At 40.7% G+C, this 275,593-nt stretch overlaps 16 protein-coding genes across 24 annotated transcripts; 7 read left to right on the top strand and 9 right to left on the bottom strand.

Moving 5' to 3' along the window:
- Window positions 1-7,333: 7,333 nt before the first annotated feature.
- LOC102788360 (cytohesin-3-like) lies at window positions 7,334-40,684 on the top strand. 2 transcript variants are annotated; one of them, XM_006800952.3, is made up of 13 exons: window positions 7,334-7,682; window positions 25,397-25,479; window positions 25,866-25,930; window positions 27,415-27,481; window positions 27,702-27,820; window positions 30,137-30,217; window positions 30,317-30,429; window positions 31,650-31,798; window positions 31,930-32,041; window positions 35,191-35,267; window positions 37,166-37,237; window positions 37,391-37,545; window positions 39,334-40,684. In XM_006800952.3, the coding sequence occupies exons 1-13, from the start codon at window positions 7,664-7,666 to the stop codon at window positions 39,404-39,406; spliced, it is 1,185 nt and encodes a 394-aa protein (XP_006801015.1). In that variant the 5' UTR covers window positions 7,334-7,663; the 3' UTR covers window positions 39,407-40,684. The 2 variants fall into 2 exon arrangements, with proteins under 2 accessions (XP_006801015.1, XP_087701498.1); XM_087845372.1 differs by lacking the exon at window positions 7,334-7,682 and having other exon boundaries at window positions 25,363-25,479.
- Window positions 40,685-42,098: 1,414 nt separating this feature from the next.
- On the bottom strand, window positions 42,099-50,867 carry usp42 (ubiquitin specific peptidase 42). Of its 2 annotated transcripts, none has more exons than XM_006800950.3 (18): window positions 50,710-50,867; window positions 49,211-49,460; window positions 48,412-48,618; window positions 48,199-48,309; window positions 47,865-47,964; window positions 46,811-46,878; window positions 46,641-46,711; window positions 46,397-46,479; window positions 46,200-46,311; window positions 45,943-46,083; window positions 45,609-45,709; window positions 45,260-45,425; window positions 44,466-45,161; window positions 44,291-44,370; window positions 43,044-44,126; window positions 42,482-42,789; window positions 42,337-42,390; window positions 42,099-42,251 (listed from the first exon to the last, which is right to left on the bottom strand). In XM_006800950.3, exons 2-17 carry the CDS (start codon window positions 49,449-49,451, stop codon window positions 42,341-42,343), a joined length of 3,618 nt encoding a protein of 1,205 aa, XP_006801013.1. In that variant the 5' UTR covers window positions 49,452-49,460; window positions 50,710-50,867; the 3' UTR covers window positions 42,099-42,251; window positions 42,337-42,340. The 2 variants fall into 2 exon arrangements, with proteins under 2 accessions (XP_006801013.1, XP_006801012.1); XM_006800949.3 differs by lacking the exon at window positions 50,710-50,867 and adding an exon at window positions 50,252-50,621.
- A 505-nt stretch (window positions 50,868-51,372) lies between these two features.
- On the bottom strand, window positions 51,373-62,651 carry eif2ak1 (eukaryotic translation initiation factor 2-alpha kinase 1). 2 transcript variants are annotated; one of them, XM_006800947.3, is made up of 15 exons: window positions 62,229-62,651; window positions 60,103-60,270; window positions 59,842-59,978; window positions 59,649-59,683; window positions 59,460-59,559; window positions 59,231-59,311; window positions 59,045-59,138; window positions 58,899-58,947; window positions 56,359-56,740; window positions 55,808-55,916; window positions 55,544-55,650; window positions 52,376-52,490; window positions 52,206-52,285; window positions 51,798-52,031; window positions 51,373-51,637 (listed from the first exon to the last, which is right to left on the bottom strand). In XM_006800947.3, exons 1-15 carry the CDS (start codon window positions 62,395-62,397, stop codon window positions 51,512-51,514), a joined length of 1,986 nt encoding a protein of 661 aa, XP_006801010.1. In that variant the 5' UTR covers window positions 62,398-62,651; the 3' UTR covers window positions 51,373-51,511. The 2 variants fall into 2 exon arrangements, with proteins under 2 accessions (XP_006801010.1, XP_006801011.1); XM_006800948.3 differs by lacking the exon at window positions 62,229-62,651 and adding an exon at window positions 60,392-60,502.
- LOC102786892 (ankyrin repeat domain-containing protein 61-like) lies at window positions 52,764-55,799 on the top strand. Its single transcript, XM_006800946.3, has 5 exons — window positions 52,764-53,467; window positions 53,660-53,754; window positions 53,929-54,100; window positions 54,275-54,475; window positions 54,815-55,799. The coding sequence occupies exons 1-5, from the start codon at window positions 53,285-53,287 to the stop codon at window positions 55,415-55,417; spliced, it is 1,254 nt and encodes a 417-aa protein (XP_006801009.2). The 5' UTR covers window positions 52,764-53,284; the 3' UTR covers window positions 55,418-55,799.
- pms2 (PMS1 homolog 2, mismatch repair system component) lies at window positions 62,237-68,580 on the top strand. The gene is made up of 15 exons (XM_006800945.3): window positions 62,237-63,255; window positions 63,356-63,495; window positions 63,607-63,693; window positions 63,780-63,882; window positions 63,968-64,151; window positions 64,745-64,912; window positions 65,061-65,158; window positions 65,247-65,346; window positions 65,428-65,512; window positions 65,596-65,748; window positions 66,243-67,116; window positions 67,201-67,368; window positions 67,463-67,563; window positions 67,661-67,830; window positions 68,205-68,580. Exons 1-15 carry the CDS (start codon window positions 63,242-63,244, stop codon window positions 68,346-68,348), a joined length of 2,589 nt encoding a protein of 862 aa, XP_006801008.2. The 5' UTR covers window positions 62,237-63,241; the 3' UTR covers window positions 68,349-68,580.
- Window positions 68,581-69,152: 572 nt separating this feature from the next.
- On the top strand, window positions 69,153-74,885 carry rsph10b (radial spoke head 10 homolog B). Its single transcript, XM_006800944.2, has 17 exons — window positions 69,153-69,416; window positions 69,543-69,618; window positions 69,783-69,851; window positions 70,075-70,248; window positions 70,323-70,408; window positions 70,485-70,605; window positions 70,707-70,883; window positions 71,009-71,105; window positions 71,200-71,315; window positions 71,387-71,576; window positions 71,665-71,773; window positions 71,964-72,043; window positions 72,369-72,508; window positions 73,054-73,158; window positions 73,254-73,391; window positions 73,799-73,874; window positions 74,346-74,885. Exons 1-17 carry the CDS (start codon window positions 69,310-69,312, stop codon window positions 74,594-74,596), a joined length of 2,112 nt encoding a protein of 703 aa, XP_006801007.3. The 5' UTR covers window positions 69,153-69,309; the 3' UTR covers window positions 74,597-74,885.
- Window positions 74,886-74,895: 10 nt separating this feature from the next.
- Window positions 74,896-81,152, bottom strand: dlgap5 (discs, large (Drosophila) homolog-associated protein 5). The gene is made up of 19 exons (XM_087845371.1): window positions 81,018-81,152; window positions 79,904-80,151; window positions 79,640-79,821; window positions 79,382-79,459; window positions 79,243-79,282; window positions 79,071-79,148; window positions 78,847-78,936; window positions 78,651-78,731; window positions 78,493-78,530; window positions 78,147-78,397; window positions 77,608-77,769; window positions 77,439-77,527; window positions 77,131-77,291; window positions 76,938-77,039; window positions 76,508-76,760; window positions 75,839-76,416; window positions 75,558-75,723; window positions 75,352-75,395; window positions 74,896-75,219 (listed from the first exon to the last, which is right to left on the bottom strand). The coding sequence occupies exons 2-19, from the start codon at window positions 80,139-80,141 to the stop codon at window positions 75,109-75,111; spliced, it is 2,742 nt and encodes a 913-aa protein (XP_087701497.1). The 5' UTR covers window positions 80,142-80,151; window positions 81,018-81,152; the 3' UTR covers window positions 74,896-75,108.
- A 1,803-nt stretch (window positions 81,153-82,955) lies between these two features.
- ccz1 (CCZ1 vacuolar protein trafficking and biogenesis associated) lies at window positions 82,956-96,402 on the bottom strand. 2 transcript variants are annotated; one of them, XM_006800942.3, is made up of 17 exons: window positions 96,238-96,402; window positions 94,673-94,748; window positions 93,814-93,910; window positions 93,613-93,710; window positions 93,239-93,332; window positions 93,012-93,092; window positions 92,876-92,923; window positions 90,954-91,037; window positions 90,156-90,331; window positions 89,489-89,570; window positions 88,894-88,955; window positions 87,314-87,425; window positions 86,933-86,966; window positions 86,648-86,765; window positions 84,256-84,414; window positions 83,606-83,733; window positions 82,956-83,466 (listed from the first exon to the last, which is right to left on the bottom strand). In XM_006800942.3, the coding sequence occupies exons 2-17, from the start codon at window positions 94,684-94,686 to the stop codon at window positions 83,411-83,413; spliced, it is 1,443 nt and encodes a 480-aa protein (XP_006801005.1). In that variant the 5' UTR covers window positions 94,687-94,748; window positions 96,238-96,402; the 3' UTR covers window positions 82,956-83,410. The 2 variants fall into 2 exon arrangements, with proteins under 2 accessions (XP_006801005.1, XP_006801006.1); XM_006800943.3 differs by lacking the exon at window positions 96,238-96,402 and adding an exon at window positions 95,235-95,563.
- Window positions 96,403-97,984: 1,582 nt separating this feature from the next.
- On the bottom strand, window positions 97,985-101,125 carry pvalb9 (parvalbumin 9). The gene is made up of 5 exons (XM_006800941.3): window positions 100,955-101,125; window positions 100,040-100,107; window positions 99,420-99,552; window positions 98,847-98,956; window positions 97,985-98,262 (listed from the first exon to the last, which is right to left on the bottom strand). The coding sequence occupies exons 2-5, from the start codon at window positions 100,098-100,100 to the stop codon at window positions 98,237-98,239; spliced, it is 330 nt and encodes a 109-aa protein (XP_006801004.1). The 5' UTR covers window positions 100,101-100,107; window positions 100,955-101,125; the 3' UTR covers window positions 97,985-98,236.
- Window positions 101,126-103,309: 2,184 nt separating this feature from the next.
- pvalb3 (parvalbumin 3) lies at window positions 103,310-105,547 on the bottom strand. The gene is made up of 5 exons (XM_006800940.3): window positions 105,406-105,547; window positions 104,867-104,934; window positions 104,385-104,517; window positions 103,831-103,940; window positions 103,310-103,741 (listed from the first exon to the last, which is right to left on the bottom strand). The coding sequence occupies exons 2-5, from the start codon at window positions 104,925-104,927 to the stop codon at window positions 103,716-103,718; spliced, it is 330 nt and encodes a 109-aa protein (XP_006801003.1). The 5' UTR covers window positions 104,928-104,934; window positions 105,406-105,547; the 3' UTR covers window positions 103,310-103,715.
- Window positions 105,548-123,984: 18,437 nt separating this feature from the next.
- Window positions 123,985-131,945, top strand: bhlha15 (basic helix-loop-helix family, member a15). Of its 3 annotated transcripts, XM_006800937.3 has the most exons (4): window positions 123,985-124,648; window positions 124,799-124,892; window positions 125,460-125,651; window positions 130,650-130,712. In XM_006800937.3, the coding sequence occupies exons 1-3, from the start codon at window positions 124,319-124,321 to the stop codon at window positions 125,642-125,644; spliced, it is 609 nt and encodes a 202-aa protein (XP_006801000.1). In that variant the 5' UTR covers window positions 123,985-124,318; the 3' UTR covers window positions 125,645-125,651; window positions 130,650-130,712. The 3 variants fall into 3 exon arrangements, with proteins under 3 accessions (XP_006801000.1, XP_087701496.1, XP_035768068.1); XM_087845370.1 differs by lacking the exons at window positions 123,985-124,648; window positions 124,799-124,892 and having other exon boundaries at window positions 125,552-125,651; window positions 130,650-131,945; XM_035912175.2 differs by lacking the exons at window positions 123,985-124,648; window positions 124,799-124,892; window positions 125,460-125,651 and adding an exon at window positions 129,907-130,050 and having other exon boundaries at window positions 130,650-131,945.
- Window positions 131,940-147,426, bottom strand: tecpr1a (tectonin beta-propeller repeat containing 1a). Its single transcript, XM_006800939.2, has 24 exons — window positions 147,232-147,426; window positions 144,179-144,418; window positions 143,482-143,664; window positions 143,273-143,395; window positions 143,065-143,184; window positions 142,609-142,783; window positions 142,428-142,528; window positions 141,827-141,928; window positions 141,552-141,700; window positions 140,868-141,463; window positions 140,575-140,720; window positions 140,334-140,489; window positions 140,015-140,164; window positions 139,721-139,878; window positions 139,392-139,622; window positions 137,187-137,283; window positions 136,905-136,984; window positions 136,729-136,785; window positions 136,282-136,456; window positions 135,519-135,654; window positions 135,286-135,378; window positions 135,034-135,140; window positions 134,705-134,824; window positions 131,940-133,505 (listed from the first exon to the last, which is right to left on the bottom strand). The coding sequence occupies exons 2-24, from the start codon at window positions 144,401-144,403 to the stop codon at window positions 133,362-133,364; spliced, it is 3,624 nt and encodes a 1,207-aa protein (XP_006801002.1). The 5' UTR covers window positions 144,404-144,418; window positions 147,232-147,426; the 3' UTR covers window positions 131,940-133,361.
- Window positions 147,427-148,251: 825 nt separating this feature from the next.
- baiap2l1a (BAR/IMD domain containing adaptor protein 2 like 1a) lies at window positions 148,252-171,909 on the bottom strand. 2 transcript variants are annotated; one of them, XM_035912130.2, is made up of 14 exons: window positions 171,583-171,909; window positions 170,325-170,400; window positions 170,046-170,132; window positions 161,149-161,210; window positions 160,280-160,351; window positions 159,411-159,545; window positions 156,190-156,342; window positions 155,954-156,097; window positions 155,318-155,438; window positions 154,799-155,012; window positions 153,300-153,359; window positions 153,040-153,196; window positions 149,376-149,416; window positions 148,252-149,276 (listed from the first exon to the last, which is right to left on the bottom strand). In XM_035912130.2, exons 1-14 carry the CDS (start codon window positions 171,631-171,633, stop codon window positions 149,204-149,206), a joined length of 1,446 nt encoding a protein of 481 aa, XP_035768023.2. In that variant the 5' UTR covers window positions 171,634-171,909; the 3' UTR covers window positions 148,252-149,203. The 2 variants fall into 2 exon arrangements, with proteins under 2 accessions (XP_035768023.2, XP_006800999.2); XM_006800936.3 differs by having other exon boundaries at window positions 153,040-153,193.
- A 2,428-nt stretch (window positions 171,910-174,337) lies between these two features.
- On the top strand, window positions 174,338-178,164 carry tmem130 (transmembrane protein 130). The gene is made up of 7 exons (XM_035912191.2): window positions 174,338-174,415; window positions 174,501-174,672; window positions 174,766-174,911; window positions 175,327-175,411; window positions 175,581-175,783; window positions 177,191-177,297; window positions 177,621-178,164. The coding sequence occupies exons 1-7, from the start codon at window positions 174,349-174,351 to the stop codon at window positions 177,759-177,761; spliced, it is 921 nt and encodes a 306-aa protein (XP_035768084.2). The 5' UTR covers window positions 174,338-174,348; the 3' UTR covers window positions 177,762-178,164.
- Window positions 178,165-184,821: 6,657 nt separating this feature from the next.
- On the bottom strand, window positions 184,822-190,071 carry nptx2b (neuronal pentraxin IIb). Its single transcript, XM_006800935.3, has 5 exons — window positions 189,250-190,071; window positions 188,548-188,767; window positions 187,992-188,236; window positions 187,717-187,896; window positions 184,822-185,495 (listed from the first exon to the last, which is right to left on the bottom strand). The coding sequence occupies exons 1-5, from the start codon at window positions 189,688-189,690 to the stop codon at window positions 185,265-185,267; spliced, it is 1,317 nt and encodes a 438-aa protein (XP_006800998.2). The 5' UTR covers window positions 189,691-190,071; the 3' UTR covers window positions 184,822-185,264.
- A 3,974-nt stretch (window positions 190,072-194,045) lies between these two features.
- On the top strand, window positions 194,046-273,345 carry trrap (transformation/transcription domain-associated protein). 2 transcript variants are annotated; one of them, XM_035912154.2, is made up of 72 exons: window positions 194,046-194,113; window positions 194,672-194,839; window positions 195,892-195,941; window positions 196,545-196,655; window positions 197,442-197,546; window positions 197,796-197,879; window positions 198,644-198,700; window positions 198,884-199,009; window positions 199,602-199,679; window positions 199,973-200,061; window positions 200,590-200,686; window positions 201,234-201,372; window positions 202,113-202,191; window positions 202,790-203,024; window positions 203,127-203,463; window positions 203,691-203,788; window positions 203,886-204,080; window positions 204,186-204,377; window positions 204,487-204,652; window positions 204,736-204,992; window positions 205,176-205,376; window positions 206,701-206,852; window positions 208,353-208,552; window positions 208,812-209,029; window positions 209,334-209,531; window positions 209,801-210,061; window positions 210,297-210,458; window positions 210,705-210,801; window positions 211,011-211,132; window positions 212,551-212,721; window positions 212,968-213,036; window positions 214,885-215,004; window positions 215,418-215,537; window positions 215,869-216,033; window positions 216,199-216,380; window positions 216,987-217,185; window positions 221,552-221,680; window positions 222,672-222,938; window positions 224,119-224,325; window positions 227,578-227,736; window positions 228,084-228,221; window positions 229,319-229,429; window positions 230,109-230,255; window positions 232,003-232,216; window positions 232,900-233,028; window positions 233,857-234,006; window positions 235,253-235,452; window positions 235,882-236,003; window positions 237,148-237,361; window positions 237,495-237,674; window positions 237,949-238,095; window positions 238,390-238,509; window positions 239,907-240,194; window positions 240,804-240,941; window positions 241,038-241,150; window positions 241,620-241,755; window positions 243,962-244,153; window positions 246,723-246,918; window positions 247,622-247,740; window positions 247,871-248,017; window positions 248,699-248,799; window positions 251,255-251,456; window positions 252,669-252,830; window positions 257,761-257,851; window positions 258,097-258,302; window positions 258,940-259,201; window positions 264,461-264,686; window positions 264,976-265,193; window positions 266,033-266,217; window positions 267,573-267,776; window positions 269,900-270,094; window positions 272,221-273,345. In XM_035912154.2, exons 2-72 carry the CDS (start codon window positions 194,740-194,742, stop codon window positions 272,503-272,505), a joined length of 11,532 nt encoding a protein of 3,843 aa, XP_035768047.1. In that variant the 5' UTR covers window positions 194,046-194,113; window positions 194,672-194,739; the 3' UTR covers window positions 272,506-273,345. The 2 variants fall into 2 exon arrangements, with proteins under 2 accessions (XP_035768047.1, XP_087701495.1); XM_087845369.1 differs by having other exon boundaries at window positions 194,067-194,185.
- The last annotated feature ends 2,248 nt before the right edge of the window (window positions 273,346-275,593 follow it).

The raw sequence follows: 275,593 nt of genomic DNA, 5'->3' as shown, positions 1-275,593 counted from the left end.
AACAAAGATCGAAGAGGGAGGCACGAAGGGCAAACTGCATGTTCAGCCCTAAGCAGCAGCCACTGAGCGAAGGACCTCCAGCCTTTTGTAGCCACAGGTGGGCACGATCAGCCACTGATTGCCTCTTGGAGCATCACGGGATCCCCGGGCAGCCAATCGTCCGTGTGGTCTGGCACACTTCATTCTGCGAGGGTTGGCACGGGTCTCCCAGTAACCAATCACCCACAAGTCATGGCACACATGGATTTGCATGAACACAAAAAGGCAGTCTCACTCCCTCCAAGGCCCAGGGCCGTAACACATGTATATAGGTGAACCTTTATGTATAATGTTGATCGTGTAGCTATGTCTATTATTCATATACAGTCTATGGTTTAGTGGTACGTAGCATACTTCAGCATGGTGATCTGGTTAAATGAGCACATCTGAGAATGCCATCATACCCACCTTAGACTTGATCTCCTAGCATGCGTGCATGACCATCACACAAAGTTATAATATTAGCAACCAAACCACAAACCCCTGACAATGTCTACATTACCAACAGTAAGAACATCCCCAAATGATTTCTCTATATTTCTTTTTTTTGTGAAACAGTAACACATTTACAAAGTTATAATAAACTGATGTTTGAAGAGTTTAAATTGACGTGTCCACAAACATCACAAAAAGGACAACTCTTGCGTGCGTGCACCCAATGATGACCCTGCACATAATGTTTTAATACAGATGACACAAGTTGCCTTACAGGATGTGCGTCCATGCAAAGCTTTTTTTTTTCTTCTGGCTTCTAAAGAAATAAAAAACAAAATGCATAACTACCTTTTAATGAAGTCAAGTGTGATGACCGACTGGGGCCAACTTTATGAGTCAACAAAAATGAGAATGCTAGGCCAAGGAAAGACTGACTCTTTCTTTTTCCGTCTCTTTCTATTTTAAATTCGCTAGAAATTTGAGATGACTCACAAAATATTTTTAGGCACATCTCTGGAAGACAAATGTTCCATTTCCAAGTATTCCAAATTAGTCAAAACAAAGTGTACACCATAAACAGCAGATGTATGAAGTCTAGCTTCAGTGATTTGAAGGAAGCTCTTGCTTGAGTCCACCCATTTGGTTTCAATGAAACTGGAAATGGAGCCTCTTCCTGTTCCAGTCCGGACATCTGCATGCAAGACAGGATGATTCCCAAACCTATGGCTGCTTATTGTCACAGCCAGGAATGCTAGTTAAAGAGAAATATGACGAAACTGTCACATATCCAATTATTCAGTCCTCAAGTTTTATTAAGAAGGTTTGTATGAAAACTCTAACATCTGACTACAAGCATGCCTCTGAGGGGGAGTGAGGAGGAATTCATGGGAAACATGCTACAAATTAATTACAGCTACCCACGCTGTGGACTCCATATTTGTTTATTCCATGAGCTTTGCAGGGGGAAAACAAGGAAGGCCATTAAATTACTATTTTTAGGAAGATAAGTGTAGTTTGCTCAACAAATAGGGTCTGTCTTTAATTTGAAGTGAGGAATGAGGAAATGAAGTAACTGTTCATTTTTTATTTTCTGGAAAGAGCATGATTAGTAACATACGATCAGATCATAAGACGGAAACCCATTCTTCGATTGAAATAATGAGTATTTCAAGATACTTAACTCTGGGAATAAATGAATGTGTGCATATATGTTAAATGTTTGTATTTCTAGTAGATTAAACTTTGTGTCAAGAGTGTTGATATTATTCAGGTCAGATATCAAATATGTAGAGAGTGATTTAGCTTCAAGTTTGTATTAGAATGAAATGTTACCCCAGTCAGATTCATAGGTCCATTATATCATAAATAAATCTGCTGTGATTGGACGTATGTGTACGTGTTTGTTCTGCTTGGTAACAATGACGTCATTGCTGAGGCATGAAACAATGAATGCAGGCATGATTTATGTCAGCCGTTTAGCCAGCAGAGGGATTTTCAAATCAGGAGAAGTTTACTGTGATTATGCCACAGAAGGGAAACTAAGCTTTTACTCGGCTTTCCAGTAACAGTTCTATTATAGCTCAAGGTTTGACTGAACAAAAGACTTGCATTTATCAGACTCCTGGTATACTAAAGGTGTGGCATTCTACAAGTTCATTTTTCTTCTTGCAGTACAAAAAAGCATCTGAACAAAAGACTGAAAATAAATCATGTTCCTTACATCGCGTTTGTGATGTTCCAAACTGCAAATTTTTCAAGTGAATGAAACCTTTGCCTGGATGTTTCCTCCACACGTCTTCATGAAACAAACCCACAAAGCAAGCAGGAATTACTGAAGTAAAGTAGAACTACTGAAAATATAAGCTGAAAGTAGCTTATCAGGTTTTAATGTTTACTATAATTTAACTTTCATTACTTGCCTAACTCTTGAGCTGCCCCTCATTTCATTATATTTTGCTAGGAAAGTGGAGAAAAGGTCCAGCGATTTATTAAAATGTGCAAAACATAAGTGGAAATGCTGCATACAAGGCAAAACAGCCCCAATGAGCCTGAAAGTCAATATTTGGTGTGGCCACCTTTATTCTTAAGCATAGCCTGAACTCTCTTTGGCAATTGCCTTATAGTTTCTTTAAGTTGCCTTTGGGGATACAATTTTTTAAAAAAAAGCGTATTTGTGCATGTGCTTGCATACTAACGCAGAAACCGTTAGTGGTAAAAAAGCCACTGCCTCCAAATAAGCTCCCATGTTATAGTCATAAACTGTATATATTGTGCCACCACTATGTTTATTTCCAAATTAAACACGTGTGTCTTCACTCTCCCACTCTGCATGCTTTGTAGTTAATGAGAGTTTAAATCTTGCATGCTGCAAGCTTGTGCTCACATTCATGGATTATTATCCCAAATATTTCAGCCACCATGGATATGGTTGCTGTTTGTGATTGAACCTTCACTTTGAAAGAGGTCAGATTTCATAATGCTGCGAGGGTGGAGGAGGACAGGCCCATCACATCACTTCCTGCTCTGTAGCTTTTTTCCATTGTGCCCCTGTAGTTCTGCACAATGTGTCCTCAGCAACAACTCCCTTCCTGAGCTCTGGGTTGTGCACTTTCATATGCATTTCATGTTCTTTGGAGTTGGACTGTTGGCGTGGCTTTGCTGGAAAATCCTCAGTGAGTCAGACTCTTTTGGCGGTGAGCCCTCAAAGGTGTCGTCATGCGTGCATCACCAACATTGAGGCAGGTACAGTGGGGCAAAAAAGTATTTAGCCAGCCACCGATTGTGCAAGTTCCCCCACTTAAAATGATGACAGAGGTCAGTAATTTGCACCAGAGGTACACTTCAACTGTGAGAGACAGAATGTGAAAAAAAAATCCATGAATTCACATGGTAGGATTTGTAAAGAATTTATTCGTAAATCAGGGTGGAAAATAAGTATTTGGTCAATAACAAAAATACAACTCAATACTTTGTAACATAACCTTTGTTGGCAATAACAGAGGTCAAACGTTTACTATAGGTCTTTACCAGGTTTGCACACACAGTAGCTGGTATTTTGGCCCATTCCTCCATGCAGATCTTCTCAAGAGCAGTGATGTTTTGGGGCTGTCGCCGAGCAACACGAACTTTCAACTCCTGCCACAGATTTTCTATGGGGTTGAGGTCTGGAGTCTGGCTAGGCCACTCCAGGACTTTCAAATGCTTCTTATGGAGCCACTCCTTTGTTGCCCGGGCGGTGTGTTTTGGATCATTGTCATGTTGGGAGACCCAGCCTCGTTTCATCTTCAAAGTTCTCACTGATGGAAGGAGGTTTTGGCTCAAAATCTCACGATACTTGGCCCCATTCATTCTGTCCTTAACACGGATCAGTCGTCCTGTCCCCTTGGCAGAAAAACAGCCCCATAGCATGATGTTTCCACCCCCATGCTTCACAGTAGGTATGGTGTTCTTGGGATGCAACTCAGTATTCTTCTTCCTCCAAACACGACGAGTTGAGTTTATACCAAAAAGTTCTACTTTGGTTTCATCCGATGACATCACATGACATTCTCCCAATCCTCTGCTGTATCATCCATGTGCTCTCTGGCAAACTTCAGACGGGCCTGGACATGCACTGGCTTCATCAGCGGAACACGTCTGGCACTGCGGGATTTGATTCCCTGCCGTTGTAGTGTGTTACTGATGGTGACCTTTGTTACTTTGGTCCCAGCTCTCTGCAGGTCATTCACCAGGTCCCCCCGTGTGGTTCTGGGATCTTTGCTCACCGTTCTCATGATCATTTTGACCCCACGGGATGAGATCTTGCGTGGAGCCCCAGATCGAGGGAGATTATCAGTGGTCTTGTATGTCTTCCATTTTCTGATGATTGCTTCCACAGTTGATTTTTTCACACCAAGCTGCTTGCCTATTGTAGATTCACTCTTCCCAGTCTGGTGCAGGTCTACAATTCTTTTCCTGGTGTCCTTCGAAAGCTCTTTGGTCTTGGCCATGGCGGAGTTTGGAGTCTGACTGGTTGAGGCTGTGGACAGGTGTCTTTTATACAGATGATGAGGTCAAACAGGTGCCATTCATACAGGTAACGAGTGGGGGACAGAAAAGCTTCTTACAGAAGACGTTACAGGTCTGTGAGAGCCAGGGATTTTCCTTGTTTGAGGTGACCAAATACTTATTTTCCACCCTGATTTACGAATAAATTCTTTACAAATCCTACCATGTGAATTCATGGATTTTTTTTTCACATTCTGTCTCTCACAGTTGAAGTGTACCTCTGGTGCAAATTACTGACCTCTGTCATCATTTTAAGTGGGGGAACTTGCACAATCGGTGGCTGGCTAAATACTTTTTTGCCCCACTGTAGGTCGAGTGCAAAAAGCACCTTTAAAACAGATATTTAGACTTTGCTCACAAGTTAACCACTGATCTTGTAATTGATGCAAATAAATACATCGGGAAAACATCTGGTCAAATCAATAATGTTAAATAAAATGATATGATATGATGTAATCACCTTATTATGAACTATAATGTGAACTAACTAGTTTTAAGGGATAAAACAACAATCTGATCCATAATCCAACACCTCTGACATGTTTCTTATTGGTTTATCTTCACATCATTCATTAATGAGGTTAATCTCCAACTGAGCTTTTTTTGTGGTCATAAATAGTCTCAATAGTCTCCACATACTGTATAATTCATATGCTGCATCCTCGCTTGGAAAATGTCTTCATTTTGAATGATACAAACAGTTTTTCTGGGTAGTCATGTGAATCTAACACTGCTCAAGCCATCACTGCATCAACAACACTGGAGTTACATGACTGTTCAGAGAAACTGTTAATAAATGATACATTTAACAGTACATCAAACTGATAACAAAGATGTACATGTTTAATAAAATCCGGAATTTACATTAGGAAGGGCAACAATTAGTATTTCCATTAAGTTCTTTAGCTGATATGGTAAAATGGTGGACTTATTTATAATCAGCAGCCAGTTATGTGCGTTAAATCCATGTGAAATTAAATGAACTGTAAGTCATTATTTTTTAATTTGTAAAGCAACTCATAGTGAAACTCATAATAAAAAATACAAGATTAAATAAATCCAAATATCCACTATATATATATATATATATATATATATATATATATATGTGTGTGTGTGTGTGTGTGTGTATATATATATATATATATATATTAGGGGTGCAACGATACACAAAATTCACGGTTCGGTTCGATACTTTGGTGTCACGGTTTGATAATTTTTCGATACAAAAAAAATGTTCATGCCTTTTTAATTAGTCACTTATTAAAATTATAAATATATATTTTAACTCAAAAGTACAGTTTTTCAATTTTATGTTGCTGAAACAAAAAAGTAATAAAAATAAATAAATCTATCTGATCAAGGAATCACTCATCTTTGGAAAAGAGAGTTTATTAAAGAGAAATGGCTCTTTCCAAAATAAAAGCTATACTATACGCTTCTTCTGGGGTATATTCTCAGCAGCATATTAAACATATCAGGTCCCCATAAGGAGAATCATGTGCTAACGGCTGTCTAAATGACTCTGGTAAAGTTTGTAGCATGCATGCTTGTTGTTTTTGTCTGCTTGTCTTTGCACTAGGATGATGTCGGTGTAAATGTGCAGTCATATTCGTTGTGTTCCCATTAGTGCTGTCAGCGTTAATCTCGTTAAAATTACATTAACGCCATAACGCGGCAAATCTCCGTTAACGAGTTACCGCGGATCGCCTGTGCCTGGGGCTGGACGGCGCCAACATGTTAACAAGCTAACTGCGCTAACGCACTAGTTTCCACCAATTAAGCATTGTGGCACATCCGACATACTGTTTTACTTTTGTCCATGACAGCTTACCATCAGGGTCATGCTTCACATGAAAACCAAGATAGTTGCCAGATCTGAATGAGGGTGGGGGAAGTTCAATTTCGGGTAGCGTTGAGGCAGTTGCCATGTTGCAACGAGCTTAGCTTCTGTCTTGCTAGCTTGCGCTGCGCTCAGTGGATCTGCGCTCGACAGTGCAGCCTAGGCGGAGTAGTCAAACGCAGATCCACTGAGTGCTCAACACAGACAGAAGAAAAGTTGATAAAATAAATAAAAAAAATTGTATTGTTCGATACATATGCGCACCGAACCGAAAGCACTGTATCTTTCATATATATATATATATATATATATATATATATATATATATATATATATATATATATATATATTAGTGGTTTCAGCATCTGAAATGTCAAGATTTCCTGTTTCATCTTCAAATATTTTTTTCATTTGCTTTAGTGAGTGTGAGATTTGCAGTGTAAATTTGTCAAGGCTTTACTTTAACAGGTCTCTGCAAAGGAAGTTTTTCCTTCCCACTGTCGCCAAAGGGCTTGTTCATAAGGGGTCATATGATTATGGGTTCTTTGTTTTCTTTGCATTATTGTAGGATCTTTACCTTAAAATGTAAAGCACCTTGAGGCAGCTGTTGTTGTGATTTGGCGTGGTTTTTATTTAGAAAAAACCTTGAAAGAAATTGCAAGAATAATAGTAGGCTAATCTACATTTTGTGTAGATTAGCCTACAAAATGTGCAGGGATTTTGTTTTTTCTTTCTTATTTGAGTGAGTGAGTGAGTGAGTAATTTCACTTTAAATATCACAAATATCACAATCAAGCAATTATTTTTGCTTGATTTAAATACCCCACATCACTCATTTTACTTTGTTTGGTTAATCAGTAAGCGCCGGTTACATTGTGTGTGTAGTCTAGTGTATCGTTGGTGTGGGGGCTGTTATTTTTGGGGGGCGGGCCTTGATGACGTCGCTCTTGCAGTGTCGCTGGTGTGAACGCAGACGGAGCAGCTGAGGATGGAGCAGAGGGACAAGAAAGCGCCTGCCTCACATCTCATCGTCTCACCTCGCTCGTGCAATTAAGGAGCTTCTTTTAATATACACCGAGGCTTCTTCCTCACCTCCCTACCTTCTTCTCCCTTTTTTTCTTTTTTGTTTTCTGTTAATTTCGCCGCTGACATCTGCTCACCGGTCCACTCCTCCATCTGTCAACACACCGCCGGCGTCGCCTATGTGTCAGTGGACGGAAAGAAAATCCCGGTAAAGACAGATAAACAGAATTTCCCGCGAGGTTTCACACCTTCTGCTGGAAGTGCCAGGTCGCTGGTATGGACGAAGACAATCACGGTGAGGCTGTTTTCCTTTCTCCCACACTGGTTTTCTCTCCCTCTCAGTCTGCGCGCAGGGGAGGGGGACACGGAGAGGACGGTATGGATGGATGTGTGCGAGGACGCAAGGATGCGCGAAGACATGAGGTTGTCTTGTTTAGACATTCCCAGTCTTCCACGGTCGGCCGCCGTGTACCCTGATAATACATACCTGCTGATAAAAGAGCGTTTTTCAGATATAGGGCAGCCCTGTAATGATTTGCATGCCCTCATTCATCGCAGGTGAGATCCCGATCTTGGCAGAAATCAGGAAAGAAGGGTGGAAAAAAGCTAAACAAAGCAAAATTTTCCCTGCATGCTCCTTTTCCATCTGTTTGATGTCTCTCTGCTTTGCTTTGAAGTATCTCTCACTATCTCTTGGCGCCATGTGAAGCCTGTAAACTGGTGGAAATTGATAAGATATCTGACAGGCACCCTTCCATATGGAGGATAGTGCATTTTCTTGTTAAATGTTCTTCTTTCATGAGCAGTTCTGTGTTTAAAAATTAGGGGTTGTTTTTAGGATAGTGACATCCATTGCACATTTGATTAAAGTCTGTCTGAAGTTGTACTGCTAGATCTTGTAGTAAAATGAAATACTGTAATACTCTTTATTGAATTAGATGCAAGATTTACATTTTTGATCTTGATGTAGGTGGAAATTAAGCATGAGGAGCTCACTAGTGATGTCCAGTGTGTGCTGACTGTCCAGAGACTGTCCTGACTTGGGTATTAAAGCTAGTATAATGCAGTCCTGATGGTGGGTTTTGGTTTTAAAGCTGAATGAAGATTACCACACATGGTGGCTGCAGCTCTGAGTTGGTTATTAAATGATGGTGGCGAGCGACACACATACGGGATGCTTCCGAGCAGATAATCCTAACCGTCTTCTGGCCTGAAGTCCTTGAACACAATGTAGTGTAAACAAATGGATATAGTCTGATAACAGTTTGGCGGTTAAACTGTGAGATCAGTAGAGGCAGGAGAGTTCCTCTGAACTTCCACTTTTTCTTTTTTACCCTCATCGGTGTCATGCTTGAATTACCTGAATATGAGGAAAGCTTCATGCTCTGCCCTGAATTTGAATGAAAGTGATATAGATGACACAAATATTTCCAAATGTTCCAGTCAGTATGCCCTTTAGCTGATGTCCCTGTTCAATTTTATTTGAATTCCACTCGGGTAGCTTTGCATGATTCACGCTTAAAAATCATCTCCATTCTCTGTCTGAAACAGGCATTCTTTAGCGCATCTCCATTTAGGCTAGCTTCCTTCTTATTGGCTGCCCCTCTCAAACAATCAGAGCTGTTTGCCTGAGATCAACGTGTTAAGAGTTGAAAAGAAACACATGAACTGAACATTTACAGCAGTCTGAAAGCTGAGCTCTTGCTTTACAAGGACTACTTATACATACTGTGACTCCATTATTTGAAACTGTTTAATATGAGCATCCATCAGTGTAGGAATATTTATATAATAGACAAATAAGGGACTATATTTTGGAGGATTTGTGTGAATATTAATGTTTGTATATTTGCTGCCAAAATCAGGCGTATTGATTTCTAGTTATCAACAAGAAATACGAAGATCTAATGTGCCACAAAGGTAACTGTGCTGATTCATGATCCAAAGGGCAAGAAATATTCATATTTTAGCTTTACCAGAGGGGAAAAACAGCCAGCTGTGAACAAAGATCTCTCTTTTCACGTGTGTTTTAGGAGAAGAGTTATAAATGTGTTATTTCAGAGGCTTGCAGACATGAATATTATTTTACAGTCATTCTATTTGGACTCTAACCCATGAGGAGTTAGTGTGGTTGTTCCATTTTCCCTTAAAATCATGCGCACTACAAGCCAGCTCCTCATATGAGGTCAATCATAGCGATACCGATCCCCCCCCCCCCCCAAAAAAAAATCATGTGACAAGAAGAGAGAGCTCAAGAGCACAGAGGCACGCCGTGTGTGATTAAATCTGAAATATAGGACACGAGCTTGTTGAGATTACATGCAGCAGTGTGCGTAGCGGATTTTTCAAATAACTTTCCATACATGTTAAACTAATTGAGAGCTCTGGAGCACTTACTCACACTCTCGCTGCCTCCCATCACTTAAAATTGTTCACATGCGCACCTTGATACGCTGATGCTAAGCGAAAGGCATTTGGCGCCTGAATCTGTCTGCCAGTCACTTAACGGGCAGCTGCACAAAGTCAGTAATGTCAAAGACTCAGAGGTGTGTTCTGCTACATTTTTATGTCAGATCACTGAAAAAACCTTGTGATGTCAGTGCCGTGGTGATTTTGCAGACCTTTAGCTCAATGCATTATGATCTGCCTTGTTGCAAACTGTGCTTTGTAGCTCTCTTATCTTGCATTCTAACATATGTGCACATTATGGGGACCGTGTTCCCATGCCTGCGCATCCAGCCTGCATGCAAACTGCACAACATATGTTCAAAGTTAAGGGCATCATTTGTTCTGCACCGTTGAGCCAATCTGAGAACAACAGAGGCCCAACAGATGACATCATATTTTATAGGATTAAGCAACAGTACACAAAGAGCTAATGCTCCCTCAATCCTCCTCTTCTGTAACTCTAAACAGTGTATGGGAACATGCAGCTGGGCCCAAAATGACAAGGCGATACTAAGGTTTCTGATATGAGAGGCCTTTTTTTTGGTAGATTACAGGTGTGCACCAAAATCGGTATAATCAATGCTTTATGCTGACACTGATTATCAGGTGATCAGGCGATGATGTATACTGTTAGCTGGCTTTGCTTGTAATCATGAACCAATCAGGGAAAAAATTACCACCCGCCTCTGCAGCTCTCTTTAGCTAAATGACCCATTAAGAATATGCTTTGGGCGTGACTAACTGATCGCACCGTGTTGACAGTCTGCAAATAAAATCAGCGTATGATGTGAAAAGACTTTAATTTTGTGTGTTTAAATCCAGTTGCCGCCCACGACTCGTTGAAAGGTTTTCACTATGCTTGGTGTTGTTCACTCTCTATTCAATTCAATTCAATTCAATTCAATTCAATTCAATTCAATTCAATTCAATTCAATTCAATTTTATTTATATAGCGCCAAATCACAACAAATGTCGCCTCAAGGCGCTTCATAGATACAGAGAAAAGCCCAACAATCATATGACCCCCTATGAGCAAGCACTTTGGCGACAGTGGGAAGGAAAAACTCCCTTTTAACAGGAAGAAACCTCCGGCAGAACCAGGCTCAGGGAGGGGCGGCCATCTGCTGCGACCGGTTGGGGTGAGAGAAGGAAGACAGGATAAAAGACATGCTGTGGAAGAGAGACAGAGATTAATAACAGATATGATTCAATACAGAGAGGTCTATTAACACATAGTGAGTGAGAAAGGTGACTGGAAAGGAAAAACTCAATGCATCATGGGAATCCCCCGGCAGCCTACATCTATTGCAGCATGACTAAGGGAGGATTCAGGGTCACCTGGTCCAGCCCTAACTATATGCTTTAGCAAAAAGGAAGGTTTTAAGCCTAATCTTAAAAGTAGAGATAGTGTCTGTCTCCCGAATCCAAACTGGAAGCTGGTTCCACAGAAGAGGGGCCTGAAAACTGAAGGCTCTCCCTCCCATTCTACTTTTAAATACTCTAGGAACAACAAGTAGGCCTGCAGAGTGGGAGCGAAGTGCTCTAATAGGGTGATATGGTACTACAAGGTCATTAAGATAAGATGGGGCCTGATTATTTAAGACCTTGTATGTGAGGAGCAGGATTTTGAATTCAATTCTGGATTTAACAGGAAGCCAATGAAGGGAAGCCAAAACAGGAGAAATATGCTCTCTCTTTCTAGTCCCTGTCAGTACTCTTGCTGCAGCATTTTGGATTAACTGAAGGCTTTTCAGTGAGTTTTTTGGACATCCTGATAATAATGAATTGCAGTAGTCCAGCCTGGAAGTAATAAATGCATGAACTAGTTTTTCAGCATCACTCTGAGACAGGATATTTCTAATTTTAGAGATGTTGCGCAAATGGAAGAACGCAGTCTTACATATTTGTTTAATATGTGCGTTGAAGGACATATCCTGGTCAAAAATGACTCCAAGGTTCCTCACAGTGTTACTGGAGGCCAAGGTAATGCCATCCAGAGTAAGAATCTGGTTAGATACCATATTTCTAAGCTTTTCAGCGCCGAGTACAATGACCTCAGTTTTATCTGAGTTAAGAAGCAGAAAGTTAGTGGCCATCCAAGTCTTTATGTCTTTAAGACATTCCTGCAGTTTAACTAATTGGCGTGTGTTATCTGGCTTTATGGACAGATAGAGCTGGGTGTCATCTGCATAGCAGTGAAAATGTATGCTATGTCTTCTAATGATGCTGCCTAGGGGAAGCATGTATAATGTAAACAGAATTGGTCCTAGCACTGAACCCTGTGGAACTCCATAATTAACCTCAGTGTGTGAAGAGGACTCTCCATTTACATGCACAAATTGGAGTCTATTAGATAGATATGATACAAACCACTGCAGTGCAATACCTGTAATACCTACAGCATGTTCTAATCGCTCTAACAGGATATTATGGTCAACAGTATCAAATGCTGCACTAAGGTCAAGAAGGACAAGCACAGAGATGAGTCCACTGTCAGAGGCCATAAGAAGATCATTTGTAACCTTCACTAAAGCTGTTTCTGTGCTGTGATGAACTCTGAAACCTGACTGAAACTCTTCAAATAAACCATTCCTCTGCAGATGATCTGTTAGCTGTTTGACAACTACTCTTTCAAGGATTTTTGATATGAAAGGAAGGTTGGAGATTGGCCTATAATTAGCTAAGACTGCTGGGTCTAGAGATGGCTTTTTGAGTAAAGGTTTAACTGCAGCCACCTTGAAGGCCTGTGGTACATAGCCGATTATTAGAGATAGGTTGATCATATATAAGATCGAAGAATTAATCAATGGCAGGACTTCTTTGAGCAGTTTTGTAGGAATGGGGTCTAAAAGACACGTTGATGGTTTGGAGGAAGTAATTATTGAAGTTAACTCAGAAAGATCGATTGGAGAAAAAGAGTCTAACTTAACATCAATGGAACTAAGAGTAGCTGTAGATAATATTACATCTGTGGGATGATTATTGGTAATTTTTTCTCTAATGATAAAAATTTTATTTGTGAAGAAGTTCATGAAGTCATCACTAGTTAACGTTAAAGGGATGGTTGGCTCAAAAGAGCTCTGACTTTTTGTCAGCCTGGCTACAGTGCTGAAGAGAAACCTGGGGTTGTTCTTATTTTCTTCAATCAGTGATGAGTAGTAAGCTGTTCTGGCTTTGCGGAGGGCTTTCTTATAAAGCAACAAACTATTTCTCCAGGCTAAATGATATTCGCAACCTGCGGCCGTCTAGCTAAACAAAAGCCGCTAAAACGACTGCGTGCTGGCGTCCCTGCGGTAAGCGACCACATAAACACTAAACCACTAAACACAGTGGAGCATTTAGTTATTTATTTCAGGAGCAGGTGGAGACCAAAACAGAGGGAAAAGGAGAGCAAACTTTGGATTTACCATTCATCTCTTAAACACATGCCGATTGTCACATTTAAGGAATCTTATACATTCAGTACAAAAATAAAAACAAACAGATGTAGGCTGTCCAATGGCCTCACAGTTATTTCACATTGTTAAGCTTTCCTTCCATGCTGCGGCCTCCGTGGTGCTATCATTATAACAGCTGGAGGACACATCGTACATAAAAGAGTCCATAATAGGCACATTTGTTTATGGAATCCCAAACATTTCCTTTGGCAGGTGTGAATGGGTTTTGTTTTGTGTTACTTCACAGTGGTGCCAGTGTGATCTGCTCCTCATTTCATGCCGCATTTCTGTTGGATGGTTAAGAGACTTAGATCGTAGCTCCAGTCCTGCAACCCTCCATTTTTTCCACTGTCAAGCATGTTACAGCGGCTAGATTTCAATCCATGTCAACAACCATACAGTAAGCAACTCATTGCAAGGGGAAAAGTTATGCTTGTGTTTGCAACTTGTTGCTCTGCCTCAAAGTGTGTGATCTGGGGCGGGGTTATTGAAATTCGCAGACAGAATCAAGAACTTGTAGAGCACCTACTGCCGTGCAGTGTGTGGAGTTGTCCCATCCTGCAAGTAGAACTTATATTTCTTAACTACAGTTATCCCCACGCTGAACGAAACTATAAACGGTGCCACTGTGCATTGTTTGTGGTACTCAGCTGCAGCATGGGATTCATTAGTGCATGTTTACTGCACTCACTAATCGGAGTTGGCGCTTCTCTGCTCAGCTTGCATGCCACAGAGCAGACAGGGCCTGGCTTCAGATTGGATGAAATCAGCAACAGGCTTCAAAATGTTTTTATTACTCATGTGTCTATTTTTAGAATCATTGTATAGCTGAATGGAGAAGTGGAAAGAACACAGACGCAGGACTTGGCTAGGAAGCAGTTCCCTGAATGGCTGGATTGTAGCCATGGATTTTTGCTCTTGGATTTAAAAAAAATAATAAAAATTTTTAGTATTTCCTTTCCTTCGTAGGAGCTCTGTGATGCTTCAGTCAAGGATTATTGCGAGCTGAGCTTTTTGTGCAGACTTGGGAGTATTAAAATGCTGAAGTGAATAGAAATTTCCAACACCTTTAAAGCCTGAATGAAGCTCTTTGTGGCAAAGTCGGTGCAGACGCCCAAAATGTGCAAAACTGTTTGTTTTTGTTGAGCCCCGTCAGGCTTTTCTGTCCATGTTTCCTGTTTAACTGTCACGATAACCCGAGTGAGTCAATCAGCACTCTTCTCTCTATCTGACCGTGGGAAAAGTTAAATGGGAAAGGCCTTTCCTTCCATTCTCCTGCTGTCTTTGGACTGTGAGCGTGTTCTGAAATAACATCTCATATCTGAATGTAAAGACCTGTTAATGGTACACACCACAATGGCACTTACTGTGTCTCCTAAAAGCACATCTAGGCTTTCTGATCAGTCTTCTCTTGCAGTGAAAGAGCTTCAGTAAAAAAAAAATAAAAATGCCTTTCTTCTTTGCGTTTCTGTGCAATCAACTCTCAATGGACATCAGACTGGATGCAATTATTTCATATCATATTCACCCCGGCAGGCGTGAAACTCAAGATAAGATGGCTTTTGAGTCTACGCAGAACTTAAGCTCTGAGGGAGATTAGTTGGTAAGAAGGGGAAGTTAGTGTGATTGGGGTATGGTCTTTGTTGTGGCTGTAGGGCGAGTGAGTGGGAGGACATCAAACGGATACTTGAGGCGAGCTGTGGCTGCTCTGTAGGTATCCATCACCCTGGGAGGCTGAAAGTAAATGGTGCTGGTGCTGAATGGGTGGATACATGTTTACTAGTGGCGACAGCATGAATAGTGTTGTTTTTGCTTTGTGAGTCTGTCTGTCTCTCTCTCTGTGGCATTATGGTTGAAAATGTGGTCTGGGAGACACCTACTCTAGACGGACCTACCCCAAAGATGGTTTAGAGTCCTTTAACCTGGGTTTATGTGTCGGTCTGTGCAAAGATTTTGCCACAAGCTCTGCAAGATGCAGTCAATACTTAGCATGTCACATTAGACATAACATTGCTGTCTGATGATAGCTGTGGTCTGAACTGCTGTAAAAGCACAATATTACAGAGTGAATGATTTTATACTACTGCACTCAATCTATGTAGAGCCTCTAAAGCAGCATGCAGAATAGGCCAACAGGGCTAGCAGCTTTAATACTTGTGCTGGTGTACCTGCATTGCTTTGCATGTTTGCTGCCAAAATACTCATTGGTGGTGAAGTTTCTCTCTTCAAGTTGGTCTGTTCTCTTCCAGTCGACTCAAAAAAAGAGGAAAAGCTGAAGTAGCTGAAAATGCAATCAGTCATTGCAGTCGATGCAACGTGTAGATAAATCCCCAAAAGTTGATTCTGTTCATCTGGACGTAGCGTTTTCAGTGGGAGAAACGTTTCGTCACTCATCCAAGTGACTTCAGTCTCAGCTCACTGCAGGTTTCCCCAATCTTATAAACAGTACATTTGCATAATGACTTAAACTAGCACCACTGAAGAAACAATGGGCTGTGAGGTCAGTTCCTTGATCATTAACATGCAAATTCTCATGACCATTGATCAACAACCACTGATCAGAGCTCATTGATCAAAGACCACTGATCAGAGCTCATTGATCAAAGACCACTGATCAATGGCCATGAGTACCATTCACTGGGGAACGGCTGCAATCACAGCATTGTAAGATGGTGAAAGATGTACCCTTAGGCCCCCTCCTCGATTCAGAGATGCTTTCCCTTTCCATGTAAATAGCCTCCTTGACTCCACGCTCAAACCCTGCTCCAGGACGTGTACATCCTCATCCTTGAAAGAAAGAGTGTCCACTGGACTGTAGGTGTAAATAGACTGAGGAGTCCTGGCCTGATGAGGTGGGTCTTCTGAGACTGAAGAAGTCACTTGGATTAGTGATGGAACGTTTCTCCCACTGAAAACGCTACGTCCAGATGAACAGAATCAACTTTTGGGGATTTACTTATCTGGATGATTGAGCATGCGTGTAGGTACATTTCCATAAGTTAAGGCAGAGGGTTTGACAAGTGTTCATGATTACAGAGTCCTTGCACTTAAACATAAATCATACTTAAGAGCAGACAGTGGGGGGTTTTTTAACATGAAGAAATCTCCTCGACGACCCCAGTGAAAGCCTTAGTGTAGCTTCCATTGTGGCCCTAACCAGTGGTTGAAAACACCAAACATGATGTCACATCCACTGGTGCAAGCCACGCTTTGATTGTTTCAGCTGGTCATATGCCTGTTGTTTTGTTTTTTTTTTCTGGGGGGGCTTTCTGTCTTTTGTAACATCACATGGGCGATACAGCCAGATCATGTTGGTTTCATCAGAGCAGAAGCTCAGAGGGAGATGTCACGACTGCTTGAAAAGATGAGACTTCCTGGAAAGATGGGCTCTTGAGGGGAAAGAGAAGACAAAAAAAAGAGGAGCACAGAAAGACCACAAAGAACAAACGAGACAAAATAGAAACAACAAGAACAAGAAGTTCCCAAAGTTGATGACTTGCAGTTGTGTTGTCACGTGCTAAGTATAGTCCAACTAAGCCGAAACCATTTGTTTCAGCTTTGCATATTTTTCTGTGATAAAAAACAAAATAACTTGTGATAATTAGATTTCCCGTATCCAACATGTTGTTGAGCAATACTTTATATAAAAAGTGTAAAATCTGCAGATTATTGTGTTACATAAAAAAAAACAAATGCCAGTCATCTGAACAGATGGGGATTTTGAAAAGCACTCATTCGCTTTCTTACCAAGTGTTATGTGTGAAGACTAATATCAATGCTGCTTAAAGCTAAAAGCCAGAAGAGGGTGAGTTTAAATTAGCTTAACATTTATCCAAATGTAATTAAAAAATAAGGAAAAATCCACAGAGCATAGAGCTCCATATAATTCATCCTTCCAAATGCCATACAGCACCCGAGTAGTCTGAAATGACTGTCTGCAGTGGTTTAGGCAAATGCGTCTATTTTGTGTCTTCAAAAGCAATTGCCAAAAAAAAGTGCTAAAATGAACTCTTAAAATCTCGCTGGTTGACCCAGTAGGCAGGCTGTTATTTAAAGGCTTAGGGGGAGATTTGGAAAGAACAGAAATTCATTTTGACTGCCAAGATTATGGGTTTTGTGGTGCAACATTAGAAGATTAAACATACAGTTGCATTACACCACATGTAAGTAGACAAACGCACAAAGACAGCGCTGGCGGGTGATGCACAAGGATTGAGTCGGGGCTCGTAACGAACTGCATTATTTAAGTGTCGGGAGAGACGACTACATATGGACCTGATTAGAAGAGAGACTGTGGAGGCTTTGCAACATGTTCCCATCTCCATGGTAGTAGGTGTGTGTTTTCGTGTGTGTGTGTCTGTGTGTGTGTGAGAGAGAGAGAGAGAGAGAAACAAGACATTGCAACTGTTTGTCAGTGAGGCAATGTTTCTGCTGTTGTAAATAGCGGGACGCTTTGCCTGGAATTATTGCTCCGAGCTTTGAAAGGAGGAATCTCTTTAAGCGCGAGACGGATAGCAGATGGGAGACAAAAGGCTCGGCGAATTAAATGAGCTGTGTTTCACTGTGGGGACCAACACAGAGAGACAGCAGCAGAGATCTGGGCCTACAGTGTCTGAGTAATTTCAGCTGAAGGGGAACGCTGCGTCCAGTTTAGGAGAATGAAGGAAACTGGGTCCAGCTGATCATACAGGCCTGAAAGGAGGGAGGGAGTAGTGGGGGTGGCTGTGAGACTTGCATGTTTTTCTTGGCTTCTGGTTGGATAGAAATTGAGGACGCCAAACCCTTTCTCACCTCAGCACAAATACGTGGGTTACTTTTCAACCACTACTACATATCTTAGGTCAGTCTCACTGTCGGCACTTATGTGAGGACATATATTAAAGGAACATTTCATCCCAAGAATGAACTGCATGTGTTTTTCCTCTGTTATGTACTACAACTGAACAGTAGGCTTATTATTAACTACTTGGCTGACATGTATTGTTATAGTGCTTACTAAAAATACAGCACAGCTGAGGGGAAAGGTCATAAATGTTTGCTTTTTGCATAAGAATCCTCTAAAACCAGCAAACAATCCATTCTTGGTTTTTCTTTCAGAGGGGATGAATTACAAAAAAACTGAAGAAAATCTTTTTTTACCACAGGGCTGACCACTCGATTGTGAGTGGATTAAAAACTTTTTATTATCATGATACATTAGCAGTTAGTACGTTATCTGAATGATCTGTGAGTGTTAGTTTTCTTGCAGACTCCAAAGCTGTGTTCTCTAATCACCCATTAACAGCATGGCTGTCACGTAATGGGAAGATGCAATTGCGATATGATATCGCGGTTTTGCATCAGTTACAAAAATGTTATGCCCCTAATCTTTGAACATCTTGATACAAACCCTAGCCCTTGCATGAGTCCGTCTGCACAGCGATATCACTGCTGCTTCAGTTCAATTTTATTTATATGCTGCCAAATCGCAACAGCAGTTGCCTTAAGATGCTTTGTACAAAAGTGGTTGCACTTTTATACAAAGAAAAACATTGTGCATTAAAATACCCACTGTAAGGTTTGTTTACTGAGCTTTTTATGCGTGTGTTTAAGAAAAGGCAAACATTTCTACAGTTCTATTCATTTATTCTACAATCAAGTTGCATAAATGATTGCACAGGCCAGAGGGAAATATAGAAATGTCGTTTTTCTTGGGGTGAAATGTCCCTTTAAATACATACTGCTGGTTAGGTTTTCAGGGTAGTTCATAGAGGTGTACCTCTATGATTTGCACTTCTGCCATTGAACCTGTTATTGGCTGATATTAGCTATTTCCTGATATATCAGTATCTGCATTTATGACATCCAACAGATGAAAAGTTCAAAAAGTAAAAACGAGACCGGAGAAACACCCTTCAACCATGTTGAGCTCGATGTTGCACAGCTTGTCCAAAAGAGGGCGCTCTGCAAAGTCGACAAATACAACCACCAGCTGATCCGAGCAGCGTCGGTGGAGAGCATAAATGAGGAAGGGTGTCTGTTAACGTTTTGTATGTCTGAAAATCAGCCAATATGTAGGAATATCAGATTTTTAAATAACCTGCATAATGTCAGTATTGGTATTGATATCTGTATCGACTTTTAAAATCCTATATTAGTGAGGCTCAACGTCAGACTCTCCTAAATCCATGGAAATGAATCATTCCCTCTTTGGAGAAAACTTTTGAAGTTTAATAAAATATCCAGGCACTTTCTCCTTTCATTTCCTGCACCGTTTTCTCGATCAAGTATATATTTTCACGTCTGTGTTCAACTAGACTTGGATAAGAACTGAAATTTTGTTTTAAATGGAAAGTATTTGATCTGCCAGGTGGCCATCTGGATATTTGGATATTTTCAGGTGATCCGTGTATAATAACTATAGTGAACTTGGGAGTCAATACCAAGAGAGAGCAATTACCTTGACATTGTGGGTGGCTTCTAAAGTGTTGTTCTGGTCTCATTGTGAACATGATCAGGGTGGTCCACCAGACTCTGTGTTTTTGCAGGCAGCGACACAACCATCACAGGAACATCCCAGATCTCAGAGCGGGCTGAAGGCCAGCGCAGAGCTCCTGTTTAACAGAAGTCTGTGCCCATCATCCAGTTCCGGTTCTCTGCCGCTGCCTGCATGTAGTCTGCATCACTCGAGATATCAGAAGTTTGCTCTTGTTCAGTGATGCGTGCAAAATAACAGGCACCAAATTCGGATTTCAAAATTGCTCCCTGGCTAGATATCTATCACAATATTGGAGGCGAGCATGCACATATCAGATAAAGCGTTGTATTCTGCTGCTTCTCTGTCAGCTGACACCCACAGGAAGCAAAGGAAATGATCAGCCACATACATGTCGTTTTTCAAAATGTGTTGTCATATCAGTGTTGTCCATCTTTGCCTGCTGAAACTGGAACGGCATCCAAATGAGGTTTGACCGTGTGAGGCTCGAATTTTACACGCATAAAAGCGACGATGCTGGTGGAGATGAAGGATTTTGTTGGTACTGTTCTGTGTAGCACTTATTCTGTTTTGTGTAACATTTGATAACAGTTGTGCTGGTTGTTTAGTTTTGTAAGAATTTACAGGCTGTTCAGCCATTTATCAAACATAATCCTCAAAGTGTCGACACCAATTTCTACAGTCATCGGTGCACACCAACTTCTTCTACTCCAAGGCTAGCGCTGATACGCCTGTCGCTCAGAGAATACTGCAGCAAGTACCTGTACCCTCGGCGCAGATGCAAATGATGATTGGACTTAGTGATGTCACTGTTTCACGCTGCAGCCATAATGTGGGCTTTTAATGCATCAATAGAAATATTATTTTTCATTTGCTGTGAGCACAGCATATATGCTAAGATCCTTTTTATTATGCAGCAAAGACAGTGACTGTGCAGGGTCAGACGGGTACAACTTTCCACATCAAACTTTGTCACTATCACGAGTACAGTGTCTGGGTACTTGTAGTGTACTGGGTGTAGCCATACTTCTCAGTGAGAACTTGACTTTATGAGCTCGGAAAAACATTAATCTGTCTATAACCTGGAGCATCCAGGACTGGAGAGTTCCAGTGTGTGAAACTGATGCTATTTGAACTGCACTCATCCTCTCAGCTTCAACAAAAATGCCTTCTCTGGCCAATCAAATCATCCGATCATAGTTACTTTAGCCACCGGCATAAGGCTGTGGAAGCATCACATCGAATATTGACATAGTGCTGATGCCGAACAGATGTGCGATATAACAAGGACATCATGTGCAGACCACCTCCTATGCAACCACACACTCAAACAAATGCACTCACAGCAGGAGGTCCCCAGCCCCCAAACTGCAGATTAACAGAGCAATCAGCGTAAAGGCTCTTCAGCCGTTCGAGCCCCAGATTTTGATGGTGACCCCCAGAGGTGGTTAAGACTAGAGGCCATGTTAGCCACCCAGGAACGTCTCTTCTGACACGATAGGCCAGGACCGTTATGTTCCACATCTTTTCTTTTTTATTGTTATACCTAAAAACCCAAACACATCATCAGAAAAAAGCAATTAACACTGACTGCTTTAGTTTAACGCTTAGAGGAGCGACAATCTGCTATTACAGAAGTCAATTTTCATTGGCTGTTTCCTTCATTGTGTACCACTTTGCTTCAATACCGCATACGTTCATGACCTTTGACCTTCTGTATCAAACCCTTGTTCACCTCACAGCATCACTTGTCCCGACGTGGCTCTGCAGATAGCTACACCTGGTGATCTGCTGCAGCGCAAACTATCACGTTACTTTATCCAGCATCACTGAGCCAGGCAGCGGCTAGCAGCTGGGAACATCTGTGTATATGCTGCCATATATCACACTGTATGAGTGTACAGGGCTTGTAAAGAGTGTGTGTAGGATTAGTGCCAGCTGGCTTTGGTGTGCATGTAATCATATGTATTTTCATCTACATGTCCACTGGTATGTATGATCTGGGCTATAATATAATATAAAGCATGCCTTTGTCCACCGTTTGAGGGATTGAGGGCAGCAGAGCACGGATTAGGGTCTGGATCCAAAGGAAGTTTCCTTCCTGGTCTTTCCTCCTTCCTCTCATGTGACACATAGAGCTTCAGAGCCAACTGGGATAAAAAGGATGCCTTTTTTTCTCAAAGCTCATCCACTTTAAAATACATTATAGCGTTTAAAGTCAGTTTAAAGGCAGTGAATCTAGACAAATCCCCTCTCAGTCACACGAGTCAGGGACAACTGGGACCACAGCCAGTTTCAAGTGAGCTCCATGTGCTGCAAGTACCTCGCTGCTTTTCCTGCATGAATGGTCTGAACACAGGATTCAGAAACTCATTTCTCAAAGCCTGGGAATTTTTTTCCCCTTTCTTCTGTCGACTCCAAAATAAATAACTTGAATATATATATATATATATATATATATATATATATATATATATATATACACACACACATCGATGGTTTGCAGACGATTTCCTGCATGGTTTTAGTGGGTGTTTGGGGGACTGTTGTTGCTTTTGGGTGTGAAGAGCAGCAGGGGATTTACGCTTAAAAGTAGATTTTGGGGAGATTTTGTTTTTTAAGGCAGGAAATTGCTGGAACCCTTTTGTTTTGCTGCACACATGTTGGAGTGTTAACCTTTGGAATCTCTCACTCGACGCCGTGTATTTCTAATGTCGCCTGTTGGGGATTTCTTCTAGAGGTCACGAAGTTAAAGTGTGTCTAGCTTTTTTTTTGTTTTCTTAGACACAAATTGAAGCCAGCGTGCCATTAACTTTTGTATGATTTGACCCTCTCAAGATCTGCTGTTTACTTAGAGGCAGTGACTCACACCGTAATTGATTTTAGTAGATTATCATTCAAGCATGGCTGCGTTTGGCTTGGTAGCGACCAGTTTGCTAAAGACACTAAAGTCATTTCCTGAGTAAGTCATAGAAGGTCACGGGGCGGGTGTGTTAATAATCTAATTGGTGGACCACCTCTGAAGAAAGGTCATACACTGCTAAGCAAGAGCATCCAGTAGACCAGAAGCACTAATAGCAGGGACTTTATGGCTTTCTCTGTTATCATGTGGTTTGAAAAGCTTGTAGATCCAGCAAGACTAGCCTCGATCGAAGGATCGTGATAACACTATGCCACTAATAGTGCTTAGCTTTCATTAAAGGGAGCTTCCTCTTCTCATTCAATTTGTAACGAATCAAGATTGTAATCATGCACGTTGTTGTTGCAGCCGTGGGATATCTCTATTAGCTAATGCACAGCCATAGGCTAATGGAAAACATGGAGCTGTGTGCCTCCTGCAAAAATCGTCCTCTGGGACAATTATTCAAAAGGCATAAAAGAAGCCCAATGATTGGGAAAACCTTTTTAATTTTTTGCTTTATAGATTATTTCCTGTTTTAATAATTAGTCATCTGGTACAAACGGTGTCAGATGCCGGAATACGATTTGATTGTTTAGCCTGAGAAAGCTGGTGCCAGGAAATATTTTATCCGCCTGTTTAGCTGTTAGCATTCACCATGATTACCATTTTGTTTTCTAAGAAAAACACATTCAACTGATGCTTTAGCCTATGTCTTAACATATTTGATACATATTGGCATTAACACTTACAATGGTCGCTTACTAATAATACTTCATTTTTAACAAAACTTAATGATAGAAAGTGTTTAGGTTTCCATCACATCCCACAGTCCTCTTTTGGATTGAGATCTGGTGACTGTGGAGACTATTTGAGTGAACTCATCGTCATGTTCAAGAAACCAGTTTAAGATGATTTGAGCTTTGTGACAGGGCGCATGGTGGCCCACTGTGGCCATAAAGGAATGGACACCATCAACAGCGTTGACAATGTGGCATTTAAACAATACTCATTTTGGTACGAGGAGGCAGTAAATGATCCCCCCTCACCATCACACCACCGCCAGCAAGCCTAAACTGTTGATCTGAGGAAGGATGGAGCCATGCTCCATTAAGGCCAAACTTTCATCCTACATTTGAATCAGCAGAAATGGAGACTCTTCAGATCAGATTCCAGTTTTCTGTTGTTCAATTTTGTGAATTGAAGCTTCATTTTCCCCATTTTTAGCAACAGGAGGGCCACCCAGGTTGTATTCTGTTGATGTCTGATATTTTTTTTCTGGTTTTGGCGCTGGTATCACCCCCAATAAACGTGGAAAAATTTTATACCATATTCATATCTGTCCATTAAATACGAAGCTATAGTTTAGCATAAGATAACGCTTAGAAACAACTTGACTGTGCTGATATAGGCATAGATTGAGATTTCATAAAGCGGAGGACACAGGGAGCACATCCTTCCAAATAATTAGATGCCTCCAACCCTTCTTGAACTTTTAACCAGTAAAATTCACAAACAGGCTTTGATGTATGCAGGCGAAATCTTTCAAAAACACTTAAATAAAACATTAAAAAGTCATGTGAAAGAGCCTTGAAACTGGGAAACTTGGGAGTTTCCCAAGTAATTGTCTTCAAAGCCACATTCATTCATGGTCACAATAGAATTGCAAGTAGCGTAAGTGATGTGAGGTAGCCGAAGGTGAGCAACACTAATTAATTAACATCTTTATTTTCGTTGTGCTTTCATGTTCCCATCTGCTGTCTATTAAAATCATGGCCCCAGGGAGAAAATCCCCCACCCCATCTTTACCTGACCCTCATCACGCTGCTTCAGAATTACATAACCGGGTTAGAAAGTACCTTTTGTGTCACTGCTAAATTGCGAATACCATCGACAACAATACTTGGCCGCCCTGAATGCAATTCTTCTACAAGCTGTCAAATTAAAAGGGGCTTGAGTACTTCCTCTTGAGCCCAGTGACCCTGTTTTATTTTTAATTGGCGCAGAATCCCGACTGTGAGGGGGAAATAACAAGTGGTGGGTTTTTCTTGGTTTTTGGGGGGGTGGGTTGTTTTTTTTCCCCTTTAGCAACATGTGAAGCTGCGCATGATTTTTAAATGTGCCACTTACTTGTTAAGAGATTTACGCTTTCTGCTTTTTGGTTGGCTTAATGAAGCAGGATTTCACAGACTCACTGTGCTCGGGAAGATGTAGAAAATTGAGAAGTAAAGCGTGCGCTGGATGGAAGAGGGATGAAGTTAGAGGGAATAACAAGAGTGAAACACTGGAAAAGAAAGCAAATCATCTTTTTCTCTTGCATGTTTTGGGTTTTTTTTTCTTGCTCAGTGGTAAAACACACACAGCTGGAGGGGGTTGGGGTCATGGGCTGTGTTAAATTACCAAATTCACATGAAAGAAACATAATCTGGATTGGTTTTATTAATAGAATTTTCCCCCCGAGCCAAATGGAGAAGGAAGGAGGGAAGGGGCTAAACACTTTCATGTGGAATAATTAAGACCCTTTGCCTTCTCTTTTTGTCTTTATAAATTAACATGCAGGCTCTTGATATCTGCTGTTCCAGCTGTTCAAGGTCCCACTTTACTGTGTTAGGAGAATAAGCCTTAAAACTGCTTTTACATCTTTGCAGTGAACTGCTAGATTTGATTTAGCAGTCCTGTTTTGCTCCTTTTAGTTGACTTGTTTTCTCTTAAGGTAATGTCTTCTGTGTTTTCTCCATCGTGCTTTTCAGTCCCCGAGGATCTGTCCGTGGAGGAGAGGGATGAGCTGTCGAACATCAGGCGGAGGAAGAGAGAGCTGCTCGATGACATAGAGGTGTGTGCTTGAATATATACAGTATATTAACTGGATAGACTTAGCTTCATCTCAGCAGCTAAGTTCATTAACTACAACCGTTGTATATTGATTGAAAATAATTTTATTGCCAAATTAAGGACTTTGCTGAATGTATTTGTTGTAATTGCTCAACTGTAATCCCAGTCTTTTTTCGTTGTCTGTTTGCTGCTGCGGCACTGTGGGCATTTGCATGCTGTATGTAATGCAAATGGGCCTATCTTTGCACACGCAGTTTCCTCATAAGAAAAAAGTTAGTTTTCCACTGCGTACACTTCTTTCTTAGTCCCGTCTCATACCTTTGCTTTGTCCTGCTTAAGCATAAAGAAAACCAACTGGTGCTCGTATTTTCTCTGTGTTTCTCACAGAGGTTGAAGTTTGAGATAGCAGAGGTGATGACGGAGATCGAGCAACTGACATGCGTCGGAGAAAGGTAAGTCAAAAAAGTGGAGATGCTTTGTTAAACAGAGATATTACTATAGTCTTTTTTTTTTTTTTTTACCTTGTCTTGTTTCATGTGGACAGGCATGTCTAAGTGTGGAAACAGGTTAATTGTTTTTAGTGTGGATTTAATGGCAGCAGTGTGTCTCAAAGTTACTCCCTATTTGTTATGAGGCTTTCATCGAGCCCTTCTCACTATGGCAGCGATCTATGGGGATAAATACCAAACCTTTTTCTGGGTTACATTTTAAAAAAAGAACAAATCTTGTATAGTGTTGACAGAAACACCCTTAAAATAACACAAACATATACAATTTTGATTTTAGAGTGTTCCATGACAGATGATGGTCTACAGTAATAAATAGCAGCAACATTTGATTAGATTTTGCCTCATGAAAGCTATCTCTGTGACTGTGGCTCATTGCCTCTGTCTGAGTTGTGTTTAGGATTTGCATGCAAGTTTTGATGACAGACCAGCATTATGGGACATAACTACATACATAACTACACCTGGCTGTATGAATTATCATACCTATTGTATATTAGAATGGGAATTAAAAAGCTTTTATTGTCATGAAATGTATGATGAAACAAGCGTACAGTCATTTCCACAGTAGACATAAAAAAAGTACTTCACATTAAAACTAATAAATAAATAAGACGTGTTTAAAATATGGTGAGGAAGTCAATGTGCTAACAACAAGCGGTCATCCTATGGAGTAACATGAACATGCAAATATTTAAGAACTGCACAATGATTTAAGCAATAATAGACAATATTCTAATATTGCTCATTGCACTTAGCTGTGATATTGTAAAGGAAGGAAATTATCGCAGAATGAGGAAGAGGAGGTGGTGGTGGCCAGGTGATTATGGCACTTATGAAGATGCTCTTTCCGAGTCTGTGTGCCCTGTAGCACCTGCAGAGGGGCAACGGTGTTGAACAGGTGAGAGCCAGGATGTGAGGGGGTCCTTTAAAAGCTGGAGGTGAGTAAGCCCTGCAGGGAGGGCGGAGAGCAGCCTTCTGAGCTGTGTCGAAGCCGTCTCCTCTGCGCGTCGGTGCAGCTCCTGGACCTTACCGTGATACAGAGTGTCAGCACGCTCTCCGTGGAGGAGTGTTAAAAGGTCACCAGCAGCTTTTGGTTGTTGTTCCTGAGCACTCTCAAGATGTAAAGATGCCCCTTTACTATGTTTTTAAAAAAGGAATGTTAGCAGCACATGAAGTGAGTGAAAAGTCCACGTTAGGAGGCAGCTCATTTATTGTCTGGGACCAGCTTTGCCATCACTCGGTGTTTGGTTTAGGAAACAAAGCCACTGACTCAGGGTGGATCAAGGAGACCATGTGTAGCCCTACACGTGTAAGAAAACTTTGTTGATACAGTGAGTTTATTGTCATGCTAGATGGTGAAAATCATTCATGTTTGGAGTTCTTTTTAGTAAATAAATAAAGTCTCTATATTTATTTTTGTGTTGCAGTAAAACTTCCCAGAGAAACAAACAGATCGCTATGGGCAGGAAGAAATTCAACATGGATCCTAAAAAGGTACTCCGCTGTGTTATTTCTCCGGTTTACAGTTTTGTCAAAGCTCTGAAGCTCTTAGCAAAACCCACCACAGCCTTTAAAGTGTCAGTAGCCTTGAAGCGAGTGTGCCGGACTGAAACGCAGTCTCTTCACAGCTGTGAAATCTTGTCGTGATCTATCATCCCGCCATGATTTGAGATGAACAGTCATCCTGCTTTCTCCTCCTCCTCTTCCTCTCCAGGGAATACAGTTCCTGCTGGAGAACGACCTTCTCCAGCACACTCCAGAAGACATCGCTCAGTTCCTCTACAAAGGCGAGGGCCTCAACAAGACCGTCATCGGGGACTACTTAGGCGAGCGGTAAGACAAAGCGTCTATCAGGCCTAGAGAGAAAGTCCTCCTTACAGGAGATTTACACCCCCTCTGTGATTAAAGAAGGAAATTATGGACTGGATTTACTGATTAAAGAGGGGGAACATGATTGACCCCTTTCTAACATAAATCTTTGAGGCAGCGTAGGCGTGTTGTCTGTAAGTCCGCCCAGTAGGACTTATAGCTGGTAATAAAACCATCATCCAGCTTTTTATATCTCAGGTCAGACTGCAGGATAATAAAGAAAGAGACAAGTTGTGACAATGCTGTAACGCAGTAGCTGTCTCAGATAGCTGAAAGACTAGTGAGATGGATGGTGCTATTTTAACCGTATAGAAACACAGGAAGTCCACACCAAGACATGGAAGCTGCTAGAAAACGAACAACAAAGATTCAAAACTGTCCATTAATGAACCCTGTTATTTATTACTGAGCCAGGGATGGGGGGGGGTTTATATACAGTCTGTAGAAAAAAGGCATTAAAGAGTTTTATTTATATGAGTTGCAGTAGAGCTGTGTTGTTGCATGCATCATAATAAAAACAAAAAGCAGGAAATGTCAAATGTAAGTGAACTAACTTAAAAAAATATTAGCATTATACATTAGATGTATTATACGTGCCCCTTTTCTTTGACAAAATTAGATTCCAGGTGAGCCACTGCGAGGCCGTCTATGTTCACAGGTCAAAGGAGGCTTGCTTGTTATGCGTGCAATGCTCAGCTGCCTGCAACCAAGACCTAACAACAAGCATATGATCCCCAAGGAGCCAATATAAAATACATATAAAATACAGGAAATCACATAGCACCGAGCGCACTCTGTCAGGTGATGGTGTATCTGCAGGTGGTGAATAAATCCTCAGCTATTTTGACTGGCTGTATTCCTCTGATGCTGTCCCAGCTGGATTTGGTGCTTTGTTTAAACTGCCATTTGAACAGGCTTAATTAAAAGTAGGCTCTTTTATTGCCAGTGTTCAAGCTTATAAATGGATTCTTTTTATTTTCTGTGAGCGCAGAATGTTTAATTGGCGACAGAGCATTTTAAAATAGCTTCAAATAGACTATCTGCTCCACCGCCTGACCCTTTGCCCTTTAGTCCATGCAGGAAATTGCATCAACAACGCGCTGCATTGGCTTACACGAGTAAAGGTGCTGCTTGTGTATCAGCAGACAGATGTAGTCTGACAATAGTGAATCAATGAAACATGCTGAAAGACAGGGGGGTTGGGTGGGGGAGGGGGGGGGGGGGGGGCTCTGAAGACTCCTTCTATTACTAACAGGCTTTATTCATGGAGGATCATCAAAGAGGCCATCTACCCACTGGAAATCACACTAAGCACAGGATGGGGGTTTGCACTCAGTAATTATCACTAATTAAGCTTATGCAAGGACCAGGAACCTATCATTACATGCTGAGCAGAGGGGGGGGAGGAAGAGAAGGAAAATAGAGACAGAGATGGTGGAAAAGGAAAACAACTAGGAGACGAATTAGTACTATTATTATTATTGCACACTGAGGCACGAATAAATGTAACCTTGCATGTAACTCTCACGGGACAGGAGTCCATTTATTTGGCTGTAGATGACAGCCGAGCGTGCACTGTAATCACAAACGAGACCGAGAACTACAAATAAGCAAGAAGAAGTCATTCTGAGAGTAATTCAAAGAGTGTTTGTTGTAGGTTTCTTATAAGCCAGCACTTTCAACCCTACTACAATTTCTTTCCACAAAAAACAAAAAGCTAAGTCTTTAAAATTCCTGGTTCGGTTTCAACAATATACACAATACAGAGACTACACAGGGGTCAGGATCGTGGAGCCCGGTGTACAACAAATATGATCAGAGAAGCCGTGACCGCAGTCTGAGAGCAGCTGCCGACTTTTTCCTCTGAAAACCCTCCAATGGCCAAACAAAACTCTGACAAAGAGGAGCCTGTATGGGTTTGGTCCTTTTTAGCTGTTTTTCATCAGTCAAACGCACCGTTTACCCCCGTCCTCCCCTCTGCGGTGGAGAGAAACGCACTGTTATCCAGCTGTTTCAATTGCTTCCAGACCCTCACAGCGTCTGATATGAGCTGGGGCACAAATATGAAGGGAATGCAACGAAAAAAGGAGTTCGGATTGTGAAACGCCTTCATGGATTAAATATGATTTCCCCAACCTGTCTAGGTTTACATAGTTTTCAGGGTTTTTATTGCCATTAAACGTTTTGTATTTTCAAAGAAAATGATTAGCTGTTGAATGATACTGTAAACCTGACTTTTACCTTCTTTGTTTTTTTTGGGGGTTTTATTGCTTTCTCCAGGGACGACTTCAACATCAAGGTGCTTCAGGCTTTTGTGGAGCTGCACGAATTTGCAGACCTAAACCTCGTCCAAGCGCTACGGTCAGGGGAGCGATTAACTCAAATATCGAGCAGGAGGGGGGGGGATAATAATTTCAACAGTTAACTGCATTGTGCGAACCCTACGCCTCGTTATTGCAGGCAGTTCCTGTGGAGTTTCCGCCTGCCCGGCGAGGCGCAGAAGATCGACCGTATGATGGAGGCCTTTGCTTCGCGGTACTGTCAGTGCAACCCTGGAGTTTTCCAGTCGACAGGTCAGAGGCACAACATGTTGCTGTGGTGTAAACTAGTGATTCCCATGTATTCAAGACATTTCAAATCAAATCTTTCAGATTAATAAACTGTTCTTTTGGCATCATTTTTTTTTTTACCCCAGCGGTAAATGAAAGGAAAATGTGAAATCCAACACACAGAAATCATCTAATCTAATGTGCCTGCAGATATACTGCCTGATGATGGCCTGTTTTTATTAATGCATTTCAACCATTAAGCCATAAGAGTTGCTGTAACTAAAGCTCAACAAGGATTAACCAGATTAAAGCAAGTTACATTGGAGCTTATGAGTAAAAAACCAATGCATTATTCAGGGAGGCTCAACCTGTCTTGAGTGATACATAGTGTTGTGGTAAACAAAGCCAGCAGCTACATCTGTCAATAAATAATGTAAAAGGTTTCACAGGAACCTTTTGTGTGCTATACCATGGCAGCTGTATGTGGTCCCATTTTAGCATTTCAGCCAATCCAAATGCTGAAAAGTAAAAGTGCTTGGTGACTAAGCTACAAAAACCTCTTTTTTGATACATTGAGTTTTTGTATCATTTACATACTGGACATTCTTGTGGTACACGTTTCCCCAGCCTGTAACAGAATCTGATGATAGGCAGGCGGGCATTTTTATTATGTGTGTGTGTGTGTGACAGTCGGTACGTGTGTGGGTGCACCGGCTCCTGTTCATTGCCGTAAACTGCGTATCAAGACTGGGAAAAACACAATACGACCTCAGGTTTTTAAAAATTCCCACGAGCAAGCGAAACCTGGGTTTCGTCCAGCTCGACAAGATGGCATTCGCCTCGCTTCAGCACCTTTTTCCCTGTGGTGAGTTTGGTACAGAGGTCCTCATTTGCAAAGTAGCAGGCAGACAATAGACGGCGCGGGACAGCCAGAGCCAAAGTGTGTCAGTGAGAGGAGACAGACAGACGGGAATGAATGATTCATTTACAGGCAGCCACTGGCCCGTGTGAGTCTGCGAGACTGTAAACGCTTCGTTCCTCTGCAGACACACACGCGCCTCTCTCCCTCTTGTGCACACACTTTTTAATAAATTGTAATATTCTTTTTTTATGTAACCAAAATTGATTAAAATCATTAACTGTGATAATTGTATATTAACAGCAGAGATAAATGTGCTCACTGTGCCTGGACATGGGCTTTTTCTAATCCATCGCATCGTGCCCTTTCCATTTCTCTATCTCAGACACCTGCTATGTGCTGTCGTTCGCCATCATCATGCTGAACACCAGCCTGCATAACCCTAACGTCAGAGACAAGCCCCCTGTGGAGCGCTTTATCTCCATGAACAGGGGGATCAATGAAGGGGGAGATCTGCCAGAGGAGCTTCTCAGGGTGAGGATTTGTCTGTACCAAGTGTGTGGCGCGATGATTTAAATGTGCGATTGCCCTGCTGCACGCGCTCCATACAAATGAGACATCTAATTTACTGGCTTCCCCTGAACCACCACTCTCTCTCTATGCAGAATCTTTACGACAGCATCAAAAACGAGCCCTTCAAAATCCCAGAGGACGACGGGAACGATCTGACGCACACCTTCTTCAACCCCGACAGGGAAGGCTGGCTCTTGAAGCTCGGTATGTATGGGGCACCTCAGAGGTGCAAAATTAACCTTCACCATGGTGGTTCATGTTGGTCATGTTGGTTGCAACCGTGTGCTGTATTTTTGTTAATAGATTAACATAAATTTGTGACAGACATCACATAGTGAGGTGCCACAAAAAACTACAAAAATGGTGCCTATGACCAACGAATGACGTTTGCCTGTTACCGCTGTCGCATGCGAGCATGCAAGAATAAATGTTAAGCACCTAGGGTAGACTGACTCGATTAAATATTTCACCAGAATCACTCCCGAATAATTAAAACCTTGGAGAAGCAAAATAATAGCAAATGTAGAGGGCTGGGGTTGATCGTGCTGAAGGTGGAAGCATGGCTGAGAGGATTGATGAGAGGTGGGTAGGCAAGGAGTGGAGAGTCGAGCAGGGAGAGCTGCTGTGGCTGGTGGTGCGAGACAGATTTGCGGGCAGCATGAGCTTCAAACACAGGGGAGACTTGGTTGTCAGGCAAGTGAGATCACAAGGAAACAAAGAGCTAGGCAAAACTAAGTTGGCCTTGGCAAAAGGTTTCAAAGGAAATTTGTGGTGCACCTGCAGCATGTCTGTTTTTGTCTTTATCCATCAGCTTGTGACCTCTCCTCTTTGTTTTGTCTACTATTCTCTTCTCCTTTTATAGTAATCTCTGCATTTTCTCTCTTCATCTTCCTGCCATGGTGTTTTTTATCTCTCTCTTTTTTTCCCTCCCGTGTTTTGGTTCCTCCCTCCCTCCCTCTCTCTGACCTCTGTTTCACTCTTCGTTCTGCTATTCCATTTTGCTCTGTGATGGCTGCTCCCTCTTTAAATCTCTGTATTAGGAGGAAGGTAACACTTTGTCTTCATTCCTCCGCTCAATTCATCACAGAGCGCCCTCGTTCTGACACTGGCTGCCATTATCTCCTTAGCAGAACAGGCCCTTGAACATGCTAACCTGCGCATATAATTGTGTTGTTGTATCATAGCTGTAAATGGGAAAATAAGTGTGTAAGCAATGTGATGTGATGGATTATCTTATTCGAAGTTAAGTCAGAGGTCAATGATCTGGCTCATCCTGCATGGGGATTGGCTGTATTATTCCTCTTGTGGCTACTGAGAAGGCACAAGGGACACAGCTAAGCTCGTGCTTACGAGAGCTCTAATTTTACTCAGTTTTTCTACGATTTTTTGCCTTTCTCCATACCAAAAAAAGCTGTATAAGCTGGCCCAATATCAGCTGTAGCATTAGCTTCAAAACCTGCACACAACCGTTAGAATCCTTTCTGCAACTTCACTGAAAGGAAGCATAACATTATATAACAGCCATGAAAATATCAGCAAGTGACCCAAAAGGTTAGGCCAAATTACTCGTCAATAGAACGTCAATTCTTTGTAGATGCCAGGAATCATCGTGATTCATACCGATTAGCTGAACGGGTCATCTCATGCTCTCTACCACTTCCCTGCACGTCACACATCTCCTGCTCCTCCTGCCAGAACACGCAGTCGTGCTCGGGCTTTAGTGAATGTGGCTGCTTGTGTCTGCACTGTGGGAATGCATACCTACGGTTGCGTGGCTGGTCATGCAGCGAAACATCAGAGAGCCTTTCCCTTTCTTCATTGTCCTCCATTTGTTCCTGCCCTGCGGGCTTTATTACCTCCCGCTCATTCAGGGATTTCTCTGTCCTCTAGCAAATGAGCTGCAATCACTAGACTGTTTTAAATCTTTTGAATTCTTACAGCAGTATATTGGACTCTAATCACAGCTACATCGACCTCAAATGTTTAAGGAGTTTTAAGGAGCAATGAAGCTCCTTAAAACTCTTGATTTATGTTGTGCTGGTAGTCCCAGGCACAAATAAGGTGAATTAAACAGGGAGGTGTAAATTTAACTGATTGACTTGCCTGAGGGCAGCACAGAGGGTGGCGGTTAGAACTGTTACCTCACAGCTAGAAGGTCTAGGCCATCTGGCCGAGGCCTTTCTGTGTGGAGTTTGTATGTTCTCCCTGTGTGTGTGTGTGTGTCTTTGGACATGAAAGTGGGTTAGGTTAATACTAAATTTCTTATTGTTGTCAATGTGTGCAAACAGTTGTCTCTCTGTGTTAGCTCTGCGCGACAGGCTGGCGATCTGTCCAGGTTGTACCTGCCTCGTGCCCTATGGCAGCTGGGATTGGCTCCAGCCCATCCATTGATCCACCAACTCAAACTCTTATAGTTTAATCATAGCAACATTAAATATTTTCATAAAAACTACATTTATTTGAGCTTTCTGTAAACAAAACAAACAGATGATGGCTCTATATATTAAGTGTACATGTGGTTCCCTTGACTGCAGCAGAGTAAAACTTCTATTTCGTTAACTAGTCCAATGAATCATACTGGGTGTTAGGATGATAATCTGAGTCACATAAGCATTACGTTATTGATTACATCAGTGACAGCTGCTTTGTGCACGTTTCATCCAGTCAGCAAACAAGTTATTATGAAGATTATATGTTGACATAAGTCCCATTAAGTTTTTATTTTTTGATTACATAGATAAATTGTTTATCATGTTGTTGATTGTTAATTATCAGGAAATCCAATAATCCCAATAATCCATTTTTTTATTCAATGACAGAGCTAGATGGACAGATTGTGGGGAATTCCTTATATTTTGCATTAATGCATTAAAATGTCGCCCTATGACAGCTGGGATAGGCTCCAGCGCCCCCCCCGCGACCCTGAAAAGGACAAGCGGGAGCGGATGGATGGATGAATGGATGCATTAAAATGTTTCCAAGACTGTCACTGCAACAATCACAGGCCATTATTTCTTTTTTTCTGTTGCTTTCTATTTAAAAAGTGTCAGGCTTGTCTCAAATCGGGTCAGGGCGCTGCTTCTCTTAGCTGTCGCATGTAAGCGTTCGTATGTGTCTGTGATTCCTCCTGGAGGAGAAACACCTTCATTCCCCTCCAGACCATTGCCCTTGCAGGCATCGGTCTCGAGAGATTGGGGGATAAGGGTCTGATTCGGTCTTATAATGCTGGGAAATGTTGATTAGAACCAGATGTGGAACATGGAACAAAGGTCCCCTGCAGGTTAGCTTCCACATACACAAACAGATTCACCTCTTCAGTTTACCCTCATACGCTGTTTGTTTCTCCCTCGCAGGCGGCCGAGTGAAGACGTGGAAGAGGAGGTGGTTTATTCTGACTGACAACTGCCTCTATTACTTTGAATACACAACAGTAAGTAGGCAATTTGGTGTGTGCACGTGTGTGTGTGTCAGGACAGAATTTGACCATTTCATAGTGCACAATGGTGAAGGTGTGCTTTGCCAATTCTTAAAACTTAAAACCTCTAGTAACCGTGAAAACGTGTGCACAAGTGGCAAATTTATGCAATTTATATGTAAAAACGACGTATGTTCACACACCGACCTCGATCACACAGTTTCTATATTTAAATCCACAGAAAATGAAACAGTACTTTTTATTTAATATATTATTATTAGTCATCATGTAGATATTACGAGCCTTGGTACCTTCGGTAGTTTATCGGTTAAGTTTAATCAACATTAAACCAGTTGTCCAGGTGGAGTTTGGGAACAAACATGCAGACATGCATATAATCAATCATCATGATGCTGGTGTTAAAATAATCTATGCTAAGATAATCAGCTAATTGCACTGCAGTCATGACTTGGTTTTCAATATCGGTGGCCAACTCTCAGCAGAATTGCGAGTAAATATAATCTCTAAAATGTCAGACTGTTCCTTTAAGAATGCATCTGTAATAAATTTTCACATTATTTTAAAATATTTAACCCAGGACTGTTTAGTACAGTTCTGTGAATAGATACAGTAGAGACGGATTAAACAAAGGGGCATCAGATTAGTCTGTCACACACACATGCGCGCACACATATTGGCACTGGTCTGTGCCTTCCAGCTTTGCTATTTAACAGATGCAGCCCCCTTGACCTAAATGAACCTCACTCCAGCAATTAACATGAGACATCATAGGAAACATCTGCAAAGTCTGCAACACACATCTGGCCCTGCTAAGCTATAAGCCAAGTGTCTCCCTCAAGCCCACGACCATGAATCCCTCAGCACATACAAACGCCTTCTGTGGTGGGGGGCATACGCAGAGCCAGCTGCGAGCAGCTCTCCCAGGGCATTTCCTCCCCCCACGCTTTGCCACCTTATTAGAAGGAAGATGACAAGCAGGACATGGGGCTGTTCCTCAAGAGCTCTCCCAACACACACACACACATCTGGCCCCGCAGACACAATGGGGGGATGGAGAGAGTCGGGTTACATCTCCTTTGGGTGACCAGGATGAATAAAAACCTTCAAAGTGCTTTAATCGAACCTTGATTTTTACTTAGATGCATTCAGACTTAACATAAAGGTAAAAATGGCACCTAAATAGCAAATGTGTTGCATCAAAAACTGCTCTGGGAAATTTTTGTGACTCACATATTTTTGATGTCTTGTTATTTGAAACTGCCTTTAGTAAAACTCCACGCTAGAAAACAAAAAGTACTAATTGTCTTCAATATTACCAGTGATGATAAAAGTGTGAAGGTTGTTTGCAATTAACAAGACGGCCAGCATAGCCTGTATATGAAAGATGGATAATTAAAAAAAATAAAAATCACATTTTGGTTTTTGTCATTTTTGGGACGATCTGGCTCAGAAACACTCGTCCAGAAGCATCATGCCCCGCTTTATCATCTATTTTACCATAATGGTTCCATAATTTATAGAATAACATCATATTATATCAATCATACCTGAAACATGCAACTGAGACCATAAACTCACCGGAATGGTGTTTATTGAATTCATAAATCAGGTTAGCAAATCGTTAGTTTCTGTCCAGACTACTTTTTAAAAATTGGAGGCTACATCCATCTTTTATATACAGTCTGTGACTGGGTCATGGCAGCCATGCTAGCTGCTACAGCATAAGGCTAAAGGTGTCACAGGTGATGTGACAATGATCCAGGTGGATCTTTTGTCACTGTGACTTCATTTGCACATAGATATGATTATTGTCTTCATTTTATGTGGTGGTAAAATGATGTGCATGCAAATGAATAAGTGATACTGAGGACTGTTTTTCTGTGTCTCTTCAGGATAAAGAGCCTCGTGGGATTATACCTCTGGAAAATCTTAGTATCAGAGAAGTGGATGAGCCGAGAAAACCTGTAAGAAACACCTCCTGTCCCTGCGAATAAACCCTCCTCTCATTTAAATTTAAATTTAAATACCTTTGCACTGCCAAAACAAAACAACACACAAACAATGTGTTCTCGGATTCTTTCATCATGTAAATCAATAGTTTCATGATTTTTCTTTAGAACTGCTTTGAGCTCTACAACCCCAACCATAAAGGTCAGGTAATCAAGGCCTGCAAAACGGAGGCGGATGGACGCGTCGTCGAGGGAAACCACGTAGTGTACAGGATATCTGCCCCCACCCCGGAGGAGAAAGAAGAGTGGATCAAATCCATCAAGTAAGAGACGCTGCGTTAGTGTGGATCCATTTACACTGAGAGGGCACTTAGCCAACGCCTGCCTGCTCCCATGTGGGACTTTCTCATGTCTGACCTTGACTGTGAGAAGCCCACACACACACGGAGCTGCGAGCTTAATCATAACTATGCTTGAGGCTTGAGTACACACACACACACATGCAGGCTGGTGACTAACTGTGACTCATTTTCTCACACTTCCATGCAGATAACACTCGGAGGTGATGTCTGCTCTGCTGGATAAGCACACTTCCCTTTGATTAGCGCGCAACAAGAAAAGGGGGGGAAACACACACACACCTGCTCAGACTCGGTACACTTAAAAACATAATGACAATTTTAATGCATTCCCATCCAAACACTTCCTTGTTAACCACAGAGAGGAGTGGAGGTGCTGCTGCAAATTGGACCCACTGGGTAGCTTTCGAGCATGCTGGTTATGATCGGCTCTGCTTCAGTGTGATCAATATCAGGCGAAAAATTGTACTGCTGAATCTTCCCCGTGCCCTGATGAGATTTAAAAACCCTTGGTGTGGAGAGATGTTTGATGAAAGTGGGGAAGGTTTAAGGGTGAGTTACTGGAATCTTATTTTGGTGAGCATGGCCTGGGGTATGGTTAAAGAGACTGAAAACTGCTAATTTTCTTGGTTTGGAAAATTTCTCATCGGGGGAGGGGGGGGACTGCTGGCTTGTCGTGGCTGCACATCATGAAGTCTCCTCTTGTCACTTTGGCAGTGGAATGATTACACATTAGACTCAGCGGGGCAGAGCTGTGCTGCCGCAACCACACTCCGGGGCGGCAGACTGTCCTGTGGTCAGCAGATTTCACACAAGCACGCGACTACACGCACACACTGTCCGCCCTGATTCAACCTGCAAGGCTGGAAACTACTGTTGTAGGAACTGTTCTGCACTTGCACACATGTCAGCCGTCATGGTGGTGGGAAAGCGGCTAATTACTCAGCGTTATTCCCATCAGCAATCTGTGACTCCGCTATAGAAGTCCAAGTTAAATACGCCGTGGTTGACGAGCAGCTGCGTTAAGGAAAAACTTGAAGTTGTAATTTTTACAATTTTATGGCAGCTCCGTATCACATGTGCGAGGTGAAAGATGCTCATTGTGACAAACCCACACATGATTCGCACTTAACCCACAGTTCCTCTTTGCTTCGTGAAGTGTTGGAGCTTTTTTTTAGCTCGTGTTGACTTTACAGCCCGCAGCTCATTTTGGTTCAGTCTCTCACCTTCACAGCACAGCAGTGCTTAATGCACGCAAAGTTAGCAACTACCTCACTCAAATATTGGACAAGAAAAAATGCACATCAACTTAAAATCTCATGAGCTTGCAGCATGTCTGCATCTTTTTTGCTCCATAATAAAATTCTGTTACTCAATATATGACTTCCACTAAACTAAGATACACAATTATCAGTCGCACAGATTTCTAGCTCAGCGAGTGTGTGTGTGTGTGTGTGAAGAACAGCATTCAGAGGTGTAAGTGCCAGATTTTGGTGCTGATGAACTTGTAGATGGGTGATTTATTTCAACTATACAGACAAAACAGGATGGATAGGATAGAGATATCCAGTTCAAGGTGACGGGAGGGGCTGTAGCCTGCCCCAGCTGTCATGGGGTGAGAGGCAGGGTACATCCCGGAAAAACCATCAGCCTGTCGCAGGGCTGACACAGACAGACTAGATAGAAGCAGTTTTGCTGATATTAAAAATAGGTGTTGTCGTTGTTAAATCTGTTCCTTCCTGTCCTCCACAGAGCAAGCATCAGCAGGGATCCTTTCTACGACATGCTGGCCACCAGGAAGAGGAGGATAGCCAACAAGAAATGATGATGACTCACCCTCACTTACGTCAAGTGTCAGCAGCATTTCTGTCATCAGAGGAATCCTTGTGTGTATGTGTGTGTGTGTTTAAGTCTCAAAGGTGTCGATTCATACGTTCTCCATCAGCCCTGCGGGACATGCAGCAAAACATATGGGACTAACGTGGATCATCCCTACTTCTGCCTGAAGATTTGTCTGCACCTCAGTTCTTGGCTGTTGGGAATTAAAGATTCAAATTCAGTCTGCTACAGACAAAAAATATAATAAAAAAAAAGAAAAGAAGGTAAATTCTCACCGCACTAGACGACAATGGAGAACAGCATGAGGACTTCATGTAACTGGAGATAGCCATAGCTGTAATCATTAGTCTTTTCATCATGCCCTAATGTGAGACTACCCCCTGCTGGACACATAAGGTGCTGCAACACATTGGGAGGATTTGAAAGCTGAATGTTCAGCTCCCAGCCACTCAGACCAACTTGTCTGGTCTCAGCGTTTTATTACCTTCACCTCCTTCGACAACTGCCAACAATATTTTGTAGATAATTCGCAACTACAGAAAGCCTCAAGCTCATCAGTCAGCTGGTCTGATCGATGTAGCCTTTAAGTGACTGTACCTGTATATGCAAACATACTCAACATGGACTCGTACACGTCCATTTACGATATTTCCTTTTTAAAGGCAAACCAAGTCGTGTGTAACGAAGCCCGCCAGCAGTAACGCATTATATTAACTCACATAGTGAAGATCCACCTCTGCGCTCGTTTCTTTTGTATTTATTTTCTCATCTTTTCACAAAAAAAGCAGCCCTCCCCCCCCGACTCACATTATGCATGTATAGTATATAATTTACATACTGTTTTGTTTTTTCTGTATTGTGTTCACGTAGTGTGGAAATCATAATGGCTGTAGCCTTTACCCGTTCATTGTTTTTTTCATTTTTAGTTTGACAGCTAACAAGTTTACAATAGTGGAAGAGGGTCATTGTGCAGCTTCCCCTCACACTGTTATTACTGAGGTTCAGATAGTATATGTAATATGAAAGAGAATTAGGACAAACCCTTTCAAAATAAGATACTGGAATTTGCTGGAATACGTGTGAATGCTCTAACTGGAATCTTGAGGACCGTTTTCCCCAGACAGATCAAACCGCCCCACAAAGCCAAAACTTTCCTCACGGGTGCAGCTTTCAGCTCTAAGCACGGTTTGGCGTTTGTGCGGGAAAACGGCTCTCGAATACTTTGATGTACACTTTGAATAAAAAATACATGCTGATAAGAAAACAGCTTTTTGCGTGCATGTGAATTCAGCGAGCAGTGCTCGACTCACCAAACTTACCAGGTCTTTGGTTATTTCAAACATGGATACAGTGCTGTGAGAAAATTAGGAGTGAGCTGAGCCCAAACAGCTAGAAAAGTGTTTGTATGTAACAAAAACCTGAATACATAGGAGTGTCGTTAGTGGATCTACATTATAATTTAACCGTAGTGGAAGGTTTGTTCAACAAGAGTCTCATACAGTCTAGTCTATATCATACAAAAGCACACAGGGGCTTTAAAAAGAAAAATCCCTGCAACTCATCTCAATCAGCATTTTTTTCCATTCATTTCAATGCAGCTTGTAAACAAAGTCCAAGACCAAGAACAAATTACAATTTCTGACATTAACAAATGTATTTTAAGGCGTTTACCTTATACAATGTATAAATTCGTACATGCTAAACTTAAAGGTATAACAGCAGTTTTTCTTCCAACTTCTGTCTAGAGTTGAAAAGGAAAAAAAACAAGAACAAAAAACAACCCAAAGCATATTCATCACTGAATTTTTGTCCAGAGAATATGCTCAAAATTAGTTCTTCTAAAAACACAAAACAGAAATCTGAGAATCCTGATACAGGATTTGGTTTGTTTTTTTTTTACATATAAAAGTAACTGATATTACAGTTCAAAATTAAATTCACAGTATTTTTTGACGCTAGACGACAAACCGTATCTTTAAAAAAAAAAAAAAAGGAAAAAAGTGGTCCACCACCATGACAGCAATAGCGTGGTGCTTCTTTGTTTTTCGAATGTTTTTTAAAAAAATAAAAATAAAAAAAGGGAGAGCGGCATGGCAAAACTAATTTCAAAAAACAAAACAAAAAAACCCTCTGCATCTGGTGAAGAAAGTTAAAATTACAGAGTGAATCTTAGGCTTCACAAATGGGAACGAAGATGAAAATGAATGCTGGGAAATGTTCTCAAGTCTTTCCAGGGTTAACATGGAGGTATCAGTCAGCAAAGCTCTGTTCCCACCACTACACTCATCACCCCCCCCCCCACCCCACCCTCCCTCCCCTTGCACAAATAACTCCATTAGTTTCATGGCTCCCAGTGGGATCAAAGAAAGAAATAAAGTAAAACATTTCAGCTGTGTAGATATGGTGACATCTTAAACTTCCGATGCCTTTCAGTCCTCCCGGGCATCACGTCACTCCCTTTGTTTCGTTCCTCTTCGAAGCAGGTGGATATCTGTGATCGATGTTAACACGTTTTTTTCAAGTCCTGAGTTCCACTGAGCAGCAGTTGAGATGTTTAAGCTCCAGGCTTTGTGTTCATACAAGTATATATTAATATTCTTCATCATAAATGTTCAACAGGTTTCTTTTTAACCGATAGCTAGGAGAAATTACGGCAAATAAATAAACCCATTTGTGAAAAAAAAAAAAAAAGAAAAAAAAGAAAGGGGGATAGTTTCAATTTTAAAACACTTTACTTGTGGTAAAAATACAATATTATTCCTAATGAAGAAGCACCACGTCAAAAAAGTTGATGTCATTCCTCTGCTGTTGTTAAAATTCGGTTGATGGATCTGAAATGACAAAGATGAGGTCTTAGTGAAGAGAAAGTATTAATAGCTACATCAACGCTGACCATTTAAAAAGACATCCACTCACAGAGTCAGTGTTTCAGGTCACTGGGAAATCCACTGCCGCTGATTTGGCTGTAACCTACAAAACAGGGTTGATGCTTTAAAATTGGACTAGCTCGTCAGCACCATTTAATTCAGCATTCCTGTGATTTTGGAGACTAAATGAATACCTGGTTGTCCATTGAGATGGCCGTAACTTGAACCGTTTGCCGGTGTGGTATGATTGGAAGGGAGTAGATGGCCACCGCTGCCGTCAGCATAGTCTGTGCAGCGACGTTTTTCCGGTGGAAAGCCATTGTCATGTTTAAAGTCTCTGTCAGAGTGGTGTCGCTTGCGGCTCTCCCTTTCCTCGCTGCTTCTGTTTCTGTGGCTCCGAGCTGCGTCTGGGCTGTGCAGTTCGGGATCGCTGTCCCGATGTCTCTTCTTTTTCTTTTTCTTCTTCATTTCCGCAGCTCTGTCTGAATCTCCGTCAGAACTTCTACAGGATGATAGAGAACCAATGATATTGTTTAACAAAACAGAGATCTCAAGCTTTACAGCAAGCCTAAGACAGAAAAAGTGACCCATTATCAATAAAATGATGAAAATTCTTTCCGTTTTTAAGAAAATAATAAGACTGATAGTGAGCTTTAACCCCATATTATTTTCAAAAAAAAAAAATCTAGCTTAAACAAACAAACACATTTCCTTCGGTTTTCATTAAAGGATCGAGAGAAAGATGGCAATACTCACCCACTCTCACGGTGTCTGTCTTTATCCTTTGATTTCTTCTTTTTCTTACTCTTTTTGTGTTTTTTAGTGTGGCGGGCCTCAGAGCTGTCGTCCCTGTCTTTGCTGAGAGTCCTCCTCTTGCGATTTTGATCCTCTTTGTCTGGAGAGGAAAGGCGAGCCCGTGGCGGGGAGCCCTTGAACTTGTTTGTTTCTGGTGCTGTAGAAGGTGAGAAATTTCCTTCCTTTGAGGAGTAATTTTCTCTCTCTTTGCCATTACTCTTATCCTTCATTGCCCAGGAGTCTCTACTATCCTGCAGCCACCTCCGACTGCCACGAGACTCCTCTCGGTGGGAGTAACCATATCCCCTTCGCTCATGGTCAATGTCCTCTCTTGACCGGTAGCGGTAGTAATGGTAATGGTTAGAGCACCTGTCGCGATCACGCTCCCGAGGGTGCTGGAAGGGTCGCTCCCGGTGACGCTCGGCCTCCCATTCCCTGTAGTAACGTCCAGAAAGGGGGAAACGATCCCTGTACTGGCGGTGGTGACCGTCTTTGTAGTCCCGTCTGTACCGGTGACGATCGCCGTCGCCTTCTCGTTCGTGACTCCTATCCCTGTAGTGTCTTTCTCTATCTCTGCCAGAGCTAGAGTACAGTCTTTCCCTGTCTCGGGAAGATCGTCTTTCATTGCAACTAGAACTAGGCTTGGACTGATACTGCTCCTTAGTATCCTTACGTCCTTCAGTCCCTGTTGTTGCACATTTGTCTTGTGGTAGATTCTTGGCTTCATCCTTGCTTACGCTAACTTTCTGTGGAGCTGCAGAAGCCCCACTGGTGCTTTGAGAGCAGCCCGGCTGAGGGGGTAAGGCTGCAGGGTTGCCATCTTGCCCAGAAGAAGAAAGAGCGGAAGCAGATTCTTTAGCTGCAACAGAAGGGGTATTTGTAGCAGTAGCTGAGGGTGAAGCGCTAGCGGCGGAGGATTCTGTACAGTGAGGCAGGGGTTCAGATGGAGTTTTAGCCCTTGTGACAGGAGTGGAGAAATCCTGGCTTTCATTAGCAGCAGGATGAATGCTCTGAGAAGAACTGGCCTGGGATGAGGCATCTTTGCTGGAAAAATAAAACACAGAAGCAATATGAGCAATGCTTTATGTCACTCTGGCAGAGAGGAAAGTCTGCACAGTTTTAAGATTACTCCTCTAAACTTAAAATTTTAAATGCATAAAATGGACAGCAGAGCAATAAGGTTTTTTTTAGTTCAGTGTTAGGCTTACTTTGGTTGGCTATGGTCACTGCCTATTCCATTAGCAATAGGAGCCGTAGACGTCAAACTGCCATGATTACTGCCAGAGATCTGATGTGCCCAAAATAAATAAAAGAATTATTAATAATATGTCCCTTTAAGAAAAACAAACAGACAAGCATTATAAAAATAAAGACAATATTTACCTTGTCAGGGCCGCCGTGTCCATTCACTTTGTGATGACCATTGTGGTGCCCATTTTGACTGGATTTGAAGTCTCCATACGTTTGTCCATTTAATCCATTGCCATGATGGTGCACTCCTGACTCCCCATTGGTGGTTTTGGGAGAATTATTATCAAAGACATTTCCTGTGTCTTTATTTTCATTAGGATGAGATTTGGATGAACTGCCGTTATCCAGAGTGCCACAGTTCTCTTGGTCTGATTCCTCTGAAGACTCTTGGCTGTACGGCACCAGGAAGGACGCCCCGTTTCCTACAGGGTTGTGATCCCCATTACTGAAAGGCATGCTGCTGACTTGGTTTAGTGGACGCGGAATAAAACGAACGTCTGGTTGGACGTCTGAGGTAGACTGTGAGGAGGACAAAGAGCTGGAGGAGGAGGAGGAGGAGGAGCTGCTGGCGGAGGACGGCTGGCAGTAAGAGGAGGAAGAAGCAGATGGGCGGTTCGGTTTGCTTAGCCCAATTGAAAATGAAAGCTTCTGTCGTTTGTCGCTGTCTGGAATCATTGTGGGCCGGCTGACTGAGTGGGAGATGGAAGAAGAGGAAGCAGAAGAAGCTAGTCCATGGTTTGGTTTCCCCACCGCACTGCCGCTGGTGCTGGGCTTGGAGCTTGTGGGATAGTCCCTCAGAGATCCATTCCCATTAACATGAAGAGAACTCTGAAGGAACAAGAAGTCACAACAACAGGTTTTTAGAAGAGAAACACTGGGTTTAACAAAAAAAACATTATTATCAGTACCCTCAGGTGAGGAAGTACCTTGTTCATGTGTGGTGGCAGCTGGGGACCTATGAAGCCAACACTGTTGTGATGAACGGTGGCGTTGGTGCGTGGGATCACCACCGGCCGGGGAGATGACTGACCAGATATGCCAGCGTTATGGTTCAAGTGGCTGTAGTCCCCAGTTTTTTTCACATCTGTGCACCTGATGACATGGAAAAAAGAATATTAACCATGACAAAGCATCAACATTATAACATTAGGTTATAATAATACATTTTCTACAAGAAAACTGGGAATAACCATGTCTACATTATTAAATAATGATGGGAAAACTTCTACTGAAGGAATAAGCCTAGAATGTTTAAAAATACCGATGTTTACTCACTTGATGTAGAAGAGGACATAGGCCTGCTGGTTGAGGACGGTCCTAATGTCACTGACTGACACGGACGAGTCATTCATTTGAAACCACTGCCCATTGCTGGCCTGTGAGACAGAATGAGAGAGATGTGACACAGCAGATTCAGTTTCTGAATTGAATTTGAGCTAAAAAGAAGAATCTTATGGTTATATAGGGGTCTTTTTTTTTTCTTTTCAATGCATACAAAGTATTTTTCTCTGTTTGCATTCAGTTTTCTGCTGAAATGTGTTGTTTATGGTGTGTGTTTGTTTATACTAAGCAACAGCAGCATTCAAATAGATTCGGGCACAGCCAGTACCTTAATATAGCAGAAATAGTGTCCAGCATGACAACTGAATCCAGAGTGAACCAGCACAGCATACAGCCCGTAGAGCTGGGGGTCCCCGTGGGACTGAGACATGAAGGGCCGCAGATCCAGATGCTCCAAATACTTCACATCCTGATGACCACCAAACAAAAAATTTCAAACATTACATGCAAATATCCTGTTTTATAATAAAACAAAGCATCTGTCATGTATCTTTATGACTTAAGCAGACACTATTGGCCATTTACCTTTGTGATTTTGCCTCCACTGAAGTTTGCAAAGCGTTTGAGTGAGAGGGTGAGCACATTGGCGCTGCGATGGATTGTGAATCTTTTTGAGGCCGTTACCATTTTTTTGCACCTGAAGGAAACAAACATTCAGCTTGTTGACAAAAATCACACCTAAACACTAAAACTCATCATAGTTTGGCATCTCTTTTACTTACTTGGTGCATTTGTAAGCATTTTCACCATCCAGCTGTTCTGGCTTGACAAACTGCTCCAGAGCTTTGGAGACATTTGGAGCAGTCTATATGAAGAGAGAGAGAGCGAGAGAGAGAGAGCGAGAGAGCGAGAGCGAGAGCGAGAGCGAGAGAGAGAGCGAGAGAGAGAGAGAGAGAGGAAAAACCTCACACTCCATAATGCAGAGAATACATAGTAGCAACGTCACTTTGAATGTTGTCTAATTACCTTAATTTCCAGAGTGATATCCAGAAAAGGGTCAAATGTATCTGAGACAGCTTTGCAGTTTAAACATTTAACTGAAACAGAAATCAGTGCTATGAGTATCACACAAGCTGTAAGACATAAAAAGACAGATAAAAGAAAAATAAATCAAACCTTAAAAAACAGTGACTTACCTCTGGATCTTAGGTACCCGCCAAACACTTGATGGATGAAAGTGGTTGCCTGCGTTTGCCTGTCCAATCTATAATAAAAAGATAAAGCACAAAAGTTAACTAATAAGGGCAGTGCAACAATTAACTGGCTGACCATTTATTTTTTTAGCATTTTGGAACCAGACGATCACTTTACAGTATTCAAGTAGCAGAAATGACAATAGGAGGAATTGGAGCATGATTAATTACTTAAGAGGCCATCTGCTGCTACACGGGAAGAATTGATTTGATGAGAATTGACACTTTAGGTTCTTAAAAAAATAAATGAATTAATAAATTATTTTTTAGGAGTCTAATGAGAAGCACAACACTGTTAAAGCACAACACAGTGCATCTGTTAAACGTGTAGTTTTGGTTAAATGTGCACATAGAATTTGAAGCTCTATACTAACACATAGAAAACCCTGGATTTTATGAATTTTGCTGCTGCAATAATAGCACTAATGCCATTAAAGTGAATAAGAGATGACCTGAGGGGTTGAGTGCTCCTGCTCACACTGCTTACCCTGTTGCCTCAGAAGAAATCTATACTGGACACTAAGTCTGGCAGCTCTCCCCTATAATCCCAGACACCTGTTTTACTACACGTTTAAGCCGCTTCTGATCTTTTCAAGCCCTGTTACCAAAACAAGCTACCACACCCAGTGTAAGAATACTTTGTGTTGGAGCAGTCAAGTTCATTAAAGAACTTGATATAATAATGAGGTATTATATCAAGTGGCTTGCCTAGTATGTAAACTGAGGTGTCAGTCAGGCAAGAGACTGATGAATCTGCATTTCTGGAAAATACTCTCAGCAATTGAAGCATTAATAGTTAAAAGGAACTAGTATAAACTGCACTTCCTGAAAAACAGGATAAAGGATTTATTTCATATTCTCCTATTGTCACGGTGCTACCTCTACGTAGCTAATTATGGATCTTACTACATAAAATGCAAACACTGTCAAGCCCAAGTAAAAATATTTTTGTGTGTTTAATTTGTTTCGAATGCATGCAATGTAAAATGACACTCACTTGGTTCCAGGTAAGCAGGACTTTTGCATAGCATCCACTGTGTACCGCAGGAATTCATGAGCATCTTCCTGGCTTCCATAGCGGAAGTGCTTTGCAATCCCTGTGTGAGGGGAACGAGGAAAAACAGAACCAAAAAACAAAGCAGGAGGTGAATTATTGTAAAGGATACCACAGTTAAATGCAAGTTTACACTTATTTAAAAACAGAATTCAAAATCCCTCCAGATTATTTCCCTCCAAAATTACAAAAGGGAAATAGTCACACAGCGCCTCCTATCATTAAAATATAGGTAAACACTTTGCACAGAGCACAGCATCAACAGTCATCCACTTACTCTTAAGCTCATTGAGTACACCAATGGGCTTAATGACATTCCCAGAGTTGGCAAAAACCTGAATGACGTGGTTTTGCATGGTACACATCATACAGAACCCTGGCTCGTGACCTGCAGCAGCGACAGAGACAAAATACTGAGTGAGTAAGGTGTGATATAATGTGAGAATCAGCGCAGGACTGCGTAACACCACCGTTGGTGAAATAAACTTACATGTTTTGGAGTGCTCCCGCGTCAGCATGTAGTTTGCTAAAGGAGGGGTGTAGGTGAGACACTGCAGGGCTGAGTTGAGGAAGCAGGTGTTCCCCATGTTCTGGAGGCCTGCACCAATGCGGTGAACCTGGACCCACTTTAGGCTGAGCCGATCTGGTGGGAACAGCACCTTCTGGGGCAAGTCAATTCCATCGCCACTGCTCATCACTGGACACACAGAACCACAATTATTACTAAAAATCTGTTTCAATACATTTTAAAAAGGACATAATTTAATGCTACCTTACTTATACAACCACACACTGGCACATGGCAAAGTCATGTCAGGACATTACAGTAATAGCTACAACTATTAACAGTTATATAATGTGATTCTGGCCACTGTGAACAACTCCTAAACAGGCTCAGGAAGAAAGACAGGACAGTTTGCCTTCTCCTTTGTTTCTGCTAAACAAGTTGGGCTGCCGGTCTTTATATAAAAACAGCAATTGCATCACGAGTTGAAGTGACTGATCATGCAAAGCTGGATGCATTACATAACTGGATGAATGAAGGGAGAAGGGAAGCAGCAACACAACACCCACAAAAGCAGTTGTCAAACTTGTGTGAAAGCAGAAGCAAAAAGATTAGCTTTATGTTACTAAAATCAATTCTGACAAATATAATTCTGATAAATAATGGCTAAGAAGTGTGGTTCCATATTTGCTAAAACAGGTTGGAAAACTATTCTGTCGGACAATAAAAATCTTCAAACAGCTTTAAAAAGACATTTTGAAAAAAAGCCAGGCTTTGCTCTGACCTTGGTCCTTGGGCCGGTCCACAGAGGAGGGTGTACTGTTGTACACAGCAGCTCCAGGAGTGGGGGCCAGGCAGCCTACTGGAGCCTTGAGCCTTGGAGAGTCACTGGGTACAGTGGGGCCCACTGCCCAGCTGCTGGAACAACTGCCGTCCATCCCCACGTCTCCACTGGTGAAGGAGGATCGGTTACATCCGGCTGACTCGTGGTCAGACTTTTCTGAAGATCTGTCAACTATGGTCATTGTTCATAGCTGCATTAGGAACAAAGACACATATGTTTATGAACTGAAAACAAAACAAAAAAAACAAAAAACAAAGTCGTTGCTAGGTTTGAATTTTCTCATTGTTATTTTGGAAAAGGGAAAGAAAACTTAAATACTACATAAATCCTACACTGGTTAGGTAGCATTACAGTGAGTTTGGACAACAACAACTAAATACAAAAGCTACATTAACAGATTATACCCAATTTTGCTGTGCAAGAAACTGCACAATGACAATAAAAAGCTCTAAGTCTCCAAGTCTCTTATAGCTTATAGTTAAATAACGCTATATTAAACACTGCCCTCATACCATCGCCTAAACTTTCAGCAAACAAGTATCAGTAATTGTGTTAGATTGGATGATTTGTTTACATTCAAAAACAGACTAGCATAAGTGAGGGCCAAATATTTGATTTTGATCCTTTGTTTTTATTTGAATGCATCTTGTCAGATTCCTTTTAAATAAACACCAGGAGACAAGGGTAACTTTCGACATCTAATTTAACTCTGTCCAACTAACAAACTTAAAATATCGACAAAAATTAGCGTTTAGAAAACTCAAGAGGGGAAATGCCAGATAACCGACTCGACCGAGGAAATTTCCAAGTCGGAAGCACGTTTACAACAGAAGCAGCTGTTCCCTCCCACCTGCTCTTACAGAGTGGCTCACACTGGCTAAATGACGGCTGCTAGGCCTTTAACACGCAGCGTCGCAAAACCTCAAGAAAACACACAAAAAACCCTGATCATATCAGACGGAGAGCAAATTGAAAGCTTACCAGTCTTGTCGAATTCCGAGGTGGAATGACGCGCACTTACAGAAGATGCAAAAACCATCGAAACGCCGAACGCAACGTAGCTATCGAACTGTGCTAGCATTTTGTGCGGCTAGCTAGCTTGCCTACTTGCTAGCTAGCACAAGACTATGGACGCCGGCTGACATGGCGCAGAGAAGCGTAGTTACGGACCAGCAAGCTGACGAGTAGTTTCCTGGCTGTGCGGTGACATTTATTTTATTTAAAAATGTGTGTGGCCTGGGCAACGGGGCGTCTAGCTAGAGGAGAAAGGAGGGGCTCGACGCCGGCGCTTGTGTATGATCACTGCGCTGCTCTCTCCGACACGACATAGAGAACCGGTGTAAGCTTACTACAACAAATCTCAGCGGCTCACGCCTACCAAAATATTACGGGCGCACAGTTAAAGTGGCACTTGATCGTAAAGGCAATACAACACTCACCTGTAACCTGTTATGATCGCGTTAGTAGAGGTTGTAAATCCATTCCTTATTTCTAGCGGGTGTCCGGCGGTGAACAATGACGTAGCTAATTGCCCCACGGGTACATCCGGGTACCTGGGATGAAACAAGGCCTCTGATAGGTTCCTAAAATCGTCAAACGTTCCTAGTGAATATCCGGCGCATGTACATACCTCTAACCTTTGTGTACATGGTGTACCACCCCACAGTATGAGCTCTATAGCTATATCGTAATTATAGAAGTGGTCCAGATTTAATTATTTTACTAAAACTATGTAGAAATGCTATTTTCCCCATATTATTGGGTGCTCCCAGCATTTTAATGTTTGAAAGCTATTGAAACATAACAGAGCGCACCCCCTGTATCTCATTTTAAACAAATCTCAAACATATATGCAGGAAATATAGAAACCCCTCATCATGTAAATAAAATAAGTGCCTATGTTTTCAGAAAAAAGAAAGAATGACAGGACTTATTGTGTCAAACAGTAAAGACTGCACCTTGAACTCTCAGGATGAACTATTCTGCTGCTCAGTTCTGCTTAAACATCCACTTGTCAAACTCATAATATAAATCATAGATTTTAAAGAAATACCTCAAATGATTTTAAGTGACACGGTGCTTTGCAGAAACTCTGCTGAATATATTAGAAATAATTTTTATTAAACTGCTGAATGAAGAAAAGTATTTGCAATCCAGATGCATGAGACACACTTAAATATTCAAACATACAAACACACTAACTTGCACTAAGCTAGCAACTTTTTTTTCTTCTTCAAAGGCTCAGGTGTTTTCCAGCTCGGGGAAATTAACTGTGAGTTGTGAAGTCTGGAGCTGAGTGATCCGTCTCCTCAGCTGCATGATCTCTTCTTCCTGCTCTTCAACCCTCCTCTGCAAACCGTGGATCACCTGAGGGGGAGGAATATTCTTAAAACTGGATTGGAATTATTATGAAAACAAAAACCTCAACAACTTCAAACAGTAAAACAATCCACTCTTTACATGAGTAACTTTTATTTACTTTGTTTCCTTCAGTAAAGAAAGAAATAGTCTTTTAATTACACCATACCTTGTCTTTACTGCAGAAGAGTTCACTCTGTAGAAGCTGGCTAGCTGTGGGACGAACACTGGGTTCTTTATCTGTGAGCTTCATGATGTATTTTGTCAGAACTGGCCATCTGTGGCAGAACGAGTCAGGGATTTTCCCTTCCCTCAGGTCCCCAAGCGTCCGGACCCGCTCCATTTCGGTACCAAAAGGCTGGAATAGCTCAAGAGCCAGCACTCCGATGCTGTACATGTCAGACTGAGTGAGCAGCAAATGAAGATTCATGTTCAGCACAGTTGTTAAAAGACAACAGAAAACAATAATTAATTCTAATAAAATGTTACCATTTCTAATCATAAACTGCTAACACTTCAGAATGATTTTTACATGAAAAGAAAACATGAATTATTAATAAGTAAGGTGGTCCATTACCTTTGAATTATAATTGGAGCCCTTCAGTTGTTCAGGTGCAGCATACACAAATGTGCCAACACCTGAAGTATGACTGCAATCTTGAAAACACCAGCAATGTCATTAAATAGCAAACGCTGCCATCTACTGGTGGTTCTGAAACATGCCGTGTTATGTGGGTAAACTCTTACCGCTGTAAGGAGAAGTGTTGCTTTTGAGGCCATCCGCTATGATGTCCCTGCAGGCCAAACCAAAGTCCCCAATCCGAACATGACAATCATGGCCGTGAAGAAAAATGTTCCTTGGCTGTGGGGAGAAAAAAAAAGGTTATAATTAAGTTCCATATGTCACTAAGGACACAGATTCTTTTATGTAAAATCGGCAATACAATAAAGACAAAAACTAAACATTCTTATGATTTGAGAGAATCTAACTTTACATAAAATGTGCAATATTTTTTCTTAAATTTTTTTCCACATAAAGGCTCTGATGGGAAAATACATTGAATAATAAATCCAGTCTGTCCCAGTGAACAAAAAGAATATATAAATAAGCAATTAAATGCAATAGAAAGCATATTTTTAATAATGGGACTATTTATACTGTATTTTGTTTTTTCCATTACTTTTCAATTGTATTCATTTTTTATTTACATTATTTGTAGTGACTTCACCTACATTTTCTCCCCATTTATTTCCCTGAACTTACTGATTTATGAGATTGCTAGACAACTGGGCCACTTGCTCAGTCTAGCTAAAGATAACTTAAAATGGAAAAATAAAATGAGAAAGTAAAAATACACGGTCAATTGTTTTTCAATTTCATCCCCCCACCGTCATCAAGATTTAACTTTAAGTACAGGTAAATAAAAGGTAACTATGTGATGCAAACACAGTTAGTTGCAGGAACGGATGCAGAAAGCCCCCAAAATTGGCCCCGAGTGCAGCAACAAGTTATCAGTTCAGACAGGAAGGCTGCACATCAAAGTTAGAAAAACACCAGCCACAGAAAACAGAAGTAGCTTTCGACTTCCCTTCCGCAAAGTATTGCTTCCTGATGTCTTTCTATGAAAAACATCAGTGAATTTCCAGCACCTGACCATGCTGGAGGAGCACAAGGAGTGTTTGGATAAGAGAGGTAGCATTAGCAAAATTCACAGCAATGAATATTACACAGCGGTCATGGAAGAGGACTCGCAACGCATTGAAGACTTGATTGAGAAACATGGGAGCAATTTCCTCATTGAGCCACAAGGCAAAGTATATAAAGAAGCCTTCTGCAAGGTAAATGCAACATTGCTACCATCTTATAAAATACTCTGCAAGGATCTTTATATGCTTGCAAGCAAGTCTCACTTCACAGAAATAAAGAAAGAAAACAACTTTGATAGCAAATAAATGTCAACTGTTTATAGGCAAACAAGAAACTTAAATTTATGATTATTCCATTTCTTCTTCACTCGTTTTTCCCGGTAGGGCTTTGCTATTCTTCCCCTTCACCTGGCTGCCTCTTACAGAAAAATCCAAAGCATGCAGAGTCTTCTGTCTGCAGGAGCAGACACTGAATTGAGGTATGGATGTAAGCACTAAAACCTGACATCTAACTCAGGTAGAATCACCTAATACTTCCTGAAGCATTTGATCATCATACAATTATTTTATAGGGGGTTGAGAACAAGAAAAATAATGTACTTTCTGTTAAAAGTCTTCTGTTCTCAATGTCTTCACCTTTACCTCTGTCACAGAGATATGCTTGGTCGAACCCCGCTGCACTTGGTGATAATTGGTTGGCCAAGCATCCTGAATACATCCCAAAAACCAGATTCCAAGTTCCAGACTAAAGTGATCGGTGTGTGTACAAAGGCAGAGGCCTGTTTAAGGCTCCTCTGTGACCATGGTGGAAACATCAATGCTAAGGTGAATTTTCCATGTAGGCAAATAGATGTCTAGCTGCTTCTTACAATCTCCTAACTTTGATGTTCAACATGCAAAAGGGCTACCAACAACGTCAAAGTCAGCATACTGTAATAAGTCTGTGGAAGTAAATTCTGCTTTAAGCTAAATACTGGTTAAATTGTGGTTCATCTGTAGGTGGAGAGAAAAGGCCACCAGACAGCTCTTCACATATCAGTACGCTACAGAGCACTATCTGCTGTCCAAATACTGGCGTGCTATGGTGCTGATGTTAATGCTGTGGATGTCAGTGGGATGGCACCTCTGCATATGGCTGCTGGGATACTGCATAAGAATATTATTGCCAGTCTGCTCAGGCATGGCGCAAATGTTAACATGGTTTGTATTGTTTGAGAATTTGATATTCAGTATTATGTTTGTTTATTTTTTTTATCAACTGTGCTTTATGGATAATAAGACATAGGAAAAGTGAGTTATAACTGTCAACACCAACTTATCATTAATTAAATATTTACTTACAATCTTAATTACATACTCACTCAATTATATATGCTGTGGTTATAAAAAGCCCCCCCCCCCCCAATCCAAAAGCATGGATCAAGTTTGTAAAGATTCACAATGGCAGCATGTGATTCAGTTTTCCTTTAACCTTTCTGCTCTCAACACTGTTGAAATATCTTGTGTCCTTCAACAAGTCTGTATTATTCTTTTTAATAGGGAGTGCAGCACACTGGGAACACCCCTCTACACCTCGCTGCTGTGGCAATGGCTACAAAGACCACTAAAACCCCAGAAGACGCCATTAGCAGCATCACTGAGCTGCTCAAACAAGGCGCGGAGCCCAATGCAGTGAACAAGGCTGGCATGACACCTTTACACGAGGCATGTAGCATGGGAAACGAGGAGCTCGTAGACCTGCTGCTGAGCTACGGAGCTAGCATCTATAAACTAAGCGAAGCAGGGGAGAACTGTCTGTACCTTTTCCTGAAAAACATGCCTAATGTGAGAAATATTTCTCTGCTAGTGAAGCTCCTCAGCCTGACCTCACCGCTTACTGTCTACAACCAAAAAGGCCACCTGCCCTTAACCTTGACAAAACCATGTTTCTTTAAACAGAGAGACTACCTCATGAACCTAACTCGACAGCCAAGGAGACTTCAGGATATTTGTAAGAGTGACATTTATCTAACACACGTCAGAGGCAAGAGAGAAGAAATAAGGAAAATCCTTCCTGACAAGCTGTACGAATTTATCTTCAACCATTGGGAGAATGTACACATCTCCTTTGTGACAGACAGTGAACAGGAATATGGTAAATAATAATTTCATATTACTCCAACCTGACACCACTTCAAACTCCACCTGACTTTAAACATTTGCATCAAACCGCTGACTAACCTTAAAATAACAGAGGTGTGGATGAAAGAAAGAAAAGAAAAATCACACCTTCAGGTCCCTGTGCATGATTCCATTGGAGTGAATGTACTCCACACCTTCAAGTATGTGTCTTAGCAGTCTGAGCGTGTGTTCAGTATCAACACAGGCATAAGGACCTGAAAACAGAAAATACATCTATTTATTCCCCTCCCCCAAAAAGATTTTCTATCTCAGAATACCCCTAAAAATATTATCTGCATATATTAGAAGCAACATGAAGCTCTGGGCTGTAAGTAATCTGAAATAAACATGAATGTATAACTGAGCAATTACATCTTGTGATTTGTTCCTCTTTGGGCTTGGCGTTCCTCTCAGAGATCCAGTCTTTTAGGGAGCGCTCACATAGTTGCATCTGGATATAAAGCATCAGGTGGAAGTGCACCTGCAGATATGCCATAACAGAAAAGTTAAATCCTCTGCTTTTCTTTTTTTGCAACACAGAAAAAAAAATCCCATTGCTCATTTCCACCTTCATGCTTATTATGTATTATAATTTATGGGCTTTACTAGCATTGCTTTGCAAGCCTATATAAAATTATCTTAAACTAGGTGTACCCTTTCAGTTTATTCTCTGATTGAAATGCACTGAGTTCGAGAGCAGTGTGCTGGAGATGATCATATTACTGATATTCAATCTCACTGACATCCGTGTGAAAACTGTAAAAAATTATAAAAATAAAATGATTATAAATATTATAATTTAGATCAGTCTGAAGCCTGAACTTATGACTTCTACATACATTTACCTCAGTATCTGAAATTAGTTTAATTAGCTTTTTTAAATGCAAGAAAGTTTGGGTTTTTTGTTTTTTTTAATCACCTACCTCTTTAGAAGGCCTCATTGGATGCTTCTCAGTCCACTGATGACACTCCTTGTCAATGCAGGAGTTGTTGTTTAGTTCCATGCTACTCCTACTGGACTCCTCATCCAAAACTGCTGAAGCATCCCAACCCATGGCAGGACATTTGGGGGCCTTAATGGGACCTTGCTGTCCCAGAAAAACGCAAGGGACATAGTTCTCTGGGATGCGACGCATCGTCTTGGGACACACCACCTGTCCCTCCTGGGTGGAAACTACGGCTTTTATAGGCTGCGCGTCTCTCTGAGGTACTTTGGCACTTGAAGCAGTCTCTGCGGGTGTTTGACTGTGGCTCTGAAAAACTATAGAGGAACTGCTGCTATTCTTCTCCCCACTTTCATCAAGGCTGTAAATGAAAGAGTCGAGATAGACTTAGTGCAAGTTCACAAACTAATTACTAGTGCTGCCTGTACATGCCTCGAGATATCTAGTCATTCACTAGTCACACAGACTTCATGCCAAGACCTGCAATAAATAGCCCACCTTTAATGGTATTTCTACACATAATCAAGAATAATGTTACTTGTGCTCTGAATTGAAGTCGGCAATTCATCTAAAGTGTTCCACTTCAAGGTAATTTTACAAAATCAGGAGAAAATTATTAGTTTTGTCAAAATTTTCCCAAATGCTTTTAAACACAACAAGTAATGGCAGAAACCTAGTACATAAAGAAATCAACATTTTCTAGGATAAACAAACATAATGTATGTGTTACCAAGAAAACTATTTCTACGTTTGCAAAAATCCAGATTTCTTTCAGAAAAAAAAAGAAGAAAACAACATTATCAGGCTCCTGAAAAACTGACTTTTTTATTGAGCCATAGTACAAACCATTGCTGTGCAATGATGTAACTCTGTAATACTCAAAGCTTGTAAAATCAAGTTAAATCTAAGGGTTTTAGCTGTCACATGAGAAAGCATTATGCCAAAGACAAATAAAATCAGTTTAGACTTGAGAAAAGAATTGTTGATGCTTACCAAGAAGGAGATGGGATATACAAAATTATCACAGCATTTTCAAGCATCAAGAACTGGAGTGAAAAGCATCACCAAGAAATATAAAGAGAGTCACACAGTAAAGAACGAGCCTGGTAGAGGTAGAAAGTGAAAGATCTCAAAGACTGTGGAAAGAAAACTAGAAGGAGACATGTCTAAAGACCCCAAAACAACTGCCAAGACACCAATGAATGACTTAGCCACGTCGGGAATTGTAGACTTCAAGAAGTAATCCAATAGAGCCATACACAGGAATGGACTGTGAGGTTGCAGCCCAAGAAAAACTCAACTTCTGCATTAGAGACACCTTCAAGTCAGACTGAAGTATGCTAAGGACAACCTCAGAGATGCTGATTAGGTTTCAAGAAAGAAGGGAGAGGCACACATTATAAAGAACACAATCCCCACAGAGAGAGACACCGTGGTGGGACAATTTCTCTGTTTAACAACACTTGTGAAATAATGAAAAAAATGACATTTTCCCAGGGAGTTTAATAATGCTGTTCATAATTCGTATAGCTTATACTTGTAAAACATTTACATAGGCCACAAATGGAGTTATTTACTGGCACACAAAACAATGCTACTGAACTGCCTCAAATATCTGGTTTGTAATCCAGTCTTTTCTTCTGTTACCTAAGCTACTTTGCAACACATTGGCAAGATGCCTACTTGGTAGCTACTTTAAGCACCTGAGTCAACTAAATCCAGATGGCAACATTCCAACAACAGGAGGAAAGTGTGACAGTAATATGGTTAACATTATGTTTGCTTCTCTCCCATATGCCTTTGTTCACACTAACTAAATTTTAGTCAAGCAATATTCCCAATAAATCTGTTCTCATTTATACAGGAAGATTTTTCTGTTTCTGTTCAGACAACATAACAAAAATGAAACAGTCAAACAAACTCGGCTCGCTGAGACAAATTTAAACCAGAAGCCATGTTTCAAATCATGTGCCAATTTGCTGCTCATAACTAAAACCCTTAATATAACAGCAATGTGGTCTGAAAAAATAACTTAATATAATCAGCTAAAGATTACATAAGTGCTGTTTTTTTGTTTTGTTAGGTTTTTTAAAAATTGTATAAAAACTGCACAGAGAGGACATTAGAAGCAAGAGGAAACCTTTCTGCTTATTTTAAATTGTTGTCTTTAGTGGCATCTAATTTAGCACACCCACCTGTGGCATTTGTGTCTCCTCCCAGGATAAAACCAGGAATCCTTTGTTGTTAGGAAAACGTTAAACCGTTATACTGTGGAAATATCGTGCCAACTGACCAGTCGGAACACATTAGGGATTCAGGAAGGGAGCAAACAAACAGCATTGCACACATAAGGTGAGAAGTAATGCTGTATCTGTGTACCATCTGAAGATTAACGCCTGCAAATCTATTCTAGCACACCCTCAAAACGAAAATTTGAGCCCATAAATGAGAATAATAGTAACACTGTAATTATCAACAACCTAATAAATCACAAAACGGATAATAATCACACTGCCTACCTGTCCTGTTGTCCAGCAGATTCTAGTGCAGGCAAGTTTGACTCAGGATCTGCAACAAAGACAGTTTACACACAAAGTCTCCATCAGCGGTCCCATCATGCATTTCTTCCAAGCAAACATGTGCAGGACAGAGTTGAAATACTCACATGCTGCAGGCTGGACATGTTCCATCCACGCGGTGTGATAGCCCACAACATTTACATGCTGCAAGCTGGACAACATTTTGACCTCCCTAAGGACCTACAGCAAGCAAAACAAGTTAAAGCGGGTACTTCATATCTCTGTATTTAAGTTACATAAGTGTTCTAATGAGAACAACTCAGAAGGCTTACCTTCATACAGTCTTCCTTTGAAACTTTTTTGATGAGAATTTTCTTCATCGCATAATACTGTCCATCCAATTTGTTCATAACCTATCAACGATAACACAATGATTTAACTCAAATCCAGTTTTAGAATAGAATAGACCTTTCTTGTCATTGTACATGTACAATAAAATTGTGAGGAAAAATGAAAAGTTTAGAAGAGTTTCTTAAAGAATGTCGCAAAAATTACATATACCTTAAATACGTTTCCGTATGATCCTTTCCCAAGTCTACAGATTTCTTCGAACTCACTGAGATACCGTGATGTCTGCGCTTGAAACAGTCCCTCCTTAGGTCTGCTTAAGGCACAAACAGGCTTCCTTAAAAATGTACTGAAATATGCTTTTGAACACATGCATCAGAAAAAAATCCAAATACAATTTACCTTAGAGAAGGATTGTGTGCGTTTGTTCCGAGGCCCTGCAAACCAAGACGAGGATGATCACAATGATCACTCTTTGACACGGCAGGCGGCAAAGAAGGTTTATCAAAGTACAGAATTTGCTCAAATATGTTGATTAAAACTAACATACTGACTCCAAGCACGCAGTGTAGGTGCTGGCAACAGATCCACTTACCTGAGGGTAGAGTGAGGAGCTGGCAGCATTAAGCAGCTCAGTGAAGGCCCGGTTATGCTGGAGTCTGACGGTGCTGAATTCATCACTTATTGCCAGAGGTGAAAGAAGATTCATGGCAGCTAAACGCTGACCTATGACTGTGAGAGGAGCAATAAAATACTTAAACCTATGCGACACATGAACCAAATACTAAACATGAACTGTATTTGGATTTCTCTTCTAACTAAATGTCAATTCTTAGTATAGGATCTCGATGGCTACCTTTAAACAGCATGCGTGAGCGAGCTGGATTGCTCTCGTAAACAAAGCACAGGTGCTCGAGCAAAGACCCGAGGAGAAGGTGGTTGGGGATGGCTGAGGCAAACTCTTGGATTGACGGGTAATGCCTACCAGCCATCAACACCTCACGGTTATCGTCTGTGTCTGAAGCTAAACATAGGACAAAAAAAAAGAAAGAAAAACACTGAAAATGAGATCAAAAAAGCACTTGAGAAAGCAGCTGACTGTTCTGTCAAGTTCACAGAGTAGATTTCTGACACAGCTGTCTTACCTTCTTCAATAACTTTTGCTATCATTTCTACAATGTTTCTTTCTCCTATATCCATTCTTCTGTGTGAAAACCCTTTCGGTGCAATATTAAGGCCTCAGAGCTACACTAATGATTCAACTTCAAGAAAAAATTTGCTCATCTTGTTTATGCATAAGGGGGTGTGCACAACAGTAACGCTTATCTGCCATATCCAGTGGACACAGGCCCCGCTCCACCTATCGCACAAAATGACTGAGCTTAGGAGAAGATGTGCATGTAGGGGTCTTTGCATGGTCTCCGTCGTCACTCTCATTTTATAATATTGCAGAATTCGTAAACAGGGAGGGCCTGACTTGTGAAGCAAACATTAACCAGGTGTATTTTACATCCTGTTTATGTAAAGGAGGAAGGTCAGGGTAGACCTGCCTCTTTGTGACTCACTTTATTTGAAGGCTCTAAGGAGTAAATTCACATGTAAAGACTATTATTTCTCTCTGTGACACTAAGAACTAAAGGGATAGGCCATGCATAAATAGGTATGGTTGATTTAATTCAGTCATGCATTTCAGCTGCACAAACCTCAAAACCCAAAACATAAATGAGACCTCAAATATACAAATATATATACGAGTGTATTTCAAAGGGTTTGGAGCCTTTCTGGTGGGGGGATAAGCACCCCTAATTTTCATCACCAAATTCTCTAAATAGCATCACAAACCTTAGCTGATGTAGGCTAGAGCGCTAAAGATTATTAGCTTTCCATAAGTCTACTGCCATATCGCTTTATGCCAGCCAAGGAGCCGGTGTAGTTTATTTTATTCCCATTCTGCTCAAATTGGGCTTCATTATTTGTTTACAGCACTCCAGAGCAAGCCAGAAGGATGTTAGCTATCAACGGGCAGTGGAAGCCTATATTCAATTAGAATACTATCATAAAATGATGTAAATCCCGCTTTTATTGTTGTTGTACATTCTGTTTCACTGTCACATTTACATTTTGGTGACAGCACAAAGCCTGAGAAAGGAGGATAGAGAGGGTGAGAAGGAGAGAGTGCAGGATGAAGACAGCAAAAGTAGAGAAAGCTTACATGCAGTCAAAATCAACAAAAGATATAAAGCTAAGGTAGCTTCTTCTTTTGGCCACATTCACTAAAGTTTATTTCAAATCCTAAATCTAATACAATCACTGAGGTAAATTGTAGCATTTAACAGAATTAATTTCACTCTAAACATGCCTTAAACAGGACAGCTGCCACTATACTTAAGTATAAGTGGAACTGGGTACCAGCTATCCACAATAAAGGGAGCGTTTGTATTGTTTTTTTTTAATGTCTGTACTAATTCATGCTACTTTGATTGCTTCAAGTAAAAGGAAACTCAAACAATGGATACTACAATACGTCATCCAACTAATGAGCTTGCTTTTTAAGTTAACATTTTAATGCATACCCAGCTCAAATGGGTTTTGCAAAGGTGAAAAGATTGAATATGCTTGCAAGCACCATATTCAATTAATTGGAGGGTACTGTGCACGATATCACGACTGGAGGCTGAGGCTCCCAAAAGGTTTGATTCTAGAAAAGCCCCTGAATGGGAAGACTAAAGCTGATCCTTAAAATTGTTCATGCAGTTAAAATAAACGCTCTCAGAGGATGGCTTGTCACACGGACTCTAACTTCTTAGCTACGCCCCTGCTATATTACATAAGTAAAAATGCAGGCGTGGACTTTCGACAACTCCAAAACTCACATTTCACTCAATCAATGTGGACAACCGTCACGGACGTTTGGTTGACACCGGTGTAAACAAAACCTTTGAGTTTAGCAGTTGTAAAACACAGCAACGAAAATCTGCTTACTGTCAAACTGGACTTCGTCGTCCTCTTCAGTCGCCAAGTTTAGCAGGCTAACGATACTGTCTGCCTCCTGCCTCCGGCTGAATTTAGGGTTATACCGAAGCAAAAGGCCGCTGCTGCCAGAACATTCCTCCGACTGCGCGAGTCCGTTGTCGGACGGTGAGCTGTACATTTTAGTATGGGAAATAACGATGACATGACAAAATAAAACGCTTAATTCACCACGCTGCCCGATAAAAAATAAAAATAAAAAAGCTGTCCCATGTCTGCAATGAGATGAGTCAAACTCTACGTTAAATCCCAGTTTGTGAAAATGTACAACGGCAGAAAAGTCCGAAAAGCTGTATGAAAAATGCCATAAGGTTCACCATGTTAATGGATAGCCATGTTTTGCGTTCCCCAGCCTTACAGGGACCATCTGACAATATGCGTATTAAGCCAAAAGGTTAACTTATTTATTCTATTTAATCTATGTTTTTGTAAAATAAAATAAAAAATTAAAGTAAAATTAACATAAGCGCATTTGAAAAATATGAAACTAAAAAGTCAAGACACTGAGGTTGTCCCTGTAGTTAAAAAGTCGTCTTTTCGTTTTTAAAAACTGGATAATTGCACATTCACCCTGACACGTCACGGAGTCGATTTGGTGATGAAATAATATTAAGCTTTAGGCAACAGCTTTGAAAATACTTGCTCTAACAGTGCCATTTATTTTACTTTTTCGCTACTATTGTATTTATTTTTGAGGCTGTGTTCTTACACACTCATTATATTACTGTTTTGCTGCTTTTAATAGGAAGCTGCGCTGTTCCGCGCACACGTGACGCTCGCGAGCAATCTGCGCAGTTCGCGCGGGACTTGCTTTAGGTTTGTGTTTACAGCATGGTGTCGGGTAGTGGATGTACTGGCAAGCAGTGGCAATGATACTATTTGACAGAAGGGACGGCAGGGACTAACTATTCAGTGTTTTACAGAAAAAACTAATTTAAACTCTCAAGTCACTCCACTCTTAGAGGATGTCTGATGCATGGTAAGCTAGCGAGAGCATTTGTTCATATGGATATGTTTGTGTTTTTTAAACTTTTGTTACCTTGTACACTGGAATTCAACATTGCTTTTCTTTGCTGCAGCTCTGAACCTACCGGGGCCATCAGAGCTATTGATAAGCACTCGGTGCATCAGATTTGCTCAGGACAGGTGGTGCTGACTTTGGCCACTGCTGTCAAAGAGTTGGTGGAGAATAGCATTGATGCAGGAGCCACCAACATTGGTAATTAAATATTTACTCAAAGTATTTTTCGACAGAGTCCCCTGTTTGCTTAATAATACTGTTTTGCATTGTTAGATATAGTTTAATGTATCACATGTTTGCATGCTGCAGATGTCAAGCTGAAGGAGAGTGGAGCTGAACAAGTGGAGGTGGCAGACAATGGCAAAGGTGTTGAGGAGGCCAACTTTGAAGGACTGAGTAAGTGTCACCTTTTGTATCTGTGTAATTAGACAATATCTGCCTGTGCTTGTTTGTTAAGAATAAATCATCTGTGTGTTCCACAGCACTGAAGCACCACACATCAAAGCTGAGGGATTTCTCTGACCTCATCCACGTGGAAACATTTGGGTTCAGAGGTGAAGCCCTGAGCTCTTTATGTGCTCTGAGGTAAAGTATTTCAAGTTCTGCGGTAATTTTAGATATAAAACTAAATTATTTGCCAGCTACAATTTGCTCTTGCTCCTTATCGTAGTGACTTAAGTGTCATTACCTGCCACGAGTCCAGCCAGGTGGGCACAAAGTTGGTTTTTGACCACAAAGGCCACCTAGTGCAGAAGACCCCTCATCCTCGGCAACAGGGCACCACGGTCAGCCTGCAGCAGCTCTTTTCCACCCTGCCTGTTCGACACAAGGAGTTTCAACGCAATATTAAGAAGGTCGGGCATTCAGTCATCTCTTTCATTGTCTTTCTTCACATACTGAGTTTTCCAAAAGTGGGGTTCAGGTGCCCCCTCTGTGAATCGCCACCTTATCGCGGTGGAGGGGTTTGTGCGTTCCGGTGATCCCAGGAGTTATGTTGTCAGGGGCAGTTTGTCCCTGGTAGGGTCTCCCAAGGCAAATTGGTCCTGGGTGAGGAGCCAGACAAAGAGCGATTCTAACAACCCCTATGAAGTCCAAAAAAAATCAAGGGTTAAAAACTCAGGGTTACCAGGGTTCCACCCGTGAGCCAGTCCCAGTGTGGTGAGCGGTGATCAGGGACAAGGTCCTGGTGTGTTGATCCGTGGCTTTCAAAACTAGCTTGTGGTACGTGGTATGTTACATCTCTCAGAGATGGGCTGGTTCGCCTCAACATACAACTCGGACTCCAGAGCCAGTTTCCTGGGCTTTGTTCTACTCTGGAGTTGTCCTAGATGAGAGGCGGCGGCAGGAATGGGTATTTTCTATGCCAAGTTTAACTTTAAAGTAACAAATTAGATCAACAATGTCAACAGACCTTAATAACGGCTATTATCTTGTTCTGTGTTTTTAGGAGTATGCCAAAATGATACATGTGCTGCAGTCCTACTGTATCATTTCTACAGGAGTGCGCATTACCTGCTCCAACCAAAATGGGCAGGGAAAGCGCAGCACAGTCCTCAGCACTAGTGGCAGCCAAAGTATGAGAGACAACATTGGAGCCATATTTGGACCAAAGCAGGTTAATATGCTGTTGCTAATAACAACAAAGCCACTGGCCTGATACTTCATAAAAGAGGCTCGTCAAAAAGCAGTTCATGTGCTTGCTAAATGTTTTATTTCATATTTATTTTTTTTCTGTGATTATGTGCTGGCTGTACATCTTGCAGCTGCAGAGTCTTCTACCTTTCCAGCAAGTTTCTCCCACTGAAAATGTTGTTGAAGAATATGGACTCAAGGATGCAGATCTACCCAAACAGCTTTTCTCGTGAGTGTTTTATAGGAAGACCTTTTTGCACAATTCTTGTTATTATTTTCTTTTTTATAATTATTATTATTTTGTTTGTTTTTGACAGGATCACAGGTTTTGTGTCTCAAGGTGACCACGGTGTTGGGAGAAGCACCACAGACAGGCAGTTCTTTTTCATTAACAATCGGCCTTGTGACCCCCTGAAGGTAATTCCTGCTGAGTGGCTTTATGAGGAGGTGTCAGAATTCATCATTCCTGCCTGACCTCTGGTTATTCCCACCCTGCAGGTGACCAAACTCGTAAACGAAGTGTATCACATGTACAACAGACATCAGTATCCATTTGTTGCCTTGAACGTAGCTGTCGCTTCAGGTGAGAAAATGGGGATTAATCAAGCTGATGTAATTTATGGAAACCGCTTGATTTCCCTGAGTGCATGTGCGTTGTGTTTTCAGAGTGTGTGGATGTGAATGTAACCCCGGACAAGCGACAGATTTTCCTTCAGGAGGAGAAACTCCTGTTGGCTATTCTGAAGACCTCTCTCATCGCCATGTATGAGGGTGGAGTCAATAAGATAAGCCTGAACTATACACCTGCACCCAGCACCAGTAAGAATACACCTTCACATGTAGACCCTCATATCTTTACATTAATAATACGGTAAAATAGCAACACTGAGAGGTTTTTAGGAATATTTGTCCTTGCGCTCACTGGTTAGTAATGTAAGGGAAGGAGGAAATAACGCCATGGTTATGAGTTAATTAAGTGTGGGAGCATGAAAGCTACATAGTATTTATCTTCTAATAATGCATGGCCACGTGTAGAATCTTTTCACAAAATCTGTTTACTTTATGGGAGAAGTCCATAAAGTATTACAAAGTATTATCAAATGAAGCATGGATTCATATATTATTTTCAGTTTTTTATTTTATAAGTATTATTTACAGTTACTTCATGTGATATCATAGGCATATGGTCCATATGCCAGGTTTAATCAAATCAGCACATTTTGTGTTCAGTATTTAATTATCCCTTTTCCAATGAATGGTATTTTTATTAGCTGTTCTTAAAAGTTTCATTTTGTTTCTGTGCTTCTTCATAGATGCAACATCAACATCTGAACCTTGCCGAACTGTCTTGTCTAACGAGAACAAGGCAGAACGTGAGGAGGACACAGAATCTATTATTCTGAGCCCAAAGTCATCCCTGAATCTGGCCGGCCTAAAAGCTGCTTTTTCAAGTCATTACAGTTCCAGTTCTGGGAAGTCGAGTAAGGAAAAAGCTTCCGGCAGTGGCACAACACAGAAAACACTGCAGTCTTTTTTTAAGGATCCTGTAAAAACTTCTTCCTGCAACTCAAGTTTAAAATCTCCATTAAAATACACAAGACAGCTGGATAAATGCTCGTCGGCAGGGAAGTCGGTGCTAGATGGGTTTAGGTACCGAATGATGTCCTGCGAGGACACTGATTCTCAAAAAGACAGTGCTGGGTCCAGTTGTAACACAGCTGAAGCAAAACCCGATATTCAGTTTTCTGACCTGGAGTCCAGTCCTCCAAAAGTGGACAGAACGAGTGTTAATAATGAAACTTTTAAAGAGACATCAGGCAACAGTCACACTGTTCCCAAAGATCCAGAGTTAGAGACTGAAGCATGCACTCCTTATGAGGACTCTGCTGTCAGCCCAGAGGCCAAGAGGGCCAGGAAAGACGATCCACATTTTCCTTCAGAAGAAGAATCCAGCACTTTTTCAAACGCTGGTGAGAAACCTCCCTTGACAGTGGATGCTCCAGTCTGCCTGCAGAGGAGGACTGTGCATCTTCAGTTCTCTTTAGCAGAGCTTGCAAAGAAGACGAGGAAGTTACAGGACCAGCAGAAACAAAGGGCTGGGGAAGAGTTGCTGTACAGACGCTTCAGAGCCAAGATCAATCCAGGAGAAAACCAGAGTGCAGAAGAAGAGCTCAAGAAGGAGATCAGGTAGATTTTAGAGGTATGGACTTAACTGTCGATGTGTAATTTTCAAACAAATAATTAAAAGAAAAATGTTTTTAATCCCTTCAGTAAAGAAATGTTTAAAGAAATGGAGATCATCGGTCAGTTTAACCTGGGCTTCATTATCACAAAACTCAAGTCAGACCTTTTCATGATTGACCAGCATGCCACAGATGAGAAGTACAACTTTGAGATGCTACAGCAGCACACCGTACTCCAAGGGCAGAAGCTCATTGTGTAAGAGTGTAAATCACTGAGTAAAACCGTGTTTGGAATGTTTCCAATGGCAATCCGAGTATGTTTTTATTTATTTCTTTTTTTCCGTTTGCAGCCCACAAAAACTTCACCTCACTGCAGTCAGTGAGAACGTACTCATAGAGAACATCAAGATTTTCAGGAACAATGGCTTTGAATTTCTGATTGATGAGGACGGTAATACAATTTACACCAGGGATTAAAAGTGATCTGATTATTTTGACAGTTACAAATATGAAGCTTATATTTGTTGTTTATTTTTTGGGGACTGCAGCTCAGGTGATGGAGAGAGTGAAGTTGGTCTCACTGCCCACCAGTAAAAACTGGACATTCGGTCCATCAGACATCGAAGAACTGATCTTCATGCTGAGCGACAGTCCAGGGGTTATGTGTCGACCATCCAGAGTCAGGCAGATGTTCGCCTCCAGAGCTTGTCGGAAATCTGTGAGTTTATATCACTGTGATGTTGTTTTTAAGTGCTCGCTCAAGTTTTGACTGGTTAGTCATAGACTGCAGCATTGACTGTATATAAAGGATGGATGTGGCCACTTATTGGTTTCTAAAGTCCACTTTTGAAGCCTCGATTTCTAGATTGTTTTGCCCATCGTGATATTACGTTTTTTTGGACTCAGAAATGATATTCATCTTTGAGGAAGCTTGATTTGGAAAGCTACATACATAAACTATATGGTATGATACACCCTGTTAGTAATGCTGGTAATTTGTAGTTATCTAAGATCTTTTAAAAATGTAATTATAGGGAAATTGCATAGCATATTATTTTGAAAATGCCTTTTGATACATTTTCTGCTCATCAGGTGATGATCGGCACTGCTCTGAGTGTTAATGAGATGAAGAAGCTCGTGGTTCACATGGGGGAGATCGAGCATCCATGGAACTGTCCTCACGGCAGGCCAACTATGAGGCACCTCGCTAACCTGGACGTCATCTCACAATACTGAGTCTGCAAAGGAAGAAACTGTTGGAGTAACTGATTTAAGATAACTCAAATGTGTCCTCACTCCAGATTACTTCTGTCAAACCACTCTTACGGTTTATTGTAGAGTTAAATGGTTTGTTATTGATTTAATGTCATGTTTAGTTGTGTTTAGATTTTAAAAATGTATATTACATATTATATTTTTTTATTTTAGCATACACTACACAGAACAATAAAAAAAGATGCTGGAAAAATATATGTATTCTGTCTCTGTTACTTTAAATCATTTATTTACAGGTTTGCATTGTGTTGTGTTGACTGAATGGGTCTGCTACCTGAGTGAGGTCAACCTAGATTCACAGCTGAGTGGTAAAATTACTGAGACCTTATTCTGGGTTTCAAGGTAAATGCAGAAAAGCAAACGATCTGTAATTATCGTCACTTTAGGACCACAAGATTTGGGATCCTTTTATCAGCCACTGGATTTGTAAACGTTATACACATCAGACTATCTGAATTTCCAGTAGCAAATGCCAATTTAAGATTAGCAGAAGTAATTTGATAATGGAAATAATGTATTTTCCTTTACTTTGAAATCCATAACGAGTGTTTAATGACACTTGAAAGTGTCCGACTGCTGTATCTGGAAAATATGTTTTATTATTTACTTATTTGCGCTCACAAAATGCCTTTTATTAATGTTATCGTAAATACTAGATCAGTTGCGCATTCAAAGCCCACCAGGTCATGGTGTGACCAAGGATTAGCCATGCAAACGCAAATGAAGGCTTTCTTTCAGGCTTCCGTAGTTGTAAGCGTCCGTTGCCATGGTTAAGTTCCTATTCCCAGCTTGTGCAGTACTTGAATGCACTAAAAGAGGCTAAGCAAAATGTTTAATTGGGAAAAATAATAATAAAAAGGGAAAACGATAACAGTTGGGTATGACATCAAAAACGGAGGAGGGTAGACAATCTTAAAAGTCGATGACGATGAGCCAAATCAAGCTCCAGAATCATCCTGACAGGGACGAGCAGCCCGAGGACGATGGCAACTATGAGCTTCCCCCACTTGTTATCTTAACTGAACAGAGGTAAATTGTTACTCACGACATTAGTTATGTGAATAATTGTTTTTAGAGAACGTATAAGTTACTCAGGGTCGTGAGTAACCTGTGTACAATCAGAGCTGGATGTGAGGTTTGGTGTCTCTCTGACAGATATGAAGGGGAAACCTGTGAAGGGCAGCTTCATGGACAAGGTGTAGCTTATTTTGAAGGAGGCCATGTGTACAAGGTACAGCTTTACAAATGAATTTCAAATACAAATAATGACCTAATTTCATAAATCAATTAAGAATTTATTATATTATAATATATTTTGAAATGTGTTTATATCCTTCCAAAAAAAATGCATCAAACAAATAAAAAAATGTATGTTTGAATTGTATTTTTGTGAAGGGCATGTTTTCCAAAGGACTTATGGATGGATTCGGCATATTCACACAGGCAGCTGGACTAAAATATGAGGTAGCATACAGAAATTATGCATTAAATTAACTAACTGTACAGTATCCTTTCTTAAGCAGGGTTTTTGAAAAGTCAATGTATATGTAACATTTCTAAAAACAGCCATCCTTTATATACACACACATAAAAATACAGGTCAGTAAGGTGTAATGAAATATAATGTGGAGGCAAAGTCTTTGATAAAAGAATGCAGGCAAAATACTGAATTGAATTTATCTAATAGGGAGAGTTTGTACGCAATATTCCCATGGGCCAGGGCACTTATACATGGCCAGATGGCAGCACCTATAAGGGGGAGGTTTACAACGGTATACCACATGGGACAGGAACCTACAAATGTACCCAAAACAGCTTGTTTTACAGCGGGCAGTGGCATCAGGGCAAGAGACATGGAAAGGTATGATTTACCATTGATTTTGTCATTTTTTAGGAATTTGTTTGTCTCTTTTTAATTGGTCTCGTTTGTGCTAGGGTACGGCATATTATAACGAGGAAAAAAACTCTTGGTACAAAGGAGATTGGGTGAGGAACAACAGAGAAGGATGTGGACTGAGATGGTATGCATCAAGTGAATATATCTCCTCATCTGGTGTTGTATTTGAATTACCCTGCAATAACATCTGTTCCTGATAGCTACCCTTCTGGGAACACTTACTCTGGTGAGTGGAAGACCAACCAGAGGCATGGAAAAGGCACGATGCGGTGGCTGAATCTGGGACAGAAGTATGTTGGGGCATGGCAGGATGGAGTACAGGTATGAAAGAAAACCCTAATTTAATTATATATGAAGTTATAAAGCTTAAAAAAATGTAACTGTCTTGAATCAGATTTATGTTTTGGTTGCTCCTGCGGCAGCATGGCCAAGGTACACATGTCTGGAATTTAAGGCGAAAAGATGGATCCCAGTATTCCCAGAGCAATCGATACACAGGGGAGTTTGCTCAGGGTCAGAGGCATGGATGGGGAACCTTTTACTACGCTGGTGGTGCGATCTATGAAGGAGAATGGAAGAACAATAAAAAGCACGGGCAGGTGTGTTTCACTGTCAGCTGGAAAAAGTTTAGAGAAATCCACAGTATGCTTTCTTACTGATTTATTAAAAGTGCAGAATGAATCAACTCTGATTGTAAAATTCAGAAAAATGTCACCTTTGTCAGGGAAAATTCACACTGAGTGACGGGCATGCATTCGAGGGACACTTTGTGGATGACCAAATTATCACACCCAACCCGAGAGCACATAGTGCTCCTCTCGGTAAGGAGCAACAGTATTCAAGAGTATGTTCAAAATAGAAAAGGAGGAAATAAGCAATCCTGCAGTCTTGAAATCCTTCCTAAATTTGTCATAGGTGCGTTCCCGCTGTCACATAGCAACTCATCTTTACTGGGACCAGACATGGCTCTGAACATTGACTGTCTCCTGGACATGATCCCGGAAAGAAAACATGACACAGAGCGCAAGCAGGTCAGTCCTCAGCCCAGCGTCCTCATTTACAGCCGTGTTCCCACCCTGAAACTGTGCATCATGTGTAACAGGTGGAGTTTGTGGTGCTGAGGCAAGAAAGAGAGCTGAGGTCAATTTGTAGTTTCTACAGCAGGCTTGGTTATGCCCGCTCCCCGGAGAACACCCTCCTGCTCTCCCGTCTTCAGTTCTGGCGCCTGCTCAAAGACTGTAACATTCATCACCACGGCATAACTCTGACACAGATAGACCGTCTTATCAGAGGTGAAAGGGACTGCTCCACAGCAGCACTGAATGATCCTCTGAGAGTATTTATAGGTTATTTTAACCGCTTTCACTCTGTGTGTTTCAGAGGATGTTGATCCAGCAGAGATACACTCGCCTTTCACGCCTGTGCTGCTTCGCAAGCTCATCAGCTATCTTGTCATTGTGGCCCACCACATCCACAGTAAAGACATGGTGTAAGGGAACCTGTTCCTACCTTTATCAGAAGATATCACAATGAAACTGCCTGGGGGTGTCCCCTGACGACAGCTGCAGGGATTGGGAAACTTAATAAAATCAGTTTGTTTATACTCAAGAAAACTTTGTTTAATCGGGATTAATCGTGATCAATTATCTGTAATAATTCCTTTTTTTCTCTATTTACAGGTCACCAAAGTACCTTCTGGCTGCCTGTTTTTCCAAACTGATGACAGATGACATTCTTCCAAATGCTAAGAATGTAAAAGGTGCTTACACATGCTACAGACCCAATTGTATGTGATTCATTTAAATTGTATTTCACTAGCTGGTGAACTTCAGAGACAATCCATTCATCAGCGGTACTGCTAGGTAACAGCAAACTACACTGTAATCAGAACTAAAAGAGCAAATCGGTGAAAGAAAAGTTCAGTTGCTACTAATGTTTTGGTTTAGTAGTTTCTTGGTTCCTCACTTGGGTTTCTTCACAGGTGTTGATACTCCTGTAGAAACCTGATGTTGTAGTGTTTAACACTCTTGCTTAATACAGTATGTAGTACTAACTGTTCATTAACAATAGCTGCGTCTGTCCAGGCTTTCTGTTTAGGCAGCCAGACGTTGGAGTGGCGGCTATGAACTATATGAAGAGGTGCTGGGAAGTCTTTCAGCTTTTCTGCACAGCCACCAGGGATGAACAGACCATGACCTGCCGTCACCTGCTGTGGATGTTCAAGGTGCAACAAACTGTAACACTTTTCTTTGCTGGTATAAATAGTACATTACATTTTTGCTGCCTGTTTCATCAGTGCAACCTAAAAGCTTCTCAGTATTAAATGATTACTGCTGCTCTAGTCCCTCTTTCCCTTCACTCCCAGCTGGTCACGGCAGGTGGCTCTTCCTCCTGGTTCTGCTGGAGGTTTCTTCCTTCCTGTTAAATGGGAATTTTTCCTTCCCACTTTAACCAAGTGCTTGTTGTTAGGCGTTATCTGATTGTTTGGGTTAACCCTGTATTATTGCAACGCCTTTCCCTTATATTATAAAGCACACAGAAGCAACTGTTGTTGTAATTTGGCACTATATAAAAAAAACTGAATGAAAGTTTTATGTCCCAGATTTGACATTAATACAATACTTTAAAAAAATTTAAGTGGATTTATGGTCAAACAAATCTGATTTAAATGTCTTTATCAACAACAACAGCAGATAGGATGAATGGCATGCCTATTTATCACAAAAACAATTAATCACAGTTAAAACCTCCGGTTATAACCACTTGCAGGATCTCCATTTGTTGGACCATAAGCTGACCACAAGGAGGTTATTGGAGATCATCAATACAGAAAGCCACAACCCCGACAACCTTTCGGCCAGTGTTGATCTGGAGGTCTGTTTACATCAGTAAACTCATTCAGCTGTTTTTTGGTGCAATATTCCTCTTTTTGAATCATGAGAGCTGCTGTTCTGTTCTTTCCATTGCAGATTACGTTCCTCGAGTTTTTTGAGGTGCTTCTGGGCTGCGCAGAAGTTTCATGTGAGCAGGTTTCTGAAACACTGAAGGAGGACCATCGGGTTTCTGGGTCCAACACTGAAACCAGGAAGGATTCGCCTGAGGTGGAGGTCAGTGAAGAGATGATACAGACAAAAAACAGCCCCTTCCAGTTGGTCAGATCCTGTCTCAACGCTTTCATAATCTCTGTATCTGCTAACCTTGTAATGTCATGTCACATGTAAAATATTTAGTTGTTCAAACATATTAAGGACCAAACATATTTTTACAAGCTGTGACATAATTAGATATTTTAAAATTAAGGAGCTCCTGTATTTTTTCACTATTCATTTACTTTCAGTGCTACTCATTTTTTCTTCTGGCAGTTTTACTAGCCGATACAGGCCAGTATTGGTTGACAAAACAACCAACACTATATGCACAAAAAGATGACTGGGGCTGCATCTGGAATATGCCACAAAACTGGCAGTAACTTTGCTAAAATCTTTAATAAGATGAAATCCCATCTTTATTGCAGACTGGGATTTCCAGTGCTCAGGATGGAAGTCAGTGGGATGTCAAGACGGAAGCCAACGAGATACCCGAGCCTGCAGGTTTGGTTTATCATTTCAGTGTATGCATGCCTGTGTGTGTATATATGTGCATAGATAGGACTTCAGTCCTTCTAGAAGCAGGTCTTATCTTGCCTGGGCAGTTTTTTTTTTTGGAAGAACTTAAACCAATAACCTTTCATTTCAGTGGTGACTGGGATGTAAACCAAGTCCATGACTTTGCCTTGAAAATGCTTAAATGGTTTGCAGACTGACCACCTAAAAAGGCTTAAATTTGTTTCCCTTGATGTCATCCTTCTGTCATCATTACAGATTCAAAATTTCCTAGACCCAAAGTTTTACATGAGAATGGTTCAGAAAATGAAGGGACATTTATTGTATTCAATGTAAGCTAGACATGCCCAGTAAATACACACTTCACAAATCACATGATATTTAGAACTGGTTTGTACTTTCAAATTCTCAGAATGATTGTGTCAGAACAAAAATGCCTAACATGTTTATTTCCTTTAGAGCACACAGACGACCCTGGAGGTGAAATCATGTGCAGACCAGCAGAAAACACTAAAGACCGCAAATTGGAACTTAAGATGAAGACTGTCGATGAATTCTTCAACCACTTTTTCTTCCCAGCATCTGACTATTACCAGCTAGTGACAAGAAACAGAATGGAAGAAAAGCACCACCCAGAATCTCAGAGACAGATTGCTCTAGATAAGATGAAACAAAAGCCAAATAATGCTGTCAAAACAACATGCAGCTAACATGTCCTTAGTTTTGTTGGTTCAGTTTAGAGCATTATGAAGTGAAAATATTAATACAATGACCTCACACACGTTGTACTCCATTATTAAGGAGACATGCAAGTAAAGGGCTGGTTTCATGAAAAAGCTTCAAATTTTCCAAGTTGCCACTTTGCAACAAAGATTTTGTGACTGCATCTCTTCTCAGATGAAATGCCCCCCCCCCCCAGAAAATTGATGAATACAAGATGAAACAAACTGTTCTGTTTGTGTATCCTGTTTTAACAAATAAAAGCAGTCAGTAATAACAGCATTGAGCATTTTGTTCATTTGTGATTGGATATAGATACAGAGTTCTTTATTGGTTGTAACCAAAACTTTAATTAGAACTTTGTGTGAGAAAACTTTTCTACTCATCTAAGAACGTCAAAAATATTTTTTTAATATAAAAAACTGTGTAAAAAGTTGCTAAAACAAGTTTTAAAAAAACAAAACAAAAAAAACACTTCTCTTTACTTTCTTCAGTCTCTTTACTAAATGTTAGGAGGGGTGAAGACCATGAGGTCACTTGGACAGACTGACTGGCGTATCTTGTCCTTCGGGTCTGGGGTGAAGAGAAGCAAGGCAGACTTTGCTGTCTGTACCTAAAGAATAAAGGGGAAAAAAATTAAAAGAAAAATCACAAAGACAATTTTGGACAAAACGTTAGGCAATATATATACTTAAACACTCCATAAAACCCTAGGTGTTTAGAAGAAAAGTGGAAAAACTTTGACCTGTCGTGAGTGAGGAGTTAACACCGAAGACACCGCTGGCAGTGCTGTCGTGACAGAAGTGAGCAAAAGAATGAATAAAACGGTGAAAGTGTGTAGTTTTTAAAATGTGGTGACAAAAAAACAAAAACCCCAACACTTCAACATAAAAATCTCTCTCATCATCTCTCATTAGTTAGTGTTGCCAAGTTATAAAACATTAGTCTTACCAGACTCTTTCTCAGTAAGAAAGTTCATAGGTTGTCTTCTAGGACTCTCCATCGCTACATCCACTGCCATGGGTGACAGCGTCTCTGTCGCAACTGTGTCCCTTGGTGACAGGCTGCATCTGTCTGAGGACTGGAGGTATCTCTCAAAATCCAGTCCAGAAATTTCCTAAAATTACAAGAGAATAATATATTCATTACATGGCTAGAAAACACGCCCCCCCCCCCCCCAAAAAAAAAAGTTCTAAGGCACAACACAGAATTGGGGGGGAAATTTATTTTACCTCAACAACTGTGCTGTCTGGTGTGTGACACCGAGTCTCCACGAGGCCCTGCACAGCAGATGAAGAGACGGAAGGTTGGCTAGGAGTTGCACAGGGCGACAGTGTAAAGCTCGGGGCTGATGAGGGCTCAGGAGCTGGGGGCACGGTAGGTTGTTTGCACGGAGAGCCTGGAACTGCTGGACTGACAGGGTTATCAACAGTTACATCCTCGGCTGGCTCGAGGATTGCTGGAAGGAGTTGTGGAACAGAGGGAATGTCTGTGGAGACTTTTTCTGACACTTGTGCAGGGCATCCGTCAGGTTGGGTGTCATCTGAAATCACTTCCTTGACAGGTGAGAAATCCATAGAGATGTTCACAATGTCCCTTCTGCTCTGGGTTGCCTGAGGAGTGCCGCACTGAGACTTTGGTTCTGGGGTTTGTCTGACAGTGAGGCGGAGGTGTGCAGGTGTGTGAACATGTTGAACAGGTGTCTGAGCCAACGCAAGGGAGCGCCGGGTGACCCTTCTAGGTGAGAGATATGTGGAGCAGGGAGAGACCCCAGGCAGCACAGCAGCATTTAAATGGCTGGATCTCCTAACTGAACAAAGAAAAAAAAACCCCAACATGTGCAATATGATTAGACCAAATCCAGAGTCATCCAAAGTCCAAACTTTTGGCATGCAAGTCACCTGATTGTTTAGCTGGGCTCTCCACCTGGAAGAAGCCTCCATCAAAGACCACTGTGTCCTGCTTTTGAGCCCCTGCCTGTGGGTGTGGATTCTGAGAGCCCAAGACGAGACAGTCTTCAGTGTTAGCAGCACTGGCTGCCTTCTCTGCCTCAGCTGCCTGCTTTTTGGCTTTCATGGCTGCTTTTGCGGCAGCCAGACGAGCCTTAGCTGCTGCATTAGTTCCTGCAGGCTTGGCAGGTGCTGCTGGCTGTTTCTGTTAAAAAGACGGGACAAGCTGTTTTCTTAAAACACAGAGGCCTTCATATGCAAATGACTACAGAAACAACAACCATAAAACTCAATGATTAGTTGGGTGATGTGTTAATATAGTCAGTTTTATGATGGCACAGCTGTGTGTTTTTGAACCAAAGCTTAAATTAGGAATCTTTACCTTCACTACTTTCTTCTGTCGTGGTGGAGGCTTGTGCTCCTCCACCCAGCCTCGCTCCTCTGCTTCTTTCAGAGCGTCAAACTTCTTGTTGACATCCTCGACCTAGAATGGGGAAAGAGTGCAAAACAGATGTTAGGCCTCTTCTCCTTGTTTGCGTGTTAATGTGCGTGTTGCACCTCTCTTGAGGCATCACCTGGTAATAAACCATGTCCCAGAACCCCTGCAGGTCAGTGCAGGTGGTGAGCTTCTCCCCTCGGCCTAGCTCACAGTCGTCCACCAGACCGCTGAATTGGTTGAAGCGTTCTTTCATCAACAGCCGTGCTTGGCCAACAGCTGTGCGCATGCGATCTCTCACTGAACACGATGAGAAAAAAAGATAACAAAATTACTATTAGTCAGAGAAATCCACCATTTTCCTCATATGAAAACAACAACTATCTACAGAACCAAAATTAAATATTCAAGATTTTAATAATCAATTGGTGTAGAAGATAAACTCACTTTCTTCTGGGATGGACTCATCCTCCACTTTAGACTCCCAGTGGAGAGACAAGCCCGTCAGTCTCTCTGTCTCATTGGCCATTTCTGATCTGAAGAATTTAAAAGAAAATGTTTAAAAAAAAAAAAAAAAAAGGTTCTTTTTTGAAAGACTAAACGATATGAAAAGTACCTGAAATATGGTACGTCGTGCTTTGTTTCCACTGATCCACCTGGACTTGGAGGGGCAACTGTGGGAGAGGTATGAGGAGGAGAGCGCAGAGGAGATTTAGGTGGACACGATTTGCTCTGCTCATCACTGAATACGGGGGCTGGTGGAAGGTTGAAGCTGGAGCTGGATGGAAAGAACAGCACTGCTTTTAGATTGACTGAAATTTTAAAGCCTACATATTTTCTTTAAAAAAGGGCCCAAAAAAGAAAAATCTGCAACATCATAACAAACAGAAATATCAGTGCTAAAATATAACATTGCTTCCTCCTGTGATATAGATCAATACTCTGGTATAGTATTTCTATTATTAAACTTGCAGACACCCTAAACAGAATTCTATAATATACTACTGCCTGACTCGTCACAGTAATGCTGAGTAACAACAGCAGTAAAGACATCTATTAATTGGTGTTTTGCAATACTGTGGCCAACATCAGTGTTTCAGTACATATTTAGCAAAAGGAAAATTTGAGCAGATGAAATGGAAAAAAGAAGCAGACCTTGGTGTAAGGAAGGAGTCCGCTGAACGAGGTGTGAGAGGCTCAAACTTGAAGGATGACAAGCCAGTCGGAGCCTGGAAGAGAAAACCTTCTGGAGCAAATGAGGATGTAGATGGGACGAGATCAGCAGAAACAGGCTTGGCTGGAGATTGATCCACCACCATGTCTTCTTCCTCAGCACATGGTGTCGGGCTGGGAGGACTAGGTCTTTTCTCAATGTCCTGCATCTCAGGCTCTGTCAGCTCAGGTTCCTGCACACGACAGGAGCAGCAAAGCAATTAAACTCCAAGTTACTTAAAAATTGATCACAAGTTTAGTTTGTCGTGTGTTTCACTGAACTGCTCACCTCTGAGATAGCATGATGGACAATGTCATTGACTGCTTCTGTGTTTCATAAAGAAGGACAACAAAAATGGTGAGAGAAATTCCAACAACTGTTCACAATGTAAAGTGAGGCAGACACATTTGGAACAAATTTTGTTTTGGTTTTTTGGTTCATGATACCTTTACAGTTCCTTTGTGCACCAGACAGGGGAGCCACAGGATTAAGATTTGCTCGGCTCCTTGTGGTTCTTGTATCGGACACTGGTGAGAGACATTAAACACAAACAAATATCCATTTATGTTTTAAACCTCAACGCCATTTCTTAACTTCCCTCCCCAGTTTCGATATTAAATGAGCTTCCAAACCAGACAATACCTGCAGTCTTGTCCTTAGGTTTGCCCTTTACCACAGGAACTGGAGGTCTGTTGGCAGATCTGGTTGACAAAGCTCGTACGGCAGGTGCTTCTATGGTAGAATGGGATAATACAGACACAAATTAAGAGCTAAACACAGGAATGCAGTACTGCAAAACAAAAAAAGCACAATGGCTGGTTTCAAGGGCAGTTTTTTTTTTTTTTTTTTTTTTAAATTATTTGTACCTTTGGTCTTGGTTGTAGTTGATGCAGGCTTGGCAGAAGCTACCCGGGTCCTTGTTGATCTTTCCACAGCAGGTTGTCCTACAGAAAGAAGAAGGTCATTACTAAAACTGCTTCTAATCTAAAGCTGCATTTAAAAATAAAAAGTCAGTTAAGGGGCATTCAGTTAATTTACCCTTCTTCACTCCAGTATTTGGATCTTGTATCTTCAGAGGCTGCAGAAAAACAAATGAACAAAGTATTAGTTTTTTGTTTTAAATAGTTAAATACAAAACCTTTGAAAACAATGGTGCATGTGTGGAAGAAAACAGTACCTTCTCCACTTGCTGCTGCTGCTGTTTCATTGAACGAGTGACTCTAATACTTTGGGATGGAGCCGTGTTCGCCTTTTTCTGAAAACATAACCAAAAATAAATAAATTCCACTGAGACAAAAAAAGAAAAAAAATCCTCTGATATCACATGGTCATCACAGTTATGAAAGAACCAACAAAAAGATAGGGAAGTAGTGTGATTCACAGACATGTTTTAGAATAAATCATCTAAAGTGTTTTTTGATAAGTCCCCTCTTACCTCTTGGATTTTTGTTGAGGCATCTGGGACAGCAGGTAGTGAGGTAATGGTTCCCGTTGGATGATACAGACCAATCTTAAACACCCCTTTACGTTCCCTTTCCCTCTTCTCTTTCTCCTTCTCAAGAGCCTTCCGCTCCTTCCAGCGCTCGAGCTGTTTCAGCCTATCTTCCACTGCTTTTGCTGTGGAGGAACAAGCATGGGGAAGGGCACAAATCAGCTAGAGCTAGAGCAGTGCATTTTCTTTAAAACTGTGAAGCCATACCTTTAGCAGGTTTTTCATTGTTTTTCGTCTTCTCTTGTATGGTTGACATATTGGCCACTGCAATAGAGGCATCCAGGGAGGACATTTCCAGCTCTGGGAGTTTATCCAACTGCCTCCGGGTGTTCACAGTACGTTCTCGATTCTCCTTCTGGGAATGAGACCTTCTCCGAGACATTTTTACCCTAAGCATCGACACACTGGTGTCCCGCTGCCGCAGGTGAGCAAATCGAGACTCCATAATCAGGTATCTGGATTTTTCAAGAAGGGAAACATAATGTTTTGAAAGGTACTGCAGATTGCATGCAATGGATATTACAGACATTAGGAGACATTTGTCATATTAGTTAAAAATGAGAGGGATCCAAAACTGAATGGCAAATTTTTTTGTGTTGTAATCAGCTATAAGAATAGAAATTAGAAAGTTTTTAAACGTATTAGTGTCATTATTCATGTGGTGGCAATTTTAAAACCACACACAAAATAATTCCCAAAACATGGACAATGTACTGAGCAAGAGCTGTCAGAAAAAAAAGAGAAAAGTATGTGGTATAGGCTAGGCACTATAAATGGTAACACGGCAAAAACGGCTTCATTTTGGCCTGTTTAGCTACAAGCTTGTAGACGTAACCACCAACAGATCAAAAATATTGACGCTGTGTTTTTTTCCCCTCCCGCTTTTCTTATTCTCCGGAAATTCAAACAATTGCGTTAAAGCAACGACAGGAATGGCGTCTCGATGGCTTAATTTTTTCCTTGGTGGTTTCTCTGCAAACAAACGTTAACGTCAGTGTTACTGGATTAAAGTATGACTTGAAGGAGTCGTGAACCTTACACCAACTACACACCTGAGTAAAAGCAAAGTATAATACGGCAAAAGGCGGAGAAAATAAACGTGAGCCAGCACAGTGTTTTGTTCTACTGCTACTAAAAAGTGTAGTGAGTAGAAATAGATACTTTCAAAGGCGAACCAGGAACACGAGCTAATTATTCAACCAGTGCTAGTTTTGTAACCCACTCCACCACTTCTGTTGACAGAAGGACTCGCGCAGGGTTCAACATTCCGTTAACAAATATATCTAAGTGAACAACTTTTATGATTAAAAACCCAACTTACCTTTTTTCTTTTTCCAAAGAGGTACAATTGTTTTCTTTTCTTTTTTCTCTACTTACTAAAACCTGACAGCGCAACGTACAAGCTCAGTGCAGAAACATAACAATCATGGCGGGTGAGTTTTTAAAATTTGTCCAAGTTTACGCTGATTGGCTGCAAGTCATACGTGAGCCCTGATTGGTTAGTTTCTTTTCTTCTTCTTCTGATTTTTTTGTTGCTGTTGTAACAACTTTCCATTGTGTGCCGAAATTACTCCAGAAAAGTGGAGAAAAAATTGTATAAAAACGTTTGCTTGGAATAAATTTTGTTTAAAAAAAAAAGGTCAAACCCTGTATAATTACACAATATGCATGTGTTTGATAAAATCAGGTATTTACAGTAGGAAGGGTAACAATTAGTATTAATATTAAGTTAGCTGATATAGTTAAACACGGGAATTATTTATAATCAGCAATCAGCTATGTGGGTTAAATCCATGTGGAATAAAATGAACTGTAAATCATTATTTGTTACTTTGCAAAGCAACTCAAAAATACACATGCATCCACAGAAAACTAATGAAATGATTGTACAATGTGATGCAAATAAAAGTGTTCATCATAAATAAGTTTAATACATTTCTCAATTAGACAGAAGATTTAAAAAGTGATATTTTGAAGCCAAATAAATTATAATATCTGTTTTTTTTTCTCCTCTTCCCCCTGCAGGTGGTTTTTATCCTTCAAGCTTGGGCCCTGGGAGCCTCAGGGTCCTGCGCAGTAGCTGTTTCTAGGACTGCACTTTTCTGGACAGAGATCTTGATGTTGTTCCTAGGATCTGCTGGAGCCAGTCGCCTAGCTTGGGGGCAGGGGGCCACTGCACCAAGTGCTATACACACTCCATTTACTCCTTTGTGTACCTTATGCAGACTTCAGTGTCCACATCACTCTTGTGTAACTTGCCTGCTAGACCAGAATTGACTCTGAGACCAGCGACAAAGTCTTAACTCAAACAAGGAGAGCATAAACAGGTGAGAAAATTTCCAACAGCATATATAAATGTACGCACTTTTTTTTCTCTCCACATGAAACTCTGTGTAGTGTAGTTCAACAACCAAATGAAGTAACATCAACACAAATACATTTTTGAGTCATGATCATTTTTGTTTTATGGTGGATTTAAGTCCTAAAATAGTAACAACACTTGTGTTTTAAAGGTCATTAAAAAAACCTGACTAAATATTACATTTCTAACCTCTCTGTCAACAAAACTCACAACTGTGTTTTTAAGAGATAATATATCATCGCATTTTCTGTCCTTTTCCCCGCAGGACAAAGGATGGAGTACAAGTTAGGATGTAGTTCAGACAAAACCAAAAGAAAAAGCTGTTCAAGCCTAATTCATGAGATTTTTTGTAAGATTTTGCTAACTACATTTCCTGTAAAAGCACCAAAAAAAGAGAAAAAGATATCAGCTTAATATGTCATAGGTGCAGAGAATTCAGTGCTCTCTCAGTTATTTACCAAGAACCATGGAACAGTAGATTTCTATGATCTCTGGCATGTTTCAAGTGCTCCAGGAGTTCATCACAAGTTAATATTTGTGTTATTCTAGCCCAACCGCATCCTTTTTATTTTTAAAGAAACTGGAATTAATTATTTTGAACAGATGTCTTTGTTATAAAATGTAAAAAAACAAAACAAAACACCCCAACAAAGCAAAACAAAGAAAACAGGCCACAAAAACCTAAGTAATTCTACCATCTACTCACTTACCTTCAATTAATTTGCACTGAACAGTTATCAAAGAGGTGACCCACACCTTATTATTCTTTACATTTTAATGAGTTTTCCTGACTTCAGTGACTCATGATCAGAATGATGTTGTGGAGTTTCCAAAACCTTTACTCGCTTTTGTGTCTAAAGCCAAAGAGACTAAAAATATTCAGTACACTGCAGAAAATTGGTTCTTAATTTATTTGAAGTTAGGGCAGTTGTTTACAAACCACAAATCTTTTGACATGGCATCGGAAAACAATCACGGGATCATCAAATAAAGCCGGAGTATGAGCATGTCAGTTTTTAAATATATTTGAAAAAGTGTCATATGTTCATTATAAAAGTGTATGAACACATTTTAATATGAAAGAAAATTGTTTAAAATTGCTCAAGTATGTACAAAGAAAATGAAAGAAAGCAAATTACACATACAGTCAAAACCTGGATTTTTTGCCTTTTTTTTTTTTTTTACACTTAATTACAGAAGAAAAATTACAATTTTTCAAGGTTAAATAAAAAAAAAAAAAAAAAAAACGATGTGAGGAATCTTTTCATTGTTATTGTTAATTTCATGATGCAATTATTGCATTACGCTGATGCTGTCAAGATACCCTGCAACAGTTTTTAGTGTCTTCACCATTAATCCAAGAAAAATATGTTGTTGAACTGCGTCGCACAAAGCCGCTTAACTTCCTCTGTAGTAAAAAAAAAAAAGAAAAAGGAGAAAAAAAAGACAAGGGTCAACTTAAGGAGAAGAGGAGATTACTGAGACAGATGGTGTACTTTTGGTAAGAATGACATGCATTTACTTTTTGCCAAATAGGGGAGACGTACCGTTTACTTCGATCAGATTGGCGTTCTTCTGATTCAGGATCACGTACAGTTCTCTCTGGTCTGACTTTTTGCCGACTACCCAGTAGTCTGTCATAGCTTTTACGATGATTTCCTCATCTTCGTCAACCCTGAAAGACAGAAAGAACTATATGTTTCAAACGAAGGTGTTCACCACATTCACAGTAGGCTCTTTGTTGCTTGAGAGATCATGTAATGTACCAGAGAACATTTTAACCTACTCAAAACCCCCCAACTTATTACACTGCAGGATTGCAGTGTAATAAGTTGCTTCAAAGACGGAAAGAATGTGGATATGCAAAGATCCCAGGAGTGTCGTAATAAAACTGAAAATTACACAGCTGTGCTGAAACGCTGGGAAAATGAGTTTGTACTTCTACACATCTTCTTTGTTTGATTCTAAAATACACAACTAAAGATGGTCTAATGCTGCTGTGATCTCTCTTCTTATTATTATTTATTTTTATATAAACCAAAACTAATCAATTCTTTATCCTCTCCGGTCACCATTAGGAACACCAGCAGTACCACCTATCTTATCTGTGAACTGTCATTAGAGAACTCTCGAAGAAATGCCTGACGGCATTTAGTAAATATAGCTTAGGTTTCACTAAAGTGTCCTCTGACTTTACCTGGCAAAGTCACAATTGATATCTCCCAGGATCTTCATGAGGTCAGGATGGACAGAGGTGAGGCAAACACTGGCGGTCTTCCTCATGTGGATAGTGCTCTTCTCTGCCAGGTTCATGTGGTTGAAGTAAATGAACTTAAACTGGGGTTCCTTTTCTGGCCTGAAAGTAACAAAAGTAAGCAAAAGTTAAGCAACTTATAAAAAGTGCCGATAAAATGTTAGTATTACAAATTATCCTTTATACCTGATAGTTTAGAGAACCTGGGATTTATGACTTTAAGGTGCCAGCACAGCTTTTCAAAATCTGCATGAAATGTGTGTTACCTTGATATCCAGTAAGATCGGTTAGAGTAAGAGACAAACAAAGAGGCTGGGCCAGTCTCTAAAATCATACTGTTACCAAATGAAGCATTAAACCAAGGTATCATTTTACTTAGCCCTGCTTCATTTGTTACCCACGCGGTGCCAAGTTAATGAGCTGGAGTTTACTTAACAAAAGTGCCTAAACTGGATCTATGGACATGTGTGTGAATGTATTCAAATAGGTGATTTTTATACATGATGTGTGTAATTATTTACCATTGGACGAGGCCAAACCAGGACACAGACCTGAAAGCTAGCTGATAAATTTGCAGTGGCATTATTTATTGAGTGGATTCTTCACTAGGGTGATTAAAAAGGAGCCCATCAAACTGCCTCGGTCAGGTTTGGATTACCTGCCGGGCCGTGTCTGAAGCTAACTGCTGGGATTAAAGGAGCGTTGACCAGGATGCCAGTCCTTAAAGCTGTACTGCTTGAGTTACCCCTAAGTAGGGACATGATGCTACCCAGTGATATTAAGAGTCTCATCTATCACTGCCAGCCAGGCAGAGCTCATGCTACAGGCCAGACAAGCAAAGTGGGAAGTGTAATCACCAAGCACACAAATCAATCAACTTTCTAGTTATAGCAGACTGACTGACAGAAACATGAATGTCATTGATACTTACAAATATGACGCACAAATGACATTAAGGTACGTTATTGGTTGGAAAGAGACCCGATACCGCTCTTTTCTAGCCTCATTTTCTAATTTTGGAGTTTAGATTGCCTTTAAATATCCTCCCCGTCTTCCTGATATTGTACAAAGGCACGAGTAAAAAAACCTATTTAATTTGATTTATTTTGAATACAGTAATGTGCAAAAGTCTTGGGCCACCCTTCAAGTGCTTCAGTTTGCTTGGAAATAGGAAACAGGTGGAGCGACTTGTTGACACAAGTGCAAATATACTGGAAATACAGTAATATGAGCTCTAATGAGCTTAATGATCCATACTTGGTATGACCACCTCTATTCTTTAACACAGCCTGAACCCTCAGAGGTAAATTTCTAATAATTTCTTTACGTAATCTTCAGGAATAGTTCTCCAGGCTGCTGATAGTGACAGTATTCTCGTGTTTTTCTACCCAGGTATGCTTTGGCCTTGGGTCTGGGATCACTATCATGCTGAAAAATGACACTGGAGCCAATCAAATACTTTCTAGATGGTATTTTATGGTGGACCAAACCTGCTGATACTTTTCTGTATTCCATCAATTTTGGCAAGATCCCCACTGGCTGCAGTGAAGCCCAAACCATGATAAAGCCTCCACCAAGCAGACACTCAGTGTTATACTGTTCACCTGACCTCCTCAGTACATACTGATGAAAAGTTGAACCAAACATTTCAAATGTGGATTCATCACTCTAGTTAGTCGCCACTGATTTTCACTCCAGTTCTTTAAAAATGACTTCTTGACATCCACTTGTAAAGTGTCTCCACATTTCTTCATGACACACTGCACAAAATCAAACTACTTGGTGCAAAAATACAATTTCAAGCATGTCAAACTGTGTTCTCTTTGCCATTTTTGAAGATTTAACTAAGGAATTGGGAAAACGTTGATGCGTTTTTGTGGCAGGCTGCTAGTAACAAAGTATCTAAAGATGCAGTTTTATATGTTATAATATAACAAGAAAGTCTGGCTGCTTGGAAGCAAAATATAATAAATAAATAAGGGGTGGCTCAAGATTTTTGCACAATACTGTAAGCACACAAATAGTCCTTCAATGTTGTAAACATATAATATTAAACTCTTGAGCTTCAAACAATAAGGTGTATGTCTAGTTTCTAAACCCTGGTTTTGTGTTGCAATCTTTATGTATAATTTTAAAATAAAATGAATAAATATCTGCTGCATCTTGTCCATATCACTTTTTATATCAACAATATTTGTAATTTGGCCAGAGGTGCATCATTGTGCCCTGTATTCTCTGTAAAATGAAGCTGAGGTAAGCGTAGCAGCACCACGTAGAGACTATATCAGGAACATGCCAAGCTAAAAGCTAGGAAAGAGGAGAAATTTCAACAAACCCTGATATCCTGCGGTTGATTGTGAACTGTTCACAAATATCAGAAGCCAGCAAAGTAAGCTGAGGGCCCACCAAGCTGTCCAACTGCTCACAGAACTCCCTCGTCAGCTCCACAGAGGCTATTAGGAAACAGAGGAGTGAACTGTCAGCTGTTACTGGACATAAGGTGAGGAAAATGTAATAATTACATTTTATAAGAGCAGCAAAAACATCAAAAATGCCGAATTGAAAAAGGCAAAATGAAAGTGAACTTTAATCATTAAACCGGGAGGGCACACGCACTTACCACTGATCATAAAACAAGCTGCTGCGCTCATTGCCTGGAAAAAAGCAGATCACTGTAGGTTAAAATCAAGGTCACACAGGCCAGGAATCACACTAATGTGCGGGATATACTTCATCATTTTAAAATTCAGCGCACTAATCCCTGAAGTCCACATCGTTTGATAGAGCAGTGGAATATATTTTATCCCAAATCTACTGTTCATAAACAGAAAAAAAAGGTTAAATCCCCCCCAGTCACAGATTACAAGAATCCTCCTAAAAAATGAATAACAACTGCCCACTCGTTTTTAATGCATTAGAAAAAAAAAGGATCAAAACTGAATAAATCAAGAGAAATGAAACAAGCCTGTCATACCAGAGTGTTGCATTTAACCTACTGTACCTTGTAAACAATCAGATGCAGCTCCTCGTAGCCGTCCTCTGCAGAGACGAATATTTTTGGAAATCGGAATTTGGCCTCCGGATCTTTCAGATTTGTAGGTCCTGTCAAAAACCTGAAAAAGACAGACGCAGTGTGCCTGGGTTCATATTCACAGACCAGGTATCAAAATAAAACCAGATGATCTAATTACTCAAAACCAAATGACTGAAAATCAGAAAGCTCAATTGGTGCTCCAAAACACACCAAAAAACAAAAGCACACGATGCTATTGACTCTTTACCCCTTGAAACCAGGAGTAACCCCGAGCTGAACGGTTTCTATCATATTTCAGGCCTGTTTATAGAACAACATGACTGGATGTGAGAGGGTGGTCTCTGCCAATGCAGCTTCCTTTAGAAAAACCTGGAAACTATTTTAATGGTTATCAAACCACATCTTTATTAAAATATACTGATATAAACTCGTCATTAAGGGTACAGGCGAGGTCATCAAATGTCATCTTCATGGGGGAAAGAGTTAAGAAATGAACCTGAAGAATGATGGGAATGAAAATATTAAGACTGCATGATGCTGGGAGCACATGAGGTTTCCAAAACAGGAAAAGCTCATCCTCTGAGAAGCAGTTAAGGTATTATTTCTAATCACATTAGATTTCTATGAATCTATCTACTATCTCAACATCTGTTGGGTGGATGGCCCTGAAATTGCGTAGATGTATTTGTAATCTCCGGAAGACAAAGTATTTATTTGTTTTGACTGATGTGTTATGAATCATCACAGTGCACGTTTCTCCGTAATAATCACCAGTTGTAGTAAAGTAGCATATTAGCCTGAAGCCAATAATGGATGGCACCAAATCTAATCAGGAATTTACCACACAAATATGAGCTTAATGTCCTCTGGAGCAAAAACCGTTTAAGCCTCTTTTGTTCACAACAGAACAACGAATTCACTGTTATATAGTTACACAGGAATTTAGAGAAACCACTTAAAATTATGTATAACAATTTAATGTTTCCAATTAAATGCACGTCTATCATGTAGTGTTGTCCAACAGACTCTGCAATCCTATGCAACTTCCATTATTGCAACACCTTATCTTGATTTTAAAAAAAATTCTCAGCATTTTTCAAGAAATGCTGTGTCGTCTGTCCCGTGTAATTTCAGCAAGATTCACTCGGACCACTGTAGCAACTTTACATCATCGTGAGACACAAGTTATTTAAGCAGCATGCAGACATAAGCTTTGGCAGGGAGGCAACACCTGAGCAAACTTTCTCCTGTTACACATGGACACGGAAACAAAATAGAAAGTTGAAACCTCTCGAGGCTGGAGTGATACTCCAGCCTCCCTTGTTAGCCAAGGGAGTTACCTCGTTATCTAATTTGCTTGTCAGTGGGTCGAAATCACACATGGTGTCACACACACATGCATCTGTATCTTATCATTCATATGTGCATCCAGAACACGCCTTTTGACGTTTCTCGGATGCCTTGGCCCACGAATGACATTACTCTAGTAACCGCACCACTGCAGGGGCTTGGATTAAAAGAGATGGGTGCAGGGATCATAGACTTACCTCCCATAGTGCAACAAATTTCCAGCAACTTCTGGTCTCATCGGGGAGTCCCTGCCAGCCAACTGAAACAAGCAAATACAAGAGAGTAAAATTATGGATTGTTTAGCCAATTATTTAAGTAGATCTATTATGCTTTCCTTATTTTAGGTCATATTTTCTGTCAGAAAATAATCATATTATTATTAAAGTGTCAGATATTTATATTAAACACAGCCAAAGTTAGATAATGGGGTCAACATTTGTGCAAATGATCCCAGTGAGCCAAACTGCTCTAAATGCTACAGTAGTTTTGTATGTTTTAATGACGGTGGATCCTTCTATGGAAACTAACAAAACCATGGACACAGACCTGTTTTACAAATTATATAAAAAGCTTAGCATTAGCTGTACAGATTTATCAAGACAAGTTAGCCATGTTGTCATATGATATACACTATGCAATATCGTGAAGCAGTGGCCCTCTTCTCTACAGTCATGACACTTCCTTTGACCATTCCTCGATTTGCCCTTAAAATAATCTAGTGGGCTGGAGTTCTGCAGAAGTTCTCAAAATTTAAACTTTACTTTCTTCAGCCACTTTTTTCACTCCACCTACCTCTGGTTCTGAGTGTCTGGGGAAAAGCGAGGTGGTCAGATATTTGTACAGGATCCTCATGTCATCTTGTTCCAGCCCGCTCCTGTAAACACGACCACGATGCCAAAAATGACACCTTGTAAACTTCACATTGCACTAATGAAAAAAAACAACAACTAAATGCATGGATTATTTTTTATCAGGTGTGCTGTCAAATGTGTTATGGCTCACTGGATAGATAATAAGACAAAATGCCTTACTGTTTTCTGTTCAGCAGTGGCTATAAATGGGATACAATGAGTGCTGTGCAGCAGATGCAGCTGCTTAATTTGCACAGTAATTAAATATTCCTTCCTGTTTGTCCATCTTCAGTTCACAGTGAACAATTATGCTGCTCTCAAGTAATTTCATTAGCGATCATGTAATTCTCCCTGTGCTTACACACCGAGCCGGTGGCCGACAGCACAATTAAAAACAAGTGACATGTCAGGGAGCGCATAAACCGCAAAGAGGATTAACTGCTGTGTTTAGAACCACCACTGTTTACCCAGCATGCCATTATTCGTTGGCCGATGCCAGCACTGGGATTTTACCTTAATACACTGGATGGCTCAGTCAAATTTGACAGACGGTGGGTTTGATGGACAAACATACAGTTTAAAGCATGGCATCAACAAGTGTTGTATACCAGATAAGTTGGTCATTATACAGGAAGGCTGTGTATTTGATCAGACTGAGGCTCTCCTCCACTCTGTTGACAAAAGACTGGATCTTCAGGTAGGTCATCTTGTCCAATGGGAAGAAGCTGATGCCTCCGAATACATCGAGCAGGTCGCAGGACTGCAAGTGGAGAGTCTGCAGATACTGGAAACCCCAGCGTGATAACACACGGACACACACAGACACAGGAGACGCAAAAAAGAAAGGGTTTAGTTTACCTGCCCACAAGTGCTTGCTTACAGTTCAATACAGAAAAGAGGATATAAGAAACTCTTTGACTTGTACCGCATTGACATTCAACCTCTGACAAGCACACCACAGCCTCTCTCTTTCTCCCCGTCTTTAGATTTCATGGTGGACAGGGAAGCCCGTGTTAATGGATGAAGGGTATTCCCTAATTAGAAATTAATTTTTAAAGCAGCTCCTTAAATGCAATGTTCCGGCTAGTTGACAGAAGTGTGACGTGAAGACAAATAATGGGGGCAAGACAACGATCAAGACGTCAACCATGACTGCAAACATCTTATAGCTTTCCAAGAGTAACGGGAGTATTCACAAATGTCCCTATGACAACTGTCATCAGTGAGGGAAACCCTTGTGATAACAAGGACAGTCAGGCTCGAATGAGTTCTGTTAAAAACACACATGCCGGCATTCTAAGGGAATCATCCTGTCAAAGCAAGGTCAATATAAATGCATGCATGATCTGAACTCAAAACATATCCGCCTAGCAACAAAAATGTTATGGCTTGTGAGTATTTATTACCCTGTAGAAGAATTTCTCAAGTTTCTGCATGAGCAACTCCACTCCGCCAGCTTGCATTGCTCTTGAAAAGGTGCCATTGAAGAGCTACAGCATGAGGAAAATGAGCATTGTTAAAACATGACTTATTTTTGGCATCATACAGGCATAAATTGGTAATGTGTGACACTCAGGAGCAATGATTCAACATTCCCCCAGTAATGTAATCCTTTCATTACGTATTTCAGGCAAGATTCCCTCAACATAATCCGCCTGACTTTATGAGAAGTGTTACAACCGGAAAAGACCAGCACTAAATTTGAATGAAACAACAGTATTTTACTGACTCCATGTTGCCTTCTTTCTAATTTCTTCCTGTGTTTTCAGCTGATTATAGCTTTTACATTTTGTCTGTCATTTTTTTCCTTATAGATTAACCTTAAAATAGTAATAATAGGAACTTAAAATACTATTTATTTCAGGAATAATTTCGGGAATTAAGAACACATCTAATAAATGAACAACAAAAAAAAAATCCCCTGCAATACTTCAAATACCTCTGGGGGTGCAGAGTTGAGAAACACTACTCTAGGGTGTCATTACATGGCTTTGAGCGAATAAGGTCTTTTTATTAGAATAAGCCTCCAATGCAGTAAAATACTATTTTAACACAAAGCAATAACATTTATTTTAATTACTTTACTAAACTTTAAGCCAAAGATTTCTTCATCCAGCAGATAAATGTATCACTACACACAGCAGCAGGAACCCTTTGACATTTTCTATATTTCTAAACAAGTCAAACAAATATATATTGTACTATTTCATGTCATTTCAAGAGCCGTGAAATGTGTATTTGTGAGGGGGAAATGTTTGTGAACCTCTAGCATTAGTAATTTAATATTAATTACTTATTTATTTAAATTATTTTAAGATTTAATAGAGTAGTCATTTGACTACAGATAGATACTGAACCCCAAGTCGTGCTCCACAATGCGTTGCTCAGAGTATGAATGTGTGTGAATGAGGCACGTTGTATAAAGCGCTTTGAGAAAGATAAGAATAGATAAGTGATATATAACAACTATTTTACTATTTACGAATCACCATTCTGAAGATGGTAAGCTAGCACACACTCTAGGATGCTTTCAAATTTGCTAAGTAGATCATCGGCAGAAGAACAATGAACAGCAAAGATGTTTGTGTCAAAATATCACCACAGCTCATCTGCACTCTGTTCAAAGTCATGCTGACAAGCGAGAATGTTTAATGACTAAATAAATTGATGTGAATGATAAACATTTTATTCTGAAGAAGAGAAAAAGAAGAGACTTAAAATGGAATGCATTAAAAAAAAGTGCATTCCAGTATAAAAACCTTTTCCTCATCTGTAAAACATGATGGTGGCTGTGTCATGGTTTGGGTCTGTGTTGCTAAATAACAACTTATCACACTGGTGGTTTAAGCAAAGAATAGTGGAAGAGAAAAAAAGGGTTTTTGTGAAATTAAACTGATTCTAAAGAAATTAACTGAAATGTGTTCTGGGCATCGCAATGAGGCAAAGCGCCTTATTATTAATGAAAATATTTTATTTAATTTGTCAAATTGGGCTCCTATTTTCTTCTTTTTCGATTTGTTTTGAAATCTGATGGTCTCCATCTATGCAATAATGTTTTTCACAGATTTCTTCAGCTGCATCTGCTTTTAGTTATAATCACATTCCTTGTGAAATCTTGAGTATAAACAAACGTCTTATGTAATATACTTATAATGCATAAAACAAGATGGCAAGATTTTTGTACCAAACACAGAATGAAAGCCTACAGTAACTCTATGATGTGATGGAAAACTAGAATACTTGATTGATTCTTAGCTCAGTATTAAGTGATTTTTGTGTTGTAAATGTTAAAAAGTATGGCAAATTCTAAAACTGCACTCAAACTCACCTTATACATGCTGTAGCACTGCCTTACCACTGCACCATAAACTGTATCCTACAAAAGGCAAGAGGGAAGCTAAGTATAACTGGCAATACTCAGAGATAAAAAATGAAGACATACACGAATACTTTTCAGTACTCACAAGCATTTCCTCTTCCTGATATTCTACTGTAGGAGGTTTGCCATCTTTGTTTGGTTTCTCAATCATTGGATTTCGAACCACCTGAGGATGGATTTTTTTTTTAAAATAAAACAGCACAAAGGAGCATTAAAGAGTTAAGAGCAGAATGATATTTAAAATGAAGGAGACAAACTCTGGACAAAGACTAAATACTGGGAAGGTGATGTACACATAAGCTTGCAAGATACCATGACCATCCAGAAATTTTCCTCAGGCTCAAAGAAAAACTGCCGGTTCTTCTGTGTGTGCAGGGATTTAGCTGGTTTTGTTGGACAGAACGTCCTGGAACAAAGGGGATGTGACAGTGAAGAAGGGCGACACACCCAAACAACACGCACGGCTCTTAAATTTCTGTCTGTATTTGCACTAGATATTTATCAGTGTGCATCTGACCACTTATTGCAACATTTCCCTTTTCTATTGTGCTTCAGGCTTCCTTTTGCTTCATCACAGCTACAAACGCTTAAATTTATAAGTACAAATACAAATAAAGTACAAATAAATAGACTGCAAATACAGCCATGATGCTGCTGCAGTAATATATACACCATAATACTGATACCTGGTGAATTGCACAATGGCCTCACAAAGGCCGACATTTCGGATCTTCTCGTTCTTCTCAACATCACTGGGGTGGTAAAACAGAATCTTTTTCTCTTCCTAAAACAAAAATATTGGCATTAGGCATGCTTTTTTCATCTAAAAGCTAAAAAAGGAATTCAGTGGTTTGCATAAGAACTCTTTATCAGGGAGTCTCACTCACCTCTCCTTCTCGAGGTCCAAACGTGGGGTTGTAAATGAAAAAACTGAGTAAAGATGGTGTGTACTGTTTCTCTTGCATTCCTGAGGCCATTTTGGGGCTGTGGCAGACAAAAAGAAAGGTGACATATCTCTAGACTCCATCCAAGTTGCTCTTATGTAATACTTAGACTTAGACCTTTTATTGTCATTGTGCAGTTTTTTGCACAGCGAAATTGGGTAGCAAGACCACAAAGGTGCGCACCAGATAAGAAGTTGCAACGCCAGTTTGCGTACATAAGATTTTCTGGAGGAGGACAGACATTTGATTAGAACTCTTAAAGATGTCGAAGAAGCAAGCTCCTTTAGGCAATTACTTTGGTGTTCCTCCACCTCCAAAGAAATGCCAGAGGGAGTCCAAACTGCAAAAGAAGCGCGTATACTCGGAAAAGTGGTTGCAGGAGGTGAGCTGGCTTCGAACAGATGATGAACGCACACAGATGTGGTGCAGAATATGCTGTGAAAATCCCACTCTAGCAGACAAAAACAATGCCTTTTATATGTACGCAAACGCGCGTTGCAACTTCTTATCTGGTGCACGTCTTTTATTTTGACAACGAATGCGCACCTGCGGACCACTTATGTGCACCCCTGACTATACATGGTGTATGTAGAAACATTGAAACAGAAGCAGTGTAGGGGTGTATACAAGGGCAGTAATATAATATAATAAATAAATAAGGGTGGAGGGGCTATGATCATTTAGGATGGGAATGGTAATTTCACAGAGACCAAAATATTGCACAGAGACCAAAACATTGTACTGGGGCCAAAATACTGCATGGAAAAAGGGAAGACCAAAATATTACGTCACCTAAACTTACCTGATCATCAGCATTAGTGTAACTTGTGTCTGCCTTTCCTTTGCTCCAGTGGCCGTTTGGTTAGCATGCCGTGTTCCTACAAAACAAAGACAACAACATCCAGTTATATAGTGACACAAATCCATTGGTAATAATAAACTACTGGTAAGGTACACATTTTAAAAGGCGCTGGAAACATTCCTAAGAAATTCTGGCCAATACTGACATGATAGCATCACACAGTTGCTGCAGATTTGTTGGCTACAAATACACATGGTGGGAATCTCTCACTCCATTAGTTCTCTATTTCACTGAGATCTAAAGATTGCGTTTACTGTACTTAAATGGCCTCCACAGAGTATTTTCTGTTACCCTGCTGGAAGAAGCCATCAAAAGATGGCTACACTGTTGTCATAAAGTAATGAACATGGTCAGCAAGAATGCTACAGTAGACTGTAGTGTTTAAGCAATGGTCAAGGAACAAAGAGAGTGCCAAGACAATATTCTCCACACCATTACACCATCAATAGCAACCTAAAGTGTTGATACAAAGCATGTTGTTTACACCAAAATCTAAGCCTACCGTCTGAATGATGCAGGAGAAATCAAAATTTAGGCGAGCATGTGTGACCTGCAGCTTCAATTTCCTGTTCTTAGTTGACAGTAGTGGTACCCGGTGTGGTCTTCTGCTGCTGTAGCCCCCAATTCAAGCTTTGGTGTGTCATGCCTTCAAAAATGCTCTTCTGCATACCTTGGTTGTAAACTAGTGGTTATTTGTATAAGTTTGCCTTTCTATCACCTAGAAACATTTCCCTCTGCCATCAACAAGTCATTTTAATTCCAAAATTGGATGCTCACTGGATATTTTCGCTTTCCCTGGAAAACCTAGAGATGGTGGATCAGCAGTTTCTGAAATGCTCAGACCAGCTTGTCTGGCATCAACAACGATGCTGCGTTCAAAGCCACTTAAAAACATCTTTCTTTTCCATTCTAATATTCAGTTTGAACTTCAACAGGTCGTCTTGATCATGTCTACATGTCTAAATACACTGAACTGCTGCTATATGATTGCTTATTAGATATTTGCATTTAAAAGTTAGCAGCCATGTTGCTGTGTATAATAATAAAACGGTGTACCAGTTTTTGACCATTTTGGTTAAAGTTAGAGCCACTAGGTCACGCAAGGTAACATTTTAGCAGTTCACTTCATTTACTGGAGATAAAGGTGATATAGTTCAGACGCTTACACCTCTACATTTAACGGGTGTGTTTGTTTTCTACTCGTTTTACATTTTGTCATTATTGTCTTGTACACATACGGTACTGCAAATGAAATGCTACTACTGTACTTTAGCCGGCAGAGAGAAATACTTGGATATTTTTATACAATATGTGTTATAATAAACTACAAAACAAAACAAACACATAAGGAAATTTATGTGATTGTGTACTACTATTGACAAACATCCAGTCAGCGACCAGCCGGAGTCACTCAGAGCAGCTAGCTTGTTAGCTTGGCTCTGCTAGCTGTAGGCTTGTGTTGGCTGTCGGAGGAACCGTCAGTGAACCGTGACAGTAACACTCACCTTACAGAAGATAAACACAACACGTCCATGTACTCGCTGATACAGACAGTGAAAATTAAAAGAACAAATGCGTAAATGGTGTTAATGGGAAGCGAAGCCGCTTGCATTCTACTTCACATCCTTAACTTCCTGCTTTTAGTTACGAGGTGCCACAAGCTCAGTCGCTCGGGTCAAATCGCTTTCAAACAAAGTTTCCTACTCTCCAAATGGGGGGTTCTACGGAAGCGTAGAGCTGCCACCCAGGCAAAAGAAAAATACAAGTGTATCACGTTATAACGTGAAAAGTTTATTGTTCTAACAAGATACTTTTCACGTTTGTACAATATACTATCACGTTTGTACAATATACCTTTCACGTTTGTACAATATACCTTTCACGTTTGAACAACATAATATCACGTTATTACAATATACATAATTATCACGTTCGTACAATATAATTATCACGTTCGTACAATATAAATATCACGTTCGTACAATATAATTATCACGTTCGTACAATATAATATTTATATTGTACGAACGTGATATTTATATTGTACGAACGTGATAATTATATTGTACGAACGTGATAATTATATTGTACGAACGTGATATTTATATTGTAGGAACGTGATAATTATATTGTACGAACGTGATAATTATGTATATTGTAATAACGTGATATTATGTTGTTCAAACGTGAAAGGTATATTGTACAAACGTGAAAAGTATCTTGTTAGAACAATAAACGTTTCACGTTATAACGTGATACACTTGTATTTTTCTTTTGCCTGGGTGGCAGCTCTACGCTTCCGTAGGGGTTCAAATGATCTGTGGGGTGCTCCAGTTTAACTGACCACAACACGTTTTGCTGAGTAAGCATACTGCTGTGCAATAATATTACAGAATTAGAATTTTTAAATACACAATAGCAAGATACAAAGTTTGTCTTTTTCGCTTTAAAATGTTTTTTTTTTTCTTAATTTGCACCCTTTATATCTTATTTTTATATAAAATTAAATCTTTAAAACATACATTTTTTAATTACGGAAATTTCAGGTTATAAATGATGAATAGTACAGTTGATACTTAGGAATTAGTGCCACCAAAACATGCCTGCACCCAGACTGTTTTTCTTTTGATTCTCCAGTAAAGCTGTCTGTGAAGGTTCTCAGTCATCCAGGCCATCGTAGTCAAAGGAGCTTGCAAAGAAAAGCGTCTGGACTTATTTTGATTGCTTGAAGACGTTTCACCTCTCATGAACTGAAGAAGCTTCTCAGATGAGAGGTGAAACGTCTTCAAGCAACTTAAAGAAGTCCAGATGCTTTTCTTTGCAAGCTCCTTTGACCTCCAGTAAAGCTGTAATCTTGTGTGTATTTGTTTTTGATTTAGACTGGCATTTATATGTTGTGTTTCGGGTCTTACTGACAACAATGTGCTTTACACTACAAGTTGTGTCCAAATATTTACATATATCCATTTTATTCTATAAATTGAAGCTTCTTTATCTTCCTTTTTTCTACACCTACAGCCAAATAATCTAACAGGCATGTCTTCTGGACTTTGAGCAACACATGGAGAGGCCTTTTCTGTAACAAAGCCTGACATTTGACAGGGAAATTTAGACCCACAAACGTCTTGATATGACGCACCAGTGCTAAGCACTGCTTTATGTATAACTTTATCATCAAAACATACTAAACACCATAATATGAGTTTGTTTAATATATACACAGTCAGCTCACAAGTGTGTGTGTGTTTCCACATGTTTATTTACCACATTCATCGTCAGGGGAGGAATGCTACAGACAAGAAATCACAGACCAATATAGTGAAAAGACACATTAAATTGTGATGCCTTTAAAATAAAAAAAAGGCCTTTTTAAAGCAATTTGTGCACACAGACATTAATAGAAAACATATTTAATCCCTGGAAGTGGAATTTGGGATCAGAAGCCTCCAGATGTGGGAAAGTGACCAAAGGACCTGAATGCTTGAACTTTTTTCATCTGAAAACTCAGGATAGGACCATGGATTGGAATTCTGGGGAAAAGAATAAACAAATAAAGGAATACTTAGAATTAATCATAGCTCTGCATGAAGAAAACAAGCAAATTTAAACCTTGTGTCAATTCCCTCCAGGATTAGGGAAGAGCTGGTAAATAAACAATAAACACAGACTAAAGCGGTCCATTTTGGATTGCCTAAATCCTTCATCCTATTATCTACGACAACTTTTTTGTTTGCAAATGGATAATGGGTAAAACTGGGGCAAATGATCCAGCATGATGATGACCTTAATATCAACATGATTGGTTCACACATGGCATAATAGTTAAATAAGGATCAGAAAATACACCAATGAAACATTCCCAGGATTTCAACATTATAGAAAAACAATACCTTCTCTCACCTCATAGATGTATAGTGCATTTAAGGTTTTCTGATGGTAACTTCTTTGTGAAAGACCCCCCCCCCCCCCAGCCCCACTAAATCTCATATAACACCCAGTTCGTCTCTTTTGGCACAGCCTGTGTTGGTTCATTTCCACCAGCTGAGTCTTAATCCAACTAATAAGATCATTTCTGCCCACATGCTGATTTTTCTGTGAGAAACCAGATACCAACCCTCTACTCCAATTTTGCCATCGCTGTCATCATCAGCTGCTGAGATGAAGCTCTTGGTTTCTGCGTCAGTCAGTGTCCGTGCACTGGGGATAAACCGCTGCAGAAAAAACCTAGACGCACACACAATGATGATATTTATCCATGACTGATATTTATGGATGACAATGTACGGCATGTTTTAAAAAACATAAACTAATAAGAACATGGAGAAAGACACCACTTCCTAAACTGGACTGCAGAATTCAAACCTCTTGTCAAAAAAAAAGGATGAAATGTGTAACAGAAATGAAATGAAAACACCACTCACAGTGGATTACTGCGAGACAGCTTAACATTCATCACAGTAATAGAGTACTACTGTGTGATTTAATGTACCAAGCCTCCTTCTTTCTTTTTTTCTTTCTATCAGAGAAATAATACGAGATAGATTCACATTAAATATGAAGCCACACCGCACTGGGTCAGTTAGTTGACGGAGTAAATCCAGGTAAAGGAACAAAAGTGCATATTGAAAAGAAAAGACTAAGATTCAGCGCCTCTGGGAGAGCAGACACCCCGTATCCTTTTACGCACTTGAGCTCAGAGTGCTCGATGTAGCCGCTGTTGTCCTCGTCGAGGATCTGGAACACATCTTTGACCTCCTTGGGTGTCTTTGAGGACAGGCCGCACAGCTTAAAGAACTTCTTGTAGCAGAAAGTGTCCGGAGCTGAAAGCATACAAATGTTTAAAAAAAAGAGAAACAAATACAGAAACAGAGCTGACCCGCGAGGTTCACCGGGCCGGGAGGTGATGTGGAGATTAAAACGGCATGTGTCTGCAGCGACGGAGGGATTTTCCTCTTTCCCCCCTTTTTTTCTTTCTTTTTTTAAACTTTTAAAGCCAGCAGCCATGCCCCACAAATATAAAAAAAAAACCCAGAAAAGATTATTAAAACCCCCCTTTTTTAAAAAAAATAAAAAATTCCGATTTAAAGCGGGTGCGACTTTAGTAGCGAGGACACTGTACAATATTGAAAAGCTGTGGAGAAGATTATGCACCTTTCTGCAAAAACAAAAACAAAACAAAAGAACTCGACTACAGCAACCGTTTATTCGGCATTTAATGTATTTTATTTTGCATATAAGTCATACAACCGTCATAACTGATCATGTTTAGTTACTGTGTGGTCCAATGTGCATAAGTTGACATCCTACCTTCACAGTCCTTAATGGCATTTTGGATGTCGTCAGCTGAAAGAATGGATGTGAGTGACATGTTGGTCCTGCAAAATAGAAGAAAAGTCTTTAAGAAACACACATAGGTCTGTATTTTTCTTTTTTCTAATTATCTTCACCTACATTTGGCTGTGTGATATCCTCTCAGCCCACTTTTGTATCACACTGGATTACCTTTTTTAATATCTGTAGTGGTTTCTAGGTTAATATCATCATCCCATAAGACCTCAGGTTATAAGTTTTTGATGAGTGGGTTTTATGTGTTTTATGTACAATCTCTATTTTACCAAAAAAAAAAACTCCAAACATATTTTCTGTCTTATCATTTATGCCAGATTAATTGTGCTTTTTGATTGGATCTCCCCCGCGAGCTTGTTAATCGGCTTTTTGTTTTGCCTTGTTTGAAGTGCTTAATTGGCTCTGTGCAAAAATAATTGTCACTTAGGGACTTTGCAAGAAAAAAAATCAACAGGGGGGAGGGGGGGGGAAGGAGTAAAATGTGTGATACTTAAACTTGCAGAACGAATAAAAAGGAGAACTAGGAAAAGTTAAAACTCCCTCTCCTGAGCGCTCGACAGCTTGCTGTCTTTAAACAAAAAATAAACGTAGATGAAAAATGATCTGCAAGTTTTTATCAGGTTGTTTTAGCGGAATCTGTTAAAAGCATGAGCAGATACAGCCCGAACCTGTATTTTGGTCAAAAATCTCACCTTTCTCTCAGGTTTGGAGGAATTAAGCAGTGCTAGACGAATCCAAAACTTTCGTCACGTCCCTGAAAAAGTAACCCAAATAGTCTAAAGGCTGTGCCACTGCACCAACAGACCACACCAGACAGATACCACACCTGCCCACACCTGTACTGAGAGTTTACCTGTGCAGCTGTGGGCTACTCACCGCAGTTGCCTCGGTCCGGGTCCAAAAGCAGCAGCAGCAGCAGCAGATAAGACTTTTTGGTGGCTGCCGACAGCTGGCTCTGCCTTATATACGACGAGTGCGATGCTTGAGTTTCCAATCTGTCCGAGGATCAAATTCTCCCGCAGCCAGCCGCCTGCGTCTCGTGTTCCTCACCCGCTCACCTGTCCAATTAACCTTTACGGTTTATATCCGCTGCACATTCTCTTACTCTCTCTCTCCCTTTCCCCCGTTACTCATATGGCAGCGTGTGGTTCGTCCAATCAACTTTCTCCCCCTGTGTTACACTGCTCTCCCTCTCTCCCCCCTCCCTTACATTTTCCCCATCCCATCTCTTCTCTTCTCTCTCTCTCTCTCTCTCTCTCTCTCTCCCTGCAGGTGCATTTGAAACCTTATAAGTATCCAATAATCAGTCTGGCATCATTTCTTTGTTTTGTTTTGTTTTTTAATGAAGAGTCTCTTTGATTTGGATGACTCAAGCAGGTCGTAATTTATCAGAAATACTCCATTACGCATGCTCTGATAGTAAAAATCCAGAAGTCAAAACCTCAGTGTTTGTTGCAAGTGAGCCATCAACCTGCCTAACAAGTTAACATGAAGATTACAAGTTTCTTTAGTGAGAATTTCGATATATGCATATCATTTGTTACTGTCAGAGGTTTTGAAGCTCTCACTCATGCACCTGTGCTAAAAGGTGAGAGGCTGGGTGGGGCCTGTGCTGAAGAGCCTGCTGGCAGCCTGCCACTCTAAACTGATGAATTTGTTTCCTGCAAAGGGGAAGCCTTTCAAACAATCTGACGCAGCAGCGTCTCTGGTGAATCCAGTCAGCACTAATGGCTTTAGGAGAGAGGGGGGACGGGTGCTTTCTGTAACTAGAACCAGGGGGAATAAATCTAATTATTTTTCTCAAACTTTCAATTGCTGCAAATCTCTGACTTAACACTTTGCAAGTAACAGCATTTTCATCAGTCTCACCTACTTGTTACACAAAAAGATGAACTATTTACCCCAAGAGTAACTCCAAAACACCACCTCTTTATCTCCAAGCCTCGAAGTTTGCAACTTTAACCATCAAGCATCTAAAAGCCGTCTTTGTATTTATTTATTTTAAATGGCGACACCTTGTGGTTGCTTACTATTATTGCGATTATCAATCAAGTTTTGCTGCTGTTGTTGTTGTTGTTGTTGTTTTCCCCCACTTTGGAAGGGAGGTGGAATTTAAGTATTACCAGATACTGTAAGAGATAAGAGCTGGATTATGTAGAGCAGGAGTCAGGTGTGTGTCAGCGTGTTTGTGGATCTAGATTAACAGGTTATGTAAGTCTCACATCAGCACAGCTGGACGTACTTGTAATGCATTAATAGTGCAAAAGTCAATTAAAAAAAAATGCATTTAAGCAACCAAAACAGGACCTTACACCTCACACAAATAAAAAAACTGAGCGCATTATAGTGGAAAATTTTGCATATACAGTATGTGCACTCAACTGGTCTGCTGCAACAGGCTTATTTGGTCTGATATAACTACTGGCACTTAATAAATAATAGATAATTTTGAGTAAAATAAAAAGGTTTGTTTATTTAAATAATGACTCATTAAGGAAAATATAGTATAAACTGAATGCATACAAGTCCATTAAATTCATAGGTTTACATTGTACTTGTAATAAAACTACATGTAAAATCTACACATAATCAAATGATTTAAAGTCAGTTTGCACATAGATATTTTTGAAGTGTTTTAGGTGGGTTGATTTCTGAATATTGCATGTCATATCACTTCCATGAATTGTTGAACAGAAGATACATGCTGTTGCAGATGTGCTTTAAAACTGCATTCTTCTGGATGTACAAGAGAAAATGCCCCTTCTTTTATGGTCTTAGCAACCGATTCAATAAAAGAACTAGATGTTACAATCCCTCTTAACCCATCCATCACCTATTCAACGTTTGGCTCCAAAATCTGAGACGGTGATGCAAAATTCTGAACTCGTGACTTCAATACAGGACTTTACAAACCCATGGGGGTGACATCATGGTGGCTATGATCATCAATTATACAGAGTCAATTACCTGTCTGTGTGACATTTGCCTACTAGTTTAGCATTTTAGTTAAAAGTTTAGCATAATTTATTTTTCTTAAAATAGGCATATCTGAGCCAGATTACCTAAAGAGCCAATTCACAGGCAATGGGGGAATTGATAGGTGGGTGGGTGGATGTTACATTTAGAAGTTTTCTCATGCATTTAAAAGAATGTTTTTGAATTTCTTTTTAAAAAAAGAAGCTATCATTGATTTACTACTTCACAACTGAATAGCAAAGAACAGGGTCAGACTTGTCTTACTGAAAAAAGAACCTTTATTGTTTTCTCATCGTCCGTCCGTTTGCCCTAAAAGTGCATCATCACTGATCTCACAGAAAGCAGAAGTCACAGTAAAACGACGACAGAAGTGAGAGAGAGAGAGAGAGAAAGACACGAGTTAACCACGCTATACACTTAGTTGGTTACATTCATCGTGGACAACATTGGGGTCTGCACTGCCAGAGAAAGAAAGAAAGGGAGCAGTTTGTCCATGGTCAGGGGTGAAAGGTTGAGTGTATAAAAGTGGTGTGGAGAACTGAAGAGAGACAGAGAGAGAGAGAGAGTGAATGGGAAGAGGAGAAGAAGAGAGGAAAAGGATGTCTTGATTCAAGTTGTTCCTTTAGAGTTGTGAAGTCAGTCAGTTGGTCAGTTCATTCATTTAAGACTTGACCATGGCAGCGAACTCTGCAGAGGGAGAAAGAAAGAAAGAAGGTTATTGTTTTGTTTTGTTGGATGGCCTTTACATTGTTCTTCTGAGGTAAAGATTTCCTCACCATCAACTCCGATCTTGCCATCACCATCAGAGTCACCGGCCTGAAGAAATGCCTTTGTCTCAGCATCAGTCAGAGCTCTGGCACTGGCAGAGAAGTTCTGCAGGAACAGCCTGGAGAGGGTAATCAGAGACAAACGATCAGCTTTTTTTTCTTTTTAAAAGAGAAGCCTCTCTTTGAACAGCTGTTTTCTGGGATCACAGTGAATATTTTGTGCTAAACCGATCATCTATTCAAAAAGCATATTAAATATCTCTAACTGAATCCTTCTTGTTCTATTGGATGCTGAGGTTTTTGGGCTTTGTCATGAAAAAAATGTAAGCAGGCTACAATTCCTTTGCTTTGTCCTCTGTTCTACGTCACCCTACAGCGAGAGGCACTGAAGGAGAGAACTGGTATTGAGTTGCAGTCTAGGAGAACACCCAGTAGCCCGAGCTTCTCAGATGCTTTTGGGCCTCTGACATCATTCTGAATTCACTGTGAGCCAGAGAAAGATGATCCCAGTGCTAGAAGAGCTTTGAGGAGCTTGTGGGTGAAATTTAAGAGAGGGTGCCTACTTCAGCTCATCCTCCTCAATGAAGCCACTCTTGTCCTGGTCAATGATGGCAAAGGCCTTCTTGATCTCATCGGCGGACTTGGCTGCCAGGCCGACCTTAGCAAAGAAGTCCTTGTGCTTGAAGGAGTCGGCAGCTGTGGAAAGATGGACAGAGGGAGGTTATAGTATAAACGCAGGCTGTGGTGTGTTTTGCAGAGGCTGTAGTTTCTGCATGTAAGGCCTGGCATTTGGTTGTATCCACTTTCCCTTCCTGACCATCACTCAGCTTTTTTTTCTAACGTGCAGGTCAGCTTTTCTTACAGTAAATGCACTGGTGCATGCTTTATGCTGAGACATTTAAAACTCTCTTTACTACTGGCATACACCTGAGATTTTTTTTTTTTTTTTTTTAGAATATTTTGCAACTGGATGTGAAGTTTTTGCAGTTTGGCTGTTGTCTAGGCTTTCCCTAGGTTAAAATGCTATGAGTTTCATCATGTTTACCTTGGCAAGCTGCAAGGGCTGCAGTGATGTCAGCTTCGGTCAGGACTCCGGCGAATGCCATTTTTTAACTGAGGGAGGAGAGAAGAGGACAAGTCATCGGTTAGTCAGTCAGGCTGTGGGGAAATCTGACACGATGAAGCAGCTTTACTCTCAATCTAAGGCCACCTTTTAACTTCCCTCAGTGCACTTTGTGGTGCACTGCTCAGAGTTACAGGGCTTCATGCAATACTCATTATGCCATGCAGTATAATTCACAGTCCCTCTCTGTGAGTCTTCCAAGCCACAAAAGGTAGTCCAATTTCTCCAAAATAAAGCCTTCCAAAAGGCGAAAGATTAAATCTCCTTTGCATCTGTAGTTGAATATTTTTTCTCTTTCTCCATTTCGTTCCTCTGTTAGTCCAAAGCTGAAATCTGGCCTTGTGATGTTCAAAATCTGGACATGATTTATATCCCATTGCATGAAGAAGTAGAAGCCCTGTAACTCTCTGAGTCAGGAAGTGGACTTGCCTACAGGTCTGCAACTCTTCAGTGAAACTCACCTTAGGGTCTGGCTAAGACTAGAGTGGATTCGCTCAGATGAATCTGGTGACTGCAGTAAAGCCCCCAGCGACTCTCACCAGCTTATATACCTTGTCTCACCCGAAATATGATGCATAGGCTATGTAACAGACACTGTGTGCAAAGCAGTCAGTCAAAAAAATGTGTCCAGTAGACAGAGCTGTTCTATTTATATGAACATAAATGAAGATGCTTAAATGGTAGGCTAAGCGTAGGCCTATGTGAAAGTGCTTAATATTGCATAAGGCTAATAATATATGTTGCTGATTTGGTTGAAACATACTCTACAGCCTGTTAAAGTGTGCAGAACACCTCAGAGTGAAAGCTGGGGTAAACTTTTATATTATCTTTGACAACCAGAAAGACTTATTCCAAGTCAACTGTACTTAATACTGTTATTATTTTTTTGTTTTTGCTTTGTGTTTATGTAATTTCACTTGTTGACTGTGCTTTAATGAATGTCGTTTCAAACGCTGTCTTTAATCATGTTTAAATGATAAATGTATTAATGTGAAAAAGCGTTGTGTTGATTATGAACTCTTTAAATGACCTTAAATAGCTATCTTCGCCAGCTTTGGTTCTAAATAACCTCCAGAAGAGTTCCTTTAATAAAGCAATGGGGGTTTTTTTTGTTGTTGTTTTTTTGTAAAACCCCCCAAACACTCAGTACATTTTGCTAATATTATCTCTGTGCTTTTACACCATCATCGCCGATCACGGTTTGGTTGAAACGGCGCTTGTGCGTAACTGGCGTGCGTAAAACGTCTGCGATGACTTTGCTGACGTTCCAATGTCAGGACAGGCTGATTGGTCTGATTGATTACTGCAGGTAGAGACGTTGTAGTCGAAAACCTACGTAAGTTAAAACACCACGTTCAAAATATAAACGTCCATTTCTTTATTTGTTCTTTGGATTTTTAGGCCACAACAGGGGAATGCATTTAACACTTTTCCCTATTCCAGCTGTTCTTAGCTTCACATAATGGCAGCATTGAGAACACTAGGCTGATCAGCTATTATACTACTATATTATGGAGAAAAACATTGTCCTGCTTATCTATTCCCTTGATAAAAACAATTATGTGTGTATGATTATTATATGAATTATTAAAAGATATATAAATCTACATCAAACTTATGGACTACGGTTTCTATGAGTCTTTATGATTTCTATCTTCCTAATTCGTATGTATGTTTATGCACATTGTGCCCCATTTTTGAAGTTTCATTCATTTTTATTGCGTGAATGCGTAGAGGGGACTTGTATATAATAGCAATACTGAACTAAAACAATGTTATGATAATTTTCCACGCCAAACTGGGAGTTATAGTCTTAGGAATAGGAGGAAGACGTTTATATGAAGTGGGGAGCTCCAGGGATTAATTGAAACGCTTTAATTTAATAGTACATCACCACTATCATCTCATGCGCTCTCATGCCAGAACTTATTTCTGGACCTCTTACATCCATTCAAACCATTTCTCCATATGGCGATGAAACTATTTGTGGTGCTATTTGGGGACACGCTGAAAGCTGATACCCTCGGTATCATCGCACCCATTATCATCATCATCCTTTTAACTTATCCAGTTTGGCACCGGATGGTTGCATAATGACACCGAGTTCTCACACACTATCAAAACAAATGACAATTAAACGGGGATAGTCCTGGGGACTTTCCTTATCATGTTTGCTTTTTTTTTTTGGGTAGCCAGGTGTTATGCAGTAATTCTACATCAGGTGGCAGTATTGAGATGATGAAGAGTTTTATTGAAATACCAGCAGAATTTAATTGTGTGTACAAATCATAACAGAATCTATATTAAACATATTTAACTTCAAGCTCTGGACACGTAATACGTTGTTAGCTTAGCTGCTGCTACAGTTCTCCATAAGTCTTTCACAGAAATGGTTTCAGGCATAGGTTGTCCAAGAAGCCACAAATTGTACTTAAAATGTGCTTCACTGGGCTTTTTCTTTACTTCTTAAAAGCTCTGTAAAACTAATCTGTGGCATTTAACATCTGCTATGTTCAAATGAGGTCTCTCACCTCAAACGACTCAGCCATAGATACTGTAACTATTTCTGCCCTTCTTCAATATCAGGCTTAAATTACAAATATCTCACAGCAAAAATGAAACCCGTCAAGCAAGGCCATGAACGCCTGTAAGCTGAAGCAGCAACGAAGGATTCTAGGACGTCTTCTGAAATGTACATTTCAGAAAATCCTGTGAAACGGGTTTAGGCCACAGCAGATATTTTGCCTTCTGTGTGCAGAAGAGTGCACGTATTGAATCAATATCGCCACCTGAGAGCAGAAGGTCGCTCTTTGGTGCTGCAGCGGAAATAGAAGTGACCCTTGTTTCCTGTCGCTCTGTCCTCTGCCAGGCAGGTGAGTGACTCGCCATCTGGGAGAAAGTTGCAAATAAATGTGCATCATTGACAGAACTTCTGTAAATGCGTCGGATCAGAAATTTAATCCCGTCGCAGAGTTTCTCTGCTGGGTCATGCAGGTACTCCGAAGCTCTGCCAGACACCCAGTCACCCAAACCTCACAGCCACTTTCCTGTTTGCCAGATATCAGTTGCATGAGCCAACTGTGCCCTGCTTGTGCACCCCTGGTGCAATTTGCACCAATAAGCATTTTTTAGTCTGTAGTGTTTGAAGTAATATAAAAAAAAAGAAGAAGAAGAAGAAGAAAGAAAGTTGGACTAGTATTGATCCAACCTATCTGGCCCTGCGTCTTACTACTGCAGTGAAACAGTTTGGTGGAAATGTAATACAAAAAAATCTTCACTATGAACAAAAGTTTAGTGAAATTTTCTATCTCTAACTTTTTTTAATTCATTTTTTCATTATTTTATTTTCTGTAGTCATGTGTCTGTGATTACACTCATCCACAGAACACTGGTATATCTTACTTCCATTATCCACGATTAATGAGTAATTTACTAACAGCTGATGAACATTTTTCTGTTACTTACAAATAAACGCAGGACTTTTAGTGGTAAAGCATCATTTTACACGACCATTTATACTCTTAACAATCTGAATTCCTTTTGGTGATAATGTGGTTATGTCACGGCCAGGAGGATCAGCGTCCAGCTGATCTGAGGTTTTTTCTGTCTTTCTCTCCAACTTCCACTCTCTCCTCTTCTCTATCGCCGGGGCAGAGCTCATTGTGGGTTCACGCCCTCGGCCCACGCCGTTGGTGAGAGAAAATACCTGAGCCTAATCAGGGCGGTCAGCATTTAAGCCAGGAGGTGACTGCTGTTCTTCGCTGGATTGTTGTCTGCCAGGCGTTAGTGAAAGTCAAGTCTACAGCTAAGCTAAGCTCAAGTGTTTAAAAGTGAACTGTGTAACTAATCCTCGTCTCCCCGTCTACAGGCCTCCTGGATTCCCTCCCCGTGTGATTCTTTGTGTCGAGTGTGGAAGAGTAAACCTGTGGCTGTGAGTGTGGAGAGTTGGAGAACGCGTGACTACCCCCTTGGATTTCCCCGGAGCCCCGTCCCTCACTTAATTGTATATATAATAAACATGTGATGACTAAAGACCTATTTTTAAAGCTGTTCCTACTGTTGTCTTCATTTCAATAAGGAGGGATCATTTATGATGGAACTGAACATGATTTATTAATATACAGAATTCAGTTTGAGGTAGTTGGTGGTTAGACTCCGATGGCGCGTCACAGAACGAAATCCCAGCAGTTATAGGGATTATGGTAGAACCCCCTGGAGTCTAGATGCTGGTGGTGGAGATGAAGATGAAAGATGAGCGAGAGGTGATGATGGGGAGGAGGTGGGTTGCATGAAGGCATCTGCAAGGGACAATGACTAATGTCCAGTGAGATTTAAAGTACACAGAATCACAGCTGATTGGCCCGAAGAAGGCAGGCAAAAAGCTGATTGGACGAGACTAGTGATGTCACAATCAGCTTTACACCGTGGGAAAGTGGAAGTGATGTCAAGTTTAGAATAGGCAGCAACACCTGGGAAGCAGACAGATGTGTGACTATGGCATCAAATCAAATACACATGCCTGAAAAAGCACGAAAACAAAAATGTGAACTCTATATCTTTGGTTTGTTGTGCTCAGACACACTGACCTTCGCAGCCGATCTCACCGTCGCCATCCAAGTCTCCCTCCAGGAGGAAAGCTCTGGCGTCTGCTGGGGTCAGAGGTCTTGCTCCATCACAGAAGTTCTCCAAGAAGAGCCTGACCGAGAGCAGTGGAGTGACAAGTGAACATCAAACACAGAAACAAGAGCCTAAACGAACAACACACTAAAATTGTCTTGGCAAAATGTGATTTTACATATCAGATCAGAATGCTTTCTGTGCATGTGACTCAACTGTAACTCGCCCTGTTCTATGTAGCCACTTTTGTCCCGGTCCAAAAAGCTTAAAGACACACTCAAGCTCTCTTTTGATAAAATTCTTTACACCAAAAGAATCTGATCAGATCAACTCAGATGAAATGATGATACCCGCCAGGTGACAGCAGGCCTTTTTGTCCTATGGCAAACAGGAAGTATTCACACCCTACTACTCACACTACTATTTACTCAAGTTCACAAGTGCTCATTGGAGAAGTGATGTCTGGTGCAAAATTTGAACACTGATAGTTGAAAAGAAACAGCTGGTGACAGTGAACAAGCTTCAACCCACCCTAAATGTCAGAAACCACCTATTTCTGTCTGTCCACTGTCACCTGCAGCTGACCCCATCAGCCATCACTGTGTTTTCTTTCTCCAGGGGTCACTGTGGAAAAAAGAAAGACTTAAACAGATCCCAAGCAGGTAGAGAGTCTGTGTAAACAAAACAGCAGTGGTTATATTCGGTGCATCTGGAGGGAATCTGGCCGGCCTGCATTTCCTCTTCACTCGTGTTTCCAGCCACAGCCAAAGTTGCTGCCTGCTTGTGGTTGTCCCTGGCAGGGCTTCCGCACGCTGTAAACATCCTGTTATTATGGAGTCTGTCACTTTCAGGCTCTGCTCCATGGAGCTGTCTCCGCTCACAGCCACACTGTTTCCAGCAATACAACATTTAGCATTTAGAAAATGAGGAACATGCAATAGACATTCACACTAGACTTACAGTTAATATAAATGCATTTAGTTTTGTATGGATCGCTGTGCCTTTTTCTCACAAGCTTGGAGAAGTATGCCCCAAAAAGTGGGACAAAGTTGGATGATTGAGCATACATTGGAGAAGTATGATATGTGTTTCAGAAATACTAGCATATATACTGACACGTCGCATGAACGTTTTCTTACTGTGTTCAGAGAATAAAGAGAAGCGCACGTCTTAAAGTACGATTTTTTCCCCTCTCTATTATATTCACACAGTATTACTCTGGCAAAACACTGCAAACTGCAAACATTTGCCCAGGCAGCTCACACTCTCTGCAGTATTTGCTTTTAAGGGAATAGTAATGCATTTTGTATGCATAATAATTTTGTTTTCTTTGTTTGTTTTAAACTGACTATAAGAAGTTTGCAGTACAGGCTTTTGTTATATTCCCTGTTTAAAAAATAATAATTTTAATTTAATTCTTTAATATACTTTAATACACTTTAGATAATTTTGAGTACTATTATTTTTTAGATACGATGCATTAAAGGTGTAAATATGCAGATTGCAACATAGTTATAGCTGTTACGAATACTTAAAAGTATTACAAAGAAATAAAACATAATTATACTGTAAGCATTTTTAAAAACGGTTTAATTTCCTGGTAATTGGTAAAAGCATCTTCGTTTTCTCTGCATGTGGCGTATTATGAAGTGTCTTAACCTTGCCTAACTTCCAGGTATTATACAAGAAAGCAGAAGCAAATGATATGTAACTTATTTGTGTATATGCAATTTTTATAAGTAAATTAAATAATTTTAAGGGGCCTAAAGATGAATTAAATATTACACTATTCATCGTGCGCATCCGCAGAATAAATATTAAATAACAATGTAAAACACTATGATATAAAAAGGCAAGGTTGCTCCATAACACATTCTGAAAAGTACAGTGTACTTACAATATAAGATCATTGTTCTTTGGCTAAATTACACTCTACTTGAAATTAATCACACTGTACTTTAAACTTCTTTCCAAATAGTTTCTTTAAGGCAGATGTGAAATCGTAAAGTAAGGTCAGAGGTAAATTGTGACATCATATTTGGATGCAATTTGTAACGTGACTTTTATGCAAACAAAGGAAGTAGAATTTTAAGCATAGTTTTCAAAATAAAATGCTTTTTAAAAAAGTTTGACCTTATTCGACCTTGAAGAGATCAGAGGTCCAAAGTAATGTGATATTTAGAATCCCATAATATTATTTTCTATATGTCTATATGTTGTCTGCACAAACAATGGCTATAATTTTACCTTTAAACAAACACTCTGTATGGCATTATTATCACTTTGACTTTCAGCTCAATCTATTGACATCGAATGAGAGGTCACACATCAAATGTGTCATGATAATCTTTATATGATACTTTCTATATGCTGACAATGCACACTACACTTACAAGAATCATAGTTTCTAAGTTATAAGGCTTTCTGTCAATTTGACATACCATAGTTTGACCTCGAAGACTTTGGTGGATGTAAGGCAAATGTTATTGGACTGCTAAGCTGTTACTATGTGTTACAGACAGGATGACGCACACACAGACTCGTAAACATTACCAAAAACATGGCAGAGGTAATAACTGCAGTAATGCGGTACGTTTGTGCTTCTAAATATGTTTTTTTTTTCTTTTCAGGCTGCAGATTTCACTTACGTTTGTGGATGCAGAGATGAAGCAGACTCACTGACGGAGGTGTTTCTGTGCCCACTCTAGGATTTCTTTATTGTTCTTAATTATTTCCGGCTAAATGTTTTCTTTTTCCCTTTATCACTTTAATATGTCGCTCAAATGATTTGAATTGTTGCATTTAAAGCAGCCTGACTTTTCTGCACCTTTAATATCCAGCTTTTTACAGAGCATGAAACGTATTCAGTTTTTTTCACTCGAACTGTAAAAGCATAGCTACGTTAGTAAATGTTTTTACTTTTGAAAATTATTACTAAAACTTCCCATTTTGGACAATGTGTCCATTTTTTTTGTTGCACTGTAAATCAGTCAGTGGGACTCTGTGGAAAACCATGTGCATATAAATTCCCACACTTGCAGGTGGCTTGGCAGATTGCAGTGATTACATACAGGAAATGGAGGCTGGATAGATGGCAAAGTCTTCGACTTTTGTTCTAACACTGAGCCTCACCACACAGCGCTGCTGTGTGCTACATTTGATCGTCTGCTGTGATTGTTGCTGACTTTTTCCTGCTTGTTAAAGCTTTTATGATTTTTAAGAAACAGCGTTTGTTTGGAGGGATTACTCCAGCGCTACAGTTACTGCGTCACACCGGCCCTACGAGGGAGCACGTGTGGGCCCAAGGCCTGACCAGAGTGACGAGGGCTTGGCTTCCTCAGGATGGACTACATTGAGGCTTGCAGTAACCAGAGGGGCAGTGGAATGACAAAAACATCCTCTGCGCCCCCACACGCACCTGCCCCCCTTGTCCTTGTCCCTTTCCATGCTCGGAGACTTGTTTTCAGGAAGACCAGACTTCCTGTGTGATGGAGCAATGGATGAGAGGAGGAAGAGGGGGATGGGATAGACAGGAAAAGACAGACAGAGCGAGATAGATAGGGATGAGGCATCAGTCCAAAACACATCGTGATTTGGGGCATTTTGTTTCTTTTTTCTTTTCCTGACAGACGGGCAGCTGTAAGGGAATCCAAGCAACAAGAGAAGAGAAAATTACAATGCAGATCTTTTGCTACGTTTCATGCTTTTACTTTTTGTCTACTGCACCTGCAAAAAGTCTTGTCTCATGAAAGGCAACTTAGCAGGGAGTGGTCTGATGAGCTACAAGGATTTATTCAAGGCAATCAGTTCTCACGGGTACTAACAAGTTCGTTTTTTGGACTTGGATTTGAACATTGTGCACTCACAAATCAAAAAAGAAATATTTGCCTTTCCCCCTCTTTCTCCCTTCAAAAATGAGAAACACTGAATAATGGGACAACCAGCAAAAGGACTGGAAACAAGAAGAGGTAAAGCTCCCATTAACAGAAGGTAGGTTGCACTTCACCTTTGACAGGCAGAAAAATTTTTTTTTCTCTCTCTGTATCTGCAACTAATTTATTAGCATAAACAACCACTGAGATTTGGCATTATGATTTAAATGAAAATCTAAAACTATACAAATATGAAACTTTTTAAATGGGCATCGTCTCACCATCATCATGACAGTTGTATTCAGTTTTATAGCTTTGTAAATTTGTATCCTTGGGTGCAGTCAGCTGACATGTAATGCTCATGATTTTCTGTTTTTTCTCTTTGTCTCTCTCAATATTTTCTTCTCACTTTCACTTTATCAGCATCCCTGACTCTCAATTTTGTCTCATCATTGGCTTTTTCTGTGAATCTTGCTCATAAAGTCTCAGTACGAGTGATTTAATGACTGCGGCACGGGTGGATGAGTGGGCTTTTGATTGATTTGTAGGGCAGGTGGGCTCCTTCGACATGCATGCACAAGTATCCCTGAGTAAAAAGCTTAAATGAAGATGGGTGGTTTATGGGAGCCTGTGGTGCCACTGGCTGTGAAAGTGGAGTCCATATAACATATAATGCTTTTCCTGAACAAATCTGCAAAAGTTAGCTAATTGCATTTACCAGGCGAACCCTGCCACTAAGACTCAGGACCACCACCAGCTGTTTATTTACAGCTTTAGCCATAAGGTGTCTACCATACACTTGAATATGTAAATATCCTTTATGTTAAACATGTGCCATCACCTTGAAAATTGTAACACTTGCTTTTTATCAGACATGGACTGTAATAAAATGTACTGCAGTTCTGGATTTTACAATTTTTTGTTACAGAGCAAGAATTTTTTTCTCACCCCCCGTTTTTAGTGTCTCACGATGACATACTACAAACAGCTTTATGCAAAGTTTGCAAATCTGTGACAATAAGCAGTAATTTTGACATCTGCAGACGTTTGCACTTTCTGCACCACCGAAAAGTGCACAGGTTTACCCAAAGCAGACTATTTCCACAGTTTTTCTTTCCCAACTTATCTTAGCTTATCCAGGTGGATGCGTTAGATGATGGATTTTTATGATGACTTTGCAGGAAGGCTCTCCGCAGTGCAGGTGGAACAATGCGCTCCCTGCTCTTCTACGGCTTCCTGCACCTCCCGCAGGACCTTTGGCTAGTTTCCTTTTTCTTTTGGCCCTGGACACATTTTTTCTTGATGTCATTTTACTTTGTCATGAAGCCTAATTTTCAGTTGTAGTTAGTTGTAGTATAATTCTTGAATGTTACCAAAAGGTTTGAAGAGTCAGAGGATTGGTCAAATCTGGACTGATCAGTTGAATCACTCGCTAAATGTACTATTAATCATGTTTATATATTTTATTAAGCACTTTACAGTCTTGATATCAAATCCTGGCATCATTTATCTGCTTTATTTATTTATGATGGCTCATCAGGTTAGACTTGATGTTCCACTGATGCTAAACTAAATCTTTAAATCCCCCACTAATGCCTGCAATGCTCGGCCTCTCAGACATGAGTGAGAGAGGCACCCTGTTCGTCCTTCCGTCCAGGGAAAGTGGTCGCTCCTCCTCTTTTTGGGCTCAGTTACACCTTTGACTATTTCTATCTGACCAGCTGCGGTGTGGGCATGTCAGAGACACTCTGAAATTCAGCCAAGACCAGCCCTCCAAAAGTACTCTTAGACTCCACCCTCCAGGACTCCTCACCACCCTCTGTCTTTGGAACAGTTTAGTCTTGTGCTTCTGTTTTGGCACCTGTCTTTCAGCACTAAACGTGTGATTGTCTGCGGCATTCAGTGTGTATGTGCATGTGTGCATGCCATTCTATTTCATCCATGCACTGTTTTGATGCACTCTTGTGCAACTGGTTAGTGTGCATGAGACAGTGTGCGCAATTTTGAATGAACCCAAAGCATATTGCTTGAGTGTGTGTATTCATGTTGCTGCCTTTAAGTTGCTTAAAGCTATAAAACTCACACATACATGTAATTTGTTTATAATGAAGAACAAGAAAGGTACCCTGTGGGGTAATCAGTAAGTAAATTGTGATAATGCTTCAAAGACTTATTGACATAATGTACATATTGGTGTGTCACCCTGGTCTAAGCACTGCAGTATGAGCTTACTCTAGCCCATGTTAGTACACCTAGCAACCACAACCAACTAACTCCAGTGTGGATATTATACAAGAGTGTTCCCTTTCTCAGGCTTCAGGTGAACGCAGACCAGTGCCACCTGAACTTGATTTGCCTCCTGATTAAAGTAGGTCTATGTATGGATGCACAGCACTACATAACATACCTATTGTGTGACACGTAAACAATTACATTTTAAAGGGGACATTTGTTTAAATAAGGAAATGACATAAATTAAATATCTTCAGGTGGAAATCCTTTATAAATTGTCTGTTATGCTATCTCTACAATGTCCCTGGTTTTAACCCTGTTTCAAATCAGCTGTTTTACTGCTCATGAGCTGCCCACGCCGTTAGGAAGTGTCTCAGTGACAGCAAGTGGCAGCCAGCCAGTGGGAGCAGCCCAGGTCATGTGGGAGCAGACATGAGACACTCTTTTGCGTGGTCTTTCTGTCTGAGGAGCAGTTTTACATATAATTTTGGCCAAAGCACAGCCCTTGACTTTCAGTTACATGTTGGCAGTTTGTGTCGCGTGGTGTTCGTTTTAGTGCAAAGTAGCAACCTAAAAATTGCTTGGAGGTGGCAACTGGTTAACACTGTAGCCTTTCAATGGAACAGTGTGTCAAGTGGATTGAACAATGCTTTATAGTCTATGGTAATGTAATTATATACAAACAGAATTCCAAAAAAGTAGAGACGCTGCGCAAAATGTAATTAAAAAGAGAATGCATTGATTTGCAAAAACCCATATTTTAAAAGACATCTCAAATGTTTAAACGGAGGAATTTCACTATTTCCACTTTGCTTCAGTCCATTTTAAGTGAGGTTTGTCTCTGAATCAGCCAACACATAGCTTCATTGCATTACAGAGCTTTAACCTGGATTTGAGGATGGCACTGTATTCACAGACAGTGATTTATGTAAGTGTTCCAGGCTTTATTGTTTGCTACAGGGTCCAACCAACAACTGCTGAGAACTACAGGCCAAAACAAGCCACTATATAAAAGGATTCATCATGAAACCATAGTGTCCTGTTTCCTGTTCCTATAGTGTGAGATAGAGGATATAGCCCTGGGCAGAGCTTGATTCCCAAATAAAGATAGTTATGTATATTCCAATGCCACAAGCCCCTGTAAATCTCATCACATTTAAGATTAGCCACTGAAACAGATCTGCTCTTATCTGATCAGGGCTGTATATGTGTGTGTGTGTGTGTGTGTGTGTCTGTGTGCCTGTGTGTATGTGTGTGTGTAAATTAGAGCTCTGTCAACGAGTGCTTAAACTCAGCTCCTTCAAAAACACTTCAAACCAGTCGAGGAGCACCGCAGCTGTGTTCAAGTATGTGTGCCTAAATGTGAGTGTGTATGTACAGGTCAGAGGTCACAGTCAAGTCTTTCAACACTTTTTCTCTCTGTCTTTGGCTCGCCAGCAGTCCCGACAGTTTAAGGAAATTCCTTGTACATGTATGAGCTCTGCATGTTCACTTTTTGTAATGCTGAAGTATCACTTTGCCCTGCTGAGCTGCGCCCTTAGCAGCACTTTGATTACAGCACTGGATGAGGTAAGTGTTTACATGGATAAGTGCGACAGCTACCAAGTGACAGACAGGTGCAGGCCTTTCACCACTTGGTTTGTTGGTTGCACCAACCGGCTGATGTAGCGGTTTAAGTGATAAAAGCTACTCTCCTCCTTGCTCTGAATGTCTGGAAAATCAAATATTGCACATGTAGCATCACCAATTTTCCCTGCTTTACAGTTTGTGTGTTAGTGTGTGAAATAAAGTACTTAGCAATTTTTAATACGCCACTTGAGGCTAACTTTTACACTCTACTGCCACCAAGTGGTAGGAGGCTGGACTATTCTCCTGTTTTCAATGTTTCTTATGATCTGTACCAGTATTAAAAAAAAAATCCACTTCATAAGATGGAAATTTTTTAAGCCTAAATCTGTGATTTTCTTTAATCACTAACAAAAAAAATGTTAAAGGTAAAGTTTATTTTAATAAAGGTCAGCTCCTTTGCATCAGCAAACTTGTGTTTTTATGTCATTTTCCTTAAATAAAGTCATTCAACTTTTTTTCACTTCATATTTTTCACTTCTTCCTTTATTTAGTGGTTATGGAGTCAAATTCAGAGGTCAGGTCTAATTAGTAATCCCAAGGAAGTAGAACAGGGATGTCAAGCAATTCTGCACCATGCGCCACTTTTGACCTTAAGTGGGCCAGATCGGCAAAACCCCCCTGCTTTCAGTGTAAAGAAGTTTAATCACACATTTAATCTGTCTGAGAGCGTAATATGAGATAAAGCGGTTCAGTTTCAACAGTATACACCAGTTTTTCTACATGAGAAAGAAATGCTTCTGTAGTAAACGAAAGAAATATCTCAACTATTTGAGCTTAAAATGGCATAAACAAATGTGTAAATTTACAGAAAAAGCTAGAGCCAGATTTGGGTATCAGATTGGAGGCCTCCATTATTGTTCTATTTTTGGCCTCCCAAAATAGAACAATAATGGGCTTGTGGCTTAAATATCTAATTAAAGTATGGATATATTAAAATGATTCACATTTCCCATCCTGTGCAAGTCATTCTTGAAGTAGCCTACATTTTTTAGACTAATATATTACACTTTATGTCCTCATATCACCAAAGAATGAGTTCAGATAGATCCCACCCAACTCCACCTTATCCCTACCCAGCTGACAAAGATCTGACAAAGAAGCTTCTCATACACTCCTGTCTGATCCTATATCCGTCTGTCCGCTTCCTTTTTATTCAAACACACAGTCACGCCTTCCCCAATACAATATGCCCCCTGGCACTGGCTAGTTCAGACAGACTGGCAGTGTTCTCAGAAATCTGGAAGAGCAGGTGTACTGCTGTCAACAGAGGGCCCATGATCTGAGACAGATTACACACTCATGTGTTCATATAAAAGCCACTATTAAAATATTTTCTCTCTGCAAAGGGAGCTGTGCACTGTACAGCTGATGTGAAGCAGCTTAGTCATTCATTTCACAGATGCAGAGCTGGCAGAGCTTTTCCTTCAAACAGTTTTCCAAAAAAAGAGGATGTTACAGCTTTATTACTGCTAAGACTGCACACCTTAAACCAACAGGGTGACATATTTATTACGCTTTATGATGTTTTTTTAGTGTAGCATTTCACTCCCTCTCAGCTTCTCTCATCTGCGCCCATGAGACCGAGCCGTGTCCAAATAAAGGCTGCAAAGAGCACCAGCGGCATTCTTACTGGATGCTGCTGTACATTACCCACAGTGCTTTGCCGTGTCTCATTCCACGGCTGCCAAGACAGTGGCTTTAGGGACTGGAGCTCCATATTTTTCTCTCCGGGGTCTTGAGCACCGTGTACTTGGCACGCTCAGAATAAGCCCAGTGATCTCCAATTACCCTCCTCTCACGGATTGTTTGGTGTCACTTGCCGTCTGTCGGCTGGATATGATGATTCTGCGCCTACAGTGTAAAAGGATAGTCGCACAGATCTCTTGGCATGCACTGTGCTCCTTACAACTCAATTGGAGTGGTGACCCAAAGCCAGTCCAAACTAGCCAATTATGAATTTCAAAAGCTCTTCAAGTCACATGTGTCAAGTCAGTGTTGTACTTGTGTTCCCCCTTTTGAGCTTAACACAGTTCTAATTCTTGTCTTTCATTTCCTTCACTTCTTGATGCCTGCTCCAAACGATGTCACAGGTTGTGCCATGATGAGTTGGCCCAAAATAAGGCAGCTTGACTATCATCACTTCTCCAGTAATTTAGAGAAATTATAAACTACAGCAAATAATAAAATACAGCTACCGGCGTTCCTCCTGTTTGATTGAAACTAAAGCTGCATCATACATCTGACATTTGGATGCAGAAGCTGTCGACATATCTGATTATGGGAAACTCAGACAGGACACATTCATCATTGCTCCAATGTGAAAATAGAACGTGAAATAGACCGGAACAAGCTCGCATTTTGTGCCAGTGAGTAGGCTTTCAGCTCTGCCACTCCATCACATTCTCATATGTGCTGCTAAGTCCAGTCAAATAAAACGTTGACTGTACTGAAATACTGTACTAGCAGTACTAAGCAGTCAGGGTGACCTGGCTGACCTGATATGGGTGAAGGTTGCCGTGCGACATGATGCCCGGGAAGACGACTCTACACTGGTGAAATGAGCGGAAAGAGGAGTTTGGCAATAAGCGAAAAGGAAGGATTCTGTATGGAAACACCATCTGTCCATCTCTTTGGCTTGGTTCACATCTCTTTTTTTCCTATTGAAAAGCAGAGATGGACTGAATGGTGAATACTGTTTCCTCCTGGGAACAACATCCTGATGCTGTCTGGGTGTGTAAAGCAGAACTCCAGCATCAGTGATTTTGTTGCCAAGGGGAGGACTAAGTCAACAGAAAAGCTGTATGGTGATAATAAAAAGTAAAACCAGAAAAAAAGGGGAACAATGTGCAGAAGCAGTGCCAACAGCTGTGGTAAACGTATTATTTATAGCTGCAATGATCCAGCAGAAGCAGCTTTAATATTATTTCCATCTGTAGGTGAAACATATTATAGCCTACAGCAACATTAGCAGTCTAATATGTATAAAGTAGGACGTGTATTTCATATTATTATATCAGGGTTTCAGTTTTCAGTTTTCAGTAGGAACGGCTCCTAAAACTGCCTGCGATTCTGCTTCCAACCTCTAGAGGGAGCGCTATTCATTGTTGAAACAATACTCATGAGACTGTCGGGGTCTTTCCAAGTATTTGGCCTTACAAATGCGTGGAATATATACTCTTAGGACACCAACTCACTGCTAAGGAGACAGGTTTGTTTTTAATCTTCAGCAGGTCAGACACAAACTGGACACTATACTCTAATGCATGAAGTTATTTTTTGGTCATGTTGTGTTTTTATTTGAAACTCCTTTTTCAAGGGAAACACTTTTGTTGGCAAATATACAAATATTAAGGTTAAGCTGTAAATGCTTGGTTCTACTTCTGAGATTTGACTTGCCCTACTTTGTGTGCATGTCAGCAGTGTAGTGTGTCACAAAATTACTTCTCATGTACTAAAAATCTTGGAAAATGCTGCACTGCTCTTTTTCAGGAGAGAGGAAAGTGAGAGGTACAGCCATGTGAAAACACTGTAATGGTTTGGAGTTTTTTGCTTTTTGCCAGTGATGTTGAGGGTCTTGTTAAAAGTTGTGTAACTGTGAACACATAAAAGTACCGTCAGGTTTTTAACCACCATTCAATACTGTAATACATCTAAGAAGACTTTGACTGACAACAGTTTCATATTTTCGTTTTTCAACATGACAATGGTTGCAAAAACCTTGCCAGTGCATTAAAGGCACACCTGGACAAAAAAATGAATTGGCATCCTCAGAGCCTGGACATCAACATTATTCAAGCAGTGTGGGATCATCTCGACAGAGGACAGAACAAAAGGCAGCCAAGATCCAAAGAAGTTCTTCAAGAAGAAGCCTGCAGAGCTATTCCTGAACACTACTTAAAGAAATTACAGAAAAGCTCCTCAAGAGCGTTCAGGCTATGCTGAAGAATAAACGTGGTCATAACCCAATGTTGACTTTCAAACTTGTTTTCTCTTTATGTACTGTTTCTCCATATATGTTTGCACATAATTCAACAAATCATTGCACCTATTTTCCATTTCCCTAGGAAAACATAAAGAAATGCTTTATCATTTCATTTAAAGTGTAAAGAAATGCTGCCAACACACACGTGTTAACATATTTTATGCTGTAACATCTTTGAGAATAATGTAACAGCCACAAAGTATCACAGATTTTCTATAAGTCTACATGTCACTGTGACATTCACTCTGCTGCTATTCTCCATCAGCAAGGACAGATGTGTTACATTAGACGGGATAAGTTATTGATCCCCGTCCTGCACTCTGCTGCCGGGAATTCTCCCGGAAGAGTGTACTGTACATCCAACCCCCACCAACTGCTTTTCTGTGCATCTCTCCGTCTCTTCTCTCTCTCTCTCTTGTCTCAGTATGCTTAGCTTATCTCTCTTGTTTTTTCCTCGATAAGGTTTCTGCAATGCATTAAAATCAGGGGACTTACTTGGGCCGACTGAATGCAAGGTAAGAAAAGAAATGTGCTGGTACTGTGCATGCCTGCTGCTGCTGCTCAGAGATTATGGTGCAACACATTATGCAGTGTCATGATGCAGCAACGCATATGAATTGATAAGCAGGTTCTTCTCTTTATTTTTACAGAGTTAAAACATTTCGGGGGTGGAGCCGCACTGGTGATTTCATTGAATAGTTTGAACTTGCTTTCTAAGAGGAAATGCACTAACAAAGGAATAAGGAAAAGGTATCATTTGCTTTTTAATAATGCCTTGGAGTCTGTGTAGTATTTGGAGACACTAAGGGTGTAATGTGCAGTGTTTTCCTTTTCTTACTTGTAGACCTTTGAGGTATCTGTTCATGGTTTGGCTTGTTGGAAGTTTTATAATCTTATCCCGAGTCTGTCCACCTGTTACACTGTGAGGTGTTAATTTACCCGAAACAGGGCAGATTACAGGCTTTACGGCCTGCTGCATACGTGTGTGTGCGACCATGAGAGTGTGTGTGTGTCTTTTCACATCGTTTACGTCACAGCTGCTGTGAGTCAGCTCCTCTCTTCCTTTCCTGAGTCACTCATCCAGTGGTTGCTTGGTTACTGCAGAGCGGTGAAAGTTTCCTATTGCGTCTTTGTCTCCGTGGACGGATGGGCTTCGATATTTATTCAGGCTCAGGAGTGAGTGTTCAAATAATGTACGTGTTTGTGTGCATGCGTGCATCTGCGGTCGCTGCTTCAGCCAACGGGCAAAGGCTGACAAATCAGTTTCAGCACATCCTGTTATTGAGAGACACTGAATGGATGTCTGGGTACCGCAACTGAACCCTTAATAAGCTGACACTGCCAAGGAATTGTATTTAGAGGAGACACAAAAGAGAATCCTAATTAGAAAAAGCATGCATGTCATTTTTAGTCATATTTTTAAAATTGCGACAGGTTCCATCCTCACACCATCAACATCCAAATGTTTTTGGCCAGGCGATAAAAAGTCCATTTTAATATTTAAGCTACTGGGGCATAATTTTTAAAAGACAATTTGAGCCTGAGCACTGACTACTTAATTTTAACTGGCATGTGCCATCAACACTGTTAGCTGGTAGGTGATGAAACTGTGGAGATTGGTGACATATTAAAGGAAAACCCAATATTAAGTGTGCCAGCATGACCCCCAGAACAGCCTCATTGTTCCTTGCAATTGATTGTCTTTGTTTCTGGAGCTATTCAGGAATGACAGAGCGCCATTCTTTTTAAAAAAAAGAAAGAAAGAAAGAAAAAAAGCCACCAGTCTCTCAAGTGAGATCTTGGGTTGAGATCTGATGACTTCAAACAGGTCCAATGTTGTTATATGGACTTATTTGGAGGTGTAAATAAAGGCATGTGTGTTGTAGCTTGGTCCTCACACTACTTCTTTCTTCCCATCTTTATTCTGTCATGACTGCAGAATCAAATCTTTGGTCATGCTGCATGAATTGGGGGGGATGCTTCCTTGCGAAAATATTTGCAAGGGTGAAACTTCTGTATTTAAATCAATGCACCACCCCAAGTAGGTGCTATGTAGGAGTGTAAAGTCTTCATCATAGGATAAAGGTAAATCACTTTATGATGATTTGCAGTGGCCCCTCCCTCTAATACTCCAAGTAGAACTCAAACATGGCCTCAGAACACAACAAAGTGCTTTAACTCCCTCGCTTAGGGAGTCACAAGTTCAAGATTCTTTCTTTCATTAGTCACATGTCTGCATTTTTAATAGTGTATGCTAAAGGTACAAAATATAATAAATTGTTCCACTCCCAACTACCATTTCACTATATGCTTTTTAAGATTCTCAAGGTAAATAAATAAATTCTTAGGTAAATAAACCTGTAAATATTGGAGTAAGCGGAACAAACATTGGTACTCTGTAGCTGGTAAAATCAGTTTGGCTACAAGACTTTACAAAATGAGCAAACAGTAAAATTATATTCTATATAGATTGGGTTTTTTAATTATAACTATAACATAGTGAGTGTATTGGCCTACATAATGAATTTTATTTTATTATAACTTGTATTATCTCTGTATTTGCCAATCTGTGAATATGCTGAGAGTACAAACATCACCATGACAACAGCAAGGCAAGAAACACATCACATCACACAGTGCGTTAATTAGTTTGAGGTGAAGCTGTTTGAGTCATTGTGAATCATTCATACAGGGATGAAGAGCTTCATTCGTGGATGTCCTCAGGTCAGATGATACAGGATGACGAGGAGGGACTACCAGTCACCTGCTTCTGCTTTCAGAGATGCTGCTCAACCTGTAAACCGTGGAGGAGCACTGACTCCAGATCAAGCTTGGTAACAGCATCATCATCCTTCTCCCTCTGTCGCCAGCGCCGACGGATCAAGCAACTAGCGTTTGCTTTGCTTGATCTTTTTGGTACAGTTTCTCCACTTGGACAAGACTTAGTTTAAATGTGTGGGACACAGTTTTAACACAAAGAATTTAAATGTGGCCGCCCGCCAAGATCACCACAATAAGTTTATCAGTTTCAGCGATGACTGTATGCCAGCACAACTTTTTAGTGACATTTACTCCTTGCAGAATTGCAATACTTTTCTTGGGAATAGTGATTGTCTTATCAGTGACAACAACAATACGACAGCTATGAAAAGCTCCACTGCCCAATGCCCCTTCTGTCCGAACACTAACTCTGAGAATGACCAGAGGGAAAATGTTGATGGAGAAAATTTAAATACTGCCAACCAAAGAAGACTTCCAACATCCTCTCAAAACTACAATCATCCAGGAGAATCATGCGGACGGGACGGTAAAGTGAAAATAAGGAAGAGTGTGTCATTTGATGATGATGTCATTGTCTACCTGTTTGATCAGGTACTGATTTCCTGTTCTACTTTAACCTTTATTTTAATGCATTTTGAGGCCTTTTATCTTTTTGTAGCTAATAATGTGTTTATTAAATGTTTTTAACAGGACTGTTTCAACCATGTTACTGAATACTGAATACTTCCTGTTTATTCTCAGGAGAGTCCAACTCTGGAGATGCACTTTGAGTCTTACACATCTCTGATGAGCAGCTATTCCTCCAACCTGCCAGGTGTCACATTAGAAGATAATGGTAATGTCTTCAAGAATTACACAAGTGATTTTGTAGATTGTATGCCATTATTTAGAAAAAGAGCAAAACACACACCGTACCAGTGAAACATATTCCACTTTTACTTAACGCATTCATTCATGCTGTAATTTATATTTAGTAGTATCATCATGTAAAGCTGAGGCAGAGAGAGCAGTAGCAATACCTCACTATTGCAGGTATCCATAGCAACAAAATTGGGGTCGGCATGAAAAGGAGCTGGGCTCGAGGTGGGTTGCAAAGTGGCTTGCAGATGAAGCTGTAGAAAGGCTGGCGTTACTGTGTTTTTTTTACATTATTTTTTCCTTTTTATTTACAGAGAGACGGAACAATGAGCTCATAAAATATGATGGTGATGTTATCACCATCAGCAACAGCAGTATAATTCTAAATAATATTTGGCAGTGTTATTAACAGTTTTATCTTTTTATCTGTATCAAACAAAAGGCTAATGACAATGTAACAAGACCAAGGGTTGCACCGTGCACTGCAGGATATCACACAGTTGTCAGTGTGGCTAATTATATATGTGGTTGGTTTTGCGTGCAGCCTTCGAATGGGAGGATGACTTCTCGGCTTTGGAGAAGAGCTGCCATTTTCAGTATGACGGGCACTCTCATCCCTACAGCCTACTGCAGACACATAACCGGACCGCCCAGTCCAGACCAGAGAATGGCCGTCTACCCCAAACCTGCCTTTTCCTCACCTATGTCACTGAGTCCGACCTGGAGTGAGATAAGGGTGAGTGACACGCAAATGCACACACATACTGAGCTGCATGTGGTGATTTTGATGAAACGTGGTAAAGTAAAGACAGCCTTTCTATCAGAATGTCTGCCTTCAGCCTAAGGCCATCTCACTGTCGCCATGGCCTAATGTGACATCCACACTTGTTTTTCTTTCAGAGAGCCAGCCTTGGCCTAATGGAAAAACTGACTAATCATCCAGATCTCTCCTCTTCACCCTAACTCATCTCCTACCCGCCCTCCCCCCTTTATGATGAGTCAGGGATTTTAATAGCTTTTTTTTCACTCCGTCTTTGCTCCAAATAGATTCAGCGCACTTGCCATTCATGACATCACAGCCGAGCAGGACTCTCTGACAGCGCATTCAGTTTTCACAGTTGTTGGTATGACAAGATTACTGCCCATGATGTCAAATAACGGCAAATAAGAGTTGCATAAGAGTGCTGGTGCCTTTCCAGCTGCAAACTGCGTTGGAAGCTACTCTTTATGCCAGGTTGCGTCCTTGGACTCGATGTAGGAAACAGAAACACGGCCGCTCAAACTTACGTGCGTTTAACAAACTCCTGTGTGCTTCTGCAGTCGCACTTTATCTTTAAATTGCTGTAATTTTCAGGCTAATGTTGGTGTTGAAGAAAATATGTTGTTTATACGGTTTGTTTTGCTCAAACAGAGCATGCTTGGGGGGGCCCTGTTTGCTTGCCTCATCACTGAAGTGTGTTGAGCTCAGAACATATCAGCAGCTGTGGTAAAATAAACACTGTAAGCCTTAGGGCCAATGGAGGCAGAAACTGTGCACACTAAAGCGCAAAGATAATATTTCCACAGAGGCAACTTCAGCAAGGTTTGGTTGATTAGATACAATGTACCTGAGGAGGGAAGGAAACCTGGCAGGACCTGTCTTACTGTTCACAAACACACACACACACACACACACACACACACACACACACACACACACACACACACACATCTCTTTAGAAGACATCAAAATAAATCCCATTCATTTATTAGAGACTTATAGTAACCTTAAGCCAAGCGTCTTCCTAAATATCCTCTAATGATTGACATTATGTGGACTTTTGGGGCTTTTATCCTTATATGGGAGGCGAGTCCCCACTGTGTGACTGTGTAAACAGGTTTATGTTCCCACAACACGAGTAATAGAAGTACACACACACACACACACACACACACACACACACACACCCACACACACACACACACACACACACACACACACACACACACACACACACACACACACACACACACACACAAGCTGCTCAAGGGCATCAAACGCTGGAAGTGTTTGCTTCTAAAAGCTGGGAGCTCCACACCTGTAACGTTGCTGTGTCTGTGACATCCCAACACTGTGCTAATGTTGTTATGCTCAGACTAAGAGGTTTGGAGAAAAAGTTAGAGAGGTGAGGCTGAGATGGTTTCGGCATGTGCAGAGGAAAGATTGGACCAAAGATGTTGAAGATGAAGCTCCCAACAGGAGGAAAGGAGGAAGACCTCAGAGAAGATTCATGGATGGAGCAAAGGAAGACAAGTAGTGGGTTGAAGTGACCAAGGTGGATGATAGAATAGATAGATATCATAGATAGATGATAGTGAGATAGAGGCTGATAATCCACTGTGACCCCTAAATGGAGTAACTAAAATAATAAGAAATCCATTAGCCATTAACTTGTTGAATAGAAAAAATGTAGTGGCCAACTGCCATGAAGCAGTGTGGTTTCTGTGTATAGACATGAAGTTTTGTATGTTTTCTAGAGATTTGTTTCATCACAAACAGCAACACCATTGTTTAGTTCTTGTGAGTGTGTAGGCCATATAGTAAGAATAAGCACACAAAGCTGAATGTGGGCCGCCGACGCATAACTGGTTCATAGTGTCCAGATCTGAAAAGTGAGGCCAATGTGGATGTGTCTTAACCTCCTAAGACCCGAACTCTTCCACGGCACGCATTTTTAATTTCTCTTTGATATTTGGGCTGATTGGGGCCCGATGAATGTAAAAACAAAGAATTACCAGATTTTTTTTTTTTTTTACCTTATTTTTGTTTTTAAGAAAAATAAGGGCCAAGATATCAGGCCCTTGTAGAGCAAAACTGAGTATTTTGGTCTAAATAACCCAAAATGTGATGTCCACATATGTGGACGCCAGTCAGGAGCAACTCCTGTGGTTTCTAAAAGATAGATACTGTTGAATACTGTACTGATACTGTAGAAGTCTATGAGAAAACAGCCCTCGGGCACTCCTGACCTTTGAACTCAGTAAACACCTTTCTAATCAGATTATGTTCTCCATCACTAGCTTCAGACCTCCCCAAATCAAACGTGATGTTAATTCTGGAAATTATGGGTGCCTTTAGAGTCGAAAGGGAGGATAAAGCAGGGTCAGTCTTATGACTGACAAATTGCTATCCCACGAGCCTGCACTGTGTCTCAGATTCACAGTCAGAGTCACCTCTCATTCGCCACATTGAATTTCAAAACACCAAAACTCAAATGTCAAAAGCAGGTAGCTTGAAGCGACAAGCCCATTGCCCCATTACTTTAAGCCCTTCCCCAACATTGTTTTAAATTTGTATGTATTCCTACCTACCCAAATGAGGAATCACCACCTGATATATAAACATCCAGTATCTATGCACTGCGATAGCATAACTGCAATCATTTAACCTTGTGAGTCTCTCTGCCTGTGTATATGTGTCACTGAAGCAAAATGTGGAATTGAAGACCATCAGGGTTTGTCCCTAATCTTCCAGATGTTTGCAGACACTGCAAATGCAGTCACTGATGAGCAGTCAGTATATCTCACTGTAGTGACTCCTCCCTGTCTTTGTAGACTTGCTACCACAACATAAGGTAATACTAACTGCCAACAGCTGCATTAGGCTGCCAAGTTAAACAGTTGGATTACTGCAGATCACATTTCCATGTGAAGAAGGAGCGTGTTAATAATTGCAGTTGTTCTGCTTTTCTTTTATGGCTTGTTTTTTGTAATGTGTGTGTTTTTTTTTAGTTTTCTAGTGGCCTGAGGCTGTCCATCAGAAGTAATGTAATGCAAAAAGCTCAAAAGGTTTGTCTGTTGAAAAGCAAATATTGGAGCAACGTTTAAATGAGGCCTACATTCAGCTGTAGCCTGGAGGACTGTATTCAAATGAAGCAGCACAAGGTGATAAGTCACAATGGAAAATATGTTAACTGTTCAGACGAACTAACTTTACTACAGTTGTCTTAAAGGTAAGAGCACGTCTGCAGCTTAACAGAAAAAGAAGAAGGTTTACTTGTGTTCACCTGAATGAATAAAAAAGCATTTCACAGTTGGAAATGCTGTTGCTGAGCGTGTTATCGGCATATCAGTATGGAAAAAAGAGCAGCTTTTGTAAGGGTTTTTAAAATATTAGACCATACCATTCAATTCCACCACTGCAATGTCATTATATTCCCTTAATTGTTTTTTTTTAATGAAATACAGTAAAGTAAAACTCCTCAGTTACATTAGTTAGCCAGTAAATCCTTAACATTTTGCTTGTCAACTGCAAAACAACTACACTTTCTAGAAATGGGAAGCAGGAAACGCAAAAATATTACATCAAAATATTCTTAATTCACCAGGTAAACTGGCCAAACTAACACTGAAAGGGTTTCAATTAAATATTTTTTTCATCACTGAACTACAGCACACAAATTTTCACTGTTCTCAGAATCTATGCAAATATCAGCTGTCAGCTGGAACTTGTGAATGGTAAGTATGCATATTCAACCAATTGTTTAGTTAATATTTTATAAAAGTGCTCCACGTATTTCACTTTCTGAACTGAATAGCTGTGTTCTGACTGCTATTTGTGCTTTTTCTCAAATGAACAGCACAGATATTAAAGCACACAAGCCTGCAGGACACTTAGATATGTCTCCCTAACCATGTTTATATAAGATGATCCCTGGATTTGAATGCTGCTTCCACCAACTACTAAGTATCGTTGGAAAACATTAGTGGGAGCCAAAGTTAATCTGAATCCCCCAAAAATAAAAATAAAAAACATCCTAGTATAAATGTAAGTTGAGTATAATTCTTGCACATCTGTGGCTTTCTGCAGCAACAGCAGCAGGTTGTTGGGAGGTTTGGGGTTGAGGGCGGAGCTAGCGGGGGGAAAGGGCTGTCTCTCTGATTGGCTGAACAGCGCGACGTGTACATCTGTTAGCAACAGGTAGCCGTTCACGTGTGACAGTTATCTGTGAGCCTCGCGCTGATGTGCTGCTCTCGCGCTCCTTCATTCCCACTGCTCCTTTAATTGACTTTATGTCGCTGATCATGTCCGGCTGCATGCTGACGCTTTTTCTGTAAAAAGAAACAGGAGGGAGAATATTAGTTTAACTTCCCAGGTAAGGCTTTTAGTTCCCTTCCATTTGTGTTGTGAGTGAATTTGACTTGTGTCTGCTCATCTTCATATCGGTCACAGCACTGCCGTTGGTGTGATTAAGCTGAGGTTAGGGAAATAATGACGATGATGGAGAAATACCCGTTTTTTTTTTATTGTGTGTACTTATCTATGTAAAACACCTTTATCTGACAGCGTGTGATAGTATAGTTTAAACTGTCACTGTTTGTAAATTCACATTTAAAATATATAATAGTAATAGAACCTCTTCTTAAATAAGTTTAGGAGCTGATGGTTTAGTCTTAATATGTGAAGCCAAACTATGCAGTGAGTTAAAGTGAAGTTAAAGAGCTTTGCTGTTGCTGTGAGCTGCCAGGTCTGTTTTTGTGAGTGTAACCTTGACATGGGCATTATCTCTGAACTGTGGGGTAAGAGGTGTGGAGTAACACACCAACATCATGGAGTTTTCACACTGCAAGAGTCTGATTAGATACAACAGGATGCCAAGTTGTTTGAACTGGAGCTGACTGAAGGAAAACTATGAAGCGGGCCACTTTATACCCTTTTTTTTCTTGTCCTTAACACTCCTATCTTGTCTTCCAGGTTTGTTGAAGCTGAGATCTGTTCTGTCAGAGATAAGAGGAGTAGCAAGATGAAATCCAAAGGGAAGGCTGTGAAGCCATCCAGAAGGACCTGGTCCGACCCGGAGCCGGAATTCGAGCCAGACACAGAGCCGGGCTCCAGCGAGCAGGAAGGCTCAGAGGCCTCGGTCCGGATCCGTGGCTCCTGGAGGGGCTCTCTGAGGAGCGGCGATGGCAAGAGGCAGGGAGGAGGACGGCGACGCAAGCACGGCTCCAGCACCAAAGAGCGCAGCATCCGTCGACTGGAAAGCAACGAAAGGGAACGCCAGCGCATGCACAAACTCAACAACGCCTTCCAAGCGCTGCGCGAGGCCATCCCGCATGTGAAAACCGAGAAGAAGCTGTCCAAGATCGAAACGCTGACCCTGGCTAAGAATTACATCAAAGCTTTGACCACCATCATCCTGGATATGTCAGGGGGCTGCCTGCCTGCTGACGGGGTCCCTTCAGAGGCCAGCGCTGCCAAGCTCCTCCAGTGCTACCAGCAGCACCTGGAGGAAGAGGGGGAGGAAGGTCTCACCCAATACCTCACCAGCATGCATAGCTTCAGCCAGCAAAGCTAACAGTAAGATTAAAGCAAGGGGAGCCACCAGGAGGAGGGCTGGACAAATCAAGCATTACCCACTTCCTACAGTCACACTCTTAGAGACGTTCAGCTGTGTTTTCTGTAGGAAGTGGGCTCCCCCCCTCCCCCCCAGATCATAGACCTCTAATAAATGCTAGCAAGAGGTGGGCTGTGCAGAACTCCATGCAAAATATGGAAGGATTTTATACAGCAGACATGAAGAATGCAGACTGGAAAGTGAAACCAAATGGACCATAGTTGTGTAATGTATGTGCCCAGGAAAGAAGGGCTGCTTTTTTTCCACCCTTATGTTTTTTTTCTTCTTGTGTTGTGGTTTAAACTGGGGAAGGGGATTATCTTGCCATCTTCTTGTATCGACTCTTGAGAAACCTGCTCAGTGTAACCTCGAGCCATAACTGTTGCATCCATGAAAGAAAGACAACCAAGCAGAAGGCTTAAATATTGAGGTGTTGTTGCAAGAAAGCGCTCACAATGATAATCCACCCTTGATCTGAACGCGTAGCTCATTTCTCTTCTTCTGCACACAGAAGAGTTCTTAAAGGCACAGATGCTATTTAACGTGTATGTTACTTGCTTATCCCCTCTCCCTGCTGTGTTTCCATGTGTGTTTAAGCTGCAAACTTTGTGTGAAACATCATAACGGGGAAAAAAACATTTGAGAAGTCGTTATTAATAAATACATTTATTTATTATTGACACAGACTGTTTCTTTTTTTGACCATACACAAATGGACCACACACAATGTTCAGTATTCACAGATAATAGAGATCTCACTTGCAACATTTACAAATAGTTCAGATTTAGACAGCGAAGGTGCATTTAAGCAGCTATCGACAAACTGATGCCCGTGCATGATGTTTAGTAGTCCGTGTAATATTACAACTGCCACGATACTGAGTAGATACTAGTATTTTGCAATCTTGCAACAAAAGATAATGTTTTTCCCCCCCCTTACTGCTCAGTCATTCTACAACCATTATGTCAAAGGAAGTAAACAACATGCAGCACTCCTGAGAAAGAGGAAGGTTCAGTTTGAGCGTTTCAGCTGTAAGACTACAGTAATTTTCCTCTTTTTTACAATATTCACCAGTGTACATGCTTCATGATAATGATAAGATTTTTTAGGTAATAACATCAAAAGTCTTTGCACAAGGCATGTGTAAGTTTAAACCAGTGTAGGTGTTCTAACAGCTGCTACATCCTGGCACCAAACAGCAGTCCATGGGTAAACCTCTACGATCTGTCTAGAAACAATACTTGACTGATTAGAAGTGACTAATGCTAATTACACAGCGTGTTTTGGAGTGTATTTTTACAATTCTCTCAGCCAGTGTCATTCAGCTAACAGTGGGTTCAGTTTACCTCACAAGCTGACTTTTTACATGCAATAATCACCCCAATTCTTGTCTTCAGAATCCAAAAGATGACACATAGATGCACATAAAAGTATTCAGTAGTGCCGATGCTGTGCCAGATCAGCAGACAAAAGGAGCAGACAAGTAAACAAAGATAAAACTTGCGTCAGATTAACTGGCCCTGTTGACTTGTTGCTTACAGGATAAAATGCAAAATAACACTCATTCTGAAGCTGGTGGTCCAGCAACTATTCAACTACAATTCAAGCACATTTTAAAAAATATACATCTTTCATAAAACCCCCCCTACCATCTTAACCTTAACTTGTGGTAATCTATACACAGAAACCACACATATCATGAACATCACATCCTGATTAATAAATAAGGACAAAAATGAATTAAGACCACTAAGTTCAATGGCAAAAGACTAACCGCACTTACAGAAACATACACAAAAATGCCGTGACCATCACATGAATGCCTAGTACAAATGAAAAACAACACAGGGACAGATCAGATAAGCATGTTTGTCATCAGAGATGGCTCTGATTGTCTGAGATCCATTGCTCGGTTTCACCGGCTCACAAGGTGTGAAAACTCTAACCTAAGGATTTAAGGATCACCTTGCTATTCCAGTGTTAAAATAAGCTGTGCTTTAAAAAAATACTACAAAGGTAATCTGAGTTTTGTTTCTTTTTATACAGTTTGTGTGCACAAATTTGTGTTTGTCTAACATCCTGAAGTACTGCTGTCGACCTCCGTGTTCCTGACTTCCAGCAGGCTCCGAGGGGATGAGGTGTCTGTTAGAGAGGGAAGACGGATGTGGGGCGGTTCTACAGAGTTCCCTCTCACTGTGATATGGTCCCATCCACCCTAAAAACAGTGACACAGGGGTGATAATTATTATTACTGAGGATAAGCTTGTTTACCATCTGGCTATAAGCACTAAACAAAGCCTTGAAAACTGGGAGCCACACCTTTCTGTTGTTATTCTACTGCAGTTTGCACATGAAGACTAAGTGTTCCAGCAACTAATATTTACTCTACTGTTGTTGTTTTTTTCAAACGGCAATAAGCTTGATATACTTTGTGTTGGTAATTGTAGTTTTCAACACCTCCCATCCAACTCATATTAAAAAAAATCCCCCATAAAAACTGCATATATAAAATGTTACCCCTCTTTTTTAATGAAAAAAATAAACAAGCCAAAAGAAAATAATATTACAATTAGCATGTTGAACACACCCCAGATTATGTCCAGTGTTTACTTTACTTGAACAAGCTGCACAGGATGCTTGATGATGCTTTTTAGCATTAAAAAACAAGGAGACAAACTTCAGCAGATAATAAAAAAATCTAAGTCTGTGGAAAAATGTGATGAATAAATATATCTGCTGGAGACTGCCGTGCTCAAAATATCAACAACTACCAATAATCTGCTGCATTACTGTGATAACAATATGCATTTATTTTGTTGCATTTTGGGAAGGACAGGATCAGTAAAAAAAATGGTGACAATTCACTCATGACACATATACAGTAGGGGAAATTATTGGACCTCATGTTGAATAAGTTTTCTCACTCATGAAGAAACAAGTCGTTTCTAATTTGTTATGGTAGTTTTACTTTACTGGAAAGAGATATATATCAACCAAAAATCCAGAAAAAACATATTACGTTAAAAGTTATAAATTGATTTGCAAATCACTGACTGAACTAAGATTACAATCAGTCCAGTCAATCGCAAATACTCCTGATCACCAGGATGGAAACTGAATTGCTTTCACATTGGAGCTGTTTTTCTGCAAAGGGTACATGACGACTTCCGCACACTGAGGAGCTGTACTGGAAAATCTTGGATGAGAATCTCCTTCCCTCAGCCAAATTGCTGTAGATGGGACGTCCAGCATGACAATGACTCAAAACATACTGATTTATAAATAAATCAAGATCATGTGTTTTTTGGTTGATATTCTTTCTCTCCACTAAAATCAAACTAGCATAGAAGTTAGAAACTGTTCAGAAACTGTTATTTCCCACCACTGTACAGTCACACTGTTCAGTTTCTTTACCCCAATGCCATAGTCCCAGGACTGTCCTTTGGGCTGCATGGGTTGGACTGCGAGTCGATGGCACACCGTCCCGCAGCTTAGACTGTGGCTGCCCTGCACCTTGTCTGCTATGATCCATACCTGCAGCCCCAAAACAAAAGCAACAAAATCACCCACAAATAAACATGCGCTGTGGTACGTGTTCACTGAACTGAATCACTTTTACATTACAAGCGCCAAAAATTAGAAAGACAACAAGTCTGAACCTCCATGCCTATAAATATGTGAGGTAAAATCTGTTTTCAGCTTTTAAGGATGAAATGGATGAAGGTGGTGCCATAATGTCCTACCTGGTCCAGAGGGCCTACAGAGACTTTGCGGACATTGTTAGATACGTGTTCCCAGGAGGAGCCCTGAGGGTAGCTGGGGGTCACACCCTGTCGGTACCACAGATTACCTTGATAGAAAAACACCCACATCAGACATCTTGTAAAAAATACATACCAGGAACTATAAACAGAACGCACTACGTCATTCATCTATAAAAGTAACTTATAAACCTAAGCTGTAAATAAAAATCTGTGCTGCGTTTTGCGCTTTACCGTTCTCATCTACGGTGTAGACCGATGTTCTTCCCACAGATACCTGCTTCAGCTTCTGTTTGGCTGGAGACGGGATGTGGTACCAACAATCTCCTGCAGAGGGAGACACCCGCACACATAAAACACAGGTAAAATGCATCTGCTTGAGTAAATTTTATTTCAATATGCAGACGTGACAAATGTAATTAAAATTTTCAGCCTTCACTTTCAGTTTTCACTTTTTCCCCACTGACCTGCCGGGTTCTGTGCTGACACAGATCCCCTGTAGAAGGCAGATCCGTCCCTGGCAATAGCCCACACCTGACTGGCAGCCCCAATGGAGATGGACTTGAAAGGCTGGTCTGTGCCCACGTGGAGCCATGAAGATCCCTGAGAGAGCAGACAGAGAAAGCACTACCTCTCAAAAACCTGCTTCTCCATATTCAGATGTTCATAAACAGAAATAAAAGAAACTTTGGAGGTTTTTGGTCCGTTGATAAACATCATTTCTTTTTTTTTTCCCTTTTCCTTTTTTGTCTTTAGAAGCACTAATAAATTTAGCATAAAATAATACAATAATTATCTTTCTCCAAATGAGAAATTAAGCCAAATATAGCTACCCTAACTCTGGCAAATCTGCATGCTGCAAGCCGCTTTTCAACCCACAACCAGCTCCTATTCATGGAACGTCTCCTTAGTCAGTCATCATTATCATCATATCATATTTCTTGTCATTAATGCCTGCCCTGCTGATAGAAATTACAATCTTCTTTTGACTGAAGTGGTTGTATTTGAAATAAATGCAAATATCTCTCAAACTCCGCACACTAGAAGCCCACATTAGAACTAAAAGAACCTCCACAGTAAAAAGAAGTGACAACGTGCTAATGCACCTCTCTGTACTTTGTGTGCATTTGTTATGCAAGCGGAAAAAATGACAATAAGCTTTAATGGTTGCTCTCCAAAGATGTTAAACCAGTTCATTTGGTGTCCGCTTCCATATTATTAATGACTCACAGCAGGCGTCAGGGCGGTGACTCCCAGTCGGCAAAGCACGTCGCCCTTGTTACTGATCGCCCACACAGGAACCATGTCCACGGTGCTCTGAGCTGCACATGGCAGGATGGTCACATCACTTAGTGCGATGGGGGGAACTTCTTGCCAAGGTCCTGTAGTGGTCAGTTTACACTTCCTGCGCATTAAGGCCAAATAAACAGGTGTCCTTGACAACAAATCTCTTCAGTTAAATACCCTCCTGCACATTATTTCAGATATTCTCCAGAATTTAAAATTCTACAGTAACAAACTTTATATGATTAACACCATAATATATTTTGCTGATTATGGCCCATTTGTCCCAGTCTGATTAAAAAACAAACACAGGGATGGCAACTTTCAGAGTGCTGTGTACCTGCTGAATAAATAGTGCACAGACCAATAAGCCAGTGATGCTTTTTATAGTACCTTGCCCATCGCCTACGACGCACAAAGTCCTTCATCGTTTTATAGCCATGATATGACCTGCACAGACACATGGGGAAGCGAAAGAATGAATTAAAGGAAAGATAAATAAATCAAGATCATAGTTTGAACCAAGTGAAGCAGCAGGTGGGGTTTCAGGAACAGCATATGAAACCTACGCTGGAAAATCAGCTGCATACTGCCAGCCTTCTCTGTCCGTCCCGCCAGACACGCTGTAGTCGATAGCCCATTCTGACACCTGAAAACAGCAAACAGGGGAAGTGAAACACTCAACGCACCTGCAGGTCTGGCCACACTCCTTATCTGTGATATATTTAAGAAAATATAGTAGTATTTTTCAAACTAATGGTTAGAAGGCAAGAATAGCAGCTACTGTAATTATGACAGAGAAGGTTACAGATCAACACGGGGAATCTCCCACTGTGGGTGTGTTTGCCTACCCATGTCCACTGAGGGGAAGGAGGTTTTGTATTTGCTTTGGTGCACTCGTGTAGTCCTGAAGCATCACTCCACATGTAGCGGTCTGTTGGTAAGCCTCTAAAAGAAAGAATAGCAACGTTCAATGACAGAAAACACACACAAATCAAAACAACATGTGATTCAGCTGAAATGACTGTTAAAATATGTTGTCTATTTGTCACATCAGAGTGCAATGGCAAAGTTAAATGTTTCTACAATTGCTCGGTTTATGTAAAAATAATATTAATAATAATAATAATAATAATAAAATAAAATAAAGAAATCTCAAATGGACTTGATGAGATGTTGGTTTTTGGTGTAGCTAGGCAACCTTTCAGTACACTGTTCATCAGCTGGTCTTTGTGGAAACTAGGATCCTGTTTCTTTTCTGGGCTCCGTCTCCCCCCAAAATACAAAAATAAAATAAGAATCACACATATATTAATGTAAAAAAAAACTAAAATCCACTGTTGTAACAGTTAAAGTGGAAGCGAATGGGATCAGAAATTCTCGATTAACTTATTTTTAGTGAAACACCTGCACCTGCTGGTGTTGGCAGGGAGAGGCTTATATATATATAAAAAAAAAAAAGACACAAAAAAATGATTTCCCCTTTTTTTTAATCTCTACCTACTGCAGCTTTAACAAATGTATGAGATCTATTACATTTATTACATGTGAAAATTTCCCCTCTTTACAGTTATATTTGTCTGAGTGCAGAGGAGATAACAGGAGTTGAGCTGTTACAGGAGGAGTGCTGGATAGGGCCCTAAAAGAGCATCAACACAGGAGCAGGACTGGTATGAGCACGGGTCCCACTAAAGGATGAAACCGGCACAGAGTCTGTTTTGGACAGTTTTGCTCAGAAACATGAACATGCCTATTAGAAGTATTTTTGTAGGGCTCCTTTTTCTCCAAGCACAAAGGAGCAAATGCCGGTCCTGCTGCTGGGTTGACGCTCTCTCTCTCTCAAAACATTCTTGCAATTTTACTTATGCGTGTACTATGTTAGACAAGCTGTACTACCGGTGCAATGTAAATGCCAAAAAGCAAAACTAGAGTAAATTCAGTCAGGAGTGATCACATAAAACAAATATGTAGAACTGCCTTCATACATTTGTGCAATCACTAAAATTACAAACATCCTGTTTCGAGTGATGCTAAAGAATTATTTCATGCATTTATTTCCTCTAGGTTGGACTACCGTAATTCATTATTATCATGTTTCTCTGAAATCTCGGTGAAAAGCCTTCAGCTGAATGCTGCAGCGAGAGCACTGACAGGAAGCAGTTCGAATACATTTCTCTCGTACTGGCTTCACTTCATTGGCTCCCTGTTAAAATCCTTTTCTAAAATTCCGATCTTAAAGACTTCACAGTATCTCAGTATCCTAACAGAGCACATCACTCTGAGACTGCTGGCTTACTTGAGTTTTCAAGTAAGCTTTCGGGCCCCTCTTCTGTGCAACCAGGTCCCAGTTTGGATTTGGGAGACAGACACCCTCTCTATTTTCAAGATCAGGCTTAAAACGTTCCTTCTTGGTAAAGCTTATAGTTAAGCCTGAACCATAACTTAGTTGCAATAGGCTGTAGTGGGTGAGTATTTCTTCTTCACTTACCTCTTTGTGTTTATATTTGATTGCATTTAACCATTAGTAATCATTAAATTATTTTGTCCCGTCTCCCTCCGCTCACCCCCCAAACGGTCATGGGAGACAGCCGCCTCTCCCTGAACTTGATTCTGCTGGAGGTTTCTTCCTGTTAAAAGGGAGTTTTCCTTCCCATTGTCACCAAGTGATTACTTATAGGGAGTTGTAGGATTGTTGGGGTTATCTCTGTATTACTGTAGTGGTTTTACCATATAAAATAAACCACCTTGAGGTGACTGTTGATGTGAATTTGTGCTACATAAATAAAAGTGAATTGAATTGTTGATTCTCCAGTGCACCTGCTCCTGTACTTGCATCAGCTTAGATTAAATTAATTCTTATGCTTCCTAAAAGGACAGATTGGCATCCCTGGAGTTTAACTGACTTTGTGTTACACAGTGGACATATTGTACAGCTAGATATTAGACTGGATATTTCTGTGTCCTTGACATAGCAGAATTAACTCTACAAAACAAATTATCGCATATATTCTGACAACACTTTCCAAAGCGACAGAAGCTCCACTCTTGCACAGTACCTGTTGGTGTAGCCAGTAACGGGGTTCCACCGCTGATTCTCATAAATGTAAACGCTCTTAACGTCTGTCTGGGTGTAAATATTATCTGTGCTGCTTGCCAATCCCTGGAAGAACCCTCCTCCGTAGCCCCCGGTGTAGATCCAGGCTGTGTGGTCAAAGCCGATCCCCCACACTATCCCAACACTGTTACACTCCACTATATGCAGATGGCCTCCAACCTGCCGCCAGAACCTGCAGAGAGGAAAGAAATATAGCTAAGTGGTTAGAATAAAAAGTCATATATCAGAAGGTTAAAGCCATCAGTCTAGTGACGTGTAGCTCATTCGTACATCTGGTCGCAGGGTGTCGGGTAAGGCACGGCCTCTAGGCCAGGTGAGGGCTCACTGACAAAGATGTCCCCTTTACAGGTAATGGACCAGATGGCCTGTTTGGAGGGAGGACCGTGGATCCCCCTTGAGTCACAGCATGACACACTCAACAATGCCAGCTGAAGAGCAGGACAGAGCAGACGGAGGGAGGCAAAGATGGAGAAAAAAGACATTTTTAGATGATATACATGAATAAATGCTGCATAGTATTACATTATTACTTTCCACTGTGCTATTTTTTCTTTCCATACCCACCCAATCATGCATTTCCAGCTCTGTGGCAGCCGCTAATCGAATAGGCCACCTCTGTTTGGTCCGCTCAGGAGTATAGATGGCAAAAGTGTGTTTGGAGTCATTTAGCACAGGAACCAGGATGGTAACTTCATTGATAAAGGCATGCAGGTACTGAAGAAGTGTTAGCAAAGAGAAGTTGAAATATACAGTAAGCCTTTAGTAAGCCAGTCTGCTTTGGTGTTATGTCGCAGCCAGCGGTAAGTGATAATCAAAGAAAAGTTAACACATAAAACTTAAGGAAGACTCTTTTTTACTACACAAACACACACTTCCGTCTAACCTTCTTTTCCTCATAATAGTTGTAATAGATGAACAGGATGCCGTCCTTGTTGCCCTCTGGTCCTGAGAACTGCTCCAAAGCAAAATGAACATCTATCCACTTATGTGGCTTCCAGTCTCTCCACCACTGCATGCTTCCCTTCTTCACCCACACGGACTGCAACAGGATTGGATCAAGTGAACGAATCAAATGACATGCTAATGAAAGAAACGGGTGGTAAAGTGCATGGTTGACAAGGTACCTGTTCTATGGCTTGTTCATAATGTTTGAAATTATCAATCTCTCTCCTGGTCCGCTCGCTGAGTTGCTCAAAGATTTGTTTTCGCCAAGCTGCCGTCTGGGCTGGACTGACTGATAAACTCATGGACTGGACCGACTGGACTAAGGCTGGATGAATAAAAGGACAAAAATAATGACATCAATGCAGCTTCATTGAAACTGAGCATAAGCACTGACTTTACATCCTTTTATACAAGTTACATGTTACTTAAAGTTACATTAAAAAAAAACGGTGAGTTAGCTCACTGAACTCACATGCAGTGTTCACAGAGTTAAACCAGCTGAGCTGGGAGTGACTGTCCACAGAGCAGCCTCCTCCACTGACCCAGGCCCACAGAGGGTGCTCGTCTCCACCATAAGGATCCTCCATGGCAAGGGTGTACGTGGCTACTGAGGACAAGCTGCAGGTGTCAGCTGAGTCCAGCACTGCTCCAGTTTGAGCCTGCTGGCTCTGTGCCTCCTCCAGATCCACATTACTCCACTGAGTATCAAGAGGGCTGCCAGACTGGCTAGGAGAGAGAGCAACACCAGTGCAGGGGGCTTTGGCATCTCCTTCGTGTGAGATGGTGTCCTCCTCTAGGACAGTGGGAGTGGCTTTTCCAACATCTCTTGAGGTCCTCCCTGATTCTCGATCGGAGACGAGTTCAGAGATGAAGCTGTCGCTGGTGACCTTGGGGATACGGGGTTTGGGAGTGTCAGTGGGCGGGTCAGATGGGGCGTCCACAAAGGTATCCGGGGAGGTGGAGGTGACCAGGCAACTGGGCCCATCTGCAGATCCTTTCTCTAGGTCTGATTCTGCATCACTTGCTACTGACGGAGCACGCACCTCACCACAGAAAAAACATCCGGCACTGAGAAACACAGACAGAGAGAGAATTAACTTTATTATTACATTTTTAAAAAGCTAACTAGAGTGTGTGTCCTCTGAGGCACATCCACCTCTGCAGGCTGTTTGCGCTGGCGCTGGAGTGGGATCGGTCTCTGTCTCGGGGAACGGTAATAGCCTTCCAAGTTTTCCCACTCAGCTCACTTGAGGTCACGCCTTGTCTGAAGTACACAGCTCGGTCCTCAGAGCTGATAGCCCACACCTATGAACACCAGCAACTTTCAGAAAACCTCAGCATGACTGCATCACTTGCAAACATGCAGTAATAAAGCCATGTAGCAGTCCTTGTAAGATTCCCAGCAGTTACACTGAGGACACACTGAGTCACCTGGTCGTTCTGTCCTACGTTGATCATGATCATTTCTCCAACCATGCTGATCCAGCCGGAGCCACACGGGTTATGAGAATTCACGCCACGCCTGAACCACACCTGGTAAAGCAGGAGTGTAGAGTGAGAGGTATTCTGAAGACATCGCAGGTTTAATCCCTGCAGTTTTAACAACAAGCTGTTACAAGCCTGTTTAACTATGTTTAGACATTTTTCATGTCGTGTCAGTCACAGTGCTGAAATTAGGAGTGAACTGTGAAGTGCCAACACAGATTATTAAAATAAAAGATTGGCAGAGCAGCTCCTAATATTTGTTTCTGTTCTTTTACTTTGCATTTGTTGGTCTTTATGCTCCATTTACTGAGCTGAGGAAAGAACTAAATCTTCATTATAAATAAATAAGTGAAACATTTGAAAGCTTTAGCTTGGTCACACTGCCATCTTTGCACATTCAGCTAGTGCAAACTGACAAACAGAATTAGCCACTGACACAGGAAAATGCTAAATCTTATTTGCCAACAGGCAAAGATATTTAATCTATTGGAAGTACTTCCACTGATTAAAAGCTGATTTTTTTTACGTGATTGCAACACTTTCTTACTTTATTGTCCTTCGTCACAACCCAGACCACGTTGTTTCCCACGGCTACGTGTGTAGCTCCCACATCGGAGCTGGGAGACTCCACTATTGCCCAAGAGGCACCTGGATTGCAGGAAATATTCATTCTCAAACATTTACTCAGAAACACCACGTCACCCTCCCATCAGTGAGCCTATCTGTACCTTTAGGGCAGTCTCTGCTTATCCCCTCCCTGACAATGAGCTGCCCCTCCCAGAGCACAGCCCAGACCAGGTCTGCTGGACCACAGCTGATCTGGACCACCTCTCCAGGTAGAAGCACCTCCTCCCATGACGCACCCTCAGGATTATGGTGATAGATTCCCTCTCTAAACCACACCTGAACAGAGACAAAGACAGATTCCGAAAATTAAGAGCTGGTATCAAACAATTTTGGTGGGACACGAATGTATGTGTGAGACAGGATCATTTTAAAGTAGTTAGCATGCTGCTAACGTCTAACTCTGCTTTTAATAGCAAATGATTTGAAGCATACACAGTTAATAAACACAAATTACTTCAACAGTCAAGAAATTCTCAATCTGAGCATATAGCAGCATAATAACATTGCAACTGATACCTAAAACAAGGCAGGTGCTGCCCTGTATATATAATCTATACCTTGCCCTGCAGGGATACAGCCCACAGACACAGACGGCCCCTGGGTTCCTCACTAATCTCCCAACCTCCACAGCTGATGTCGCTGAAGGGATCTGGTAGAGTTGTGTGCTGTGAGGGGATCTGCCATGCACACAAGGAAAACAAGAACTTAAAACGCACATTAACCCATCGCACTCATTACATGCATATGTTATACAGTAACACCCACCTTAGCCCAGGTGTCCATTGCTTTGTACTTCCTGTAGCGGAGCCATCGCCTGCGACGGACACAGGAGTTCCACTTCTTGTCTTTAGTATAGGTGGCAGGGAAATCGATGGCATAGGTCCATCCCTGGAAACACAAACATCTGAACTGGTCACACAAGAGAAAGGAAAAAAGGGCAGTAATTGAAGCAGACACACATTTTTTAAACTCACCCCTTTCTCTGTGGGCTCTCCCTCAAAGTTTTCATCCACATACCAGTCACCCTCCCACTCCCAGCTGCTGGAGGGCAGCTGGAAGCTGTCCAGAGGTTGGTGCTGCAGACCTGTGACGTCGCTCCACTGCCAGCGGTCGCTTGGCAGCAAACGTTCAGAGAAACCGTCTACGGGATTCCAACGCTGACAAAAAGAGAAAGTGAACTGCGTTAAAGCCGGTGGTGTTGCCTTTTATTTCATATTAAGGGAAAACAAGAGCACTTTTAGTGAGATATCTCACGAAGATGTGGCCACAAGAATGAAAATGACTGAGTGTCGACCTAATGGGGATAGTCTGACAAAGCAGTGTTAAAAAAGGTCTCGTGATCTTGCACTGTGAGAATTTTTTCCCATTAAAAACTCGTTTAGCATGCTTCTAAGGGTCACTTGTTAAAGCACGTAGCCTAATGGCTTGTGGATTTAGCAACAGAGAAGTGGGACTCTGCCTTATGAGGATGCTGAACATATAATGGGGAACTTTAACTTTCAATTTTACTTGTGCGATAATAATAAAAAGAAAAGGTATAACAAACTTGCTTAAAGACAGACAAATAATGTGGGTTCCTTATTACATATTTCTTGGCTTTTACAAGAACTTATTTTAATGTAAATACAGTCATTAAAGAGTGACAGCCCCCGACTAGTCACAGAGACCCACTTGATTTTCATAGGTCTCCTCTTGGTAGCGGATGGACAAGTCGGAAGCGTGAACGTTCAGGTAGATGTTGTTGTCGCAGGCGATGCCCCAGCAGCACTGCTGTGCCGCCGTGACCCGCTTGAACTCCATCTGGGCATCGCGGCACTGATCCCACTGCTGCCCCGCCGTGGACAGGCCATAGACCCGCCCGTAGACGTCCACAGCCCACAGCAGGGAGACGGGCATGGCTGCACCTGGAACCTGACGAAGAAAATGGGTTAATGCTGATAATGTGGCTTTGAAATTAGGTTGTACAATTTCCCAGAATGAATGGCTATAACACCGGGACGTGTACCACAAGATTTGGCATCAGCTGCTGTGTAAAGAAGCTGAAGTGTGTGTTTAAAAACTCTGGGCCTCATAAAAATGTTTTGGACATGGCAAAAATAAGTAAAATTGGCTCAGAGATAGGGTTGGACACTTTAAGCAGATCAGTAAAAACTCAATTTGAATCCTTCACAGTTGGTCCATGTGTGGACTTGTACGTGGAGCCGGCAGTCTAGAACTCCCACTTCCTGGCCGTCTCCTCTAGCTCTCTTGGGGGACACCATGGTGTTCCGATGCCAGCATGGGATTTGTCCCTCCCTTTTAGACATGTGTGAAACATCATCCTAGTCAGATGGTTAAAACACCTTAAATCCCCTTGTAAATGAGTGAGTTCCTGACACTTTCTCTAAAGCTGAGCCCAGAGACACTTTGGAGGAAACGCGTTTCAGCTGCTTCTATCTGCAATCTCATTTTTTCACTCACTCCAAACCATACGTGACTATAAATAAAAGCAGGAACATCGATCAGCCAGTAAAACTGACAGTTTTGCTTTCACAGTAAACTATTTCTTTATCACAACAGATGGATACAGTGATTCTACAATACTGCAGACACTATACCAGTCCATCTGTCTCCCCCACCAATCTCCCCTCACTGTATCGCAGTGCATTATGATTTTATCACAAGTGATTCTTTTCTTACTCAACACTATATCTTATATGAAAAAGTGGGATGGTGTTCCCTAGCAAATCGCAGTGAGCAGCATTATATGATGTTTGCTTACAAGGCTCTGCTCCCAAGATTCCCTTGATTGAATTTAAACCAGTACTTACAATGTCAGTTCATGGGACATTTTAACATTAGCTGTACCTCCTGATCAGTCTGAACTTAGAAAACCTGGATTGAAATACTTCACTGCTGATAAATAATGGAAAGAGCAAAGAAATTTAAAAATGCAGCTGTACTGTACTGTACTGTTCCAGTGAAATCTCTGATTTCAGTGGAACATTTTAAATGGTTGCATCTGTCTATCTGCAACTTCCTTTGCATATCTTTTTCTTAATATGTGATCGATCATGTCTTTTATTATTTATCTGTCTCAATTTTTGAATGTTTTCTGTTCTCAGGCCTCTCGCATTATCCTGCTGTTTCCATGAAAGCATGTACGTGCTCTATAACAATGCTTAGATATGCGTTATGTGTCAAAGTAACATCCACGTGGACCCAGTGTTGCCCAGCAGAACATTTCTCAAAGCATCACACTGCCTTAGCCGGCTTGCCTTCTTCCCATAGTCCATCGTCGTGTCAGGTGTTCCCCAGCAAAGCACCCACATGCACCTGGCCGTCCATATCAAAATATATCAAATAAACATGATTCATCAGATTAGGCACATCTTCTTTTGTGGCTCACATGCTCACTGGTGGTGCTTTCAGGCGTAGACAGGGGTCAGCATGGGCACCCTGACTGGTCTGCAGCTATGAAGCCCCATATGCAACAAACTGTGATGGACTCGATTTTGTTTGTTTGTTTTCCAGAACCAAACCAGCATTAAATTATTCTACAAGCAGCAACAGAAGTTCTTCAGCTGGATCAGACCACACAGGCCAGACTTTGTACCCCAAGTGTATTTGTGATCCTTGGCTGGTTCACAATTCTTCCTTCCTTGGACAACGTTTAATAGATAGTGAGCACTGCAGACCAGAAACACCCCACAAGAGCTGCAGTTTATGAGATGCTCTGACCTAGTCATCTAGCCATCACAATCTGACCCTTATGAAACTGACTCAAATTGTTTGCTTCCCCATTTTTATTGCTTCTAACATGTCAACTATGAGGACAAAATGTTCACTTGCTCCCTAGCATACCCACCCACTAACAGGTGCCATAATGAAGAGATAATCAGAGTTATTCACTTCACCTGTCAGTGGTCAGAATGTTATGCTTGATTAGTATAAATATATTTTTCATGACCACTGCATATCAAGCAAAGCATACCACACAATTTAAAATGAGCAGGAGCCTAAAGACAACCCACCAACAGTACAGAAGGAAAAAGCAGGCCACAATTATACACAAATATGAACAAAGTGTGTGTGGGAAATAGGGAGATAGGGGCCAAATGGCCTCCTTAGAGAACAGTTGTTTACCCATCTGTAAACTAGTTGTTTGGATCATGCGCTGTAGTGGCGATGACCTTTGTACTGCGTTGCTCGATGTCTTCTCAGCGCGATTTGCTGACCCACATTTAACACACTATACGTGTGGCATTTGTAATAACCAAGCCTGTGTGTGAAATGTACACAGATCACAGAGTGGGCTCTGGGCTAGCTAAGTGGCAGTCAACTGTTTCACAGCATCTCGTAACAAGTAGGGACGCTGCTGCTGCTACAAGGCGTATCCTGTCACTCACAGCTGTACATGCAGCACACACCAGGTTGATGGTAACAATAAAATACATAAAGATATCACACACACACATGTTTGAAGCGACTGCGCTTGTTCACCCGTGGGGCTTACTACCAAGTAATAAAGTACGTAGCTGCCTATTAGCAACGGTGTAAGATTAGCCTGAAATATTTACTGTAGAAGCGACTGACAGGAGAGGGACATGTGAAATGAAATGCCCCCAAACGAACGTGTGCAGTAAAGCCAGCTCTATGATTTAACGATGCTCAGCTTGTTTTGGTACAGGCTTACGGGCTTAGCCCGATAGAAATAGCAAACTGAAAGAGTTCAAGCAGCCAACCTTGAGCCTCCTCTCATAAAGCGGCTGTCGGCGGTGGTGAGAAGTCACAGCTGTTCATTCATGCAGTGGAGATGGATCGTAAGCTGTCCGAATCATTCTGTGTGCCGTAGCTGCTCACTCACAGCAGAAATGATTCAGTTTGAAACAGGAAGTGCTGTTATTTCTGTTCCCACCGGCAGTTTCCGTGGCAGCAGGCGCTCGTAGAGGTGCTGTTTAGCAGACAAGCAGCAGAGGGCGCTGTAAAGCTATAATTCATGTTCCAGTCCTTAAGTTATGATTATAATCACTTTCTTTCATTTCAGCTAAGAGACAGTTAAATTGGCGAGAAGACAACAGAAAATGAACATTCAGGCTTTATGTTTTATTGAAAAAAAAAAAAAAAAAAGACACAGTGGCAAGGTACTCGGAAGAAAAGCATGTTTCATTATGGCAGTGTGATGGGTTCACTTACATCAGCGGGTTAATACGATTCAATAAACTGTCTTATGAATCACTTGCTCATCATACAACTGAACTCAGAAAAGCAAATTCATGGGGGAAAAAGTCATTTTCCTCACAAAATAACACTTTGAATATTTCAAACAATGAGTCATTTTACTTATGCACATTTCAAATGATTGCCGTTAAAGTACATTCTCATTTTGCATAAACTGTGTTGTGCACAGAAGCTACATATAACAACTACGAAACAAACAATGAGGAGTGAAATAATTCCCTTCATCAAAGGGTCATCTTATCCATTTAATATGCAAAAGCAGCAGTCAGGCCTAACAAAAAAAACAACAAAAAAAAAAAAGTAGCATCCATGGCTCGGACTGCTGTGTCTGACTTTTGTTTACAGATTTATTAAATATTTCATACAAACTTATTTTATATATAAATACCTTTGTCATTCAAAACTGTGAGTTAGTGTTTTTGCCTTTAATCCAATGACAAACCCCTTCTTTCCCAATATCACTCTCCCTTCATTCTCACAACTAAAAACCTTGACAAAAAAAAAAAAAAAAAAAAAAAAAGTAGACTAGTAAAATAAACTAAAATAACTAGTAAAAAAAAAGAAAGAACTAAAGATACAGATATTTTGGCAAGTCAGGAAGACTGTATGCTTGTCTGTTTCATCAGTATCAGGTAGCAAAGGTTTACATCTGGATCTCATCATTTTTCATTGAAACAAGCCTGACCGAGTGTCTTAGAAAGCAATAGAGAGACCGGTTCATTCCAAAATGAAAACAAAGACTTCATCTACCAAATAGCATATCAGTAACAATTTTGTAGACAACAATACCCCATCAGCCTTTCACGACTGAGGAGTAAAAATCAATGGTTGTTCAACCTGTTTACTTGGAGGAGCTGTGTATGTGCACTTTTTCCTGGTAGTGACAGAGGAAAATCTTCTAGTGGATTTCTCTGGACTGCTTTAAAGACGCATGACTGCAATTCAGTGCAATTTGATTACTTTGATAACAGCCTCACTGTTTACAGTTTTCTGTCTCCGCTCAGTATCAGGAGTCATATTAAGTTCCTGGTAAACAACGTAAAGCAAATACTTTCTAATGGCACTGCAGATCACATGGCGGCTTTCACTGCAAAGCAGCCACAGGAAATGCAACACGTTCACCAATTTAAATGCTACTTTTACTAAAACGATATGGATCAGAGGGAAGTCTAAATGTTCATTTTGTTGTGAATGTTTACTTGTTATACAAACTCAAACCAGAAGAGCACACCAAACACTTTCTTTGTCCACAGTTTTTCACAATTCCCGCGTCTCCAAATGTGGGTTATCGTGTGGTGGCTGATGATAAAACACGCGCTGGTACTGAGGAAAAAAAACTAGCATGCAGGCTAGTGAGATGTTGGGTTGGGGAGATAGTCAGTGTGTCGCAGAGGGGGTTGTATGATTCCAGTACAAGAGTCCCCTGAAGGCATAACAGCGGTGAAGAACCCCCCCACCACCCTAATAAGCTTAGAGTTAGATGAGTGGGGCAGATCTGTCATTTGTGACAGTCGGCTTCAGCTTGACCATGGCAAAGGGGTTCCCTCCTCTGCGGAAAGAAAATGAACAAAGATGTATGAGGTTATTGTCAAATAGAGTTTTAATTAGTCATATAGATGTGTGAAAATCTGCCAGCTGTGTCACTCACGCAAGAAAAGGAGCCTTTGGAGTCCCATTGACTAAAGAAACCTGTTATTAAAGAAAAAGCAGAAAAAATGACTCTTTAACTTCAAGTCACCAAAATGGAAACAACACAAAGTTCAACAGGCATCATTGCAATCTCCAAAAACTGCCTCCAGCTATTAAGAAAGCACTAGTTGTCGGACTGGTTTGATCAGACTTCCCATCAACAGTTGTCCCCCCCCACCTTCCTTTGACATATAATTACACCACAAAACTCAGAACTCACTGAACCTGGAATCTAGACAATCTAGAAAGGCTGGCAATTGAAACACTTTTTTTTTTACCCCCTCTCACCTTAGGGTGGTGATAATCTTACTGCCAGCAGAGTGAAAGGTGAGCATGGAAAACAACGAAGTTCAGGAGCAAAGATCTCTGAGCTGCATGCCCCGAGGGCTGCTGTAGTCACACAATATGTCCCGTGACAAAACGTTTTAAAATGAACCATCAGTGGTTTCTGTTTTTCATGGTAGATCACATCAGCTCATGCAGATAATTTTATTATGTGTATGAGAAGGCCTTTTTTGTTGTCGTTTTTTGTAGGAAACAGACATTACCCATTTTTTCCCCTAGAGAGCAGGCAACGCCCAGGTGTCAACAAAAAAAATGTGACAGTTCTTAAAGCCACAGACGGGCTTTTAAGGCATCACATTCATCATTCATTGTTTGAAACATCCTGGCTTTTTTTGTAGTTCTCAGCAAACTTTTACTTCTGATTAGATGAATCACAAATAAATGAGCACAGATTTGCTTCACAAAGAGAAAACCTCAATCAAATTTGTGTTAAAAAAACAGAATTTCTTCTTCAGTTCAACTGATTATGTCACAAAAAAACCCCTCCCTAACCTTGCTTAAAGGTGTCCTGCAATTTTTCCCCTCAAACAGCACAGAATATAATTGTGTCCAACACACACACTGATCAACTATAATGTAAAGTGACCCCTGACCATTGTGACTGTGCACTGTTAGAATAATGCACAGCTTTTCCTTTGTCACATACCAGGCAATGTACACACCCCCATGGCAACAGCACTTCCTAGTAGTGGATATGGTAAGAAGGAAGGACAATGTGTTCCTTGAGACACTCCTGAGTTGCTTTTGCAGTGGAACACAAACTAACCCCACCTCAAAAAGCCCCAGATCCCAAATGAACTGATCGTTTTTGGGATGTGCTGGAAGAGGTCCCACCTCCCACAATTCACAGGACACCCAGGGGGTTCTATTATTGTAACTGATAGCTAGCTAATAGGGCTGATCTGAACATAAACACTTTTTTGGTGGTAAATTTGTAGCTCCTACTTTCTCAAACAGGATGTAAAATTTTGGGGTACGCTGAGCTGGTATTTCCCCCACTGTCGTATATTTCATAGTGAAACCCTGACGCAGCAAACTCAGAGGACAGTACAGACAGTCCAGAACAGAAAGGAAGGTGATGAGAAAGAAGTGTGCCCGGGCTTGCCTGCTGGCTCAACAGATAGTTCATTTTCAGTCAGGCAGCACAGCACAGTCACAAAATTAAATTGAGACTGTACTCTCTCATCCTTTATGCTTCCCTCTGTAACTCTTCTCTAGTCAAAACCTGTCTGGGAGTACTTTACCACCTTTTTCTCCTCTCCAATTTGTTTTACACTTTTCTTCTAGGTACCGCGGTCATGCCTGTATCTGTCAAAATTACAAACAGGCCCCCACTGAATGTGACTTCTCTGAAGATTAAACATCATTCGTGGAAACTATAGTCTTGATAAATATAGCGCATTTCCTTGAACCTTGTTTACAGAACACAGATGTGCTTCTAGCTGTGCCGTTTCAAGGGCGTGGAGCCAGTGACTGCGCACTAAGGAGATGTTGATAAGACGCGATCAGTTCGACTTAAAAGTTCTGCCTGCATGATGGCATTTATGGTGCAGGTGTGGAGTGACGACCCAGCAAGGGCACGTGTCCCATCAGGAAGAAATAACCTTGTGTTAAAATGATGACTAACTCCACAAACTTTAAACTTCGCCAATGAGCAGCAGCCGGGGAGAAATGCATGTCAGATTAAAGAGCAGCTGCAGGATATTAGCTTTTATAATGTCTCTACAAAGTGCAATGTTTGCTGAGGACTTAAATATATCAAGACTCCCATGCAAACTTTGCAGAAATTCATCTTTGTGAATCACAATGACTCTTTTGGTTCTTTTTGGTTCTTTTTCTTTATCTCCAAGTAGCCTAGAGTTTGACATGTGGTTCAGAGTGGTCCAAAGTGGAAGAGAGAACCACAGCCGACCAAAAAAACCCAAAAAACAAAAACAACCCCTTTCTTTAAATCTGACTGAAATCAGTAACTAAAAACTTGCTTGTGCTTGAGGCACAGCTGTTCTGAACAGCATACCATGTCGTATTTGACAATCCTTTGACAAGTACTGCATTCTGGATTTTTCAGCAGACTAACTCCTTTCTGTTCACAGACTGGGTGTCAAAACTCAACAGAGAGAGGGGAGGGCATGTGTGAGATATGGGGTTGCAGTTAGCTCAGACCTATTTCTAATAGCAAAGAGGGCTGAAGATGACGAGCAGCTACTCTTTTCGCTCCAAGCTTTCAACCGTCACTCTTGGCTATTCTTTGTGTTGGTGCCTAATATTAAACGTAACAGCATGTTAGTATCTGATGGAACAAGGCCCATCAAAGAAAAGCCCTGAGGGAAGGCGTGATTGGTGCAAACAGACTACTTTTATTGGACTGGAAATCGACATCACCTCCCTGTTTTTAAAAGGTGGCTCAGTGAGACGCTGCTTGAATGGACTTGAATGGCAAAGGCAGGTCTTGCACTAGCTTTCAAGGCACCTGGAAATGATTACTGAATTTGCTGGATAGATCATGATCTCAAGGGGCTGTTTTTTGCCACTGTGGGGTATTTGAGTATTTGTATAGGTCTTTTTTCAAAATAAAATTTAAATGAAATATTTTTAAATGCCCAGCATGTCAGCATAACAATATTAGCGCTTAAAGGAGACACATTATGCTCATTTTTCAATAAAGCTGTTTTAGCTTCTCTTGGCTAGCTTTCCTGCGATTGGCTACCTCTCACAAGCAAAAGGTTTCAACAGCAGCTTCTGTGCTCACACCAAGAGATGTGTGAATTAGACGACCGTATCAAGGATAGCTGCAGCCATACAAAGCCAGGAGCAGAAATGATAATGTGAAAGATTGTTAAAAGCAGTGTGAAATACACAGAAAAAAGTATACTTATTGTTTTACAATGTAATGGAAAACTACAGAGCAGATTCAGAAAAATGCTGAGTAGCACACTCACTGAACAACTTCCCTAAATGACAACCCCTGATCATCCTAATAAATCAATCATTTGTGAAATTGCACAAATTCTATACATGCTTGTTGTGTTACAGCAAAACATCCAGTGTAAAGGCATGTTGTTTATCCGTTTTCTTCTAGAGCACGTGGTCTTGGTAATGCCTACAAAACTCAAATTGCTTAACTGCAGCACTATTTCAAAGCATTGCCACCTAAAGATATGTCATATCAACCCGAATTATCAAAACATGAGGAAAAAAAAGATATCAGGTCACGCTCTGGAAATGCTCCTGATACAGCTGATGACAGGTGGTTTACTTAATCGAGTGCTGATACTGACCGTGTTTACTGGCGAAGGCATTGAGAGGACGACTGGGCGGGAGGGGGCGTCGTCGCTGTAGTCTGGTGGTGGCAGCAACACTGTTTCCTCCTCCTCCTCCTCAGTCTCTGGCAGGCTAATCGTACTAAGACGATGCACCGGCGTGCCTAGATTACTACTGAGACACATTACATAAAGCTTCAGTTATCCAACAGCAGCTGTGAAATTTAAAATAAAAAAAGTTATTGATTCAATGCTTGGCATGCTCTGACACCACTTACCTATTTGATACCACCAACTCAGTGTAAGTTCGACAATAGGATGAGGGAAACCAGCCCCGCCTGGGAACAGAAGCACATCGTTTCATCTTTAAAAAACGTCAAAATAAGATTACATAACGAGTCATGCAATTTCTTAGCCGTCATCTGGAATCCATCACGATAGAGAATCACCGCAGCAGACAAAACACTTGAATGAAATTCTAACATCAGACACAGAATAGAAGATTTTGTTCACTAAGACTCCAAAGTTGTCTCCAAGTCACGTCTGGAAAAAACGATGGCTTATCAGACCAGTGCAGTGGATTTGTTGCTAAGAAACAGAAAGCACTGATTTCTCCCAACACGGCCTCTTCTTGGGGGGAAAAAAAGAAAAGGAAAAAAAAAAGAAAAGCCATTGACTGCATTAAAATCACTTGAAATTAAAAAGGCCGCTTAATGCCACGCACAACAAGCAGATAAGGATCGTGTAAATTCTTTCAAAGTGGGACAAACGCAAACTGAAAGCTCTCCATAATCCTGCATGATGAGCCCTAAGTGATCTGGCAAGGATGAATATGAACGTAATTATACACAGAAGGAGGGTAATGCTGCTGCAGCCACATATGCAAACACAGCCTGCTGTACATAAACAAGCCTGATCATTTGTACAAGTGGATGCAAAGCTAACAGGTGCTATGTTTGTCTAGAATAAAAAGCAGGGAGATTTTCATTTAGCACCTGTGAACATTTTTCCTCCTTCTCTGGAGGTGACACGTAATCACAGCTGCTAAAAAGGTGTGACTTTATTGGAATTTATAAAAGTTCCAGCTAAAATATTTTCCTCCCTCGTGTTTGGGGAAGGAAAATGTTGTTGAGTAAAATTTACATGAGAAGATGCCTCCCGGTTTGTTTTGTTTTGGGGTTTTTTGCGTGTTTGCACCCGTTTTTCTGCATGTGTACGTGAGTGAGCCAGATCAGGCTTTACGACTGTCGTGTTGAACATACCGGACATACTCTGTATTTTGAGGCATGTGGTACTAGCACGACAAAGCAGCAAAAGCACAAAAGAGAAACTTGTACTGTCAGCTGAGTTACGACTGCTACGTCTTTCTTGTAACAGAAGTATCATTCCTGTCTTAGGTGTACCAACAAGTTAACATTTTTTTAAAACGCTAAAGCACCCACCGTAGCTAAGGTTATGGACTTGAAAGGGACTGGTAGGGACAAGAAAACAGAATTCAGTTGACTGCAATCTGCAATTCACTGACATCTAATGGTGAGATTTTACAAACTGTACCTTTAATGTTTTGATATTGCCTAAAAATGAATAAATAAAGGAATAAATATAAATAATATTCAACTAGAGGTATTTGGGATTTGTAGACAACAAATCTATTGAGTGAATAAAATGAACGATACCCAGATTACACAATGTAACTTTAAATGAGATTGTGGAGACTAAGCTCGGGTTTTCTTAGCCTTCAACACAGCCCTGAATACAAAAGCAGATGAAGACTCACTGCTGCGTCTTCTCCAGCTCTCCGTACAACCAGCCGTCCTTCTCGTCCTGGATGAGCAGAGTGATGATGTCGCCTTCATCGAAGCTCAGGAGCGTGTCGTTGTTGCCTGCTGTGTGAGGGAAAATGGTTCTAACCCGGAACTTCTTGCTCACGTTCAGACCAGATGACTGGGATGTAGATCTCGACAGACTGCCATCTCCAATACTGCCCTGATCTGGAGGCAGAAGAGACTAGAAATGAGACTTTGCCAGATTTCTGTTGAACCGTTGTAAAAGAAGTTTTGTTTTGTTTTTTTAATTTGGGGGAATGGCTAGCTGTTTTTGCAGCTATTTAATGGGCAGCTCTGGCATGAGAATTTTTCCTTTACACCTATACAGGAAATATGAGAGAGTCTGGCCTATTTTAGACAGAAAAAAAAATAAAATAAAAATCACACATCATGTAGATAACAAAGTTGATTTAATATTCACCAATAAAGATTATATATTTATTTATGCAGTTCACATAAGCCAACTTTACCTGAGTTGTGGTCTGAAGAGGAGTTAAATGGAAATGTGGGCTCTTGATTAAACATGTTGGCAAGTGGGCTGAACTGAGCTTTGAGGGGTGGTGCTGGAGGAGGGCCAGAGTCCACATTGACCTGAAGAGATCACAAAGACTGATTAGCGGATGCATCAATATGACAAAGTGAATTGGCATTATTCAGATCTCAACAGGTCCTTAGTGCTATAATCAAACAGTCACACAGTAAATGGAGTTAATTTTCTTCCCCCGTGCGAAGCACTAAACAGCTGTTGCCTCACTGGACCTTAACACCACACAACAGCAACAACACATCTGAGATTTCCTGCTGATAACAATCACCCATGTCTTACTAGTTTACACAACAGCTTTCATCTGATACAATAGATTTCATTACTTTAACGAGATAAACTACAACACAACAACTTGAGAAAATAAAAACCCCACAGGGCCAGTCTTTTACAAATGCTTTGTTCTCCTTATGCACTACAGCATGCTCTATCATCTGTTTTAATCTAAACTACCCCCATGGTACGATGAGAATATGTGATCGAACAAGGTAATACATGACAGAAGAATGTTTAACATCTACAAATTTCACACTTACAAATCAAATAATAAAATCAAACTAACCCTGTTACAGTGATCAACCAGCGGTGATTGTTGTGGAACGACGGACAGCCCTTCTATCATGCTCACCACAGAGTCTGGCACCTTGGTGATGTCGCTGCACTTTTCCTGCCAGGTGGGGATCTTCACCGACAGTATTTCTTTGGCCTGGAAGCACCAGAGAATGAGAGCAAGTTAAATGAGCCATTATAGAAGGTGTGATGCGGCTGTGCTGGATGTTCATCTCCGTCCTTGCTTACGTTCTCATAGAAGTTGCTAATTTGACCGGAGAACATGCAGTGTTTGTCCGCCAGGAAACAGAAGCGTCGCTTTTCTTCCAGCAAAGCCTCTCTGCAGCCGTCAGCAATGAACTTCTGCATGTCCAACTGGCGTGATGAGATAGTCTGCAAGTACTGCAGAAGGTGGTCACAGGACAAGAGGTTACAGAATAGGGTGAATAACAACAATTTCATCTGTGCTTCATCAGGTTCATTAAATGCATTGATGAGCTTATAGTTAAGAGGATCTATTGAGCCAATTTTCAGCTCCATAGTTTTGTTGTTTGGCTGTATTAGAGTAGCTTTGCATGATTCACAGTTCAAAATAATCTTTATCTCAGTTCAAAAAAATGTCAGAAGAAAGACTATGACAAACAAAAGGGTTTAACCACATGTGGGTGGAGCTATTAACTTCATTAATATTGATGTCCATTTATTTATTCTATTTGTAGTTTATCTATTGTAGTATTAATATAGGTCCATTTAATTAAGTATTTTTGCAATTTCTTAACATGCATTATCCCTTTTGTTTTTTAAACTTATATATATATATATATATATATATATATATATATATATATATATATATATATATATATATATATATATATATATATGGTGGAATATATATTCAGTCACATCTGTATCAGGCCATTATTGCAACATAAATAAAATCCTCTTTTAAATGGAGTAAAGTGACTATTCAAAATACTTGCTGTTTATTTTATTTTATTTAATTCTTTGCTACCAGGTGCCAACGCCTCTGATCGGGGGACTTTTGTTGCTTTAACACCCAAGACTGGGAAAACTGACTCTTGATGGCTCCCCGTGAGCAAAAGCTGTTTGGGTGCTCAGGTTAGATGCACAAATCACGCTCCTAATGAGCTTTGTAGTCAAAGTCCCTGCACTTAGGGACAAGTTTATTTGAGTCTCCTGCTGCTCCTGGATCAATCTTAGCTCAGCGGGAGACCAAATCAGTCTTCCCCTTCCCCACAGAGAGCCTGAGACTGAGTCTACGCGTCACACCACACACACGGGCAACTGGACCCTGACACAAGGCACACTGAACCCTTTAAAATAAACTTCCCAACCTTCACTCCATCCCTTTTTTATTCAACGCCTACTCCCCCAATCTTTTTCATTTCCCCATGTTGTCATGGTGATGGTAAAGCAGCCTATCTCTAAGGGCTCTGTCAAAGACCCTCCCCTACTGTCTGGTCTCATTCCCTCTATGTGTGTGTCTCTCTCAGACACTGAATCAAAGCTCTTCATTTCCCATTTTCACCACTAAAATTGCCCAGACGTGAGGTGGAAGAGCAGGCCGACAGGGCTGAGCTCATTACTGGCCCCTTACTCAAGCCCTACACATTATTAGAAAGCTGGGCAGTTAGACTCATCTCGCATGTAGCTCACTGGTGTCATTTTTATCAGATAATGAAAAAGTCCATTCTGTGGAAAGAAAGGCCCCAGTTTCAACCCGGCTTGAGAAACAGGATCAGGCTATCAAGCTCCACCCAGACAACACAGCTTATTGTATGGGTGTCTTTTAAACGGTGCCATTCAAATGCAAAGATAAACAGAGGACTGATACAGAGTTTAGCAGCAGGAAAACACAACATTTGTAGAGGCAAACCTGTAACACTTAGATCTCTTTTGCTCTTTGTTTTTACTCCTTAAAGAATCTCATAATACACAAGTTTTAGACACTATCCATCATAGAAGCAAGGCCAGGAACTCAGTAAAGTCAGAATAAACAGACAGGAGTTACTGATCAGGCTCTGTGCTGTCTGATATAGCTGCTCAACAGTCTGCTTTATCATCTTTTTCATTTTATGATGATTGAAATGTTTTCAACTTGTGAAAGGTCTGGACTGCAGGCATGCAAGTTCCCAGACTCTTCTACTTTTACTATGAAGCCATGCTGTCATTGTAGATCCAGTTTAGCATTAGCATTGTCTTTATACAATGCAGATGAACAGCACTGTACAGTACCAACTATGAAGCATTATGCTAGCAATAATAATAAAAGCCTTAGTGAGCATATTTGAATAACGATGATAAATTCAGCTACACACTTTCCTTACTTTGCCTTACATTACTGTGGACTTTGAACTGACATTCATTTTAATAATTTTCACTTTTGGTGTTGGTTGTGAACATTTTATTAAAAAGGACCTTCAAATACTTAAATGTAAATAGCCTATACCTGTAGACGCTACTGTGGACTCCACTTTAAGTTTCCATACTTAGATAAATGCATCACACTACGTCTCACAATAAGCATATCAGTCCACTTTTTCCAGAGTGGACTGAAGGTTAAAAAGCCACAGAAATGCTTCTGTTTTGTTGTCATAAGAAAACATAATTACATGATGGAAACTTTCTGAGCAGAATGCAAATCAATGATAAGAATGATGGAGGGGTAGTATTTATATGCCAACACAACACCCACACACACCTGAGTGCATTCAAAGTTAATCAAATTAACTAGTCCATCAGTCAGTAATAACTGGATATTTAAAACAACTATATTTTGACTGTTTTTGTAGGTTTTTCTAAATGGAATTGTATTTATTTAATCACTGCTTACATTTGTGGTTTACATGAATGAAACTTATTAGTAGACCAATCTGATGTGCTGCATCCAATACAACCTGAATCTCAACAGGGTTTGAATCTGTGCCTGCATGCATGCTTTCCTTTGTACAAAAATGGGTGTGTGTACCTTCTATGAAAACAGTCATTTAAGCCATATGATTGTTCTATTGTGCACCATGTAAAAACAGGTGAACTGCACGCAGCTTTCACCACGGTGACTTTGATAGTTTTATTACTACATGAAAGGTTTTTAAAATGCCCTTTTATCCCACATAAGTCAAAACATTTGAAGACACCAAGGGTGTCCTTTCTCAAACGCCTGTCATCACTGGCGCTATTATGTAATACAAAAAAAAGAAAGCAACCGTGGAATTTCATTCCAATGAGTTGCCCTAATATTACAGGCAAACTAATCCCTATCACGGGAAGCCTTGGCCTCAATTCATTACCCTGTCAAATAAATGTTATACTAGTCATCCAGTCTTCACAGCCAGCCGAGTGTCAGCATTCAAACTCCACATACTTTAAAAAACATCCAAAGTATTAGCACACAGTCGCCTTTTAATGTTCAGGAAAGATTGGAGCTGGGGTTTTTTCAAGCTCACCTCGTTCTCTCTGAGGTCATATTTGGATGAGTGCTTTCCCTGGCTTTTCCTCCTGAGCTTCTTCAGGTCTGTCTGAGAACGGTCTAGGGATTCCTGTTTCACCTTGTGCTCTGACTGATAGCGCTTGAAGGTGGCCTGCAGGAGTCATTTAACAAGAGGAAAACAGGCATTTCACTACACAAACAAGAAGAACTAAACCATCATCAATACTTCCCTTAGGGATGCTTAGCTTCCATGAAATATAGTTACATAAACAAGATGTATGCAAGAAGAAACTTCTGGAAAAAAGAAGTAGAAATGCCTAAAACTGCATTTGCTGAAATAATCAATTTAGCTAGCTCCAAAAGTAATCTTTCCAACAGAACTCAACATGTGGTATGAAAAGGCTGGTATAAAATTCTTTTTATACCAGCTGTTCTTTTTAACTTCCAACCAAAGCTTTAATTGTAATAAAAGCTTAATGTTGTGTACTATTAGAGTGTGGCCACATTAAGTACATGTAGACCTCTTGACAGGTGCTTGTCGCTAGTAGCTTCCTGCTGGGCTTCTTCTCAGATCATTGGAACCACTGAACTCTCGACCTGTGTTTTTGATTTTGGAAGATTTGTAATGCAGTTATTATATACAAATATGCCTTGCACTGTGGTTATTTGTACTAATAGACCAGCCAAGCTTAAACTCTGGTACACATTTCTGATAACATAGCAGTCTACCCTGTGTTCCAAACTACAAAATGCTAAAATTAAGGGTTCAAAATGTGATATCTAAAAATACTTGTTGATGTCAGGGTCACCATGCCCATCTTTCAAACTGTGACTGTGTTTGGATTAGAGACAGAAAAACGCTGTTTTCTCTATGGAGACACTTACGTTCATATATTTGACATCCATCTCTGTCTTCTTCTCCAGCTCGATAATAACATCTCTGTGGAATCTCTTGAACTGCAGAGAGGAAACATCACAAATTTGTTGATACATACATCAAAGTTACAGTTCAGTTCAGTCACATCACTCGTTGTATACAGTAAGCATGGAGTGATTTTCTGGAATATTTGATAATGGCTTCAGTTGTTGACATATTTCATTTGGGAATACTTGTCTTCCGTTTATATGTTGTCACAAGGTATCTCAAGCATTTCACCCTAAGGCACAAGTGTCGAACTCCAGGCCTCGAGGGCCGGTGTCCAGCAGGTTTTAGATGTGTCCTTGATCCAAAACAGCTGATTTAAAAGGCTAAATTACCTCCTCAACATGTCTTTTAAGTTCTCCAGAGGCCTGGTAATGAACTAATCATTTGATTCAGGTGTGTTGACCCAGGGTGATATCAAAAACCTGCAGGACACCGGCCCTCGAGGCCTGGAGTTCGACACCCCTGCCCTAAGGCGTCAGGTCCGGAAAATAATCATGTAGCTTTTCTACTTTGTCGGCAGTTCTGACACTTTTGCTTACAACGATTTTAAACTCAAAGGTTTGTAGAGGCTTGTGATAGCGAGAGTACAGAGGGGGAAAAAAAATTCACTAACATTTAGAGATAAGCATTTGAGGCCATAAATACTTCTAGCTAGTAATTAATGTAATTAATAGCTTGCTCAGGATAAGGCCAGCACATATTGTGTTTTTGCCCTGCAATACTTCCTTACTTTGTGACTCCGTCTTTGATACTCATATTTTAAAAATGCTATGTGAGAGACTTGACAGTAATTATAAAAATATGACTTCTTCTTTAAAAAGGTACTTACGTTATCTTCCAGGTCATTATGGACCTTCTTCTGGGCTTCTGCAATCTCCATCAGAACCACACCTGAGGAAAAATTCAGGAGAAGATTTAGTATTTCAGTAATTACATCTAATCATTGATTTGTGCATCATGTGGGGTTCCACAAGGTGCAATCCTTGGTCCCATTTTGTTCAGCCAGTAACAAACAAGGTTTGTACATATTTCTAAAAATGATTTACTGACAAAAGGTTTACTAAGCTTTAAAGTTGCTGGCAGAGATTTATTGTTAGAACACCCTTTGACAGAATTATTTTGCTCTACACCCACAAAAAGCTACCTTATTTTGATTTGTTACTGCTGGTTCTAACTTCATTTACTATAGGGACACAAGAAGGTAGCCAATCATTTAATCAAAATTTGCGCAGGAAATCCTCGAAGATTAAATACCATGAATCTTAACCCGTTTCTTTATGAGGGGTAGGAGACAGCATTGGAAACCAGCAGGCACAGATCCGAAAACATAATATCAACAATTATTACTTTTTCAGAAACTTTGTGTATAAATCCATCGAGCCTGTCATACATTTGTTACAGTCCATATTTTACAGATGACCTCTCTTCTTTCAATATTTGAACAGCTGTCAATAAGTAATCTCCTATGAAACATTTTGGTATTGTGCAGTCGATTACAGAACAGTCTCCATTCACAGACAGGCTAAAGCACAGACCGAGCAGCATATGACATGAAACAATGGGAGTGACTCAATACTGTAAACAGAAGGGGACAATCATAGCTAAGCAGTTTATACTGCTACCTCTATCACAATTGGGTGAAATCTAGAGTCGAGGTTTATTACAGGGCAAAACATGCACAGCACACCTCACCCCCCACCCTCTACCTCATTTCTAAACATGTGATAGTCAATGAGGGAAAAGAGCAAAAGTGAATGACCTACATGGATTTCAACACCTTGTGAAGAACGTGTACAAAGCACAAGCATCAGTTTCACTTTGTCATTTTTAGGTGAAAACAAAAAAATCTCTATAAGTCACCCTGGTCAGCACACTCCACCTTTGAACACCTACTCATATACATTCGATCCAACACCTGACATTCCTCTTTATATGACAGCCCCTCCCCAGCTCAGAGCAAACAAACGTAACGATACAGAAGTGTACGTCTGTGTCCAGCAGGCAGCATCCAGCTACAACAACATTGCCCTCTGAAGGTCACCAGAACGTACTGGTAAATGCTGCCTTTGTGTTTCGACCCGGGGGTTGGTGGGGGGTGGCCACTGGATGTTGAGCTGTTTGCACAGTCTCAACAACAGACCACATGGGGTGGAAGGGGGAGGCTGAGAAAGGCCAGGAGGGGGAGGCGGCGGGGTTCAAAGAGGCCATTGTACACCTGCCAGTTTCACCTTTGGGGTGAACAAGGTGTGAAAGCCTGCTTCAGTGAGGATAAATGCTACAGAAAGCCATCAGAGGGTGCATGAGCCTATCACATGAACAACTGACAGCTGAATCAGAGTTAAGAAAAACAGCACAATGTATGACGTCTGCGATTTTTAAAAAAAAAATTTAAGTGCAGGTAAAGAAAAAAAAAGTCTTTATAGCTAGAGTGCCAAAAAGCTGTAACTGCCTACATAATTTTTACTTAAATTTTAACAGAAAACAGGGCTTTTCGGTTCATCTGAATATCTGTGTAACTTCCCCTCAAATTTTTCAAATGAACAACTCCACGTTCACTTTTTTTTTTTGCAGGTTAATACAAGTTTGAGAAAAGATCCTTGTGGAAAAAGCACACATGATTCACACCTGTGATTCACAATTATTAATGCCGAAACCCTCATTCAACACCCGCTGAGTCCATGTAAAATTTACTCTAGCCTGTATATTACAGATAAGGTGTCTTACGACGCCATTAAATGACCTTTGGATTTTAATCACATGTTGTTTGGAGGATCTGAAGCTTAAACAAAGCAAGAAAAACCATAACACAACTGCGCTGTAAAACAAAGCAAAGGCTGAAATGAACCCCTAAAGAGACATTTCTTTGAGATTATGTTAAACTTCAAACAGCACCATGTCTCCACAACTGGCACTATTGAATAACTGCTGATACATCGCAGAGTAGACAAGGCCTTAGACACTGTCAACAGGTGACTCTTTTTATGAGACGGATATGCCCTGTGCCAACAAAAAAGCAAAAAAAAAAAAAAAAAAAAAAAAAATCCCGCCTATGTGGAGTTAGATAAGGAACATGAGGTGATGTTGGCATGGCAAACAGCGGCACTGACTTTTCTAGCATAGACTCTCTTTGTTTGAAAGTTTGATCAAACTAATGTTTCACCCATTCAACGAGTGTACACAGCAATCAACTAGCTCAGGAAGTGTCCCCAGTCATCGGCCACCGTCTCGCAACGTGGTTTGATCACCAAGACACATCACTGGGCTTGTTCCAGCAAGCATGCTGTGTCTGCAGTGAATCATGGCCACCTCCTGTGTGAATCAGGATCCAAGTTATAAACATCGCAATGAAGGTGGGACAAGGATTGTGTTTGGGGGTTGCCATGGAGGAGCTACTCCCTTAACATCAACATAATGATGTCACTGTAATCGATGATATCGAGAATGATAATGAGAACCGCAATATGCAGTTCATCCATCCAGATGACTTCATGAACAAAGTGCAACTGTAGACTACATTAAAGGAAGTATGTCTAGTGTTTCACGTGATTTCCCTTCACACTGCCGGCTGGGTGTTGGCATAATCCACCAAGGTAGATTCTTTAGGCACTGCCAGCTGAAGGTTTGCCAGAAACAAAGAAGACATTTTTTAAAGTAGTAAGTAATGAATAGAAAGCAAATAGTTGCATTACAAATAAAATAAATTATAGAAAATGTGCTTACATTTTTTCTTCTGAGGAAAATACAGATATGATAGCTCGGCAAACATTTACTGATTACTATAATATCCTTTAAAAAAAAGAGAGATCAAAAGCTTCAGAATGACTAAAGAAATGGCACTTAAAGTGAGGCAGTTTTGTAAGTTTCATTTCAATAACAATCACCCACAGTAACATTTTTTGGTTGAATGTTGTTTAATGGTTTGAGTAGTTACAGTGAATAAATATCTACTTGGTCTGTGGACAATAAATATCAGTGTAAGCTGGCTTGACAAAGAGCAATGACTTGCCGTCACATAGAGTACAGAATATCATTTATTAATACCAGAGCCAATAATACCCCGAGCACAATGAGTCTCAATTTTCCTAATAGATTAAATTAAACACCAGCTTCAAAGGACTTCTAAAGGTTAGATGAGGTTAGTTGAGGTTGTTACATAAAAACAATCATCATAGGTACAGTATACACAATTGAAGTTTCATATCAAGCACAATGTCAGCTGTTTAGTTTCTCATACGCTGTGATATTAGGTTTTAAGACTTTAATTTGGATGATTCATTAGTTCAATCACGCCCATGGTTAGACAGTAGGATATATACCATGTCTGCAAATAAATGTAAAGAACTTTCAGCCTCAATTTCTCAGCTTAGCCAATCTGTGTATGAGAGTAACAAAGATAACACAAATAAGATGTTATGTAAAAGTAGTCCAAATGTGATTTTGAGGTGTAGGCTGGTAGATTTTTTTTAACCTCTTAACAGTGTTAGCAATGTTCTCATTTACAGTCTTTAAACTAAATAAGTTAATGATCTCCGGCTGCTGTATTGTAAATTAATGGCGCAGTCACACTAGAATAAAAATAGGACAGCAACCTCCTTGTCTCCAGGGAAGAAGAAGAAATTGGAAAAAAGAATATCCACTGATTGAACTGGACATTTCTACACTTGAGGACAAACAGCTAGTACTTGTGTCAGCTAAATTGCCAGAGAGCCTCTGGGGGACCACTTTTGAAGGCAAGGTGATTCCACAGGTTACCTGGGATGAAGCAACCTGTCCCCACACAATTACAGTCTGACTTGGACTGTCTGCAGTCACTCTCACAGACTGGTAAAGGTTTGCAAGTAAGTGCTGTCTAATTTTTAAACACAGACAGACAGCCAGGACGCTCCAATCTCAGTCAGTCTATGCTAATTATCACAACTCATCAGCCATACGCAATGAGATTGCAAGTTCATTGCACGTGGTCACAATAAATGTAGTCATGCTATACCCAACCATTTTCTCCCAGTTATAGCATATGAATTAAAAGAGGACATCAATCGTTTTGCTAAACTCCCAGAACGAAACAAACACATTTTCTCAAGAAATATTAAACTTTTGTTTTACCTCAACTTCTATAATTTTCTGTTATTCCATTATTACTTCACAATCATGATGGCAATGATTTTGATTTTTCAAAATGGGCGTAAATAATGCATCACAGCACCACTATTTTGAGAACAGCGCTTTTAAAACACAGCTGATCTGAAAAAGCCAGGCAAAAAAAGAAACGACATCACAGATGATTCTCCACAGGAGAAAAAAAAATGTTGGTATGTCACCAAAGGAAAGACACAGGTATTACTAATGACTTAAAAATGACTGCTCCTTTTAAGCTGATCAGGTTCCAGGGTCATGCTAAAATGCACGCTGACTCACCAGCATACCTTTCTGAGACACTTAAACCATCACTCCAGCTAAAACGTGCATCATAAAAATACATTTGATAAGGAGAAACACATTTTTACTCATCAAAGTCCAACACTGCAGGATATTGCAGTTCTAAGTTTGCAACGTGTTTTCTTTTTCTTTTTTGAGGGGCAGGATTTCTTCGAAACAAGGTACATTTTTGACTTTTCTGAATCATTTCTGCCTGTTAGTAAAAATAAACTGCTTAATTGCACACTGACTACATAGGCTTTACCGAGTGTCATGTCTAAAGATTAAAGCCATCCTCTGAAACAGCTACAAAAAAGATATTTGAAGTGCCAGTAAGTCTTATTCACCATAACATTAACCAGCCTCCAGAAGAAATGGTGCCTCTCAAAAGCAGAAACCTGCTACAAAAGCTATCAGCAGGACACACTCAGCAGACTCCCAGCTCTGAATTCTCACTCTCTAAAGTGAAAGAAAAATCATTCTGGCTGACATAACCATTTTTCTGTTGCAGTCAGTTTACGTCAATATTATTATTATTATTTTAAAATGAACTAAGGCTTGACAAACAGTGCAGAGAAAAGGTGGAAGGGGTGCGGTTCGTGCTATTCATTCGCCTGTAACATTTTCAGCCTTTCGATACCTGCCGCTTTTCAAAGTGGAATAGCTCCCTGTGGAGTCCGGCCATTTGCTCATGCATAGGCAATTTCGAAATGTAAACCCACTGGATATGACATTCATCAATCAAAAGAAAACTTTTTGTAATGACCCGCTGAAATGTAATTTAGGAGTAGCAAAAGCAGGCGACAGCTATAGAAGTCTGCAAACCAGCTATGCAGAGACAGACAGCAGTAGTTAGTAGCAGCAGTGCACTGAATGATCACAGATGGAAGGAGATGTGGGACAAAAAGAGTGCATGGCTGAAAAGCTCTTTATCCAAGGAACTTACTGATAAAATGAATTCCCCACAGTGCTGCCTTTTATGAATCCACTAAATGAAATTAAAGGAGTGCAAGAAGAGTGACACCGGTTAAAGGCTTTCACTCATCTGAGCACTTAGTGTTTCTTCAAAAAGAAAAAAAAACTTTTCTTATTACTTTCACATCCATCACAGCAAGAATCTGAGAAATTGAGCAGCACCCAAGTAAAAGCCTCGGGTAGCTTTCAGCAAATACCTGCTAACCTCTGTGACGCACGAGCTTTGTGCCATTCACTGAGGGAGGAAGAGAAAAAAACAAAACAATCTATGACTACAGAGAAAAGATCTTTACAGGTGTCTGCAGCAGAGAAGTGCAGAGTAATCTATCAGGTGCCTCATTCTGAAGAGTCGTGCTGCTTAGAGTAAATAAAGATTAAACACTCGCATCCTCTTTTTCAGACTGTTTGGAGAGGCAGATGGAGGGATAGGGGGATGAGGATGAGGATCAGCGGTGGGTAGATGGTCTCCTCTGTCTATCTGCCTGTTTGTTCAGCACGTTTGCAACTCTACGTGCTGCAGTGGGTGAGAGAATTCACACCATCATGTCGTCTACGCCAGGCGGTGAAGGAACGGCCACGGAGCCTGGAGTTCAACACTTCACCTGCCATTTCTGTATTCATTCTTATTCAAAGTCGAATTGATTTTTTTATGACTGAAGTCACATAACGTGATGGGAGTACAGATGAATGCACCTAAAGGAAGAATACACAAACCATGTAGCACAAACTCTATTCTTGAGCATTTGTTAACCAGAAGGGGTCTGTTTCAATAAGGCTAGATTTGACTAGAAAGCTCAGAGTCCTCCCATCTGTGACTTTCCACAACAGGAAAGAGAACAAAAAAGAAAGAAAGTAGAATTTAGTGTTCGTAAAACAGTTTCACTTCAGCGGTTCTGGTATGCACAGACAAGGCTACGTAACACCAACATATTATTAAATGAAGAAATGAAAACTGCTATTGTTCGCTGACAAGAGCGCCTTAACAAATATGGGCAGCATTTCATAACAGCGCAGTATGAGACGTCTCCGATTACATTAAAACATTTCAGCCCTTGTCAGAATGTCAAAATACAAATTTCCATTGTGTGCGTTGCCACTTTGTAGCTAGATGGGCTGCACTATTCTTTTTTCAGTCTATGCTTTTTTATGAGTTTTATCCTCAAAATTCAGAAAAAGAAACTGAGCAAGAAAAGGCTGAGAATCTTGTCTGGGAGTCTACTTTAGCATTAAAACGCATTCTTCATCTCTGTGTTTTACCACGACTGCTTTTGTCCTTCACTGAAATTTTTATTTTCGTCTAAAAATTATTTGATTTTTAGTCTAAAATCGTATCAAAGCTTAACAAAGGCTTAAAGGAAAGCAGATTCAATTTAAAATAAGAAAACTTGTTCAGAAATAACAGCGAAGAAATCACAACACAGGAGACAAGCACTGTCATCACAATAGTCCTTTACAAAAAACAACAACAACATCATCTTTTAACTACCCTGCTCTGATTTCCTGTCACATCACTCTGATTCATAAAAAGGCCGAACTGCAAAGCCCGGCGTTACAGGGTGATGCAGCAGAATACAAAAAGCAACTTAATGAATTGCAATATGACCCCCCCCCCCCCCCCCCCCCCCGAACAAAGCAGGTCGGCTCCAAATTTCAGCACTGATAGAATAATTGCAGATGACTCAGAGGATGGATGAAAAACAACCTGTACGTGCTCGATGGCAGCCTCAGAGAGGAGGCTGAAAAGAGAAAGTGCTTCAGTTGGAATGAGACATAGACAGGACATAATAATGAATTTCTGCTAAGTACCTCACCCCCAGGGTTGAAGCGTTGTTATTTTCAGATGCTTGTATAATTAACTGGCATATTGGGTAATGCAAGCAGAACGTGTCACTATTACGCTGAAACTGCAGGAAAGAGCATTTTGATACGTGTCCAGCTCACGTAATACTGGCAGGATGTGAGAGAGTTTAGCATCATTTCTAGAGAAAATATATGTAAAATGTTTGGGAACAAAGTGGTTTCTTATCAAATGTTGTCAACTTGTACAGGTGTAGGGTTTGTAGGGTTTTTTTGCACAGCTAGTACAAATAGAGCAATCAAGAGGAAAACAGGAAGCCTATACTTGTTAGCTTGCCCTTTCCCATGCTAACAAAAATAAATCTGTCACACTGATATTAATCAAAGCACAAGTGTAAAACTTCAAGTCTGCAAAGTCAATCCATTGCTACAGTACTTTAAACCTACATTCTAGCCACCAGGGGGCGACTTGTCTGGTTGGTAAAAAGAACTTGGCTTGTATATAGATTTATGAGAAAATGAAGTTACTTCGCACTTGATTTATGACATGACTATGCACTTTACTAATGTGTTTAAGGTCTCAGTTACTAATTTTAAGTCTTATTTAATAGAGCACAATGCTTATTTTGAAAAATTATAATTTTGAGCAGCGGCCAGAATCAGCCCTGGGCCTTATGTTTTACAATGTGTTCACAGTAAAATACATAAATAAAAAAGGACATTTTTTGTGAATTAACACATTAACAGTAATTGTTGTTAATTACAGCACAATCTGGACAACGAGCTACCAGAAAATGTTTTGTAATTTATTTCATACAATTTACTCCTATATAGTATGTATCATGTAGAAAAACTGAGACGTGCACTTCTTTAGCATATATCAAGTCCTCTCTGGAATTAAATGTGCAGTTAAACTACCAGAACACTTAAGATTAAAGTGGGATCCATGTAAAATGTGTTCGACTTCCTCAACTTACATGAATACTCTAACAGGGACAACTGAACAAGGTATGATTCAGGGTACAGGTATTATAATCTGTTAAACAGACATTTTCCAGCTAGTTTCTACTGTATGAGTACACTTTCAAGGTCTTTCATGGTGACTGTAAAAATACTCAAACTGAGGCTTCAAAATGGTCTTTCACAAACTAATTGTTGACAACAGCGAGGCACATAGATACAAATTGGTGTTTTTGCACATTAGTAACACAGAATATTTGTGAATTGTTCTTTGGGGTAGCAAAGTGGATTTTGTTGGTTTAGTTTAGTTTTCAAGGTCTATAATAAGCTAATGGCTTCTGGCTATATTCTTACTTTCGTGTAGAGACATTAACTTTAAATAAATTTTAATAAAATAATTATTCCACGATCTCCAACTATTCCTTTAATTGTATTTAAACACAAGAGGAAGTTTAGAGTCACATTCTTTTAAAAGCTTCAATCTCACAGCAGAGACATTTCTAGCATGGATATCAGACAGACCCTCTCGAGAGCTCCCACATTGCAGGTAGATTTAAAGTAGACTTGCATAATACTCACCGAGCTCTCTGGAGACTGGAGACACGATGGCAGTTTCTCCGATCTTTGACACTGCATCAAAATAAGCCTTTCCAGCAAGAGCCATTGCTGTGCGGGCAGACAGACAAGACACTGTTAAGCTCCAGACAATTTCCAGGATCATTTATAGCTCTGCTTTGACCATTTAAAAGTGCTGCCAGTGTAAAAACAGCTGAGGTACACCAAAATTCATTGTAGCGGTTACGGACCATTACGGGCTTATGCCCTTTTGTCCCTCATGAGGGTGAAAACTGTGTTTACCTGTGACTGATTTCTCATAGCTCTTTCCGAGGTTGACCAGGTTCCTCAGGCCTGGGTTGAACTGCTCCATTACATTCTGGGGTAAAGAGCAGAGTCTTATTATTGTGGATAAAAGCAAGAAAAAGCAAACAAACAACTTTAACTTTAAGACTTGTTTTTCCCCTTTTGAAAGGTCTCGTCATTAACAATAAAACCCTCATAAGGCTATTTTTGTGGGAGTGGGTGGAGAAGAGAAATCCATGAAAACAAGAGCAAGTGTTTGTGCTGTTGCTCTATAAATATCTCCATGTGAGAACAATAAAACTTTCAATCTTTAACTTGACCCCTCACGTATGCCATGCAACTCCCTCGAAAGAGCGAAGTCCCACACAAAGTCCCAGCTATTTGTAGCACCAACTTCATCACTTTCACCAAACCACCCATCTCCCCCTCCCTCTATTGTAATCTCCCAATAATCAAGCAATGCTCACCCCCTGCCTCTATTCCCCTGGCACACTCTCAATAGAACAATGAAGGGGGGCAGGTATGGCTTTACATGAGTGGGGGGCAGCTGAGAGGAAAAACAGTAAACTACTGTAAACCTCAGGTAGGACTAGTTCAGTCTCTTTTTCCCTGCTCCCCAAACCAAAGAGGGCACTTCAATATGCACCCAAATACAACCCAACTGTCATACTTAAACTTTTACTCTAAACTGTTGTCTATTTCTACTTCAGGTCATAGACAGTGAAGGCTCACTGCTTATCACCATTGAGAGGTAGAAGTATAATGTTGATTAGATTAGCCAGGAACAACCAATCAAGATTACACTCAAATTATTGCTCCAGTGATTTCAGATGTTCTGATAAAGCCACAGCAGATTGATTGAGCTGTGAGAAGCTTTAACACTGCTGTGGTTCACTGTGATTTACGAAATTATTTAATAACAGGGAGTGTCCCTGCTGTGGCAGTGGCATTGTTGAATTTTCTTTTCCCCTGGTAAACAACAGAAAGTTTCAGTTGCACGATCAGTTTCTCTTTTTCCCACCCCCTCACAAAACAGGTCCTTGAAACAAGAGGTAACAAAAGGTAAGGGAAACACTTCATTATTTTATGGTACTTTACCTGTGGTTTACAGCCACTGTTAAAAAGCAACAAAGCAGGCCGAACTATAAATTTCTGATTACACGTGAAGTGAACTACATTAAAAAAAGCGACCCCTCCCAAAAAATAAAAATAAAACAAAACAGGTATCTCCTTAAATGCTGAATGCATCACTCACCTTAAAAGTACTTTCAGTGAGCTTGCTCACATGCTCCGGATCCCGAGCCATCACGCAGGTTGTTTCTTAAGCTCAGAATTAAAAAAATAAAATAAAAAAATAAAAATATATATACACACAATATAAATAATATAAAAAAAATAACAACAAAGCGGAGAACAAAAAGACACTTGGTAATCCAGGAGTTGTGTCGGTCCGAGTAATAAATCCCACAGCGAATCCTGCTCCGTGTCTGTACACTGTGCACGCGAGCAAGCTGAAACGCTCGTGCAGCCGGCGGCGGACGAACTGACTGGGACACCGAGAGACTTCCCCGTGCCTTTAGGGGCGAAGAGGGGGGGAGGGGCAGCGCGGAAGGGTGGTGGTGGTGGAGGAGGGTGACGTCACAAGAGGTGTTACACAGGTCAAAGTTCTCAGCTGGTGAGTTAGAAAGCTGTGGGCTGTTGATTCTCAGGACTGTTAGCGAAAAACACCACAGAAATGTGACGTATTTTGTCAGTGGGTTTTAGATATAATATTGCTTTTGGCCTGGAGAGGGCGCTGCTGTACAATAAATAGTACCGTCACAGTGACGAAGGAAGTTTTCGACCATGAATAAATCGTAGAAGGTTTACTGGAAATCTGTACTTTAACGAGAACTAGTATTATTTCTCAACTCAAACTAGTCTTCTCTTTAAACTTTAGTTAGTCGCGATTTTTAACCTCTAATGCTGAATACACCATCAGTAGCCCTCAACAGGTGAAATGCATCAGAATATTATCTTTGTACATGAAAGGTCAGTGGGTATATTTTTTATGTTATGTGGGCTATATAATTGTGATTTATCATCAATATCCCATCAACCTATGAGTTCTTAAACGATTGGCTATATGTTTGGGGATTTTAATGAGTAATTAGGAAGACCTATCCATCCAAAGCAGTAGTACAAATCACTAGGACTTTATTAGACTCTGAAAAATATGATGAATCACAAGCCTAGTAGTGGTAAATCCGGACTGATTTACAGTTAAAAATACACTGCCATATTTTGACACATACTATATCAATGTTCAGGATCAGCTTGTAAACCTTCAGGTAATGTACATATTATTTAACAATTCAATTTGCACCATTCTCTTGCGTTATGTATCTTTATTTATACACAATATGTGTATAGTTCACAAACCAGCATGCTCTGTTTAAGTACATGCATGTGCTGTTGACATATTTGTCAACAGCATGACCCCATGACCCTGAATTGAATTAGTGGAAGAGGATGGATGCACGGAAGTTATAAACATGAATACTAAGAGGTGAATGCAACTGTCACACTCCAGTTGAGTATTCACTTTATGTGCAGTTAAATTCAAAGCAGGTACAATTTATGCTGATTTACACTGAGCCTGCTGCTTTCTCAGTGCTTAAAAATGGTCTAAGATCTCCCACCACACTAACAAGCTTAAACTATCTGAACCTTCTGTGATGTAATCACAGCAATCTCAATGCCAGTGAGTTGCAAACCACACCCATCATTGAAACTAGCCTTCATTTAGATATCAGCAATGGACTTGTAAAGTTGCGTAACTGTATCTTTTGTCATGGTAAAATTTGCCCAGAGACATGCAGCACTACACCTGCAGATGAACTCAAACCTACCTTTGTAGTAGTTTCCAGAACAATAGGTCTCAGCAGCATGTCATCTTGCTACACATTAGTGATTTTTTTTCTGTAACCACATATTTAAAACACAAGTGTGTGAAAAAAATGGACAAATGAAAAGTTAAATTATTTTCTATACATTTTTTACATGTTATTGCAACCTTAACAGCCTGACTGCTACTGGTGACAGAGTGTGCAAAATAAAGAGGGAAAAATTAAACTCTAAGTGAAGCAAGACCTTTAGGATTTTATCTATAAGTTAGTTAAATTACATTAAATAACTGATGTTTTACCCTCATAAAAAAGTTAAATGAAAGGTTTATGTATTTGAATATTTAATCATTTAGGAAAATAATCAAGTATGTCATTTGACCAGATTCCATGTTTTACATTGCATGTAAGAGAGTTTAAAAAAAACCCAAAAAAATAAAGAAAAAAAGAAAATTAACAGTAAACATAGCCCTGTAACATCCAGAGTGTCATATCTCATACGTATATCGCGTACGTCTTTGTGATTTGTTTTTGTAACCCTCTTACAATTGCAAAAAAAGGCCAAATGAAGCAAAAATGATACAAATTAACTTCTCTCTTTAAAAAAAATGTCAGAAGGTTTGATAAACACTAAAATTTTAAAAAATAAAATGAAAATTTTCAGGCAATTATTTCATGCTTCAGTCTTCTTTAGGGTTAACTCAATTTAAGTACTGTCCCAGTAACAAGTCAGTAGTTGTGCAATTTTTGTTGAGCTGATGATAATTTCCAGATCCGATAAACACAGAGATAAAACCACCACATTTAAGAAGTTGTCCCATGTAACTGACAGTAATGTGACCCAGGCCGAAACCACCTACTCAAAAGCCGATTGTTGCTCATCATCCATGTGATTGAAACGCATGGTTATGATTTCAAGCCTTTACGGCTCTTATCTCTTAATCTCACTGACCAGAAGTAACAGCCTTCCATCCTTTCTCCCCGATGTCACTCGACTCCTGTTTTCAGAACTAACTTCATACTGTGAGAGGACGAGCAGATATGGACGGGTAAGTCGAACATCCACCACATTAACATCATTAACTGACACGTTTTCAAACTTTCATATGCGTGCTTCCAGAAAACACATCGTGTGGATGTTGATGCTTCCATTACTGGTTCTCCTGGGTGGAACAGAGACTACAGAGTCTCTGATAGATTTGAGTATGTCATCCATTTTCTATCTGTCTCTCTTTTACTGTTCATTCTTCTTGACTCTGCAACTAAATACAGCTTCTCTTTTGACTAGAAAATATTGAAGGGAAGCTTGTTTTCTATCAAATGGAGGGAAATGCCACCTACGTGAGAGACAGAGGTGAACTGGCGTCATATGTTCCCACAGAGACTATGTTTGAACTCTTTGATCCCCAAAAGAATTTCAGCTCAGCAAAGTTCACCTACACTTGGAACTTAGGGAACGGGTATGATTTCTCACACTTTTAAATATAGATTAAAAAAAATGTTAGAGATGATTGTCTTTGTCTCATATTTTACTTTTTTGATCTTTGATACAGACAAGTGATTAACGGCACTGAGCCGGTTGTCCGCTATTATTACCCAGAATCAGGAAACTACACAATTTGGTTGAAAGTGGGAGCAAATGTGACCAAATATTCACCTCCGGTGACCGAAGTCTACTCCGCAGAGGTTCAAGTGCTTGGTTTGTGGCTTTGAATTCATATATGCGTTAATATATTCCTGTATGAATTATTTTCAGTCATTTTCAATAGGAAAAAGCAGTCTGCTGTAGGCTGAACATTCCTGGAAAATTTGATTTGAACTGTGACGTGATGACCTGATGTAACTATCAGGATTCATAAGAAAGCAGATTTGGTAGCAATTCTAAGTTAAGGTGTTTTCAAAGTAGTACTTCTTAAACTTGAGGGAGGGAGTTCATGGTGCAGAAGGGGCGTATATAGAGTAAAATTAAGTTGAATTAATGGGATTTATGTAGGGAAAAATTTCCAAAATGCTATCATCTTGATTTTGTGGTCTTTGTGTGGGGAAACTAGGACACTTCTGTAAAGTTTTCCCACTAAAGAACAAAATGACTAATAGCTAAAACTTATTTGTAGATGCCATCAAGAACATCGAGCTGAAGGGGCCATCAGAATATGAGGTGTCACAGGACGCCAGTCTGATTTTTCATGTTGATGGAAGGTGAGCTGCATTTACCAGGAACATTGCTATATCAATGCAAGTTTAAAATAGCGTGAGCCTGAATAGTGCCCTTTCTTTTCCATTCAGCTTTTTATTTAATATTAATTTTGTCATTGTATTATAAAGAAAAGCTCCTCAACCCTGTGTTTGTGTGTGTGTGTGTGTGTAGTCCTCCCTTATGGGTTTGCTGGCGTTTTCTCCCCAACTGCATGCCGGACGTGATGGAGGGCTGCACGCTGACCATGCTGTATGAAAACATGTTGAAACTGAACCTCACCTTCGCCTCTGCTGGCTACCACTGTGTGGACATCAGTGTCCGGAACGAAATCAGTAAGATGCAGACCTCCTTCAGCCTCTACGCCAGGAGAAACAGTGAGTATCCACCCACCCAGCAGCAGAAATACCTGCAGGCATGTTGCTTTCTGTGACAGCAGAGGACATAGGGAAGAAGAGAAAGAAAAGACATAAACTGATGTGGCAGCGAAATGCTTTTAGGGCAGAGGATCGTTTAGAGGAAACCTTGTTGCAAAATGTGTTGGATAACGTCAAAAAATGCACTGTCATGATATCAGAAAACACAGCTGAAACTCACACGGGAAAAGTGTACGTTCAGTGCTCCCTGCCAGACTTTCTTTGCTGGATTTAATCATTGTTTTTTAACTCAAGCAGTAAACTTTTCACACCCTAACCAAAACCAGAACCTAATTAAAGCCTAACCAAAGCACAGCTGAAAAATACAAAAGAATAAAGAAAGAACAGAAATAAAAGTTAAGGAAGCTGGAAAACTTTGGAAAGCTGGCCCCATTCATCAACATAAGACTGCATCTTCCTAATAGCTTCATTAGTACTACAGAGTATCGAGGAGTCGGGAGATGAATTTATTGGGAAAGTTAGCGGAACCAAGCTACTTGATCATAAATGACACAGAGGAGCTCACGATTCAGCAGCATATTCGGTTTTGAGTGCTGAGAATGGATTCTGCTTAATGACTTCTAAATGCACCGAACAGGAAGCCAACTGACTGCTGCTGAAGGGCCAACCTGGAAAAAAAGGGGACATCAAAACTAGACCAGCAACTTTTTTGAAACTGGAGTTGTAAAATGAATTAGCAAGTTTAAAGCCATTTGCAAAGTTCTCTTGGCTCTAAATATGAACTATTTTTGTGTTAGCCATCGTGTTCCTTCTGCTTTAATAAAGTTTGACTCAATCACAATAAATCTAAATCAACACAGCAAAATATTTTGAAACAATGGTCAGCTGTGCTGTGTCATGAGGTGTTTCATGTGCTGTTTAGCTGTGTTAGTTCCACAGACACAGATGAAAGAGTGAAAATGGAGGAATCCAAGCGTATCAGAGTAGGCTGGTCTGAACATGTCTGCTGTCCTCAATCGATTCGTTGTTGTGATTTTACTAAAGTTTCTATTGAGCCAAAATTAGCGTCTGCTTTCTACTTACCCAGAAACACAAATTTTCTGGGACAAATTTGGAACTTAGACTCAGTTTTAGAGTGTGTTGTGCTACTTAACACACAACAGAGTGCCTCACTTTCTTCTATCATTATACCAAACAGGGTCATAAGCCAGTAAGAAAATTGTACGCTTGCTAAAACCACCATATTTATTTACAATAAAGAGCCAACACAGCAGTGTGTAGCATGGAGAGCAGAGACTCATAGAATAAGCATATGAGATATAATTGTTTCAATTGCTTATAATTGTTTTTACTGCATCGTTAACAACAGACCCACACTCTGTCTGCTTCTTTCTTCCTTAATTATAGATGGTGCTCAAATTTTCTTCATCCTGTCATGTGCTGCCATTCTTGTGGCAACGTTCTCCTTCATCGCAGTCATCGCCTGTCACCCTCATCTTCACAGCAAACTTAAGGTACACGTGTTTGTGGCCATATTAGTAAATGATTATAAAATTGTGTACTTCATCAATACTGTGTATCCCACTGGTTAGAGTTTAAGCAAATAGCCTGTTATCCTAGTTTTCAGTAGCTCAATGAGTGCCAGTGATTGCAGTTAATTGCTGTGTATGACCACAAGGAGGCTGCCTATTTCCAGAAATGAATCACACTTGAACAACAACAAACAATAAACCACATAAGCTCAGATATTTGAACCTACTTAACTGTGACACTGCATTTTTATCTAAAAGCAACTTTGAAGCTGGCTGACGTTTTTCTGGTAAATGTCATTTTGCAGATTGCTGCTTCCAGTAATGCTGTATTTCTGAAGAAACAAGAATCTGATGGTCAAAGCTTAATTCTTTTAAAGCTCTCCAACATTGAGAAAGCAGAGAAAGAGCCACTCCTGTTGCAATATGGGACTCAAGGCCGCTCTTAACCAGCACACTGCTTTTCTTTCTTATTGTGGCTGCATACACATGTATTTGGCAAAGAAAAATCTAAAACTACTAATAACCGTGACCCTGCATATCTTGCATGTGTGATTATAGATATATTTTGCTAATATGTGCATGATCAAGTAGCTTGATATGGCATTTTGAAAAAAGAAGAAGAAATAAAGTGCCTGTATGTATTTAGAACTATCCTCTAAGCTGGGCTAATTGGTGGTTTCACCGCCAATGTTCAGTAGGCTAATAGGTCAAACACTGCGTTTGTCATAAAATAATGATGGCGATCAACTGATGAGTCACAGAACTCAGGCTGACATTCAAATAAACTCATAAAGAATTAACAGCTGAAGCGCAGGTCATGTTTAAACAATGAGTGTTAATGATCATGCTGTGAATGGATTGGACCACTCATTTATTCCATGTTTTTAATTGATGTATGAATCTAGGCCTTGCGTCGGTGTTACTTTCCAGAAAAACAATTAAATATTTGTTTTGACCTTCATCTTGCAGTCCTAAACGCTGAGGCACAGCTGCACAAGATCTTTTTTTGCAGAGAGCTAATACTTGACTCTGTGCTATTATGCCTGATGCTCAGGTTCACAATTCAAATGAGCATATTTATCTGAACAACGTCTACTTAGAACTTTACAGAAAGTACATGTGAAGCTCTTTATCTTTTATAAACCTTGTGTTTGTATCAGTTATACTGATACAATTCAATGTACTATGAATGAATGTTACATTGAAATTTGGGTCATGTCATGGACATGAACTGAATTTCAATAAGGTTGTGGTAGGTTACATGTTTTTGGTGTCACTGGACAGGAAATCAACCTGTTCATCCATTTTCTTTCATCTAACCAATTCAAGAGTTTCTATCACAGCTGTCTTAGGGCAATAAGCAGGCAACACCCTGGACAGGTTGCTAATCTGTCAGCTGCTGCAGTGCTAACACAAAACACATCACTCACGGTCACACCTATGGTCAATTGAGAATCACCAATTAACCTAATGCCATGAGTCTTTGTACTGTGGGAGAAAGCTAGAGAGAAACTGTCACGGCTGGTGAGGCAGGCCGCGCGGAGGTGAGGTAAGGACCCAAATCCAGGCACTGATGTAGATCCAGAGATTGAGCTTTATTTTGTGAGGTGAACACAATACAGGAGGAACAGAGAAGGGCATACAGATAAACCTAAACTGAGAAAACTAACAAAACTGACCTGAAACTATCATACGGCAGAAACACCGGGAGTCTCGAGGAGACAACACAGACGGAGCAGCAACAAGCAGGAGAAAACACAGGGCTTATATACTCACAGGGGCATTCAGGGAATGGGATACAGGAGGTGACAGGCTGACGAGACAGGGGAAACGTAAACTGAACACACTGACATAAGACAAGGACCTTCAAAATAAAACAGGAAATACAACAGGTATGCACAGACATGAGCTTAACACAAGACATGGCAACAGGGAGGGAACACAAAGACGTACGTCTTTGTGTTCCCTGTGTAGGACCAGGCAGGCAGAGAGACAGAACAAAAGGAGCTCAAAATACAAAACAGAAAAACCTGAGAACAAGAAATTCCTAACAAGAATGAACCTAAAACATAAGATAATAACCAAAACCACTGAGTCCACAGACTCAGGACCATGACAGTAACCATGTAAACACGGGGAGAAAATGCTAACTCTACACAAAAACACATTTTTCGATACTCTTGAGTGGGTCTTCAAGAATCATTCTCTAGGTTTCTTGAAGGACATTCAAAGCCCTTCTTTAGCTGTTGGCTGCCTTTTGTTCAGTTCTGTCAAGATGATCCCAGGCTGCTTCAATAATGTTGAGGTCTGGGCTCTGGACTCTGTGCTTCCAACCCATCTTACAGATGGCTGTAGACACTCACTGTTGTACAGCTCTCTGACGTCCTGCATATATATTAATGACAATTTGATCTGTTTCCTTTCTGTATGAATGACTTCTTTACAGCCTTCCAAATGTATCTCTGGGTCCTCTTTTAGGTCTTTGCTCAATTTTTGTCATATTTTTAAGGACATGACATGTAGATCATGTTCATCTGCTTTAGATAGTTTTTACTTCTTCTTTAGTCTTCCACTTGTTTGCTTTACTTAGATTTTTAAAATGAGAAAACTGGACAAGTGAAGAACTGCTGCAAAGAAAAATGGGCCAAACTTCATAACAATGTGAGATAAAGTCATACAGAAAACCATTACTTCATTAGCTTGTACCAGTGAACCATGTGGTGAGGTGTACTTAGTTTAACACACACAGTGCTATTTTATTAAATAAATAAATACCTAATATAATACGTCACATCTTATTCATCTGTCTTTAAGCAGTTGTAGAACCTGGTATGGACCAGATTTGTCACAGCCGAGCAGGCCGGTGTGTTTGAAGTGTGGACCAAAATGCAGACACGGGAGACAAACGAAGTGTAACAAAAAGCGAGCCGTTTGATTGCTATGATGTCAAAACAAGGCAAGGCAAACTGGAGAAAAACTAACCTGGAAACCTAAACTGAGAAAAACTAAAACATGAAAACTGTGACATGAACAGGGCCTGAACTGGAACATGAAAAACTCTAACGTGAGATAATCAGGGCATGAATGGGAACAGGAGCTTGAGAGAAAAGCATAGAAACATGTAGCAAGACAGACAGATGACCCAACGCTGAACAGAGGACGACAGAGGACAGAAGGGTAATGAGGGAAGTGGAAACACCTGGGGAGACACAGCTGACACAAATGATCATGACGCCACAGGGAAAAGTAAAACCCTAACACAATAAACGTGGAAACACTGGGCCTTTCAAAATAAAACAGGAAGCATGGAGAGACGAAGACGTAATAACACAAGCTTGACAACATGAAACACACAGACAAGCAACATGACAGACTGGGTAGACATGAAGCACGGGGAGATGGAAGCATGGGCATAACTAAACGTTAAACAAAGAGGAGAAGACAAAATAATAGCACAAGAACTTAGCATTTTTACAACGATGTACGAACATCAAACATAAACTCAAGACCCTGGGTCACAGACCCGAACCCTGACAGATTATTTTTGAGTGTGTACTAATGTACAATATTTTAAAATAAAAAGAGGGTGTACTTTGTTTTTCATATGGCTCTAGACTCATTCGCCTCCTCTGGCTTTGTTTTTAGGCTTAGCTCACGAGGCTTGAGACAATCACAGGTCTTTCAGGCCAGGTGAGCATAGCAAAAACTTGTTTAAAAAGCAAAGTAGTGATACGGCATGGTTAGGCAACAAAAGACCTTCACCTGGAAAGGCAGGGTTTGAGTCCTGTGTAAAACCAGAATGCAGGTTTGTTTGTTTGCTCTTTATTACTGATTAAGCCATTACCCAGTTGTTGTTGAGAAATCAATACCACAAATATGAATGTGGTGTCATCAGCAGTTACTGAGGTAATGACTGACCAGTCCTCCACAGAGCCATATTACCTTCTTTTAATAAAACTTTATCATAACTAAAACAAATCAAAATTATTTAAATTCAACTTTGTGATAGAAACACAAAAGATATAAAGCAACATTGTTTCTAATTAGTGCAAAATGAAGCATCAGCCTGAGATGAAAGAAAGGATCGATTCAAGTTCAGTAGAAAAACAGGAAGAGTTGTAAAAGTTGACCTTACATAAAGTCTTTGAATCTTTTCTAACTCCTCTGGCATCGGTCATGTTATTTTTATTCAGTTTTTTACCTTGATGGTGTTTAATGATAGTGTGTTCTCTGTTAGAGACGTCAGCATTATTAATTGTGAGTGTTTTGATGAATGCTGGTTGTCAAAGACACTGCGGGGAGATGCAGATGCTAAGATGAATATCAGGATGACCTTGAGCTAAAAAAAGTTAAAGTCTGCAGCTGTTCGCATTTTTTAAGAGAAAACTCTGTCATTAAATTTCAGCTCTGTTATATTCACTCATACCTACTGAAACCAACGTTTGAGGTTTGGATGTGGCAATGTAAACATATGAACATATATGTAATGTACATACAGTATGGATCATATCACTGATGGCATGTGGGACTTGTTTTTTGTTTGTTTTTGCTTCTTTTTTTCTCTTTTCAAATTTCAAACTTTGATTCTTTTTTCATCACCATCTTTTTGTAACTTCAAGGTCTGCGTTTTAGCTGCTAGAGACAAAAGTGATCAAAGAGTAAATTGCTAAGTTATAAACTAAGACGACCAAGCTTGATTGACAAGGTGCCATAACTGATATGGATGGATGCACAGATGCAGGCATGGTAAAATACAAAGAAACCAACAGAAAGCAACAAAAAATAAAATAAAATAAAATTCCCCTCTCGTCCCTGCGGGCGGTGTATCCTTCAAGCTCAGGTCCTCTATCAGAGGCCTGGGAGCTTGAGGGTCCATCGCAGTATCTTAGCTTTTCCTAGGACTGCGCTCTTCCAGACAGAGATCTCGGAAGTTGTTCCTGGGATCTGCTGGAGCCACTCCCCTAGCTTGGGGGTCACTGCACCAAGTGCTCCGATTACCACTTAGACCAATGTTACCTTCACCCTGCACATCTTCTCGAGCTCTTCTCGAGCTCTTGTTACTTCTCCGCTTTCTCGTGTTCCTTCTTTTTGATGTCGCTGTCATTCGGTATCGCTACATCTATCTCTACGGCTGTCTTCCTCTGCTTGTCTACCACTACTATGTCCGGTTTGTTAGACATCACCAGATTGTCCGTCTGTATCTGGAAGTCCCACAGGATCTTACCTCAGTCATTCTTGACCACCACTGGGTGCCTCTTCCATTTTGACTTCCAGGCCATATTCTGCATAGATGTTCCTGTATACTATGCTAGCCACTTGTTTATGGGGGTCCATGTGTACTCTGCCTGCTAGCATCTTGCATCCTTCTGTTATGTGCTGGATTGTCTCAGGGGCATCTTTACACAGCCTGCACCTGGGGTCTGGCCTGGTGTGGTAGCCTCTATGGATCTTGTACTCGGTTGTTCCTGTGCTGCCATGATTTTTGACTTTGGTGTCTTTCAGCTTTGTCTAGCCACTGGTAGGATTTCTGGATGTCTGCTATTCCTCTATCTACCAGTCATACATATCATGCAGGGGCCTGTCCTTCCATGATGGTTCCTCGGCTTGCTCCTCTTCTTTCTTGGGTTTCTGCTGCCTGAGGTATTTACTAAGCACACTGTGAGTTGTGGCAATCTTCCTGATGTACTCACTGTCTAGTGCTCAATTTCTCTGAGCACTGCACAGTCCTGAGAAGATTGGCAGATAATGGACTTCAATCTGTTGGCCTTATAACCCCTCCCTGATTGATGGGCAGCAATAGTTGTTTCTACTAGGATCCTTGCTGATGTTTTTCCTCCTTGGCATTGTGTTACCAAATACCTGAATGCTCCAGAGCAGCGAACTGCAAAAGCTTCTGCTTCCATAGAAATGGCCACACTTTCTGATGATCAGTTAATCAAGTGGATTTGATTAGCAGCATCTGGCTGATACTTACCCTCTTAATTCCTGTGGAAGCAGGAAGGGTGTACTTAGTTTTTACACACTGATTCTGTGTGTCTATTACATTTTTAAGACCTGCTAAGAACCAGCTTATTTTTATTATGTCCTGAACCTTTAAGGGTTTGCTTTCTTTTGACCAGCCTAAGCTTCTTAAATGCTTACCTAACCTGAAAACAACCTGTGTGAATTATATAAATTATTCTTCGCTAGTAATCCACAAGAGCACAGTTAATATTCCCATCTTCAAAGACCCTTAGAGTATAACAGGTTCTGACAATGCTTGGTTTTGAGAAATGCAAAAAACAATTTTTCACCTGTCAAACTTAACTGATTGCTTTGTTTTGCTCAAGCTGGGCGGCTAAGCGAACATATAAAAAGATGGTATTCTATATGATTTCATAACTCTGGATTTAGTGAAACTTAAACTTAAATAACTCAAATAATGAATGTGTGTCATGTAGTTTCAAGGCTGTGGCAGACTTGTCTAATAGAGAGTGTCCGTGATGTCACCCCTGACCTTTCTCATCTGTTAAGAGTTGCTAAATCCACCCGGGACATCTGTTGCTGTTTGACTGAAGCCATCAGAGTCTGAACAGCCATAAGACAGTAAGTCTGTCTTACTCGTGTGACGCCTAACCGTTGTCACCAACAAGATGGTTTTAAAACTGGCATATAAGATTCATATGATTTTTTTTAAACAAAGTCTCACGGAGAGTACTCGTGTTCACTTGTAAATTCATTTTGCAGGAATAATTATCTTTATTTTCCACATTTTCTGTACATGGTAAACATTTGGAAACACTTAGAAAACATTTAATGGCACTTCTATGAAAAGGCCAAAGGACAAGATGGAGAAAGCCTTACAAATGTGCTAAAAACAGACCACATTAAAAAAATACATTTTGTTTCTGGACAGAGACGCTACATAATGGAAAGTTACATTCAAATTTACATTCAAGCACATGTTATAAGGTTTTAATTGATTTTTTTACTCTTCGTCTTCACAACACAGAAGCCGTGTGTATGTTTTCAAAATGATTCACCATTTCCTATGATGGAAAAAGCCAGGGAGAGAGAACAGTGATGAGCAGCAGCACTGGTGACAGATATGCATCCCACTTTTGTTTTTCACTACGTGAGCTATAAAATGAAATCAGCAGCATGTCTTACACAGATTTAGTTCAATCGCTGATGTGCTTCATCCATCAGTGCCGCATGAAATATGGTCTTTGGGTTTTTCTGGGGTTTTTTTTTAGTAGGCCTATTATTCTTTTAAAAGAGCCAAACATGTGAGGATCAGATTGCTCTTGGCTCAGTGCGATTGCCTGGTTAAAGAGGTGGCATAACATTAGCCACCCTTTTAATCTTTCCTCCTACACAGCACGCAACACTCGCTCACATGTTAATGGCAACGTCGGTCTGAACCTTAATGTGCTTGTCATACTACAAGTGTGCTGCACTAGAGTGGATTTTCTTTACTTCAGAGCTTTGGAGTGAGTGTGTGAGTGTGTGTGTGTGTGTGGGGGGGGAGGGGGGGGGGTCATTTTACGTCTTAGCACCAATACCTACGGGGATTATGTTACTACGGCTGTTGAAGCCAAGTATCCTAATCGTGATGAAGAAACTGCTGTCACTAAGAAGCGCTCTAATTGCCACTGGAAACCGCAAGCAGAGGTGATTGTGATCAGCCTGGGCGAAACAATACACACTTAGATGTGTGGCCCTGAACGCTGGATCACACCAAACGGTCAAAATGTCACAGCTGTAATCTCAGGGGGTCTTTTCTTGTCCTTTTTCAGAATTGGTTCAGTAATCTCAAAACTGTAAATGTAAACCAGACTACGAAAAGCATCCAACTATAAAAAAATAAAATGAACAAGCTGCCTCACAGTATGAACAGACTACTTAAAATAAAAAAAGTTGAATGGATGGAAACATTAACAAATCAAGTGACAGGCTGAGAGGTTTTTTTAAGCGTTGGGCAACCTCTCCTGGCATATCTCCAAGGGCCGCTTGAACGCTCCCCTCCCGAAAACTTCGACGTTGCTCGCCAGCCAGGAGACGACATTCCCAGGGACGTACGAAGTGCAGTTGGCCATAGACTGGATCTCGACGGGCTTCAGAACGCGATCCCAAATGTTCACCTGACTCAGCTCGCCCACGAAAGCCTGTCCGGCATCAAAGCGCCCGCCCACCACGTCCTGGAAGAGCCATAAACAGCAGGATGTGAATTTAAACCGCATCGACAACAACATCATCAAACGTAATTACCTGTTCCAGTGCGGAGGAAGAGCCAGTCAGTGGGAATGAACTGCTCATTAAACTTTTGTACTGTCTTTTAAAGTACTCTTGGAGACGAGGTCAAGTCCTTTGTCTGTTTTCTAAGAAATGTGTTATTTTGTAAAGACTTTATGATTCATAATTTAGTAACACTAACAAATATAAGCAATCACGTGAGAGCATCATGGGTATTCATGTTGATTTGAACTTTAGATTCACAGTTAATATATTTGGTTTTTGTTTGGCTTTTATTGTTCTTCTAGCATTTGTAATCTTGATTATGTGTTCACTGAATGGTTGAATTCCTGATTTGATTAATTTATTATTTTAACAGAGGTTGAGTTTTTTTTTCTTGTGGTATTATTGATTCTTTTCTTCTCTTTTAATTTTCAGTTTTACAGTTGTTTGTTTTTTGGTTCATGCCTTCATTTTTATTCTTTTAGTTCCCGCTGTGTTCCTTTGTTCAGCCCTCTGTGTTTATATAGTCCTGTTTTTCCTATGTCACTTTGGCAAAGCAACTATCATGCTTCCCTGTTTGCCACCTGCTGTGATCTCCTGTGGTTTTGGAATAAAAGGCTCGCCTTCAGTAATTTAAGCCAGCCTCTGATTCAGATTCTCACTCAATCTCTCTCCCTTGACAGACAAACTGCTTGAGAAACAAAACTTAGGAAACGGATTTTAAAACTGTTGATTTCAAAATGAAAATATGAAAAATACTTAATATTTATTAGTCATATCTGGTAGAAAGTTTTGTGGTAGACAGATAAGAGTGCAAAGTCCTTAGACAAACGCTTCTCCTGACCTTGGTCAAATTGGTCCTTGTTACAGCTGAAGCACCTTTTCACACCATCTTCACACAATTTTGAGAAGCTTGACCTGAAGACCTGAAGCAATCATCTGACACAGTCATCTGTCTGCACTGCAGTTGCAATCCTATAAATGCAATCCATTATTATTATTATTATTATTATGAAGACAGAAAACTGACATCGGCTTTGGTGATGTATGTACTCTTCAAGTGCCCATCTAGTGGCTCAGATATTTCAGTATTGCACAAGGTAGCAAACTGACTTACCAACTAACAGACCGAAAATTATAGGTTCAGTGTTGATGCATATACACAACAGTCAGCATTTGTGCCAGTAATCCCTGTGAGCTAAAGGATCAGGCTTCAGAGGGCTCCAAATGCTCAGAGTTATGCTGTTTTTTCTAGTCTTGAATCTGTATGATGTCAAAGACAGTGGATATACTAAATATGGTCATTTCAGACACACAACTCTGGCTGTGAGAATAGCAGTCCCAACCGATCGACTGTACAGAGTGCAAGGGGCAGCCATTCAGAAGAAAGCTAGCTTAAAAGGAGTCTGGTTATAAAGGGAGAGGAGTGAAAAGGCTCCTCTCACTGAGGAGTTATTTTGTACTGTGAATCATGCAAAGCTACTCTAACAGAAACCAAGAATATAAATATGGAAGTGGAAATTAGGTTCCCTTCACTCACATAAATATTCTGCATGCTGCTATGGAAACTTTGATTAGCAGTGATTTGGATACCAAATGTTCCCTACAGAACTGAACAGTAATACGATTTTTTTTTAACAATAACAGCACTCAAAGACCACAAGCTTCAGCAAACAGCCATTCATGCCTTTTAAAGAGGGATCTGGATGCACACCAAATATTTAATGGCTTCTTCCCTCGACAGGAAGTGTCACGAAAATAGTCTGGGCAGGTTTTGTGTAAAGCCATTAAAAGGGACACAAACAAACGTCAATAAAAACATGCTTTATTACCTGCATGGCAGAGGTAATAATACATTGATTCATTTAGCGACCTCAGCATCTGTGGGCAGTGATAGATTCACTGTTGTTTCTGTTAATTGTTTTGTTCTGATAATCAGCCTGGATCTCATTTGTGCCGCTTTAAATCTGGGTAATTTTCTTCTTTCCATCTGCAATTTGCAGAGACACCTCATAAATAGTACGTCTTATTAGTCGAAGCGCTTGGTACAGCATTTTCAAGTTTTTTTCTTCTTGCAGTAATGTGAGCGTGTTGAGTTGAGAGCACATAGTATGCAACACTTTCTTTTTTTGACAATGAAACTAAAAATAGACATTCATCAAAGATTTTACTGTATCATTTCACCTGCTCCTGCCCCAGGATGATCACTCCTCCAGGTTTGATGGGGTGCCAGGCTGCCAGGTTGTCACCAGCTCCCAGCTTCTCCCCGTCTTGGTAAGCGTCCCACTGACCATCTCGCGTGGTCCAAGAGATGCAGATGTGGTGCCACCTGCCGTCGCGAACGTCCAGGGGAAGCTGAGCAACCTAGGGTCAAAAAGACATTATGATTTTGAAACGTGTGTTTTGGTACAAATATGATTTTTACGAAATCACTATTTCAATCTGATTTAATGACTTGCCTTGTCATTAATGAGAAGCTCAATTGGGTTGTTGCCCCATTCAATCAGCACAATCTCATTTGCTTGCCCTGGTACACCGTAAGAAAAAGGCGTGCCTATGCCAGGGCTGGCGCTGGACTTGATCCACATGCAGAGAGTGAAAGCATACATCTCTGGCAAGCTCTTGGTGATACGGCCATACAGGTAGTTGGTACGCTGGGGCAGGGACAGCTTAAACTGTTCTGGGGATATGAAGTCTCCTCCGCCTGTAATAAGATCGGCAGAAAAGACCCGTGGTGTAAGGAGGGAGAGGTGACCCATGAGGCTAATCTTCTCACCCTTATTTCACCTTTGGTGATTTATAAGATCATCTTGACTATTCTGAGTGCAGAGGGCAGCAGCCTTTCTCCACTCTTGTAATTTTCCTTTCGTGTGGCACATTATCTGTGTAGTCATCCAATCTGTTGAATGTGCTGTATGTCATTGAAACCTATTTATATCTCAAAATAACATTTCCTCTTGATTTGTTCTCTACAGCTATTGTAATGTAAATATGTGAGTTTGTGCTTGGCTGTACCTTTCTCCAACTCATTGATCCTCTCTACCAATGCGTTTAGAGTGCTCTCTGTTTTCAGCCTGTAGGCAGCTGTGGCATTGGACAGCATGCTCTTTTCCGCCTCCAAGGTGCTGACTTTTTTCAGGAGCTGTTTCTCCAGTTCTGCAAGACGTTGCTGCAGCAGGTCACGGAGCTCACTCGGGAACGAGGCTCCAGATATGTTGGCCCTCATTTGCTGTTGCTAAGGAAGGATCAACATCACCAGTTATCATAAGCAGGATGTGCACTAAGCCCCCCTGAGAGCTGTGAGCTTCTGTGTGACTGATTGGCAGGTTTACAGATTGAGTTTAAATAAAAGTCTTTCAGTCAGTTACCCTCTCCTGTCAGGAGAATCCACTCATTTATTTTAATGTGGGAGGCACATGCTGGGCTTGAAACAGAGTATTTTCATACTGTGTGGTAGTCATGGTAAGACTAGGAACAAAAGACTCTTCAATTTATTGAGCAAAGTGAAGGCAGGTCACACGAGAAATTAACCAGTTAGCTGTATAATCTCTTCCCACATACTGTTTTGATTCTCCACGATAAACTCAGTAACAATTCTTAGAAGTCACGCTCTGCTTTTGTGCGAATCGACAGTATGTTTTAATCCCCTTAAATCCGTAAGCAAACCAGGTTTTTAGGTTCGGGCTTTGGCACAATGCTTTGCGCAATGATTCTTACCTCAAGGTTTTCCAGTCGGTCCTTGAGCCCCTGCATGGTTTTTCCAAGATTGTCGATAGTTTCATTTGGATCCCCGGGAACGTCCCCCATCGTGTTTTGTTTGTCTTTGCCCCATGTTCCCCCTTTGTCGTACTTTCTATCGGTGGTTGCTGACGCGCACAGAGACAGCTTGGTGGTAAGCTCGTTGATGGTGCCAATCTGTTTGGAAATCGTTTCTTTCTGTTGTAAAATCGTCTCCCTTAGCTGCATGACCGTGTTTCTGAGCTCTTCTTCTTGACCCCCGGCATTTAACTCGGGTAGCAAAGTCACAGGGCAACTGGCATCGCCCGTGAGGGGTATTGCCCGGCAAATGTAGCGCTTTCCATCGTCCGCCTGCCTGTTTGTTAGCTGACCACATCCCAGAGCACAAAAACATAACAACCCGGTCAAGAGTGAAAACATACCGGCGGCTTGTGTCGCTCAGAGAGGTCAAGAAAGAGGTGAAAACCTCACAGTTAAATTCTCAGCACTCCAACGCGAGCCCGATGTTGAGTTCAGTGCGTAAAAGTGTACTCCAAACGGGTCTGCGCAAAAAGCATCATGTATAACTATCTTTACAAAGTAGCGACATGACGTCCGACCAGCAAAATCAGGAGTGGAAAATGCGATCAGCGGAGTGTAAGCCCGTTAATGTGGCTTGTGATAACGGAACTATTCCTGGCACGAACGGAGCGCACAGTGTGGTGCTGATCAGACAGCTCCTCTCGATAAAGAGGATTACAAAAAAAAGGTGTCTGTGAAAAGTCCTGGATGTGTTGTAGTAGGCTGACGTCACCGAGTCTAGGTGAACGGTTTGCTTAAATGATGATTTGTTGAGCTGATTAAGACTCTAAGACTCGAAGTTGTTGTCGGAAATTGATAGGATTGAAAGGTGTGGTCGATTAGAAGGCGTGGTTATTTTCATACGGATGCCTTACGATCCAACACGTTATCATGCTTTATTTTTTACCCGGTTCCCATCCCCAGACATATGTGTGAGTGTGCGCTGTATGTGGTAGAATTTGAGGTATTTGGATAATAAACAATATAATAACTTCAGAGCACATTTATGGAAGTTCTGCAATAAAATAAATTTTAAAAAATTTAAAAAAGAAGAAGAATCGATCTGAGTTTGGATGCATCAATTTTTCAAACATTGCACCAACACACGTGGCCTCAAGGCAATTTAGAGACTGAATTGCAGCTGCGAAAAAACATAACAAATGATTCCCATGCAGGTGAGTCTCTTCAATAAAGCCAACGGTGGAGAAACAGGATGTGGTGGTAAACAATTAGCAACAGTTGCCTGCCTAGTTGCAAAAGGTCAATAAAGCCTGTTGTGCTGACTGGAAGGCCTACCACTGTGCTTTGAAGATGGCATCCAACCATGATCCAAACCACAAAGTCAATCAAAGCTGTTTTACACTAGGGGATGATAAAATGGAAGCAGTGCTGAGCAAAAACTGTTAAATTCTGGGATTTAAAACAGCAGAAATGAAGCTCGTGGAGATTTTGATTTTCTCCAAAGATATGATCAAAGACTTAGATATTTGCATGCAGAGTTGGTAAAAGACTAAACATTTTACAATTATTTTCATGTTAAATAAAATGAAGGCATCGCAAGCTGTCACGTCTGACTCATCACGCTCTCTCATTAGGAAGCACATGAATCAGAGAACTCCTGGCTGTCTTCCAGCCAGATTTGTGAAAAATTCTCATTAAGAGCAACAATTATTGTCACTCTTGGAACTTTAGTTGGAACAATTTTTAATTGCCATGCAAGCTTTAGTAAAGTTAGGGGTAACGTTACAACATACAGTACATAAGTACGGTTAGATATAGTCAGGTTTCCAACCAAGAGGCAACTTAACGTTCAAAAAATCAACATGGAAGTGAAAACTGTGGAGAAAAAAATAAGTGTGGTACCCGGATTGTTCTATTTTTTGTCTAGAACATTTTTTAAATCACTGGGCTTGATCCTCTTCTTTCTTTTCAATAAAACATCTAACACCTCAGATATTTGAACTGTGTCACGGAGGTTTCAACCAGTCCAGACACAGCTTCTTTTTATAAGGGTTCATAGGCCATAAAAGTTAGAACTCACGGGTTTGATATTATTAAAGCAATTAAAGTTTGATACTTGGAACCTTTCGTAGTTTTAGTTCATGTCAGTGCAAAGCTCAGCAGGACGATGGCCCCAAAACCTTCAGAGAACATTACTGCAAATCTGTTTGACGATTTAAGCAGTAATGGACAGCAGGGACTGACCATCAACGCTGTTAGTTTGCCCATGGGGTTCAGTTGCTTGTGCTCGTCCACACGTCTTGATTAAACACAAACGCTTTAACGCTGACTCTCACTATCTACTTTGTGTTTACTATAGGACAAAGACATAACTCACCGGCAACGGCCAACAAACTTGGGACGTCAGTGCTGTTACAAAATTATGGTTTTCATTAACAAACATATTCACCGTGGAGGAGATTCTGCTGTGAGTGTTTGCCTGTGTCACAGAGAACATGTCTCTTATTCATACAGACCTCAGGAGTGATTTAAAAAAAAGAGAGTGAATGTCCACAGGCGCTTCAGATGCATGAATAGTTTTTTGGGTATTGTTGATGATTCAGACCCAGTCTCAAGGAAAGTGCACTTCTTTCTATGGAAGAAATAATGCAGGGGCGATGCGGCTTCATCATAAGGGCATCACCAGTCGCTGCAGAGCACTGAGAAAAACACATATCTAATGGATAGATGAGTGGTTTTGGAAACCAGTGTGTCATCCACTCTTCCCTCTCAGGATAAAGCCCCCATCAGGGAGAGAAAAAAAAAAAAACACTGATGAAACAAACAGGACAGCGCAATAAGCCAGAGACAAACATCTTTTAGCAGATCATTATTACTTAGGGAACATAGAGTGCAAAGGAGAATGAGAAAGTCATATTATATGTCAGATTAACTCTTACATCATATGTAGCATTCAGTGAGAGGGATATCTCATTCTGCAGTCTTTGTGCCAGTGGCTCCAGTCTATGGAAGGAGGAGGAGGGCTGTGAAGGAGGGAATTAAAACCCATTAGCAAAGCTTGTGGGTAGGACACAGGCTTGATAGATTATGCAAGATAAATAATGATCATCTTTCAACCAGACTTCATTATTTCCAGAGCTATTAAAACAAGCATTATGAAGAAAAAAAAAGAAATCTCAAGTCTTATCCCTACACTGTCATTTATGAACCACAAAAGCGTGCATGACAGCAACTTAATGTGGTCAAAATGAAAGTCGGGGGCTGTTTTAAAAATGATCATGAAAAGGTTACATGCTCTGATCTCATTGAATAACTGTTTAGCTTGTGACTCGCTTCACAGAGTCAAGGGGATCAATGAACACTGTTAACATTCATTGCAAAATGTATAACTTTAGTTATTAATACAGTAATGTGGCAAAGTATGGGGGCATCTTTAGTTTTTTAAATATATTTTGTTGGGAAAATGGGAAATAGGTGAAGGGAATACAGGCAAAAACAGAGTTTGTATTATTCAAATGAGCTTGAATGTCTTCCATTGAGAGCATTTCTATTGAGGCTTCAGTGAACAGGTGAGAGTTCAACTGAAGGGCCAGATTGATTTCTCATGTCAGTGTCAGGTCATTGCTGGATCCCTGGATTAATTAAAAAAAAAGAACAACAACAAAGAAACAACTTGAAGCATACGATTCCACTTTTGCTCTCCGTAAAAATCACATAACCTGGCATCAGGTGAGAGTAATGTGTCACGTTTGCAAAGCTTTGCAGTCTGTGACGTTTCATTATTAATAAAGGATGGCATCACATTCACTTTACTTTGAGCACTGGTAATTTCAGAACATGGATAGACTCCAGAAACAGCTTCAGTAGGCTGCCATCTGGTGGTTAAAACAGCTCACGATAACTAACAAAAGCAACAAGAAGACATGGAACAAATTAGTCAATAAACTTAATTTAGATTAAATATCACTCTATCCCATGGCCAATTAAATATCCGCATACACTAGTGATTAGTTATTAATATTATCTATTGATCTTTTGCTATGTAGAGCAATATCCCCCTGGACAACGTTTACTGTCCTCCAGCACTGCTACTGATGCACAATCTGTTCAACTCCGTGTAAACACATCCCTTAAAACATTATTTTGCTAACATTTGAAAGGTATCTACATGTGTGTTGGCTTTCCAAAATGCAAACTCACGACCTGTTATTAATTACAGTAGTTATTTATTGTATTGTATTGTCCCATCAGTATTGTGGAATAGCATGGCAAGCAGGTATCCATATAACTAAAAAAAACAAACTTCAAATTGCCTATTTTTAAAACGAAGCCATCGGTACAAACTTCTATTTTAAGTCCTCTATTAATGATTGCTTATATTTGAATATATATTGTTTGCACAAAGACCACTGATATTATATTTATTCAAGGTGAAACCAAACGTCTACACCAGTGGGAAGCCTATTACCTCCAGGAACCATGTTACTTAGCCTACTACTTCCTCTACTGTAGAAGCCTAGGAGCCAGAAGACCATCGAAAATGATGGTCTTATAGCTACTGTTTTACTATATATTCTTCCGCGGGTACTAGGATAACAGCTTTTCATTTAAAAAATATATTATTGTAGAGCTGAATAACGAATTTGTCACTATTATGCACATATAAATGCTAAACAGATATCATAATACCATATTTCATTGTTAAAAAAGAAGCTATAATATGCATTGCGCGGAGAGATATCACACATCGTTGGGCGCAAACGGGAGCGCGAGCACGGTGCATACAGGCGAGGGACAGTTTCCTGTCTGTGGCGTTTGGTAAGTGAAAGATTCGCTCTCTCTTACAAACTTTGGATAAATATGAGCAGTTTTTTGGAGTCTTTTTTGGGGGTAAGTTTTAGTTGAAGCAAATGTGCTTTATTTTTTGTGGCTCTTGTTTATAGTCTCTTTAAAGGAGTTTAATGTTCTGGGATGCGCGAGCGCTTTCTTTCTTTAACGAAACTAGCTTAGCATTGCCGTTCGACAGCTGGTTCTCTAAAATAAATGTGTATAAATTTGTGTTTCATTGAGTAAATCATTAAGATTGTAATGCGTCTTAACAAGACATTGGTTCCAGTTTTATGCCAAAACCCCAAGTTTTTTCATTTAAATTTCTAAACGCTATTAGAGTGCACAGAAATTGTGCTAGCTGATGCATAATGATGTCATCACTCTGCGCCCATTTATTGGCATGTTATTTATTGTGGACGTTACCGGTTTGTTGGTGGGACGCAGTAGGTTTCCTGTTACAAACGAATTTTACCTGAATGCTCATCAGATACATATTCTGTTTTTTTGCATGCAAAGATAAGGAAAGTAATTTATCTCCTCTTGCAGATAGTGTACATGAGCTCAAAGTGATCGCGTAGACCTGTGCAGACTGCATCCCAGTCTGTCCGTGCTGCCACCATGGCCTTTGTACCCGCGCCCAGTCCCACTGTGGTGGACCAGACCACACTTATGAAGAAGTACCTGCAGTTTGTGGCAGCTCTAACAGATACGAACACACGTAAGTTCATAAACCTTGCTGTGTATTTTTTGGTGTCAGATGTTTGAAAAATCTGGAAAAAAATTACTTAGTTTTAGAAAATATATTTGATTTTGTGAGGATTACTGTTTCAAAGGCAGATTTATTGTTTGAATAGCTGCAAATGTATTTTTAAGCCTCTAAACACATAAATGCCCTTATGGGTTTAAAAGGTTTTATCCAACAGTAATCCAGCAGTTACAGATAAATTGTTGGGATTTAGAGGCATTATCCAATTTATGTATGGATACTTGGCATACATATTTAACGGTTATTAGGAGGAAGATGTGTGTGCATTAGTTTTTTTTTTATAAAAGTGTTGTGGACGTGTTAGTTGATTTTGGCCTTGTTCACTGATATATGCCATTAATCAAAAAGACAGTGACATTTGCCAATGACAATAGTTAACTGTAATCAATTTTGCACAAGCTAAATGTTCATAGGTAATGTGATGAGGAGCTGAGCAACTTTAAAAGATTCAGTTATCTTATACGGTGCAGATTTCCTTGATTCCTTGTTTATAAAGAGCGAGATAGATGACAATAACAACAAAACCCCGAAATATCAGTAGCAGTGGCTGTTGGCGAAATTGTTACTTTAAACTTCAGGGTCCACCCAGAATTTTGCAATTAGTATATGAAATAATAAATGTACACATTTTTTGATGGGCAAGGGAATAGTTAATGTGAGAAATGCACATTTCTTATGCACATTAGTTATTAGATGCAGCTCGTTACTCCTGTTTGGTGTGTCCAAAATTACTCAGATGAGGTCCCTGTGCTTAGCATGAGCGATGTGATGAGAGCGATATGCTTTAGTCCAGTCAAAGGTACGTATGTGTGGGAGAGTGCTTGTGAGTGTGTGCGTGTGTGTCTGTGTGATTCTTGATGTACCTTTTGATTAGCCTGGACGCTGAAAGTAAAACTGATAAGATCTGAGAGCCCCTGCTGAGCACATGGCGATAACAATGACACCTGGAACTGTATCATTAGCAAGTTTGATTAATGGTGACACTCTTGTCCTTCAACTTCCAGCTGATGAAACTAAACTGAAGATGATGCAGGAGGTCAGCGAGAACTTTGAGGTGAGTTTGATGAATGTTTCCAATCTGTGATGGAGTAGATTCATTTTCTTTGTCTCTAAAGATAGATTATGGTGGATTTTTGGTAGGTTTTGTGGATCTTACTAAAATGTAATTGTGTGAGATTTTGAGTGGTAACTGGAATCCTAACCTTAAAAATATTTGTATTATAAATGTTGAGAATATTTGCAAAGATGAAAATGCTTTAATACAGGAAACTTTTGGATTTTTACTTGTAATCTATTTGTGGCACCATTAGTCATGAGAAATTATATCTGAGTGGGTTTTGGATGCATGTAGGTAAACAAACCTTGGAAAAGGAAATCTCTAAATAACTGTCTATAACACAGTTTTGTTATTTAAAATTGACTTGCCTTCATATGTGTAATGTAAACAAAGACCCACAGATGGAATATAAAGTAAAGTATTGGTATAGGTAATATTGTCTATTAGCTTGGTAATGCGGGCTACACCAGAAGCCCTATTGGTCATTACCATGGGATGTTAGGTTATCAGATGAGAACTTCTAATGTATTAATGTAAGCCTGCAGAAACATGAAAATGCTTGTAACAAAGTTGCTCTTTTTTTGTACTTGACTGTTTCAGAATGTGACCTCTTCACCTCAGTACTCCACCTTCTTAGAACATATCATCCCTCGCTTCCTTACATTTCTTCAGGATGGAGAGGTGCAATTTCTTCAAGAAAAACCAACACAGGTAACTTTAAAACGATGTGTTATCTATCTAGATTGGTGTGAGTCTTTAACATACCTAATGTAAAGGTGTCTGGTTTCTCTTTGTTATAATAGAACTAATAACACATCTTTTTGCTACAAAAAGCACCACTTGATTAAATCAACAGGACACTGTTACAGTAATTGAGTCATGAGGTTTTGCTTAGAAGCACCACAAGGAAAGTGTTTTTTAAATGCCGACATCTCTACAACTGATAACACCAAAGCTAATCAATTCACACCAAAACAATCTACATGGATGAACAGCACTGCAGGCCAGAGGAAAATGCACAAATTGAGTGACTGAGTTACTTTAACTTATTTTCATTATATTCAATAGTGTGCAGAAAAATCTACAGCTAATATCAACAAAGCTTATCACCTGACAGCACAACAGTGTAGATGGATGAACAGAACTGCAGAACCAGAGAAAGCTGCGTGAATTGATTGAGTTAACCAAACTTACTGTTTAAGCATAGATTTCCCCCCCTTACAGAGCTGTTAAATGTTTGTTTATTGTATATTAGTCAATGAAATTCATTATAACACATCTAATGAATTTAGTGACTGTTGGATTTAATCAAAGTTGTATTATTGTAGGATATTTACCTTACAATATAAAGCACCTTGAGGCAACTGTTGTGATTTGACGCTATATAAATAAAATTGAAGTGAATTGAATTGAAATGATATGAGTGTAATCAAGTTTGAATTCTTAATTTAAACGTGATTACTTGTTATTTATTTCATTTTATTTTAATTTTTTAAGCAATTGCGAAAGCTAGTGCTGGAAATCATCCATCGCATTCCAACAAATGAGCACCTTCGTCCCCACACCAAGAACATCCTCTCTGTGATGTTCCGCTTCCTGGAGGTATGAGCCCCTATTTTCTTACATCTTGATTTTTATGGCTTTGTACCTGTCAAGTGCTTTAAAATTATATTGTCAATATTCTTACTGTAAATATTTTGCATCTTGATGTTTGATTTTTACCACTCACTGTGAATAGTAGGAATTAGTAATTTATCATATATGTAATTATGCATTGCACACATGAAGTCAGGTGGCTGCTTTTTATGTTTATATTTCCCCCTTTGTTTGTTTGTTTGTTTGTTTTTCTAGATTGAAAGTGAGGAAAATGTGCTGATATGCCTTCGCATCATTATTGAGTTACACAAACAGTTCCGGCCTCCAATCTCTCAGGAGGTGAGCATCTCTGTGTTCTGTGTTTAAAGTTTGATGGGCATTGTAATGACATTTGAGAAAGTGATGATGCTGATATTATGTGTGTCTTCAGTCTAAATTCTTAGTTAACTAATAATCAGTTAAAAAAAACCCTGATCATTGGTCATAATGATCGTGGCTCAAGAGTTGGCAGTTTGTCTTGTAATAGGAAGGTTGCCGGTTCGAGCCCCGGCTCCAACAGTCTCGGTCGTTGTGTCCTTGGGCAAGACACTTCACCCGTTGCCTACTGGTGATGGTCAGAGGGCCCGGTGGCGCCAGTGTCCGGCAGCCTCGCCTCTGTCAGTGCGCCCCAGGGCAGCTGTAGCTACAGTGTAGCTTGCCATCACCAGTGTGTGAATGTGTGTGTGAATGGGTGAATGACTGAATGTAGTGTGAAACGCTCTGGGGTCCTTAGGGACTAAGTAAAGCAGGCCATTTACCATAAATGCTGTCCTTAATGAAGAAATATTATGATCTCTTGAAGGACACTTTTTTTTAATAAATGGTCATTAGATGTGATGAACACCAAGTCATAATTAATAAATACAGTAAATATCTCTTATCTCTTAAAACACACAGTGATCAATAAAAAATATGACTAGCAAACTAAACATGTTTAGAAGAACAAGACTTGAATGAGAGACGGCAGGGGCAGAGGTTATTGTGTAACTTTTCATGAAAAATAGAACATTTAAGTAGTTTGTGTGTATTAGATCAACATGTTTACTGTATTCTTCTCTTCCCAGATTCACCACTTTTTGGACTTTGTGAAGCAGATTTACAAAGACCTTCCTAAAGTTGTTGTAAGTACAGGCTTTTCAGCAGGTAGTTTTGGGTATAGTGATAGTAAAAGTGTTGGTTCTGATGTGACTCTGTTTTTAGTGAAAGCACTTTTAAGTTGCCATTGTTTTCTCTCACTGCTCGCCTTCCTTGCCACCTGTATCTTTATCAAGTCGTAATTTCCTTCTATTTCTACTTTCTTCTAGGCGAGGTATTTTGAGAATCCACAGGTGATAGCAGAGAACACAGTTCCCTCACCAGAAATGGTGGGGATGATCACATCAGTGCTGGTTAAGACTGCACCTGAGAGGGAAGATAGTGAAACACGAACAGTGAGCTAACCGCCTCTTTCTAGCTGTTGTTTCTACTTAATACTGTCTACTTTTTACAGTACTGCCTGCAGCCAGTGGAGGGTAGTAGTGCACTGTTTTGATACAATAAGAGCAACTGCAACAATACCATGATATAAAATGTATTAAATAATACATTGTGCTCTTATTTTTAAAGCAGCGACCTGTTTTACATTTTAGACAGACAAGGATTCAGCATTATTATAGTAATGAATTCTCTGCTCTGGGTAAACCGAATGGCTTATAAACTGAATTTATAAGCCATACAGTTTTGTCAGTTTAATCTGATGCTGCATATAATTTTTGTCTCGCTGGGAAACTTTGTCCATTATTAAATGTAAATTTCATAAACTCTTTTCCTTAAAATGAGTTCTGGTCTTCATTGGACAAAAAATATAGTGGAAGCATAACTCCAAAAATCCAGAAAATGTGAACGCAAACAGTAGCTGTTATTACTCCACTGAGCTATTTACCTCCTCTTTATGCAGCAGTATTGCATTTCCTGGAAACAGTTTTTATGTCCAGCTTGTGTGTCACTCAGGACTTACATTTGTCCTTTTCTTTCTGCCTCAAGCACACCATCATCCCGCGGGGGTCCTTGTCTCTCAAGGTGCTAGCAGAGCTGCCTATCATAGTGGTGCTGATGTATCAAGTGAGTGTAATACTCTTGAACATTTGTAATATACACATCTGTTCACACAGGAAAATAAGGTGACGTTGTTCCAGAATGAGAAAAAAAGAATGAAGGTTGCTTCAAAATGGGACGTTTTCTTGCTTATAAAACATTTTATAATATATTATGTTTAAAACTTGTAATCTAAATGCAAAGGAAACACTAAATAACAGCAATGTATTTTGATATATATATTACAATGGATATATCAAAAATGTTGGAGTTTTTTTTGGTGTAGTAACTCAGGTTGTATGTTTGCTCTGTCTCCTCAGCTGTACAAACTAAATATTCACAATGTGGTGTCAGAATTTGTGCCTCTCATCATGAACACCATCATGCTTCAAGTGTCTCCCCAGGCCAGGTAAAGTATATCCGGCTAAAAGCATCTGTGTGAGCTGTGGGAGTGTATCTCAGATACGAGTTTGAGTAATACATTTTATTTCCAATTTACAGCCTTTGAAATGGGTTTGAGGAACTGATTTCATTTTCCTCCTTTTTTTTTTTCTGTCTTTCTTTTTTTTTTTTTTTGCTAATGCCAAGTTAGCTGACAGTGTTGTTTGGCTCTTTGCTTGCTAAAACCTACTTGGGGAAGGTAAAATTGTTAAAAAAAAATTGTTGTTTTAGTAAGATATGAGACCTTTCTGGGTGGGGAGAGGAAGGGAAATGGAGCAGAATTAATTTAACACAAAATACCTCAGCAGTCTCTAGCAGGTACAGAGAAACAGTTTCTGCTTCATTCAGTAATAGCTGTGACGCAAGCAAATAAGTCACCCTTGTAGAATTGACTCCCACGATTTTAACCTCTGTAATTACTGCAGGCATACATCATCATTAACACTGTCATCAGTGTTTTGATGGGACTAAATTACTTTTTTGTTTCTTTTTTTAGGCAACACAAGCTTTATAACAAGGAGCTGTATGCAGACTTCATTGCTGCCCAGATCAAGACACTGTCATTCCTGGCCTACATCATTCGAATCTACCAGGTACTTCTTATTGATGGTTAATGACACTGCAAAACAGTGTCATTTGATCCTGCTGAGTGAAGTAACATAAATGTCATTTTAGATGCAGCTTTGTGTGTGTCATGATGTTGTGAATCATTTGCACGTGTTTGAATTTTGTTTCTGCACATAGTTGTTGTGATTGGCAGGAAAATGTGTACTATATTCTGTTCAGTAATTGGAAGACAATGGAAAAACAAAGCTAAAACTGAGTTACACTTGCTTTAGTTTCTTGAACCAAAATAATAATAGCACAGATAGCTTCTCTGAATTTACCACCAAGACAACTTGTACTGATTTCAGAAACACTGACAGAAATTATATTAGCAAGCTTTTCTGTGTGTGTGTGTTTGTGTGTGTGTGTGGCTGTCCGCATTGCAAAGAAAAAGCTTGAAAAAGATTTTCCTTGTATTATTACTGCCTTCTTTTTTTGTTTTGTTTTTTTGGTGTGTGACTGCCCTTCAGAATAATCAATTTTAAGATAATCCTAATCATTAATCATACTGTATGTGTTTGTCTACCATATTAGGACTTGGTAGCAAAGTACTCTCAACAGATGGTAAAGGGTATGCTGCAGTTGCTGACCAATTGCCCCTCTGAGACTGCTCATCTCCGCAAAGAACTGCTCATTGCAGCCAAGCACATCCTCACAACTGACCTGCGTAGCCGTACGTATATGGACACAAACACATTCCGTGTAATCCATCCGAACAAAGAATGATCTGAAGTCTCGAAAATATTTTTTACAGTCTTAAAGTCTTTTTTTTGTTTTGTTTTTTTGGCACTAGACGTTTTGCCTTTTTCTAAAATGTTAATGCTAAGTGTAACTTAATGTGTTTGTTCTAGTCAAAAACACCAGCAGCCTGGATCCTTTCCAAGGCATACTTGAGCTTACACATTTCACCCTTTCCAAAATAAAATTTTTATTAGCTGTCAAAATGTAGCTATAGAATCTCATTTTGAATTGGTGACTGAGAGGTTAAAAGTGAGACTGTAGATGAAATGGAATGAAAGCACAACCATCCATCAGTGAAGCCTTGACATAGCACGACACATTTCGGATGATTTTCTGCATTTTACTTCAAGTCACTTCTTCTGCTGCAGGTCAAACCACTTTTACTGATTTTGGCTTATTTTCTGTGACAGATTTACCAACGCTGTTAGGTGTTTGCTGTTGACCTCCTGCTGACAAAGCAGTGTCAGGCACAGTGCTAAATTTATAATATTAAATAAACCAAATGGCATGTAGTTTTTTTTTCGTGTATTAATCACAAATAAAAGCATTTCCAGTAACACCCTCTTAATATATATTTTTTACTGCTTTTATTTAATTCTGTCACCCATCAGCTGCTGTTTCAGGTGCAACTATCAGCTCTGAATTCACAATATCTACTTCATTGTGTTTCAGAGTTTATCCCATGTATGGACAAACTTTTTGATGAGTCCATCCTCATTGGTTCTGGCTACACTGCTCGGGAGACGCTTAGGTAAGTTCTTTGTATGTGTAGTCACGATCATTCGAACTCCTCTGTGTCAGAACAGCCTCTTTCTCATGGATGATTTCTCAGCCAGGTGCATGTTAAGTGTCCTAGCATATTAATCAGGTAGTTCTCAGTACTGCAAAATTCTCAAGGAAGCTGACTGAAAACACTGCAGCACAGAAGGCACTGTCAAGTTGTCATGTACACCCTCGTCTCCAGAGTGCAGGCTGCTTGCACATCCTCCTTTAGTTCGATTGCAAAACCTCCTTGACCCGCCTCAGTTGCCAAACTGGCTCACCTCATCAACAAAATGCCTGTCATTTCACATTAGTAATACATAGGAAGCACGGCAGCTGGATGAGATCTGGCAGGATTATCATTGTCACTCATTAGCTTGTCTTCTCTCTCCCTTTCTCTCTTCATCCCAAAGCTACTTTCCATATCCTTTTCTTCTTTCAGCCTCTTTGATTGCTTTTCTCTGCCTTTTAGAAAATACGGCTTCCTCACTAAGCCAGTCTGTTCAGTTTGTACCACTATTTAGTAATGAAATATGATTATGATTCACCTCCAAATGTCACAGTTACATATCTGTCTTATTTTCTAGACCCTTGGCCTACAGCACACTAGCAGACCTGGTGCATCATGTGCGCCAGAACTTGACCCTGACAGATTTATCTCTAGCTGTGCAGCTCTTTGCTAAAAACATTGATGACGAGTCACTTCCCAGTAACATTCAGACCATGTCGTGCAAGCTGCTGCTCAACCTGGTGGATTGTATCCGCTCAAAATCAGAGCAGGAGAACGGAAATGGGCGAGACATCCTGATGAGGATGCTGGAGGTGGGTTGCACAAGGATCAATTGAAAAGTCTTATTTATTTCAATAGACATATGGCTAGATAAATATTGAAAATTTTCCCTCTTTCCTTATCTTTATCAACAGGTGTTTGTACTTAAATTTCACACCATTGCACGCTACCAGCTTGTGTCCATCTTCAAGAAATGCAAACCTCAGTCAGAGATGGGTGTTGTTGATCCAGGGGCGATACCTGCGGTGCCAGCCACACCCACTCCATCCACCACCCCTGCCATTCCACCACCTGCTCCTCCAACTCCTGTTACTGTGACACCTCAACCACCTGCAACGCCCTTTGACCGAGGTGGTGAGAAGGAAGACAAGCAGACCTTTCAGGTGTCGGATTGCCGCAGTTTGGTCAAGACCTTAGTGTGTGGAGTGAAGACAATTACTTGGGGTATCACCTCTTGCAAGGCACCTGGAGGTGAGTGGGGACACAAAACAAAGATGGGGAATAGAAGTAACTTTGTGCACAAGTGGCACTTATTGCAAACCTATTGATATCTAATGAAATCCCACATGCTCGACTATTCTTGCCTGATTAAAAAGCATCTAGAAAAATGTATAAATGGACATGTAACAATAATTTCATAAGGAAATTCAAGATTTTATCATCTCAAAATGTGTGATTTTTTTCCCCCCCCTTAACAGAGGCTCAATTCATTCCTAACAAGCAGCTCCAGCCTAAGGAGACTCAGATCTACATTAAGCTGGTGAAATATGCCATGCAGGCCTTGGACATCTACCAGGTACAACCTAATAAAAACTGTCTGTACTGCAGGGGTGATGGTGTCTCATAACAGACAATCATGAAATAGTGGTATAATTCATGTGTATCATGACCAGGTGCAGGTGGCAAATAATCAGCAGACATACATCAGGGTGGCTAACTGCCAGACTGTACGCATGAAGGAGGAGAAGGAAGTTTTGGAGCACTTTGCTGGGGTCTTCACCATGATGAACCCTCTTACATTTAAAGAGATTTTTCAGACCACCGTTCCCTACATGGTGGAGAGGATCTCAAAGAACTACGCACTGCAGGCATGTCTTGTCTCACCTATCAAGAGAAAATAACATGGGATAAGATCTTTGGTCTTGATTAATCACTTGCTCAAATTCCATTTCTTGTTCTCTTTTGTTTTCTAGATCGTGGCAAATTCGTTCCTGGCCAACATCTCAACGTCTGCTCTGTTTGCCACAATCCTAGTAGAGTATCTTCTTGAAAGACTGCCAGAGATGGGCTCCAATGTTGAGCTCTCAAACCTCTACCTCAAGCTCTTTAAACTTGTTTTTGGCTCAGTATCACTGTTTGCTGCTGAGAATGAGCAGATGCTCAAGGTAAATGGATATTTCTTTTAGTTTTTTGGGGGGCGTAGTGGCAGACTATTTAACTTATTTCACTGTACCATTGCCATGTTTTACTGATAAGACTTTACCTTTTCATCAGCCGCACCTCCACAAGATAGTAAACAGCTCCATGGAACTGGCTCAATCAGCTAAGGAGCCCTACAACTACTTCCTGCTTCTCCGTGCTCTCTTCCGTTCCATTGGTGGAGGCAGCCACGACCTTCTGTACCAAGAGTTTCTACCCCTTCTGCCTAACCTGCTACAAGGTAAAAACCACACACAGCATTACTCTGAATTACAGACAACTCATGTATGAAATATTGTAAGCACCTATTTCCATTTCTATTAGGATTGAACATGCTGCAGAGTGGCCTTCACAAGCAGCACATGAAGGACCTGTTTGTGGAGCTCTGTCTGACAGTGCCAGTGCGTCTGAGCTCCTTGTTGCCATATTTACCCATGCTAATGGATCCACTGGTATCTGCGCTCAACGGCTCTCAGACTTTGGTCAGCCAAGGCCTTCGTACCCTGGAGCTGTGTGTGGACAACCTACAACCTGACTTCCTTTACGATCACATCCAACCTGTCAGGGCTGAACTCATGCAGGTAGGGCATTGTTTTTGTGATAATGATTACAGTTTTTTCTCTTCTCACAGAAGAGAATGAAAATGTTTTATTGATTATATACAAGGATAACTGAAAAGCTTCCATATAGCCACGTTCCGCCTCAATGTAACTGGTGTTTTTTCTTAAAATTATAGTTTATTCCCTTCCTACTCTTTGCTCCAGGCTTTGTGGCGTACTCTCCGTAATCCAGCAGAAAGCATCTCCCATGTAGCGTATCGGGTGTTGGGAAAGTTTGGAGGCAGCAACAGGAAGATGCTCAAGGAGTCTCAGAGACTACATTATGTAGTGACTGAGGTCCAGGGCCCCAGCATCAAGGCTGAATTCACTGACTGCAAAGCATCCATACAGCTACCCATGGAGAAGGTAAAATATGATCAGGTCTTTTTGTGCCCTTTTCTTTTCTTCTTTGTAGATATTTCTGTGAAGAAAAATGCATAGATTTTGCGTTAAAATATGTCATATTTTTATGTACGTAATTACCCCGGCACAGGTCGATTTTGAGCCAGGAAAAGGCCTTATGCTATCCTCAATGTTGTTTAGCTTTTTGCCAAAGAGAAAAGATTTGGGAGTATTTCACTTTATAGCACTTTCTTATACCAGTTGGACTCTTTCTTCCCCTTTTTTCCTTTTTTGATTTACTTTTAGAAGGAAAGAATTAAACGTAAAAGAGTTTGATATTCCTCATTATTGTTCTCCACTGGGAGCAATATGTCTTTGTCACAGTTTTGTGTGTGTGAAAGAGAAAGTGAGTGAGGAGATGTGTGTGTCCTCCAGGTAATTAAATTCATCTCTTGTTTCTCCTCCTCATCCCCAGTCAGTAATCATCAATCTAGTGTGGGCCACCATGACGGCATTATTTACTCTCACTAATGGCTGCTCCTTCTTTTTGGCTATCAGTCTGCGTGTTTGCCATCATCATCATGGGCGCAGGCAGCCCACAGAAACCCACACAGACTGTCACATGCTGCACAGCCACATGTTATGGCTAAAGGCATAAATCTCTGGCAGGCTTGAGATGCAGCCATGCGGTTTGCTAGCACATTAGGGAAGGGCAACTGAAGGTGCTGTTATATAGACTGAGATAAAAAAAATACAAGTATGCATAACTTGGTGTGGTACAACAGGTAGAAATGGCACAGTGTAACTGAATTTAATATATTTGTATTTTCTAGCTTTTATTTGTCTTCTTTAGCTCTTGTCCAACTGTCTTTTACCATATCAGCTGAGAAATCTTCTCTAACACATCATACTTTTATAAGTTATATCTAATCACTAAAGGATTTGTTAGAGGCCCGGTCCTGACTAACACATCCGGTTATAGTAATCCACTGACAGGTCGACAGTTCAGGTTTGCTTGTGCCTTCATTTCCTCTCATGCTCTCTCAGTTGTTGTATTCCTCCTCATGTTCTCTTCCCTGTTCTGAGTGGCATTAATTAGTTCATTTTCTCCCTTTAAGTGCCTAGCTGCCGTGGCTTGACAGCCCATAATGTAGAAATGATAATGACCTTTGCTCAACCAGATGGTGCTCTGTGTTACTTCTCCCAATTAATCACATATGTAGCATATGCAATTTAATTCCCATTTTAATAATTTTAAGGATATTGGAATTGCGAGTCGGAGAAATCTGCAGTTTCTGAATGAAAATGTTGAAGATTTTGAAGTAACATTTGCTGCATTTCCTCTAAGGCGATTGAGACAGCCCTAGATTGCCTGAAGAGTGCCAACACTGAGCCATACTACAGACGACAGGCCTGGGAGGTCATTAAGTGTTTCCTGGTGGCCATGACAAGTCTGGATGATAACAAGCATTCGCTCTACCAGCTTCTGTCTCATCCCAAGTGAGTAAACATTCTTGCTTTGATTTGACTGGAGCATACACTTTAATATTGTTGCCACATGGCACCTGGGTACCATTCCTGATGTAATAAATTATTAGCTCTATTATAGATGTGTTGGAGTTTATACCAAAGAAAAATCATTGACACTACCTAAGGAAGTGTTTACATTCACTTAGTTTTATCTAGGATAAATGAGTTGACAAACGGTGCTGTATCTGCTACACTGGTTTTCCACTTAAGTGATAAAATTGCACCTTCGAGTACATACACAGCCAGACTCTCTGATTAATCACCTACCTTTTTCTACCTTCACTTGGCACAAGTTGACCTTGCCATCTACTTCACCTTTCCTGTCTGCCCTCTCCCACTCACATGAGGTCTTTATGTACATTACCTCCACCGCCTCCAACTGTCTTGCTACCTGCTGACATGTCCCACTTTCTCTTTCCTCCTTGATGTCTTCACCCCACACTGCTTCATCAATTCCCTCTCAAGGGCAGGCATTGCTAATTACACATTTGCAGACACACCCTCTGGCAGGCTCTGCTGCAAGGCGGAAACCCATATATGAACAGACAAACAGGAAAGAAGGTTGTTGTCGGGTGGGTTAGTCACATTACCATCATTGATCCCCGGGCAGGGGCTAATTGACTTTCCCCTGTCTGTTTATTCTACACCATGCCCCTTACACTCTCCTGTCATTATGCACTAACACACATATGCCCACAAATACGTCTTTGTGCACATGGGGGTAATGAAGTGTGTCAGTTACAATCACGGGGGCTGTGCCATCGCCTCTTCAGTCGTCTCGATTTGCATTGTCTTTTCTCTCACTTGAAAGATTTTCTCTCTTTTTCTCCCCCTCCCTTCATCATCATTCAAACATCTCTCTTTGCCTCAGTGTTTGTTCAATCTAAGTATGGAAGAATGGGAGACCCCCCCCCCCCTTGCAATTCATGAAATGCCAAATTGGAAGAACGAAGCAGTGATACTGTGGCATGCCCCAGAATGAGTGAAGGGCAATTGATCTGACATTCTGTAGACCATGCCCACTGCCATTTTCTCACCCCTCCTCCCTCCCACAGCATCATACGCTCTTTCTCCCTCGTTCTCCAAAGAGCAGTTTTTTTAAATGGCAATAATAAAATGAGACGATCCATCAGGTCTGCCCCTGGCATGTGGCATTATAAAACACAAGCTCAAGCATGGAGAAAGCAGCCGCTCAATCACATCATGGCTCAGTTGCCTTCAGCTGCATTAAATAACAAAATACCAACAGGGACAAAAAGAATTCAGAAGGAACAGAAAGGAGACAGAAAATTTAAGAACAAAGAGACTGACTGTAGGCAATAGATATTGATATATACATTTAAATGTTGTGGGAATGCATATTACATTGCTTTTGGGCTTTTTGAAAAATTTTGCATGCCACTGCCACAATATGTCATCCTTTTTAATATGTAGACATCCCATTCATCGTTTGGTTTTCTCCTTCATTAGCTTTACTGAGAAGTGGATCCCCAGTGTCATCATTTCTCACCGCTATAAGGCACAAGACACACCTGCCCGCCGAACTTTTGAACAGGCCCTGACTGGAGCATTCATGTCTGCTGTGATAAAAGACCTGAGGCCCAGTGCGCTGCCCTTCGTAGCCAGCCTGATTCGCCATTATACTATGGTTGCTGTGGCTCAGCAGTGTGGTAAGGGACTGGTATTCTTTGTACTATAGATCTAATAGTAGATAATATAGATCTAATATTTAACAGTGTTCACTTTTGCCCTGTGATCAACATTTTATTTTCAGCTGCTCAAATAAATTAGTTCCTTTCCAGTTTCCTGTGATACATATGATTGTAATTGACGTTTAAAATCTACACATACTTTATCGTAAAGTTGTAGCATTCTTATGTTTGACATGAAACATGATTCCTTTCCTGTTGTCCTACTCTTTTAACCCAGGCCCTTTCCTGCTGCCGTGCTACCAGCTGGGCAGCCAGCCAAGCACAGCTATGTTCCACAGCGAGGAGAATGGCTCACAGGGCATGGATCCGCTTGTTCTGATTGACGCCATAGCTATCTGCATGGCCTACGAGGAGAAGGAGCTGTGTAAGATCGGGGAAGTGGCCCTGGCCGTAATCTTTGACGTGGCCAGCATCATCCTTGGGTCTAAGGAGAGGGTACGTTACTAAGAGGAGGGCATTATATGGTTCACTTATTTAGCAGTCTAACAAAAGCATGAATTGTTTTTATGCAAATTTGTGGTAAACTAACCCAGCTAAGACTTCATTCTGTCATCCTCGTAAAAATGAATACTCTGCCAAATTGATTACTCTCATTTTCATATTGAAATTTGAACTCTATATCCAACTAGCCTCTGATCAAATTCAATTCATTTTTTAGCATCTTGCAATAATGACTCTGTTACGTGTATAGTTTTTAAATGGGAATCACCCTTAATTACCCTGGCTTCTACATCCCCAGGCATGCCAGCTGCCCCTCTTCTCCTACATAGTGGAGCGTCTGTGTGCCTGCTGCTATGAACAAGCTTGGTATGCCAAGCTTGGTGGTGTTGTGTCAATCAAGTTCCTTATGGAGAGACTGCCTCTGATTTGGGTCCTACAAAACCAGCTCACCTTTCTCAAAGCACTGCTGTTTGTCATGATGGACCTTACAGGAGAGGTGAGAGCAATAGATTTTGTAATCTACAACTTGTTATGAATTTAAAAGGAGTGTAACTAAATTTTTTGCCACATTTTTATTTATTAAATAACTGTGGTTGCAAAGATTTACCTGGTTGTGCTTTTTTGTTACGTGCTGTCAGCAGTGTATACTGTATAACTTGTCATGTCATTTTTCTGCCTGTTCAAGCATTTGTATTCATTAAGTTATTGATTTTTCTTTTTTCCCCTGTTTTTTTTATTTTTTATTTTTTTATTTTAAATCCACAGGTGTCAAATGGAGCAGTAGCCATGGCGAAGACCACCCTGGAGCAGTTGCTGGTGCGCTGTGCCACTCCACTGAAAGATGAAGAAAAGACAGAGGAGTTGCTAGCTGCACAGGACAAGTCTTTTCACATGGTCACCCATGACCTGGTCCGAGAGGTCACCTCCCCCAACTCGACTGTTAGAAAGCAGGCAATGCACTCCCTGCAGGTGCTAGCCCAGGTCACTGGCAAGAGTGTTACTGTGATCATGGAACCACACAAAGAGGTAAAAGTCTTAACAGTTTTCTCTAAACCTTCAATTTGGATTAATACTTTGCTGCTTGTTAAATGCACTGCATTCATGAATAGAAGGACCTCCAATAAAAAGCTGCAGTATTACTTTCTGTCAGCAGCAGGTGTACACATTGCCAATTTTTTTATCTCTATCTAAAGATGAGTGTTGAAATATAAATGTAATGACAACACAAGGGCCTTTTTCATGGGTTTGTCTTTTTTTTTAGGTTTTGCAAGATATGGTTCCTCCCAAGAAACACCTGCTGCGTCACCAGCCTGCCAATGCCCAAATCGGCCTGATGGAGGGTAACACTTTCTGCACTACTCTGCAGCCCCGCCTCTTTACAATGGACCTTAATGTCATGGAACACAAGGTCTTCTACACAGAGGTGAGTCATTAGCACAGAGCATTTTGACTTTCTTAATAATTGTGAACTGCACAGTAATGCAACTGTTAGGACTTTAACCTTGAAAGAAACAATATTGTGGGTTCAAACTTACTGCTTGGCTTTGGCTCATCTGTTTTAAGTATTTATCCTGTTGCACGGTGCATATAATCTTGATCTAATTTAATGGATCACTGACCTGTTCACCTCTGCTCTTTATGTCATATTTATGCTTTTTCCACTATCCAGCTGTTGAACCTATGTGAGGCGGAGGATGCTGCTTTGATGAAGCTGCCCTGTTACAAGAGCCTTCCCTCTTTGGTTCCCCTCCGTATAGCAGCCCTCAGTAAGTAGGCCCCATTCTGCATTGTTTGTTAGTGTACCAGAGATGGTTACTCTTCTTTTGTGTTTGTGTGCATGTGTGAGTGTGCGTGTCAGATTTAAACCTTCTTAAAATCCCTGTCGAAATCAGTACTGTAGACCACATCTTAAGACTATTATTATAGTCTATTCATGCAAGTGTAGAGTGTCATTAATATTCTTTATCCTCATTAGATGCCCTGGCAGCCTGTAACTACTTGCCACAGTCCAGAGAGAAGATCATAGCTGCCTTGTTCAAAGCCCTCAACTCCACCAACAATGAGCTACAGGAGGCGGGTGAGGGATGCATGAGGAAGGTCAGTGTTACACCGTTTCATGTTAATTTTTTCACCTCAATTAAATTTCCTTTTTTTTTTAGTAGTTTTAGTTATAAGAAATGCTTTTCTAAGAGATGAATAACTTTTTATGTTCTCAATATTGCTGTTAGAAATCATGATGCCAGGTTCATGTTGTTGTTGTTAATTTACAGTATCACAATGTGGTGCAAATTTTCAGCAAGGCTAAATGTCTCCTACTTTTAGTTGTGTTTTTCTGCTTGTGAGACCGTCTTTATTTAACTTCTTCTATTTAAAGCTCTTTATCCTGGCGACTGCTTTTGTTTTTGAATTGTTTGGAATTAATTTCAAGACTTTATCGATTACTGAGAAAGCTTGTATCTGTGTTACAGCACCTAATTTAACTGCAGTTCCCTTGGAGCCACAACAGAGCTTAGACTTGACGCCGTAACCTTTTAAAATATGCATTAATCTGTTTGGTTAAGCTATGAGGTGATCTACCCACGAACTGATTATTAAATGTAGTCACAATCGTTTATTTGATTTCAGAGTCAGGTTTTCTGCACCTTTGAAATGGCCTTCTACCGTGTCACTTCTTCCTCTTTCACCTCTTTATTTTTCTGTTTGTATATTATCTTGTTTTCCATTCTTCCCTTTTCTTGCTTTATACATGTTTTTTTTTATTTGTAAGGTCTTTGTTAATTCTCTCCTCATATCATTTCCGCACCCACTTCCATCTTTATGTGGACCTCCCTCCGCTTTATCACACTGTCCCTGAACCAGCTCTGGATACTTCATTAAAGTATCCATGCCATCTTAGCCTCTATCTATTTACTCCAAGCTCTTTGTCCCCTCTCCTATCAATTTATGTGTCCTTATTATTTTATTTATTTATTTTTTCTGCCACCATCATTCCTTTTCACTCTCCTGTGATATTTTTTTTTTCCTTGCCATTTTCTGTTCCCTCCCTTCTTTCATCTCTGCCCTGCTAGCACTAATGAGCGTTGCCATGGCCAGATCGATACAGGATGGAGTGTTTGTTCTCAGCGCTGAGAGGAAAATGAATGTGGCTGCCATGCATCATTCCCTACCGTGTGTGTGAGGGTGTGCGGGTGTGCGTCATCAGTGTTTGGTTGGCATGTGTGCTCGTTTACAGCTCACCGTGCTGTCATTTGAGTGGCCTTATTACTTTAATGGAGACACAAGGGGTAGTGACCAGTTCACGGGGCTAGAAAACCTGAAAAGTCTCATGATTAGGGGGAAATATTTAGAGGTGAAATTAAAATCACTGTGTCCAAAACTTTAGTAAACATCACCACACAAATCTGAATAATATTTGAGTGTTGTATACGTGTTATATTATTAATCAAGACAAACAAACCACTCGTCACTATGTCTTGTTGCTGAACATTTCTACTTTGTACATTCTCCTCTTGTAGTTTTTGGAAGGTGCCACGATTGAGGTTGATCAGATCCACACTCACATGCGGCCATTACTGATGATGCTGGGTGATTACCGCAGCCTGACTCTCAATGTGGTGAACCGCCTGACCTCTGTCACACGACTTTTCCCCAACTCCTTCAATGACAAATTCTGTGACCAGATGATGGTGAGAAACTTAAGTCTCTTCAGCCTGTTGTCGCTTTCTTCTTCTTTTTTCCTTTCTTTTAATCGAATTGTGTGTTAAACCTGGCAGGTTAATACTAAGGCATCAGCTTTTATTTATTCAAAGACTAGTTTTTGATTTTATTTTAGTTAACTAAAAAATTTTGGCACATATTTTTAGTTTAGTTTTAGTCAGCTATCAAAACCTTACTTAAACACAGGCTCAATCGTATTTCTTTTTCTTTCTCAGCAACACCTGCGGAAGTGGATGGAGGTAGTTGTAATAACACACAAAGGAGGCCAGCGGAGCGATGGCAGCGTAAGTAAACTCATTTCAGATCTGCCCACGTGTAAAACTGCAAAAATACCACAGATGGGAATCTTTGTACAGTCTTGACATGTATTTGTCTTCTTTTCTTTTGTATGTCTTATTTTAAAATCTTGCTTCAGTGCAGTACAAAAGCATTCATGGCCACTAGGACCATGTTGATACGGTCATCTGCTGGCACCATATTTGTTCAGGTCATCTGTTATGTCCAAAGCAAATACCATTACCAAAAAGGAATGAGAAATTGCCCCTTGTTTTCAGAAAGCCTTAGTCACATGCAGTGCCCCTTCTCTGTGTGGCCTCCTCCCAGATGAGTTGTGAGTGTCCATATTACAATCAATGATTAATTAGGCACCAGGCAGGCTGTGGTTGGCCTCGTACTCTGTCTCCTCATTATCTCCCCGCAGATAACCTTGTAAAAGGGAGCGAGAAGAGGTGACAGAAAGATTGGGCAAAACACCTGCCTTTTTTTCTTTGCTCCCTACTCTGTGTGACTTCATCCTAACCCATCTCAAAGTGTTCTGTTTTAATTAGATGCAAATTGGCCTTTTGTCTTTCATGCCCTCCAAATTTTGGTCTTTGTGCCAGTTGACAGCAGACCTGGAAGTGAAAGCAGAACCAGGGTCAGGGAGTCAATTATGATAAAGGAAAAAGAAAAGTGTGGGAGGAGGAATGGAGCAGGGATGAAGAGGATGGTGTGAAGATGTGTGGGCATAAGAGGGTTTTGACGGGGTGTAGTAACGAGGAAGAGTTTTTGTGACAGATAAAAAACAAACAAACAAAAAAAAACTTACCACAGTGCATGCATGAAATATGATTTTTTTTTTCGCCCTCACTCTCTAGACTTTGTTTCAGTTACTTAAGTATTTATTCCATTGATTCTGTGTTACCCAACTAAAATTAAAAAAATATATATACACAGTATATTAAAGTTATCTTGGAATTTTAAAATGATGGGCTTGTCCATGTGTATCAGAAAACATATATAATATCTGTATGTCGTCGATAAGCCAAAAAAATCAGTCGATCAGTATGTTAGCTGACCTCTATTTCCAATGTGGCCCTTGCCTTTTTATTCACCGGAGGCTGAGAAAAGTTTTTCCTGCGGTCACTTGTAAAGGTTGCGATAATCTGCCCCTCCATTATCACCCCATCTTATCAGCTCACCTTCCATATTGAACAAAGACAGACAACAGATAGCCTCACAAAAAAAGCACACATGCTGTTCTGCTGACTCTGATCATTGTCTCCCATTCTGGCACAGCCTGCGTTGGAAGGTGTTGAGGTGAGATGCGACCCGGTGTTGCGCCCTCTGTTGGTAACTCTTTGTCAGTGATTGAAATTTGGTCTGATCCAGTGTCGTGCTGGTGAATTGAGCCAATGTCATGGTAGTGGTGGAGTTGCCCTGTATTTATGTGTCCATGTGTCTGTTGTCATCTCGAGAATTGTTACCATCATCTCAGCTTCACTCTAACTCTAATTTTGAGTGTCTAGAAATGTTGAATTCTGCTCTTTTATTCCCTTCTGGCATCTTGGAAGTCATAGGATTTATAAAATAACCATGTTGCTCCTTTTATTTGTTTTTACTCTGTCTAATCCAGAGTCTAATCCAAAAGCTGGTGTGTGTGTGGTACTCTGCACCTTTCCTGTGGGAAGTTAACACCCTATTAATTACGAATTGCACTTTCAGTCATTTGACTGAGGTTCATCATCGTCTTTCCACAGTGGCTGTCGACCAAGACTGTCTGTCAGGAATGATGTTTGTGTGCAGCTCATCTGTCCAAGAATTTCATCCACTCCTTTGTTCCCTTTGTTGTATGTCTTTGAATCTTCCTGTAGGAGATGAAGATCTGTTCAGCCATCATTAACCTTTTCCACCTGATCCCAGCGGCACCGCAGACTCTAGTCAAACCTCTACTAGAGGTGGTCATGAAGACTGAGAGGGCCATGCTCATAGAGGTAGGAAACCAATTGCATTATGTAGATGGAGTTGTAGGTAATGTCTAACAGTGGTGTAAAACTGTGTCGGGCAGGCAGTGAAAGCAGTTGCATGATTAGCAGGTAGCTCGCTCCCAAACAGTTCAAAAAGAGGGAGGCTTTAGTTGTTTCTTCCATTAACAAAGTATCTATCATTAAGGATTTAGACATGTCAGAAATTAGGGGCCAGAAAGTAAGTGGTGGGTCTTATTTAATAAATACAATAAAAGAGGGAAAGAAATGCTTTATATGTGATGTAGAGGATGCAGGATTAAATGTTATAATCAAAATCTTCACAAGGAAGTGATGGAGTCCATATTTAGTGTGAAGTAATTCTCAGGCTGTTTCCTTTGCTTATGTTCCTTCAGTTTCCTCATTATTTTGTCTCGCACTAGGCTGGCAGCCCGTTCAGGGAGCCTTTGATCAAGTTCCTGACGCGTCACCCATCTCAGACAGTGGAGCTTTTCATGATGGAGGCTACACTCAACGACCCCCAGTGGAGCCGCATGTTCATGGTCAGACAATAGGAGCACTAAGTAGCCGTCCCCTCAGTCTTTTCATTGACACATTTGCCATTAAAAATGTATTTTGCTTCTTTGTTGCATTTGCAATGGGCTGTATTCGGAAATGTATTGAGTGTTTCGAGCCTCAGTGGTCCTATTAACACAAAATTGAGATGGATTGCTCCAGTAAAATTTCCTAATTTTCTTCATCGTTCAGTATCACAAGTCTGTATATCTGCTATGCACTGTTGGTGATTGAATGGGGTGGACCTTGTAGTCTATTGTTATAGTATATATTTTCTTTTGTGTTATAGTTACAGTATGTGTTTTTGTTCACATGCAGAGTTTTCTGAAACACAAGGATGCCAAGCCATTACGAGACGTATTGGCCTCTAATCCCAACCGCTTCGTCCCCCTGCTTGTTTCTGCTGGCACTGCAGCAACTGTTCGACCTGGATCTCCCTCTACTGCCACAGCCAGACTAGACCTGCAGTTTCAAGCTATTAAGGTATGCAGAATTCAGTCTGTTCTTTAAGGTGGACTCACATTCACACAGTTGTTATACTCAGGGATGTCTCGGCAGTTTTTGATCCAAATCTATATACAGCTTAACTCATATTTCTGTTATTTATCCTTAACTAATTTAACCTTGTTCATCTTCACATCTGTTCAGATTATTAGCATCATAGTGAAGAATGATGAGGGCTGGCTTGCAGGGCAGCACTCCCTGGTCAGCCAACTGAGGCGAGTCTGGGTCAGCGAGGCCTTCCAGGAAAGACATCGCAAAGACAACATGGCAGCCACTAACTGGAAGGAGCCAAAGCTGCTGGCCTATTGCTTGCTAAGCTACTGCAAGTAAGTAGATTTGCTGAAATTGTAATGAAAATGAAATGTTGCAGTTTTCATAGATGTTGCACACTGAATTTGCCTGTTGATATGAAATGTTGTCAGTGGACTGATGTGAAACCCCAAAAACAGCAACCAGGCAGTGCTAATGAGCTTTGTTGAAGACTTAGTGACCATTAGAGTGTTAGTTGATAGTTTCAGTAGTGTGAGCACTACAGGTTAATAATGCACATTTTTAAAGTTACTGCATTTTCCAACTTTACTTAAGTGACATTTCAATCACAAATGACCTTCTGACCCTTTCCTTTCTGTGTGAGCACTGAGAAAGTGCTAGCACACTTGGTGCACTAGGCATTTAGCAGATGTTTATTTCAGACCTTGCAATTAACCCCCAAACACTTCAGCCAGTAATTTTAGCTTGGTGTAATGAGTTCAGTCAACCTTCCTTTGACAAACAAAGTTCTGCTTAGAAAAAAAAATATAAAAGTGGCTAATTAACAGTGCGTTGGTTTCTAAGGTTATTTGAAAGTTGTGTTTTATAGTGTCCCCGTTGTTAACATTAGCCACATCTCTTTGTGTCTGTGCACTGAACTTATCCACTCTTTCTCTTAATAGGCGTAACTACTCTGAGATTGAGCTGCTGTTCCAGCTGCTGAGGGCCTTTACGGGTCGCTTCCTGTGCAACATGACCTTCCTGAAGGAGTATATGGAGGAGGAAATTCCCAAGAATTACTCCATTCCTCAGAAACGTGCCCTGTTCTTCCGTTTCGTTGAGTTTAATGATCCCCACTTCAACGATGAGCTTAAAGCAAAGGTATGTACACGTCCAATCGGACAAAAAACGTTAGTTTATAACTACAGGCTGCAGATATTTTGACTTGTACTTTTCTTCTTACCCTCTTTTGAAATTGATATTGAAGTGATGCCTGGAGGTAGAATACAGTTTTGCGTATGACATGCTGAAAAAGCAGTGCAGCCTAAACTGATCCAATAGCGCGATCAGTAAATGTATAACATGACAACAAGCACTATACTGTTGGTATACTGGTTTGTAGTTAAAGTATCTGACTGGTTGTCTACTCTTTTATGATGACACGAGCAGCATCCACAAGGCCAGATGTAGTAACTCACATTAGCGATGATGGTGCACTTAAATATGCTTTCAGGTCAGCACTTCTGTCTCTATAATCAGCACGACGCACAGTATCCCAACCTCTGCCTACGCTTCCTTACAACATATTGTGCCTCATGGGGATAAATGCCTACAACCCATTTTAAAAAAGAGAGAGAGAGAGAGGGGAAAAAAAAGTGAAATATTTTGCAAATAAGTCCATTCCTCTATTTAACTGAAAATCATGCAAAGACAGCATATCTGATTTTAAAATTGGTACTATGTTATTTTTAAATATAAGCTTATTTTGGAATTTTATGTATTCATCGTTACATACATGTAAGACAATAAATGATTAATCAACTGAAATTCATTGGATATTTGTTTGAATGGCGTAGTTTAATGCAATTAAGACTATTTAAAACAGTCATCCCTCCACCTCTGACCAGAGATCTCATACTGTTTGCACATTTTAAATACATTTCTGGGAAACATCATGTTAATCCTGACCCATCCAGATGTATCCACCCCATGCTGAAGTGAAACAGGCTGCAGCTACCCTTTGGCCTGGTGTAGAATAGGCACTCGAATGATGGATGGAAGGTGCTTTGGCGGTGTGTGTGTGTGGAGGGATTATTATGATGGTAGATATGTAATACCATTCCTGTCAGATACTTTAACATCTGTGGCCCATACTGACCACGGCTGAATAGCACACACTGATTATGTGTGGGCACGCATCCAGAATGAACGATATCGAGCCATAATGCAAATATTTTGCAGCATGTTATGTGTCATGTTTTGGGTTTATTGCTCCATGATGCAGTGTCTGCACAAGCAATCATGGACTTTATTTTGTTTTATGTAGTGGAGTTCTTCAGGTTTGCATGTCCACAAAAGCTGGATTTTGCAAAACAAGATGTTTCAATTTAAACGGGACTCTAAGGACATTTTGTTGTCATTGATGCAGCAATTTTAATACTATAAAGCAGCCTTATTAAAATTAAAACAAAACACATTTGATAAATATGATCATTTTAAAAAACCCATCGAAAATAACACTAAATTTATGTTCTGCGCTTTTTTCATTGTAGAAAGATAGATTTAATAATATCAGATTCATCATCTCCACGGCTCGATTACTTTCCTTCTCAACTGTTGGACATGCAGCATTTAGGGACCTGATCTGTATGACTTTTATAGTTAGTGTTTTGTACCAGAAGTTCTTTGATAGAGTGGGGAAGGTCATTTTGTCTGGTTCTAGGACCTCAGAGGCTCACAGATGAATGCTTCTGTAGTCTCTACCTGACCTGCTGCTGCTGCAAGCATTACAGTCATTCAGGCTGCATTTTAATTAAGCTCCCTCTCCCGCATGCAGGCATCGGCACAAACACACACCCACAAACACATATTTCGAACAGCTGTAATGGCACATAACCTGGCACAGAGAAGCAACAGCACTGCTGTTAAGTACAAACGGGTCAGTGGGGAAGGCCTGTCCTGGCACACAATAGCACATATCCAAATGGCTGTGTGGTAGGCACACACAACTGTAGACTCACAGGCACACCATGCCATGTGCACACACACCACTAAAATCCAAGGACAAACAGTTGTGGTTCTGGTGCTGCTCACTGCACCTGTCCCTTTTGCTTGTATTCAGTTTGCATTCCTTGAGCTGCATACGGGCTCTGAAAATGAGAGGCAGAATAAAGGCAGAGGAGAGAGAGTTCAGCCAGCTCATTTCTCTGTATTTTTCTTTTTGGGTGGAAACGCTGCATTAGAATTTTCAGCAAGGTTTACTCTCTTAGCTAGCAGAGCTGCAGCACCCCACCACGCTCAGCCCACCCCCCAGCAAAATTTTGCTCCTATTGTTGTTTTTCCGCCTTAATTGTCCTCCGCTGGTGTGCAGCAGATGCTGGCTGTGCAGATGAGGCAGAGACCCAGACTGACAGGCGTGATGTGTTTCTGTGCGAATATGTTTGTGTTGATTGGTGTACGAGTAGTGAGCATGAGAATGAGCGTGGGTGTTGCCTCCATTGACATTTAAATAATTGCCTGTAGCATTTATCATAGGAAAGTCTGTGAGTCTGTGCGCTTGCAGTTTCTCAGGAAATCTGGGAGTTAGAAATTCAGGTTCGTATAGAACATCAGAAAGGTCTAGGAGAGTATTTCAAACAGAGGAGTGTCTAGAGAGAGAGAAGGGGAGAGACAGCAGAATGGGACAGCAGCAATGAATCATCTACGGTAGTGCAGGCTGACCCCGAGCTGCTGGTACTGCTGCTGTGTTCCTTCTTTTTGTTTTATCCAAACACTTCTTATAGAAAACCATTTTTGTGCTGCTCTTCTATTCAAAGGCGTTTCATTATTTGCAGAATCCATCTCCAGTCGACGAGCGAACAAACAAATATATGAAATTTATGATGTGCCGTGCATCTGTTTCGCTTTCTGCTGCTTCTTTGTTCCAACATGAGAAAGAGTGTAGTAGGATTTTCCAGAACATTTTTTTACAGTATGTCCGACCAATCCCCTCCTGGAGTAGAGACATTAAACAGTAAGCACGTGTGCAAGTTTTTAATACCTGTACCCTGTCTGGCACAATAATCTAAACAGCGATGAGAAGATTAAGGATTCTTGACAGTTACATCATTTATATGCAGGAAGATGATTGTTAAAAATTAATTTGATTTTTCACATTCAAAATATTGTTCTTGAGCAACTCTATTACTAACATACATTGTCTTTTAGTTAACATAATTATTATTCAAACAAATAATCAAACCATTTTAAGTGAATCACTTTATTGAAGCCGAGTTCTTAACTTCATCTACTCTCCTTGGTTATGTGCACTCAAAGGGAGACTGCATCTCTTTATCTAGTCATGTATAAAATGAATGTACTGTTTACATCTAGCAGTGATTGTCGTCATTACACATTCATTGTGGCTTCGAGCCATTCATTTTTTTCTGGTTTATATAAAGACATTAAAAGACCCCCCTTCAACCACCCACCACCCACCACCCCAGTTATCACAGCTCCCCTTAATTGAGCTCAGAGAGGAAATCTATGGGCACTGCAACACACACACACACACACACACACACACACACACACACACACACACACACACACACACACACACACACACACACACACACACACACTTGTTATATGTGAATTGAAAATGGAATTTAAGATAATTAAGACACCTGCAGAATGTGATCTAGGCCACTCGCCCAGAACTCCTGCAGGAGCACATCATCAGTGGCATTACAAAATGATGCTGTTATCGTACAATGATTGATATCAGAGAAGCTTAGAATTAATAGGAATAGATGACACTGAAAAACAGAGTAATGCTCAGTGTGTGTTCAGCGTGTGAGAAAGAGAGCGAATATTGTGCTAATGGAGGAGATGGAACATATGCTACCACAGCTCATTCTCCACTGAGCGATGCCCTGTCCTCCCAGTGATGGATTGAATAGGGGTGTTCATTAATAGATAGCAGCTTCTTTAATAAATGCAGTCGTTAGCTGCATAGTGGTTGGGTTAGTTGGATTTTACAAACTAATCAAGCCCTCATTCACATTCCCTGTTAAGATACTCTAAATCGTATTGACTTTTGTTTTTGCTTTAAATGCTTGTAGATTAATTAAGGAAATACATTGTTTCTTTAGTTTTGTCTCAGAGAGGAAATTGTTTTCTTTTTGCTCTTTAAATTATTTATTGCAATCATTTGGTGCCACATTTGACATTGCTGTGGTCAAATGTGTCTTTTTTTCTCTCTCTCTACAATCCAGTTGTTTTTATTATTTATTTTTTGCTGTTATTATCGGTCCGGAAAGTATTCTCTTCTTGTTCTTACCCCTTTCCGTGTCATCACTTATGTATTTGCCACTGAGGGCTGATTGTGTGCAGGGTTTTCTTTAATGTAGGTTTGAAAAGGGTACACTAGGTGATTTCACTGATTAGTTTCTCCTTTCTTGAAAGTGTGCTATCGGTGGAATCATTCATTGTAATCTCTCTTGAAAGGGTCAAAGCTGTAAACTCCACTTTTCTTCTTTAATAGGTGCTGCAGCACATCTTGAATCCAGCCTTCCTGTATAGCTTTGAGAAGGGAGAAGGTGAGCAGCTGCTCGGACCGCCCAACCCTGAAGGAGACAACCCTGAAAGCATTACCAGTGTCTTCATCACCAAGGTACACATGCTATCTCTATCTGTCTAAATCCATAAAATACATGGATTTATTTTCTTGTTATTCATATTTTTCCTCTTCTTACCGTTCTTACCATTTTCTTCTCACAGTCAGCAGACAACCCTTGCTGTCTGTTTATTCCATGACTTTGTGTCTCTTTGTGTTCCTGTTTCTGATTTCATTACCTGCTGCATTTCTTCTCATAATGTCCTATCAGCCTAACATCTCTCCTTTCTGAGTCATCATCAGCTACATCGTATTTAGTCATCTTCTTCTCTCATGGCCTTACACTTTAATTACTGCCATTTCATCTCTTTCTTCTTCCTTTTTTTCCCTATGTCTTTGATTTTTCTTTCTTCCTCCCAGAAGCTCCTCTCTGTTTGTTATCACATTTGATTCATCAGACTATAATTTCTGGTGTAAATGTCACATTGTGACCATGCTAAAGGTCGGCATGTTTGTTTGTACTGTGGTAGATCTCATCACTGACTAACACCAATCCTAATGGCTGCTAATAGCTCCTCTACAGTCTGGATAAAACTGATTTCCTACCTCACCTCCCTGTCTCCCTATGTACTGTGCTGTCTTCTGTACGTTCTCTTTGGGGAATTGGTATTTGGGTGGTTTGAGTGATGCAAGGTTTTCAGTATATGTAAAATTAGATTGTGTTGTTGTAAAGTCTCATTCAGAATCAATGAACTGTGTTACACTCTAGAAATTTAAGCACAGATTATTCAGTAGAGTGAGTTTCAGCTTATTGTTTATGGATATATGAGGAGACTTATTGATCTCCAACTGGAGTTGTTAAGAATTAGCATAACAGGGCTAAAGTATTTTTTTGTGATAAGTTTTAGTAGTGTTAATACAACATCCCACCAAGTCAAGTTCCTGAAAATGTTTCAGTGCCAATTCTGCTATAGATTGCAAAAACAGTATAATTTTTCTCTGTTGCCCAGCAATTTTTAATGCCACTTCTTTCCTATCCCTCTCCAAGGTTCTGGACCCGGAGAAGCAGGCTGACCTGCTGGACTCTTTGCGAATCTGCCTACTGCAGTTCTCCACCCTGCTAGTGGAGCACGCTCCCCACCATATTCATGACAACAACAAGTCGCGCAACAGCAAGCTGCGTCGTCTTATGACTTTTGCCTGGCCGTGCCTTCTGCCCAAAGCCTGCGTTGATCCTGCCTGTAAATACAGTGGTCACTTACTGCTGGCCCACATCATCGCAAAGTTTGCCATTCACAAGAAGATTGTCCTGCAGGTGAGAGCTAATAAATGTTTTAATGCTGAAAAGGGACACGAAAGAAAAATGACAAAAGATGGATTTGAAAATGGAAGACAGCAGATGAATTCACAGTAGAAAACAGCGTACACTTAGAAAGGTACACTTGCTTTCTGAGTCACACTTATGAAGAAAATGATGCTGTGTAGTTGTGAAGTCAGAGGAACTATTTTGGGTGCCCCTGGTTCACTAAAGCCCCTTTCAGCCATTCACTTCCATTAATCTGTCGGCTTCTGAATGTGTCAGCTTCATGGCCGAATGAGCACCTCAATGGTTTTTCTGTAAAAGTTTCAGATGACGGTCTTACTACGTCAGATTTAGTAATATTTACATATCACTTTCAGTGCTGCAGGAGCTTGAACTGCATGCAGTCACATTAAAGAGCAAGCCTGCAGAAGATTATGATGTACTGATGTAAGAAAGAAATCCATTCATCAGCAGACTTCTGAGATCCTGTGCAGGCTTGTGGCTGACATGGACAGAGATTTTAATCAAAGGCTGTCTTCGTCTAGAGGTAGAGGGAATATAAAGGACTGGGTTAGCAAAGAAGCAAGGGAGTAAGAAGTGCAGGAACAGGCCATGCAGATGGCAGTCTTGAGTGCTGTGAGTGCCATCTGCATGGCCTGATCTTCTTTTGTTTTTCGATATCCAGCATTATGTTACTTAATGTATTGCCTGCTTTCATGCATCTAACAGATGAGCGTGAATGATGGTTAAATCCCTGTTTGATTAGAAGTCCATATTATTATTCATAAGTTGTGTGTCTTGTTTTATGTTGAGTTTTTGAAACAGTCAAAGGTAGAATGAATCTCTTAAGTTGCCTTTGCAGCAAGAAAAAAAATCACTTCTTAGATTACTCCACTTTTAAATTTCGTATCTGGTGTTGTTGGGTTTAGCGGTTGTGGAGCCAGCTTAACAACACAAGTGATGAAGCATTTGAATTTATGCCTGTCATCAGCTTCTTTCATTTCTTTTCCAACTCTGTAAGGAAGACGAAAGTGTGTGTGTGTGTGTGTAGGTGTGTAGGTGTGTGTGAAAGGGGTTTGTGTGCTTTTTCTATCTTCTCTAAATGTGTAGGCAGGAAAACAAGGGGCAGTAAAATTTTAGCCAAGTATATGGTATGTTACTAAATTAGACATGCGATCTCTGCTCTGTACAGGTCTTCCACAGCCTGTTGAAAGCCCACACAATGGAGGCCCGGGCCATAGTCCGCCAGGCTATGGCCATCCTGACTCCTGCAGTGCCTGCACGCATGGAGGACGGCCACCAGATGTTGACGCACTGGACTCGCAAAATCATTGTGGAGGAGGGGCATACTGTACCACAGCTGGTTCACATACTGCATCTCATTGTGCAACACTTCAGGGTGAGTAGATTTAAAAAAAAAAAAAAAAAAAAAAAAAAAAGCACACACATTAATGCAACTTAGGCAGCAGCAGACTTCCATATGTCAGACCACCACTACCAAAAGTATTGAGTCCCCATGATATCCTCCTGGGATGGATGGAGCACTGCCTTCTGTCATTTAAATTACCCATGACAGATTTGTTAGACCACTTAATAATAGCAAAAGTAATATGCTTCTGAGGATGACAGTAAAATATCAGCGTTTTCTGTTTTACGATTTCTCGTGTTTCGAGGTAAGCTGCCACCACACATACTGAGATGTTAAGTGCCACTCAAGTGCACACATAGACATCCATTTAGTGTCTCTGCCGGCTCTCCTCTCAGCATGCTCATTGCAGGGAACCACGTGGGGGGAGACTGTTGAGGCGCTAATTTTACTGATTATCTAAGTGCCCTGAATTACATGACACATCTTTCCTAATGGGAAAGGAGCATACTCATTAAAATGTAGATGATCTTATGCAGACCAATTAAAAATGTTTATGATTTTTTGTTAATTTCAGTTTTATATTGGTTGTAGCCAGATCATTTGTACTTTGCTCTGTTATCAAGTCAAAAGCTGGACTCTCGTGTCTAATTATGTCAACCGCCTGGAGTCCACAGTTGACTTAATGCAGATACAGCATTAAACACACCCTTCACGGCAGTGATCAGTAGAGTCAAAGAGCAGCTCATGTGGACTCGTCATCAACAAAAGCAAATGATCATTGAGCTTGCTTTTCGCTTTCCTCCATAAACTTGAAAGACACTTGTGCCCTCTCGCTTCTTCAGCTGATGTTCACCGCCTCACCAGTCAGAGAGCGACAGTCTTTTAGCAGAAGACTGACATTTCCCTCAGCTTCCCTCTCTATCTCACTGACAGGCCGCTCTCACTGGGCCAGATGACTAATCTAATGTAATCACATCAGCATAATTACACTGGGGAGGAGATAATGACAGACAGATGAGAGACTTTGTGCGTGTGCGTTTGATAAAGAAATGGAGAGATTGTGTGCGTGTTTGTCTGTGTGCACACGTGATGGACAGGGCTTAGCCACTCTGTCATTAAGGGGCTGTGAAGTCCTGCTCTATCGACTATAATTACCCTCAAAGTGAGAAGCTTTAATATTCTTTGACACTGACAAAAGCCCTCAGATAGACATCTCATCTCTAGCTCCTTTGTCTGCATGTGTGTTTGAGAGTCCCAGTTTAGTTTTCGGAAGCTAAGTGACTCTTGAGCGTGACACTTGAGTTGGGCTAAGTGTGTGTCATCATGTCCTTGAGACTAAGTAAGAATTTGATGTCAGAGTTTGCCTATTCTGACTAAAAGTCTCAAAGTGATTGAGCACCCCATTTAACTTTGCATGTGTTATCACCCTAAAATCTAAACTGGAAGGTCTGGAGTACAGAAAAACAAACTTTTCCTGTACATGTGTGGACTTGCCTTTATTTTTGTCCACCTCCCATATATTAGTGCATTGTGCATAGACTAGGGGTGTCAAACGTACGCTATCCACATTTGGCAAAACAACAAAAAAAAAAAGAAAAAAGGGAAAAAACTGTACAGTCTGGGCAATGAGCTACCAGGACTTTTTCTGTCATTTTATTTCTTACAAATTAAGTTCAAAGAGTTGCGCTGACAGATTACTTTCTTTGCCGCAGCAGGTTTTCTTCATCATATAGAAAAACAGTTAAATATGTAACTTCTTTATACTAATAGAAAATGGGGCTTCACTGGTACAGCCCGTTTTTAACATCAAAGTGGGCTGTATGTGACCCGCCATGTAAAAGGAGTCTGACACCCTGGTTTACACCAGATGTTTTGCAGCAGATGGAGCTAGCACAAGGATAAGCTTCCTGGGAGTCGTTCTGTGTGATTCTAGTAGAAGCACAGGAACAAGATGCTGCAGCAAATGACATATGTAGGCCATTGTTTGGTTGCTTCTTCTGTTGCTAATGCAGTGGAAGAAGGCCTCGTGCTGTGCAGAAGTCTTGAGGCATTCGTCGTTGCTTCTTTTTTTTTTTTTTTGCTTCCAAGGAGCCGGATTTTCCTCTTTCTTTTTTTAAGTGGGCTTGAGCAGTAGTTCTCCAGGCTTTCTGAAGGTTTTTTCTTTCAACATTGGCTGCCTTTTTTCTGTAGTCTTTTTTTTTTTTTTTTTTTTTTTTAAATTTTATTAAAGTTAAAGCCTCTTAACACTGACCTGTGAATATTCAAGCATACAAAAGGCACCTAACTCAACTTTTTAATTAAATCTAAGCAAAGTATCAAACATAACACAATATGACAAGATCTTCTGAATTTTTTGAGGAACGTGTTTTTGAATTCACATTTTTGGGCTGCAAGTACAACAGAACTGTTTTTGTATGAGTAATGGGGGTTTTTTTTGGTGTCACAGAGTTTAAGTGGTTCCACTTCATGCAAAACAAGCTTGTTTTTTTTAAAACCCGTAATCTTGTCATCCACACTAGTTTTCCACTCTTCCAGACTTCATCTGGTTTTTACAGAGTAAAGGTTCAAGTTGTGAGATATACAGATGAAAGGAACGCACGCCCCAAGGCACTGTGCAATTTATACTGACGTTTAAATTCGTCTGGTTAGCCTTAGGGGCTATTGTAGTCACTTTTTGTGCCTCTTTTAAACTCTACCATTGGTGCTATCTGTCTGTGGTGCTTTGTGGGGAAAAATGCACCAGTCCCTCCTGACAGCTTCTGTATATAATACTAAACATAAGCTTTTGTGACACTCTATCTTTTAATCATACAGTTAGGTCCATAGGTTATTCAACAGTAACACAAATTTAGCTCTTTAAAAACTGTGTTGTGTGGAGTGACTGTTTATAACATTGTCTTCAATTTCTAAACTGTTGAAGGGCTTTAACAGATGCACTGCATTAAGTCACCACTTCAATCACATGGTAATTGCAGGATTTCAAATGTATTGTGGTGAAATAATGGCTTATGAGGCTTTTTTGGACTTAAGGACGACTTAAGTAATTGTTTTCTAACAGTTACAAAATAATTAGAATTTTTTTTTTAAAAAAACCCCATATACACCAAAAAAACAAAACCAATACAAACCTGTGTTTTGCATAATCTGGAGTGCTCTGATGTCAACGTGGATGATGTCAATTGAATATTAGCAGAACAAGGGATATAAAAATATTGCTTGTTTATAGTACTTCAGCATTATGATACCTTTTCAAAGTTATACCTGGTGCTTCCCACCCTCTAGGTGTATTACCCTGTCCGACACCACCTGGTGCAGCACATGATCAGTGCAATGCAGCGTTTGGGCTTCACTCCAAGTGTGACTATAGAGCAAAGGAAGCTTGCTGTGGACCTGGCTGAGGTGGTCATCAAGTGGGAGTTGCAGAGGATCAAAGACCAGCAGGTAAACCACATTGTTTTTACTCACTTCTGTTGATGTCAGGAGTACCACTTTGGGATGGTTGTCTAGGATACAGAGTCACCAAATAATGTTTCTCACTTCTCACAAAAATCTTTTTCCTGCCGACTGAAGATGCTCATTAAGTCACAAAATAAACCTTATTCATCATAGCAGTTAAAGCGTTTCTTGAGCCGTGTACCATAAATGCTCATTACTTATGTTGCTATATGAGCTAGTGACAAACTTCAGCTTTATTGCATTGTACAGAAAGAGACATACTGTGGTTATATTGTGTTAACAGTTGGATTTGTCTCGTCCTTTCTTGTGTGTACCTTTCTTTGGCACAACAGCCAGAATCTGAGGCTGAAGTAGGTCCTGGTGGTGAAGGGACCAGTGGGGCTGCTGTGAAAAGAGGCCTGTCTCTAGAATCCGCCGGGGCTGGACAGGACGTCAAGAGATTCCGTACAGCAACTGGAGCTGCTTCCGCGGTGAGCTCAGTTAGTAATTAGTCAGATGCCAGACGAATGTGGCTGTGACTGATGGGCCCTCGTGCCCCAGACAGAATGTCTTACCTTCAGAGTTCTCACTTGATATCCCTGTGTTACTTGCTTCTCTAAGGGTGTTTGTTGTGCAGTTTGAAAGCTACTAATAAGACAGCCAGTTTTACTTTTTTGTCTCCACAGTCATTTATTGAATGAGTCTGAGGGGGGAAATTGCTAACAGGATTGACAGCAGAGTTGTTGCTGTTATCCAGCTTGTCTTACAGCAGTATGGCAGCGCCACATATACTTCATCATATCCCTCTGTGGTCTTTTGTTTTGAGGTCTTTTGGGATACCTTTGTTGTAAAAAGCGCCTGTTCAAAATTTTAATCAAATTTGTTAATTTGCGCTAATGCCAATCTTTCAAAAGGCAGTTTATACTTAGATTAAAGACTCTGAAATTGCCTCGTGATGTTGCCTGACACATCTGGAATTCTGCCACAATCAGCTTAATGTCTGCATGTCGTAGATTAGAGGGCATAATTGGGCAATAACTACACGTTTTAAATAAAGCTTGTTTTATGTATTAAAGTGTTCATAATGAATTCCAAAATGTAAATATCCTTTAAAGTATGTCGATTTACAGATCACAGATTTATTAGCCCTGCAACAGAGTGAAAACCTGTCTCTCGCTCAGTGACAGCTAGAATAGGCTCCAGCCCAGCTACAATCTTTAACTCGAAACACTTTTAAGTGGATGGAAGGATGAATGACACTTACAAAAATAAAACAAATACTTAAAGGTTATTGTAATAAATATTTGTGCTCTTGTTATAATTTCTGTTTTTTGTGCCTCTTCTTGTGATGTCAAGATAAAAATGCGTCTTTTTAACTTGTCAGAATTTGTTTCTGCTTAAACTAAGGAAACATTAATTGCCCAGAAAGTTGTCAGAAAAGTTATCAGACATATTGTGGCTGGAGCCTCCTTTTTGTAGACCGAAAAACTCTTTGTACAGCATTTCTGCCTTTTGACAACTTTCTGTAATCAGTAATTGTAATCAAAGTTTATATATATTTGACAGATTATAATGTTGGTGTTTGTAGGTATTTGGCCGCAGCCAGTCCATGCCAGGCACAGAGAGCATGCACAACAAACCTGTTGAGAAACAACATACAGACACTGTGGTCAACTTCCTCATCAGGATTGCTTGCCAGGTAAAACCTCAGCCACACACACACACACACACACACACACACACACACACACACACACACACACACACACACACACACAATACATGTGTTTTGCCATCCATTAGTCCTTCCAAGTAGGCACAATTATTCTAACCACTCGTTTGGGTGAGGATAACGCACACACAAACACACACACATACATGGAGTCACTCTAGAGTCATTGATGACCTTGGTTACTAGGCCTGAAATAGACTGCTGAGATTTCACTCACCTTGACTTTTCCTACTTTATTTTTTGGGCCAGGTTTCATTCTCACTGTTCAGCCAAGCATCTCTGTTGAATATAACCTTCCCTATAACCACTGGGGATCACTCGGTGCTCACAGAACACTCTATAGCAACATAATCTTTTCTTTGTATTCCTCTCGATAACAGTGTAGTGCGATACTGAATTGATCCCAGTAGAAAAATTATGTCCTCACTGGCCCGAGGGATTGTGATCAGCCAAAGGACATCACACCTAGCGCTGATAGGGATTCAATGTGTTTTTCAAGAATACCTCTCTAAAGTGGATGCTTATCACTATAAAGGTTTGCACAGGGAATGTTGGTTGAAAGATGGTCTCCATCCTGGTTGTGCCTCTTTTGAACTCCAGCTGCATGAATTAAGTGCCTAGACAAATATGTTCCTTTCTTTTCTAGGTGAACGATAGCACCAATGTGGCTGGATCTCCAGGGGAATTGTTGTCTCGCCGTTGTGTCAGCCTGATGAAAACAGCCTTGAGGCCTGACATGTGGCCTCGTGCTGAGCTGAAGCTACAATGGTTTGACAAGCTGCTAATGACAGTGGTAAGATGGCATGTACTTTGAGAATGATTGTTACATTAGACTTCATGCATGGTTCATATTGCCAGATCCATACAAGGTGATAATTTAGGTGTGAAACCTGTCAGTACTGCTGTTATGCTGCGCTGCCTTTCTGAGTAATCAGTTGTCATTGACTGTGTTCAGACCCGTCTAAGTAATAATTGGTCTAAAAGTTTCTACTATTTAACCATGGTGAATATTACTGTTTGGGGTATGTTTAAAAAAGAAACTTATATCTGTGTAGAGTATTCATGTAAGTTTGTTATTTGGACTTACTAGTAAAAGAATTTTTCAAAGTACTTCAGTCAAACTAGTCTGAATAAAATCAAAATATTCAATCTTTGTGTTGTTGTTCAAGCTCCAAGCAATAAGCAGCAAACAGCTGAGGATAACTAATAGCTTCCCAGAGAAGTTTTCCCTGTCCCCGCTTAAGCTCCGTCTTAGTGTTTGCTCTAACACCTCAGAGTCCTTTGTCTGTTATCAGCAATGCATGAAGTGAGGCGCCAACCACCATAATGACAAAATAATGACAGTGGTGAGATAACAGCACTCTATCTAGCCTGTGCCTTCTCATTCAAACCCCCCAAAACCCTTCTACATCCTAAAGCCCTCATCCTTGCTTTCTGTATCGCCCCACTGTGACTCTGTTCATCTGTCCTCGCCTTTCCCTCTGTGTCTAACCACTTCCTCCTCTCATCACTTTTCCATCCAGCCTCTTATCGCAGCCTTTATTCTCTTTCTTTCTTTTCATCCATGTCTCCTTTCCTCCTCATCTCTCTGGTCTGATTTGGCGTCACCGTTCAGACAAGGTTATCACCACGCGTTGCCAGTTGTCACGTACTGCCCTTGTTCTCTTTTGGGGATCACTTCATTGGCCGCACCCTTTTCTCCCCCTACACACACACATTCACACAAACTCAGTCGGCCCTTCCATATCCCTTTGGGGATTGTCTAACAAACAAGGCCTTCTGTAGGTTTTATGCAGATGTACGCAAGCCCACCCCCTTGGGACCTCGCTCTACCTGCCTAGCCGCCTTACTCAGACTAATGAACAATGCTGTAAATCGGATTACCTTTTATCATCTCATTGTCTCGGCGCAGCAGTGATTAAGAGTCTGGGGGAGTGGCATGAGGAGGTTGTATTTGGAGTGTAAATTGAGAGACACACAAAACATGTACAGTCTCACAGGCATACCTGCATCTGCATGGTTCCTGCAGAGACAAGTTCCTTTTCTGTTAATGCACTGTCAAATCAATACTACCCTAATATCTAGCAGGAGCCTTATCACCAGAGTCACCTTGTTCATTAGGCAAGATCAGTGCCATGGATCTGTCCCAGATTACCCTCTTGGCCCTGCCATTGTAAACCTTGTTTGCAATTTAGACAAAATTAGGAACCGATGCTGCCCATTGATCTTTGGTTTAACAGCCATCACAATGCCTTGTTTTTGTGTGTGTTTGTGAGCAGTATTGATTTCTGAGTTGAGTGGAATAAAAAAACTCTGTTGTTTCATCTGTCTGCAGATGAAATTGCACTATTGTCTATATTGCTTTGTTGTAGCATTGGGCACTTGGCTAAAAAGATACATATCAATATATATATATTTTTTTAGATATGAGGCTTTTATTGAAAAGTCTAAATGGATTTCTATCTGTTTTAAGAGCAATACAAAAAAATGTGTTTCATTGACCTTCCACTTATAGTGTCTACTCCTTTTTGACCTCTTAGGAGCAGCCAGCCCAAGCGAACATCTCCAACATCTGCACAGGACTGGAGATTCTCTGCTTCCTGTTGACAGTGCTGCAGCCCCCAGCCGTCCTGGCTCACTTCAAGCCGCTCCAGCGGGGCATCGCTGCGTGCATGACCTGCGGCAATACCAAAGTGCTGCGTGCTGTCCACTCCCTTCTTTCTCGTCTCATGAGTATCTTCCCAACTGAGCCTAGTAAGCTGCAATGATTTATTTCTAAATTCTCACTGGAAGCCAGACCAGCTGCACACAGAAAAGCACTATATATCTGATTCCTTTCTGAGAAATCGTCATGCCACACTGTGATAAAATTGTAAATAGAAGTGAATTATACTGGCGATATAATTTACAAACTTTCTTCTCCAAAAGGATTAAGTGATGAGACTCATTGGCATGGGATTTGGGGATTTTACAAACCTAATTATGATACAGCCAACAAAAATTGTTTGCATAATTGCAAAAAAAATTATGACTTATAAAAGCTGCAAGTCCTTTTATTCATAAGACGTGCCATTTCTGTAAGTAATTGTTTAAATCAATGTTTTGTTGTAGTGTTGTAATTGGTTGTGTTTTTAACATATATGTGCAATTTAATGTGATTGATTTTGTGTCATTTTGAAATATGGAGAGATGCTTATGGGAGAATAACTGTCACGCATCTTTCCATGCAAAATGAATAGAGCATCATCTGTTTTAGGTCATTGTATAAATTGTTTTAAAGCACTTTCGACAAAGGCCTAAAGGGGCTTGAAACATAGTGTGATCAATACATTATGATGCTGATTCCTTGCAGCAATATAACTGCGTCACTTTGCACGGCAGTGATTTCGATTTTCAGCTGTTCTTTGTTTGAAACAAACATTGCTTTGTTTTTCTAGGCACATCAAATGTGGCATCTAAGTATGAGGAACTTGAGTGTCTATATGCTGCTGTGGGCAAGGTCATCTACGAGGGGCTTACCAACTATGAAAAAGCAACAACCAACACTAACCCCACGCAGCTCTTTGGTAAGACCAGCTCTCACGTTTATTTTTTTTCCTCCTTTCTTGCCCTCGGTTACTCTTCTGTTGGTATATATACTTAGAAGGGAAAAAAAAGTCAATCTCCTACTCTCACTACAGCACCAAGCGGCCCCTAGGTTACTTTTACCAGTTAAGCCATTGAGTGGGCCGTTAAAATGCAAGCCGATGGGCTCTGCTGCTCGGGCTAACATCTGGTCTATTTAAATGGGGGCCACAGTCCAGCGGTTTGGGAAAGATTGTCTTGGGAAGAATTGCTGCTTTCCGCCCCTCTTCCTGTACAAACATTACTGTTATCCACCCAGATGTCAGAGTATTTATAGAAAAAGCTTTCATTAAAGCTTATTTCAAAGAGACTTTCATCTTTTTTTTCTTTTAGATGAAATGTATAGTAGGTTTCAAAATATAGGCCATTCAAGGTGATAAATGGCTATTTGAGAGCAGTCCAAAGGTAACGCTGCTTTATGCAGTTTCCTAAAATTACAGTGGTGGCCAATAAAATAAAAAAAAAGCATTCTGTATCCTGCTGTTGCAGTAAAGTCACAGCGATGTGATGCATCCGTCTGGCCAGGGGGTGACATTTTAACATTTGTCTCCTCTCTGGGGAACAGCAACAAAGAAGAACATTACTCATTCTTATTTCTGCCTCTGTTACACTCTTGAGGGGGGGAAATATATATATATCAAGCTGCGTGAATGAACACAAGCTGACTGCAGGTGTCTGTGTCTGTTACCTCTCCCCAGAGAAATGAAGCTTCTTGTCAAACTGTTCCATTTCCCATACTTCTTATCCCTCTGCCTTCATTTGTCTTACAGGGACACTGATGATCCTGAAGTCAGCCTGCAGTTACAATGCCAGCTACATTGACCGCCTCATCTCAGTGTTCATGCGCTCACTACAGAAGATGGTGCGGGAACACCTGAGCCCCCAGCAGGCTAACCCAGGGGTGACTGAAACCAGCACAGGTACGTAAATACAGTGGAAAGATGTGAGGAAGCCAGTGGCAAATGTAATTTAAAAAGTAATCACATAGGAAAGATGTGCAGTATGCCATGTATATTCAGTAGATTTTATATGAGCAACAGTTACATGCTCTCTTGTGCAAATTCATGCGGTTTCACAAATTCGCAAGGTTTGCTTTCTCTCCCTTTTTATTCCTTGCCCACAGTCTCTTGTGTTGCTTAATATTTAACTCAGATTTTGAGTTCACAACATATTAGTCACCATTATTTTCCAAACTTGGCACCAGATAACCACTACTATTTCAGCTGAACTTATTCTACTTGGCTGCAGTTACACCTGGCTGACATTATTGGGGAAGTTTTTGCTCGTACTTTCCCCCAGCCCACGTCCAACAAGGAGCTGACTGTGTGTGAGGTGGACACAACACAGACATGAATGTACACTCACATCACAGCCTTTCTCAGATTGTTAAAGCTCATATATCCCAGGTGTCCCACCAGTGCCTCTTTCCGTAGAAAGACAGTATCAAAACTTGTATATCAATAGCCCCAGCTGTGTTCTCAATAGCTCTTGTGGTCAGGAGAGATCCTTTGTGCAGATAGTAGGCTTTCTCGGGGAATGTTTCTCAGCTCTGGTTCCCAGTCTGTATTGTCTTCTGCTCTTTTTGTATCAACAGATGGTCACCTTGTGCTCTTTTGCTGTGGGGTTTGAAAGGGTAGTCACAGTTTGACACAGAACCTCTTGACAACTTGCCCTTTATATTAATCCGTGAGGGGGTGAAAGGGAAAAACACTTGTTTAGGTGTCCTGTTCATTTACTTTTCTGAACTTCAGAAAGTCTGGCAGTGCATAATTCCTGTTGCTACTCTTCAGACAGGAGGTAATGACTGTAAGATACTATCAGTGCTTTAAATGGGCCCCTAATGACTGTATCGGGAAACACAGACATTAACTGTCCACCATGAACAGTTGGTCACTAAGACCTTCTGACCATTAGGCTTTTTCCTCTAAAGGTTATTCACGTTCCAGTAATCTAATAAGCTTAACTGTAGTAGTTCCATCCTGATTGTATTGAAAATGTGAAGTTCTGACTGCTGCCACCATTTAAAAATAGATAAGTCATTTCAATTTATTGAAGGCCAGAAAATTTGCAATAGAAGGAAGATGGATAAATGCACAGATAAATGCATCTGTTCTGTAGTTTATCTCGGCCCTGCCTTTGAATATTTTCATGTGTTTGCTCTGATAGTGACCAGCGAGCTGATAATGCTCAGTCTTGACCTGGTGAAGACACGATTGTCCGTCATGAGCATGGAAATGAGGAAGAACTTTATCCAGGTCATCCTCACTTCTCTAATTGAGAAGTCTCCTGACCCCAAAATCCTCCGTGCTGTTGTCAAGATCGTGGAAGAGTGGGTGAAAAACAATTCTCCAATGGCTGCCAACCAGGTAAGGAGGAGGACTGTTCAGGTGTGAGACAGTAAAACAGTATTAAGTGAGGGAAAAAAACAAAAACAAATGTGGTATTCAAGAGATCCTGGCATAATTCCTCTCATGAAAACAGGTGTAAATTAAGAACTGAATCAGCAAAGTTGTGAAAGGTGTGAAACCTTTGGACAAACAACAAGCGAAGCGCATTTTCGAAATCTAGTAAGGTTAGCATTAGCATAATACCTACAGAGGAGTCTCTGGTCTTCATTTTCTTTTAAGCTGAAGAAGAGCAAGTGGTACACAGCTGAGCTAGACAGGTGCAGCTGCGAAAAACAACTGAATAGAGAATAGATTATTTTTCTTTTCTCACACCTTTCTATTTGTCTGTTTATTGTTCATAATATTTTTTTTATCTTACTTTCTACCCGATTCTTCTTTCCCTTTCAGATGCCAAACCTGCGTGAGAAATCCATCTTGCTGGTGAAGATGATGACCTACATAGAGAAGCGTTTCCCTGATGAACTTGAGTTAAACGCCCAGTTCCTGGACCTCGTTAATTACGTCTACAGGTAATTACCGTCATTCATCACATGGCTAAATGGCCACGCCACTGACGCCACACCGCCCTTGCATCCATCTTAACGTGAGAATTGAAGGTCGTGGGCGGTTGAGGCGGGGAAAAGACACAGAAGGTTGGGTCAGGGGGAAAAAAGGAAAATAAAGATGAAGAGGAAGAGCTTGAAGTACTAGAAGTGTACCTTTCCTTTTTTATGACTAAAAGTTAATTATTAACGATGGTGATAATTATAATAAGATTGTTAAACTCAGGAACTGGATGAACTAATTTAGAATCATTGTAGCTGTAAAAAAACAACAAAAAACAATTAAAAGCTGGAAAATTTAAGATGGCCATGAAAAGATTGACTGATGAAGATTGATAATAGGGTTACAGTACTATTAGTATTCAGCTAGCTGATGACAGGACACCCAGCAGGTGGTGGTCAAAGGCGAGAGACCACCTCTGCCGGCTATTCATCAAACTGTGGCCCTCATCACCTTTCCATCTTCTACACATACACATTTAATCAGCCCAGTGTATCCGCATCCTGATGCCAAAAGATTTAAAATGAGCAGTAAAGCCATGATGGACAGCAAGTAATGATAATGGAAGGATAAAGCAGCTGTGCCAGCGCAAAGTGTGATTAGGAGGACGGTGTAAATACGAGCAACATGCAGCTGTGGCACAGTGTTATTCTTTTCATCCCACGTACTCTCTCGCTGCTTCTGTTTTATGAATCATCGCTTCGGAGCACATTCAGTGCTGTAGAATGATGTGGAAACGATTGCATTTGTTGTTTCAATAGTTAGGTAGGTAATGTTACATCAGTCTTATTGTCGAAGATGCAGACTTTTGCCCAATATTCAGTTTTAACCACAATGTAAGAAATAGTTCAAAAAGTTGTAAAAACAAGAGTTTTTTCCAAGTTGCAAATTGCTGCATTGTTTCAGTGGCATATACATGTTTTGCCAACAGCTCTCAGCTGCACGGGGCACCGAGTTTTATCTGTGTGTGCAGTTCTCTGTATTACAAGTTAATGGTGACATTTTCTAACTCATGCGCTAATCGCCCCACCCCCACACACCCCATTTTTTAAGAATATTTTTGGTAACAGGCATTTCAGATTCTTTCTCACAAAACTTTTGCCCCTTTAGGGATGAGAGCCTTTCAGGAAGCGACATCACATCAAAGTTGGAACCAGCCTTCCTTTCAGGGCTTCGCTGCAGTCAGCCAATGATCAGAGCCAAGTTTTTTGAGGTGTTTGATGCCTCTATGAAGCGGCGCGTCTATGAGAGGCTACTGTACATCTGCTGCTCTCAGAACTGGGAGGCCATGGGCAGCCATTTCTGGATCAAACAGTGCATAGAGGTAAGCGGTGGGACTCGGGTCTTTCTGCAGGCTTCGTAAGGTTTTTTTCCTGCGGGCATCTACGTGCTGGTTATCTGCCACCAACCTTCACCAATCTTCTTTTATGTATTTTGCACCTGTGTGTGTTTGATAGTTGTTACTGGCAGTTTGCGAAAGAAACACCATCATTGGCACCAGCTGCCAGGGATCCATGCTGCCATCTATCACAAACGTCATCAACCTGGCTGACAGCCACGACCGCGCCGCTTTTGCCATGGCAACGCACGTCAAGCAGGAGCCTCGCGAAAGGGAAAACACCGAGACCAAGGAGGAGGTGAGATACACAGACAGGCGCACAACGCCTCGCAACGTGTCTCACATAAATTGCCACATTATCCCATTAGGAGTTTTTACATACTGTGGGTCTAAGAAAAGAGTAATGCTGTGCCTCTTTGCTCGTCTTAAAAATTGTCTCTGTTGTCGTCATTCGTCCATTATCAAGAAGCTGTTGATAAAATGTTCTTTCAAAAACAGCCCAACACGAAGACTAAACGTCAAAGCTTGAACAACAATACATGTTTTTCCTCTCCTCATTTACCCCCTGGTAGGATGTAGAAATTGACATAGAATTAGCACCAGGTGACCAGACAGCCATTCCCAAGACTAAGGAGCAAGCAGAGAGAGACACAGGCAACCAACTGCACATGCTCACCAACCGCCATGACAAGTTTCTTGATTCATTACGGGAAGTCAAGGTAAGGCACTCCTTCAGTTTTGACCGGCTGATGAAATGAATTGAACTTTGATAGAGTGTAGGCAAAATTACAGAGATCATCCAAGGTTGACTACTTGCAGTTCAAAAACAATGTTTTATGTATTAAATTAATTATAGTTTCAAAACATTTTCATGTTCCAGTGGCATTATTCATTAACCCCCAAGAAGGATGAAAATGTCAGCAATATTCTTGAGCCCTAAAAGCATGAATTAAGAGTCAGTGCCTTGCAGAATCAGCAGCCAGAAGCTTTCATTTGTCTCTTTTCTGTGTTAGACGGGGGCACTTTTAAACGCCTTGGTTCAGCTCTGTCACATCTCCACACCGCTGGCTGAAAGGACCTGGGTCCAGCTTTTCCCTCGCCTCTGGAAGATCCTGTCTGACAGACAGCAGCATGTAAGTATAATTTATTAGCATCTTTCTTCTTCTTCTTCTTTTTTTTTTGGGGGGGGGCAAGAATGGACAAAAACAGTGTGTGACGTGCATGACCAAACCATCCAATATCCTGTGAATAGTCAAGAGAAAGACATGCATGCTGCATTTTAATTTACATGATGATTTCTTTTTAGCTTCAGCAATAGTAATATGCTCATCCAAAGACATAAAGAAATATTATTTAAATGCTCCCTTAGGCTAGTTGTGTCCGCTATGAAATTCCTTTAAAGTGTTCACATTATTATTAAATGTCAGTAGATGTAAACTGCAGCTCGATTAGCAGGTAGAGACTTAAAACCAACAGATGTTATTTCTAGTTAATGTGTACATTTTCTTTTTGTGGTCATCATATACAAACACGTGCTTTTCTGTACTGTTTCAATAACTTGTGCAAACAGGCAGCGTCTTATTTCTGTCTCAAAATAATTAAAAATGATTCAACTTTTAAACAAGATGCAGTCACTGGTCAGATTCTGAATAATTTATTCCTATGCCAGACCTCAAGCCACAAATACTTAAGTTATTTATTTTGATGCCTGTCTCTGCATTTTATGTAGCGATTTTGCCAACTTATGGTAAAAATGGAAAGATTACTGCAATTGAGGCTTTCTATCCCTGGGTTGACTCTTACAAGGGAATGACAGAAAAGTATATTTTCCATCGGAAGGATTTTGATGACACGTTGGCGTTCACCACCAGTCTAATTAAAGTGACCATTAAGGCATAAATTACTCCATGCTGTCATCGGGCAGCGAAAATTGCATTCATTACCAATACATCAGAGTGTGTCAGTCATGATTTTCAGAGCACTAACCCCATGATCATACTCAAGGTCTATTCTGTCCAAATGTGTGAATCTCTGATTGCAAAGAGTGGCAGCATGCAACTCAAGCTAGCATATTATGCATTTTTCACTGATTTTCACATTGTATTGAATAAATATATACCTCCTTCAAAGTTGCATTACTTTAAAAATGGACAGCTTATAAAAAGAGCTGGACAAAGTGGTTTAATTAGTAATGCAGTAACCATGTTTTTGCAGTATTGCAGAAAATACTGTAGATATGTATGTAAAGGTGCAACATGGTTCACTGATTGGTCTTGACTAACTTGTTGATCATGATGTGGTGTGATACAGAAAAGCAGCATACAGTTGTGTCATTTGTCCCTTGCCATTCCTCTTATGTGTTATCCTCTACCTCTTTTTTCCTGTTTCTGAACAGCACTCTCTTACTGGAAAATGGCATCATGTTGCATCCCGTACATGCAATTCAATGCTTTTGTCAATATGTTGTATCAGAGCACTGCTGCTAAAGTAATACTGGGTAGTTGATGATCTCGCCTTTTCTCTTCTCCAGGCTTTGTCCGGGGAGATGAGTCCTTTCCTTTGTAGTGGCAGCCACCAGGCCCAGAGGGACTGCCAGCCGAGTGCCCTAAACTGCTTTGTGGAAGCCATGTCCCAGTGTGTACCTCCTATCCCCATCCGTCCCTGTGTCCTGAAGTATTTGGGCAAGACTCACAACCTCTGGCTACGTTCCACTCTCATGCTGGAGCAGCAGGCCTTTGAAAAAGGTCTTAGTCTGCACAGTAAACCCAAGCAGAGCACAGAGTTCTATGAACAGGAGAGCATCACGCCACCTCAGCAGGTAATGGGTTTTCATTTAGATTGTGTGTTGACTTTTTAAGGCTTTTTAAACAATCAGGACTCTGTAAGACAAAGAAAAGTCCAATAAAATCAGGAATTCTATTGAGTAAATAAACTCCGATATTGCGAAACACGATCAACGTAACCCTGAAGTCATTGCCATTTTCTCAGCTGTGCAGTCTCTACTACATGTGCTAAAGATATCTGCTCTGCTGGATAAATTGTGCTATAAAGTATATTTCTAACCCAAACATCTTTTTTGCATTATGGTCTATAATTATGTAGGGTCACAGATATGCAGATATCTCTCTCATAGGCTAACAGTCGGTGGACTGATATGAGTCAGGCATTAAACAAAATAAAATGAACTTGGCTCTTTCATGCTTATTGCTGCTGTTCCTTTCATTAGTGGTTCTTTTCCACAGTGGAGGGTTTAAACATATATTTGTCACGTCACTGCAGCCTCGTCTTTGAAGCTGGAAAATCTCCCTCTTATCCTGTCTGAACTAGACTCATTAGCAAATCTGCTCTCATTAAATTTACAGTTTGATCACTGCAGATGATCCAATTTGTTCTGCTTCTATCCACATTGTGTTCTTCTTCCATATAGGAGATTTTGGACTCTCTGGCAGAGCTCTACTCTCTACTCCAAGAGGAGGACATGTGGGCAGGCCTGTGGCAAAAGAGGTGCAAGTTTCCTGAGACGGCAACAGCCATTGCCTATGAGCAGCATGGCTTCTTTGAACAGGTGAGAGGAAGCTTAAAGTAGACTGACTGAGGTAGTAATTTGTGGTGCTGTTATACTGTAATGTCTATTTTGTTAACCCAAAACATATCCATTCAGGCTCAGGAAAGCTACGAGAAGGCAATGGAGAAGGCTAGAAAAGAGCACGAGAGGAGCAATGTTTCCCCGGCAGTATTCCCTGAGTACCAGCTGTGGGAGGACCACTGGATACGGTAAGATTTATGTTTCCTAAGTCCATACAAGAGTCATGACAAGAAATGACCCTCATGCTTCCCTGCAAATCCAGCTGTCTCTTGTGTTTTTATGTGTGCCTGTTTAAAAAAAAAAAGTGCTGTGAATTTACGTGGTGTTTGCTGCATTTTACAATGAAGATCATTCCTAAAATGAAAAGGACACAGAAATGTGTAACGCTTGGAAAGTATGTTTAGGGTTTTAAATGATACATTGTGACTTTTAAAAAGACTTGAAGAAAACAAAGCAGACATGTTGATTAAGTGAGAGACAGGAAGAAAAAGCGGAGCTGTCGAGGATGTGAGTTGCAAAACAGCCTGTTGATGCTAAAAACGTGGCCTAAAATGGCATAGAAATGTAGATTGAGCAAATAAAAAAATGTGAAGAAATGTTATCGTCAAGTATAGAAAATGCAATCTTTGCTAAACTTCTCATCTCCTTTGTCTTTAGCTGTTCTAAGGAACTGAACCAGTGGGAACCGCTGACTGAATACGGCCAGTCTAAAGGCCATTCAAACCCTTATCTGGTGCTCGAGTGTGCTTGGAGGGTTTCCAACTGGGCTGCTATGAAGGAGGCTCTGGTGCAGGTGAGGGGTGCACAGTTCCAATATATAAGTATTTATATATATATGTGTGTGTGTGTGTGTGTGTGTGTGTGTGTGTGTGTATGTATGTATGTATTTCTTTCTACACACATTCACATAGATTTCTTCTCTCACTGTCCTCAAAAGGTACCAATAACAGTTTCACAGGAAATAGAAACAGTAACCGCAAGTTGTCACTAACAAAGTCACAGACACAGTGGAGCCTGTAGGCATGAACCCAGTGAACCAGACAGACTCCACTAAACTTTTCTTTTTTTTTATTTTTTATTTTACTCCTGTTACTAGTGCAGTCCTGGATATTAAACCCAGGCCTCATGTTAGTGTGAGGTAGAGAAACTTGATATTGGTGCTGTCTGACCTCTCTGTAACCTCACACACCCTGGAAGAATAAGAGTGGCGGCCATAAAGCTGTGGAAATGCAGTTAAGCTGTTTAGTCCATGAATTTATTGGCCTCATGTTTTCCTAAAACAAAGTATAGATGGGTGGCGGGCGTGTGATAGTACTTGACATATAACAAATACTCCTACTTTGCTCTTTCAAGGAGACTTGGAACCAATCCATTGAGCAGCTCTGTCCGAAGGTGACATCTAATTAAATTGTCTGGATGCCAACACCAGCTTCGCTATATCCCCTCCTTCTTGTTTCATTCTTTTGCCTCCTCTGTTTACTCATTCCTCTTTCTTTTGTCTCATGCCTCCCCAACCTCTCTTCTTTACTTGGTCTTCTTTCTACTATTACTGCCCACCCTACTTTTACTTTCACCCCCATCTCTTCATCCCTCGCTCCATAGCTCTGGCTGCAACAGCTAATATTTACGACAGCTGTGTGTGTGAATAATTACCCCAGCATCTGCTGCAGGGTGATTTGTTTTATGGTGGAGGAGAGGAGCAAGGCTTTCAGTTGCCTGCATGCCCACTCCTCACCAGCTCAGAGGCGAAGTCCAAATGTCCCTGCTTTCAATTAAAGCTGGCTCTTGATAAGGGCGGCCCTGTCTCCAGGATATTCATCAAGCGTCACCCCCGATAAGTGCGCTTTGACCGATCACTGTAATTTTCTCCAGCATCGGAAGAGCTTTCGCAAATGCACACACCTATACCTCCTCACTCTCTTGCTCTTTTCACTCTTTATCCTTTTGGCCTTCTGTCATTCTGTGTCTCTTGCTCACTTATAAACGCACAACAGCAGACCACAGGTGTGACGTAGGAGCCTCCCTGCAGGTGTTATTTGTTTGATGCTAATGCGGTGAGCTTATTAATCAATAGCAAGGCCCTTTCTGCTTCTTCGCCTCTGTGTCAGGCGTGTCAAATTTATTAGTCATTAGTACAAAAGTTCCACTGAACCCATTCACAAAATAAATCGCAACCAATATTGTTGTATATTTGTCTAAGTACTAAATTGCACAAGGAAAATGTCACAGGCCCTTTCCCCTCAGATGTTTTCATGTAATTAAAACTGCTACAGCACTGTGAAGAGTGTGCGCTGTTCTACTTGACATTATGGCGACAAATACACATAGGAAAACAAACAGGCAATTCAATATGAACTCCTCTGGGATTTACCTAAAAGCAGTACATGTGAGAATGTAAATGTTTGTGCTAAACCTCCCAACCTAACGCACAAAATTGTCAAAAGTTCATGTGTGAAATTCTTAATTCTTTCAAGCTATTTATATTGCATATGTATATTTATATTTGAAGCATAACGTTGTGCACTTGTTATTCACATAGCCTGTGTTTTACCTGTTGTAAGAAAATGACATTAAAATTAAATTGACACTCACTTTTCACAAGATTTTTTTATTTTATATATTATTTTTATATTATATTTTTTTGGAAAGAAAAGTAGATTTATTTTCAACATAAAAAATGCAAGAGAAAAATGTTTCTCATTGTCATTTTCCAGAGATAGTAGATTATAGAACGACGATAAGATGGATTCAAAACACACATTTATGCTGATGAACAAAGGAAACATGTAGATTTTCAACAACAGCACTGTTCTTGTAAATTATCGTGGCAGGTATATGATAGTAAAACACAAGTCCATTGCTGTACGAGACTGATCTCACCTTTTAACTGTCATTGAGCAAAAGTATGCTAATTTCAATCAAAATTGTGATTGTTCTACTAAGTTGCTACCATTAATTTTTGTTTAAATATTTCATTTTCTTACTGTATGAATTTCCAGGTGGAGCTGAGCTGCCCTAAGGAGATGGCTTGGAAGGTGAACATGCACCGTGGCTACCTGGCAATCTGCAACCCAGAGGAGCAGCAGCTCAACTTCATAGAACGGCTGGTGGAGATGGCCTCCAGTCTGGCCATTCGTGAGTGGAGGAGATTGCCTCACATTGTTTCCCATGTGCACACGCCATTGCTTCAGGTCAGTATACCCAACACATAAAGAGTTTGGATTTAGACCAAAGACTTAGTCAAATGATCAAGAATGGTACCGAGGAAAATAAGTTTATTGTGATAAGCACTTGAATAGATGCATGTCAAGCAACCGTCTGTGGCCCTAAGACATTGTGCGGTTGAGAAATGCTGATAAGCCCCCTCCCCACCTTCTCACTCCATTCTTGTAAAATTGAGACAGATGATTAAAAAAAAAAAAAATCAAAAACCCTTTAAGCCTCTCTGATTCCACCACAAGAGATTACAATAGACAAGGCAAAGATGAAAAAGGAGAGTGGAAAAAAAGGCGGCAGACTGAGGGACTGAAAATTGAAAAAGGTAGAGAGTGAACAGAATGGAGGAACACGGGGAGAAAGAGTGAAGAATAAAGAGTTAGTTTAGAACGGCTGTAATTACTTCCCTGCCATCAGATACTATTTGATTAAATACCTGCAGCAGAATTACATTTACATGATGAATGGGATAGTCTGGATGAAGGTTAGAAATGGGCCATCAGCTGATATTAACAGATAATTGTGAAAAATATTGTACGGCCTAATTTATTTTGTTTTGGGAGATTTCATTCCGGAATGGGAGGTTAAGTCTTCAGCTTGCTCTGATTTACTACATTTATCTTTTCAAAATGGGTATTTGAATTGTGCAACTATGTTCCTCGTTAGTGTGTGTGTGTGTGTGTGTGTGTGTGTGTGTGTGTGTTCGTGCTCGTGCATGTGCTCGGATATGTGGAGTCCAATTATTTAGCCTAGCCGAGGGAAAACAAGCTATTTATTCCTCTGCCCAGCCAAGCGGCCTGTTGTAAATCTCCATTCCAAACTCTATATCTCAAATTCACGACTCCATGAGCCTTACAGACCAAGAAGCCCAGACTCTGCAAATACAGTGAGGTTCAACTACTATTTGAATCAAGTTATCATCAAATCCCAGCTCTCAGCAGTGGCTGACGATTAATGGATTATCATCCACACTATTGATTACGAGGGCTGGCATTAATATTGATTGATGAGTAGTTATAATAGAATGATTGATTATATGTTCACAATGCTGCTTTGGGCCAATCAATGAGGCCTCTTTTCACAGAATGAGATAGAAGCCCTCGCTTATCATTTTCACATTTTCCCCATCTCCGTGTCTTTTTTTTGGGGGGGGGGGGGGGGGGGCATCCAAGCAGATTAGCTATTGAATAATGTAGGAAGGCATAATGATTTTGCCTGCAAAATAATTTTGTTGCCACGAAAAAATACTACTGCTGCATTGTATTTCCATTGCAAAGTATGTTTTTGTTCTTGTTCCTGTAACATTTTAACAATCTGCAGGATCACAAGGTTTCTTTGACCAATAATAATTGAGGCATATTGGCCTGAAAGCATTATGTACAAATAAATAGTGCAAAAGTTCATAATGTGATGATATTTGCTACATAAAGAGTGTCACTGTTTTGAGCAGGCATTGCTGTTTTTTCCCCAAAGCTGTTAGACCTCATACTTGATTATGAGTTTCAAGAAAATGACTTGGATGTGGTTGATGTTGTTTTTTTGGTTTGTTTTTTTTTTTTACCTTATCTCTCAATAGACTAACAGTCCTTCATCCTGCTGTGTTTTAAATCATCCTTTTTAATCTCCATGCTTTTACATTAGCGTCTCCTTTCCGTTAACACAGCAGTCACGCCATCTTTCTTGCCATCACCCTTCTTGTTCGAGCTATGGCTTCTACTCGTGTCTTTCTGTTAACAAAATTCTAAATGTCAATTTATCAGTGGGTTGATATTACCGACTTAATGATCCATCAGCATCACATTTATAACAGCTAATAAGTGAAATTTTAAAAAAATAGGAAAAGATGAGAAAAACTCCCCGAAACATTCTCTTGACAAGACGGTTATTGATGACAGATGGACAATGTGTATATCTCGCAGAGCAAACTAAGCAAGGAAGTCTGGATGGATGTTTACATTTGTTTAGGTGTGTGTATACAAAATATTAACAAGATTAAGATCAGCTGGTGTACGTTCTGGACCAAATCTCTAACGTTGACTGTAGGAGCAGACCTGGCAACACAAAATTTTAACTCGACATCAAAGAAAAAGTTATTGCAAGCAAGACAAGCATTTGATATATTTCTGCTACTTCAGATGCTCAAATAAAATTCTACATGTTCAATTTAAAGTGGTAATGTACAGCTCCATCAGTCCTCCCTCACTCAAACCTCTTCTCGTTCTATTTGAACCCTCTGCGGTAACCCTAGCTCCCTATGGTATCAGAATATGTGATTTTTGGCTTTGTTTTGTCTTAACAATAGTCGAGGGTTACTTACCCTGATGTCCTTGTAAATAACTATTGCTTTTCAACTACTTTTAACTTTACTTTCTCATTCAGTCAGCATTTATTTTATCATATGATAGTAAAAGAAGTTCCTATTGAAAGCTTCTTAGTTATAAAACTTTCAGCAGGAATAGTCAAAGAATCAGGCAGGCATGTTTAAGTTTATCATGAATATTGAATCATAAATACTAAAAAGTTTTAGTTATCATTTCTCTCCAGGCTGCACAGCAGATCATTGAGCTGCAAGAAGCGGCCCAAATTAATGCAGGGCTTCAGACGGCTAACCTCGGCCGCAACACCAGCCTCCACGACATGAAGACTGTGGTGAAAACATGGAGGAACCGACTGCCTATTGTTTCGGACGACCTGTCGCACTGGAGCAGCATATTCATGTGGCGCCAACATCACTACCAAGGTATGACACGTGCTCTAACACAACTGCATCTAAATGCAAGACCATGATATAGTTAAACATAAATTTAGCCATTGTACACGTTACAGGATGCCACACTCATGCAGACACACTTTCACATTGCTGCTTTGGTGTCCACTAGTTCCAGGAAGGGCTCTTCTTTAAAAGGCCATGATGTGCAGAACCCCCTCAGGGTCTCAGTACCTTGCCAAATGTCAGCCCACTAAAGCACTCTCTCTTTCACTGCAGGACACAACACACACACACTCAGACACACATGTTTACCTTGCTCAGTGCTCAGCTCTCTCCCGCAGTGACTTTGAAACCATTCAGAAAGGCAGCCACTGCAAAATGTGATGTCTCAAGCAACTTGAGCTTCAACTCTTACTGAGAGGCACTGAAATAATGATAGCGGTGGTTCTGCAGCACCATGCCAATAAAATCCACTTCATTTATACATGACAGCCTTCAAACTTAAAGTGAAATGGAATTTTCTTGATGAAATTCATCGCCATGGTTCATTTACTGTTCAATACGTTTAGTGTCCCCAGTGCCCTCCCCTGCGTTATGACAGCAGAGCCTTTAGAGTGCTAGAAGTTCCCCACCCTTCAGACTGCCCTAAGCGCCCCTCTTTTAGCTTTCTTTATCAACTTTATCAATTGTGCAGGGGAAAAAAATGCTTCTTTGTCTTTTTGTCTGTCCACAGCCATTGTGACAGCATATGAGACAAACACACAACACGATCCCAACAACAACAACGCCATGTTGGGAGTTCATGCCTCAGCTTCTGCTATCATTCAGTACGGCAAGATAGCTCGCAAACAGGTACTGGTTCAAACCGACAAACTGACCTTCTATTAAAATGAATGAATGCAATCTGTAAAGTTCAATGCCACGTTTAGCATCCATCTTTTAAAGAAAAATAATTGTAACCTATCGCACTTTTTCCCCCCAGGGTTTGGTGAATGTGGCTCTGGACATTCTGAGTCGTATCCATACCATCCCCACAGTGCCCATTGTTGACTGTTTCCAGAAGATCAGGCAGCAGGTCAAGTGTTATCTGCAGTTGGCAGGTGTCATGGGCAAGAATGAGTGCATGCAGGTGAGATACAAAGCTCCATGTGTTCTGCTTTCTGCTTCTATATCAAATTGAAGCGACTGCTACATTCTGCATATATCATTTTCACCTTTCATGGAAGCATTTGACACGTTAGTAATTTAAGTATTTGGGCTGATATCTGTCAGCAGTAGCTCGAGGCATAGTTAGAGGTACTTTGAGTGGGAGCTATAGAAAGAGCAATAAGTGTTTGGGGTGGCTCTAGGTGACAAGTTATAGCAGTGAGACTTATAAGAGAGTGTGTAACTCAGGAGCTTGCTCTTAAGCCCATGGAGTGCTCTGATTAATAGAAGTAGTTCAACACACCACAAGTCATTAAAAGTGCCAGTAGACACTCTTCTCTCCCTCTCTCCCTTTCTCTCTTCTATCTCATCTGTGGTTCTCTCTGTCTATTTCTCCTGCTACACATCGTTTGTCACAGCAGTACATAGGGGACACCTAATCAGAGGCTCACCGTAATGGAAGTTTAGTTCCCTTAACACCTCTACTCTTACTTCTTAATGAACAGTGAGCAGTTTGTTTGTTCTTCACCTGTGATTATGGATCTGTCTAAAACACAACGTTGTGGCACTTCTTGAGAAATCTTCTGTCTAACGTAGATTAAAATTTACATGCTGCAGTTTTGTTTGAAGTTCAACTTTTGTTGTTCTGGCGTCTGTCTGTCAGGGTTTAGAAGTGATAGAGTCAACCAACCTGAAGTACTTCACCAAGGAGATGACGGCTGAATTCTACGCTCTAAAGGGGATGTTCTTGGCTCAAATCAACAAGTACGTTAACCAGATGTTTAGTCTTTGATGGCCTTTCATGCATTGTGCTTTTTTTTTTGCTTTTTTTTTTTTTTTTTTTGTCAACATCCAAGTATATATTTCTGGCGCTGCCTTCCCTTTATTCATCATCACATTGCCCTGAAACTGTGTCAGTGGTCCCTTGACACTGTGTGGGTGTTTCATCCTGCCAGTACATAGCAGTTATGTTTACTTGGCAATTCTTGCCTCAGAGTAATCCACCTCTAAAGCTCTGTTAGCAGGTAACCCATGTGACATGGCTTAGATGAGATCTTTGCCATCAGGTGTCAGTAATTTGTTTCTCGCTGCAGGGTTTGCCTGTGGAGTGTACAACTGCTCTCTCCATGTATAGCTGGGCCTTGCACACCCACAGCCACACTCTTTAACATTCCTTCCTCTTCAGCACCAGCTTTTTTTCTTTCTTTCTTTTTTTTTTTGCCCGTCATTTTGTCATGACATGGCGTCCTGAGGGGTGAAAGACAAATTGAGGAAGGCTTATTAAATGTATATGCAGCTCAATAATTAACTCTAGGCAATTTACAGGAATCTCTGGGATCAGCAAAACTTGCCTCCACCTCAGCAGGGTTTATTGCAATCATTAAGTTTCCCCTGCACCAGGGGAGAATTAACAGCTGGGTGGGGGTGAGGGGTTCAGAGATTCTTATGTGTGTGCGTGTGCATGTGCAACCACATGTGCTAAGGATTTTGGGATCAGTCAATTAAACGGGTGTCAAATATTTGACAGTCTGTTGGGTGACTGTGCTCCTGTTGAGCCGGCTAGCAGAAAGCGTTAATGTACTTTAACACTCACAAAGCGACTGAGGAAACCCCATTAAGTATTACTGGAGGGTCTTCGGCTCTGACTCCCATAGCAATCAAGCTCCCGTTTTTTAATCACATGCCAAATGCCTTTTATAATAACACATTTTAATTGATTGGCTTGGGAGACATTTCACTGCAAGTAAGTGGCAGAGCTGTTTTCGAAGCACTCCTGAAATGGAGGTCCATTCACCAACTTCAGCTCAGTAAGACTTTTTCATTGACAGGCCTGTCTCCTTGTTTTGACTGCAGGGTAGTGCGTCTCGGGGTGCCGCTTGCATCTTATTTATTAATCAGAGGCTGAAAGGTGTGTAAAAATTATTCAGACTGCGTGCCAACGGTTAGAAGCTTCTTGGCATGGTGAAAATAGCTGATGATTCAGAATATATTTCCCTGTCAGCATAAATGTTGCAGTCAAAACTCGGGTCGGTTGCCAGAGTCTACTTGTCTGTTTCATAGCCTGCTATTTAATAGTTTGTGTATTGAATCTTAAGTGTGTGATTGCTAGACCGCAATACCACAATAGAAGTTGTCAAGAATTTATTAAGATGGAGTGATGGATGGATAGATATGAAGTTATATCTGTACAGTTAGGTTTAAGATATATTACATAATACCATGAGACCAAATAGTTAATATAAGTGCAGACACAGATGAAATGTGGATTTTATTATACCCACACACAAAAAGCCCCAAAGATGATATCAAGAGTCCGTCATCAAGAAAATAAGCTATTTTAAGAAATAAGTGGCCCCATCAGCAAAAGAGGTCACCTTAACAGAACTATACTGAAAAATAACAATTAACAAAACCATATCCAATAAACTGACCAAGTCAAATGACAAACAACTCCACCAAACTATCTTTTTTTTTTTTTTTTTTTTAAATGAAGAGACCAATTCTTTCTCATGTGAATACAGCAGATGCTTCTGTCCATTTGGCTGGCGTCTGCATTTAAACCTTTTAGCGCCCTATTTTAAGGAGCCACCGGGAAGTTCAAGTCAATATAAACCAAATTTGAATGCTTCATGATTTTGAATTCAGAGTAAACACCAAATAATACCAAATTAAATAAATCAAACTAATTGTTTGCTTCACAACTTCAGTGACAGCAAAAAGAACTTAAATGTAGCAGCGATGTGGGAGCGTAAAACCTTGGTTCAGTGTCTGGTTTATATGAAAGCGGAGTGTGGATGAATATTACGATTGTGTGCTTGTGGATACTGCAGCCACATAGTAAAACAAAACTGTTAATTCATACTGGGATGAATTTTTATTCTACAGTACCGTGAGGAAAAACGCTGAAGACTACAGCTGCTGAAAATCTGTGGTTTATTGATGTTTAGTTAATATTTCAAGATCTGATCAACATTTCTCGCACACTCCTCCTTCTTCCTTCTCTTGTTCGATCGCTTCCCACCGTTTCTCCCCTTACATGCTGCTCTCTTCAGCCTCTCTACCTATTTCCTTTTCTTTTTTCCCTTCTGATTCACCTTTCACTCAATTTTATTTCCTTTCCCCCAGCTACCTCCCTTTTCTCACTTGCCCTTGACACTCATTAACGGTAATATACCCTTCACCCTCTAACACTTTTCCTTCCCCTTCTTTCTTGTTCTAGGTCAGAGGAGGCAAATAAGGCTTTTTCAGCAGCAGTACAGATGCATGACGTTCTGGTGAAAGCCTGGGCCATGTGGGGCGACTACCTAGAGAACATTTTCGTTAAAGATCGTCAGCTCCACTTGGGAGTCTCTGCCATCACCTGTTACCTCCATGCTTGCCGCCACCAAAATGAGAGCAAGTCCCGCAAGTACCTCGCAAAGGTGATAAGAGAAGTGGGATGCTGGGGAGGGATTTGTATGATCACCATGGTTGGTGAAACGCCTTGCAAAATGCTGATAATGGCAACATTTCAGTGGTTGCTTGCTTATCTCTTGATTTCAGTTGTCAATGTTTTGTTTGCTTGATCATGAAACCAGCAACCTTCCTGCCTAAAGCCATGTTTTGTTTTGTTTTACAACAGGGAGTCACTTTTCATTCTCTAGTTTCCTGACCTCATCTACCCCATACATTATTGCTGCCAATGAGAAGAAAGCCATTCTTTTTTCCACCTCTCAGGCTTAGCCATGGTTAAAAGTAGAGTAGTAATTTGATCGATTACAGTCTAGCAGCAGGGTAGGCAGCAGGGATTGGTTCCCACAGTAGATCGATGGTGGAGTGAAGGCCATCCTCTGGCACTTGGGGTCAACAGACTAATGGCATCCCCTGACACTCCAATCTCATGACCCTCTACATGAATTGACCTTTCTCTAACAGTCTGACCGATTTCCCCCATACAGCAACTCTGCAGGCAGTGCCTAGGAGGTAAAGAGATGGAACCTCTTGCTAACAACCATCCTACCTTCTTAAATGGACACTAACTCATTCAGTGTAGCCTCTCGAAAAGTTACCACAGCACAGAGCCACCTTGGTCTGTGTGTAGATCGGCTGTTACTATCGATTTCTGTTTAAATAATTTAATGCCAGCTTCCCCTTCATGTTAAATGGGGTTTTTTGTTTTGTTTTGTTTTTTTCTGGTGACCCCACCCATAAGTATTGTACTGCCAAAGTGGGTTGGCAGCGCTTACTCCTGATGGATGAAGCGAGATGACCAGTCATTATCAGTAATTATCCACAATCTGTGTACTCAGAAACAGGAAGGGGGGTGGGGGGATAATGTCTTCATCATAATGCACACGCACAAGCTTACCAGGGGAGGAGAGATCACCACCACATGGCTCAGCTTTGATCATACTGAGGATTGCCAAAATGCACTCGTATATTGCTCTGCACAGCAATCGCCTGGTTAGTGGTAGCAATGTTGCACCTTGCGATTTGGTGTTTTGCAGTAGGTAAATAATTGTGACTGTTATTATTGACCTTTATGTGACCTTTTTCACATTTGTTGTTTCTTCTCTCTCTGCCTCTGTCCTTTCTCCCCAACTATCTTTGACTTTCATCCCACCTTCTAACACCTTTTTTTCCCCCACCCGTAGGTCTTGTGGCTCCTCAGCTTTGACGACAAGAACACTCTGGCCGATGCTGTTGACAAGTACTGTATTGGAGTCCCACCCATCCAGTGGTTGGCATGGATACCACAGCTTCTGACCTGCCTGGTTGGATCAGAAGGAAAGCCTTTGCTTAACCTAATAAGTCAGGTGAGGCTTTTGCAAAACTCTATTTGTGCTTCAGTCAAAAATCTTTGTGGTCAGCTCTCAGTGGGTCTGAATGTTTGCTGCACCCATCAATCTTGGTATTGCTTGGCTCTCTGTATGCATTTGGGGCAGCACATCTGGCTTAGTGTGTAAGCGTCAGTCCTTATGCACGTCTTTCTAATCAAGATAAATTAACTGCATTCACGCCAAAGTAGTCTCTCTCCTGCTTTCTATTTACCAAATTAAGCATCCAGATTCTTTTAGTGTCCCCTTTTACAACAATTTATTGGCTTCCACTAGTCCCTGGTGAATTGGTTTTTAAATTATTTGTTCAAGAAATGATTATGAAGTTAATATTGAACGCATCCGCACTGCAGGAACAGAGCTAGTAATTAAACCAAGGACTAATTTGCTTTGCTTAATGGAGTATTATTTCTGCACAATTTGAAGAGGGTGATCTTCAAAGAGTAGTCTGCTATAACAAACAGCCATCCTCTCAACAGAGCTGGAATGTTGTATGGAGGATGTGAGGGAAACTGTGAAGGAGGATAAAAAGACGAGAGTGAAAAGACGAGGTTTTAAAGTGACTTTGATAAAGTTAAAAAGTGTCACACATTGGATAGCTGAATAAAAAAACATACTTAGAGGTTAGAAGGAAAATATAATACAAATATATATATATAAACCCAAATCCAAGCATTTTATTAGAATTTAAATTGGCCTACATTGACAGGCCCCCTCTAGCCCTTGGGCACGTGTGTAGTAGCATCATAAACACCATGTGAGTGTGAAGAAACGAAGATTACTTTACTTTAGCAGTCATTCTTACTTTTTTAGTATGCAGATTAAAAGGAGACATGTCACTGATGGCTGGTTGTTAAGCCCATTAAGAAATAGCATTTATGAAAGTTAATCCTGTAAGATCAACACATCAAAAAATAGCCAGAAAATTCAGATTTTGGGGGGAACTGAGATGTTTATTAACCCTTATGACAAATCCACAAAAATGTTTTTGCTATATCATGTTGTGTATAATATATTTTTTATTATATATTTATTCAATTTTTTTTTATCGCATTTGATACATTGGGTGTTTTTGGCAACTTCTTGTTAACAACAATGTTAATTCTAGACAAACAAAAAACGGTTTTGTCCATAACATTTTGAAATTATGGCAAGTATTGATCATGTTGATGAGAGAGTTCTCAGAAACTCATATATTAATTGTGATACATATTATACAGTTAAATATAGGCCCAACTGTAGAAACTTGCTGCATTATTTTCATTTGTTTTAGTGTCTGTGGAGGTTCTTTGTTTTTTTTTTAAAGATGATTCTCATCCAAGAGGCTTCTTCAGTTCTAGAACAACTGATGGAAATCCCAAGTATTTAAACGCTCATTTTCCTGTTTTGGTTTTTGGAAATCTTTTTAAAATATATTAGACCATGACACATGACTGATAAAAAGCTTAGCTTTAATCTCTCAACCCGAATCGCTTCTGTACGTATATGAAATGGATGTCAGTCTGTGACTATACAAATTCTCCTTCCATAGAGACTCACTTCTTCCTTTTGGTCCGCCTTTTCATGCTATTATGACTGAAGTCTTAAAGGTTGACACCCGTTTCTTCTCTGCCTTTTTTTGTGTAAAGAACAAACCACATTTTAATGCATGGCATTCTTTATCCCTCTCGCTTGACTGAATTATTTAGAGTTTCTCTGTGGCGGCGGGATGTTTAAAAAAACGTATGTTGAAATATTGATGAAGGTGAGGAGAAGAGCGCCTGGGGGCAGGCGGGAAGATGAATCAGAAGTTAGCAGAGAATCTCAGCACCCCTTCCCACACATGCTCCCTCCCTCGTTGCCTGCACCGTGTCTGGCGTGCTCCCTCTTCCCCTTAGCTCACCTCAGCCGTGCCAAATTATGACATTTCTTATCTTCCCATTAGTGCGGTGATCTCTGGTTCCTCCTCTTCCTCTTTGCCTTCCTTCCTCTTTCATCTTTAATACAGCTGTTAGCTGACACTTAGCACTCCCTCTTCCACTTGCTCTTGACATCTCACTTGTCAGCTCCATATTGTGCTTTTCATTTCAAGTCATTTTCTCTGTTTTAGGGACACTGAAAAAGAAAAATGTGAAAACAGCATATTTACTCTTTGTACAACATATAAAATTAGTAAATATTAGTGGGTATACTAATGTTGCTAGATATGTATAGTGTATGTAGTTCCCATGTATGTGTTTGTTTAAGAGCAAGGGTCACATTAAGTTGAGTAAGTAGAGTTTTTCCTAATTAAATAATCATTTGTTTGCCTTTATGACTTTATGAGACATCTGAGATGTCTAGGCTTCAACCCAAAGCGGCCACAGCCTTTCACTACCTTGTTATTCCTGTCTCTCTCTCTTCCCCACCTTCGGGCCAGTGTAGAGTTATATTCCTTTTGGGAGCCACGTCTCTTGAAGATTTTCAGACCAGCTGAGATCTGGAACAGTTCTTTTGGTAACCTAAGGAAGATGTACAAGTGTGTGTTACATAGCCACAGGCTAATCCGTTTTCAACTTGAACTCAGTTTTATGTAATCATGATTTGTACAATCTGAGAATCTTTCTAAAGACAGCTAGATGTCACAGGAATGTGGGTCAAGCTAAAGAAAGCGTAGAGGTTCCAAAATCCATTTATCCTCAGTCTTCTAGTCGTCTTCTGTCTCACTACTGTAGCCCTCTCTCTGTAACCACTGATCCTCGGCCCACCGTTAGCCACATTGAGCTTAGTTTTGTTGGATTTTTGGATTTATCCTTTTCTGCCCTGGAGGCAGCTACACTGCACTTTTAAAACAATTCTCCAATTTGGCCGTATTTGAAATGTTCAGCAAAACTGTGGCTAGGCTTGTTTTACTTTGGCATACAGTTTTTAATACTGTAAAAAAAAATTTAGTGAGGTTTGTCACAACTCATGTTCTGCCTTGAAGCGCTCACTTTGTGCAGTGACAGGGAGTATGTGTCATATATCAGTGTCAAGTTTACGGTGCTCATCCAAAGAGAGATTCCTTTACATTGCAATTTGCACGGGTTGTCATTCATTCTGGTGTTATTTGGTGAAATGTGACTTGAATTCAGACTGTAGCCACGGGAAAATGTGTGGATGGATGTTTGGTCAGAGGTTTTACTGCATGTTCAAGACTTTTAGGGTTTAAACAGTGTGAATCGAAACAAACACTTTTCATATCACCATCTGAGCTTTCAGATGCTGTTTGCACATTCACACCACAGTCATGAACTTTTCCAGACATCACCCAGCAGAGGTGCACGTGACAGCGCAAGTGTCCAACCTGCCAGCTTGTTAGTACAAAGTATGTGCGATGTCAGATGATTCTTGTGTACAGTTAAAGGTTCAGTGCATTAACTGCAAGTGAGTGGACAATGTAGGTGTTACCTCCTCCCTGAGAAAGGGCAACTGTGACAAAATAAGATTCTTTAGTTAAAGACTCACCTGAATCTTCTGTCACAAGTTAATGCGAACTGTATTTGCAAACTACAGGCTGAAGGAAAGGCTGAACTTTTACCCCTGCGGTAAGGGCACCTGGTGGCTTTGTTATTGTATTTTGCTGGCATGGCATGGGTCTTGTTGTCAAAGTAAATCAATACAGAGCTGTTCTGAGTGATCGCCTTTATCCTAAGATGAAATATTCCTATGCTGATGTGAGTACGGTCACCCATCCCTAGGGTATGAGGGGTTACTGAATGTTTTCTTACACCCTATTTAACACCTTTGGTGTGTTGTTTTTTGTTTTTTGTTTTTAACTTCTTAGACAGCATTCCCTGCCACTATTATTAAAACACCAAATGAGGGAAATGTCTTCTTAAGAAAATCAGTGTGACCAACTTTAAAAGCTAACTGAAGCTCAGTCACATTGGTACATCGTAAGCTTTCACAAACACTGACTTGTTTTTCCCCCCCCCAATAATTTGTCATCTGTCGTGCGTATTTTCTCTCCAATGTATCCTGATAACATGGTGGATGTTCATATTAAAGTTGGCAGTCAAATTATGATGCCAGCACCTATAATATGGTCATCTCAGTTATGTTAGATGACCAAATTATAGTCCCACTGACCTGCTGTTAAAAGCTTCTGTTTACAAGAGGCAGCCATTTAAAAGAAAGTTGTCTTAAAGGGGAGGGGCAAGGGAACTAAAACAGCTTGTTTCGGACAGAAGATGAACTGCAGGACTGCCCCAAGGCCCAGTAGAAGATATAATGGGTTATTTTGAATTATGAATAATGTAAAGCTACTTTAAACAGCCAATCATGTAATTTCATTATAAATAGAAGAATATAAGAAAAATATAACATCAAGAAGAATTTATTCCACATATCAACAGTTTGAGTTCACTGATTGTTTGTTTTTTAAAAACACAACTACTTTGATGGTAGAATGGATGACTTAGTGGCTTAGTACAGATACATAAAAGACTATCATTGAATTCACCTGGTGTATTACTTATCAAAGGATTTCCACCCCAGTAACTTAAAGGTAAATTTGCTGTGCATTTAAAACTCCTAGCCTCTTATGTCCCAACTTTGACCATTAACTCTTCTAGTGGTGTCGGTGACTTTTCTTGGAAGTCTTGAAGCCAGTTTCATCATCAGTCACATTGAGTTTTGTAGCTCAGCCATGACATGTTTTTAACTCCACTGACTCAAAGCTTCAAACACCCCCTCTGTAAGAGAACAGGTCTTTGGCAGTATCTGTATGATCTCTCTCTTTCACTCTCTCAGCCTGACACATATAGGCATACAGTATCTCTCTGTCCCTCTCTCACTGTATCTCTTTCTATCGCTTCCCTCTTTACCTCTATCTACACCCTTCTCTCTCCTTTGCAGTCCTTAGGGGGAGTCTTTGAAATGTAATCTGTGACCCTCTTTTATCTGCTAGGTGGGACGAGTGTACCCCCAGGCTGTCTACTTCCCCATCCGCACCCTTTACCTGACTCTCAAGATCGAGCAGAGGGAACGCTACAAAAGTGGTAAGTAAACAGTGCGTGTAGTGTGTTGCCTGATTTGGCACACTTTGAACAATAAAAGGTGGGGTTTTTTGTTTGTTTGTCTGGTTTGTTGTTGTTGTTTTAACAAGTCCTTATCTATTAATAATTTATCAGGACAGTGTTGAATTGGCCTCATCTTGTGTTTTCCCCACTTTTTTGATTTTCTGCATTCTTCTAATCCATCAATTCTCCACTGCTTTCTCCTCTTTTCCACTCTTTTCTCCCAGATTCATCTGGACAGCAGCAGCCCAGTTCAATTGGGGCCCAGCCTCACTCAGGGGCCTCAGACCCAGGGCCAATCAGGGCCACTGCCCCGATGTGGCGCTGCAGCCGTATAATGCACATGCAGCGGGAGCTACACCCCACACTGCTTTCCTCCCTGGAGGGCATCGTAGACCAGATGGTGTGGTTCAGAGAGAACTGGCATGAGGAGGTGAGGAAAAATAGTAATAAAAGGTGCAGAACAGATTTTGCTGCAGCAGAAGATCAGAAGGCAAGAAAATATTACAGCTTCCATTGAGAATTTTCATGTATGACAGTTTGAACATCTTCTGTATATAAGGGTCATGTGAAACTCTAAAGCTGAGCATGTATGCATCACATAATGAGGTGCGTCTGTCCAAGCTGAACTTGATGCACTTTTAAATAGTTTTAGCCTTGCTAAGCAGCTTCCACACACAGCAGCTATTCTGTGCTGTAGGGGAAGTCTGGCAGACGGTGATGCAGTAAGAGGGGAGAAGACAAGTGATGGATGGGTGCTGTGAGCGTGTAGGATGGGGCGAGGGATTTAGGGTTGGAAGTTTGATGCTATGAGTGTGTATCTGTGTGATTACCTGTGATGATCAGGGGCACTGGGCAGCAGCTGCAGGCTCTATGCATCATTCCACTGGGCAAGCAGGGGAAACAGTCATTGCCTTCCTTCTTTCCCTCAATTTGGTCACATTGCTGCATTTTTTTTTTCCTGAGGAAATGACTTATGTCTAAGTCTGTAAGAAGGACAGGATGTCTCTAATAATTCCCATATCATACAGTAATTCTTTATTCTCTCTTCTTCCTTCTTCTCTCTACAGGTTCTAAGGCAGCTTCAGCAGGGCCTGGCGAAATGTTACTCAGTGGCCTTTGAAAAGAGTGGTGCAGTGTCTGATGCCAAGATCACACCCCACACACTCAACTTTGTCAAGAAGCTCGTTAGCACCTTTGGAGTCGGCTTGGAGAACGTTTCCAATGTTTCCAACATGTTCTCCAGCGCTGCCTCTGAGTCACTGGCCCGCCGGGCCCAAGCCACAGCCCAGGATCCTGTTTTCCAAAAGATGAAGGGACAGTTCACAACAGGTTGGTTGGCTTTTATAAATACTGTCAAATAGAGCTATACAGAAAGGCAAAGCACTGAAAAAGTTTTTGTTTGAGGTTGTTTCTCCATGTTTACATTCAGTTTCAGTTTTCATGCTTCGTCAGAGCCATTGAGTGAATATGAAAAGACATAAAGTGTTTGAGTGTGTGTGTGTGTGTGGGGGGGGGGGGGGTGGGGGGGATGTTTTGTGAGAGTATGACAATGTGTGACAAGTGGCCACGTAGTGAAACCAACAACACCTCCTAGCTCTCCTCACTGAAGCCCCTCACCAGACACTAGCCGCCCTTCAGCAAACAAAAGCAGCACTTGTGCGACTGTATGTCTATACTCATTTAAATGATAAGTCAGGTGTATGGCTGGCTTTTGTAACAGTATATTGAACCGGTCACATTATATCTTCACAGACACTCGTGCAGCTCATATCTGTGCTAGAGCAGGCTGCCGCTGTCGCTCGGAGCAGCTGGAGCACTGGCTCTCTACAATGTAATTAAAGTTTCCAACTAGATGATTGGATTTTAGGGAAGGATTGGGGCTGGTGACTGGTCAGAGAGGTGTTTGCATGTGTGTCTGTCTGTGCCTTTATTACACTGCGTGTACACACGCCCACGCCGGGTTTGATTATACACAAGGCAGCAGCATTTCTATTCTAAGCTTGTGCAGCATTGCGGTGATGATATCAACAACTCGTCAAAGTTTGATGATGTAAAGCAGAAGACTTGTTTTCCTCCTGCTCTTTTGGAAGCTCAAAACAATTCAAGTTCTCTCTGGTTTCATTGGGGGTTTCAAAAGTCTGTAAAACCCTCTATCAACTTGTTAAAATACCCTGTAATGAACAACTTTATTTCTTTTTATATGAGGGTGAAGCCGGTTTTTAGTTCAGGTTTTACAGACCACAAAAAGTTGAGTAAAAATTTTTTCCATAAAATTGTGTTGGTTAAACGAGGCATTTTAGTGAAATGTAAATGTTTCATAAGTAGTCAGGTGCTTTGTTGTTGAAACTTGTACTGGCTGTGTTGTTGTTGTTGTTGTTGTTGTTGTTGAGCATTGTTTACCAGGTGTCTGCTGTGCCAAAACTAAATCTAGCTCATACAGTATTGGCACAAGTAGGTGAATTAAAAAGTCTGCTTTCTCTTCTGCTGCTGTAGCATAATGATAAAACATTTTTCCTCATATATAGTGGTTGGCATTTTTGTTCTTATTATAGAAAACTTACAGAGGAATAGATTTGGTTGTGAATTACTAACATAAATAACTACTATCAGTGTGGATTCACTAAAGTCCTCAGATACAGCAGCAATGAAAAGAATTTACTGAATTTGTCCAGTTGCATCTTTTATTTGTTTTTATCTTTTGGTTTTTTTTGTCTGTATTTTGTTTTACTTGATGGCAGACCTCCAGTGTCAGGCACATTAATGTCAAATAGAATACTATAATTGAGATGGCCCATTAACAGCTGAATTCTAGACAGCATGTAGTTTATTTCTTATAAAAAAAAATAGGGAATTATATCCTGGAGCCTTGGAAAATTCTTTCTACTTTCCTGATGTTTTCTCTGAAGTGCTTAGACATGGACACTAATGGCTTGAATGAGACTCTGCAACAAGAGGAAGTCTCTGATCTTTTCCCAGTTATGGATTAACACATTTAAAAAGACGAATTCCTGTCATGCACTGTGTATGCTTATAAGGCAGTAAATGAAACCTGTGGTCAGTTTTTGGCCTGCGTGTTCAGATTCATGTGAAAGCTGTGGAATGCAGCGAGGCAGGTGCTGTTTTATTTTAGCCAAGACCCCCTCTGAGACGTTACCTCAAAACAATCATTCTCCTGTTTTTTTGGAAGCCACGTGTCTGTTTTCCCGTGTTACATAAGGGAGTTGAACCACAGTTCAAACATGGACCATCTGCAAGACCCCTCCAGGTTTCAGTGTTCACATAAACCTTTGTGTTTTCTTCTGCTTTCTTTCTGAATTGCATCCACAGTAAACTCGCGCCTCCTTTTATTTGTTGCATTTCCAAACAACTCCTCCTGCCTGCTCTTTAGTCTCATCTGCTATTCCCGTTTAACTAGTACTGAGCCTAGCCAGTGTGGCTATGTTTGGCCCTGAGACGGAGGACAAGGAGAGCGAGTGTATGAAAAGCAGCTGGGGGAAAATGTCTTCTTACTAAAACAGAATAAGAAGTAGTAATGCAGGTTAACCAGACCTGATGAACATAGAAAATGACCGAGATTAATACGCATGATGGAAGAAGAGAGAGGAGAAAACTAATGTGAAGTCGGTGAGAAACCATGAAGACAGGTGTGGGGGCTTTGGTGGGTAAAAGCTCGGGAGCTGTGTACAGACTGATTGAATGAACAACACAAACAAGACAGAGCTCAGACTCAGAATGAGCACTTTGATGATGAATCTTACCAGATGTTACGGCGCCAGCTGTGCTCACGCAGCTAGGCGTCACCAGGGCTTCTGCCTCGCAGGGTGCCTGCCGACCGTCACTAGGCAGCTGTCCCCACGGCTACGCGGAAGCAGGGCCGACAGAGACCAAAACCACACAAGCCCTCCAGAGTGGAACAAACAGGGTTTACAAAACTGCAGAGCAGCCAAGCTCCCATTCCCTGCACCACGTTAGTGGCTCACTCGCTTTCACAGGGTTTGTGGGCCGGAAAATATGGGTTTATGTGTGCACATATAACATTTGGCAGCAGGGAGGCATTCAAATCCAATTACGAAGAATGCTATTTGCATGAGTTACTGTTTTAGCAGTGGATCTCTTCCAGAGACCTTTGTTAGAAAAGGTTTTTTGTTTTGTTTTTTAATATATTTAAAACAAAAACACACACATTTCCTGGATTTTGAATTTTTTGCCTCTTGGTTAGACTTAAAGAGTTAAATCTAAGTGTTATAATTAAATTGAACAGTTTGGCTTAGCACCTGTGTAACTTTATATAGTCTTTAGTGAGAAGTCTTAAGTGTAAACATACTGCATGTTGGTGACCTCTGAAACCTTTAAAACTTTAGCTCACCAGTCTGCCATAAGAAAGCAGAATTTACTCGCTACAGAAAAGTCAACCAGGCACAAGCCAGGGCCAGGAGAGTACATGAAGAAATGATGGTTCTGTATAGAAAGGTGGCCCACCTCCAGCTCCACAATCTATAACCTGGCTTCAGCAGTGTAGACCATCTGGCACAGCCAGGTAAGGCAGAATAGCAGCACTGACTTCTACACACAGGTCAGAGAACAGCCTGGCTAGTTTCCACACTGCACTCTTTTTCTCAGCATCCTATTCCCCACCAAGCAGGGGTCAAATATAAGTTCAGGGGAACTCAAAATAATTCCCTTATCCACTCACTTTCAGTATTGCACCCAGTACAGAGCAGTCCTGACGTTTTTTCTCAGCAACTCTACTTACATTGTCGGCACACATCTGAGGAGCAGGATTTAAATACATGAAAAGGAGGGAATATGTCCACTCTCTTAAAATTGGCGTAATCACAGTTTGTACAACTTGTATCTTGTTTGCCTTTTAATGACGGCCTGCAAATTACACTAAATTTTTCTGATTTGGATCTTAGTCAAAATGAGTAATGCGTCGATTTTTTTATTGATAGTCTCTGTTCGTATAGTCTCTGTTTACACATTGAGTCCTAAACATAATGCAGATGACTACCACATTAAAGCAGTTAAATTTTATAATGAAAGCTGAGATGTTAATCTCTGATTCTATCAGGAAAAGTATTAGATGGCTCATGTATGATAACATGTTAAACGCTAAGCTTTTTCATTTATTTTTTTTTAAATGAATTGTGACGGTTCTCCAGTTTTAAACAGAGGGAATGTTTTATATTTGATGAAGATGGAATGAAATTACTGTATTTCCTCGTGGCTTTGAAACAGTGGCGCATGCCTCGCCTTTTCTATTTGTAAGCATTATACACTTTTATGGTGCTGAATTGTTGTCGGGCTGCAATTTTCACAGGACTGTTTCAATTTTACCTCTCCTATCAAGGCAGGTGAATTGCAGGCGGACAGATAGCGAAATAGGGCCACTCCGAAAAGAACATTGGCTGTTTTAAAGGGCTTATTTAAAGTATTAGGAGGTCTCACTCTGGGAGAGATTGAACGGGTTTGAAATGGCAAGGCCTTGCAGTTTCATGGATTCATTATAACAGGCGGCACAACAGGGTGTACTGAAATAGGAGAGGTAGTTGAGTGCACATCTGTGTGTGAGGGTGTGTGTATGTGTGTGTTCGTGTTTCAGAATTGTCCTAGGGGCTTTAGTCTAAAATGGAAAACCTGTTTGGCTCACTTCCCCTCCTTCCGTTGTTATTGCTGCAGCTCATCTCAATATGTTATGTGCAATATGAGTTGTGACTTGAAACAGGAATTTAATACTTTAAGACTCTCATTTTTATGGCACTAATTTAATCAGCTCCTGGCCTCCGACAGGGAGTTTTAAGTCAATAGAGCAAACCGTTCTCCTTGTGCTGCCATGAATAACTTATCTGTGACGTTCCCTTAAGCAAGGCACTGCTGGAGTGGAGTGGGCAACAGTGCAACATAATATTTAAAAAGGCCGTTTCCCAGATGTAAATTTGTGTTACCGCTGCCTTGCCGTAGGCCATAAGAGTAAAACAAGGTGTTTTTAGTTACTGGATTAGAACAACACCCAGATCTTACTGCAATTAATCTTAATATGTGGTTTCAAAGAGACCTTGCAAACACTGAAATGTCATTTGATGTATAAGCTTTGAAATATATTATATTTTTTTATTCTTAGTTATGTTTTACGTTGCTTTGAGTAGGAACGTCCTCAGAGCACAGATTGGTCTCTAGTTTCTAGCTTTAGCGAACTTTTAAAAAATGATTTTACATTTTTTGTATATAGGTGGTTAAAGGTCACACACACGGAAACTGCTCAGTTTTACAGTCTTGTCCTGCTGGTGATGTAAAGCAGGTCCACTGGAACACTTAGGGGATTAATGTCTTGCCGAAGGGGAATTTGAGGGTAGTTCATTTAGGAGGAACAACTGTAACATACTCCTTTTTCCCTATGCACACATGCAGATTATATCTGACCACTTTCAGAGGTTGCATGTGGTTTTATACAGTTATCTTCACATCAAACTGTCAAAGGACCTGTTGTTTAAAAGCTGCTTTCACTACAAGTCAAGGTTTTTTCTGTTTTTTGTTTGTTTTTGTTTTTTATGAATGGGTAAAGGAAATAACTATTCTCCATCCTTACAGACTTTGACTTCAGTGTGCCAGGCTCCATGAAGCTTCACAATCTCATCTCCAAGCTAAAGAAGTGGATCAAGATTTTGGAGGCGAAAACCAAACAGCTGCCCAAGTTCTTCCTCATTGAGGAGAAGTGTCGCTTCCTCAGCAATTTCTCTGCACAGACAGCTGAAGTTGAGATTCCGGGCGAATTCCTAATGCCCAAACCCACACACTACTACATCAAGATTGCAAGGTACATCATTATTCTACACGAGTGCGGCCGGGCTAATAAGCACATGTGGAATTTGCTGTAGTCATGGTTGGTACTTAGTAAATTATTTAAGTGGCTAATGATTGTCAGATTGACCTGCTTGTACTGGAGCTTCCCCCCCGGGGATTTTATCCTGATCTTAAAGCCTTTCATTTTAAATTCTGGCTTTCACATGTACTCCAGTGCCATTCTTGTATCGCAGTTGTTCCTACCCTTCCTCTCTCCCACACTGTTTAATGCTTTGATTCTGTTCCTCTGAAACGCTGTATAGATTCATGCCCAGAGTGGAAATTGTTCAGAAACACAATACCGCGGCACGCCGTCTCTACATCCGCGGCCACAATGGAAAGATCTACCCCTACCTGGTGATGAATGATGCCTGCTTGACTGAGTCACGTCGAGAGGAAAGAGTCCTGCAGCTTCTCCGGCTCCTAAACCCTTGTCTTGAGAAGAGAAAGGAGACCACCAAGAGGCACCTCTTCTTTACTGGTATGACTAAAATGAGGCATGGGCGCATTTTAGGAATAGAAAGGGGATGATTTTGTTTAGACATTTGCTGATTGTGAAATTGTGGCTTGATACTGATGTTTAAAATAGTATTTTGGCTGGTAACTAATCCCAATAATTTTTCCTGTTCGTTGTTATTTTCCTCCTTAGTGCCAGGAAAACAAAGACATCTTCAATATTAAAATAAGTGGCCTTCATATGAAAACAGAGACGTAAAAACATGTAATCTTATGTCAGTATATCATTATCAGTCAACATGGCCAATATTGGAAAATACGGCTTTTTAACCAATTTCTTCGAGTATCTTTATGTGAGGAGATTACATAAGAGGTTTGCCTCTCTGCAGATGTTTGTTTTACACATTTATTTGCTCATTGGTGTCTTTAAGGGGAAATCTGCACACAACATTAAACAGCCCATACCAACCCAGTTCCTCCCAACATGAATGGCTGGTATTGATTTGATTTGAGGTGTCACTGCATGTAAATGTTTGGACTGCTTCTACTGTGAGACCTGTGCACAGCCTTTTACCTTCTTTGACCCTGCTTGGTGTTGACTGAAGGCACGCCTTCAGTGTTGTTTTTCCCAAACTCCAGAGTATTTTAGCTGCAGGTTTAAGGTTTCCAATGGTAACTCAGAGTTTATCTAGCAAGCGGAGACAAATATTTACAGTTTCTGCGTCACTCATGTGGCTGTGTTTTCCCATCACTGCCTCCCACTTATTTTTCTCTCTTGTGCTTCTTTCTATTTTACTTCCTTCCTCTGCTCTCCTTTGCCTGTTTTCCACCTTTTTTTCCCTCTTCCTTCTTCCATCTCTTCAGTGCCCCGAGTGGTGGCAGTGTCGCCTCAGATGCGGCTAGTTGAGGACAATCCTTCATCTCTGTCACTGGTAGAAATCTACAAGCAGCGCTGTGCCAAGAAGGGCATCGAACATGACAACCCTATCTCCCGGTACTACGATCGCCTGGCCACTGTGCAGGCTAGAGGCACACAAGCTAGCCACCAGGTAACTGTGTTGTGGTACTGTTCTGCATTAACATGCATCCAGAGTGTCTGATTTGAAATTTCACATCACACTTGAGCTAAACTTAACTTTTAATCATCTAAGGGGAAAATTGTTTTCAGCTCTGTGGGTATTTTTAAATAATTGATATTAAATGATTAATGTAGCATAAGAAATGCACTAATTTCTCAGCCTGAAAAGAAACCCTCAAACCCCAAGTTAATTTGAAAATCTGCAATTGGTGAGATTTCAGTTTTCCCTGGATGGGGAGGATTTTCTCTAAAAAGTGATGAAATAAAGTGAAAAGAACAAATTGATTTTGCAAGCTGTTATGTCATCTAATTGCAAAAATATTAGATTGTTAGCTCTTGGTTCAGCCTGACTCTCTCCTACACCTGCTGAGCTTAATGCACACTTAAAACGCAGGCAGATCTATAGGGGAGCATGCCTATAACGTTGAAGATAAAGGTAGGGTTAGGCTGCATGTTGACCCCCCTACACGCTTAACTGAGGCTAAAGTAATCAATAGAGCTGTCTTCAAGGAAAGCAATTTTAATCAACCTATTATAGGGGTTCAAATGGGGAACTGAAGAAGCTGAAGACCTCACAATGGAGCCAGTTGTTTCTGTAGTAATTTCAGTTGTTTCAGTAATTTAAGGCATGCAGCATTCATGAAATGCCATATCATATAATGCTATTTACAGTTTTAAGCCAAGACCTGAAGAAATGATAAAGTAATCACCACAGACCAACTGCAACAGTATGGTTTGTGATCCTGATTGAGCTGTGCACAAGTTGAGCCACTCACTGGCCATTCCATCTCAGCTTAGGGAGGAAAAATTATGACGGGTTAGCCGAGCAAGCTAGCCTCCGTTTGGGTTGTTAGCTGCAGCCATGATTAGTGAAGTGTTGCTTCTTCACTTTGGGAAATCTTTTGCTCTTCACGATGCAAGCATTGCCACTTAACACTAGCACTAGCAGTATTAGTACTGTGAGCTCGTGTAGAACTGAAATGTTGGAAACAAAGTGCTAGTGTCCCAGTGGTGCGCTCAAAACCTTTGAAAGTTGAGTTTAGTGCCCAGTTGCCAACAGAGTTCTTGAGATTGAGAAGTGGTTTTCGAGTGACATCCCACACAATGTCACTCTGTTAAATGAGGGAGGGGGTTCCTAACATGGCCATCGCTGAGCTTGCTGATGGGGTCACACAGGAGACGTTCCCATAGTCAGATAACGCTATTGAAGAGAACCCACCAAAACCTCTGGTGCAATTCATAATGATGGCAAAAGACAATTGATGTATCAAATAAAGAAGAACCTGCCCAACTAACCTCCAATCCTTGTTCATGGTATACTTCCAGGTCCTGAGGGACATTCTCAAAGAGGTGCAGGGCAACATGGTTCCCCGCAGCATGCTGAAGGAGTGGGCTCTCCACACGTTCCCCAACGCCACTGATTACTGGACGTTCCGAAAGATGTTCACCATCCAGCTGGCCCTCATTGGTCTGGCAGAGTTCATGCTCCACCTCAACAGACTCAACCCTGAGATGCTGCAGATAGCACAGGTGGGAAATGCACGCAAACACACACAAACAGCAATGTGTTGGACTTCCTGTGAAGGAGAAAGTGAAATCCGTTTGACAGGGGCAAATTCAATAGATATACACACTCTTAGATGCATTAATAGATCTCCATTACCCTCTCCATATCAGGCTGTATGAATTACCATTCTCCCCCATGACATTCACGCTAGGCCTATCAGTCAGCCACCGCTGTCAATGCAAAGGATGTTTTGACAGAGCGTTATATTCAGTCCCACTGCTCAGCTATCAAAGACGTTTCAATTTGAAGAGGCCATGTTTGTGTGCGCCTCCACACATCTGTCTGCTGCTCAGGGTCTGCAGGCGGCTTTCTCAAAGTCATTATTAAAGATGATTGTGTCAGTCGGTCACCCCTCCCCTCTGATCCTAATCGGCCTTTGCTGACAGGCGTTCCTCCGGGCAGCTAAGCGCTAGTATTAAGCCCCCTTTCTGCCTGTTCCACTCCACAGATCCCATTAGACACAGGCGGATTTTAGTGCGAACAGTGTATGCACATATAAACACACACACAAACTGAGAGTGTGTGTGCAAGGACGGGACATCACAACCCGCGGCAGTGCCTCCTCTTGACTAAATAAAGACCGTATTTTACTTAAGGTTGACTCATATAGAGCTCAATTAGGAATCAGCACCAAGCATACTGCTAAACAGTGTTTATAGGTCCTTAATTTAGTTATAAGACCAAATTTAACTACACATCAACAACAAGTACAAACACCACAGGCAGTGTGGCATCTTCACTGACACTGAATATAAATTGGAGGGCGTGGTGCTTAATAAATTTGCTATTTGTCAGTCAGATCACTTGTATCATCACCCTGGAACAGCTCCACCAGTCACAATGACACAGACATCAACAGCTCAATAAATGAACAGGGGCTTCTCAAGGAAATTATATTATTTTCTGGATGCTGCCGAGCAGCACAGTGGGCGTGTGCCATTATTGAGCTCATACAGTGACGATAGAAATGGACGTCAATGGCAGCATTTTTATCCAACATCTTTGTTTAAACGACAGAACAACGTAAAAACGGGCCAGTCTTAATGAAATTTGAGGCATTATTTCATCATTATTGTTTGCAGGCAAAGGTTGTATCCAGATATCAACAATAACCCTCCTCCTTTTCTTAACATTCATCTTCATTTTGCACCAGAATATCACAAATCATCCAGTATGATACTTTACACCATTGTGGAAAAAAAGGGTCAGTAAAAGCATCTCATCATGTCTTGAGAATTAGTTGAATTTCCTTACAGTGTTAAGTGTCTTCACTCTTTGGCATTTGTTGTGGAATTTGTCCACTGAGGTTTCTCACCGTCAAGCCCGCAGCCCCGAGTCACTTGACGTTGCACAGTAATGTTGCATCATTCCTTTCACACCGGCCTCTAAATGAAGCCATCGCTGACCACTAGTCTGGTGCTTTAGCATTCTGAACGCTGCCTTCACAGCCAACAGTCTGCAGGCTTATCTGTGCCTTCTGGGAGTTGCTGGTGTCTCAGCCCACTGCCTCTAGGCCCTCTGCTGGGGCTTGGAGGAGCAAATGAAATGTAGGTGAGAGAGGGGGGGTGTGTTAAGGAGAAAGAGGGAGGGAGGGAAGAGGCCAGACAGAGGAGGAGGAGAGCGAGCACGAGCTGGAATGAAATGCTCTGCTATAAAGCTGTCAGAGCTACTCACTTTTTCATATAAGGGAGCTTATCTTTCCTGGAATGGTCGCTTGTGTAGCGGCCTTCTCGCACATAAATGCAGGCTTAAAAGATGAAACTCGGCCGTATATATTTAAGTCAGCAGAGAGCAAAGGGGGAGGGGAACAGGGGGCAGTGGAGGTGAGTTAAGGATTATAGATGCTGTGCCGCGGATAGTTTGACATGTTACTGTTTCTGGGACATGAAGATCAATAATGGCAGCCATTTGTTGCCATGAGCTTGTTTTGAAGCTCTCCCAGCTTTACTGAAGACGAGGAGTTGTTTTCTTGGTGCTAATGTGGTTAAAGGAATGTGGAGTACACTGCAGAAAATTATATTTCCTGATTATTTTTTGTTTTTTGCCATTGTATAAAAGTTATGTTTATTTCCTCCTCTGATTTCAGGACACAGGAAAGCTCAACGTTTCTTACTTCCGCTTCGACATCAATGACGCCACGGGTGACCTGGATGCTAATCGCCCCGTTCCATTCCGCTTGACGCCAAACATCTCTGAGTTCCTGACCACCATCGGCGTCTCTGGCCCACTCACCGCCTCGATGATCGCTGTGGCTCGGTGCTTTGCACAGCCAAACTTTAAGGTGCCACGTCTGCTTTCTTTTTTTCTTTTTAAATACACTACATAGTGTATCAGAACGGCTTAGACATAGAAGCTTGCAGTAAACTTGAAATTAAATGGCTGAATATGAAGTTTACAAAACTCTAGTGCTCATTGTTTCCCCCTCCAGGCGCACGGCATGCATCCATACGATAATCATACTTTTGCAAGCATGCCTGGAGTCACTGCAGCCGCTGTTACACTGCCTGCCAACGACATGAAACTCATGAATCCGCTCTTTCTAACAGTCTGTTTGTTTTGATTGTTACAGGTGAACAGCCATAAAATCACAGCACTTTGAAATCCTGTACTTTAACAAGTAATACATGGATTGATTACAGCCTCTGATTGGAGGTTTAACTTTAGTGGATGGGTGGGAGGGACACTTTTGAATCTCTTTCACTTTTTATGATGCATATCCAAACCAGGTTGTTTTTTTTTCCATGGAGCTGGAAGTGACCGTACTTTTACAAACAAATAAAATGCTAAATTATGAGCTGAACAGTACAGTACAGTTGCTTTTTGGATAGTCTGTACCTCAGAGCTTGGAATAATATTTGTGAGATCCAGTTCAGTGATTCAGCACAGGTGAGGTCTATCACATTGCTTCTGGCTACAACCTCGGCCTGTTTATTAGTGCCGCCATGCCCCTAATTTTATGCTTTAAACAGTTCTTATGAGGGTGAAAAATGATCTCCAGAGGCTTACATATTAACTTCATCCCTGAAGGTGTTTGTTTTAAATCCAAGCCTGAGGAGATTTACTCACTTCTGCAGCAAACCTCAAGTGGTCATTTGAGGAACTGCACTTTTTGTCGCTTCAATGTTGGCCTTAGTTTGTTAATAAGATAACACAGAGGATTGGCTTCTACTGACCGTCGCACAAAAGACCACAGCTTAACTGTAAACCTCTCTCATTGTGTTAGTTTTAGGCTCGTGAAAATTAAGGAGCAGATCACCGTTAAAACATTCAGTAACACGAGCTCGTCAAAAATGTTGCGTTTACGTTTAAATCTCAGATATATTTGAAGAATTACATTTGTTTAATTTATATAACTTGAGTCTTGGAAGCTTTTAGAAGAAGTGGGGTCAGTCGGCTGCCATTGCTGTTGCTCGCGGTGACTCGAGCGTTGCGGTTTGTTGTCAAATTTAAGCTCCTGCGGCGCTCTCCGGATATTGCCTGGCACTTAAACTTGGTGAACTTCCTCTGGGTTTAGGTCTGAGGCTTAACTAAAAACAAAGCAGTGAAAAACAGTAGCAGTCGTTGGGTTGTGTAATATATGTAAAGCAGGGCAGTAATGACAGGCCTGCAGTGTCTGTGTATGGGTCAAGCTCATACTTAAAGTCTGACTGATGTTCCAGACACAGAAGCGCTTAAGATGCAAATAAACAGAACACTTGACCATGTGAACTAGTTGGGACCGAACGCTAGAGACCAGTGCTGCTTGTAGCCAGAGCAGAGAGGTATTACCACAGAGCACAGGAAAACACAAACACTTAACAATCATCCACTCAGATATAGTGAAGCCTTAAACTATTTAAACAGTCTAGTGCCGTCTGAAACCGAATAAACACTTTAGGTGAGGGTGGGGAACGGCGTGTACGTAGTCAGGCGATGATTGCCAGGTCTTGGTTTTGATGGTTATGCGTTTCAGATCTGTGTCACCGTAATGAGCTGTTAACATCTCAGAGATTTCCCTGCAGATGACTGCCGTGCCCTAAATTGGAGTTAACAGCTTTGTTTTATATGTATGTTTGAAATTAGCAGGGACTTTAAATAAACTGAGGTTTTTGTCACGTTTCACTGCTCTCATTTCCACGACAGACTGTTTGAACACACTACCCAGGAGACTGGCATATAATCATATATTTGAGAGCTTCATATAAACTCTATGACTGTAGTTTGCAGTATAAAAACTTCAGTTTTTACATCATTTGTTGCATTGCAGTATAAAAAGGGAAAGTCTGTTTGCATCCTGATGTGGTCAATCCTTAGTAATCAAATGTTTTATCATCAGGATGTTGATGTTTTAAATTCTAGACCTCATATATTTCTTAAAAAATGAATCTGTTTCCTGAAAGTGACCTCCTGATTTCCTTTCTCTCATAGGTGGATGGAATCTTGAAGGCCGTCCTTCGTGATGAGATCATCGCGTGGCACAAGAAGACCCAGGAGGACACGTCCATTCCCCTGTCCCCAGCCGGGCAGCCAGAGAACATGGACTCCCAGCAGTTGGTCTCGCTGGTCCAGAAGGCCGTCACGGCCATCATGACTCGCCTCCATAACCTGGCTCAATTCGAGGGAGGCGAGAGTAAGGTCAACACTCTGGTGGCTGCAGCAAACAGCCTTGACAATCTGTGTCGCATGGATCCAGCCTGGCACCCCTGGCTCTGAGAAATCGGAGGCGAGAGAGGAGAAAAGGCACAGCGGAGTTCACGGGATGAAGGGGAAACACTTTTTTTTAGTTTGATTAAAAAAGACAAGGGCCGTTACATCTATGTTGCTCTTTGGAAAGTGAATTCGCATTGAGACAAAAGCCCTGGTTGTCAGAGCTTGCCTGTGTTCTCAACAGTTATGTTTTTATTTTATTTTAAAAGAAGAAAAAACACACAAGCCTCCTTCATTGTATATTTATTTTTGTATCAGAATGACAGGGATCCCGCATAATGTCAGCGTCCCTTCTCTTTACTGTGACAAAGAGGTATTACAAGGAATTGTTTAGGTACCCACTCATTTAATCTTGTGGAAGTTTCTAATTAAAACACTTTGTTTGTTGTTTGCAATGTGTTTTACACGCATCAAGATCTTGGAACATTTTCACTTTGATTTGTTTTCTTCTCAGATGGTCATGTGTCCTCCCAAACCTGTAGCTTCTTTGCTATACCTTCTAAATGAGAAGTATTGTTGTCCTGTGAATAACAGATGTTGCTCTTTGATTTTTATTTCATCCACTGCTTGAACTGTATTAAGATGTCAGAGGATTCCTGTGTAAAAAGCTTCTGTTCTCCACATTTTTTTTTTTTTTGGATTCAGCTGGCGCTGTAATAAGCTATATGACCACTGTAATGCAAATATGTAATTCCCAAGCTGCCTGTGTATGCTATTCGCACCCCCCACCCCACCCCTTTATTTTTATTTTTTTAGAGGTACTCTACCGTTTCCAACAGAAGAATTCTCTCCTGCCTTGTAAATAAGCATTTTATTGTAATAAAATGCTCATTTTTTAATAGAAAAGCTGTGTTGGCTCCTTTTGCTTGTAATCTCCTGCAGTTTTCTTTACACTGTAAAGAAACCAATGAATCTCAAAAATGAGTTTTAACTGTGTTCACAATTACCATAAAGCAGAACTAACAATTAGTCTTCTCCCCATTTTTTTAAACGAGTTGTAAAACAGCAATAAGAGCCAGTAATGCGCCTCTGTGCCTCACATCTATTGCATCACTGTCACAGCCATAATCACCCTGAAGGACGCACTCTTGGATATTATTGCTGTAATAACTCTTGCTGTGAAATGACTCCAGACGAACCGTTCTCTGTTTAAAGTCTATTGCCGTCATCCTCGCCGTTCACAGTTAGCAGACGTTTATGGGGAGGCATTTCTTCCCAGCAGTGTTGAATCAGAGCGTGCCTTCTGTCTCGTGGAGGTACAGTAACCTTGTGGTCGTTCCCCTTCGCTTTGGTTAGAAAGTCCTGCAGAGGTGTGGCGAGGCGTCCCACCGCCGGTGCTTGATTAATGCGTGCCAGCAGATCTCCGAGTGGGCTGGCCTCGCTTGACTTATACACACTGTCAGCCGGCCCGCCTGCACTCATAAACAAAGGTTATATCTCTGTTTGCCTCGATAGAAACACAGTCTCTGCCTCTCAACGTGTTTACACACTTCCTCCAAAGGTTTCTGATCCACACAAGAAAAAGAAAAGAGCGTTTGGTCTGCGAGTGGCAGCAGCTGCTAGTTTCCAACATTCACCGTGAACATCCTTCTTTGTAGCTGTCATTTCAGTAAGCGTCTTGGATAAGAGGCTGCAGTGTTTTGGTAGGTGCTTGCTTTTGTACATACAGAAAGCATCTGTGATCGTTTATACAAATGTTGGGGTTTTTTTCCCTCCCCCTGTTGGATTTCTCTGGGCTTTAGCACATTCTTGGGAATGTTTTCAAGACAAGCTGAAAGGAAGCTTGTCTTGTTTCCTCGCATTGTGAGTCAGATGTTTGAAGTCATGTAGCTCTGCAACTACCCAACCCTAACCATGCTTAAACCCCCAAACCCTCAAATGAGACTAAGTTTTTGTTAAGCTAACAACATGATAGAGGACATGTTTAAGGAAGAATTCATTTCTCCTTTTCAAACAATAACTGTAACATGTTTGATGCTCCTGAATTTCCAGACATTACAAAACCTGGCTTTGCCATGCTGTAATTAGCATCCTTACATAATTAGTTTTGCAGGGAAAAAATGCAAACTGGAGTAATTCATTTGGATAAGATGAAGGGGGGCGTATCATCTGGTAAGTATGGATATATGTACCAAGTTTTATAAGCATTTTATTCAATAGTTGCTGAGCCAGTATCAGTATAGATCACATGGAACCATGAATGTCTTACTGAGCTGGTATGCCACAATCATCTAAGTACGCAGGATTTGTCCTTTGGGTATCATGAATCTGAAATATTTTAGGTAATTCCATAGGACATCTTAGTCAAATAGAAGACATTTGGGCCCGACTCGCTTTATTAGTTAAACATTGACCCCCTTTTACCATTAATTGGTTTCATTCTTTGTCCCATAAAATCAAGACAGTGGAGGAAACATTCCTCAGAGATTTCAGCTCATATTGTTAGTTAAACATTGACCCCCTTTTACCATTAATTGGTTTCATTCTTTGTGCCATGAAATCAACACAGTGGAGGAAACATTCCTCAGAGATTTCAGCTCATATTGACCAGATAGCATCACACAGTTGTTCCAGATTTGTCAGCTGAACATCCATGATGTGAATCTTCCTTTAACCACTGTTCTATTGAGATCTGGCAACTACAAAGGCTATTTGCACAGCAGAGTAAACAAAAAAAAAACTGTGTAAGCTGATCTGAGCTGTGTGACATCGTGCATTATCTTGCTATATACAGCCATCAGAAGATGGCTACACTCTGATTATAAAAGGATGGACATGGTCAGCAACAATCCTGTATGTAGGTCATGGCTCAGTTGGTACTGTGGAGCCCAAATTGCTCCCTCTGCCAAAAAGATCCACCAGGCAGGATGGATCCATACTTCCAATCAAAACCTATCAGAACGGGCAACATTTTCAAATCTTGTATTGTCCCATTTTGGTTGGCCTATAAAAAAATGTAGCCTAACTTTCCTGTTGTTAGCTGACAGGAGGGGCACCCAGTGTGGTCTTCTTCTGCTGTCAATGTTGTGCATTCAGAGATGTTCTTCTTCATACCTTGATTGTAACAAGTGGTTATTTTAGTTTCTGTTTGACT

This window comes from Neolamprologus brichardi, chromosome 8 (assembly GCF_056152115.1).
Source record: "Neolamprologus brichardi isolate AB-2024 chromosome 8, ASM5615211v1, whole genome shotgun sequence".
Lineage (NCBI taxonomy): Eukaryota > Metazoa > Chordata > Actinopteri > Cichliformes > Cichlidae > Neolamprologus > Neolamprologus brichardi.
This window is presented reverse-complemented; position numbering and strand designations above follow the sequence as displayed.

What these genes read in the sequence shown, in the direction of transcription:
- bhlha15 (XM_006800937.3), top strand. Translation starts at nt 124,319, where the DNA reads ATGCCAGCACAACTTTTTAGTGACATTTACTCCTTGCAGAATTGCAAT. An exon ending in TTGTCTACCTGTTTGATCAG is followed by an intron (nt 124,649 to 124,798) that starts GTACTGATTTCC and finishes GTTTATTCTCAG; the next exon opens with GAGAGTCCAACTCTGGAGAT. An exon ending in TGTCACATTAGAAGATAATG is followed by an intron (nt 124,893 to 125,459) that starts GTAATGTCTTCA and finishes TTTTGCGTGCAG; the next exon opens with CCTTCGAATGGGAGGATGAC.
- pvalb3 (XM_006800940.3), bottom strand. Translation starts at nt 104,927, where the DNA reads ATGGCATTCGCCGGAGTCCTGACCGAAGCTGACATCACTGCAGCCCTT. An exon ending in ATTGAGGAGGATGAGCTGAA is followed by an intron (nt 103,941 to 104,384) that starts GTAGGCACCCTC and finishes TACCCTCTCCAG; the next exon opens with GCTGTTCCTGCAGAACTTCT. An exon ending in TGGCAAGATCGGAGTTGATG is followed by an intron (nt 103,742 to 103,830) that starts GTGAGGAAATCT and finishes CTCCCTCTGCAG; the next exon opens with AGTTCGCTGCCATGGTCAAG.
- nptx2b (XM_006800935.3), bottom strand. Translation starts at nt 189,690, where the DNA reads ATGTTTTCACTCTTGACCGGGTTGTTATGTTTTTGTGCTCTGGGATGT. An exon ending in GATCAATGAGTTGGAGAAAG is followed by an intron (nt 188,237 to 188,547) that starts GTACAGCCAAGC and finishes ATCTTATTACAG; the next exon opens with GCGGAGGAGACTTCATATCC. An exon ending in AGCTTCTCATTAATGACAAG is followed by an intron (nt 187,897 to 187,991) that starts GCAAGTCATTAA and finishes TTTTGACCCTAG; the next exon opens with GTTGCTCAGCTTCCCCTGGA.
- ccz1 (XM_006800942.3), bottom strand. An exon ending in TATAATGACCAACTTATCTG is followed by an intron (nt 89,571 to 90,155) that starts GTATACAACACT and finishes TCGTGTTTACAG; the next exon opens with GAGCGGGCTGGAACAAGATG. An exon ending in TGCATCTGATTGTTTACAAG is followed by an intron (nt 86,967 to 87,313) that starts GTACAGTAGGTT and finishes GCTTTTTTCCAG; the next exon opens with GCAATGAGCGCAGCAGCTTG.
- dlgap5 (XM_087845371.1), bottom strand. Translation starts at nt 80,141, where the DNA reads ATGGAGTCTCGATTTGCTCACCTGCGGCAGCGGGACACCAGTGTGTCG. An exon ending in CCTCAACAAAAATCCAAGAG is followed by an intron (nt 79,460 to 79,639) that starts GTAAGAGGGGAC and finishes TTATGTTTTCAG; the next exon opens with AAAAAGGCGAACACGGCTCC. An exon ending in GAGCCCAGCTAAACAATCAG is followed by an intron (nt 76,417 to 76,507) that starts GTGACTTGCATG and finishes TTCTTTGTTCAG; the next exon opens with TTAGGAGATCCAGCCATTTA.
- LOC102786892 (XM_006800946.3), top strand. Translation starts at nt 53,285, where the DNA reads ATGCTGGAGGAGCACAAGGAGTGTTTGGATAAGAGAGGTAGCATTAGC. An exon ending in ATAAAGAAGCCTTCTGCAAG is followed by an intron (nt 53,468 to 53,659) that starts GTAAATGCAACA and finishes TTTTCCCGGTAG; the next exon opens with GGCTTTGCTATTCTTCCCCT. An exon ending in ATGGCGCAAATGTTAACATG is followed by an intron (nt 54,476 to 54,814) that starts GTTTGTATTGTT and finishes TCTTTTTAATAG; the next exon opens with GGAGTGCAGCACACTGGGAA.
- pvalb9 (XM_006800941.3), bottom strand. Translation starts at nt 100,100, where the DNA reads ATGTCACTCACATCCATTCTTTCAGCTGACGACATCCAAAATGCCATT. An exon ending in ATCGAGCACTCTGAGCTCAA is followed by an intron (nt 98,957 to 99,419) that starts GTGCGTAAAAGG and finishes GTGTGCGTCTAG; the next exon opens with GTTTTTTCTGCAGCGGTTTA. An exon ending in TGGCAAAATTGGAGTAGAGG is followed by an intron (nt 98,263 to 98,846) that starts GTTGGTATCTGG and finishes TCTTTTCCCCAG; the next exon opens with AATTCCAATCCATGGTCCTA.
- rsph10b (XM_006800944.2), top strand. Translation starts at nt 69,310, where the DNA reads ATGACGATGAGCCAAATCAAGCTCCAGAATCATCCTGACAGGGACGAG. An exon ending in CGGCCAGTGTTGATCTGGAG is followed by an intron (nt 73,159 to 73,253) that starts GTCTGTTTACAT and finishes TTTCCATTGCAG; the next exon opens with ATTACGTTCCTCGAGTTTTT. An exon ending in CGAGATACCCGAGCCTGCAG is followed by an intron (nt 73,875 to 74,345) that starts GTTTGGTTTATC and finishes TATTTCCTTTAG; the next exon opens with AGCACACAGACGACCCTGGA.
- usp42 (XM_006800950.3), bottom strand. Translation starts at nt 49,451, where the DNA reads ATGACCATAGTTGACAGATCTTCAGAAAAGTCTGACCACGAGTCAGCC. An exon ending in TATGTCCTCTTCTACATCAA is followed by an intron (nt 45,426 to 45,608) that starts GTGAGTAAACAT and finishes CCATGTCATCAG; the next exon opens with GTGCACAGATGTGAAAAAAA. An exon ending in AGTGACCATAGCCAACCAAA is followed by an intron (nt 44,127 to 44,290) that starts GTAAGCCTAACA and finishes TTATTTTTCCAG; the next exon opens with CAAAGATGCCTCATCCCAGG.
- tecpr1a (XM_006800939.2), bottom strand. Translation starts at nt 144,403, where the DNA reads ATGCCCGTCTCCCTGCTGTGGGCTGTGGACGTCTACGGGCGGGTCTAT. An exon ending in ACGTAGGACAGAACGACCAG is followed by an intron (nt 141,701 to 141,826) that starts GTGACTCAGTGT and finishes TGGTGTTCATAG; the next exon opens with GTGTGGGCTATCAGCTCTGA. An exon ending in CTTCCCCTCAGTGGACATGG is followed by an intron (nt 136,985 to 137,186) that starts GTAGGCAAACAC and finishes TGCTGTTTTCAG; the next exon opens with GTGTCAGAATGGGCTATCGA.
- tmem130 (XM_035912191.2), top strand. Translation starts at nt 174,349, where the DNA reads ATGTTGATGCTTCCATTACTGGTTCTCCTGGGTGGAACAGAGACTACA. An exon ending in CCTCTACGCCAGGAGAAACA is followed by an intron (nt 175,784 to 177,190) that starts GTGAGTATCCAC and finishes CCTTAATTATAG; the next exon opens with ATGGTGCTCAAATTTTCTTC. An exon ending in ATCTTCACAGCAAACTTAAG is followed by an intron (nt 177,298 to 177,620) that starts GTACACGTGTTT and finishes GTCATTTTGCAG; the next exon opens with ATTGCTGCTTCCAGTAATGC.
- pms2 (XM_006800945.3), top strand. An exon ending in GGCCTTGTGACCCCCTGAAG is followed by an intron (nt 65,347 to 65,427) that starts GTAATTCCTGCT and finishes CCCACCCTGCAG; the next exon opens with GTGACCAAACTCGTAAACGA. An exon ending in CCAGAGCTTGTCGGAAATCT is followed by an intron (nt 67,831 to 68,204) that starts GTGAGTTTATAT and finishes TCTGCTCATCAG; the next exon opens with GTGATGATCGGCACTGCTCT.
- trrap (XM_035912154.2), top strand. Translation starts at nt 194,740, where the DNA reads ATGGCCTTTGTACCCGCGCCCAGTCCCACTGTGGTGGACCAGACCACA. An exon ending in AGGTCAGCGAGAACTTTGAG is followed by an intron (nt 195,942 to 196,544) that starts GTGAGTTTGATG and finishes TGACTGTTTCAG; the next exon opens with AATGTGACCTCTTCACCTCA. An exon ending in GCATCACGCCACCTCAGCAG is followed by an intron (nt 240,195 to 240,803) that starts GTAATGGGTTTT and finishes TCTTCCATATAG; the next exon opens with GAGATTTTGGACTCTCTGGC.
- LOC102788360 (XM_087845372.1), top strand. Translation starts at nt 25,363, where the DNA reads ATGTCTTCTGTGTTTTCTCCATCGTGCTTTTCAGTCCCCGAGGATCTG. An exon ending in TGGAGTTTTCCAGTCGACAG is followed by an intron (nt 30,430 to 31,649) that starts GTCAGAGGCACA and finishes TCTCTATCTCAG; the next exon opens with ACACCTGCTATGTGCTGTCG. An exon ending in AGGCTGGCTCTTGAAGCTCG is followed by an intron (nt 32,042 to 35,190) that starts GTATGTATGGGG and finishes TCTCCCTCGCAG; the next exon opens with GCGGCCGAGTGAAGACGTGG.
- eif2ak1 (XM_006800947.3), bottom strand. Translation starts at nt 62,397, where the DNA reads ATGTACAGCTCACCGTCCGACAACGGACTCGCGCAGTCGGAGGAATGT. An exon ending in ACATGTCCAGCCTGCAGCAT is followed by an intron (nt 58,948 to 59,044) that starts GTGAGTATTTCA and finishes TCTTTGTTGCAG; the next exon opens with ATCCTGAGTCAAACTTGCCT. An exon ending in AGAGGAACAAATCACAAGAT is followed by an intron (nt 55,651 to 55,807) that starts GTAATTGCTCAG and finishes TTCTGTTTTCAG; the next exon opens with GTCCTTATGCCTGTGTTGAT.
- baiap2l1a (XM_035912130.2), bottom strand. Translation starts at nt 171,633, where the DNA reads ATGGCTCGGGATCCGGAGCATGTGAGCAAGCTCACTGAAAGTACTTTT. An exon ending in TGGATGTCAAATATATGAAC is followed by an intron (nt 159,546 to 160,279) that starts GTAAGTGTCTCC and finishes TGACTCCTGCAG; the next exon opens with GCCACCTTCAAGCGCTATCA. An exon ending in TTAGCAACTTCTATGAGAAC is followed by an intron (nt 156,098 to 156,189) that starts GTAAGCAAGGAC and finishes TGGTGCTTCCAG; the next exon opens with GCCAAAGAAATACTGTCGGT.